The sequence below is a fragment of the Doryrhamphus excisus genome, chromosome 18, assembly GCF_030265055.1.
Source record: "Doryrhamphus excisus isolate RoL2022-K1 chromosome 18, RoL_Dexc_1.0, whole genome shotgun sequence".
NCBI classification, from domain to species: domain Eukaryota; kingdom Metazoa; phylum Chordata; class Actinopteri; order Syngnathiformes; family Syngnathidae; genus Doryrhamphus; species Doryrhamphus excisus.
In genome coordinates, this window is record NC_080483.1 from 11,791,191 (window position 1) to 12,033,660 (window position 242,470).

The following is a 242,470-nucleotide window of genomic DNA, read 5'->3' on the forward strand; positions in this document are numbered from 1 at the left end:
CTAAATTCCGATCTGGATTGTGTTTCCGATACTGGTTGTGTAGCTTGGATGTCGTAATATGCAAAACTATCAATTATAGTAGAAAGAAACATTTTGGGGGGGAAAAAAATGGAAGCAGCCATACGGTAAACAAACACAACAAACTCTTCCATGTAGGTCTCATGCTACTGCAGTTAATGCCAAAAACTTTCGACAATGGAAATGCAACAACAAACTGAAGTCAAGGGTACCGCTTGGTAGCAAAAGGTCTTAAAGGTCCCCCCTACTATGGAAAATGCTTTTAAAAAGATAAATTGCCATTCATTATCAACTCCTATAAAGTTGGGCTCGTAGCTAGCGGCCAACCACGATGCGGGCCGTGGGTGGAATACATTTATACAAGCCGTTTTTGCGGGAAGCACGAAATCCAATAAAATACAGCTGGAATAGGTGCTGATTCTGGAAGAACTAGAAAGCTTTGTGCTGGTTATTGTGTGGAGCTGCTCTATATGAGTACACAACTCAATACAAAGGACCAAAAAAAATAAAGTAAAGCCTGAATTTCTACCAAGTATCCATCAAGTTAGGTACAGAAGTGGGAGCTTTAAGTGTGATCATTTTGGTTTGCTAGGCTAGGCTACCCTAGCATGATGTTGCTGTTACAATTACGAGCATTGTTGCATACACAACTATTCTCACATTTGTGTCCCTGTGTCTAGAGATTAGCCGGTTACTTGTTTGTTTATGAATTTTTGGATTTTTTGGATTATGAATTTTTGGCGAATATGAACAAGAAATGAGTACCTTATCCGTAATCGTGTATTCACTCTTCATGTTCTGTGATTGGTCAGTCACACACAGCGGCCACCCCTCTGTGTTGAACAGTAGATTTCGTTAATGCGGCATTACAGTCGTCCCTAACTACATCACGGTTAGAATATCGTTTTTTCAAAAATTAGTTAATTAATTCTGCCTTCGTGGTTGACGAGGCCAAATATTGCTTGTGGAAGTGGTACACTTTTGGCTACTTATGTTGTCCTTCGTCCTTGCACAGTTTCCAACCCATTTACCAGTATGCAAGTAAATCAGAGGGTATCTAATTAGCTCAGTATATTTAGGCACTAAAAACGCATTCTTTCACACCACTGTTTATCAGTCAATTGAGGCTTATTTTTAATGCCATGCGTAATTGACCCATATTACGCTTGGGATACTACAACAAAAAGGATTTTTTCCCAATGCTAATGGTGAATTAGTCTGTACATCTGAAATAGATTAGATAGACTAGTTAGTTCATGTCTATATTGAATCCTACTTCACGAAAATTCACTTATCATGGTCTGATTTGGAACCAATTAACAGCATTAAAGGAGGGACGACTGTATGGCTCTATTGTTTATTGTTTATTACAGATCCTTCAAACAGAACTTCAAACATAATACAATAAAAACAGTAATTACTCGAAACAAAAATGATCTGAAGTGTAATGGAATCCAGCCCTTAAAATTATTGAAGCCAACCAGAACCATTCATTCATTCATTCATTTTCTAACGCTTTTCCTCATGAGGGTCGCGGGGGGTGCTGGAGCCTATCCCAGCTGTCTTCGGGTGAGAGGGGGGGTACACCCTGGACTGGTCGCCAGCCAATCACAGGGCACATATAGACAAACAACCATTCACACTCAATTTGGACAATTTGGAGTCGCCAATTAACCTAGCATGTTTTTTTTGGAATGTGGGAGGAAACCGGAGTACCCGGAGAAAAACCATGCATGCACAGGGAGAACATGCAAACTCCACACAGAGATGGCCGAGGGTGGAATTGAACCCTGATCTCCTAGCTGTGAGGTCTGCGCGCTAACCACTTGACAGCCGTGCAGCCCCCATTTCTTCTCATGCAATATAAAAATAGAAATAAACGTGCATCCACAGTCCATAATGACTCTTTCAATGGATAAAGTGCAAGTCTGTTCCCATGTTGAATTTTGTTCATTTTTTTCCCACAAACTTCCAACTGAAACGCACGTGTGTTTTTATGAAGTTGCAGAAAGCGTTAGTAAAAAGTCCCAAAAGTCCTGTTCTCCAGAGCTCTTGGTTCTGCGTTCTGATCGTGAGCAGATGTCTCACAGAGGTTCACCTTGTCTCTATGATTCATGCCACAACCTTCAGGCTAAGTTTTGCGTTACAAAAAGTACAAATTGGAGACAGCGACTTGTGAACCTGCTCGTTTGGGAGTTGATCCTGATCAATGTCTCGGAATCCTTCGTCTGTGTTGTGTTCGTGTGGGGAAAAATGTGGAAAATTGTTCTTTGAAAGTTTCTTTAATTATGAACACTCTTTATAGGATACAGTTTCTTGGTCTTATACTGTGGGCGAGTGTATCTTCTCCCATCGTTCCAAGGTTACTTCAAGGTCAGAGGGGAGTCTCTGATTTATTCTTCACAAGTGAAACAACGGCGGTTTAGAAAATAAAAGCATGGTTGTGTTCGCACTGATGTCAGCAGCCTTGCACATCTGGAGTCAAATGGGAGCATATGGAAGCCAAATCTGCTTACCGAGTTACGCACGGATTACGCGCCTGCTTTGAATTATCTGCTCGCAACCCTGGAGTGGGCGTGGCCTGTGCTTTTTAACAGAATTCTAGGCGGTCTATCTTCAGGCTTAGCAAAGCCATAGCTTTGCTTTTCTTAGTAGGACATGTGGACCTGTGAACTGTAGCATGTGATGCGCTCAGGTGTACGTGTACAGGAAGTACAGAGCAAGGCTGACGTCATCGCAGTCCCCCAATGAATGTGTTGCTCAGATGCAATGCATTATTGGAAAAAGTTGATTTCATTTAAATCTTGTATTGGTACATCTTTGTATATTTGTCAGGTATACCGTTTGAGTGTGATGTTGCTGTGTGATGAGTTTAGTGTGCCCGACTGACAAGGTTGTTGGCTGAGTGTACCCTGCCTCTCGCCCAAAGACAGATTGGGATAGGCTCCAGCATACCTGCGACCCTAATAAGGATTAGCGGCATAGAAAATGGATGGATGGACATTCTGTAAATCTGCAGTTGACTAGTAACCATTCCAGGGTGTTCCCCACCTTTCACCTGAAGACAGCTGGGGTAGGCTCCAGCACCCCCTGCGACCCTCGTGAGGATAAGCAGTAGAAAATGAATGAATGAAAATTATTTTTCCTGAAAAAATTTGGTGATCCTTGAACGCACCATAGCTGTAAGATGTTAGCTTTCGTTAGTCATAAATAACTAAAAATTGTATATTTTCAAATGTGTTAAGAAAAAGAGTGTGAGGTGTATTGTATTGAGGCCTTTAATCTGGATCGTGTTGTGAGTTAACAATGGCAATTGAAGAGAAAAGGGGAGCATTCTGATGTGAATCTAGTCTAAGACCAAAAGCACAGTTACTTTTATTGCAAATGTTGATGCAAAATCGGCTTAAGCTTGCTGGAGAGGGGCACATTTTAGTTGTATTAATTAATTGTTGTTTTTCCTATTTGCTGATAGTCCTGGTTTGGGAAAAAGCTCAGTATAAAATAGGAAGCCGTTGTATTGCGTGTATAAACACAAGTGGTTCATGATAAAGCCAGCATAACCCCTAAATATCGAGAACATGACCTGTGATCTATACGTGTTCCTCTGCCCAAGAACTTCGTGACCACCATGTGTTCCTCAGCCGACTAAAAGTTGATGTAACTGATCAGGGCCAGATGTGGATTTCCACTTTCCACTTTTTTTTCCACAATTTGAGACTCACAGTTGATAGGCAGACGGATCCACGGTGCCAAAATATGAAGGAATTGCAGATGAAACTACAAAACAGTAAATTGGACGCGGGTTTCATAGTTCTCAGAATTGCTTCTCGACCTTCAACTAGGAATCCACTTAGTACGAGCCGCAGCATACATTATATACTACGCCTTTGGAATCTAACAATGTGACAAATAATTCAACAATTTTCACTTTTGATAGACGGACTACATATGTTAGAAACAATTATATGTCATCCAAAGCAGGGCACGGTGTGCGACCTTTAACCTACCCCCCCACTCCCCCCACATTCACAAGCTAAATTCACCCCTTGGCAATTGCCCCCCGTCCCCTTTTTTTTTTGCCCTCTTCATCTGTGCAGGACAATGACTGTGTTGTTTAGGACGATTTCGGCATTGGATCGAATTCCTCATAGTGTAACACAACTCCCAAACGTCACCGTCATGTCGTTTCATGTTGGGAACCTCTGAGTTTGTTTTGTTCCCAGAAGGCTTTATTGTGTGTCTGTGTGTGGTTTAGATGTGCTGCTGACAGATGTGCTCATGGTCCGAGATACTTCACTCCCTCCCTTTTTTTTTTTTTTACCTCAAGGTTGAGTGGCTGTATAATACTTATGTATACTGTATAAATCCTACTTGCGCAATATAATATTGTGTATATATATTTAATGTTGCACACAAGTGATTCCTTTTTTAACACCACTGGAATCTCTGGGATTAAACACATTTTGTTCTAAGAGGTTTGATTTGTTCACATTTTGTTTTAATTTTGCCCAAATAATTAAAAAAACATAACGGTCTGTTACCATGTCAAACATTCACCATCATGAAACTTTGAAATACTATACACCCCATGTTTTCCTTAGCATTTTGGTGCAGTTAATTGTCTTGGAAGCGCAAAAAGCATAGGACGTTAATTGGAAGCAGGGGATAATTGGAGAATGGCTGCTATTTCACATATTGAACTTAAATAATAATTTAGATGGGCTGCACGGTGAACGAGTGGTTCAATTCCACCCTCGGCCATCTCTGTGTGGAGTTTGCACGTTCTCCCCATGCATGCGTGGGTTTTCTCCGGGTACTCCGGTTTCCTCCCACATTCCAAAAACATGCTAGGTTAATTGGCGACTCCAAATTGTCCATAGGTATGAATGTGAGTGTGAATGGTTGTTTGTTTATATGTGCCCAGTGATTGGCTGGTGGTCCTGGGTGTACCACGCCTCTCTGAAGACAGCTGGGATAGGCTCCAGCACCCCTTGCGACGTTTGTGAAGATAAGCGGTAGAAAATGAATGAATGAATGTCCCTTATTTTCTGATGCTAATGTTTATAAGTATGATAAAATCATGTGAAAAAGTTAGGACTCCCAATGGTAGGACTTGAACTGCAGCACGAAAAAAAAGGGTAAACATGCCAGAATTTGCACCCATACTGTGTTGGGCTGATATACGTATGACTTGAAATTTCTCGCACAGTGCAATATGCTCAAGCATTTTGACCACAATCCCGAGTGGGTGCCCTAGTTAAAAAAAAAAGAAGAGGAATGTGTGGGGGATGTATCCCACCTCTCGCCTGAAGACAGCTGGGATAGGCTCCAGCACCACCTGCAACCCTTGTGAGGAAAAAGTGATACTTCAAATGCACCATATTTGCCTTATTGTGGAAGCCATCAAGAGGTTGCATACAGCAATAGCTGTTAATGCTAATGTTTTCTGACCCGGCACTAATAATCAACACTGGTAATTATTTGTTTTTGTAGACTGCACATGCAGGAGACTCACATCCATCCATAAATATCAATATAATTCCATAGGAGCATTTATGGATTGATACCTCTTAGTTTTATTTATTATGTTGCACGGAGTCAATCAATGTAAATCAATTTTTTTATGCATGACTCTTCTTGGTTTCTTGTACAATTTAAACAGAGAGCTCGTAAAACCAAAACAGAAAAAGGAAGATATGCTTGACTTAGGAGAAACTCATGCGACACATGTCTTTGCCATTGTGATGTGGTTACAAATACACACAAAATTCAGCAATTTTAGTATCCTTTTCTGACAGTAAACTCTTCCACCACCACACCAGACTATCATACTTTAAATCTAATTAACTAAGCATGTTTACGTATCCAATTAAACATCAAATTCAGATGTGGAAATGGTTTTTCACAAGCGCTTTGCTATGCTATATAGTTGCTGTTAACTCCCTGCTGACTACAGCTACAATAAATAATAACTGTTAAATGACTACCATCCAAACGGAGCATTATAATCTCTTTAAAGGGATAATTTGGGGTGCAGCTCTTGTACTGGGTCTTATTAGATGATGCAGGTGTGCAACTGACTGTTACCAGGTAAAACACATATTAGGTTTCTATGGTAACATGGAAAGAAACACAGAGAAAACGTCATATTATGGGTACAAATTTAACAACCTATGGTGGGCCATATGTTGGAACAAAACAAAGCACTATAGTGGCCCCTTGTGTGACCTTCATTCACAACTATTTCATATGTCCTTGCCCTCTGAGAGTTGGGGCGGGTTGGGGCGCGGGGGCATTTCCTTCAACTACATCTGTAATCCATGTCGTCTTAAAAAAAGGGTCGAAAAAGTTTGGCGAGGGGAAGAAAAAAAAAACCATCACAGAGGCATTGCTGTCATTTCTTATTAAGTGTGCGTTTCATTCCAACAAGGCTGCTGCTGCTCTATGTGCTCATAATGGAATCAAGATGGTTTAAAAAAATAAAAAAAAACAGGCAGGGGTGAGGGCAGCTTAATCTATCTGCTGCCCCCCTGTGGATACATGCTGGAGCTACCAGAATCCTCTATCAGACACTGATTGATTGGTATGGCATTAATACGGCGAAACTTTTTTTTTTTTGAGGCTGCACGGTCGTCGAGTGGTTAGCACACAGGCTTCACAGCTAGGAGACCCAAGTTCAATTCCACTCTCGGTCACATTCCAAAAATTGTCCATAGGTATGAATGTGAGTGTGAATGGTTGTTTGTCTATATGTGCCCTGTGATTGGCTGGCCACCAGTCCAGGGTGTACCCCGCCTCTCGCCCGAAAACAGCTGGGATAGGCTCCAGCACCCCCGCGACCCTTGCAGTAGAAAATGAATGAATGAACGTTTTTGAACACAACCACCTAATTTCACTTGTATCATGAGTCATTTTTATTAAATTCATCACTGTTTTAATAAAGTGTAGGGTTTTTTTTTTTTTAGATGTGCGAGCCTTTTTCTCAGTTGTTTTTATTTTTTTGCACTCAATCCAACATTTCGCCACATTTACACTTTAACATTTAAAGTGTGGGTATGGCAGTGCTGCTGTTGTTTGTTTTACCACCTTAATATTTCATGTAAATCCTTTTAAAATCTATTTTGTGGAGTTTTTGCTTCTCTCACTGAAATGTCAAAAAAAGTTTTTCTGCAAATTTGTTGAATTTAGCGTTTGTCTATTTTTCTCAAGATGCTGTATTTTCTCATTTTTTTGTTCTATTTCTTTGTATGTGCACCAGATACCTCACAATCCATACCTTCCAAACTTCAATTTATTCTGATATTTAATTATTTTTCTTTGTAAATCAATAGAACCCCGGTTTTTGTTATTAATTTGGCCCCAAAGGTCAGGCGAAAACATATGAATTAAAACTTGAGCAATTTTTCCCAATTGGAAATCATGTACTCTAAATCCAGTGAATCGGTTTCAAACATCCAAAAATATTAACAAAATATATTTTTTAGGGAATGATTGTAGTTTTACATGCAGAAAAAAAGGTGGCACCATGGCAGGTTATTTAGCACCAACTAAAAATGCACTAAATTGAGTTACCAATGCATTAGGTGCCTTGTTTGGGCACGATTCTACAGAATGATATAGTAGGCTACAGGGAAAATTGACTAGTTTATTACTTGTAGTACTACATGAAAACTAGGGCAAAATTTTTGCTAAAATTCTCGTCAAAAACGAGAAAAAAAGAAAATTTGGCTGTATACTCTATGTACAAAGACGTTGCTCACATGATATTAATAATAATGATAATTCATTCATTTTCTACCGCTTTTCCTCACGAGGTTCGTGGGGGGGGTGCTGGAGCCTATCCCAGCTGTCTTCGGGCGAGAGGCGGGGTACACCCTGGACTGGTGGCCAGCCAATCACAGGGCACATATAGACAAACAACCATTCACACTCACATTCATACCTATGGACAATTTGGAGTGGCCAATTAACCTAGCATGTTTTTGGAATGTGGGAGGAAACCGGAGTACCGGGAGAAAACCCACACATGCACGGGGAGAACATGCAAACTCCACACAGAGATGGCCGAGGGTGGAATTGAACTCGGGTTTCCTAGCTGTGAAGTCTATGCTCACCACTTGTCCAGCCCTTTGAATAAATTAGTACTTAGTAATTAGTAATCACTGCTTTAGAAGATTTTGATGAAACAACCTTTTTGTTCAACTTTTCCACCAAAACTTCAATGAAATCTTTGGTATTTTCCAAAGCTGAATTTGTCCATTGATTTTACAAATACTAGCATAAACTTTCCAAGTTAAAACAACTTAAAATATTAAACTGAGTTCTATCAGCAACAGTATTATGAGTTTAGACAGCGTAATAGTGCCTCATTTCCTCATGTGTCATACTACAGACCAACCACAGCACATCCTGTTTTGATGCCTGTCTCGTCCCTGAGGATCAGTGACAGGGCAGGTACGGCGGTCCAAAAGCTCATTAGAAGACGGCGCAAATGAATTCTCTCAGGGATCCCCTCACCGTGCTAGGCCAACAACAACAACAACAACAGCGGCGGCAGATGTCGCTTGTCGGAAAGCTCAAAGTTGTCGCTTAATTAGGCTTTTCTTTGCATCGTATAGCATGAGGGTGCGCGGAGGTGTACAAAATGTCAGCGTGCAGAATAAAAGACAAAAAAAATACCCTCAAGGCAAAAGTGACTATATGTGACAATCTCACTCACAGTGTGTATAGTGTGTGATTGTTGAGGAGATAACTGCTTTAGCATGCTTTATGCATGCTCATCCATAAGGTATCGCTGCATAATTGCCATGACTATATTTAGATGGGGGAGTGCAGTACAAGCTGCAAGGAGGCAGCATTGATGTTGGATGCAGCATAGGGGATGTGAGAATATTAGCATCTCTGATTACCTCTGCCAAGTGTGGTTTACATCTCCATTTGCATCTTTCCCGTTTGTTTGCCCTAAAACTGCACACATAATTCCATGAAACTGGAAAATTGTGTGGATAGACTTGTCACAATTTTAACGATGGAGCGTTGTACCCATCACGTCTCTTTTTTGTTGTGTTTGAGGACTCCCCTACTTGTCTACTAGCAGAAATAATGGTTCATCATCCATAACTCATATGTTTTTGGTTTGTTAAAGGTCAAATCCAGGAGATATTTTTTTCCTTGTATTTCTAACACTGTGTATTTCTCAGTATTCTGAAAAGTGACTGGTCAAAATGCAGACGGAAAGACCACAATTTTGCTTATTTTCTGAAAATTGTCCCTTATTTTGGGCTGCATGGTGGGCGAGTGGTTAGCGTGCAGACCTCACAGCTAGGAGACCAGGGTTCAATTCCACCCTCAGCCATCTCTGTGTCGTGCATGCGTGGGTTTTCTCCGGGTACTCCGGTTTCCTCCCACATTCCAAAAACATGCTAGGTTAATTGGTGACTCCAAATTGTCCATAGGTATGAATGTGAGTGTGAATGGTTGTTTGTCTATATGTGCCCTGTGATTGGCTGGCAACCAGTCCAGGGTGTACCCCGCCTCTCGCCCGAAGACAGCTGGGATAGGCTCCAGCACCCCTGCGACTCTTGTGAGGATAAGCGGTAGAAAATGAATAAATGTCCCTTATTTTCCGATGCTAATGTTTATAGGTATGATAAAATCATGTGAAAAACTTAGGACTCCCAATGGTTGGACCAGAATTTGCACCCGTACTGTGTTGCCTGATATAGTACATATGTTGATATATGTGTTGCCTGTGTTGACTGAACCCCCAAAATTGACTTGAAATTTCTCGCACAGCACAATATGCTCAAGCATTTTGACCACAATCAAGTTTTTTGTGTTTTTTAATTTTTTGTGTTCTAATATAATGAATTAATTGGTTTGTAATTCTGGTAAAAATCAGTAAAATTATAGATTTGAGAAAAGGTAAATTCTTGTGGTTTGTAGTCACAGTGTTAAATTCCCGAGTGTGGCTCATTGGGAGCTCATGTGATGCATCTTGAAAAAAAAAACATCCTTCATAAACACTGTGTCCTGTTTTTTCTGTCTTTAGGGAAATCCTTCTTCCACTTCCTCTTTGTCACCATTGGTGTCACTGAGCGGAAATCCTCATTACGGCAATTAAAGGCCGACATCGACACTTCGGCCTGCAGCGCGTCGTGACTATGAGTGCTGTGAGCTCGACGCTGGGTATTTTCCCACAGATGTGTACTCCCTCCCTCTGTTTCTCTGATGTCATCTCCACTGACCTGGATCGTCCCTTCAGCCCGGCCCACGCCACACCACACCATGGGTAAATATTTCAATGCAGGCATTGAGGAGGGGGCGGGGGGGTTGTTGTCACAGATGCAGTTCCTGATCGGGGCCATACGCAGGTGCAACGTTTCATCAGGCATTATGTGAGAGTGAATGTCAGGATGAAAAGTACCAAGTTTAACTCCAACACACACACATCATTAGCAGCAGCTACTTGTGTACTTGTGTACTTGTGTGTACTTTTGTACTTGTGTACTTGTGTCTGCAACCCGTACATGAAAGCAAGTGGGTGAACACTCCAGCGCTCGCCTGCATCTTCCTTCCTTTTCCTCTGGCAGAGAATGAAAGTCCAAAAAGTAGGATAAAATTCTGCTTTGCATACGCGGCGCCATGTGTGTGTATGAATGCATGTTTGTGCGTACGTAAAGGGGGGTGGGGGGTGGGGGGTGCAGCTGCCGTGCTCATGGAACTGTGAAATTTGTTCTTAAACTGTTAATTTCCCAGCCTGGAATATGCTAGATGTGGAAAATCACATTGAATTAGGGAAGACTCAGGTACTCAGGTTACCATGGTTACCATGTGCATTTGCAACACAGTTCCATTTTGTTTGCAGACATAATAACCATTCACACTCGCATTCGGGGGCGGGGGGGTCCAAAGTGGGGCCTGGGGCAGTGATTCTAAACTGGTGGGTTCCACACCCTTAAGTGGGTTGTTTCAGTGGGTCCTACTAGGTCCTTTGCCTGGGAAAAAAAAATGTAACGACCCAATGTTGGTGAATACAACTCGTGTTCTTGTCTTAGCTAGCCACATGCTACCTCACAGTGAGGTGCGTGCCACTTTTATGGGGAACTTTGTCAAGCTTGAAGAGAAGTGGAAGGATAATGAGTGGGGAATTCCATCTGACACGCAGCTGAGAGAGAGAGAGCAAGGCAGTGTCCCACCTCTGCAGCTCACATTGTGTTGCATGCCGTCCCTTTAAATATAAGATATTTGAAAAGTTTAAGTTTGAAAGGTTTCCTGTCAATGAATGAGAACCAATAACCTGGAGGGCAACTTCTTTTTTGGTAATGGTTTTATTTCATTTGAACATGCATCAGATTACAATTGAATGCATCACATAATCAGTTCACAGTTCCACATGTCCAAAAGGAGTAGGAAGAAGCAAAGCTTATTAAATCCTACCCCTCCATATGGTACTTTTACAATCGGTAACTGTTACATTTGTTCACTTCCTGCTTTCCTAATATAGTTAGTTTTTTTTAATTTTTTAAAATTTATTTTATAAATTTTTATTTTTTTAATTTTTTGTCATGTACCGAAGTACAAGGTGATATGACCATCCAATGACATAATGGGTACCATAGTAAGTGTCAATATAGTGATATGTATAGCACATCATGACTGGTTCAAGACTCTTCATCCTCCATCAACTGCTTGTATTGTTTCTTGAATTGGCTCCTTGTTATGCATTGTTTGAGTTCCTTACTCCTTACTTCCTTAATCCATTCCATAGTTTGATTCCACATACTGAAATGCTGGAATACAGCTGGAATAGGTGCAGATTCTGGAAAATCAAAAAAGTTTTTTGTGCGGGTTATTGTGTGTAGCGTGCTCTATAGGAGACCACAACTCAGTACAAAGGGTCGAAAAATGAGCATAATAGGTCCCCTTTAAGAGATCGCTCACTGTAATAAGACATTTTGTAAACTCATTGCTCAGTTTTGATTGACACTTATTCTCAATGTAAAAGCAGATTTATATAATTGACGGCTCCTGTTAGTGTACCTAATGGAGTGTCTAGCAAATGCATGAAGCTGTAATTGTTTGACACAGCGGAAACACATTTGTATCTTTTCCTCATGCATTTTCCAGTAAAGGTTGCATTGCCTCCAGGCAAACTTACTGTGGAATCCATCATTTCCTGCTAAATGCCACTTGTATGAACATATAATGCCTCCCATATTGTCCGTATTTCAGTATTCCGACCAAGAAGACTGCCAAAAAAAAAAAAAGACTAAGCTTGACCGAGCATATGCATTCTGCTCATTGCACCAACATTTTAATCGAGCTCCTGCTCTGTCATTCCTGCGGTGCCACGTTGCCAAAACGAGCCGCGCCTGCCACCTCTTCGCACCGTGATTTTGGCACCATCATGGGGTTACATTCGTCAGCCCATCTGCTCCTTGATAACAACGCTTGTCACTTCCAAGTCTTGTCTCTCACGCTTACATGCAGGATAATTAGTGGGGATGAAGTAATGCAGCAGACGAGGAACAAAATATACCTTTATCGACCAGTCTGTTGTCACCTCAACGCAGTTACAGTTCATGTAAATCTTCTTGGTTACATCTGCAGTCAATAAGGTGTTCCCTTATTGGCTGAAGTGCAGCATAGTTCCAACTTGTGGCCCCGTTCCCTATCTCTTATACTGAACAATGGCGGCACACTAATGGCGGTACACTAATATTTACATTGTATTAAAATTCATTAATTTATTCATTTTCTACCACTTTTCCTCACAAGGGTCACAGGGAATGCTGGAGCCTATCCCAGCCGAGAGACTGGGTACACCCTGGATTGGTCGCCATGCAGCCAATCACAGGGCACATATAGACAAACAACCATTCACACTCACATTCATACCTATGGACAATTTGGAGTCGCCAATTAACCTAGCATGTTTTGGGAATGTGAAACCAGAGTACCCGGAGAAAACCCACACATGCACAGACTCTACACATGGTGGGATTGAAAATCTCGTAGCTGTGACGTCTGCACGGTAACCACTCGACCACCGTGCAACCTGGCATTGTGATATTTGTGCAGCAAAAATGTCCTTAAAATGTCTTTTGTTTTTGGTATGTGGGAGGAAACACGGGGAGAACATGCAAACTCCACACGGAGATGGCCGAGGGTGGAATTGAACCCTGGTCTCCTAGCTGTGAGGACTGCGCGCTAACCACTCGACCGCTGCGCAGTCCATTCTCAATAAAATGCTATTCAGTGTTCACTGACTATAATATCCAGGCAGACGCAACAGCTTAAGAAAAATAAAGAAAAGCACATTTTTCTATAGAAGTTAAATATAAGTTAAAGTAACTTATGTTTAAGTATTCTGTCTTAATTGTACTTGAAATCACATCTGAAATCATCATTCATTTAAAAATTCTAGCTGTTAACCCCCAAAGATGTATTCTATACATACATATACAGTTTTTAGTGTGGAATCATAAGCAAAGTTTTTGAGTTTTGTTTACTTTGTCATGAGTATTTTTCAATCACTTAATGGATATTGTGATCATTCTTTAACAAATAATTTCCCTTCTTTCTGATTTTGATTCGCTTTAGATGTAAAAGCACAACAAAGCACATGACTTCAATTCCATTGAAGTGATTCCCAGACAGCACGTATTGTCTCCTGATTTCCTGTCCCCTCTCTCTCTGCCTCTCTTTGCACCAACGCCAAAATATATACGACCACGCAGGGTCCACAATCAATCGTTTATTAGCATTCAGGTCCATACGACTCCTCCACACAGAGCTGCTGTCTCTTCTCGGGTCTGACATAAAGCTATAGTCCAGTGAAGGGGGGGGGTGGGGGGGTTGTCTTCTGGAGACAATTCATTACGCTGACAGGGTGTCATACAGGGAGCAGAGCTTGCTCTTCCCTTGGGGCGGTTTTTAATCCAGGATGCTGCATCCTTTTTATTTGACCTGCCTGCTTCTTGGCTGCCACCATCACGTACGTTTCACTGCTAGAATATAGTTTGGAATAGAACCCGCACCTGTCTTGATGCTGTTATCTCATCTTGGCACCTCCTTGAAGATGTTGTGACTCAGTCTGTTCACTGAAAAGCTTCTAAGGACATTTTTGCTGCACAAATATCACAATGCTGAGTTGCACGGCGGTCGAGTGGTTAGCGCGCAGACCTTACAGCTAGGAAACCCGAGTTAAATCCCACCTTCGGCCATCTCTCTGTGGAGTTTGCATGTTCTCCCCGTGCATGCATGGGTTTTCTCCGGGTACTCCGGTTTTCCTCCCACATTCCAAAAACATGCTAGGTTAATTGGCGACTCCAAATTGTCCATAGGTATGAATGTGAGTGTGAATGGTTGTTTGTCTATATGTGCCCTGTGATTGGCTGGCGACCAGTCCAGGGTGTACCCCGCCTCTCGCCCAAAAACAGCTGGGATAGGCTCCAGCACCCTCGCGACACTCGTGAGGAAAAGCGGTAGAAAATGAATGAATGAATGAATTATATTTTCTATAGCAGGTTGCACGGCGGTCGGGTGGTTAGCGCTCAGACCGCACAGCGAAGAGACTCGAGTTCAATCCTCGGCAATCTCTGTGTGGAGTTTGCATGTTCTCCCCATGCATGTGTGGGTTTTCTCCGGGTACTCCGGTTTTCCTCCCACATTCCAAAAACATGCTAGGTTAATTAGCGACTCCAAATTGTCCATAGGTATGAATGTGAGTGTGAATGGTTGTTTGTCTATATGTGCCCTGTGATTGGCTGGCCACCAGTCCAGGGTGTACCCCGCCTCTTGCCCGAAGACAGCTGGGATAGGCTCCAGCATACCCCCGCAACCCTAATGAGGATAAGAAGATGGATTGATCGTAGTAGTACTTGCCATGTGTATACTGTGTGATGATTATTATATTATGACCCATGAGTCAAACTATTATCTTGAGTCATGACCACCTGTTTGTTGATGAGTTAGTCCCTTGATTCAAACGTCATTCTGAATACTTGATGGTTCCCAGGGTCACACAGCGACCCTCAGTTAATTTGAGTTAACTTATGGTCGACCTAAAAAATATACCTAATCAAACAAAGCCTTATTTCACTAAAGTGACATCTGCCGGGCTACCACTGCATATTTCAGATGGAAAATGGTGTTAAAAAAAAAAAAAAAAACTGAGCTAAACAATCATCCGGCTGTGTGTCGTCGTGTTGCAATGCAGCCCGTCTTGGACGCAATCGCAACATTGAGGCACAGACGTTGGCAAGATGCTCCTTGTCATTCCACCGGCATGCTCAGAGCACGTCACGTTTCTCATGCGTGTCGTCACGCAGCAGCAGCTGCTCATGTTTCCTTGTTGGTGAGGATGGTGCATATGTGTCAGAATAAATCCCTTGCACACCCCAGTGTTGTAACATTGCACGTCTAAGTATAGATTCACATGAAATGACATTTAGATGCCAGGGTTCCTCATCAAATATGGACATCAAAGCACCTCATTTAAATGCTATGCAGAGGTCACTGATTAGCCACACTCTAAATGAAGTCTGTAATAACTTGTCACATTTTACAGGTTTAATTAACCATAAAATGTCTTAGACAGGTGTACCCTCACCCACTGAACAAAAGCATGATCAAAACCAGTGTTAACAATGCATGAAAGTATAAGCAAAATGGCTTTAAATTTTGACCAGTAGACACAAAAATATGGGAAAAATAATTTGTCTTTTGATTTATACTACAGATCAACACTCAAAATCAACAGGATTCTTGCTGAGAGTCTTTATTCAAAGGCTTGATTCTCACATTGTATAATTAGACCAGATAAAGGTCGTCCTAAGGTTATTTGTATGTACAAGTTTCTGTCATATTAATACAGTTTATAGGTTGAATATTATATTCATTCATTCATTGGGGGTGCTGGAGCCTATCCCAGCTGTCTTCGGCCGAGAGGCGGGGTACACCCTGGACTGGTCGCCAGCCAATCACAGGGCACATATAGACAAACAACCATTCACACTCACATTCATACCTATGGACAATTTGGAGTCGCCAATTAACCTAGCATGTTTTTGGAATGTAGGAGGAAACCGGAGTACCCGGAGAAAACCCACGCATGGGGAGAACATGCAAACTCCACATAGAGATGGCCGGAGGTGGGATTGAACTTGGGTCTCCTAGCTGTGAGGTTTGCGCGCTAACCACATGACCACCGTGCAGTCCTGAATATTTTATTTGTAAATGAATTATTTTGATGTTGAAAAAAATTTTTTATTGGAATGTGGGAGGAAACCGGAGTACCCGGAGAAAACCCACACATGGGGAGAACATGCAAACTGCACACAGAGATGCCAGAGTGGGAAATCGAACAGAGTCTCCTAACTGTGTGGCTTGCATGCTAACCACTCGCCCACTGTGCAGCCCATTCTCTAAAATGCTATTCAGTGCAAACTCCACACAGAGATGGCCGAGGGTGGGATTGAACTTGGGTCTCCTTGCTGTTAGGTCTGCGCACTAGCCACACGTCCACCGTGCAGCCCTGAATATTATATTTGTAAATTAATTATTTTGATGTGAAAAAAAATATTTTTGGAATGTGGGAGGAAACCGGAGTACCCGGAAAGAACCCACGCATGTACGGGGAGAACATGCAAACTCCACACAGAGATGTCTGAGGGTGGAATTGAACTCGGGTCTCCTAGCTGTGAGGCCTGTGCACTAACCACTCGATCACCGTGCAGCCACATTGTAATATTTATAAAAGTCAGTGACACTGATATTTATAAATCAGTGTTAATATCTGGTCTCGTCTCATTCCCATCAATCCAATGTGGTCTATTGTCTCGTCTTGTGAGCAGAGTGTCTCTTGCCCCCCCCCCCCCCCCCCCCCCCCCATTACTGTCCCTTGACAACATTACTGTAATAAAAATACTTGCTGAAACTCTTGCATCAATCTGACTCAACAGTAAGTTCTGATAAAAACATTGCATCAGTTTACAAGGTATCATTATAAGCTACAATCCTGAGGAGGAGTGAGGAGGAGGAGATTTGTCATTTCTTAGCCTTTTGGCCAGTCTGTGTTCTCCATGGAAAGTGACAATGCTCAGACTCCCGTTTGAGTAACGAGGAGCACGGATTCATTCTCACTATCCGTTGTGGCTGGCAGTCCGGCTAATCAATAACAGCACACACACACAGACAAAGATGGACCGGCATTGATGGAATGCTCGAACATCGGCCACATTCCCTGCCAGAGCCAAATCATTACCCTGTCATGTGATTTGCTACTGGGAGTCAAGGTGAAGGCCAAGGTCATAAATAATGTGGCAATTTTATTTGACGTGATGAGAGGCGGCAGAGGTGAAAGGTTAAATAAGCATGGTTAGCTCCGTAAGCCAATAGACGCTGAAGATCTCATCCACTAATACAATCTGATCAATTGAACAGTCATCGTTTAAGTCATGTAAACCGCGTTTCTACTGAATCCGAGACAACCCTAGACACATTGGATTGGTCTCATGGCTTATGTAACAGCGGGGATGCTATTGATTTTGAATAATAAACGCCTACGTCGACTCAAGATGGTTCAAGTATCTGTACTTAAAAGACAAATTAGCGTGTTAGCATATCCAGCACTAAACAGGACGCCATTCATAACTGATGCATATTATTATATTGATTTTCAAGGATAACCTATGAGGGGCAGGGCAAAGTAGTTGAGGTCAAAGGTCAGTCAATTAATATATCTTAATTGCAGAGGCTCCACTGACCATAATTTACAGCTAATTTTTTGGCTTTGACCGATTTTAACAACGTCCTACACTTGGTAAATGAGGTCAAAGGTCAGGGTCAGCTGTATATAGCCATTTTATGGTTACGTATACACTGATATTAATTATTAATATTGTAGAAAAAGAAATCTAGAAAAAGAGAACCAGTCACGTGCGTGTGGTAGAATATGCAGGCGGATGGATACATTGGCGTACCAGCAGAGTCATGTTGCTACACATTATTTTTAGTTAACTATTTAGTTAACACGGTGGTAGAGTGGTTAGCGCGCAGACCTCACAGCTAGGAGACCAGGGTTCAATTCCACTCTCGGCCATCTCTATGTGGAGTTTGCATGTTCTCCGCGTGCATGTGTGGGTTTTCTCCGGGTACTCCGGTTTCCTCCCACATTCCAAAAACATGCTAGGTTAATTGGCGACTCCAAATTGTCCATAGGTATGAATGTGAGTGTGAATGGTTGTTTGTCTATATGTGCCCCGTGATTGCTGGTCACCAGTCCAGGGTGTACCCCGCCTCTTGCCCAAAGTCAGCTGGGATCCAGCACCCCTCGCGACCCTTATGAGGAAAAGCGGTAGAAAATGAATGAATGAATGAATTTAGTTAACAATTTAAAGGCACTGTTTTGATTTTTTGACAGGAAGTTGTGACAGTGTAGTGCATCAACGGAGACTTAACCCTTCACTTTATCCTGTGAGCGGAGTTGCGGTCGGATTTTGGTGATGAGGAAACATAGTTCTGGTTAGTCTCTGGAGCCACTTAAGTCAAGAGTTTTTGGATTTTCAAAACAAATTTCTCAAAATAGATACCATTGACAACAAAAAAGACTCGCCCTACACGCATGTAAACACTGTGGAACAGTGCAACTGTGTAAACAGGTGGACAGGCAAGATGGACTTTTTTGTTAGTGCAACGTTTTTTTGATGCAAATATATTATTATTTAGAGCGCATACTGTTCCTTCATCACTATTGATGCACAACACTGCTGATGGGGATGCCGTCCCTTTAAGTTGAATCATTCTGACTTCCAAGTCAGTCAGGCAGACTCGTTTGGTGGCAGTGGGTAAAAAGAGAAAATCTATGTCTAAGTCTCAGTTCTATGACTATACTGTATAAACATACAGTACATGATACCATCATCAGAGAAAAAAGTTTTTTGTTACCTTTATCCGTTCTTTAGTAATCAGCAGTAGAACATAAGTAAGTTTCAGGAAAATATCAGTTCCCGACTACAAAAAGGAGAAATCTAGATTCTTGTGAAAAATTTCAAGCATAACTTTCACTTTAACACAAATATTATATCTAATATCTATGCTATAATATCAAAAGAACTACACCACAACGAAACCAACATAAAAAATGTGTTTTATTGTGAAGTGCTCTCACTCTTGTTGCCATCTTTAGAAAATAATAGTAAATCGATACTGCTATACAAGCTATACACTGACTACTCTCAAGTAAATACACCTTTAATTTCTGTATCTTGACCAGATATCATAAAATATATTGCAGCTTACACCAATGTGTAACTTGTCCTGCACGGCGTGTGTATGCTAATAAGCATGCTATAATGTGTGTTTATGCATAATTCAAACAAGGGCTCCAATCTATGAAAGTAGCACGGCTGATGACAGTAAATAACCTGCAGTGTATTGACGGTTTAGAGCGTGGGAATTTACGTGATGGGATTCCTCGCTCCCTCTGGCCGTCTGATATGTTCTATCTCATAAGAGTGTAATCAGAAAAGCGCTTCACTGGCATTTAAATGTCCCTCGACTGCCATCAATTCTGATTTTCACGGCGTCCAGCAAATGAAAAAGGAATTTACTTGCGATGTGGAGTTAGACCTTGGGCGGGGCGACGGGTCTCCATCATCCATGCACAGTGCAACATACATGAAGCGTGACCTAAATAGATAACGGAATCAAGGAAACGGATGATGAGTGTCTATGGTGTTGTTGTGTTCACATGAAAGTGTCTTTTCAGAGTCTAAGCCCTTTTTTATGTGGCTGTAGGCATAAGTAGCCTTGCGTTCAACACACACACACACACACACACACACACAAACACACACTCAAAGTAGAACCCTCCTCCGCTTTAATCCAGATATGTAACATAATTCATTCCTCTGTGGGAATGCGCCACAAATTCTCTAAGTCGACTTTACTCCTGCACAAGCTGGAGCGGAAGTTATGTAATATCTTCAACTAGAAATACTTTTTTTTTCTCTTTACAAAACACACTCCATGTTTTGGTTGTCATGGTGACAAACTCCAGACATAACTTATTGTACTTCTCAAGAAAACTAGGGTGAAGCTTGCCTCTTTCTTTGCAAGCTGACTGACTAAATTGACTAAATTGTTCAATAATCAACATTTGGAAACATAGCAAAGCTTCTGTTACGATGATGCTGGAGCCTATCCCAGCTGTCTTCGGGCGAGAGGCGCGGTACACCCTGGACTGGTCGCCAGCCAATCACAGGGCACATATAGACAAACAACCATTCACACTCACATTCATACCTATGGACAATTTGGAGTCGCCAATTAACCTAGCATGTTTTTGGAATTTGGGAGGAAACCGGAGTACCCGGAGAAAACCCACGCATGCACGGGGAGAATATGCAAACTCCACACAGAGATGGCGCGCTAACCACTCGACCGCCGTGCAGTCATCTTAGTGTATTATTTACTTATATGCAATATTTATATTTTATTGTAGGGTTTATTACTACACCGTCCATCCATCCATCCATTTTCTGTACCGCTTATCCTCACAAGGGTCGCGGGCATGCTGGAGCCTATCCCAACTGTCTTCGGGCGAGAGGCGGGGTACACCCTGGACTGGTGGCCAGCCAATCACAGGGCACATATAGACAAACAACCATTCGCATTCACATTCAGTCGCCAATTAAGCTAATATGTTTTTGGAACATGGGAGGAAACTGGAGTACCCATCCAAAAAAATACATATGTACATATCTTATGCTGTCAAATTTTTAAAATGGATTTAGGGTAATTCAAGAGCACTGATTTCGGAATTGGCTTTGTTTTTGAGATATAGTGACATTACCATTGTATACTTTTAAAAGACTAAATACCAGTATAAAAGGATCTAGTACATTATTTAAATTTGCACATATGACGTTTCAATGTTGGAAAATGTCTGCCACTGTAAAAATAGTCCTGATATTTTTTGTTACATCTGTAGAGAATATACTCCTGAAAGCAAAAAGAAAAAAACATCACAGAATTTGTCAAGCTAGCATATCTTGCATATTTTGGTGTGACGTTGTTGACCAGGACAAGCCGTGGGTGCCTCTGTGTTGAAAACCTGAAACTATGGAAGAATAAAAAACTGAAGGGGCTAAGATTTGGTGTTCGTATGGTGTGGACAAAACCACAAAACCACCATGATGTTTGCTACTTTTATATGATCCAAAAAGCAGAATTAGGAATACCCGAACAAGCATTCCAGTGCCTGTATTCACCTAATTTCCACAAGAATACCCATACCAAAGAACCTCAAACCATGGGATCATATATTTGAATGTTCTGAACTCCTGTTTCCATGCTAGTGTTGCTTTTAGCACAACAATCCTGCCCAGGGCATATACCGATTCAACGGCACCTCTATTTTGAGTCAAAACGTTATTAATCAACAATCACCTCCACACAGTCTGCAACATTTGAATAATCATTGGACCGTTTAATTGATAATTATGTCCATGCTTCCCTAGTTGACTATTATTTCATTATAATGTCCCCACTGTTATTAAATGTGTCCTTGCTGATTGGCTGTGTTAAATCACATGGTTCACAGGGTTCTTTTTGATTTTCCACCCATTGCCACTTTCTCTATAACACCCTGCACCAACAGGTTTCTATTTTTCCTAGAGAGAGAATAATATGCCTCTACTTTTATTTGATCCTCTGCAACTGCAGGATTTACCCTCTGCTATAGTACTGCTCTTTATTTGTTTATTTTTCCATTTCCAGTCCAAACGAGGTCAATAGGTTTTTGGAGATCAGTGCCATCCCTTTAAGAGGATTTTGTCAGTGTTGAGTGTTGTTGCCATATTTGGTATCGTAGCACAAGCTCGGCTTCTCCTTTTTACTTTCTTCTCAGCACATGGAAATGAATATATGCTCAATAGACATGTTTGAATCCCATTTGGATTCATTAATAAATCCCCCTCCCTTTCCTTGCACACGTGTTGCTCACCCCAGACAATGTCAGCCGCCTTTGATGAAGCATGAAACAACACTGTGCTAACAAAGGCACACACGGGACGCTTCTTCAGCTGGGTATTGTTAAGTTGGAAAAAAAAACATGCTTATTGGGTTTTGGGGTGTTTATGCAGATGAAATGAGGTGAATGATCTCAGTGCTTGTATCTGTGTGTGTGTGTGTGAACAACACAGCAGGTTGATTAGTGAGGTGAGGCTTTGCTTTCAGGACCACGGAGAGCAACATCAGCAGGTCAACACAACACAATCACAGGGAGCAAGACCATTGTGTAGCCTTGCTTTCATCCATCTGCTTTCGGGAGCATGCTGACACCCGCTATCAGTCCACCTTTTATTAGGGTGTGAAATTCAAGGCTTTGGGGCCGGATCTGGCCAGCCACATCATTTTATGAGGTAAATAATGCACATGGATAAGACCATTTGTACTGCTTGTAAATGTAGTTTTTAATAAAATATTTGATATTGCAAGCATTTACAATTCACAATAAATCGAACAATAGTTGTAAATATCTGCTTGGCACTATTTTTCTTGGCTAAATGAGTATAAAAAAGCAAGTAACCAAATGCAGGGAAAATGATATACTAATATCGGCTACGTCAGTGGTTTTCAAACTGTAGGATGCAGTGTTTTGACAGTAGGAGCTTGGGGCTACTATGAGCACATTTCATTAAGAGTTTTTTTTTCAAGAAAATATTGAGTTTTTATATTACTATTTCAAAAAAGTTGGTGATTGAAAATGGTAATGGATAAATGCATACTGTAAATGAGGAAAAAAATATTACCCAAAGTTTGTGATAGGAGTAAATTGACTCATCTAATCTGAATTATGACATCACCAGGCTTGGAAATGGTCTGATCCCTGTCACTGTGATACCCAACAAGCTCATCAAAATGTCTCATCCACTTCTTCATCTCTCACGCAAACACGAGCATCATCAACATCATTTATTGCGGGATACTGAACACCGCCACTGCTTTTCTTAATAATAATAATAATAATAATAATAAATGTAATGTATAACGCACTTTACATCAAATGAATGATCTGAAAGTGCAACAGTTACAATAGAAGAATAAAAGTTAACAAGTGTCACAATAACACAATAAGAACATCCAAAATAAGTAGAGCAGTGGAGGTGGAAATGACCAAAGCCAAACTAACACAACACAGTGAACCAAAGACGTTAAATATGCATTAAAATAGCTAAAAGCTTTTCTAAAAAGATATGTTTTTAATCCTTTTTTTAAAACAGTCTAAGGTCTGTATTAGAAGTGTATTTCCTTTGCGACTCACCGTCATCATAGCAGTGTTTTGACCACCTGTGCTACACACAATGCACATTGTGAATCCTGTGGGATGTCCCTTCCTGTGACCCACAACATGATTAAGCTCCAAAAATGTCACAGTGTTATTATTGGTGCTGTGGAAACTCGCCAGGGTAATTTTTCAACTGTAAAACAGACCAATGCAGTGATTATTGGAATTATGTTTGTTGTTTGTATTTATTGAAAAACTGTGTTTTAGTATAGACAAGAAGGACAAAATAAGAAGCTGAAAATATACCACTTCCACACAGAATGAGAGGAGATTTTTTTTTCCTCACGAGGGTCGCGGGGGGTGCTGGAGCCTATCCCAGCTGTCTTCGGGCGAGAGGCGTGGTACACCCTGGACTGGTGGCCAGCCAATCACAGGGCACATATAGACAAACAACCATTCACACTCACATTCATACATATGGCCAATTTGGAGTCGCCAATTAACCTAGCATGTTTTTGGAATGTGGGAGGAAACCGGAGTACCCGGAGAAAACCCACACATGCATGGGGAGAACATGCAAACTCCACACAGAGATGGCCGAGGGTGGAATTGAACCCGGGTCTCCTAGCTGTGAGGTCTGCGTGCTAATATGTAAGTGATCTGGTTTCCACTCATGATATTACCTATTGTCTTGTTTAAGTGTGCAGACGTACCTAATGTTTTGGCCCGTGTGTGCGTGATTAAGTGTATGCGCGCTACTGGGAGTTGATTTCCACGCGTGGACGACGTGAGACGTGTTTGTGTCTGTGAGGGGAGGGGTTGTTAAAAAAAAGCAAAGGCAGAAGGGAGACGAGCGCGTCATTTGTGCACGAGCGCGGCGATGGCTGATGGTTCGGGTCAACCTTAGCTCTCCGGGCTCTCTGGAAGAGGCGTGGCGCCATCCACACCCCCCCCCACCCCCACCCAGACCAAACTCGGAACCACCTGTATGGACCACCGGGACTCGGGCGTGCTTCTCTCACCTGTGTCCTCCAGGCGCCAGCAGCTGAGCGATGACGACGAGGGCGACATGACAGTGGAGAACATGCCGGAGGAGACAGCCGTGCTCTCGGCTCCACACCACCTGTCCGTGGGTCGCTACGAGCTGGGCCGCCAGGCTGGATGCTGCGAGCGCGTCGTCATCAACATCTCGGGCTTGCGCTTCGAGACGCACCTGAAAACTTTCAACCTGTTCCCGGACACGTTGCTGGGGGACCCCAGGAAGAGGATGCGCTACTTTGACCCCCTCAGGAACGAGTACTTCTTCGACCGGAACCGACCCAGCTTTGACGCCATTCTCTATTACTACCAGTCCGGGGGGCGCATCAGGAGACCTGTTAACGTCCCCATTGATATTTTCTCCGAGGAGATCAGGTTCTATCAACTCGGTGAGGATGCCATGGAGAAATTTCGAGAGGATGAAGGCTTCATTAAAGAGGAGGAGCGCGTCTTGCCTAAAAACGACTTCCAAAAGCAGATCTGGCTCCTGTTCGAGTACCCGGAGAGCTCCGGTCCAGCTCGGGGCATCGCTATTGTCTCCGTGCTCGTCATCCTTATCTCCATAGTCATCTTCTGCATGGAGACACTGCCTGAGTTCCGGGACGAGCGAGAGCAAGCCGATACTCGGACTCGCACTTTGAACACCACTGGTCACCTTTACGCACCGAGTCCTTTCACGGACCCTTTCTTTGTCATCGAAACCCTGTGCATTATCTGGTTCTCTTTCGAGCTCTTGGTGCGCTTCTTCGCCTGCCCCAGTAAGACCAGTTTCTCCAAAAACATCATGAACCTCATCGACATTGTGGCCATCATTCCGTACTTCATCACTCTGGGCACCGAGCTGGCGGAAACGGAGACCAACGGGGGCCAGCAGGCTATGTCCCTCGCCATTCTCAGGGTCATCCGCCTTGTGCGCGTTTTCCGCATTTTTAAGCTCTCACGTCACTCAAAGGGTCTCCAGATCCTGGGGCAGACTCTCAAGGCCAGCATGAGGGAGCTGGGTTTGCTCATCTTCTTCCTCTTCATAGGGGTCATACTCTTCTCCAGTGCGGTGTACTTCGCTGAAGCGGACGACCCGACCTCCAGCTTCAACAGCATCCCCGACGCCTTCTGGTGGGCGGTGGTCACTATGACTACGGTGGGCTACGGGGACATGCACCCGGTGACCATCGGTGGCAAAATCGTCGGCTCTCTGTGCGCCATCGCCGGCGTGTTAACCATCGCTTTGCCGGTTCCTGTCATCGTGTCCAACTTCAACTACTTTTACCACCGGGAGACCGACGGGGACGAGCAGCCTCTGTATACGAACACCGGAAGCTGCGACCACATCCCCGGTGCGGAAGCGCTACAACCGCGGGGGTCTTGCGCCTCCTCGACCGTCGTCAGGGGCGACTTTGCCGGCCTGGAGGAGAGCGTCAAGCGGGTCAACTTGAGCCCTGAAAACAGCCAGAACTGCGTTAACATCACCAAGATCTTCACGGACGTGTAAATATGACCCACATTGAACATGTGTGGCGGAAAAAAGTAGCAACTTTTATTTTTTTAAACCGACTGTCCTCCATATCTGCACTAATACACTAAATATTCACTTTTAACAGGACTCATTTAGCCTTTTTTTTAAATGTAACTTATAATTTTTTAGTATTTTTCTAAATCCGTATTATTCTTCATACTCATAACTTTTACATGTTCAAGTATTATTCAAAAACTTTAAAAAGTGGACATATTTCCCTGTTGCCTATACATATCTTGATGTTCAAATGTATTGATTGGCAGGCCACTTCAATGTAATGCAGGGGGTTTTCCAAGTGGGAGGCGCAGTAGCTTGAGAAAAACAAAGAAAAACATTCCTAAAACCAGCTAACTTTGGTTATACCCCGAGTACAAGAGGGTTTATTTCTGTTTTTTTTAGGTGAAACTTTGAAAACCGCTACTCGGGTGGGATCTATTACAAGCGTGTTATGGAAATATCAGCCTTTAAAAAGATAATAATGCTCACTTTTCATTGTGTTATAACAATGTGTTTGTTAAAAATGGAGAACGCCACTGTTTCGAATATTTTAGTTACTATTGCACAGGCATATAATGAAAAAAAAACTACAACTTTGACTCAGTATTGGGTGACGGTCTGCCTCAACCAGTTGCATTATGACTATAATATAACTATCATGACAGTGTAAAGATTATTATCTTTGTAAAGACAGATGTTTTCTCATTCGACTGCCCATGTTGTGTTCAGTGTGCGTTGTCTACTATATACGCTATATATCTCCATGAGTCAAATCGTCCGTCTTGAGATTTGATATTGTCAAGTGATTAGAGACATTTGTATAAACAGCCTGTTGAGATGTTGACATTATTAATCAGGTATCAAATACACTTGAGTGCTGTATAGATGATCATATAATTTTAAAGTCTTTACATTCAGAGTTGCCTATATATATATATAGACTATGGTAAATAAAACACACAATGAAGTGACTCAAAAAGTGTCGGAATGTTCATACATGTGTTGGAAGAAAGAAGAACTGGACCTTTGACCCTTGTAGGCTACCTTATGCTGGATATTCAAGATCGGTAAAGGCTACTGGGCTGCACAGTGTTCGAATGGTTAGCACGCAGACCTCACAGCTAGGATACCCGGGTTCAATTCCACCTTTGGCCATCTCTGTGTGGAGTTTGCATGTTCTCCCCGAGCATGCGTGGGTTTTCTCCAGGGACTCCAGTTTCCTCCCACATTCCAAAAACATGCTAGGTTAATTGGCGACTCCAAATTGTCCATAGGTATGAATGTGAGTGTGAATGGTTGTTTGTCGACAAAAGCGACACGTCCTTTTTCAGTGTAACTGATTTATGTGAGTGCTTCGTAAACACAAAATGTCATAAACCTCCTGCATCCTCAAAGTTTTATAATAATTACAAAAAAGTGAATGACAAATTATTTGCTAAGTCTCGCTTGATGGCTTCACCATTCATTCATTTTCTACCGCTTATCCTCACGAACGTCGGTGGGGGTGCTGGAGCCTATCCCAGCTGTCTTGGGACGAGAGGCGGGGTACACCCTGGACTGGTCGCCAGCCAATCACAGGGCACATATAGACAAGAAGGACAAAATAAGAAGCTGAAAATATACCACTTCCACACAGAATGAGAGGAGATTTTTTTTTTCCTCACGAGGGTCGCAGGGGGGTGCTGGAGCCTATCCCAGCTGTCTTTGGGCGAATATTGACAAACAACCATTCACACTCACATTCATACCTATGGACAATTTGGAGTCGCCAATTAACCTAGCATGTTTTTGGAATGTGGGAGGAAACCGGAGTACCCGGAGAAAACCCATGCATGCACGGGGAGAACATGCAAACTCCACACAGAGATGGAACTTGGGTCTGCTAGCTGTGAGGCCTGCACGCTAACCACTTTTGTGCCGTGCAGCCCTTTTTCAACCAATGTTGCTCAGCACACAAGGCCTAAAGGTGTGTACTAATTTTGTAGAGTGTGATTTAGCTGTGTGAAAAATTTCAAGTCAAAACCACATCTAGTTAACAGTGCCACCAACTGCTGTATTGACCAGAAAAATAATAGCACATGCAACAGAGTCGGGGTGCATGTTTTGCCCCATTTTTAGCCTGTGTGTGCAGCAGTCAGGAGTAGAAGCGGTATCACATACAGCATACTACAAAGGTGAATACTTGTAATGTATATACACGCACGGGCACCATGAAAACACATTTGATGACGTGCTCCATGCCCGTCCCGCCCCCTTTTCTCTGCCTGATGCAGTCTCCATGACGACTGTGGTTTCCCAGGCAACCACCTCTTATGTTACCTCGGCATTGTGTTGCACGAGGAAGGACTTTCCCCTTTCTGTCCTTGGAGGGGAAATAAAAATGGATCACCCACATGCAGGCGTTTCCTCATAAAGGCACATGTGCCCTCAACTTCCTGTTTGAGGCTGTTTATATTCATTTTAATGAGCCGTTGGTCTTTGAAAGTGAAAACTAGTTGACCGTTGTTGAATTGGTATTATATTGGTGTGGTTCTTTTTAATTCCTAAAATGAAATAATGTATCTGTAGTTTGTATACTTACACATTAATACTTCTTTAATGGGACTTCAAAAGTCAATAAATGTCAAAAATGATGTTTAAAATGAATATAACACGCAATACTTAATTTTAAAACTATATATCAAACCTTAAATTTATGACACTGCATTAAAAAACTTCACCTAAAACACTAGTCCTCAGGTGTTTTGTTGTTTCACTCTTTATTCAAAGGCTGTTGGAGCCTCAAATAGCTCAGTACTGCCATCCAGTGGTTAATATAAGCTATTGCTGCGTGGTGCTCAATGGGCCTTTGAATTGCATGTTAGATTTTAAACAACAATTTAATAAACATACTGGTGAAAGAATTCCTAGCATAATTAAGTGTGTCAGAAATGTACCTTTACAAAGGTAATAATGGGCAGGCACATATAATATTTATAGACAGGAAATGATTCTGATGCATTATTATTCAAACAAAATGCTGACTTTTTACATCCTCTAAGTACAGCGTGACTCTTTGCTGAGTGTCCACTTTTACACACCACATAAAACACGTCTCGTAAAGGCAGGTGCTGCACCCGGTTTAGAATCTGCACAGACACTTTTTGTTCTCTGATCCGTGTGACCTCTTTGTTCCCTCCTCTTCAACGTACACTATTTAATCATCTTGTTTAAACGGGGGGGAAAAAATGAGCGTTAGAAAAGTTGAATTTTTTGCCTTCTTTGGGTGCTGCCGGGACCCCTGATTAATGTGTGGTGGGCTTTGTCCACCTCCCGGACTAGAAAAGTGTCATTTCAACAGCTCAAAAGAGGATCATTTGCGACAGCCGCTGACCTGAAAAACGTGAAAAAAGAGAATTCTCAGAAAAGTGGGAATTTTTTTGGCTTCTTTAGGACCTTTGATGAATATGTGGTATGTTTTGTCCACCTCCTGGACCGGAAAAGTGTCCTTATTTTCCGGACTATAAGTCACACTTTTTTTTCATAGGTTGGCTGTTCCTGCAACTTATACTCCAGAGCGACTTATAAATGAAAAAAATATTTATGTTACATAAACACTGGACACCTTTTCTGTTCATGTTTATTTTTTGTGTAACTGAATAACCATTGTGTTAGCATATCTTACACCTATTCAGCCTGTTCTCTATTCTTTTATTGTTAGAACTTGCCTTCCAAGAGGACGTAATGTCTGTTTTTGGTCAAGTAGGAAAATAAATTACCTTATACTTCAGTGCGACTTATGTTTGTTTTTTTCGACCTAATTATGCATTTTTGGCCTTGTGCGACTTATAGTCCAGAAAATATGGTAATTTGCGACAGCTGCGGACATGAAAAACAGGCAAAAAATCAGTAAAGTGAGATTTTTTTGCCTTCTTTAGGTCCTGCCGGGACTCCTGATGAATGTGTATATTGAAAATCAGTAGTTCTCTTGCTTATGATGCAGAAACTTAGAAGAAGGAATTATGAAAAGAAAGCAAATTTTGCTCATTTTTAAGTCCTTATTGCCAAACTCATTCAAATATGCTTGCTGTGTACACTGAGGCAAAGGAAATTCCCAAAAGTATTCCTACAGAGTTGGAAAAGGTGAACAATTAAGGATCAGGCCTCTGATTGATTAATTGATTGCTAAGGTAACGTATCCCAATACTGTTGTTATCAACGCCACGCCAACACTGAAGAGAAGTGCTGCCCTTCCATCGCTGAGCACTTTCCCTGCTAATGTTCACTCGCCGAAGGCTATGCTTGAACTTCACCAAAGCTCCTTCATAACCAATCAGAGGAAGTCCCATTGGGCGTAAATTATTCACAGCTCTCAGCATTTGTCCTTCCTGCCCCCGTGATATTTCATCACAGTGCATCCCACATCGGAAATAGCAAGACGGCGGCATATTGCCATTCATCCATCCATCCATCTGCTCTTTGGAGCGTGTGTAATGGCGCTGCAGGGGCCATTCATAAAGTTCACTTGTCTTTATGATGTGCGCTGGAGGGCGTCCACTCAGACAAAAGAAAGTCCTGAAAGTATGTGTCAGAGGAAGTGGATAAGCTCCGCCTCCGTTACTGTGGACAGCTGTGTCATATGCAGGACAGCTCTATATCCCATGCAGGTGTCTTTCACTCCACTATTATTCAAAAGTGACTTTTTATTGATGTTTTAATAGTAATATGTGTAAGAAATGATAATGACAGCAGACAGAGGCACAGTGTAGCATCCCCACAGGTTTCACACCGAGTCTAACACACTTTATTTGAACACATCAACAGCAGTGCAATTCCAAAACCATATTGTAAACCAAACTGTAAAAACATCTCAAAGCAACACTTCCAACACTTGTATAAGTGGTCCAAATAAAACTTGCTCATTGGCTCATGTCATGCACACAAATCGTGAACACCTCCATAATTGTCTCTTGGCGTGTCAGAGCGGGACCTAACTGGCAATGTGCTCTCCTTGCTGGCCAAGCGCTTTGAAAATGTTGATGCGTTCAAGCGTTCAAGCATAAATCTCAATGCAGAAATAGAATATGCTGAATTGAATTATGTTCAAATATCCCAGATCACAGAAAAGACACTAAAAACTGGTGAATTCAAGTTGAATTTAACTACTGTATGAGTTGTCCTTAAATGCATCCCCTCATTCCTCATCATAACATGGTTCACAAGTCACATGGATGGGATTCAAATGTTCTGCAGCTATTAGAGAGACTAGTGTGATATTTTATATGTATATGTATATGTATATGTATATGTATATGTATATGTATATGTATGTATGGTGACCTTTAGCTTCATTTAAATTTTCAGTTCATATGGATCTTTACAGTTCATACGTACAAATATAATCCTGCCCTCTACAGTAATAATGGGTGAATTTCAGACATATTTGAAAATGGAGATGAATCACGATTAATTCATTCGCAGCTGGCAATTAATCTCGATCAATTATCATAAATGCGATCAATCACGATTAATTGAGTTTAATCTTGCAATTAATCATGATTGCACCATTGGCAAATGGTGATTAATCATGATTAATTAATTTACCGTTGCCACGTAATCACGATTAATTATCAAAATGTAATTAGCCCAGATTAATTAATTTTAATCTGGCAATTAATCATAATTGCGTCATTGGAAAATGGTATTAATCACAATTAACCAATTTAGCTCTAGCGAGTAATCATGATTAAATATCACATGTGGTGATTAATCTTGATTAATTAATTTTAATCTGATGATTGATCATGATTGCTCCATCGGGAAATGGTGATTAATCACAATTAATGATTTAAACCTGGTTCTTAATCACGATTAATTAATTCCAAGCTGTGATTAATCTGACCATTTCACAGCCCTAATAATTATAAATTGCAGCTCTTCATGAGGTCATGAAGGAAAACACATCGACATGGTGCCACCTCTGACTGAGTAGACAATCACTGTTTTGTGTACGGAAGCACAAGCTTTGGAAAACAACAGGCTTTGCTGCACATGTTAAAATAAAGTCTGAAGGTCTCTCTGTCAGGCGTGGAGACTGAAACAAATCGGCGAGCCCATCTCAAATGAGCAGGAACTGTTAAATATTCTGCATTTTGCCTCCAGTCAATCTTTTTTTGTCTATAAAGCCCCAATTTAACAGCACCCTGCTGTGATTAATGACGGCTAGCTATCACTCTTTCTATCTACTAGTCCTCTGCAGATCATCACTCAGGAGCCGCATCATCACAGTGACTCAGTGGCAGTAAATCCCTCATCCCTCGTCCCAGAACGTACAGTACATCTGTGCCGCATGCAGCACTTTCTCTCTCTCTCTCTCTCAACACCTGATCATCTTTTTCTAAAATGCTACATCATATCTGAAGTCCTTCATAAAACCTCCTCTCATCCTCAGTATCATCATCTCATATACCGTAAATGATGTTATTTATATTCTCCGCCCTGCGATAGGATTCTTATTTCAAGTATGACCTTCATATAATACAAGTCAGTGTTCCTGAAGGAAACGCTTACCTTGGCTAGAATTTCACACAGTGGACACACACTCACACACACACACACACACACACACATCCCCACACACACACAAATGCACATGCATTGACTCATGAAACATAAGGGGATCCCTGCCTCAGTGACACTGACTCACTCTCAGGCTGACTCACGCTACCTTACCCCCCCCCCCCCATCTGTACCAATGAATAGTAATGTTGTGCATGTCTGTCCTTTCCATTGGAGCGTGCACACAGCTCACTCTGCTTGATGTGAAGAATAAAAGCCACTGACTTGGGATTTCACTTTAGTGCAGTTGGGGTTAAAACAGCAGTATTTACTGTTTGTAATGTTTTTGGTTAATGTTTTAAACACATTTATGTGAATTAATAATGGTCCAAATTATAATATTGATATTATATTGACAATAAATTCATTATTTATTCATCTATTTTAGAGTTTTTATTTTGTTTTATTTGTTATATATATTTTGTTATATTTGTTATATTTTTGTTATGTTATATTTGTTATATTTTTGGATATATTTTTGTTATATTTTGTTATATTTGTTATATTTTTGTATATATTTTTGTTATATTTTGTTATATTTGTTATATTTTTGTTATGTTATATTTGTTATATTTTTGTATATATCTTTGTTATATTTTGTTATATTTGTTGATATTTTTGTTATATTATATTTGTTATATTTATTTTTCTATTTACCTATTTTACTTATTTATTATCTAGTTTATAGTGTCTTGTTTTTTTTTCTTGGTTTTCTCCTTCAACACTGGGATGGATGGATAGATTTATTTCATGAATAACTCGGGAAATTTAAAAAAATCAAATTGAATTTAGTTTTAAAACTACAAAATAGTGAATCGATTAATCATTGATTAATTGTTGCAGCTCTCCTGACACACATTATTTACTTTTTTTGCATTTTGAAACATTAAATCTATAGGATCTAATTAGATGCTCACAGAGATGACATATTCACGTGAGTTTCACTTTTTGAGTCATAATTTTCTGTATTTTATTTTTGTTATTTGACTTCAAAGTGCAGCAATCCAGGTTCCACTGTATTGGAACAAAAGAGCTCCATCTGGTCAGACGGTAACCTCCATAACCCCTAATGCAGAGCTGCCGTTGCTTCATTGGTGTGGACCGGTGTCCTTGTCTCATCCTGCTGGGCATCCATCTGATGATGCACTACTCTCCTCCCCCATCTACTTCCTCTGTTCTTCCTCTCCGCTATCCCTCCTGCCTCCTGTATCTCCATCTGTGTCCCACTCAGATGTACCATTAGCTACGGGGGACACACATTGAAGTACCCAGTGTAAAAACCACTTTCAGTCCTCCCAGCCAGGTCCGGTGTTGTTGTCAGTACAAGTCTGCCTCTGTTGCGAGGACAACTCACTTTCTGTCTCCTGAGCAGGGATGCTGCAGTGACTCATCTCCCCGAAGGACTCGACAAAAAGAGCCTCAGTGAAAGATGCTTGTGTGCAGGGGATGTAAGCACCCTGCTCGGGCTGAGAGGACACCATGCTAGATGAGGATAAGACCGTCTTATCGTGTGGGAATAATTCCATAATAAGGATTATACATGTGAGGGGTGCTGTGTCGTCATATCAAGAAGCAGAAAATCACTTTAATGTAAGCAGCTGGGACACAGACAAAACATTTACCGTATTTTCTGGACTATAAGCTCTCCGAAGTATAAGTCGCACAAGGCCAAAAATGCATAATTAGGTAGAAAAAAAACATACATAAGTCACATTTTTAGCAGGTAATTTATTTTAGAAACTACTTGACCAAAACAGACATTACGTCCTCTTGGAAGGCAAGTTCTAACAATAAAAGAATAGAGAACAGGCTGAATAGGTGTAAGATATGCTAACACAATGGTTATTCAGCTACACAAAAAATAAACATGAACAGAAAAGGTGTCCAGTGTTTATGTAACATAAACAGTTTTTTCATTTATAAGTCGCTCTGGAGTATAAGTTGCAGGAACAGCCAACCTATGAAAAAAAGTGCGACTTATAGTCCGGAAAATACGGTAATTTGTCTGCTTGCCTCACAACTGGACAAAAGTGTGGAGACAGACCGCTTAGGACCGCTTGGTCAGAACCAGGGAAGTTCCGATCAGAGTTTTATGCTGCTGATACCAAATTTCATCATCCATGAGTGAAATTGACCAATACCAATACCAATACCAATACCCATACCAATACTAATACCAATACCAATACCAATACCAATCACATAGCTGAAGAATACATGTGTACTACTGACTATATTATGGGGTCACCAAGGTTTTTTTTGTTGTGAAAGCTTCTTTTACAAAATGAAAATGGCCAAAATTCTTTCTGTATTTATTTATGTATGAGGACTGTGGTTCTAGACCTCCTCTGTACAGTAAGTGGCTTGAAATAACTTTCCCCATCAGAGAAGAAACAATTTCATCTCAAATTTTTGGCAGCAAAGAGTCAAGGGTGTACCCCACCTGGAATAGGCTCCAGCCCACCCCGGACCCACATGAGGATAGATGGATGGATGAAACTGTATTAACCGGAAGTGGGTGTAGTTTAACCGGAAATTAGTCGGGCTTAAATCTGTACATTATTTTAAATCTGAAATTAACATGGATTAACCAGAAGTTGGGCTGCGCGGTGGTCGAGTGGTTAGCGCGCAGACCTCACAGCTACGAGACCAGAGTTCAATCCCCCACCCTCGGACATCTCTGTGTAGAGTTTGCATGTTCTCCCCGTGCATGCATGGGTTTTCTCCGGGTACTCCGGTTTCCTCCCACATTCCAAAAACATGCTAGGTTAATTGGCGACTCTAAATTGTCCATAGGTATGAACGTGAGTGTGAATGGTTGTTTGTCTAAATGAATGATTAAGTTCATTAGGTAAGTTTAGAAAAAAATTTTCATGCATTCAAAAGACATGACTATACTCGGCTGCACAGCGGTCGAGTGGTTAGCGCTAGGTTAATTGCCGTCTCCAAATTGTCCATAGATATGAATGTGAATGGTTGTTTGTCTATATGTGCCCTGTGATTGGCTGGTGAACAGTCCAGGGTGTACCCCGCCTCTTGCCCGAAGACAGCTGGGATAGGCTCCATCACCCCCCGCGACCCTTGTGAGAATAAGCTGTAGAAAACGAACGAATGAATGAATGATCAGAAGTTGCTATATATTATTCAGCTATATGTGTACTGTGTGTGTATGCATGTAAGTGACTTTTTAATGAGCTGTGTGAGTTGGTGATTGATGCAGACATGGCAAAAAGGGAAATAATGTGTCAACCTTGCTGACTGTATTTTTTCTCAAAAGCACCATATTCAGTACTACAAGCAGTTTTCCAACTGAATTTATATCACCAGTAAGCAAGCAGACAAAGAAAGAAAAAATTGTCAGTGACAGATGCACAATCGTGCCTGCTGTCTTGTTGGTGGAATGGCCACGTGTCCCAATATTTTTGACCATTTTAAAGCATCTTTGTCTGCTGCAATGCTGCAAAAGAGGTCAGTGGAGTGATCAGTTGAGATGACAAAGAGAAGACAAACCCAAAGGCGAAATGAAACCTTCTTCTCAAGCTCGCATTTCCGCAAAACAAATGAAATGTTATCTGCTGATATCCATTGTCTGCTGCAATCATCACTGCGTGTGGAGGAACGTTGCGTGTAATTAAAGCCAGCCGTCTGACACAAAGTGAGCCGGGCCCACGAGCCGGCATTAACAGGCTCCATAATAGGGCCCCTGACTCATAAATAATGGCCGCCCTGTCACTTGGAACCTGGGAAAGCCATTAGGAAGACGGTGAGAGGCATCAGCATGTCGCAGACCTTGATGGACTCTGCCAGGACTAACCCTGGCAAAGGCTATATCGTCCCACACAAATCACCAACCCCCTCCTCTTTTTCATGTGTGACGGGATTCCCGCTGACCTATGCCCCGCTCCTCCTTTCCGATGTCATGTTCGGCCACAGTGTTTCCTCCATCGCTACTTTCCGGAGCTCTGTACACAAAATGCAATTGATCTGTTTTCTTCTCTCTACCCAAATATAGCAGCAACGATGGAAGTTTAGTGCTATTTTAGTCACCTTTTGGATCTATTATTAATGGAGGCTTTGTTGCCATGCATGCAGAGAAGGTTTCAATTACATAAAACAAAGGACTGGTGAAGAAAAAGATTCCAGTCTGTGGCCCTGTTCCCGATCGCCACTGTACACTGTGCTCAATATGTTCCGTATAGATACCCGGCACACACCTGCACCAAACCGAATGCACTGTAACGAAAAGTCTAAAAATGAAATGGTAACGGTTTTATTTCATTTGAACATGCATCAGATTACAATTGAATGCATCACATAATCAGTTCACTGTTCCACATGTCCAAAAGGAGTAGGAAGAAGCAAAGCTTATTAAATCCTACCCCTCCATCTGGTACTTTTACAAACAGTAACTGTTACATTTGTTCACTTCCTGCTTTCCATAATACAGTTTAAGGTTGTTGTTTTTTTAATAATGTACCTCGTAGTACGAGGCGATATGACCATACAATGACATAATGGGTACCATAAGGAGTTAGTATGTTCTCTGTAGGCAGCATTATGAATTATCCTTACTGACCTTTTTTGCAGTACATCAGTGTCCTAACTCTGTTTATTTTTTATTTGGTGTTGTAATGGAACAAAAGAGGTTTGTATGCGTAGCATTATTTAGTGTGCATACACAGATTAGTCTGGAGTTGCTAATAGCCATTTCCCACCACAATCAGTGGGTCTACCTTCTTTTAAACACTGGTCATCCGGCGAAAAATGTGTAATGACCATGTTAAAGATGCTGCAGAAAACCTAAAGCTAAAATGCTAAAGCTCCCTACCATTGAGAGACGTCTCGAAGTAACCTCTTTTCTTAAGAAACTTCGGACTCTACTTCCAGATTGGATTCACATATGGCTGTATGTAAAACCGTCTACAATTTTAATAAAGTTGGGTTCGGCTGCTATTCGCACAACTCCGGAACTCCTTGGGTGGGCGTGCCTGGTGGCGGGCCGTGGGTGAAGTAAATTAAACAGACTGTTTTCGTGGTAAGCATGAAATCCAAATAAATACAGCTAGAATAGGTACAGACTCTGGAAGATCTAGAAAGCTTTCTGTGCTGGTTAATGTGAATAGCTGCTCTATAGGAGTCCACAACTCAATGCAAATGGACTGAAAAAAAATTAGCATAAAGGTCCCCTTTAAATGCCCCACACTACAGAGCCGAGAAGACATTGAATGCATCTTTTCTTCTTTCATTTTCTAGTAGCATCATGCAAACCATTGCTCTGCTACAGCAAACCTTTATCACTGGTTCATCTTTACCTAAAGAAAATAATGCCTTAAGCTTCCTATGTGTGGCTCCATGATGTTGAACATTGCATCGCATAGTTTTCTGTTCCACATCCTTTCCGGGGAAACCTCCCTCCCTCTTAAAAAAAACAAAACTCTCCGCTGCATGCACATGCTTGGGACAATGTGGAAGCTGTGTCCGCTCAGCTCTTGATCCTGAACATTCCTATAACATTCCCAGACTAATTAGAAAATCTCTTTAATGATATCATCCCCTCCATCCTCCATCATTCACCTTCCATCCTCCAACGGTTGTGATTGTTTACCTTTTGCGCATCATTGTGCTGATTGCAGCACCTTTTTTGGCACCTACTCTCCTCCACCCCCTTTCATTTTCTAATCCCCCTGTCCACCTCCTCCTCCTCATCATCATCATCCCACGACAGCCTATACTGGAGGAGAGAGGAGTCGTGGAGAAAGGAGGGAGGGGAAAGCGAGGACACACCCGCCCGCCCGCGCACCGTTGCCTTTGGCCGGTGCACACCGTGAGGATGCAGCAGACAACATGAGGTGATCCCACACTGGAGATATATTTTGATATGAAAAGCGTTTTTTTTTATTTCAAGAGAGGAGAGCTGATTGTCTCTGGATCTATGCGGAGATGACTGCAGGTATGTCTATACAGTACAGCCTATGTACTATATACACATCGAGGCGGCTTAATATTACATTTCATCTTTTAATTTAATGCATGTCTGCCTAAAAATAATAGCGTTTGTGTCACTCTCCACCCACTCATCACCGAGCAACGATGCAGTAAAGCGAACATTTCTTCCCTTAGCTGCTGTTTCCTTCTGCTGTTCAATTATTTAAGTGTGTTTTTCAATATTTCAGCAACATAAGCAGCATCCTTTAAAAGCTAACATGCACACCCCCACATTAAAAAAGTGATTACCATAAAACCTGTAGTGTTTGTTGTTAACCTACAATAAGCAGCTGGATACCTTTTGTATGTATGTGTGTATGTGTGTGTATGTGTGTGTGTGTTTGACTGCAGTGATGTTGTCAGCAGGATGCTGCATGCCGGCTGCATTGTCGTGTTCATGCATGGCTTCACCGCAAGAAAAAAAAAAAACAGACAGGTGCTGTTGGTTTTTGATTTCATATGTGTCCACTGCAGCAGATCAGGCATCCTAATGTAAAGAGCTGTTATGCTGACTTTGCCTGCATTGAAGCAATTGGCATGCAAGACAGCTTCCCCCCCTTGCATATTAATTAGACTCCAGTAAGTTTGCATGAGGTGATTCCTGTTATTATTTTTTTTGCCGAAATCAAGAAAGTATCAAGTGTCGTTTGTTTTAAGTTTACATGACCTAGTTGTGCATCTGTCCTTACATGCAGTCCCACCCTAAGAGGACACCCTGCTGATCCAGCTGATCCTCCGCAGTTCCCTGCAAGGACCCAGACGACCTGAAAGGTGCAGCCTCCGCCTTCCCCTCAGCCCCACAGAATGACTGTTGCCACGGGCGACCCCTCCGATGAAGCGGCTGCGCATCCGGGCCACCCGCTGGACTATGACCCGGAAGCAGACCACGAATGTTGCGAAAGAGTTGTCATCAACATTTCCGGGTTGCGCTTTGAGACCCAGCTCAAAACCCTTTCGCAGTTCCCAGAGACGCTGCTTGGAGACCCCAAAAAGAGAATGCGGTATTTTGACCCGCTGAGGAATGAGTACTTTTTTGACAGGAACAGACCCAGCTTTGATGCCATATTGTATTACTACCAGTCAGGTGGACGGTTAAGAAGGCCGGTTAACGTCACGCTTGATATCTTCTCAGAGGAGATACGCTTCTACGAGTTGGGCGAGGAGGCAATTGAGATGTTCCGAGAGGATGAAGGCTTCATCAAAGAGGAGGAGCGCCCTCTTCCTGACAATGAATTTCAGAGACAGGTTTGGCTGCTTTTCGAGTACCCGGAAAGCTCGGGACCGGCCAGGATTATTGCCATCATCTCAGTTATGGTCATTCTCATATCCATCGTCAGTTTCTGCCTGGAGACGCTCCCCATTTTCCGTAATGAGGAAGATGAGATGCACAAGTCCCATGCGGAGATCTTTTCACCAGAGACCAACACTACCATCATTAGATACACGTCCACCTACTTTACCGACCCTTTCTTTATCCTGGAGACGCTCTGCATCATCTGGTTCTCCTTTGAGTTCCTAGTGCGCTTCTTCGCCTGCCCCAGCAAAGCGGGCTTCTTCGGGAACTTAATGAACATCATTGACATTGTCGCCATCATCCCATACTTCATCACGCTCGGCACGGAGCTAGCCGATAGTCCTGACGACGGGCAAGCAGGACAGCAAGCTATGTCTTTAGCCATTCTCAGGGTTATCCGATTGGTGCGGGTATTCCGAATTTTCAAGCTCTCTCGTCACTCTAAGGGGCTTCAGATCTTGGGCCAAACCCTCAAAGCTAGCATGAGAGAACTGGGACTGCTTATCTTCTTCCTCTTCATCGGCGTCATTCTCTTCTCCAGCGCCGTCTACTTCGCCGAGGCTGATGAACCTCAGTCTCAGTTCGAGAGCATCCCGGATGCCTTCTGGTGGGCCGTGGTGTCCATGACTACTGTCGGTTACGGCGACATGGTGCCAACAACCATCGGCGGTAAGATTGTGGGTTCCTTGTGTGCCATCGCTGGTGTGCTGACCATCGCTTTGCCGGTGCCCGTTATTGTGTCCAACTTCAACTACTTCTACCACCGCGAGACCGAAGGCGAGGAGCAGGCGCAGTACCTGCAAGTGAACGCGCCCAAAGCTGACTCGGCGGAGGAGCTGAAGAAGAGTCGCAGCGGCTCCACCATCAGCAAGTCGGACTACATGGAGATCCAGGAGGCTGTCAATAACAGCAACGAGGACTTTCGCGAGGAGAACCTCAAGACCGCCAACTGCACACTGGCCAATACAAATTACGTCAACATCACCAAGATGCTCACAGATGTGTAGTCCGCCGCCGCCGGGACCTCGTCACATGTGCTGGAAAACTCAAAAAGGCAATAGAATTCTGAATTATAAGCTCCTGCCGCGCTTTAGTCCTGCCCTTAAACCTGTCAAACAGAGCCAGATTTTGCATTTGCATGTTCTTTTTTCTACGTGGCTCTTAAAAAAAAAAAAAAAAGTCACGCTGATGAAGCCAATAATAGTGCACAAAAAAAGGGAGACATAAAAAAAAAAAGCTTTTTCAAATAAACACTTTAGACGCTTGATCCCTCACATCCCAAGCTGCTATAGGCACAATAAAAAACTGTCTTATGCACCATCATTTAAAAAAAAAAACTAAAAAACAAAACGTAGTCATGCGGTGGGTCTGTTGGAGTGGTGAGGTGCTCCGCAATAGTCTTCACGAAGGATGAATGACAGCCATCAGTGCTACTATGCTGGTGGTTCGACACCTTTATCTTTCGCACGCGCTAACATCAGTATCTGATGAGTGACTGAGAATGGCCTTGACGTCTCACTTTGCTTTTAACGTGCGTGTGTTACCATGCAAAATCCCATTCACCTGAATTGGTCTTATACCACAGAGCTTTGAGGACAACTTGAATGTTTCTTCTCTGGTTTTTTTGTTTTGCTTTCGCGTTTAGTATTTAGACCCACGTAACAGATGAATAGGGGCCTATTAGTCAGTAGGTGCATGATATATATATTTTTTTTATTAAATTTTCACTTATTTTCCCCACTGTTGTTTTGGCACACTGCCCTCTACTGGCTGCCATATAGTGTGTTAAACATCAACAATCTTAAGATGGGCATACACTGTACGAGTTATAAATAAGGTCCTGTCCACACAGGAACGCTCCTGTTCACTTCTGGTCATGTGACGGGACCACAACACGTTTGTCTGTGCGACCACGACAAAACAGCATTATCGGATTTTGCCAGCCTGGAAACCATTAAAAAAAAAAAAAGTTTCAGGGCACCCAGATGAAAGGCTGAAATTAGGGCTGCAGGTATCGAATATTTTAGTAATCGAGTATTGCACTGATTTTTTTCAGTTGGGGAAGACATATTTTTGCTTGGTTGAAGAGCAATAATAATAATAATGGTTTAATTAATAATCGATTTAATTATTTAGATGTGGTTTATTTCTGAAATGGACATTGTGCATAGTGTAACTAGTGGTTACTTACTAGTGGTTACTTTTAGGGCTATACAGTGTATATATATATATATATATATATATATATATATATATATATATATATATATATACATACATATATATGTATATATATATATGTATATACACTAATTGTTTAAGATTAAGTTTAAATGAAATGGTATATCATTGTAAGCGGTACAAAATACAACAATATAGCAGCTTAAAATACGATAGGTGGTATCTATCCGTCAGCCGTCAGTCATACTGTCAGCAACCGCGACAGCGAAGTGCAGCCTTACAAAGGATACATATATTTTATTTTTATTGCCTTGCATTAGCCTCTTCAATCTTCGCTTTCTTCTTTGTCCTCGTATGGATAACGTACGCCCATTGGTGACATATTCCTCAATGTAGAAAAAGTAGTTTTTTGTAATCGAAGTATTCAAATAATTTGAATAATATTTGCAGCCCTAGCCAAAACAATAAAATACTTGAAGATTTTCCGCCTTAGAAACTTCCCATGTGGACAGACCCTGATGCTGGAATTTATTCGGTTGTAAGGTTCTTATTGAACGCCATTCTGGGAACTTTGTTGTGTGTTTTAATACGAATGTGCTTTGTTTGGCCCTGCCAAAAAGTCATGGTACTGAACTGGTAGAAGAGTCCCACACTATCCACGTATGAGCTCGGGTGCTCAAACGCTTACATCAACTGTCAACTTTGCACCTTTGTCCAGTTGTTCAATGTGGGACGGTACAGTGTATGCCCACCTTTAGGGGAATTTCACACATATGGTCCTCCATGACACTAGAAGCCTTTGCCAGGTTGCCGTAAGCACATTGCTGTCACAGCTTGTGACGCTTAACAATTTAGGAACGCAATTTGTGGTGCTCATCATGGGTGAAATAGAAACTTTTTACGAGTGGATATAAAGACACTTAAGCATGACCTCAAGTTCATCCCTAGAAGCATGAATTAGAAGCTTTACACTAAGACATAAAAAAAAAGATTCAAGCTGATTATATTATATTATACTATAGCTAGAAAATATGGCATATGATATAAAATACACTTTCACCACCAGAGACTTTCTAGCAGTGTTGAAGAAACCCATCGCCATGTTTGTATTCTTTTTTGTGACAAAGCTAATCTTAACAAGTGAGCTCTGCTTCCAGAGTGCCAAAGAGACACTTTCACTCTCACACTCCTACTAGCCATTTCCCAGCATACCTCGGGGCGATATTTAATACCACAGAGATTTGGGTGGCGTTTAATTAACAGGAAAAAAAAAAAAAAAAGAGTTTGGCTCGTCGTTTAAAGATTGGCTTTGGGAGTAAATAAGGTTCTGATTGCAGGGTGGTGTCCAAGCATTGGCTCAGCACTGCCAAGGTAGCAGCCAGGCACATCCATCCATTCATTCGTCCATCCATCAGCATCAGTGTAGCCGACCTTGGCTATCCTCCACCTGAGCCCCCCCCCCCCCCCCCCCCCCCCCCCCACCTCACAGTCTCGGTTGGACTCTCTGATATATGACAGCGAGCCAGACAGTCTGTTTGTAGCATGTTTTTATGTTTCAATGAACTGGCTGTCTATTTTTATGCCTTCCCAATCCTGCTCACCGCGCTCTTCAACATGCAACAACACGTGTCATGCCACCGCTGCCAATGTGTGCTCGCCCACGTTCGCACTCACGTGGCGTGAAGGAGGAAAGACGAATAAGAAGAATAGATAGGAATACATTTTTCTTTTTTCCTTGAATATGGAAAATAGAACCTGACGGATCAGTTTAAAAATATTTTGAAATGGATCTAAAAGCACTGATCCGAGCTGAATAACAAAATGGGAGTGTGTGTAAGTGCATAAGCAATGCATTCATGGGAAAGTTCATACAAAAAAAAATCACTCCTCCAAAATGATGCACAATATCTTTGGATGTATCGACAATATTAAACAATATATGTAATTTTCTTACCATTGGAAGAATCTATACCAGTGCATAAAAAATATGGCCCAACCCTAACGACAAGCTTGACTAAAACAAGTACATTTTGCTGTGAAATTCTTTATTTTAGCGCAAAAAAAAGTATTTTTTTAATGATATCCTGCTAGGCTGCACGGTGGTCTAGTGGTTAGCGCACAGACCTCACAGCTTTGAGACCAGGGTTCAATTCCACCCTCTGCCACCTCTGTGTGGAGTTTGCATGTTCTCCCCGTGCATGTGTGGGTTTTCTCCGGGTACTCCGGTTTCCTCCCACATTCCAAAAACATGCTAGGTTAATTGACGACTCCAAATTGTCCATAGGTATGAATGTGAGTGTGAATGGTTGTTTGTCTATATGTGCCCTGTGATTGGCTGGCGACCAGTCCAGGGTGTACTCCGCCTCTCTCACCCAAAGACAGCTGGGATAGGCAATGAATGAATGAAAGGATATCCTGCTAAATTCTCATCTGATTGAGCTAAATGTCTTTGCCGTGATTATTTATCCCTCATTTATCATCTTATCATTCATCATTTAAAAGGGTTGAGGAAAAAAAAGTTGTCTACTGAGTGTGTGCAAGTGACACAACCATAAAAATGGCTACTGCTCCACAAACATGCACTAAATACAGTAAATGTTTCTCTAAAAATGCTTTAATTTGTCACAATTGCACAGATAACCTTCTAAAAAAAAAATTTGTGCTTTAATTAATAAAGCACCGAAACTTAAATTGTTATTTTTTTATATGAAATCCTAAAATTTTCTCATTTGGGTGAGAAAGGAGGAATATTGAGAAATGTTCTTGCTGTGTTTCTTTAAAATGGGATGAAAAAAATGTCACAAGGGTCGTATGTGAACGTGTTCTAATGGAATATTGTGTGAAAAACCTTATACAACCGTGCCAGGCCAACATGCTGCACTAAAAACAGTACATTTTGCCATGAAAATGCTTTCATTTGTCACAATTGCAAAGATAATATTGAAAGGATGTTTTCTATTTTTTTTTTTTTGATGAAATCCAACTAAATTGTTGTATAAGTGATACATGCCCTCGCTTTGTTTACACGTCATTCATGCTGCGTATCTTTTAGATGGGATGAAAAAAAACATTCAAAAATATTGTCTATGCATGCAAAAACATTTCTCTGGAAAGATCTTTTGTGGTTTAAAGTAACCGCAAAACACCTCGGCCACATCGCTGTAGCAGGAGTACTCAATGTTGACTGTTTTTCTTCATTTCTGCATATTTTCTATCATTTATCGTTTTTTAAATGAGATCCACAAAATGTCATCCTCCACCAGCATATTCACTCCACAAGCAGGGAGCCTGACGGTGAGGAGGAACGGTGGGAAAATCTATGCATTGCTATATAAGAGACTATTAAAGCGCGGCTTTATACTAATAATGAACCATACTTTACTGGCACAAACGTGATGTGACACTTGCATTTGAAACAAACCTTACTAAACACACAAAAAATGTTGCAATATTCTGCTGTCTGAACGTACATTTAGATTTGTTCAGGGTTTGTTTGACCTGCATGAAAACACACACACATACACACACACACACAAAGTGAAACAAGGTGACCAATATGCAATATGTATGCATGTGTGTGCTCAAGAAAGAATGTCTGATTATGTGACTTTCACTGAAACAATATGTGCAGTTGTTCATCCCCCCCTTCTCATATTTCATATAGAGGACTGGAAGCTTCCATCAGTGGATAATGGCTTTTTCTTTCTATGAAATGAAAATTTGTGAGATCTTCTGTAAATATAAGACACCATGGGAGAGCAAAGAAGCTGTATAATATTCTCTATGTGATGTCTGGATTCAGCAAGTAGTATTAACTGCACTTTACAAGACCAAAAGGACAAACTATGGACAAGGAAGCGGTTTGAGTACGGAAAAAAAAAAAAAAATGCATTTAGGGTGCGTTCACATGTGATATGTTTGGTTTGGTTAAAAGTGACCCTTGCTAGAGGTGGGTCTCAGTACTCTGGTGCAGTTCCGTTCACTTGAAGTCAAATGTAAACAAAAAAAAATCACAAATTCAAATCAAATTTTCAAGTCATTTTGTCACAAAAAATGTCCAATCAGCTCTTTACTTCGTACATATGTTCTTTGTTCCCATGGCAAAGATACCAGTGTGAGAGTGAAGCGAACCGCACCATAGTACACACCGAATACCGTACTTTTTCCGTGTGAACGCAGCCATAGCCCTGCCTAAATGATTATAACGCCGACATAGACGATACCAGTAACAATGAAGCCAATAATAATTCAAATGAAATGTGTGTTTTCTTGTTCACTGTCCATGCATGTACTTTGCACTGAAGCTTTTTCTTACACACACATACACACACATACACACATACACCCCCACCTCCCCGATTGATTTGAAGGCTACTTTTAGCCCGAGCACACCAAACGTGCTGCATCGATCAAAGGCCTCTTTGCTGCTATTCTCAGTGCCTTCTGCATCTTTGTAGCCGTGGGGGGAGGAGGAGGGGGAGGGGGGGGCGAAGGACATTTTCAAACGCCTCCTGGTGTCTTCAGCATCTTTCTCCCGTTCGCCTTAAAGTGCACTGTAGCCTGCAGTGTGAAAGAGAGAGGCTGTCTATTTTTAGCCTTTTTGTTGGAGAAATAGAGAGAGGAAGAGGAGGAGGAGTAATCAGAGGGAAGCGATGCAAAAATACATCAAAGAAAAAATCAAGCGTTTAACTTGCTATGTTGATGAAAAAGTGGACATATTGATAGTCGTCGCTGTGACCATTTAGTCGTGAAGTATACATAAAAATATGGCCATTTTATATGCAAATTGGACTGTTTTCAAGCAGCGTGAACTCCATGCTACACCATCAAGTCTATAACATACATATTTCACATTGATTGATTTGAATACATTTAGCGCTAATTACTGCAACACAAAATTTGTTTGGTAAGCTGACTGACCTTTGACCTACATACACAAGTGAAGCCAATCATGAGGAAGAGTATTTAAGGTGGCCTATTGCAAGTTCTCTGAAGAACAATTGCCAAATGACCTGAAAACAAAGATTGTTCAACATCATGGTTTAGGGGAAGGATACAGAAGCTAGGTCCTAGATTTCATTTGTCAGGTTCCACTATTTGGCAGGATAGTGAGGAAATGGAAAACCACAGGCACAGTTCTAGTTAAAGCCCGCAGTGGGAGGTCAAGAAAAATCTCAGATAAGCAAAGGATGATGAAAGTCAAACTAAACCCACAGACCAGCTCCAAAGACCTACAACATGATCTTAGTGCATATGGTGTGCATCGTTCAACTATTTAGCTATTCTGCGTATATGACACAAACAGAGTCGCTTGAGGTATGTTTAAGTACATTTGGACAAGCGAGCTTCATTTTGGAATAAGGTGCTGTGGACTGATCAAACTAAAATGTAATTATTTTGGGATTAAAAGGGACCCGCGGTCTAGTGGTTAGCGCGCAGACCTCACAGCTAGGAGACCAGGGTTCAATTCCACCCTCGGCCATCTCTGTGTGGAGTGTGCATGTTCTCTCCTTGCATGCATGGGTTTTCTCCGGGTACTCCGGTTTCCTCCCACATTCCAAAAACATGCTAGGTTAATTGGCGACTCCAAATTGTCCATAGGTATGAATGTGAGTGTGAATGGTTGTTTGTCTATATGTGCCCTGTGATTGGCTGGCGACCAGTCCAGGGTGTACCCCGCCTCTCGCCCCAAGACAGCTGGGATAGGCTCCAGCACCCCCGCGACCCTCGCTGTAGAAAATGAATGAATGAATGAATGAATCAGTAACTCCAACCAGTCATCAACTCGGCTTGTTTACGTTTACCATATATACCAGTATGTCATTTTCTTATCATTAGAAGAATATATACCGTAATGTAAAAAAATATCCACCCAAGTATGCATAACATTTCCGACTGCCCCAGTTATGTGCACACTTGTCACAAAATAGCACAAAATATCATCCCTCGCTTTGTCCAATGTACGGTACTGTACTTGTGTTTACAGCGATGTATTTTTCCATGCAGAATCCTGCTTGCGTCATTAAGCAGAGGTGCAGCTGTTGTCTCCTATCTGCAGTCAGCTCCACTTTTAAACACAGACACAAGCTCGCCGGCGGCCCCCTGGGGGTACCCCTCAGCGACCCATGACTCCATCTTTACTGTGTAAGTCAGTCTACCGTCTTGGACGGTGGCGGGAACACAGCGAGGCTGCAGGTGGCTTCTGCCAGTTGTAGCCATTTCACACAGATATGCTTATTATGACGCCTGGCAATGAGGGGGCTTGTTATTAATCCAACTGGGCTAACCAGTCGAGGGAGAACATTTTCATTACTAATCCATAAGCTCATTAAGTCCTGTCACAATAACAGGAATGTGAAACCTTTACCGCCATCTAGGCGTGGTGATGTGAACATGAAAACATGGAGGTATGTTTTGCTTATCAATATTATACCTCCTAATATATTCAATGTACATAACATTATTTCTCTTTTAACAGATTGCAATCCAAAAGAGCAAAACCGTGCATGGGTGAGTTTTCACATTTGTTAATTACATTTTTACACAGCCATAATTCGTCGTGATAATGGATAATGAAATAGGACGAAACTTAGCATGCATCCAATATGGACCACTAATGCTAATAGTAGCCACTAGGGGGAATAATATCTGGGGATTCAATACATTTATTTCTGTTTTATGTTCAAAAACGTCCTTTCTCAGCATTCGCAGACAATCTATCATCTCTTATGTTAACGGGTCAGTTTTGACCCATGTATTAAATCAGCTATAAAATACACTAAAAATAATAAGTTACCATCAAATTTGCTTATCATGTCTTGGTTACTTTCTTAGGCTTCCTTGTTGATGAAAATGTTGGTTTTAATACTTTTGGTGTGGGCATGGAGGCCTTTTTATGTCACTATACCCCTCGATTTCAATTTCCAAAAATGGTCAAATGAACCTCAAAAGAATCATATTAATAAATTGAAGGTTCTTTTGTTACCTGGCTATTACTGAGAGCTATAGAACATATCTCTTAAATCAATTAGTTTGATTTTTTTTTCTCATTTTAGTATTTAGTATCACTATAGAAACATCTATGGTGTTCGGGTAAATTTTGACCCATATATATTAATGTCAAGAAAAAGTAGAAAAAGTTATTGTTTTCAGCAAAAGAACTTTAGTATAAACTGAAATCGAAAAGCAGAACAGGTCCAGATCTTGGTTCACTGTACTTCTTGCCATTCTTTCCATGATCCAAATTGTAAATGTGAAATCAGCCAATCAAATGAGTGAATTCACCTCACATGTCTGGACCTTGTTTTTCTGCTGGTATACTGGAAAAGCGGTCAAAATGAGAATCCCCTGAAGCTTACATGATGAGAAGAGGAGCTGGTTGTCATTGTGTTGGCTTATTGTACACTTATGATTTCAGTTGTGGCTGAAAATATTGCTTTATAGTCATATTATTATAACCGGGTCGAAACCAACCCTCACAATACAGTGGTCATAATTTCAACCAGACCGTTTTAAAATGTAGTAAAAAATATTTTTTTGGTTTTATTTTGTTGAAATTGATTTTCCTGACAAAGTCAAAAAGCCTTAATGCAATAAACAAATGTTATGTGATTATTTTTATGTATTAAAATGTAAAACGGGTCGACCCTAACACAAGAGGAGGGTTAATATCCTGGGACTGTTTTTAGTGTTGTAGTCCCTGATAAGTTTCTCTTTTTTATGTTAAAAGTGACCTATTTTCCACTTTTCTGACCTATTAATGTAGTTAGAATGTTGTATTCTCATGTTAAACGATTTCAGAAAATGAGGTTTGCGTATTTGGGATGGCTCAAAATGCTTGGTTTCAGAGGGCGGGGCAAAATTGTTCCTTTGTGATGTCACAGAGGGGCAGGCTTCATTATGACCATGGCTGTAGGCACGATACACTCTCTGCCCTCCCCCAAGCTCTGCTTCTCTGTTTACAAGGCAAGCTCAGACAGACGTTATTGGAGCAAAAAATATGAAAAAATATTTTCATCTGTCAACAGCATTTTTTTCATCAAATATCTGTCAAACCAGCCCGCTCTTGCCGTGAAAGTTGCATTAATGTCAGACATGCTGTGCATCCCGGAGGTGGAGAGAAGAACAGAGCATGGTCGTCCCAAACTGAAATAGGCTGTAGCTCTACTTAAAGCCTCATTTAGGTCCAAATATGCAAAATGCATATTCTGGCAATTTTGCAACTGGTCTTAAGATTTTTATCATGGCTGTCGTCTATAGTCTTTGAACTTTATGCTCAGAACCAGCATTTTTCCGAATAGCAGCTATATCAGAAAATTTGCAGAAATTCAAAAAGTGTCCAGTCAGATTGCTGAAATTTCATCATAATTTTTCCATGTTCACACTTGCATGTTAACCTGCGGATTGTTATGCTTTACTGTGATGCTTTAACCAGCGTTGGCCCTCAGGTTTTCGGAGGCAATGTCAATTTGTAGCTTTAAAGGATTAGAACAAAAAAAAAAAAAAACAAGCTGCACTTTGCCTAATCCCATTCCCAGAAAGCAGAGTTCACGCAGAGGATCAATACATGCTATCCAGTGTCAGTTCCCTGACAGTGACACACAGGACAAGTTAAGGTCAACCAAGCATGGATCCTGTATTCTCCCAGAGGACAGTGAACCTGTCATAGCACAGCTGATGGATAGATGCCGCAGAGCTCATAATCACACACAGACAAGCAGAGACATAATAGGAAAAAAGAATAAACACTTTGAGAAATCCTCTCTGATGGATTGGATGAACTCACTATAGGGTGAAAAAAATAACAAATTATAAGGGATGGATGAGCTTGACGAGCGGGTGTCGACATGGCGTTGGTGGAGCACACAGCGGCCTTGTGACCCCTGTATGAACACACCGCGAGGACAACTTTAATCTGGGTGATGACCATCCCATGTCATCTAAGGCGACAACATATGGAACCCAAATGAAGAAGGTTCATGTTGGAGGTGAGAGGACAAGGAAGGGGACCTGTCAATGAGTGGACGACTACAAGAAGACGAGGAGGAGTTAATTTTTCTATGAGGTCACCTTCTATGCTGCATTTAAAAGGCTTTTAATGGTCGTTTATTTAATGACTTGTTTTAGGACGTCTTATAGTAACTTTAATACTTGTTACAGGTTGTGAAATTTCCCATTAACTTATCCATCCGTCCATACATCTTCTATGCCACTTGGAGGGCAGGGATATGCTGGGGCCAATCCCAAGCTGACTTTGGGTAAGACATTGGAATTAATTTTTGGAATGTGAGAGGAAAAGCCACGCACGCACGGGGAGAACATGCAAACTTCATCAAAATTGCAAACTCAATGTAATTTCATTTATCTTTTAAAACACATTAAAATACATAGAAATTAATCATTATATTACATTAAATATATTTTATTACAATACTTTAATTATGAACTAGAAATCCCACAGTTTTTTAATGTTTAATGTGACCTGCGATTTGTCCTACTTTTTTGACGGTCATTGAACGCACCGACAACCGTTCTCCGATATACAGAGGGCTGTAAGATGTATTTCGGTGTATTTTACCCTTTTTTCTTTCACCTCATATTTGCTCCCAAATGCTGACATTATGTGGGAATGCATAAAGGTAAGATTTTATGACTTTGAGTGGCAATGTGCATAACTGTAGTAGTTCGATGCTAAATCGCTAATGCTAGCAAAACACTGGACTTTAGCCCGTCAATAGCAGCAGTAACTCCCATTTTAGCTGGCAGTTCAATGCAAAAGTCAGCAAAGAGAGATGTAAAAATGTGAAAAATAGTTAGTTTGGACACTCTTATACCATGGTAGCACTGTATATGACAATAAAAAACAACAATACCTGCACTGCTCCAGTCTCTGGCAGGCCATGTAATCCGTAATAAGTCAAACACACCGACAGAAGATACAAATAACTTTGGTCTTGCTACAGGAGCTATCTACCAGCTAACTTTACCAATTTAAATATACTATTTTCTTTCTTCTAGCTACAGAGTTACCGTGCTTCTACTGTAAACTACTGTTAACACATCATTAACTTGTTAACTTCGACAGCCCTAATAATTAATCATGAGTTAAAGAATTTGGACCTTTCGCCGATATGGAGTGAAATCCTGTTTGTGTTTCTCAGTAAATTGGGTGTATTGTGCCAAAACGTGACTCTTTAGAGACTTAAAGCGTCTGTTGCCATCTGCCAATATTTCTTTTGCCTCAGAGGATGTCACAGCCATTGAAGGTGTCACGTTCAGACATGGTCGTGAAGGGAATCGACCCCAGGATGCAGAGATGAGGACCCAATTGCAGGTAAAAATGTATTTATTGCCGATGCTATACAGCAGCACAACTCACTAGCATGTCCAACATAAAAACGACAAGGAGCATGCACCTGAACTAAATAGGTATCACAGAAAATGGGAAACAGGTGAGGGAGATAATGGAAAGCAACGGAAAACAGAACAGAGCAACACAGGAAGTGAATACAAAATAAGGGCGTGAACCAGGAACAGAGGAAAAGAGGAAAACTAAGAGCTGTCACGAGGGGGTGAAGCCCAATCGTGACAGAAGGCTAGCTCCTTCACCAGCGCAGAAGACGTACGACCAAGAAATGAAATAATATCACCAAAATACTTTTTCTACTTTTCTCACATAGAATTATTGGGTACCTTCAGTGACTCCTGAAGATGATGATGACGATGTTGGCACCATGAGGAGGAAGCTTGGCTCATTCAGGATTCAACACGGTAAGCAATGTTCTTTCATTCACTGTTAGGATTGTTATTGGACCAAAAGTCATCCTTTATTGGGCAAAGAATATTCATTACTAATGATAATAGGGAAGAATAAAGTGATAATTTATTATTTACTCTTGGGCTGATATTCTTGTTTGAAAGGTACAATTATTCTTTGAGTAGTAGGAGTAGGAATGTATTAATTTGCTAATATTTAATAAAAAAAATCATAAATATTTACTAGTCACTTTGAGTAAGGTCTTCTTGGGTACATACAGAGAAACACAAACAAACTGCTTTATAAGCACAACTTCAGTGTCAAATAAGTTATTGCTCCATGATTGGTCAACGGCTGTGGCCCTTCCCCCCTATTGTGGCCTGGCCTGAAGGGACTTCTTTTAAGATGAGCACTTATCATTTGTTTTGTGATGCTGGCAACAGTCCACACGTTTCAATTAAATGTGTACTATTTAGTCCACACTGTTGTTTATTGTGCATGCGACCGTTTAATCTGCTTAGTGGAGCCGCTGGACAGCGTCTCATCTGTCAACTGGACCACATGTTCTGTCGAAACAAAAGGAAACTGGCACGGAAACGTCCATGAAGAACAAACCTGTTGTGAGTGGCTCAAAATATTAGAAACGCCTCTCAATATGATGCAGTGCACTGTTATACCACCGGTAAAACCCAACATGAAACACATCATAGTATTGAATCGGTGCAGTAGAAGCAAAATCAGTAGGATTCTTCATTGGGTAAAGCATAATAATCCTTGACTACAATCTTTGCATACAAATTTGACAAGTGGAACCGGGAAAACAAACAAGAACTCATTTTGTTTTGACGTCAGCTACCTCCACCTTTTCCCTGATATTGTTCCAAAAGCAACAGTTTTTTTTACTAATCTAAAGAGCAATAATCTCTGATCGCTTTTACTCTTGTTCTCAGCTACCTGAGCCATAATATATCTGATAACTATATTAGTAGGTATTTTGCTTATAAGTCAAACTTGAACTAGGGCTATACTACTGTATATCTGATATACAAAAAACAATGGGTTTCTTACTTAGATCAAGAACAATGATTGGTGATTCAAAACTATGACTGCAAACTATTACAGAGAGAACATGGAGTACAAACAAGTGAACTTTGAACCAGGGCTATAGTACATCTGATATCGTACAAAAATCAAGAGGGTTCTTACTTAAGAACAGGGATAACAAACCAATCTTACTTATACAGAAAATTATGTGAAAATGTGTTTGCCGCCTTCCTGATTCTGTATTCTTTGCATGTTTGTCACACATAAATGTTTCAGCTCATCAGAAAATGTAAGCATTAGTCAACGACAACACAACTGAACACAAAAAAATTCAATAAAACATTGGAAGGGACTAAAAAAATCCAAACCTACATGGCCCTGTGTGAAAAAGTCTTAAGCTTTGGGACTCCAGTCAACCACAGTGAGAGCTATTATCCACAAATGGCAAAAACATAGAACAGTAGTGAACTGTTGCTGGAGTGGCCTGCCAACTAATTTATGATATCATTCATGTTAAAGAGCAGTAATTACTGACATCAAAACTTAAATGATAACATGAAGATTTTTCCTGGGGGAGGTCATGACGGGTTAAAAAAACACTTCATTAGTGCTTGTTTAACTTAGATGTACATGTCTAAAATAGAGTATCAGTCAAAAGTTTAGACCCACCTTGTCATTGAACGGCATGAGAAAGTGTATTTAAACTTTTGCAGTGTGGGCTCGGGTGTTTTACATGCGTGTGTCCTCTTCTCACTCACACGTGCTAATGGCAAACTGCTTTGTCAACACACTGTTAACAAGTAAGGTTCCAGTGTCATCAGGAAGCTGTTGGTGGGGTGTATGATGGATGAACTGTTGCGATGAAGGACGGACAGAGGAGGGGGAGTGCGTCGCTGTCCTGTAAGACACTGCAGAAGCTCAGATTTGAGCTTTTTACCTCCCCCTGTTCTTACTTTTACAGACACAAATCCCTCTATCGATTATTTACACTCTGGCTGTCTCGCCAAAAGTACACATCAAAAGCAGGGTTTGCTACACTTTTTTTTAGCAGTTTAACTTCTTTTTGCCATTTTAGAAACACAATTAACTGCTATAATGTTGCCTCAAACACCATATGTGCAATGTCGCATATCGACAATGTTCAGGCGTGAAGTTTGTCCTTTTGTGACATTGTCCTCTCCTTTGCATGTGTTTGAGCCCCCCCCCATTCGCCCTCCAAGCCAAAAGTTTATCCTCATGGCTGCACATAATGTAATAAGAATTCCCAGAGAGGCAACCGCCTAATATGCACAACCAGCCATCGACTGTCAAGTCTTAAAGACGAGCTTTTTTGGATGACCTTGACGTGCACCGTGGACTGCAGTCTGTGGTGCTGTTCACTCTGCAGTGCTTTCCTGAGCAGGGGCACCGGCTCACAGCTGCATGCAGTACAACCACAGAGAAGGACAGCAGAGCAGGTTGCAGGTAACCTAATAATAGTGTATTGTATCTTTTACTGTCAAATTGGATGTCCTTCTCACAAAAGGTCAAACTTGGAAAACAAAAAGTTATCCCCAAATGTAACTCTTTCGAGTCTTTTAATCCAACAAACCTCAATAGCAGAACATGAGCAGCAAATATTTGTAGGCAATGCAAATTTTGATTCCTTTTTTATGACTATTGTCAAAGATATAGCAAAGATAAAATGTGTTTTAGTTTTTTTTCATTTGTACATTTCATTAAGGAAAGCTGTATTGTGGCAAATATTTAATACTAATCATTTCTGAATGTTCCTAAATAGGTTTTTCCACTCGCAAACATTTAGAATTTAAAGCCAGTGTCATAATTTTACTTTGAGCTGACGCTCTAATCATAAAAATATGTTTGTGTTAATGTGAGAGGTCTCACTCACTCACATTTGGTATATGCTGTGACCTAATATGCTAATAATAAAGAAAAATAGTAATAGAACAATATTATATATATAACTGTATGTTATTATTTATTTAAATAATGGCCCATATTTCCAAAATTGATATCCATAAAATTTGATGTAGTGGCACATTGTTGTTGCGGATTGAATCTTTTAACCCAATATTCGATACATTGATAGTACAGTTAATTGTTTATTATATATATCGACAATATATATGTTTATATTAAATTAAATTAAATTAAGCAGGTAAACTTATCTAATTTGGAGTACAATCTTTAAACTCTCTGCCTTCTCTACTTCCATCTCTCCCTTCGTTTAACATAACAAATGTCAGTAAACAGCTGAACAAGGCTTTGAGTTGCTTGTATACGTTTTGAGTTGCTACTTTACTTTTATTTTTTATCAAAATGGGTCGGGCCTCATGCGGCACAATGTTTTCAGCAGCACTAATGTTGTGATTAATTTAGCACTAAACGTCAGTGGATTTCACAAACACCGTTATTACCTGTCAGTCTGATGCTGCGGGTCAGCGGGAACTATAGGTGGCAGCTGGTCAGCAGTCAGCACCGCATAAGGAGGGGCGAGGCTTGTGAGTGCCTCCAAGCACCAAGCAGATCGGGGGAAAATGTCCCTTAAGAACTCAAAAAATGTCCCATCGGAAATAAAAAAAAAAACATATTTGTGGTAAATTGATGACAAATCTCCTTTGGGTGGGGTCTTTGTGTGGAGTTTGCATATTCTATTCTGTCTGTGCGTGGGTTTTCTCAAGGTACTCTGCTTTTTCACACATTCGAAAACTATGCATGTTAGGTCAATTGATGACTCTAAATCAACCATACAGTATGTATGTGTATGTGAAAGGTTGTTTATACGTATATGCCCTGTGATTGGCTGGTGACCAGTCCAGAGTATAATCTGCCTCCCCCCTGCCTGAATACACAGTAATAGCAATGGGGCTGTTTCTTTAACCAATCAGGTTTTATATTTGCCTCGGTGACGGCAGCATTTTTCTATCCTCTGATTGGTTGATCTGAGCAAAATTGTACCACAAGCCATGGTATGGTGATCGAAGAGAAGACATTTACATCTTTGGTGAGTATATGTATTTTATTTTAAAGTCTATATTTTTGTAATGGTTATAGAACAATATAGAATGGCTCAGTACAGTTTTCACATACATTTGTCTGTTCTACAACGAGAACTTTACACAGCTACCTCTTACCCAAACCTGAACCTGGACTGGTTTCTGTCCAGTCTTGTGCAAAACCGAATTTCAAGACAAATTGAAGGAAGTTTGGTGAGCATGCTCAGTAGTGCGGTGAAAGCTCAGTTAATGTTTTACCTTTTACATTTATAAAATATAGCATGCATTTAAGAGACTTAGTTTGCTAAGTGGCTTAGCATTGGTACAGTGGGAATGATGCTAGCGCTAAACACTGAGAAACCATGGTTTGAAACCTAATTTTTACTATGTTTTATGATAACTGTGTCCATCTGCCGTGAAAAAGATCCAACCATTTTATTATTGTCTTATTCTTGTATGTGAGGACAGATGTTTAGCAACCTTGACAGAAAGTCAGGGTCAGTTTTTAATTCATAAACATGTTTTTGGACCAAAATAAAAATCAATATACCTTTTTAAAAAAGAGTGCTTGTTATCAGGCGTGAAAAGGCTGGTCAGACAGATGTTTACTGCTGCAGATGCTCTGTCAGGTGCTGTTGGTTTGCTGTCGAGGGGGGGGACACAATGCAGTCTTATCCCCAAGGTGACGCTGGATTGAATGATCCCATGCGTGTTTGCATGCTTACTCTGCAGGAAGGACACAAAAGAAGAAAAGGGGGTAGAGCCTCACCACGTCAGGGTTTAAATCTCCTATCACAGCACTCCCTGTGATAGGACGAGAGGGAGGGGTAGTAGCCAGGTGACCCCTCCCTCTACAAACACCTCTCTCCACAGCATTGCCTGCAAGAGGGTGTGGGTGTGTGTGCACATGTGGCATCTATGCTTTCCTTTCAGGTGTTAAATTACCCAATGGGAGCTTTTATAGTGACATTCTTGATTGGGAGTTCAGGGGAGTCAGGGGGGGAGATGAGCGGAGGTAGAAAGTAGTAGAGGGCACTTCTGACCAGCCGGGTGAGACATGGGTGAGTGCTCATTTGTTTTTTTTTCCAACTCTTAAGTGTGTGTTTTAGCTTTGAGGCTGCAAGTTGCCGAGGATGATGATGTCATTTGTCTCAATGTCAGCTCAGTGAGGTAAAGCGAAGACAATTCTTACTGTAAAATATATATATATATATATTTGACATTTTTAAAATTGCTCTTCACTCATTGTGTCGGTTTGACCTTGTCAATGTGCTGCAATGCTAAAACTAGAGGGAAGAGAACCTTTGGGGTGAAAGGGACAAGGTGCTTGCAAGTCGGAAAACAGACGTCAGCATTTGGACCCATTGTAGAACCACAGTTATAGAGTCGGACATAGACATGCAGCAATGCAGAGAAGATTGGCTTTGCACTGGCCGCTTCATTAGGTACACCTGCAAGAGCCGTATCGCAAATGTTGCTTTTGAAATGATAATGCTCTTATTAAATCGACAAACCTGTTTATTTATTATTGCAGTTGTCAGTGATGTACGACTGCACTGCAGCGTGATGAACACTGGTTCTATTGCATATTATGGTCACCTTATTTTAGCTATTTTAGCACCCCAATAATAAATTATAATACAAAACTAAACCAAACTGGTGTTAATAAATTAAAAATGATAATTTAAAGTAATAGTTGTCACATTCACAGTAGCACACAATATGGTCACCTTATTTTAGCTATTTTAGCACCGCAATAATAAATTATAATTTAAAACTAAACCAAACTGGTGTTAATAAATTAAAAATGATAATTTAAAGTAATAGTTGTCACATTCACAGTAGCACACAATATGGTCACCTTATTTTAGCTATTTTAGCACCGCAATAATAAATTATAATTCAAAACTAAACCAAACTGGTGTTAATAAATAGAAAAATGATAATTTAAAGTAATAGTTGTCACATTCACAGTAACACACACTTCTTCCCTATACAGTAATTACAGCTCAACAGGGGAATATAATACATACAGTTGTTATATTAGTTTAAGTGCAGAAATTTATGATAAATATGTGCAAATATTGTTACAATAGCCAGGGGTCTCTAATAATGTGACCTATGCAGTAATAGTGTAACACCTGATCAACACACACACAAATGCCAGCACACTATCCATGTTCAGTATAAGCAGCTTTCCAGCCAAACTTGCCGAGCTTTCACTTACGTCATGGACTCAAAGCGAGGAACAGTCCGGTATCAGATGGCAAGTGGTGTGCTGATGCTAACAAAAACACTCAAAAAAGCGACTAACGCAGCATGCTACTTTGCTCTTCAGATTACGCAGAGCACTGAAGCTGCCTGGATGCCAGCTGGCAGGACACAGGTTCGGACAGGTACCCTGTTCTCCCACATCCTGCACTCCGGCTGTGCTGACAGACAACGACGGTGATGGAGGTTCCTCTTGTTAATTTCGAGAATGTGGACGATGTTGGTATCAATCTGGGGGACCCCAGTGACTCCGGATACCCAACGTCACTAACATCAGAAGCCCCGGAGCACGACCTTTCAGCCCGCCGCCTGGCATCTCCTCGTTTGTCACCGCGCAGGGGCCGCAGAGGGTACCCCCACGGTCAAGAAGGGCTGTCCCCATCCACACCACCGACCTCCAAAGCCACCTCCAGCAGCTGCAGTTTGATTTCCAATCTGAAGCTTCTGGTGAGTGGCGAGTCGGCGTCCGACAGCGTCTTCAGCAGGATGCCCAAGGACTGCTACGACAACGAGGACTTCTTTGAGAAGAACTGCATGGAGGACAAAGACGAGAAAGTGGTCATCAACGTTTCAGGCCTTATGTTCGAAACCCAGCTGAGCACGCTCAGTAGGTTCCCAGATACACTGCTGGGTGATCCCACAAAGAGGATAAGCCACTTCGACCCAATGAGGAACGAGTATTTCTTTGATCGCAACCGCCCATCTTTCGATGGCATTCTGTACTTCTACCAGTCAGGCGGCAGGATCCGCCGCCCAGCCAATGTTCCCTTGGATGTTTTCGCAAGTGAAATCGTCTTCTACGAGCTAGGCGATGAAGCCATGGAGCAGTTTCGAGAAGATGAAGGCTTCATCAAAGAGCCTGATGTTCTTCTGCCCACCAATGAACTCCAAAGACAATTCTGGCTCCTGTTTGAGTACCCGGAGAGCTCCAGTGCTGCCAAGTCTGTCGCTTTGGTCTCTGTCTTTGTCATTGTCATCTCCATCTTCATCTTCTGTCTGGAGACCCTTCCAGAGTTCAGGGAAGACAGCGACTTTTCCCCAGGAATAGACCAAATCATCAATGGGACCCTTGAAGGTTCTAGCGCTCATCCCAACACGAAGAACATCCTGGCCTACTTGACAGACCCTTTTTTCATCGTGGAAACTATCTGCATCATCTGGTTCTGCTTTGAAGCAGGCGTCCGTTTTGTGGTGTGCCCCAGCAAGAGCGACTTCTTCAACAATATCATGAACATCATCGACATTGTCTCCATCATCCCTTACTTTGTCACCCTGGGAACGGAGCTGGCCACCACCCCCGATGATGACACAAACTCCAGTCAGAACATGTCCCTGGCCATCCTGAGAATCATCCGCTTGGTGAGAGTCTTCCGCATCTTCAAGCTTTCCCGACACTCCAAAGGGCTTCAGATTCTGGGACAGACCCTCAAAGCTAGCATGCGCGAACTGGGGCTTCTTATCTTCTTCCTCTTCATTGGCGTCATCCTCTTCTCCAGTGCCATCTTCTTCGCCGAGGTGGACGAGCCCCAAACACAGTTTGTCAGCATCCCCGATGGCTTCTGGTGGGCGGTTGTCACCATGACCACCGTGGGCTACGGGGACATGTGCCCCATCACCATGGGCGGTAAGATGGTGGGCACTCTATGCGCCATCGCCGGCGTGCTGACCATCGCATTGCCAGTTCCCGTCATCGTATCCAACTTCAACTACTTCTACCATCGTGAAACAGAGCAGGAGGAGAAACAGATGATTGATGCGGCAACAGAAGCAGCGCAGAAGTCGTCGCTAGCCAACAAATATGGCGGAAGCTCGTCATCACTGAACAAAAGCAACGGGACTTGGCAGAACGAGAAGAACGGTTTTCAGTAATGAACATTTTATACTGCTGCAGCGTCTGATTGACATGTATTAAGTATTAAGGGGCACTGAGTAGCTCTTATGTACATGATCAAATCTTATTTATTACATTTCTTTCATATGAAGTATTTATATACATAAATCAAAGTTTTAACCCCAAAATATGGCACAAGACTTTTTAGTTTGGTTACTTCAAGTTGTTTTTTGTTTTTTTTAATATATTTTTTACCAATACCTTTTTCCTCATCACCATCTTGCACGACATCACAGCATGTTTATCATGAACAATACTCATCATACAAAAGCACTTTAAGAACCATTGCATCCTTCATATATGGTTCAACAAAGTGTCCATAATATTAGAAACGGCATGCTGCAGTACTCCTGTACACCACTACAATTGCATTATTGATATCAGCATTCTATTATTGAATGTAAATATTCAATATAATTTGAATATTATTGAATATATTTTGAAAAAGCACCTATAATGGGCTAAAAATTTACTTGTGTTTAAAGTCTGATTTCTTTACAATTTTTTTATCTTTGTAAATGTCACCTTTTCACCTAATGTCGGGTCCTCAAGTCACAAATTTGACCTGCCTATCCTTGTGGTGACCTCCGTCTAGCTGTGAAAGAACAAAAAAAACATTACTTCCACATGAGGCGCCACTTTGTCATTTTGAGCGAAATCTACAACAAGAAGAGGCGTTCAAGGGTGTTACAAAGTGTCCGTGTGTGTGTGTGTGTTTGTGAGGCACTGTGGAGCATTGTCTTATCAGAACATCTTTAATTGCGGACACAGTGTTAAAAGAAAAAAAATGGATGATGAATACTTGACACATTGTAGATATAATGCACAATATAGAGCAAATGCTAACATGCATGCAGTAAACACAATCTGATGGAGCTGTAGCGTACGCAGTAGAAACATTTACTATATAGAATGTGAAAGTACAATTTAAAGAGCTTGTTAAAGCGTTGCACTAGATCTCCACATATCTCTCAAGCACTTTGATTGTAACATAAACAGTAAAGCACATCAGCGTCCTCAATGTGATATTATGTGAGTGGGAAAAAAAACACAAGCCTTTCCACCCTCTAAATTTCAACATGCCTGCATTTACCTTTTATTAATATTGCATGGCATGCATGCCAAACTAGGTTCAACTATTAAAATTAAGCTCACAAAACATAATGTAGATTCATCTATATGATAATAGGAAAAGGCCATTATTTGAAATTGTTGTAGGCGAGCATGCCTCATTTTAATCAAGTGATGCATGGACTTTATACAATATAGCAAAGGCCAGGGGCAACGATGTCTTTGTAATAAACGTACAATATGCAATAATGTTAATACATGAGCGAAGGAAACCCTGGTTGACCCCCCCTCACACAGCAATAACTATAATATTTAATGAATATGAAAGGCAATAAGATGTAAAGGCTACATCATTTAGTGATATAATGGCTACTCAGCACTTTATGTTATGAACTAGCACTTGTGATTATTGTGTGTGTGTGTGTGTGTGTGTCAACACACTGTAAGCACAGTCATAATGAATGAATGATGTTTTATTTAGTCTGTAAGGAGTGCCTTTCATTAAACATGTATGCTAAAACTGTGAGGAGTCTCCCCCTGATCACTTATCACGCTTTGCAAATGACATGCATGGGAACAAATGTCATGTCGGATTTGGGTAATTATAGGATTACCGGTATAATACTTTAACCAGTTTTTGCTCATTGGAAATATTGGAAATAGAAATAGTCTGTTGCAGAGTCAAACTGTGGCCATCATAAGACATTTATTAACCGTTCAGGCGATGTTTTAACATTAGTCCCATATTAATAAAAAAAATATATACAGTGGATCCCCGCATATTCACGATTCGGCATTCAAAATTGCACAAATTGCTGCAAATTGATGTATTTTTGGTCCAAATAAAATGTTTATAGGCTGTTTTTTTATACAGAAAACACATCTCAGTCACCCTAAGTCGGTAATACTTTTAATATTATAATAATAATAATACATTTTAATAATAATACATTTGTGATAAAATAGGTATCTACATCATACATGTACTAGTGTTTATATTTTTTTTTTACAATTTTTACATGTTTATGTCTTTCTGCTTTACTGATAATGTTTTTTCATCAACCCTTAGAGAGAACGCATAATAGTAATTTGCTGAGATGCTAACAATTTTTTGGCTACCATAGCTTCCATAATCGGTAAGTAATAAAAAAAATGATATAAGAAAGAGAAGGACAGTAGATGGCGCCATTCCAGCCTCGTTTTCTAGCGCCGTTGACTTTGCGATGTGGCCACTTCAGTCAGCGTCACAGATGAATAATTTATGAAACAATCTCCTGTATCTCGGCCTCAGCCAAGAACAAACCCTCTCTGGCTGATCACTGATTGAACCGCCAGCATGCAGTGGACACAGGTGACCCTCTCAAGGTCACCTCTAATGTGAGGCTGCTGTCATTTATAATTTATCAGATGTGACTGAAAAACGGGCTAAAGATCAGCACAAGTGTGACACAGCACTTTTACACCGGAGTCGACACTCTCCCTGTTCTTTTTTTTTTTTTAAAGGTCTACTGTTGGATGACTCCACCCCAAAAAAACACAAGCCCCGCCTCTCAGGCTGCAACAATGGATGTGTATAACATGATATAAATAGGTTAGCTTCCTGCTTTATTATCAGTTTATTTGACAGGGACAGTGTATATAAAAAAGGCTGTTAAAAGTTGTCTCCCTAAAACAACAGTAAACTGATTATGAAAAGAACAATGCATATATAAAACATTAGAAACTAAAATAAAGTAAAATTAATTCATATATATTCATTAAATCTTTTTTCTTTGTGTCTCAGTCACACTGACCTTGGATCAGAACACAAGCTACTTAACTTGTCTTATTGATTCTTCACCTCCATGAGTACTTGAGCTATCGATTCAGCGTCCTGACTTTGCTGACTAAGACGTGTTTAGCATTAACTTTTGGATTAAATAAAAAACAGTAAACCTGACCTGGCTTTTAAATAAGATACTAGAGAATTTTCTTTATGAATGAAACTTGAATTAAATGAATTCAGAAGAATTTAAGAATTAATTCTTAATTAATTGTCAAACTCAAACCTTTAATTCTTTGTTCATTTTTGGTGAGGTCCTGCCAATTCTCCCTGTCCTTTCTCTCATGTATAGAATAAAAATTCTGCCTAGCAACAGATGAGCAACTGATGAGACCGAATATGCAAAATTTTTGACCCTTTGTATTAAGTTGTGCTCCTGCTCCTCTAGAGCAGCTACACACAATAACAATAATCCTCTGTTTACTTAATAGCAAAACCACATTTGTTTACAATACAACACTCAACTTAACTCAAACTTTTAAGCATAATCTCAAATCTTACAACAAATGTATCATAGACTAACAATATGATATATTATTTATATCACATGGACAATAACATTAAAACAATTGTAGATTATTATATACTGTGAGAAGTAATAATTATTAAAACATTTGCTTCTATTATTAGTAGTATTATTAACTAGACTTTAATGAGTTTCAGGGTAAAGGAAAGAAATGGAAGAATCGGCCCTCGGGCACTATTTAGTTTACTACCATCTTTCTTGCACATTTAGTGGCTGAAATGGATGAGGTCATAAATATGAACATATTTTGCTCACTGTATTCATTTGGTTTTTAATACAGCACTTTAACAAAGAATAATCTCCTGGATAATATATTGACTGCTAATGTGCCACCTAACATGGATCAAGATACATAATGGTATCACATTTACCTTTGTCAACAGCTCTGTAACACAACATAATTTGATGCTTCGTACATTATTAGAAGCTTCACTAGTACAATGGTGATACTACATGTGATATTGACACGAACAAGGTCATCTTAACTACTCGAGACAGACCAATAGACCAAGTCCAATAAAAACCAGTTGCACCACACGAAAGGCTGGTATCAGGCTTCCAGTAAACAATCTGACCTGTGATTACTCATCCAGCCGCATGACCTAATCATAAACACAGATTGGAGAAGTAGAGTCTGCATTTACAAGAAATGGTCCGAGCAACAAGTTTATAGTATGAAATGAAAGGAAATGGTTCAGTTTATTTCAAACATTCTTAACAAACTTATTGAATTATATCATACATTTACATTTGCACAAATCAACCAAAAAGTAATACGAAATAAATAGCCATTATAAAATAAGACGTGCTTCTTCCTACTGCTTTTCGAATATGTGGACAATTTCAAATGTAAACATTTAGTGTACCTCACAGCATCTTTGTTAAGCATGTTCAGTAGCTAAACCATTACTATACATTGGCAATTGGCATTGACAATGGGAGGAATAAATACATGACTAAAAATTGATAGCATTGTATAATCAGTAAATAATTACAGTAACGTGCAAATCTACAATAATTAGACAATTAATACAGTAATAGATCAAATTGACGTACATGGAATGAGTGAGTAAATAAATAAGATACCCAAGGCAAATTTAAATAGGACATTGTGGTGTTCATCAAGTAATAATAAATGACTGAATTCTGGGATAAATAATACCAGACATTGTGGTATTAATTAAAAATATATTTATTTATTTATTTATTTATTCAGGGATTATTTATATAATACGCTCCAGTATTTATAAAATATTAATACATGAATGAATTCAGGGACAAATGATATCAGACACTGATATACCTTAAATAATAATGTGTGAATGAATTCAGTCATAAATGATATCAGACACTGTGGTATTCATGAAGTAATAATACATATATGAATGAATTCAAGGATAAATTATATCAGGCATTGTTGTATTCATGACATAATAATAACCAAATAAATTAAGGGATAAATGATATCAGACACAGTGGTATTCCTGAATTAATAACATATGAAATTCAGTGATAAATTATTATAATTATTATCTTACACTGTTGTATTCATTAAATAATAATATTTGAATGAATTCAGAGAATGATATCAAATTCTGTGGTATTCATTAAATAATAATGCATGAATGCATTCAGGGATGAAATGATATCAGACACTGTGGTATTTATTCAAAAATAATAAATGACTGAAATCATGGATAAATGATATCAGACGCTGCAGTATTCATCGAATAACAATGAATTTATTAATTCAGTGACAAATAATACTAGACAATGTGGTATTTATTAATTAGCACAGAAATAATTCAGTAAAAAATTATATCAGACTGTCAGCATTTTTCCTCCATGTACCTTGCAAACCTTGCTAATATAAGGACATTGTTTAAATTCCTCGTAAAAATAAATAAATAAAATAAATAAATAAAAAAATTAATTATAAATAAATAAAAAAATAAATTATAATAAATACATAAATAAATGAATAAATAAATTCCTTGTTCAAGTGTTTCCTTGAAGTGTTTTAAATGATGTTTTCTCTGTGGTCACATTTCTCCTGTGTTGTTGCAGTAGATGCACATACAGTATAGATAGCGTGTAATGTAGGTCAGTACGTAGACAGCTAGCACCAAACATGGTGATATTGCCTAATATAGAGCACGTGACACAGGTGTTTTTCCGTCCCTCCTCCCCTTTGGCCCTACGTAGGATGTAGGTGTTGGTGACGTCACGTGACTGCAGGTAAGGAAGCGTAGCAGCAACAGCAGACGTGTTTCGACAAACAGGGTGGACTTCCTCATTCTGTTTGTTTGACTCCTTTTGGAGCGCACACAGAGAAGACAAAGCCATTTTGTAAAAAGCTGCTCCAGAGTGTGGTTGATCGTTTCGTCCTTCATCTCGTCACACTTCAATAAGCCATGTGAGTGCTCTCATTTCATAGATTTAAACTTGCTGATTTATGCTGTTATTATCTGTCATATGTTGTCATTGTTGTGATTAATGTGAACCATATTGACGTTACCACAATAGAAAATCTAATTATGTTGATTATTGTGCTGATTATGTATTTATATAAACAACTCATTGCTAATGCAATCCGCTACTAACACTTGAAAAAAAATAGAAAATATTACGTATATGAATTATTGCTATATATTATGGTCTTTCTGAAGCCATACTGTAATTGCAGAAGTACGATGCCACATGAATTGCCACATGTTAAGTTAAAATAGTGTAATTTAATTGTTCTTTTATCATCACTTATACTGTGATGCATAATAATAAAATGTTATTAATACTTTTTTCAGATGAATTTTTAATAATTTCAAGTCGAGCCATTTTTTTGCTTTTTTGTTATAATGTGATGAATAAATATCTGTCAATAAATTGTACATAAGTTATTGATATAATTTAAATGAATAGTAATACATTAATTGTGTCATGTAACATGATGTGGTGGTGTATTAATTTTTCTTATGATTTTTCTTATTATGAGAAATATATTTATATATTATATTTTTTTTAAATATATTTTTTACCTCACATTATTTGAAAAATAACATCACACTGGTCATTTTGTTCACCCATAGAATTTACCTTTTACACATTTGGATCTTAATGAGGTTTTAAGTAGAGCTAAAATGTGCAAAAGCAAGAAGTTGGAGTGTGACAAAAATTATATACAAGAAAAAGTAATTTATTGAAAACAACAATTAAACAGCTGATCATAATTTAAGACCAAAACATTACAAAAAACTCTCCAAGCCGAAAAAGAACTTATTTCAGTTCAAAATATTCTTAATGTTTATTTTCTCACTCCGCCTTCCTGCTTTTTCATATTATAGCTCTGTATGTGTGTTATATATTGTTTATACATAATTAGAACGGGTTTAGCTTTAATGGAGAGCTAGACTTAAAGTAAAACTAACATGCTTTTGGTTTTCTTGGGGTTGCAGTTGCCACACCATGGAATCCCAGACTCCTCAGTTGATTTCGGTGGCACCCAACGACACGCGGCGTCTGCTCGAGGTGTACGTTAAACGCAGCCTCAGCCTCAACGAGGACTCTACGGGCATTAAGCGTCCTGAGCGCAATTTAAAATGGGTCACCATCCCCAAAAGACATCGAAGACACTCCAGCGACCCTTCTCTTCACTTGGCTGAAGGATTGGACGAAAAAGCGTTTCATGCACTCACACCCACCGAACCTCCAGACGAGCCAGAGACACAAGTGGACAACAAGCTACACAAGAAGTCCAAAAAGAACAAAAAACCCTCCTTGTGGAAGAACTTCATAGGCCTCTTCTCCAGGAGGAATACTGAGGACAAAGACGAGGAGCCGGAGGCTCCGTCAGACATTCCTGATGCATCTTCTGCCGACAACGGCTCCGCTGTCACCGCTTGTTTGCCTGCTGCATCTCCATCCAGCAGCCAAAGAAAGAAGTCCTCAAGGAGACGACCTATGAGAAGACGGTTCTCCAAGAGACGTCTCTCGATTAAACTCAGCAAGCGAGAGGAGCTCAACCCAGAAGACATCACCGGAGTAGAAGGTAGGATTAGATAACCCCATTGATGCCATCTTTTAGTTTGAATGTGTGTGGTACCTTTGCTAATATCTCTTTATTTCTTTGCAGCTGTTGTTAGCGTGGAAGGGACATACTCTTACTACGAGAAGGTGTCAGAGGAACTGGAAAAGATTCTCCATGAGGTCAAAGAAAAGGAGGAGGTCGTAACATTGTCAGACGGTAGGGTTATACACAGTACCTACAGTACACACACAATACATTTTCAGTGGATAGTTCATCGATACTGCTATATAAGCTGTACAGTGATTACTCTAAAGTACACTTTCTACAGTGTAGACCCTTGAGAAGATAAACAGGAATAAAATGGTTACTGAAATGTGAGTGGTGTCGTCTACTTCTGGAAGATACTATAAACTGGAGAAGCGTGGTTTGGAAAACTGACTGAACTTTATCTTCTTTTCCCTCCAGAGGAAGTCATCAACAGGATCATCGCCTTAACAAAGGAGCAGGGCGATGCCATCGATGACAAGGTCAGCGCTTGTGACACAAATTTGACTTTATTCATACAAATTTGACCCAACATTGTATTTTATTGTTTGTATTCACCGCTGTATATACCGCTTATCCTCACAAGGGTCGCGGGGGTTGCTGGAGCCTATCCCAGCTGTCTTCGGGCGAGAGGCCAGCCAATCAGGGCACATATAGACAAACAACCATTCACACTCACATTCATACCTATGGACAATTTGGAGTCGCTAATTAACCTAGCATGTTTTTGGAATGTGGGAGGAAACCGGAGTACCCGGAGAAAACCCACACATGTACGGACTTCACAGGTTTGAACCCAGGTCTCTTAGCTGTGAGGTCTGCGCACTAACCACTCGACCGCCGTGCAGCCTGTATTTTGCTATATCAGTCATAAATACATAGACATCCAGGTCAAACACAACAGTCCTATCATAAATGAGGTCTTATGATCCTAATGTCATTAAAGTACAAACTCCAACATGAGCGTCAACCATCCTGGACTAGATATGAATCCAAAAAGGGCAACCAACTAGACTCTTGATTGGTGGGAAGATATCAGGTTACTTCAGTGGGACATGATTTTGTCTTTTTCTTGTAATAAGATAAAAGATCATGAAACATTAGATGACCTCCTTTGTTGCCTTTTGTTTACTGTGTGGCCTTCATTGACAGGGTTACACGGTTGTGTTGCGATGATGTCGCTAGCGCCAGAAAATTCCTGCGGCAATCTTAACTGTCTCGTATTGTTCATGTGGTGAAACATAGCAGCAGTTTTATCAGAACCCAACCACTGATTTTTAAGAATTTTCTTTTTGGAAACCTTTTTGGTTTGTGTCATAAGAAATGTGAGACACTATCTCTTGTTTTTAAACATTACACATGTACACGTGTGCGCTTTATAACACGCATGGGCTATCAAAAACTATTTATGATGTGTCCTGGGTTCCAAGTTAAGCAAAGTTACGATGCCATCTAGTTGTAATGACAAGCTACACAGACGGTCCCATTGTAATGTGTTTGTGAGAGAAGGCGAAAACTCCAAAAAATATATACCGTATTTTCTGGACTATAAGTCGTTCCGAAATATAAGTCGCACTAGGCCAAAAATGCATAATTAGGTAGAAAAAAAAACATACATAAGTGACACTGGAGTACAAGTCGCATTTTTTGCGGGTAATTTAAACCTTAAAAAACCTTAAACTGTATTATGGAAAGCAGGAAGTGAACAAATGTAACAGTTACTGATTGTAAAAGTACCAGATGGAGGGGTAGGATTTAATAAGCTTTGCTTCTTCTTACTCCTTTTGGACATGTGGAACTGTGAACTGATTATGTGATGCATTTAATTGTAATCTGATGCATGTTCAAATGAAATTAAACCATTACAATTACCATTTATTTTACAAACTACTTGACCAAAACAATAAAGTATAGAGAACAGGCTGAATAGGTGTAAGCTATGCTAACACAATGGTTATTCAGCTACACAAAAAATAAACATAAACAGAAAAATGTCCAGTGTTTATGTAACATAAACAGTTTTGTTTAAGTTGCTCTGGAGTATAAGTCGCAGGAACAGCCAACCTATGAAAAAAAAGTGTGACTTATAGTCCGGAAAATATGGTATCTGTGGTGGTCCAGATTTATTTGTGGCGGGCCTCCACAAATTAATGAATACATTTGAAACACTGCACTAAATAGGAACTGAACACTGGCTAGTTTGCATAGAAAATGAATGGTTTCTGTCTTTATATTACTCATATATTGAGTATTAAATGTATTTTTTTCACCTCCAGATAAAAGACAATACCACATTGAGTAACTTCTTCCAAGGGATGTCCTATTCGTCCTTCCAAAAGTTGGCAGATGCCTACCTGGAGAACGAGGCCTCACCCACTTTGGCCCCGCCGTCTGTTTTACCAACGGCGCCGGAACTTGTCAAGCTGGCCTTCACACTGGATTTCACGGCTCGTATCGCTGGACTCTCTCGGCAAAACATCGGACACATCACAGGCCTCGGGAACCGTTACCTACAAGACCGATTTGAATACAAACAGGTGAGACCATTTTGATGATTGACTGGCGGCCAGTTGTAGACGCACTCAAAAACGGTATAGAAAATAGATGGTCGGATTTGCTTGGATTTTTCTGGCCTAGATTGACTCACTATTATTTGTTTTTGCAGGCATGCTCGGATCATCCCTGCTGACGGAGACGGATATGCAAGTGAGAAACATTTCCACCAAAGCAACTTCTGTGTGCGTTTCTTCGTTGTCATACACACTAAGCTAAGGACGTGAATCATTTCCAGTTTGACTCGTTTGTGTTTGTACGAGCATCATTTGCTGACGGCGTCACTTTGAAACCAATCATTTCTATCGTAGCTGGTTCTACTATGGAAACTAAATGTCATATTTTATATGTATTATGTACTCTGTGCAATACCTACAATCCTGCGATTTCAATACAACCAAAGTAAGCTAAGATAAATGTGATCTATTTTGTTTGTCATGTATGTAAATGTATTCATGCTGCAAATAAAATATTTAATCAACAAGCTTGCATGGCAGTTTTTGGATAGCACTCAGGAGAAAAATGGAACTAACAAGGTTTGTTTTGTACAAAAGTATAAGAAGAGAAGGGGAAATTCATGCATCACAAACGTGGCACAAAACACCCACAGCAGCGGCAATCATCCCACTTGGCATGTCAAAACCTTTTTCCGGCCCTCCCAAAGAGCCTGCATTATGTAATATCGTGCCCGGAACTTCTTGCCGCACCCCATTTAGGCCCATGCTAGCGTGTAATTATGGGATGGAATGTGGCATTCTGCAGTTATGGATCTCACCTGAGGAACAGGTTCCCCCTGCAGGTAGGCTCAACATACTTTCTGCATGGAACCACATACAGTCATGTTGTCATTATTTCTTATAACTGTAATATATTTGTTATTTGACATTTCTAATAAATTTGTGGGATTTGTGATGGTTAAACTTTTGGGTTTCTTAACAGCACCACCATGTGGTGTGCATGGGAGAAAAATAATAGCGTAAGGAACACAATAATGGTGCATATTTTTTATACATTTGTGTGCAGCAGTGAAGGAGTAGAAGAGTCACACCATGTGGTGTTTTTCATTCTTCCATCCGTTTGTCGCGGGACCATGGGGTGTTTTTTTTTTTTAATGTAATTAAACACTCAAGTCTGACAAAATACTTTTTATTTCTAAGTATTGTCAGTTTAAAATTAATATTGCATTATTGGAATGTATTTATGTATTGACAGGTCAACCTTGCAAAAGAGATCTCAACCTCAATGGGTTTTCTACCTGGTTAGGTTAAATAAAATTAGTAGTTGCAAGCACACACGTGCTTTCTAATGCTGTTATTGTTGACGGAAGTAGCGATACTTCATATCGATGTACGGTCTGAAATCAATGTTCCCAGGAAATAACTTACGGGAATGTTTAAAATGATCAAAATACAGCAAAATACTATAAGTATTAAATATTATTATGACTGTACCTGTTAGTACTTGGTCACAGCAGGTATATAAAATGATAAAACGTTGTTTTTATTAGAGGGCTTTATAGTCAAAATAGGTGTGTCCCATGATGTTCATATGTAGCTCCCTTATGCTAACTGTTTTTCCCTCTTTGGAATGTACAGAAACTTACATAAGAATAATGAATGATGGGGAAGTGCGCTTTTTCTTTAAATTGTAATGTTTCACTTTCACACAGTTTCCCATAAAAGCAAAGTGAACCAGGAAGTGCAAGAGGCGGAAAAAGGCATGACATCAATATGTGGTTCAGCTATCCAACATGAAGCAACAACCAGTTCATTTGTTACCTAACAAAGTGAATCATAATGATGCATGTAGTGTCTGCTGTATCATCACTATTTTATTTTTCTGTAAATCTGGGCTTTCTTATGTATGCACTAATACGTGGTGTTAGATACTGATGATACTCAGATTTGAATATTTATGCTGACACACAACTGTTTTTTTCCCACAGAAAACACATCTCATTCACCATGTGGCGGTGAGATCAACACAGGACTGCCTGGCCGACCAAAATTACCCGAAGAGCGCAGCAATGGCTCATCCAAGAGGTCACAAAAGACCCCACAATAACATCCCAACACATCAGTTAAGGTCAGTGTTCATGTCTCCAGCATAAGAAAGACACTGGGCAAAAACAAAAATCATTGCCGAACAAAAAGAACACTAAGGCTCATCTCAACTTTGAAAAAAACAGCATTTTTATAAATACAAGACCTGATCTAAATCTTAAGACCAGTTGAAAAACAAGTAGGGTTTACTTTTTTGCATATTTGGATCTAAATGAGTTTTTTATGTAAAGCTACAATACGTAAAAGCAACAAGGGGGAGTGTGACAAAAAGCACTTTGAAAAAGTAATTTATTGAAAATGATGGGTTTTTTTTTTGCAAACAAATTGAGTACGGTGCTTGGACAATTGTGAGAATATTTTGAAAAAAGGAGCCGTTTTCCAAATTATATATTAAATATGTATATATACATAGGGTGAGGAGGGCTGCACAGCTAGGAGACCCAAGTTCAATCCCACCCTCAGCCATCTCAGTGTGGAGTTTGCATGTTCTCCCCGTGCATACGTGGGTTTTCTCCGGGTACTCCGGTTTCCTCCCACATTCCAAAAACATGCTAGGTTAATTGGCGACTCCAAATTGTCCATAGGTATGAATGTGAGTGTGAATGGTTGTTTGTCTATATGTGCCCTGTGATTGGCCGGCGACCAGTCCAGGGTGTACCCCGCCTCTCGCCCGAAGACAGCTGGGATAGGCTCCAGCACGCCCGCGACCCTCTTGAGGATAAGTGGTAGAAAATGAATGAATGAATGTACTCTATTCAATTACAAAACAGCATGATTAATATCATTTTGAACAACCGTGACAGAGTGAAGCCCCGAAATTTGAACCACGTGTCTTGAGACTGTACAATATTGTCAAAAAAATGAAAGTCGTAAATCACTAAATCATTCGATGATCTTGAAATATAATAATGATCGTGTATTTACTTTGTATGAGATAGATGCCAAACTTTACAGTATCTCTACCTGGTTTTCAATTCTTCTCTGCTCTAGGTATTGCACATTATTTTAATTGATGGTTGTAACATATAACTGGCAAGGAGCGATTGTTTTAGTCATTTTATGACTCAGCCAGGTTGTGTAGGTAGGATATGGACCGGTAGTACAACAGTGAGGGCAGTGTCGGATATGTAGTAATTTAAGGTTAGGATTTCCTAATAACATCTTCCTCAATCCAGCTTATTTTTGGCACCTTTAAGGACTTGGTAACATGAAGCAATACTTAAATCATGAACTCCATATTGCATATAGTATATTACTATTGTACACATTTTATGCATTGTTGCAAAGGAGAAAAATGGACTCACCCATAAAAACACTTGATTCTCTAAATCATTGTGATTTAGAGTTGCCGAATGCATTGCATTTTTTTATTTTTATTTTTTGTAATTTCAGTGTCAAAATTACAGGCATCTTGTATTTAAAAAATGTGTAATTACATATCCCGTCTTGTCAAAGCAACTTCCTGCTGGAAAAGCTTCCATTTTATTATGACAGTACCCTCTGCTAGATTGATGGTGGTAGTACTTTTAGTCCTACAGATAGCACCCTTTTAAAAAATATTATTATTCAAAAATAGAATATATCCAAAAATATTCAGGGGCTAAAAATGCAGTCAGTCGGGCAAATTTATTTGGCAGTGTGGGGGGGGGAAAAAAAAGGACAAAAACAATATATTCTGTGTAAACCTTTTACCTTTTTATTGCTTTTTAGAAACAAAGGCAGATTAATCAAAGAGTCCAAAGCCCATATCTTCATCAGACTCTTCAGATTCTTCTTTCTTCTCCTCCTTTTTCTCTTCCGCTGAAAAAGACAAAGTAAAGTCAGATGGAAGTAGGAAAATGATATCCTCAATTCAATGTGATTGTGTAACAATATGAAAACATACATGACAGACAGTTAGCATTATGCATACCTGCAGCAGGCGCAGCCCCTGCACTCGCAGCAGCGCCTGATGGAGCAGGAGCAGCCACAGTGCCACCTGCTGGTACGGAGGCTAACTTAGAGAGGCCTGCAGGGAGACAGCAAACGATTAACGATTTGTGTTGCGACACCCCAACATCTGAATGCGTTACTGCGAACAGCATTAACCTGAGTTCATCACTTCATTGATGTTTTTCCCTTCCAGCTCACTAATAACCTGTAGAGAAATACAACCCAAGTTACAAACATTCCAGAAGGGTTTACTTAAAATCATTAACACAATGCCGCTGCTACCTTGTTTAAGCGTTCATCATCAGCCTCAATCCCAACGCTGCCTAAAATGGCCTTGATGTCCTTGGCCGAGGGGCTGGTGTTCCCACCAAGCACAGCGAGCAGGTAAGCGGCCACGTAACGCATTCTGTGGACAAAAAGGCGAGGCGCAAAGAACAGAACGAGCACTTAAACACAGAATATTCCAGTTGTTTATAATCCAAATTATAAAGACTAAACTGAGTACTGATGTCAGACGTCCACTTGCAATATCATAAAATCCACCTCCGCTCACAATATATAAATTAATACAAATAGACATTTCTGTTGATTCTGTTCTTTTAAACCACTACTGGTAACATCTGCTATTTTATCTTATATTTTTGGTTGGAAAAAAAGTGCAGCCTTCCAGCAGCTTTAAGTGTTATATTTCTTCCTTTTGTGGCACATTTTTAATAAGACTTACTGATCATCTAAAAAGGTATCATTACACACACACACACACACACACACACACACGTATGGCTGTTGGAAAAGCAGACAACTTATTTTCCATAAATTCACGCCAAAAGTTACATGCAGATTAAAAAAAAGATGGCTGTGGGGGGATTTCGCCTACGTCAGTCAGCCTGCAGTAATTTTAATGGCCACTAGGAGTGGTAAAGAGTGCTGTGCCTATCAAATACCGACAAGAAAGACGAGGTAATCACGCATGCGCATCATAATTAGCAATGTTGTACTTAGTTAGCTTAGCTTGGCTAACGTTAGCAGTCGGCTTCAAACAGCAATGCCGTCAAGTGGAACGTCAAGTAAACCACAGAAGAACATTTCGTTGTCTGGAACAGAAGTGGCCATAACTCGGTTGCGGAAAATTGAGAAATGTCAACATTTGTTCGGTAAGTACAACGCCATGGCAGCAGCCTGTCGTTCCAGTTCTTCCAACACGAACCTTCTTCGGGCCGGTAAGCCTTTTATCCAGCTATCATTACGTGCAATCGCAGGCGGCATGTGCTACATGTAACTATTAACGTGTCACTAGCAGGCGTATACAAGACAAATATTTCCCATTTTGACTTACTTTAAGTCTAAACAGACACGAAACGTCGGTCACGCTCGAAAATCCGACAGAGAGCGAGAGAGAGAGAGAAGGATGGGACTTCCGGAAATATGTAAGGGTGGAAGGCTTCGTTCTGATTGGTTCGGATAGATGACAGTCATTACGTCATCTTGACAGTTACACCAAGGAGAGTATACAATAGGATAGGCGATCGGCAAGATCGTTTCCGTATTATGGGCGTGTTTGGCCGACAGTCAGTTATGATGATGATATAGATTATAGTCTTTCAAATGTATTAATAATGCCATTACTGATTTTTTTTTTGACATTTCATTAGGTAAACCTGCACGATGTAACGTGGAGCCATTCATTGTATTAAGTGTATTTCACTTAATTGTGCTGGAGGTCACATTTTCTAAAAGGTAAGTGGGTGAGAGACTTATTCTTCAATGTTCATACAGTGTTCTTATTTTGTCTATAATGTCAATACAACAAAGTGATCAAAATGTCACGTCCACGCTGGATTTGGCCCATGAGCCACCAGTTGGCAAGCTACAATCCACTGACATCCGATATGAGAGCGATATGAAAAGATTTTGCAGTCACAAAGAGAAATAAAACTTAGTTTGGACATTTTCCGAGACGTATTCATTCAACAATATGTTTATTATTGTGGTTATACTGGTTCCTTCCATTAAAAAAACATTATACATCCATTAAAACCCACAAAAGTTTAATGTTATTAAGCACATTTTTATGACAACCAGACTTAAAGCTCATACAGTATGTACATTGTCTTTGTTCGTTATTAAACTCATTAACTATTAAATATAAATAAATATATTTACTGTTGCTTGAATTGTACAACTAGAGTTCAACCAGCCCCTCTTGTCTCTCCTGAGCAAGGAGCGAATCAAATAGAAAGACCACCGAGTCGGACACAAACTCCGCAATCTTCCCCACATTGGTGACATACCATATTTTATACGCACACTCGGCCAGCAGCACAAAGACGAAAACAATCAGGAAGCCAAAGAAAAAGCGATCGATGTAGTAGTTCGCCTTCTCTCTGGAGCTCCACTGTTCCCACGGACGGGCACGGCGGTCTTCAATGTATTTACTGAAATGCAACATGGCCGCTTCTTCTTCGTCCATTTCGGACTCTGGAGCCTCCACTTCCTGGGCCCCTCTGGCTTCATTTGTGTCAGCCATCGTGTCAGCCCTTAATGATGTCAATATCTTTTACTTGAGTTTGTTCAGGTTGGATATTAAAGAATACACAAATGATCCTACCTCAGAGTAGATACGACACTCTTAAAACGCAGTTACTCGGCTTTATGTCCTGTGGCCTGCCTTCAGTGGCAGTAGGAGCGTGTTGGAGAACAAATGGCAGGAGGGTAATGCAGCACCTCACTCACTAAGACGGGGGCTGAGGATTAGAACACACTCAGCACTTTTTCAAAATCCTTCAACAAGGATGAAGCTGGCAGATGGTAAAATAAGCACCGATGTCATTCACTTTTGTATGGCGAATACTCGAATGAACAACATAATGAACAATATTGAGTCAAATGTGTTCATTATTTTTAAGGTTTTTTTTTTCGTCAGTTTTAACATCAAGAAAAACAACCCTACGGTGAAAGTAGTGCTGCAGCTATCGAATATTTTAGTCATCGAGTATTGTACAGAAATTTTTGGCTTTTCGTCTTTTGATCGAGTAACCTGAAAAAAATATTTTTGCTTGCTTAAAGAGCAACAATACATTTACCAACCAATTGGTTAATTTTTTTTAGATAATCAACAGTTTTATTTGTTAAATTGTGCATAGTATAACTATATATACTATATGCAATTTTACTGCACGCAGAAGACAGTTCTTGAGGGAGTCCAACTGGTGTGAATGAAGCAGACAAAGAAATATTCAATTGAAATGAAATGGTATTTTTTTAAAGGGCTAAGTGGAAGAAAATATAACACTACAACAATTCAACAGTCAGTCAAAAACACTTCATTAATAAACAGAAACCACAGCTTTTACTTACTGTAAGTTGCTGGGTGTGAGGTTTTTTTTGTGGGGAAAAGGAAACAAAATTATATTGGCTTTGGGTGCCAAACAAAAAAAAGGCCTGTAGAGGCCAGAAAACTTTAATCAATATTTAATATTGTCAAAAAGTTTTGAATGATTCACATGTCATCTCAATATGGCAATAAAGATCATTGTACGATTCATTCATATTTCGGTTCAATAGCGTTTCAACCAGATTACATCGCATCCATTATACACGGTGCATGTTCTACTACTAGTTAGCGTTGAGTTTAGCAACCATTAAAGATACAATACACAGAGACAATTATTTCAAAATACATCAGCTGAAATCAACCAACACAACACAATCAAAACTTAAGCCAATGACACCGTTAGCCATTTAGTCGCATAATAATAAATTAACAAACAAAAAATCGGCCCTCTTTTAACACCTCTGAGCTAAAACCTGCTACTGGTGAACCATGAACTCCAACCATCAGCGAAAAGACACAACTAAATGATGATCGTTGCAAAGACAGAACGTTTGATGCAGCTCTTGTGTTGGAAACCGGAACGACTGACTCACTTGGACGTGATGCTTTTGTGGCTTCGCTCAAATGCATCAGAACCTTTTTAGCATCCCCTGCTGCAGCCATTGAAACGTGTGATCAAGTAGCCACATCCTGTCATTACGTCTAATGGCAAAATTACTGCTAATAGACGCACGCCACGTCTTGATAAAGTTCCGTTTGGTGATAATATTCCCAATTACTGGTATTGGTGGCAAAACTATATCTATTTCTAATGAGAACAAATACAAAAGCTATGTAGGAAATTCTGCCTCTACCATGATACCAATGTTCAGTGTTTTTTTTTCACACTGTCCAAGAAGTACTAATTTATCAATGTCCTTATGATTGTGGTTACATTTTTTTTTTTATTTTGCAGTGCGCTAATATTATCTGCATGAAGGCAGCATGTTTTTCATAAAACTGTGCAGATGCATGTGTAATACAATTCAACATGTATCAAGTGAAAAATCAATGACTTTGAAACATTAATACAGACTGATGGGAACAGAATAGTTCCCCAAAGTGCAGGCAGAGTGAAGAGAATACGTTTGGTAAAACATAATGTACGACTGGCTTAAAAATAGTTTCCCCCTCACTGAATCCACATAATCAATAAATGGGCTAGCATTCGAGAAGACTGCAGGTCCTCGTCTGAAACAGTTCAAATACATTGTGTTCCACTTTGGGTTCCATTTTCAGAAAGTTGAGGACCAAAGACTGGACTTGTACCTTTACAGTTATTCTTATTTTGTCTATAATGTCAACCTAAGTCTTAGTTATACCGTAAAATCGTAAAACCAAATGTTGGTCATAACTAAAGTCATAAATGAAAACACTAAGGCTAGTCAGAAATCATGACAAAGAGATGACAGGACGGCTCGACTGTTTTTAAACATCAAAGATCCTCTAAATGACAGGAAGCTCTCCTGCTTATAGGAAACTGCTGCAGAAACTGAAAAACAAAGTCTTTCATGGGCTGAATTTGGCCCACAGGCCTCCAGTTGAATATCTTTTGGTCTAAAAAAAAAAGGCTATGATGAACGGCTTCATTTGGCGCCATCTACAGGATCACCCTGCATGCCTTGCGGCAAGTCCACTTTCTCAGCCGGCATGCTGCAAGGATATGGGCTGGGTTCCATTGTTTTACAAGACATGCACCTCCGCGTGATCTCCAGCAACGTGACCCGAAAGCGCTTTATCCGAAACGCATAGACCAGCGGGTTGAGTGCCGAGTTGACATGGGACATGAAAATGCCCACGTAGACGGCCAGCTTAGGAATGGAAGAGTCCGAGTAGAAGAATTCCACGCAGTTCATAATATGCAGCGGCAGCCAGCACACTGCAAAAAGGAGCACCACCAAAGCCAAGGATTTGGCCAGCTTCAACTCTTTCCTGTAGTAGCGCTCACCATCCGAGGTGGCCTCGGCACGCCGGTTGAGCTGCCGCCGGATCACTCTGAAGATCTCCCCGTAGAGCGCGATCATGACAACCAGGGGCGCCACCACCCAGCCGAAGAAGTTGAAGTAGACCATGTAGTCCATAGTCATTACGGTGGTGAACTTGCAAACCATGTAGTCGGAGAGGCTGAGGTTCCCCAGAACATGGCGGTTGTTCCAACCAACCATGGGAACCAGGCCGGTGAGGAAGGAGATGATCCAACACAGACACACAGCCAGGTAGGCCCTCTTCTGGGTCACAATAGTGCTGTACCTGCAGGGGAGGATTCAATTACCATGAATACACACATGGTAATGGTTGGTAATGGTTTAATTTCATTTGAACATGCATCAGATTACAATTGAATGCATCACATAATCAGTTCACAGTTCCACATGTCCAAAAGGAGTAGGAAGAAGCAAAGCTTATTAAATCCTACCCCTCCATCTGGTACTTTTACAATCAGTAATTGTTACATTTGTTCACTTCCTGCTTTCCTAATGTGGTTTAAGGTTTTTGTTTGTTTTGTTTTGTTTTTAAAAAAAAAAATCTAAATAAAACAGTATGAAATCTGAATAAATGTAAAAAAGTAGCTTCTGCGTGAGCTATTCCTTCAGCAAACTCTGCCCATGTCAGTTATTTGGGCAGACATTTTCATTTTCTTAAAAGCTTCCAATGAACCGTCCATTGATTTGCATTAAAGCAGCCAAGGATATATGGTGCTATGTACGACATAAACAGGAAGAACTGCCTCCTCCTGATCTCAGCTGAATCAGCTGATGTTTGCTTTTGTGATGTGAAATAACTCTCCATCACGCCAGTCAAGGATCCTCTATATTACAGGACACGCGCCAGCAAATACAAATAGACGGTGTAGACGTTGAAATTAATACATTTCTGGGGATCACAATAGATGAAAATATGAGCTGGAAACCTCATATTACAAATATACAACATAAGGTGGCCAGAAATATTTCAACATTGAACAAAGCAAAATTTGTTCTCAATCAGAAATCACTCCACACTCTTTATTGCTCTCTGGTTCTACCATATCTTACTTATTGTGTGGAAAATATGGAGTAATAACTATAAAAGCAATCTTCACTCGCTAAATGTACTGCAAAAAAGGCCAGTAAGGATAATTCATAATGCCGCCTACAGAGAACATACTAACTCCTTTTAAAAAAAATTAAAAATGAATAAAATAATTTTTAAAAATTAAAAAACTATATTAGGAAAATAGATTAAAAAATAAAAATTAATTAAATAAAGTTAAAAAAAATAATTATATTATGAAAGCAGGAAGTGAACAAATGTAACAGTCACTGATTGTAAAAGTACCAGATGGAGGAGTAGGATTTAATAAGCTTTGCTTCTTCCTACTCCTTTTGGGCATGTGGAACTGTGAACTGATTATGTGATGCATTCAAGTGTAATCTAATGCATGTTCAAATGAAATAAAACCATTACCATTACCATTACAGGAAGGTGTTGCAATTCGCAAGGACCTACTGCTATAAAGCTAGCACACTCTTATTAAAGATCTACTGAACAAATAGTGGTGCTCTGCTGTTTTTGAGGATCTACTAGATAAAATGCTAGTCAGAAATCCTCCATATAATATTAGCTGTTTTTCAGAACAAATACTGTTTTGAAAGCTATACCACAACTACAATAATCAAAGATCCTCTAAATGCATTTTTACTTCCTAACCCAGATAGGCCCCAATGCCGTAACATTACAAGCTCACCTGGTGGGGATCTTGACCCTCAGGTAGCGGTCAACGGCGATGGCGAGCAGTGACAGGATGGAGCTCTGCGTGATGATGACAAGCAGGCAGGAGAGAAAGAGGCAGGTATAGAACTGAGTGTTTATACCCAAACTTATAGTGACGGCTAGTGGGATCACCAGCACCCCCACAGCAATGTCAGCCACCGCCAGCGACACGATGAAGCAAAAAGTAGTATCACGCAGGGTCCGGTTAACGCAAACCACTAACACCACCAACACGTTGCCCAGCACGGAGGCCAATGCAATGGCCGCTTCTATGGAGATGTACAGCGTGTCTGCATGCTCCCGTACCGTCACAGCAGGGGAGGAAGACATTTTTAACCATTCACCGACTCGCTCTCTTACCCCTGAAACTAAACAAATGGATGAAACTTCTTGCTTCCAATCTGTTGCTGCAAAGAAACTTCTTCCATTATGTCCTCTCAGATGTCACATCTTTCCATGTCGAATCCTCAGAAGCTGCTCAGGTTCTGCAAAAGACTGAGAGCATCTCTGAGAAGCCTCACTCACTCTCTAGCCGCTGAAGTCAGTGAAACGCAGTCCAGTGATGGAGGGGAGGGACTTTGTTTTTCTGCAGTAGTAGTTAACTCTGTGTGTGTGTGTGTGTGTGTGTGTGTGTGTGTGTGTGTGTGTGTGTGTGTGTGTGTGTGTGTGTTTTCCAAGGAGCTGTGGTCTCAGTGTAATTACAGGAAGGATGCTTTTGGCAGAGGTTTCAAACATAACCAACTTTAATTGGAGGTGGATGCATTAGCGCTAATTACACATCACTCTAAGTATACTAGATTGACAGAGAAAAGTAGATTTTCATTTATCAATATTGAAAAGAAATGGTTCAAAATCATACGCAGTACTGTTTTGTGGTTGACTATGATCTGCTATTCATCGAAAAATATGGATATTAAGCAAATTTTACATGTTTTTGCCCGAAATTAAGCTTTTTTTTAGCATAAAAAATGACTTAATGTAAAGGACGTTGATTAAATGTAGTCTACACTGACTACAGGTGTCACTAGTTACTCGCTGTCAACAACAATTATTAATAAAATAATAATAATAATACATTTTATTTGTATAGCGCTTTTCAAAATACTCAAAGACACTTTACAGAAGAATGGAGTTGAATAAAAACAAGTAAACAGAGTAAAAGATACATTAAAATACAACATTCATTCGTTAATACACAGTTAAAACATGAGTAAAAACGGGACGGGGCAACAATTATTGCAAGTTTGAATAATAATCTTCATCGTTATCATAATCATAACAATAACATGGAGTACTGTTGCAGCCAAAACTCAGGATTATTTTGAATTTACCAAACATCTTGTGCTGAAAGATACCAAATGAGAGCGTAAATTATAAGTAACTGTGTAAAAGTGTGTGTGTGTGTGTTTCGCTATAACCTGATCCGTCTAGCACACAGCGTCATTATTCTTTGCCTGGGCAAAGGCGGCGTCTTACGGAAGTATCATTTAATTCCAATCAATGGTCTCTGAAATCAATATTCCTCGGAATGAAACACATTGATTGTTCCGGTAATGTTTTAAATCATCAATATACTGCAAGATACTGTAAGTATTACATGCTGTACTATCAATGTACTTCTTCTTGATGATCACAGTATGTATATAAAACAGTGAAACGTCAAAATGTTTTTTGTTTTATAAAAAATAGGTCCTAATGACGCTATATTAATTTGTTTTCTGGTGTTATAATGCAGTTATTATTATGTAATAGTTATGTTATAAAATATATTAAAATAAATAAAAAATAAAATACATAAATTAATTAAAATATATTATATAAAATAATATATCGTGTTCATGTTTCACATAAGGATTGTGAATGATCTGCAAAATTCTCAAAAAGTGCAGTTCCCCTTTAAATTGCTTATTTTCTCTGATTATATTGACTATATTGGGTAATATGAGTGTAAAGGTAACTATAGGGATGTTATTGTATGTCTAGAGGGCTCTAATAATATCGAAAACTGTATGTAGAAGGTCATAAACAGGTTTTGTTTGCATGAAAATATTTGCTTTATTAAAGAATTCTGCTTCACAAATTCATTTATTACAGTCAAAAGCTGTGATTGCTGTGAAAATGTGATGAAAAAAATAGTTTCAAATAATGCATTCACATATTTTAATTGCTCAGTTTTAGTTTATACATAAAAGTGATGACAGTGAACATATTAGAATACATCATTTTTAGTACATGAAAGAAAACAACTTAACTTCCTCATTTTCTGGGTTATTTTCTGATTATTGTCAGATATAGGCAGCTTTGTGTTTGATTGTGGCTGCAAAAATGATCTATTGAATTAATAAACACAAATAAAGCACTTTTCATTTTGTAATGTAATATGCCACCTCGGCCACACGATGGCAGTATACACTGAGCTTCACTGTTTTTGTGCTCCTCAAGGAAGGTAATAGACTGTATAGTTATCACCTCTAGGGGGGCTCACTCCATCCCCACAAACTATACAACCTACTACCTCACCTTGCTGGGCTCAATTCCCAGCCATCACCAGTCAGCCCTTGCAGGTAAAAGATATTTGTTTGTTTTTTTTTTGTCCATTTGTTGGTAGCAGACGATGGAGCTGTCTCGTCGGCCAAGACAGTAGACTGTATAGTTATCTCAGACAGGACACAAACCCCACAACTATTCAATCTACTACCTCAGCCTAAAGGACAGGAGATGTTGAAGGGAGAAGATCATCTGTTCATCTGTGGAAAAGACATGGGGAAAAAATTAGACGGTTATTTTAAGTCGACTATTATGCAAAAGTGACTTTTTGATGTTGTTCTAACAATAATATGGGTTCCAAGAACCTCTTTGTGTGCAAAAAAACCCAAAAAAGCAACCAAACATTGGGAATATTGGACCTACAATAGAACATGTGGCCATGATTTCAACATAAATCACTGACCCTTCTGTCAATTCACGTCTGAAAATTGCATACATGAATTCTTTCTGCACAATACAAATAAAGGCCTCCACACAATCAGAATATGCATATGCAGATGATGACTGAACTATAAGCTATAATGTGCAGCTATCTGGCAACAAGCTTAGTTGCCAGCATCTCATTGTGTGCCCCTTCTTTCTGCCATGAGTTCTCCTCCCTTTATTTTGTTTCAATGAGATTCCGCTTGGCATGCAAACAATAGTTATTTCTTGGCACCAAACAGTGGAAGGAGCCGAGTAGGAGAAGCAAGCTCAGTTTTTTTTTTTTTTCCTCCCCTCATGACCTTTTTCCTCCAGTCTCGTTACAGCGTGACTCAACGCCAACTTGACCGTTTGTCTCCTAAATAGTTTGTTTGGCGCTCAGTTCAAGCACGTCTGTCATGATGTGAGTGTTTACCAATGAAAGTTGAGAGCAACTGGGTGGCTCGCTGTGGTGATAGATGTCAATTGGAATCAGGAGCTGAGGGATTTAGGAATAAGCCAGGTTGTTGTTGTATAATAATAACATTAACATTTACTCTTCTTACTGATGTACATCTTTTTATGTCATAAAGTCAACCGAATTAAATATGTTCAATAGGGTCTTAAGGTTGTCATACTGCAGGAAATGCAGGGAAAATGATACATGCGATGGAAGCATTACGTTATAAAGGAATGATACTGATTAACTTTTTTTTTGTATACATTGATTACTGAAATAGTAGCACAAAATGTTGGTCATTTTGTTTTAGATACTGAAAATTGGCAAACTTTTTGACTCACATTGATTTAACAAAATTGATGGGGGGGGGGCAGACTATATAGTATTTTATATATAACAGTCCATTTGTACACGTATATTTTTACACATATTTTACATGTAAAAGCGTCATGCAGTCTGCTATATGTGCACTTTGCACATCATTTATTTGATGTAAAGTGTGTTATAAATTAAAATTATTATCATTATTATTATTAATTATTATTACTAATAATATTAATAATTAATTAATTCATAATAATAATGTTATTATTATTATCAATAGCATTGATATTACAATACAATAATAATTATTATTATTAGATTATTATTTATTATTAATAATAGCAATTAATAATCAATAACTATTATTATTATTATTACAAACAGTAATAATTAATGATAATAATTAATAATAATAATAATAATGTTAATATTAATATGTGCTTGTGTCCCTTTTTTCAGGAGCATTTTGTAAACAACATACCACATCAAATAGCTACTTCAACCATGAAAAGGTTGGCTCAAGCAAGTTTAAATGAAATATTTTGGAAAGCACAGGCGGACCATATTCAAACACTTAGCGGGCCGGATGTGGCCCCCAGGCCGTAGTTTGCCCACCCCTGCTCTACACCCTTTGTAGAAGTCATACAAGTGTAAAAATAAGTTAACAGCCACTACCACCGCACCGGTAGAATGATCTTTCTCCTTTCTCCACGTCCCTACTCTTGGTTTTATCCAGTCTTTTGTAGCGTTTTAAAAAAGCGAAAGAAAAAGAAAACCTTGCACTGTCATCAGCCATGACAGCAGTTCAAATTTTGGAGTGTTGTATGTTTTTATAGATGTAGTTTTCCATGAAAATGTTGATTTCCATGAATAATTGATGCAGCCGGTTTTTGACACGTCCCTACTCTTGGTTTTATCCTCCAAATTTGGATCAACATTTGCAATAAGAGTTGTAATAGTAATTGTGTTATTATTAGATTAGAATTAGCTCCAGAACCCTCTACTACTTACTTCAGGGGGGGCGTGAATAAGTCACTGATTCTTGAAGAGTAGCGTTGATTGACTCCAGATGGCTATAAAAGCTTTTTTTTTTTTTGCAGGCCTAGTGACGTTTATTGTTGAAAAAGTTAGTCCATTTCCAGCTTTAGAATTGATGTTCTAATTAATTCAACGTCTCAATCAAGGCTGCCCCTTTGCCATTTATTTCTGCACCCCCTAAACATGTTTGCCCCGGCAAGGCAGCCAAAACATTTCAATCACTGTCAGCGTTAATTAGGCCAAAGTGGAATTCAGAATAATAATGAACAGGCCCAGACGCTTTTCAGCCACTGTGGTTCACATGCTAATTTATGCAAAGAGTTTGAAACCTGTTCATTGGATGATGGCGGCCACCACCATATGTTCATTCTACATCGTTAGTGTTCTCATAAACATTTGCGTGCTTTAGAGCACTCCGAAACGGTTCATTAGAAAGGTGTTCTTCACTTTTGAATTCATGCAGTGCTAATATTAGCGTCACATTTTAAGCATCGGCTGCACGGCGGTCGAGTGGTTAGCACGCAGACCTCACAGCTAGGAGACCAAGGTTCAATTCCACCCTCGGCCATCTCCGTGTGGAGTTTACATGTTCTCCCCGTGTATGCGTGGGTTTCCTCCCACATTCCAAAAACATGCTAGGTTAATTGGCGACTCCAAATTGTCCATAGGTATGAATGTGAGTGTGAATGGCAATCACTCCAGGGTGTACCCCGCCTCTCACCCGAAGACAGCTGGGATAGGCTCCAGCACCCCTCGTGAGGATAAGTGGAAAAATGAATGAATGAATTTTAAGCATCGAGCTAGGTCAGGGGTCGGCAACCCGCGAGTCCGGAGCCACATGCAGCTCACCTGAATGGGGAAAATGCACATGTGTGTAATGAGTTGTTGTGGTCGGCAACCCGCGGGTCCGGTGCCACACGCGGCTCACCTGAATGGGGAAAATGCACATGTGTGTAATGAGTTGTTGTGTTGTTTTTTTAAATCTGACTTTATGTGAGACAGTGAATGCATCCTGGCTGAGTTCTGACTGCCGATTGAATGAGAAATGGAGGGGAAGCTGGTGTTTGCCCGCTTGCTTTGGTTGAGATGTGACGTCTTCTAAACCGATGCGGTAAACTAACCATGAAAATATTCCGCCCAAAAATAAAACATCAGACTTTTTAATTCTGCACGGATGGAATTAATAACTACCCCCAAATTGGAGACTCATAATTCGCTTTAGATGTGAACGCATCACTGCACATTTCTTCAGGCGTCAGGTAGTGATATTAAACCAAGATGATACTACCATAACCCTACGAGTTGACATCGGTTACACATGCAGACTCAACTTGTATTTCTTGTATTTTGCTGTTAAAAGTGGTAGAATTAAGAAATATGTTAATTTAAACTGAGATATTGCGGCTTCATAGTATAGGTTGCCGACCCCTGAGCTAGGTTAACCTACTCTGCGGAAGCTCACACTTTTATAGCTGACTGAGAGTTAACAGAACTCTAGGCTTCATTTCAAGATGTGTAGCGAAGCCTGTTTTTTTTTCATCATGATGAAAAAACTTCGCACATCTTTTCTGAAGTTTAGTGCTCATAAAAAATCTCTACCGATGGGTCTGTAGTTCTACATCACTATGATGGACGCCACACAAATAAACACACTTTATTTAGTTTTTGATGAAGTAAAGTATGAGTTTAGACGCACACACTCTTAGTCATTGAACCTCCTGTTACAGGAAACCTGCAAGTCTCCAATCCCTGCAGAGGTTAAGACAAATGTGCAGACATTAGTGGAACATCTGGACCATACAGATGTTAATCTCAAGATGGATTTCACATGGCTAACACAGTCCTCTTTTTTTATACATTTGGTAATTGCTTGCTCATTGCTCCAACTGTTTAAAGTGGTCGTCGCTATGAAGCAGCTTGAGTCTGAAGAGGCCGATCAAACGCTGTTTATAGGCCATAAATCAGATGCGCTAACAAACAGGAAGAGACGAGTGTGTGTGTGTGTGTGTGTGTGTGTGGTGTCTTCTGATAAAAGGCCAAAAGAAGACTTTGATCCTGATAGTCTCACACAGTGACCAATGGAAGCAAATAGAAGGATGTGGAATGAAGTTCATTCCAGGAGAACCAATGGCAGGAATAAACAAGCATTTCCTCTTTCTGACCTTCCTGATTTGATGTTATTGTTTATGTATCTTTACCAAAGACAAATATAGACAGGCCTCGGTTTACGCCATTCTGTGGCAGTTTTGTGGTTATGAATGCGCTCCCGTGAATTTATTAACAACGTAATTTTGCTCCGTAAAGACTTGCTGGAGAATTAGTTACAGTGCATTCCGGAATAAATGTGCAAGGAATATGCATGCAGCACAATAATGCAGTGTGTGCTTTGTGTTGATTGGATGAATACAGTATGTGCCTGCTCATATTGAGGATGAATAACATAACATAATAACAACACAACCTATTCATTCATTCATTCATTCATTTTCTACCGCTTTTTCCTCATGAGGGTCGTGGGGGTGCTGGAGCCTATCCCAGCTGTCTTCGGGTGAGAGGCAGGGTACACCCTGGACTGGTCCAATCACAGGGCACATATAGGCAAACAACCATTCACACTCACATTCATTCCTATGGACAATTTTTTTGGCAAGTTTTTGGAATGTGGGAGGAAACCGTAGTACCCGGAGAAAACCCACATATTCACGGGGAGAACATGCAAACTCCACACAGAGATGGTGGAGGGTGGAATTGAACCCTGGTCTCCTAGCTGTGAGGTCTGCGCGCTAACCACTTGACCACCGTGCCGCCGCCTATTAATTCATGTCATGTCATGTCTTTTTCTTTTTAAACATACAGTAGTCAGACTATCTTAGCCACATTGACGCTGATCACCACCCATAGCTACATGAAATGGTTTGGTCTGCTACTACCTTTACCATGCTTTTTAGCTGCAGCTTGTGGTTCAGTTGGTGAGTGAAACAATGCTATCAGTACCTATTCCACTGTGTTAGCATTGAGTGTAACCAATCACAGTGGCGTGGGTGGAAGAAAATATGGAAAGCCAAGAAAATACAGATGGAATAGGTGTAGATTCTGGAAGATCTAAAATGTTTTCTGTGCGGGTTATTGTGTGTAGCTGCTCTATAGAGTCCACAACTCAATACAAAGGGTAAAAAAAAATTGCATAATAGGTCCTTTTTAAGTAAGTTGAGTTTGAAAGTGTAAATTTACTGTAGCTTCTGAAGTGTTTCACATCTCACTCATCACAAGTGTAGGTAGGATTGCAAGGTTTATAGTGTTTATAGAAAAGGTTTATAGAAAAGTGCAGAATATATAGGTTGAATTTTTTTTCTGTTTAATTTGGTGGGTGTGGCTTACATTCAGGTGCGCTCTGATTCCATCACTACTTATAATACTTTACGAGGTGACGATTAATTCTCTCCATTATGTGGTATCTTCTAAGGGTGAGTAGTTTTAGTTTATTGTACTTTGATTCAATGTTGTTTTTATCCTTGTATGACAGTTCATAATGTTATAACATTACTTCATCTATACATTTAATACATAATTTATGAGGGCAGCAGGTTGAACCTGGAACAAATTAATCCACTTGTTTCGAAATTAGATCAATTTGTAAAGTTATCCAGCGTAATAGAATGCTTTGTTTTGGAAGTTCTGCAGTACAAACTAAATGATCACTGTACTACTAAAGGACCTGAAAGTAGTACATTACAGGCCCTTCATCTATCACACAAGGCTTTCTGGTTCTTTGCGGATCTGGTTCATGCTGGTTTTGAAAGCAGAACAATACAGCTACATTTGGTAATGCCTCGGCTACAAAGAGCAAGGCCATTTTTGATACATTTCTAGTGGACTCCATGCGCCTTGTTTGCAACTATGCTGCATTTCTGCTACAAAGAAACCAAAATATCAAATAATATCAGTAATGCAAGAATTTGTGGTTTGAACCTGTAGGCTTTGTATGAAAATATTGTTATTTAAGCTCCGGAATGCTGCTTATTATAAACCAGAAACGGTCTACAAATAATTAAACTTTTTCCTCAATGCATTTGAGCCACGAAAAAACATTACGCAGGACAAAGTCCCAGTGTGTCATGAAAGGAATGGTAGCCATTACCATTGAGGCAAGCAAATCCAGCATGAGGAAGGCGATAAAAGATGCGACAAAAAGAGACTTGAAGAGCGATATTGATCTTCAAACAGAAACAGAATAAAAAAAAATATCAAATACCTGGAGGTGAGTTTTGTCTTTGCATAGGCCACACTAGTACAAAAAAAAAACAAAAAATTAGGCCACTGCTACCGAAAAAACAAAAAAGGCGGGTAAGCAAAAACAGAAGATTGCTTTTTCGTTCTCATTTTGCCTGCAACACGAAGGAAAAGGCAGAGCGGCGTAAGAGCGAGCAACCCCGATAGAACGGAGGCTGGGGCTTGAGAGAGAGTGCTTTCTGGGCCATGCCCTTCTCTTCTTCCTGCCCACTTCTGCTACCCTGCCAAAGAGGCAGAGCCCAAACCAAGCAAGAGGGGGAAAAGTCACAAACATTATTGCCTCCTCTTAATAGATGCTGTTCCCCGGTGACTAAGTTTGGACTAAACGATGTACTCAAAGTGGTCTGAAGCTTCAAGTATCATCATAAAGACATTTATTTGACAGAACGATAGCAGCACGGAGAAATGAGCTTAAAGAACCCAAAGAGAGTACTTACAGGCAGCCTTGAACAGACGCCAACAAAGGTTTGACGGCTTTATCATCATGAAGTCGCCAAATATTCTTGACTGCAAAATGACTTAAACGCTCCTCTCTGCCTTTTAGGAAGCAAAGCCTTTTGTCAGCACTTGGCATCCTTCCCAGGTAGTACATGCCTCGTAGATCCCATTTTCGGCATTTGCTCCAGCCGTCTTTAGTTGTTCTGCACCTGCCTGTGTGTTTTTTGTTGCAGAGTCAGCAGAGGACAATGGTGACCCAGTGAGTATGTATGGTTGGATTTGGCTAGAAAAAAAAAATCACTGTTTACAGCCAAAAAAGCGGTCTGGGATTATGATTGTAGTGATTCTCGGAGGACTAGTAAGTATCTCAAAGAAGGAAAATAAAAGCAGGAATCGGATTTTATGTGGTAAATACTGAAGTAAAAAAAAAAATCACAGAAGTAATCCCATGAAGGAGTCTTTTTTTTATTCTAAGTGTGTCCACCATGTGTAACTCCTCTTTCCTCAGGCAATATCCAAGACAGCTTCTCCTGTGACGTCACGACTCTTTCATTCTTTAAACAGAAAATCCTCCTGGTGCTTTCCAGAGCTGCACAGATGTCCCCCTTCAGTATTTGTAGCTTTATTTAAAAAAAAAAAAAAAAAGGAATCAAAGTAGAGGAGAAAAAATCCCCCCCCCCCCCCCCCCCCCCTCTTTCTCTCTCACAAGTCTAGCTCTGTGTGTTTTGCCTTCCTGCTGGCGAACACTCGGCTTGTAAAAGTTGTGCTGCGATGGCTTGGGCCAGCCTCCATTGGCACCCATTCAACAGATCACTGCTTATTTAGGAAAAACAGGGGTGACAACAGTGTGAGACAGAGCTCTCTCTTTCTCTCTCTCTCTCTCTCTCTCTGTCTCTTCCTCCCTTGATTATTCTCTTTTAGGGACCCATGGAAGAGACCACTCTCGGGACTTTGACTCTGTCTGGGGGGGTGACCAAGTGTGCCAGCTACAGCTTAGCCGATCCTAAAGAGAGACTTGTGTCTATCGCAGAGCATCAGAGTAAAGGAAGTACAAGTTACAGCTTTACTTCCTGAACGCTTTGTCCGCCATTACAGGCGCTTTTTTTTTTTAGCCTGATTTTCCAGCTGCTTGGTCTTTATTTCAAATCCTTTCATCTATGTGATGCAACTATACTATTGTTGTGGGGTATATGGTGTTGTTCTACTCTAGAATGATCATTTTGCTTGCTTGGAAAGAAACATCCCTTAAAGCAATACAAGTGATCCCTTCTCATGTGTTATTTATTAAAATGTTTAATATTTATGGCTATGCTTGACAGCATAGATGAGGGATGGAACATTGATGACTTATGAACCAGACCCTGGCATACTTGAACCCCTCCACCAGGAGCTGGACACTCCCATCCCGGACAGCAGAGAGGACCATGCCCTCTGATTTGGAGGTGAACTGCACCGGAAACGAAAACCACTAAGAAAGTCAACGTAGACAGGAAGTGGTTGACACGTTATATGGTCAACCTGCGTTTGTAGATTCTAAAGAGCTAAGTACTGTTGGCTGGTCTGCCATGGTGTGCCTTAATTGTTCAACTTCATTTCAGATACCCCATCCTTAATTGGAGTCATCTAATAGACGGGGTCCCTAATTTAGTCAGTCTGTCACGCAATCATTTTCTACCGCTTATCCTCGTGAGGATCGCGGGGGTGCTAGAGCCTATCCCAGCTGGCAAGAACGGGGTGGTCGCCAGCCAATCACAGGGCACATATAGACAAACAACCATTCACACTCACATTCATACCTATGGACAATTTGGAGTCGCTAATTAACCTAGCATGTTTTTGGAATGTGGGAGGAAACCTAAGTATCCGGAGAAAACCCACACATGCACGGGGAAACACGCAAACTCCACACAGAGATAGCCGAGAGTGGAATTGAACTCGAGTCTCCTAGCTGTGAGGTCTGCGCACTAGCCACTCATCTACCGTGCAGCCACAGATAACCATTCATTCATTTTCTACCGCTTATCCTCACAAGGGTCGTGGGGTTGCTGGAGCCTATCCCAGCTGTCTTCAGGCAAGCGGCGGGGTACACCCTGGACTGGTGGCCAGCCAATCACAGGGCACATATAGACAAACAACCATTCACACTCACATTCATACCTATGGACAATTTGGAGTCGCCAATTAACCTAGCATGTTTTTGGAATGTGGGAGGAAACCGGAGTACCCGGAGAAAACCCACGCATGCACGGGGAGAGCACGCAAGCTGTGAGGTGCGCACTAACCACTCGTCCACCGTGCAGCCACAGATAACCAGTTCACACTAATTAGCTTTTCACTCACTGGCCTTTCTTTGGTTGTTTAATGGGCCAATAAGGCCAAGTAATGCATGTAATGGGCTTCATAGCCATGATGCAACGGCCTGATGTCAAGAATCAGTACTCACTAACATGGAGAAGCAGTCGGTGCCTGATTAGAATTGGCACATTTTTGCTGGAACCTCAGAGGGTTACGTTTAGTTTGAGAGCAGACTCTTCGCCAAGCCACCCTGATGGTCCGCTGAAGACCAGATGAGCACTAAAGAAGAGATCGTTTTTGTGCTGAGACAAACAGAAACATGAGATCTTATTTGGCATCGACAGAAGTTTTAAAATGAAAGCCAGGAACTCTTTGAGTGGGAAATTAGGAAGGATTTGTCTGTGAGGTGTTTATACGGTCCCAGAAAGACAGATGACAGGAGATGACAATTCATACTGCATGGAGTCAGCCATGACACGTCTGACAGTGAAAAAAAAGTTATCCTCCCATTCCAACTGAGAGTGGTAGTTTTTTTGCTTCATATTTTGCCTTTCTTCCTCACTCTGTTTGAAAACCTTTCTTAAGTTTAGAATAAACAACGTGAGCGCTCACTAGTTAGCTCAGTAGCATGCTATGTTTAAAAATACAGAATTCTCTTGTGTGCATGCAATAATCCCGTAGGCGCATTAGAGTTGAGCAATGTGTTGTCAACAAAGAATGATCGAAGAGTGATGATGACTATGGGGGTGTTATTACATGTCTACGGTGCTCTAATAATGGTCAATTGTGTTTGGAAAGCCATAAACAGGTTTTCTATTCTCTGACTACGAAAATATTCCATTTACTATGCAGAAATTCACTTATCGTGTTCAGGTGTGGAACCAATTAAGTGTGATAAATGAGGGACCACTGTAATTGAAAAAGTATAATAATTGTGTTAGTTAGCAAAGAACTGCTGATGACATGAAACTTCCGGTTTCTGTTTTCATGTAGTAGTAAGCTAATAGGATATAGGATACTAACAAGGACTTTTGCGATTAAATATGCCCCTCTGTGATGTCACAAAGGAACAGTTTTACCACGCCTTTTGAAATCAAGCATTTTGAGCCATCCCAAAATTCTTTCAGTGCTCACTTCCAAATGAGCAAACGTCATTATGTGAAACTTTGGCATTGTTTAACAAGACAATAAAACATTGTAACTACATTTATAGATTAGAAAAGTGGAATAAGCATCATAGGTCCCCTTACTGTCCCCCTACTGTTAAGAAATCCTGCTATTGGCTGTTTTGATGTATCGTAATTTCTATCGTAATTAATTTTTAACGTCTGTCTTTTTGATCACATGGCTATAATTTTAGTGTAAACCGTGTAACTAAAAGTACTGTAAAATCCTGTGAATTATTTTTGAACATTCTCTGGTTTTGTTGTTATTGTCATGACAATTTATTGCACATTTTATTTAATATTGTTGAATTTATTGCTCAGTTACAATTTTATTTATATTATTTATGTTTTTAAATCACTATTTTTACTAACCAGCTTGTCACAAAGATACGTAAAAATAAAAAGGCATTGTTTTTTTTTTTTTTAAAAGCAGATGCGGGTATAGATAAAGCTGTTGGATGCTGACCGCTGATGACACTGTAAATACAGCTACTGGCATCTGGAAAAGAAACTATATCAGAACATTTTTGACAAAGACCCGAGTGGTTTGGCGACTTTTGGCAGAGCATTTTTGTTCCGTGTTTTTTCTAATGAGTTGTGTCCTTTATGTTTTTTTTATATTATTTATAATGTTGATATAATGTAATTGCATTATATTTCTAATTTGAGTCTTGAGTATTATAACTTAAACATGCACACGAAGGAGGCTGTCAGCTTGCTGAATCAACACATTTTTATCTTGGATGTAACTTTCTATAAGTAGCCAAGACATTCCTTAGCCTTGTCAAGTCTTGTCTTGTGCATCTTGGCAGAGATCCCTAAACAAGCCTCCCTTTGGGTATAGATTCAGCAAACACAGATCCTTCCTGTTGTAATATTTGTCTTGACAGAGTGATGTTTAGCTTCTCTGTGTTGATGATTCACTCGATCTTACAGTGGGACCAAGGTCACCCCACTTCTTCGTTCAGGCCGTCACAGCATGCAACCCTTGCACAAGTACATCATCATACGCAGTCTCCATACTCCATTTTTATATACTGTATGTAAAATTCCTCATCATTTTCACTTGTTTCTGGATGACTGTGAGTAAGTGTATGTTTTCCCATCTTACCTCTGCTTATGGCTTTCATTATAGGGAAATACAAGTGATAAGGAACTCACTGTGGTAGCGGTCCCTTTAAGTTTGCAGTGGCTTGACGGGCCACTTGCAGCCCCCCGAGGTCACCGGCCTTCTGTGGGCCGCCTGCCAGCTGCCATGCTGCTGTCAAGTTTTTGTAGAAATGCCAGCAAAGACATTTGGTTAGACTGTTTTTCAGCAGTCAGCTGCCAACATAAAGACTAAACATCCATATTCTTTCTTTTGCCCCTATCTGTTCACTCACTTCAGATAGACAGGCACTTTTTTAAAATGAAATATGGCTAGAAACTGCTCTTAAAAGCAGTTAAAAGTTTTTGCTTTAGAAAATAAATTTAGAAAATTAAATTGCAGTACCTTTGTGTGCCTCCCACATTGTTTTCCTTCTTGTTTTATAGGTTGGCAGTTGGGAAACAGCAGCATCTAGTGGTAAAATTTGTTAATTACATCCTTTCTACCTTTAATGTAAATTGAACCTATTGTGCTCATCTTTTGGCTCTTTGTATTGAGTTGTGGACTCCCATAGAGTAGCTCCACACAATAACCGGTACATAAACCTTTCCAGATTTTCCAAAATCTGTGCCTATTCCAACTGTATTTGTTTGGATTTCCTGCGAAAATTGTCTGTTTTCATTTATTCCACCCAAGGCCCGCCTCCAGGCACGCCCACTTCCAAGTGCTCTTGCTCAAAGTCAGCTGGGATAGGCTCCAGCACACCACCGGGACCCTAATGAGGAGAAGTGGTATAGAAAGTGGATGGATGACTCAATTCTATTTTCCAATCATCAGTAGGGTAAAACTAACCTGTCTCACTATGGTCTAATCCCAGCTCACATTCCCATGGTGAATTCTCCTTCACAATGATAGGAAGAAAGTAGAAAGCAGCAGTGTTCAGTATTATTGTTATTTATTTATTATTATTTTTCTCATTTACAATATGCATTTATCAATTACCATTTTCAAGCTACAACCTTTTGAAATAGTAATATCAAACCTGAATAAACTTTGGCACCGAAAGGGTTAATAATATGGGGGGCGTTTCCCCTCGTTTGAAACTCACTAGCTTTGAGTGTAGCAGCAGTATAGTATCTCAATGGCACCACCTGCTGTCTAAATATGGTATAAAACCTGCTAATGCTTGCAGATGGTGAGCACCTGATTAGTTTAAGCCCTTGGGTCAGGGTATCTTAGGTGTGTGCATTCGATGGAGTTGGGGGGGCGGGGGGTTAAAAAAAAAAACACTGAGAGGTCAGGTCATGTGTCAGGTATTTACTAGCAGTCATACTATGAAGCTGTGCTGTGTGTTGAATTCATACTAGCGTCCATCTTGGCTCCATTGGGATAATTTTGGGCTCTGTTGGTTCACGTGCATGTATAGTCTCCTAACATGTCCGCCATGGCAGGTTATTATCACACTACAAGAGAAGCCTGGACACATGACAGGTATGTAAACATTAACATTTATAACAATGTCTGATATAACATTCGACATTTAATCATATGTACAATTTTTATATCTTCCTTTAGTCCCACGAGTAGTATGTTGTTGTTTTTAAATGATAATTCCTGCTTGGCCGCAGCCACTTTCCAACAAAGCTAGCCAAGTAGTGCTAAACCAATTAGCTTTTCCTGTGTGTCTTACAAACCTACTTTCAGCTGACTTTTTAAAATTAGACTGATTGGACGTAGTTCAATGATCGTTATCTAACTTAATAACTAACATTGGAAAGCTTTACTATCTTTGTGGGTTTAATGATCTATTTTTCACAGCGGCCATGTTGCCTGCAGCATATTGTACGAATACAGTGGGTTGCATTTTAAGATGTGTAGCAAAGTCTGTTTTTGTTTGTTTGTTTTTAACAAAGCTGTACTGTGTATATAAATGTGTCAGGCTCATCTTGGTAAAGAGGGGCCAAAGGCATTACTTTAAGAGTGAATGCTATCAAAAGTGGAACAAACAAGTGAGCGAGATGATGATGATAAGTCATTAATGGCCTGTGGGGTTACATATTACTATTAGAACATCCTTAAAAAGTCACATTTGCATATTAGGAGACCTTTAAACAGCCCGACTAATGACCGCCTATGACTTTGTATGGTAATGTAACTAAAATCAAAGGTTACATCACTTCAGTTTTGTGATTATTTTCAAACATTTTTGTCGTCAAATATTGCAAATGAACATGTTCATACATTAACAGCGGTAATATTAAGTAACAATCTGTTTCTTATTATCCACACAGCAGTGATCTGGATGAGGAAAAATGTGGCTCATCCCTGCAGCTGCCCACTCAGGTAAATGTCTTATTAAAACATTCATTCATTCATTTTCTACCGCTTATCCTCACAAGGGTGGTCGCAGGGGGTGCTGGAGCCTATCCCAGCTGTCTTCGGGCGAGAGGTACACCCTGGACTGGTCGCCAGCCAATCACAGGGCACACATAGTCAAACAACCATTCACACTCACATTCATACCTATGGATAATTTGGAGTCGCCAATTAACCCGGAGAAAACAAACGCATGCATGGGGAGAACATGCAAACTCCACTCCCGAGTGGGATTGAATTCGGGTTTGCACGCTAACCACTCATCCACTGTGCCTTATTACAACAATGCTTATTAAACAGTGGGACATGAGAGGCAGGGAGTACTTTCAACGTTACTGCAGACCTGCCAACATGTGCAAATTTATTGTAATCAACATGCAGTTTGATTCCATTTTGTCGCATTTTAATGATTTTTCACAGATAATTAAAAACATAATATCGGTTTCTCAATCATATTTCAAATTTAGGAGGCATGAAAATATTACTGCTTCCTTGAGGGAAATTCATTGAGAACCACTGCATTAAAAGGAAACCATTTTGCAATTCCTTCCACTGCCATAAGAGGCCGTATAGCGCCTCAGATAAGTGTCATGTTTAACATACTGTATAAAGTCGTAATGGAGAAAGAAGACAAGCATCACAAATGTCCAAAAAGACAGTCAGCCCAGTAGCCATTTGGTAAATAAACAACCTCCTCTCAGTTGTCTCCCTCCTCCTCCCCCGGGCCTGCTCGGTCTTACCCGTTGACGTGTTTCTACAGAGCAGATGGCTTTACACATAAATCCTATTAACAACTTTCTGCTCATGGAGGCGCACTGAATACAGGGCTTTCTCACGCTTTAATTATCTTGGGAGCCTTGTTTTGTTGTTTTCTTCTGTATTTGCAAAGAAGTCAAAGTCAAGAGGCCGTACAATGTCTGCAGAAAAGGTAGGAGGAGATGGCAGGCTTTGACTATTGAAAAACAATTGATTAGTTCTCCCAAGCTGTGTCAAGTCTGAGTATGTCGATAGTAGAAGAATCAATCCACAGCACACTCTAATCTTGTTTCCCTCAAATTTCCACCTGTGACGCAGAATGCTTTTCTTAATTAGGCATAAAACAAAGACATGAACGACAATCATTGTGCCAATATTTATCGAGACATACTGTGCATTAATGAGGTTATTCTGCAAAATCCAGTGAGAGAAGTTGTTACATGACATGAACCAAGAAGTGCTGTGACAGAGCGCTGTAGGCTTGTTGCAGCAATAGTGATGTGGAATGAAATCGGGAACTCGGTGAACATGCTTCATGGTAACTTGCTTGTTTGACTCTCTAGCTCGTTATGTTAATTTATTTTATTCAGCATCCCAGGTACTGTATAATCTTTATGCTATTGTGTAGCTGAATAACTGTTAATGTGTTTCGTTAATACTGCATACCAGACATATTCAGCCCGTTGTTGCCTATGCTATTATGTATAAATTAGAGTAAATTGACTTTCCAGACTCAATGCCTGTCCTTGGTCTTGAATTTTGTGAAATAAAGTTCTAAATAAAATCGACTAGTGACTTGTAGAAAATGTGGCATATGTTTTGAACAGCAATTAATAATAATAATAATAATTATTTGTATAGCGCTTTTCAGAGTGCTCAAAGACGCTTAAATTGCATTTGGAAATCATCTGCACAAATAACTGTCCAATTGTGAGGATTTCTACTAACTTGCTTATAATAAACTGCTACATATTTCATATTTCAGTATATCAAGTCAAAAGTCAGCTTCACTCTCAAAACACCCGATATGCAGGACATGGAGGCTTTGGAATGGGTTCTTCCACAGCCCACTATGAAAAGAAAGTTGCAAGAAAAGTAATCAAACACAGTATAGAGAAATAACAAGTCATGTAAACAGACATCTTAACATAGATTGGTTTATTCATGACATTTTTGCGGGTAGAGAAACAGTGTATGTTGTGAGTACTGTCCAAAACATGTCATCACAGCTCGTCTGACCCGTAGTCGTAACAGTGACTGGTGGATTGTGCTATTGGGACATATATAAGTCTGCCGTGGGACCGTGCAGGATGAATATAAAGTAATAGGATTACACTGACTGTCTCAGCTCGCTGCACACTGACCTCCTTCTGTGTCAACCATCTCTTCACACTAATAACATTTGCTTTTGTCACAGATGGGAGATGAGTATAGGACTCCTCTTGGACATTTCAGCCATAACTGACTTTTAAATATTTTTCCTTATGTTCTTTAAACGTCTTGTATGTAATGAATCCAATGTAAACAACACTGTGTAAAACTCATTACGAGATTCACATGTAAAACGCATGCAGAGCTAGATAAAGCTATTGCAGTAATGCTGGCGTTGATGGCGTTGATTTGCTTTTATTCATCATGCACCCAGCGACTATAGGAGAATTTAGTAGGGGCGTTAATTGAAGCATTTATTGTAGTTGACAATGTAGTTTTTAACTTTTGTATTTGTTTTTTTAACCTCTTGCATCCTCGATTGGATTTTCAATGGTGAGTTATTGTTATTAATACAGATTTTTATTTTTAGATGCTACTTTTCCTTACTCTTTTCTCAGTTCTCTGTTATTTTTGCTTTCTAATTTCTGAATTTTTGCAAAATATATTTCAGCAAATCCTTAAAAGAAGCCAAAGAAGAAGAAAGAGGAGGCCAACAGCACAGCTGAGGCGAAGCTGAACGGGACCGAGGCCAAGATAAAAAAAATTAAAAGCAAAAAGAACGAGGAGGCGTCAGAGGAGAGCCTGGCCTTGCAAAGTAGAAATTGAATACATCTCTTCTATTTTTTTTCCCATCAGGGACTGACACAAGTGCATAAGTGTGGTTTCAATTTTATGTTTCAGATGGCAAAAAGGTGAAGAAAAAGAAACCAGAAAAAAGTAAAGAAGAACCTGAAAAAGAGAAGGAAAAGGAGACAAAAAAGAAAGTCAAAAGTGCTCCCAAAAAGAAGAAAGGTGAAGTAGTCCTTGCTTCAACAAATGTAATCAATGTTTCTAAATTTGTCTGCTTTCAATCTGCAGGATCCGTCACAGATGATGACGACGACGAGGATGAGGACACTCCTAAAATGAAAACCAAGAGAAAGACGACCAAGGACACCTCACCGCCCGCCAGTTCTGCCAAAGAGAAGAAATCTAAGTCTAAAGGTAAGCCAGCAGTGAAGAGAATACTTTGTTAAGAGGATTACATGATGTTATCACATACTGCTGATTGAAGGGAAAAAAACACCACCAATTCCGCAATTACATGGCCTTTACGAAATTAACTGTGAAAAAATGTTTTCATGGCACATTGCTGATGGCAATCTGTGTAATCTATGGAACATTTACACTTAAACATGAAAACAACTGTTAAGGCAGCCTACATACGTATACAGTGGAACATCTAAGGTCAAATAAAGACCAAGTAAGGACAATGGTTGACCTCTTATTTCACATTAATGTACACTTTAAAAGTAAAAGTAGCGTTAGCATGTAGGCCACAAAGTCAGGAGTTTGAAAGACTTGTGTTCGACTCTCCTCTTCAGCATCACTGTGTGGAGTTTGCATTTTCTCCCCGTGCATCCACGGGTGTCCTCCCACATTCCAAAAACATGCTAGGTTAATTGGCGACTCCAAAGTGTCCATAGGTATGAATGTGAGTGTGAATGGTTGTTTGTCTATATGTGCCCTGTGATTGGCTGACGACCAGTCCAGGATGTACCCCGCCTCTCGCCTGAAGACAGCTGGGGTAGGCTCCAGCATACCCGTGGCATGGATGGATGGATGTTCGGCACCAGGAGAAAGACTTAGTATGAAAGCTTTATTGTCTTTGTTGCCAAGACAGAAAACTAAATTACCACAACTCTTTTTGTTAAGAGGGTGAAAAATCATTAAATAAAATAAAAAAAAAACATAATAATAAATAATACATAATATAATAATATAACATAATAAAATAAAAAATATATAACTGAATTTGTTTAAGGTCGGCAAAATTATCAAATTTGTTTTCATTTATTGTGCAATTCATTGATTTATTTATTATCGTGACAGGCCTACGTGCAAGCATATGACATACGACTTGTATTGATGACTTATCATTGACATAAACATGTTCCACTGTATAATTTCCACTGTAGCATTTGACTATATGCATTGCCTTTGACAACGCATGCTAACTCCAATTGTTGTTATTTGCTAAAGCTGCTTGTTAATGTTGTTCCTGACGGTACAAATACACTTATCTGAATTACTCTGTTAAAGCCTTCAAGCTCTAATAATGTAAAAACACTGCCGAAGCGTTTATTAATAAGTTGAAAAAGTGAAACGTGTCATCATGGTGAACATCTGCTCGCCCCAGCAAATATCTGCAAGTCATATTAGACCAGCACAGAATGCATCATCAGCTCTTTCTTGCTCTCTAAATCGTTCTAGCTGACCTGACATTAACCTGTTTGACAGATGTCTTGCTGAAAAGCTCTCTCGCGTTCTTAAGTGCTAAGAGTCCAAAAAAAAGACAACAGCGAGAAGAAACTCTGAATGTTGTTTGGCTTCAAGTCTTTATCAGCTGATTACAGTTAAAACATGGCTTTTTCTAAATGTTTTTTTTTCTAAATAACTTTTCTCAGAGGACAAAGATGATGGAAAAGAGAAGAAGTCCAAGACCAAAGATAAAGACAAGAAGAAAGAACCAGCCTCAATGTTCCAGATAAATGGTGATAAGGAATCAAAAAGCAAAAAGAAAGGTGATTAAAATACAGCTTGACTCAACTTGATGATGCAATAATTAGACTGTCATAAACTTAAGCTTGTCAATACATTAGCCTAAGTAGTGTTCGTAATTGTGTCCCAATAAAGCAGCCGCCAAGTCTGACAGCGACGACAGTGAAGAAGAAACAAAGTCCACCAAATCAAAGAAAAAATCAGCCGCCAGCTCCACGTCGTCTCTGTTCCAAACGTCAGGTGACAAAGACAAGGAGAAGAAGACCAAAAAAAAAGGTACATTTATTATTACTATTACCAAAACATTGCTACCACTTCTGAAATCACTGACACAAGTGCTGTTTACCTCAGCAAAGGCAGAAGAGAGCGAAGATTCAGAATCGGAAAAAGAAGAGAAATCCAAAAAGAAAAAGGGTAAAGGGAAGAAGAAGAAGGTATCATCTACACACAAAAGGATACTTCCTCAAGAGGTCTGTACACAACAGTAATACCTCCTTTGTGAGCAGGCGAGATCGCCATCCCCGGAGATTGAGTTTGACAACTTGGAGGTTTTCGTGATGGAGCCGGCACCTCAAGGCGTGACCGTCAAATGCAGAGTGACTCGGGACCAGCGGGGGATGGATAAAAGCCTTTATCCTCTTTATTACCTTCATCTAGACAATGAGAAGAAGGTCAGAGATTCTACACTGTTGGAGCCTTAGTGAACCAGCCACTAGTGAACTGTGTTTATAAAAAAAAAAACATGAAAAGCTCATAATGGAACTGAAATTTTTTTCAAATTAAGTGAATCAGAATGATGGGTGCTATTCATTCTCTAATTATTGTGTCTGCGTTTATTTACCAGTTCCCACATAAAGCACATCCAACATTTTCAAGCACATGAAGAGTTAGTACTCTGGGTAGACTAAATAATTTACATTTGTTTGTTTTTTTTCCAGAAATTGAAACAAAAACAAAAAATTATATAATTTTAAATAACTATGGCAGTTGTTGCTGCTACTACTAATCATTTATGTTAATGTGTAGTTATGTAAAGACACATGATTAGACAATAGATTACTGTAAATTAATTTTCTGTTTACGCTAAAACAACTACAGTTTCCATAATGCTTTGAGTGTCTTATCAGAAAGTAGTGAAATAGATGTCGCTATTACATCTTTTGATCTGACAAATCTTAAGTAACTTTGATCAAAAGTAAAGTAGTACTGTTTGGCTATCAACACGGCAGCTGTTCAACTGTGATGGAAAAAAACAGCCACACGTCACAAGCTAGTGACACTGGGAGCACTGAAGTAGCCTGGATTACAAGGTTTATAGTGTGCTTAAAGCACTTAATGTGCGGTTGTAATTCTGCCACTTCCATATTACTGTGTTATTCACAGTAGTGATGCCATAGTTCACGCTCTGATTGGATTCTGGCTGCCCTCTTCTTGCGAGAGAGCTTTTCTCTCAATGAGAACTATTGTTATCTTTTAATCTTACTCGATTAATCAATCAGTTTTAATCAATATAACGGTGGTGTATGTAATTGGAGGATTTACGGTACTTGTCTTTAATTTCTTCCCAGACATTTCTGTTGGCGGGCAGGAAAAGAAAGAAAAGCGCAACCTCAAATTATCTCATTTCCATTGACGCCACAGACTTATCAAGAGGTGGAGAGAATTTTGTAGGAAAGCTAAGGTAGTGTTGAATTCATTCATTCATTCACTGAAACACAAAATTAATGGTGCTGATGTTGATTCAATAATTGTCTTTATGTGTTATGCAGGTCAAATTTAATGGGCACCAAGTTCACTGTGTTTGACAATGCTCTAAACCCCGAAAGAGCCCTTCCAGACATGTCCAATGCCCGGCAGGAGTTAGCAGGCATCACCTATGTAAGTCATTACATATCCTATTCAAGCACAGAATGAAATAACATCTTCACTGTCTCGTATCAGCAAACAAATGTGTTGGGAATGAAGGGGCCCAGAAGAATGACAGTCGTCATTCCCGGTATGGACAAGAACAACGAACGAGTTCCCCTCCGGCCAAGAAATGTACGTTTCAGGGACTAACGCCACTCTTATGTAGCCTTAGCTGGTGTTTTCTTGCTGTGTAATTGTTCAAATCTTTCCAGGATTATGACGGCTTGTTAATAAGACACGAGAACAGAAGGATGGAAAATCTGATTGAGCTTCACAATAAGACGCCTGTGTGGAACGAAGAAACGTCGTCACATGTGCTCAACTTCAACGGCAGGGTCACCCAGGCCTCTATTAAGAACTTCCAGATAGTCCATAGCAAAGACTGTGAGTCGCTCAACCCACCTTGCTGTAAACACCCACCTAGACATACACAGCACTCACCATTAACAGCAATAAATGTACCAAACTACGAACCTATACCAGATTTTTTTCATGGGACACACAATTCTTGGCTGCACAACTGCTGCCTGATACTATATGATATGAAAACATATATATATATAAACATATAACATATAAACATATATATATAATGTTAAGACTTTAATTAGGTCAAAACACTACACTGCATGAAAGGGTTGCAGTAGTGCTCGTCACAGGTGATCGGCTTTTGTGGTAAAAGTTGCCGGAAATTGATTGGAGCATCCCTAATCTGTACGTGCACCAATACCTACAGTGTATCGATGTACTAATTTACATACTGTGTTTACATATGAGCTATGATTTACAGACCTACTTGTAAACAGCTAACCCATTTATATAGAATACCTTCCTGTCTATATACTGTACATGTGTACATATTGACATGCTGACCTGTATCAATCTACAGTACATACTAACCTATCGATGTAGAGTATTTACATCATTTTTTATTTTATTGGAAAAAAAAAGTATTTACATACTTACGTACCTATATCGACTTATCAATATACATATGTACTGTATTTATGTACAAAGTTACAGATATTCATTCATTTTCTACCGCTTATCCCGACGAGGGTCGCGGGGGTGCTGGAGTCTATCCCAGCTGTCTTCGGGCGAGAGGCGGGGTACACCCTGGACCGGTCGGCAGCCAATCACAGGGCACCTATAGACAAACTTTACACAGAGATGGCCGAGGGTGGGATTGAACTCGGGTATCCGAGCTGTGAGATCTGCGCGCTAACCACTCGTGCAGCCCCTTACAGATATCGACGTATTATTAATATTAATTAATAATACTGAACATACCTTCCTGCTTGCATATTTATGTCCAATCCTATAGTATGCATCTATCAAGCTATAAAACTGTCCTGCCTTTATAGTTACATAAAAATGTAACTGTGTACATACTGCCTTCCTAACATGTACTCACCAATCTGTCAATCTTCTATTTCCAGGTATCTATTCATCTATTAACCTATTTATACATACATCTACCTAGATATATTGATATAACATTGCATCTATTTTTCCTTTTCAGTGGACTACATTGTGATGCAGTTTGGCCGAATTGCCGATGACATTTTCACACTGGACTTCAAGTACCCCATGTGCGCTGTGCAGGCCTTCGCCATCGCACTTTCTAGCTTTGATGGCAAACTTGCCTGCGAGTAACCTAGGAGGTAAATACACTGCCGCTGAGGACTGCACACAAGACACACCCCACACACACACCTGTCACACCAACCCAGCCCTTTTGGATTTGCAGCTGATAAATGACAGCTCAGTGAATGTGACAATACCTGCTGTTGTTACGGAGGTGCTGCTCTCTTAGGTGTGTTGTTCTTTGCCAGGAGTGTGTCAAACAAAGATGGCTTCACATTGTCGTCTGATCTGCTGCAGCGCTGGAAACTCATGGTTGTATTTCTCACTAATTAGCAGAAACATTTACTGTTATACCCCCTCATGTCATGGAAAAGTCCATTAACATCATTAGAATGGTGTTGTGATATATTTCATTGCATTCAAATGAAGGTAATATTTCATTTGTTCCAGGCGAAACAACATACAGTTCATTTTCATTAGGACTTTAGTTGTGAACCTGTCAACAATGTTGATTTCAAGTTTCTTGCTCATTTGTTTATTTTACGTGTATTAGATTTTGAGCATTTTTTTGGTTTGTAAATTTTTTTAACAATAATTTTTGTTAAATTTTTGGGCCTGTTGCAACAATGTTATTTAATAAAATATGTCAAATTAATGCATGCATGTGTTACATCCAGTGGTGTGCAGTCGGGCCAGCAAGGCCTTCACTGCTGGCCTAAACATGATAAGAAGCACTGATCTACAGTTACAACTTAAATTCTATTATTTGTACCATGACATTTTATTAATTTATTCCCGGTTGTTGTCTTTATTTAATAACACGTTTCTTGACTACACTGCTTTCAGAAGTGTATGTGTATGTTAACGTTTTTCTGTTTTTTTGTCTTTCCATATCAATATATTCTGCCCAGGGCCTTCACAATCAAGTGTGCTGGCCCACGTAACGTACACACTATTTGCAATCAGGCTGTTTCTGAAATACTAAATAAAGAAGTTAGAAGTGAGTCTTGAAAAAAATTTGGGATGGCTCTGAATGCTCGGTTTCAGAGAACTTTTTCCAACACTAGCTGTTTGTGATGTCACAAGGAGCTGGGCTTTGTTTTATACTGTACATGGTTGTCAGCTATGGCTCCCGTGAAATCTTTCTATGATGCACAATCAGGCAGAAGTGGTTGGATTCGGTGATTCCCATTTCACAAGGGACTGTTTTTGTTGACATAGACCCACAAAAGTCCAGAAATACTTAGGAGTGTGACCAATCACGGCGGAGTTGACATGCTTGGAGGCAGGCCAACTTCTAAACCGCTCCAGCCTTTATTTAGTTCATGGCCTACAGGTTTTGTTGACGTCTTAAAATTTCTTTGGAACTTTTATACAGTATCAATCTTCTGCCTTCAGCTGTCAGCTTGCAACTAATCAGACAGGTTTGAGTCGCCCCAAGCTCTGGCTCTAAAATGAAAAACCAGTTTGAGGTGACAGCTTCAAGTGTACGTGTGAGGTGAGGATTCTGCCTCAACCTGCTAAGGCAGTTGTCCAAACTTGAAATGAAGCTTTCAAATTGGCAAGTTGACAGACGCGCAAAGGTGAGCTTTTACAGCCCACACAGGAATCAAATTTATCTGGTCACCTTAGACATTATTTCACAAGTCCTTGCAATCATGATGTTGACCAAAAGAAGGTGCTGTTGCAGGGTTGGGGAAACATGTCCAGTGTCTTTGCTTGTCACCTTTTGCAGAAGTTGTGTGAGAAACCCTAGTTCAAGTTCCACTTCAGAACATTTATGCACTTTATATTTCAATGTCCTCTACAAAGTAATCAGCATTTTTACAGTTATTGTGAGCCGTAATTATGCTTATGCATGACCTTTGGCTTCTACTTTCACTTTCTACAGCACAAGTCATTCTATTTGGCATGGAATAAAAGTCATATGTGGAGAAGTAAATATTTACATTATGACAAATGGCAACATCCAAATTCTCCAAATTGTCCATAGGTATGAATGTGAGTGTGAATGGTTGTTTGTCTATATGTGCCCTGTGATTGGCTGGCCAACAGTCCAGGGTGTACAACCCTGACTTGCCTGAAGTCAGCTGGGATAGGCTCCAGCATACCCCTGTGACTTTGTGAGTATAAGCATCATAGAAATTGTGTAATATGATTATTTTGTTGAGACTGTTACATTGTCTTATACAGTATTGTTATATTCATATATTGTTAGATTAATATTAATATACAGTATTGTTATATTCATATATTGTTAGATTAATATCAATATACAGTATAAATCTGATTAATAAATATTTATAACAGGATAAAATAGTTAAGACTGTTAATTTCATAATCATTGTGATGATTATAAATTCCGGTAAGAATTAATTAACAAATAAAAAATTAAAAAAGTATACTCCAAATGTTTTTCCATTTCATAAAGACGTACATACACACAAGTATATCTTTATACAGTGTTATTACTTTTCCTAATGTTCAGCTATTTATTATGATACTGAACCAAGATTCACTGTATCTTAAATTGATCATACATTTTATTGCCTAAAATCTTCGTCTTTGTATTTTCATGAGAAACAAATTAAAAGCAAAAATCCTACAATCATTCCAGTAAAAAATTTCAACTAAAAAGTGTCCTATATTTACATGGTACCGAATTGACACCGACATTTTTAGTATCGCCTCTCCTGACTCGGTGTCAATACTCCGGGGGGCGTGGTCTGTCCCAAAGTCTCCGCCCACCGCCTGTTGATTGACGCTCACCAATGGCCTCCTCGGCGGACGTCTTTTCCTCCCTCCCCCTCGTCTTCCAGTGTAGTGCGTTGATTTCATACCAAAGTCATACTTAACATTCCACGTATACTGTCAAACCGCTGACTAAATATTAGGCCAAACAAGACGCCGGAATTTGCGACAAAAGAAGCCAAAATTGAGCAAGTTGCTGAGCGCACTGTAAGCGCCAAGACTAGGAATTTCCAAAAAGGTAAGTTATCTAATGTTCCTTTTCTGGTCGTCAACTGGAGAGCTTTCTTTTTCTCGTCTCCATGCTCGCTGCTCTCCGTGAAGTTTTGGGATCATTGTCATTTTTGACATTTTTCTCCGCGGCCGCGTTGGGAGGGACAGAAAGTGTCTCACGTTGGTAGACATTGTGTTGGACTATTCCGGAGAGCTGTGGTGTCTCTTAAAGTGTTGGATAAACCGCATTAAAACGCAAAAATACGCAACTAAACGATGGCTCTTTTGACAGCCGAGTGTCGGACCGACATGTGTGCTTTTTTTCTGTTTATGCAGCGTTTCTCCACCAGCTCATCAACAACCGTTAGCAGCAAATATACTCGACTTAAAAGTCTTGTTTGGACCTCAGCATTTTACTAAGGTAAGACACTTTGACATGTTTCAATTCTATGGCAGATTTAAACCAGTATTTCAATATTTCACTCCGGAATAACACTTAAAAAGTCAGAGAACAGGCTGATATTAATAACAACCAACTGCTACTATCTTAACTACATGGGCCAACCTACAACCTATGTACTGTATTGCTAATCAGCACTGATGCACCTATACTGTATTGCTAATAATAGGACACTTGCAATATGGATTATTATCAAATTTAAAGCAACATAGAAAGCAGGCGTATTTTAATATCAACAAATCCGCTACAATTTATACTACATACATAAGCTAGGGGTGTCCAAACCGTTTCCACCCAGGGCCGCATACTGAAAAATCAAACATGCTTTTTTACATGGTGTCTTTTTGCTCTATTTTCTCGATTTTGCTGGGTTTTTATTTTATTTCTACAATATACACAGACTTGCACATCCTCCACATGTTGGACACCCCTGGCATAGGACAGCTAACGTCAACAAATATGCTAACACCTATACCGAACTTATGTATAAATACACTACCTGTCAAACAACGATTATTCGGATAATTAGAATACCTCAATTACAAAAAAAATAGTGGGGGATTTTTCGGGAGTTTCGAAGAATCGCTTACGTCACCGACATGCCTACGTCAAAGGACGAAGAAGGAAGCACGTGTTTGAAGACGCGGGACGATCGAAGCGGCTTAAAAAAGTGTCAGGACAACAAAAGAGAAGGAAAAGTAAATGTAAACAAACAGAGAAAATGTTATGTGTATCAGCGTCAACGCTGCAATTTGCCATCAAAACAAAGAAATCCCAACAGGTGTTGGTGTGGCTAATGAATCAAACAACTCTGCGGTAAGATTCACACACCTTTCATAATTGCCACTCGTCGTATTTTACGCCGCTATGTTGTGTTCCGCTAAAAGTGACTTGTTTGGTTGCGCCGTTCGTGCCATGACCGCCATTGCGATAATGTATTTTTATCATGACTGATGATGTCATTGGCTTTAATTTTGGTTGTCTTACCTTCATTTCGGCTGTTTTTTTTAAATAATTGTCTCTATTTGTTGTATATAATGTTTGCTAATCGAAGGGGAACTCTCAACCTTAATGAAAGTACTATTTTGTTTCCTTTTAAAAAAAAAATCCTTTATACTCAACAACTTAAGTAAAAGCTGTGGTTTTGTGTTCACTAAATTATTGTTTTTTATACTGACTGTTTCATTATTATATTTTGATCCACATACACAATTTACAAAACATTTAAAATAATGCATTTTATTCCCATGTCATCTTTTTTGCCTGCTTAGACTCCTTCAATAGCTTTTTGTTCTGTGTGCAGTCAGTTTGCATATAATGTGCATTATATTCATAATTATAGGACTCCAAAATAGCCGTTTGTATGTTTTTTTTCCCAAGCTGTTAAGAAGGTCAAGGGTCAAGGGCACAAAAAGCATCACAATAACAGGTCATAGTAGCTGTATTGGGTGTCCTCCATTATGATATCATGATGACAGGAGTTCCGCCGTGGCTTGCACCCACTTTTTGTCAAATGTTGGAGACAAATGTTTTTGCTAGGATGCAAAGTTTTCCTTCTCTCTCTTTGAAGGAAGATCTCTTTTGGTGAAATCACAGGTTTGTCTGAACAGTAGAATGCAGTCTGTCAGGTTGGTGGCAATGAGCAGAAGAACCTGTTATTGTGTCGGCCCGTCAACGGTGCTCCAAGTGCGCTGTTTAATTATGTTGTCACCCTTTTGTTTGTTTTCTACGGAGCAGGACTCAGTAAAAAAAAAAATACTTCAGTGATTTTTTTTTAGAGGTGTGGAAGAAACCATTAAACAAGATAGCTTCTTTTACTACATTTTAAAATATTTTTTTATGTATTTGATGAGTAGAGCAATCCATTTATAATCATGCAAAATTTGCTGATCCAAAATAGGATTGTGTTCTACAAAATTCTGTTTGAGTTTTTTATGCGGTGAAACTCTCAAGGTCCAACAGTCCATTTAGGGATGCTGCATGATTAGTGCCCATACTTCAAAACAGAACGGAAATGAAAATGGAAACAATCTGTCCCAGAGTAACACTGTCAATGCTGTGTGGGGAAATGATATTTTAACATTTTTAATAGATTGCTTGTATAGTTATCTTTATACAATGAATATAGTTATATTTGTATAGTTAGGCGTACAATATATTTATTCATTCATTCATTTTCTACCGCTTATCCTCATGAGGGTCGCGTGCTGGAGCCTATCCCAGCTGTCTTCAGGCGTGAGGCGGGGTTCACCCTGGACTGGTCGCCAGCCAATCACAGGGCACATATAGACAAACAACCATTCACACTCACATTCATACCTATGGACAATTTGGAGTCGCCAATTAACCTAGCATGTTTTTGGAATGTAGGAGGAAACCGGAGTACCCGGAGAAAACCCACACATGCACGGGGAGGACATGCAAACTCCACACAGAGATGCCCGAGGGTGGAATTGAACCCGGGTCTCCTAGCTGTGTGGCCTGCACGCTAACCACTCGTGCAGCCCAGTTAGAACAATAATAAAGTATAAAAAGAAGAAAACCCCCAAGCCACAAAAAACTAATGGAAAAAGCAAAATGCACACATAGCTAATCCGTCAATGCTTGTGTAGCAGGGAACGCTCAAGTCTTGTGTGATGTGTTGACTTTTTGTGCGACTTTTCAGACATAGTTTTCCTGAAAGTTTCCTGCATCTGCAGCCTCTGGTGTTACAGTACATATGTGCAGTGTAACATACTTATTGGACAGCGACAAGTGATTTCAAAACAGGGCGAAGAAGCTGTCCTTGCTTTCTGTTGTCCCGCCTCTGTGACCGCCCTGCTCTGCCACTAATAAGAACGACGGTTTTAATGCTGTTAATACTAAAAACTAAAAATGTTATCATTAACCTAAACATATTAGAGGCGTTATTGTACACAGTATGGCTTCTTGTCTTCTTCTTGTCTGTCAACATGTGGAAATGATGTTCTAAAAAGACACAAGCAGGCGTCTGGGCCAACTGTGTGTCTTTGCTGAGCGCGACGCACCAAAATGCTCAATAAGAGATTTCAATGCTGTTGGGGTAAATCTGGAAGGGATTAAAGCATTCTGCTGCTGTGACAGATTCCCTCCATTGTTCTTAAGTAGTGTGAATGTATCAGGCCCCCCCAACGCCTCCCTCTCAGGATGTGTTTCTCACCGGATTTAGCTTGTAGGGCCTCAAAGAGAAGGCTTTAGTACTTGGGTCGTGTTGTAGAGGTAAATTAGATTACTTGGGAGTTTTATCCCCTTTAAGTGTCTTGTTTTGACGTTTTTTTTTTCATGCCTGTTCCTGCTAGTGTTCTTTTACGATGTTTATCAGCTGGTCGCTAAGCTCTCTTCAAGAGCATCCTTGCTTTACCACTGTGCTCTTTATTTGTCAACAACACTGACATTCAGCATTCAGGACTTTTGATTATACTGTCATTATTTCATCAATGAAACGACACATCTTTGTTATGCAGAAGAATGTAGCCACAGCTGAGTAAGCGTGCAGTTTTTTTTTTAATTCACTTTTGCACTTATTTTTTGTTTTGTTTTTTTGTTTTTATTTGTTTTATGAAATGTGTCGGTTGTCATTAAGAACAGTTATTCAATGTCGATCATGTTCATGTGCATGTAATCATGCCGTGCTCCGGCTCACCTCTCCCACTTGGGCCAAAGTAGCGGAAGTGTGCCGAACTTTAGCAAAACGACTTTACGTGTTTATCAGCATGTCAGTGAGCTAAAAAAAATTCAGTTTCACAGTGTTCTATTTGAAAACCATGCAGTGCTTTGAGTGCATCCTTTTTTTTCACTGCACTGTTTATTTTGGATGCCACTTGTTGATGTTTTGTCAGCGACAGCTTCACCACACAGAAGAAGGGCTCAAGAGCCTTTGGTTCCCATTTGTGCAGAAGCCTGTTTTGCCTTTTAGCACCAAGCCCAGAAGTGGTCACACGGCCCAAATGGTGGACACTTACCCTGCTGTCAAGCCACAGTGGAACAAATATCACTTGTGTGTATGTGTGAGGCCTTAGAGGGAGGATCTCAGCAGAAGGATGTTAATGACAATTATGCTGTACAATATATAGTTTCATGGCAACAAGGGAGCAGATTGTGCTACATGGGCACCCTATATTTTGCATGCTCTCCCTCCAAATGTAGACAATGATGTATAATACAGCTGTATTATATAACAACAATAATATTCAGCATTGACATCCACTTATGAGGGCCCAGGACAGCAACTGACACAATGAATGCAAGGAGATAATAATTGATATTTATTGCTGAGCTTAAAACATGAACTAACCCTGTTAACACCAATACTGTAAATGCACCTTGTTTGAAAATATGATATATAATACTCTATCTGCATATTTTGTACACAAAGGTTTATCCATTAACTAGTGGAAAACCGGCATATTTTCCGTACTATCCAGAACACTTAAAGGGGAACTGCACTTTCTTTGGAATTTTGCCCATCATTCACAATCCATATTTGAAACATGAACACATATTTCTTTCCCTTTTCTTTGCATTCTAGCGTGAAAAAATATTTTTTTATATGAGCTAGCTAGCATCGGGCGACATTGTAAATACATATTTTGACGCTAAAGCCCTCACACAAAATACATTTACATAACTGACTTGTATATTACTCAAGCTACGGTGATATTATTGTAGCAGCTAGCATGAAAAACTATTTTCGCTAGTGTCAGCGTCGTTCACAGACGTAAGAGCTCTCGATTTCGCTACAAAGACTCAACAAGATGCTCGTTTGCCATAAGCATTTTTTTACCCGAGGACTGGAGCGCACGTCATGTGCTGGAAGACACAGCCATCCCAATGAGAGCGGACATTGTGAGTGCTGTCGCTGCTGTTGTTATTGAAGCAACGTACACTATATACATATACACAACATATACAATATGTACGCTGGCAGCGATAAACCAATCAGAGAAGATGACTTAGGGATACCTCTCTATTTGAGGAAATGATGGTAAGCAGATCCACCCTGTTGGATGCTGCAGTAGTTTTTACGCCCAGGTTACAGCCATTGCATTGCCACTAATACGCGGCACAGGTTTTACGTCTCCTCCAGACCGTGAGCTTTTCAAGCTGCTGAGGCGATGCGCCCAAGAACACTAAGGGCTTTGTGCTGCCAACCATGCCCCCGACTTGCCCAACGTTTCCCCGAGCCTTGATGTGATCCACATGAAAGTACGCTAAAAGAAGATGAGGGAAATAACTGAAAGGTTATGTGATGTGCGGGAGTGTGTGTGGCGACTGCATCAACCATTGTAGGCGACACACACACACTTGCGCGGCCTGCATGTCACACTCCAGTTCTGGTGACCCAAGGGCACTCATGTGAAACCACTTTAATCCCAGTGTTCAGGCTGTTTGGGTTGGGGGGTGTGGATCTCCCTCTGCGGCTGAGCGGTATTAATTTTAGTTGCTCTTATTATAACAGTGTACAATTGTCTAAGCGGTAGGCTTGTTATGAATAGGCCGGTTAAGTTGGCTCAGAGTTTCTCCTGATGAAAATCCCCTCTTAGGGCGTACTCACAGCAGACCATTCGTACCATGCTGGACTTGGGCGCAATTCCCCTATGCGCTCACAGTGATCATTCGTACTGTGGTCCCAATTTGCTTGTCCCATCAGGTCAATATCGGTATTGGATGATATTTAAGGCTGCAATATCACTATTGGATCAGAAGTGAAAAAGATGACTACGCTAGGACTACACTACGCTAGTCCTGAAATTATGATAGCCTTCTATTATGAAATAACACCCTTATAGTGACATTTACACTCATATTACCCAATATAGAAGATATAATCAGAGAAAATAAACAGTTTAAGACACAAATAAGACTTGTACATGTATGTTGCAGTAAATATGTTCCAGATGTTTGGAGGACAGGAAGTGAACTGTATTTAACAACAAGTTGCAGATTGTGTTTTAAGTTTATATTGAACAGTATTAACTTTTTAAAGAAAATTCAATGCATCAGACGAGTGGTTAGCATGCATGCCTCACAGCTGGGAGACCCAAGTTCAATTCCAACCTCGGCCATCTCTGTGTGGAGTTTGCATGTTCTCCCGGCGCATGCGTGGGTTTTCTCTCCTCTAATTGGCGACTCCAATTTGTCCATAGGTATGAATGTGAGTGTGAATGGTTGTTTGTCTATATGTGCCCTGTGATTGGCTTGCGACCAGTCCAGGGTGTACCCTGCCTCCTGCCCAAAGACAGCTGGGATAGGCTCCAGCACCACTCGCGAGATTAAGCGGTAGAAAATGAATGAATAAATGAATGAATGCATTTTAGGGACATACTCTAAATGATGTAAAAACACTAAACAATCATAACAAGTAACATTCTCTCGCACAGTCCATAAAATGAGCATAAGGGTGCCAGAAGTACCAACCAGAAAAATAAAAATACATTTCAAATCAATCTGATATTTGGAGCATTGTCAGTAGCTACCACAGGATTTTTTGCACTTAAACCCGATTCAGCCACAACCTCATGCAGCAAAGCTGCAATAATCTCTCCCGTGTGGCATTGGAGGCATTTCTTACGTATGACACGGTTGCCCTGGAAGTCCAGGCAAAGCAGCGTCAAGTGTTGGCGGTACAGTATGGAATAACCAGGTTCATCAAGAGGTTCATTACCTAACGAAACGAGGTAGTCAGTCACATATTTTCCCTTTACCTCCACTTTGCCATGATGTCTGGCAACATGTGCACGGTGGTTGGTGGTATTTCCGCGGTATTTCATTCTCACGTCACACATAAAGTATGCCTCCGTGTGTGGTGTTGTATAAAAGCCATAATGAGTTGCTGAAATGCCTCGTCACAGTGTCTGGTGTGAAAGGCTGGTGACGGTTTCACCTGGTACATGCATTTGCATGCGTATGTGACGATTTAGTCATCCGGCACTGTGTGCACGCTGGGTTGAAAAAAAATTGCGTCCATACTGTGCCATGTTAGTAAATGCTTTCATCCAGATGAGAACGGATCACTAGGTGAAAACTATGTAATACATAAGGAAGGGCACCCGGAACGCCATTTTCGCATGGATGAAAGTCGCTGTTTTGACCTGAAAACGTTTCCTTGTGGACAACCCCTTAATCAACCCTTCGTGCCCCCACCCTGCACCCCACTTTCCCCAATAAAAGCCATCAGCCTTGGCGGCATTTCTTCTCTTTTTTTTTTTTTAAACTCCACAATTCATATGTTTAGATAGTATACTGGCTGCAAGGCCGTGCATGTCCTGAAGGTTTCACAGATTATTACTTCCAACCACTTTGCTTGCCACAAAATGACCAATCCAGGCTAGATTGGTTTCCCTCAGCTACATTCTCTGGAAAGTTTCCGATTTTTTAAAGTGATGATTCAGGCTTTCACAGAAAAAAAAAAGAAAAAAAAAAACCAGCAGAAGCAGTCTGGTGCGCTGCTATAAACTCGCCGGTTGTCAGTCGTTTCTTTTCCAGATGGATTAACACTTAATTCTCACATGACCATTTGAAGCTATATGGAGCCCAGTGTTGCTAACCCTGGATGAACACACTCTTTCAACCAGTTTGAGCCCATTTTGAGGGGCTCTCCTGGAACCATTCAGCCCGATGCTTCACTGTAGCCATGTTGTGTGTTTTTGTTGCAGGAAAACAAAAACAAACAGGAATAAGAAGCGGCATAGTCGGAGTATGAATCGCTTTCCCTGCGAGTAAGACTTTACATACAAGTCTATTGTTTTTGTTGGGCACACAGCTGGTATCTCCAGTGCAAATGTTTGACTTCACAAGGGGTGTGCGCGTTTGCGTGTGTGAGTGTGTGTACCTCTCACGCTCGGCTCTGATTGTTTCCTGAGCGCTGCGCCAGAGAGGAAGTAGGAGGAAGTTATTGGAGGGGCTAGAGCAAATTTATTAGGGCCTTTCGGAAGAGTAGAGATGGCAGAAGTTGCTGAATTTGTTTTCATAGATTGGTAAATGGCCATGATGGTAAGTTGTATCTATAAGGCCACATGGAGCATTTGCTGTAAGTGGAGTAAAGACATGCTCTTGTCAGAGAGAGCCTGCAACCTAAAATGTTTTCTTTCTCTTGTAATACGACCTTAAAGAGCAGCTGCTCCTTCTGCTGCCAAGTCCTGTTGTTTCCCCTGTCAAATGTGTGTGTGTGTGTGTGTTTGCATTGCTGTTGGCTTGCAGAGGTGGCTGAGCTGCTCTTGGGGAGGGGAGGTCTCTTGTTCAGACAGAAATCGTTCCCTCTACATCTGTGGGGGCCCTTCAGCACTAGCTGGGCTTGTGGTTTGCAAGCGGGATACCTTTTTTTTTTGTAGAATCGTAAATTTGGGGTAGGTCTGTCCAGGATAATTTTCCTGTTACAGTACTGAAAAGAAACCATTTATTTCTCCGCCATCTTGTGTCAGATATCTATTGACAACAATACTTTTTATATTTTTTCCTATATTTAATGGTAATGGTAATGGTTTTATTTCATTTGAACATGCATCAGATTACAATTGAATGCATCACATAATCAGTTCCCAGTTCCACAGTAGGAAGGAGCAAAGCTTAATAAATCCTACCCCTCCATCTGGTACTTTTACAATCAGTAACTTACATTTGTTCACCTCCTGCTTTCCTAATATATTTTTTAACACATATTGCATGAAAAGCTTCTAAAATCCACTTTTGAAGAACATTGTTGCCGCACTCAGTCGCCAAAATTACCCAGACAAAGGATACAGATCAGCATTAATTACAACAACGGCAACGAGCCTGACAAACTCTACAAAGGTCTGTTTTCAACCATTAAAGCATCGAAAAGAAACCCTTGACACTTTATTCAGCAGCCATCTTAAGTCACATGAATCTTTTCTTCACATACACGCTGCAATTGGCAAGTTAAAAAACGGCTTGTGTTACGTTGGTCACACTGCCTCCACCTTATTGGGTTTTCTTCAGCTTGCCTCTATTTCGGTTTTTATCTAAAGTAATGTACGCGGCGTATTTGACAATGCCGTGCATGCTACGTCAGTTACTTATGCATCAGTCAGATTTCACTAAAAGCTTTGAAAAGAGACTTTTAAAGAGCGGTTTTGTCACACTTAGTTGTAGACTAAAGACCAAGCAGACAAAAAATTACAGCAAAACATATCTTCTATGACAACAATTTTTTTTCCAGACTGTTTTTTGTGCACCTGCTTGCTGCTGTTTTGTTATTACGACACACATGAGCAAAAATTCTGCAATGGAATCCCCTTCCTGATCTACCAACAGCTTTCCTCCATGTGACCAGCAGCGTGAGAGTGACTCATTAGACTTACTGAATTTCAGCTGAATACTTCACACAATCCACTCTGGAAGGAAGAAAGGATGTAAATGCTGGCTGGTTTCAAGTCTCTGATTGACAGCAAGTAACATGATTGTCGTAGTGTCTGCTGAGAACATAGGGAATGAGGGATTGAGTTTGAATGAACCGTCGCCACTCACAGCTTTGCCGCGCTATTTACATTCTTGTTGCACATTGGAATTTTTTTTTGCACGCTGGTCTGACTCCCAGAAAGTGGCGGGAGTGTTGTGTCAGTTTTCTGTCAAATATGTCATTTAGTCACAAAGTGGCAGGTTTTCTTTTGTTTTTTTTTTCCCCAACAGATTTGTTTTTGTGCATTTTGGTTTAAAATGAGCAAGAAGCAATTGCTTGTTATTGATATGCTGACAATCAAAACAACATGAATGTAAGTCACAGCTTCATATCACTGATCTACTAATTGTTGATTATCCCAAATTGTCCTATTAACACCTCTATTCACGCAACTGCAGTCTCCTATAGTCGCCAGAAACAAAAATGCAAATTACACCTGTAATTAGCTCCGGCAGCTGTAGGCTGTAGGCAACCTCCTGAACCTCAGCTTTACTCTACGTGAAACTGAAGCATGACACTTGCTGTACTGTTGTTTACAATTAATACCTCAGCAGTATTAATGCTTAGCAGTTTGTTTCCTTACTACATTGGTTTTATTGTGTCTGTGTTGTGCAATATACATATTAATAAAGACACCTACATTTTCCTTTGAACTTTCTTATGCCATTTTAAATGAAAGTAAATAACACAATTTGCTGTATATAATGAGTTTTGAAAGTTTTTTGCAATTATTGCCTACTCCCAATTACTGCGCAGCCCTGTTTATGGTAAATAAGTATTGAGCTTTTGTGGTAAATGTGTTTTTAACCAAATGAGTCCAACTGCAGTGCAGTACTTGACTGTAGCAGCAGAGGCGCTGTTGTTTCAGTTGTTTTCTGAACTAAAGTTACTGGATGAGTTACTTTGGGACCTGTTAGTATTGTATTGTATTCAGTTGAATCAAATTTTACTACTCAGTGGAAATTAGACTCACGTTGGAGGTTTTACTGTCTCACGTCCTGGGATGAGCCGGAGCGCCGCTGCGATTTAATGTGTTATGTTATGGTAATGAATGTGACTCCACCAGAGGATGCAGTGAATCATAGTCTCACTTACAATGGCTCCCCCCCCCCCTCCCAAAGTGTAGCATGTGTGCTCGGCTTGCTGATGTTGCATTCCAGCCCAAACAATTCCTCTGTTTTCCAAACCCCAAAGTGGAAGCCAAAATTGGACAACAACCCCCCCCACCCGTCGCTCTCCAACCCGTTGGTCCCCTCCCCTCTTCGTTCTCTATCCAACAAACCAACCAACTTGCCGGCCGAGCCACCACCACCCACTCCTCCCGTGCATGCATCGACTGGTCTCGTCTCCTTATTTGGGTAGAGACATTCTGAGCGCTGGGTGGAGGTGGAGGATGGAGGGGCTTGTTGGGAGTGGAGTGGGGGCGGGGAGCAGCGTTGGTTTGACATAAGGGAGGCAGGAGGTGAAACAGTGAGCGCTCGCAGCCCCTTCTTAATAAGGACATGTCTGGAATTCAGGCCCCGCTCTCAGCACTTGAACACACTCGGAGTGCTGCCGGGGTTGTCAGATCATGTTATTAGCATGTTGTTCTTCTTCCTGCTTCTCTATTGTTTGTGTTTGTGGGGTTTTTTTGTTCTAATTGGAACAAGAAACCAGAGAGTAGCCACCCCTCCATCATCCACTATTGTGTATATTTATTAGTATTATTATTAGTAGTAGCAGTATTACCAAAGCATGTGTTACAGAATCATCCCTGTGTACACTAACCAGGGCTCGACAATAACGTTGTACCGATGGCCCGGGGCAAGTTAAAACAAAATTCGGGCAAGTAAATCCAATCATTAATATTCCCGTCGGGCAAGTGCACTTTAGCATGCCGTACTGCCAAGAGTTTTTTTTAAAGCGGTTCTTGTTGGGTGTTGGTAAAACTCGGACTGCGTAATTCCGGTGGTAATTTGCAAACCAATCCTTGCAAATCTTGAAATGGACCAATCAGAATCGTTTATTTAGACCGCGGTCCGTAATCCACAATCCGCGTTTTACCCACACCCGTTCTTGTTCGCGATCAACCAATCAGCGATCGTTTTACTAGGAAAACATCTATCATGGCGTCCCTGCCAACATCGTCTAATTCTTCAACAACTTCTGAAGGAAAACACCAAAAAGTGATGAAACAGTGCCTCCTAAACAAGTATTTTATTAGCGGCAGCAAATCAAATGATGGCAAAGGTGAGTGAATCACATTGCTGTGACAATTTGAAGTGGTCACAATGAAACACCACCCATTAGATCCAATACCAAGTGCTGATTTTGCACAAGCTACAAAACCTAGCGGTTTCATTTCTCTGTGTATTTTTCTCACCTTTGCTTCACAAATTATTGTTTGACCATTGAGCATTTTTTCTGAGCATTTCTTTCTAAAAACACTTTACTAGTACACAAATGTGTCAAATGTTTCATTGAGGTGTACAACTTAAATAAATATCACTGCTTACTACGACTACCATGTGTAAGGTAGCATGGCTTGCCATGTTAACATACATCTCCACAAATTTTCAGACATTCCTCCAAATACAATGCATCAGTACTATTATCTGATGAATTATCAGCATATATTGATATATGATATCATTATGGCAGTCTTTTCATTTTACATGGGGCAAGTTCGGGCAAGTAGTTCTCACCTTAAGGATTCCCCATGGGCAAGTAATTTTTGTTTTTAACGTAGAGCCCTGACTAACTGTGGATCTAACCAGCAGCCACTTGCAGCGTTGAGTTATAGCAGCGTGACCCTGTTGCAAAAAGTGTCTGCTATTACCGAGAGACCTCCCCTGCTAAAATTAGTGCCGTGACTTCTGGATATTTGTCAAAGTCCATTTGGGGTTGTGCGATATCGTGTTTAGTGCGATGGAAGAGTGGCACCATAGTGTTGTTATAAACACAAGCTTTAAAGCTTTTATTGGAAGGAAAACAGTTATTAGGGATTGGGGATGTTGTCACAGTTTCACTTATCACTCACTTATTAGTTTTGTTCATTGGTCGGTTAATGTGTTCAAGCAGCTTGTGCTCACTGCCGGCACACTGTGATGTCACGAAGAGACAGCGTTAGCAAAAACTCTCTGAAACCGAGTGTTCAGGCCATCTCTAACTTTTTCCACGGTTCACTTCCAAATGTACAAACGTCATAATATGAAAACTGTCAATTACAAAGATAATTAACAGTGTCATCCGAGGTGATACATTTTATAATACGTACAAAGTAACATTAGCATGTCATGCCTTTCTAGTTTTTTTGAGTGGGTAAAGTTGTTTTACTTTTTTTTAAGTTGCATATACTGTATACTACAGGGGTGGGCAAACTTTTTCACTCGCGGGCCGCATTGATTTAATAAAATTGATGGGGGGCCAGACTATATATTTTGCACGTAACAGTCCACCTGGTATTATTGTATCTGTAAAAGTGTCATGCAATCTGCTATATGTGCACTTTGAGATCATTTATTTGATGAAAAGTGTGTTATAAATTAAATTTATTATTATTATGTGCTTGGGTCTTTTTTTCAGGAGCACTTTGTAAACAAATCAAATAACAAAATTGACAAAACCATTAAAAGGTTGGCTGAAGCCATGATGCAATGAGTTTAAATGAAATACTTGCAAAAAGAATGTGCGGGCCGTATTCAAACACTTGGCGGGCCGGATGTGGCCCCCAGGCCGTAGTTTGCCCACCCCCTGTAGTGTATGTTGATCTGATTATTGGAAGCTCGGGCTTATATTTTTTTGATTTATATGTTCCAGTGTTACTCTGATGAACATATCCCGTGGAAATAAGAGGATTTATAACTGGAAGTGTCTCACAAGTGAGGAGATCAAAGCCAAACATCATAATAAGAGGGACATTTTCCCACAAACTTTGAGGCTGCTCGTTTCTACTTATCCTTTACACTCACTATCATCAGCATCTGTATGAATGCTAAAGTAGAAAAAACAAGCACTTGGGGAACATTATGGTTATTTCATAGACGTCCTTCTTGGGAGACAATGCTGTGCTGTAAAGGCAGCTTGAAAAATACTCTTAAGATTTGTGCTCGCAGTCAGCCATGAGTTGACCGCAGTGAGACACAATTCCTACAGTACAAAGACCACAGACATTCTCTGAGGCCAGTCTTGATTAGTGCACTCTTTAAAGTTCATTTTATGGTTTATCTTGAACTAATTTGTACGATCCAAAGAATACAACACAGGCAAAAATAATAGGGGTAATAATAGTAATGTTAGGAGTTTTGTTTGTGGAAATTAAAGAACAAATCAAGGGAGGTCAGAACAATGACCTGTGGATAAATTACAGTTAACACCATTCTTCACTTACTGTAGTTGCAAAGTTGTTATAATGTGACCTCATACTGGAGCTTTTTATTTTTGTTTTTATGGTAACTTTTGTTTGAACGTTATCTCTCTCAAAAGCTATGAGACAACACACAATACAGAAAGATGTGCTAAAACGGACACTAAACACTTTAACTTAAAGCAACACTAATGATCCGAGTACAGGTGTTTTATGTGGGCTATTGATATTTATAATCAGGTGATGTCATCTCAGTTTTTATGTTGCATGTCTCCTCTTAACATCTTGCGACCATCTGTTCTTGTTTTGCGGGCTGCGTCCTCTGCAAAAGTTTGTGTTTCTTGACAAATATTCTAATTATGAAATGCCTCTCTTGTATGTTTTTACAGCTCCTCTACACATCTTTTGATATTGGGGCTCAGGGTCGGGCCCAGGGGGAGCCGCCACCATTGCGTCCAACGAGTGGAGTGCCAACGGTAGCCCAGAAGATGGGCTGGATGGGGACAACGAGGACAAGGCCATCGACGGGGACGCCGAAGGAGTATGGAGCCCAGATATTGAGCAGAGTTTTCAGGAGGCCCTTGCTATCTACCCTCCATGCGGCCGGAGGAAAATCATCCTGTCGGACGAAGGCAAGATGTATGGTAAGTCGGCTTTTAATTAGAACAGGGGGTCAGTGACCCGTGGCTCCGAAGCCACATGAGGCACTTCAGCTTGTCCTTGTTGTTGCTCAATTTGCAGAGTTCCAATATTTGTTAACACCTGAGTGGGAAAAATGAGCACTAAAAATAATCAATTATTCGTAAGACTCTCAATGCATCATGGCTGAGTTCTGACTGGTGATTGGCTGAGCGTCATGAAAATATACTCGTCAGCCCGAGTCACACACACACAACCACAGGAGCATGCTAAACTAAGCCAACTCCTGCTAGCTTGCTTTCACTCTTTGGGGATTGAAGAGATTTAGCAAACTTTCTCCGGCGTTTTTTGCCATTTCAACCTCTTTAGGTCGGGAGGGGATGGTTCAGTGTTTTTGTCATGAGTTGGTGGTCCGCCAAGTAAATACAAACGTTCCTACTCCTCAAGATTACAGCAGTTAATACATCATGCACTTGAAACCACAGGATTATAATCTTTGCTCTGGAAAAGAAAACTCCAGGCTTTAGGAAACACAAGTCAGTGTTCATTTGTGTTTTTATTTGCTAGTTGTCTGTCGTGAATTTATACTTTATATCATTGTACAGGTTGCACCGCGGCCGAGTGGTTCGCGCGCAGACCTTACAGCTAGGAGACCCGAGTTCAATCCCACCCTCGGCCATCTCTGTGTGGAGTTTGCATGTTCTCCCTGTGCATGCGTGGGCTTTCTCTGGGTACTCCGGTTTCCTCCCACATTCCAAAAACATGCTAGGTTAATTGGCGACTCCAAATTGTCCATAGGTATGAATGTGAGTGTGAATGGTTGTTTGTCTATATGTGCCCTGTGATTGGCTGGCCACCAGTCCAGGGTGTACCCCGCCTCTCGCCCAAAGACAGCTGGGATAGGCTCCAGCATCCCCCGCGACCCTCGTGAGGATAAGCGGTAGAAAATGAATGAATGAATGAGTTTTCCTCCTATTTTGTGTGGAAGTGGTAACTTTTTGGCTTCTTATTTTGCTTTTCCCGACCCTTGTTGTCCCTGTGATTGGCTGGCGACCAGTCCGTCTTTCGCCCGAAAACAGCTACGATAGGCTCCGGACCCCCCCCCCCCCCCCACGACCTTTTTGAGGATAAGCGTTTGGAGGTCATTTGCGGGTTAACAGTCCATGAGCTCAAAAAGGTTGGGACCACTGACCCAAAAGTACACATGTAAAATACTTTTCTTGCTCATATTCTATCACAGTTACAATATGACAGTCTGTGTTTTCTTTCCTTCCACTCTCTACTCCGTGTAACAAGTCAGTGCATGTTGTGCCGTGACCCGGGGGCAGGTTCTTCCAGTTGCACCGGCACAATGAGCAGGTTTTTGCTGTTCTGAGAGCATCTCTTCATTTGATTAACACCTGCCTGTTTCTTTTTGTGTGCTGCTTTCCTTCTGTTTTTTGACACTAATTGTATAGCTTCTTCCTAGTCACATTGTCACAGATTTCCGTCTTATGGTAGAACTGGATTCCCTGCACTGATGTCAGTGGGAGAGTTGCAACTAGGAAAGTCTTGCATTGGATATAAGTTGAATTCACACTAGGAATCGGGACGTGGGAATACAGTAAAAGATGCACACACATGTTTTCCTCATTCTGTGTCCTACAGCGTGTTTATTAAGTTGCAGGTGTTGACCCCTAAAAGTCCTGCAGAGCTCCACATGCATCCTACGTCTTTGGTGACTTCCAGGTGTGGGGGAATTGAAGCACTTGTCTTTGGATGTACAGATTCCTAATTCTCATTGCTGGTGCTGTGACGCTAATATTCTGTGGTCGGAAATATGAGTACCAGTGAATGTTGATTGACAGGAAGAGCACAGGGCCCTGTGCTTTGGGCCCCCGTCCCCAACAGACCTCTTTCTGGTTTTGTGGAACTACCAAGTATGCTATTTTCACCAATGAAATCCATCCCCCTCACTCCCGTCCTCTCCAGCTGAGCTTTGTAAATCTTTTTCCTTCCCTTTAATTATTGACCATCAAGTCCCAAAAAGTTGAAATCGATTCCGGGCTCAATGCAGCCATAAAAACCATCAATCATTGTCGACAGACCGTGTATTTTTGAGGTATTCGTTTTCAGTTTCAGAGCTCTTTTTTGGGCGGCTTTTGTGGGCTTTGTCATAGACTGGATCACATTGTTCGTTGTTTTTGGTCTGAATGAAATCAGTTAACTGTAATAAACAAGGGATTACTGTATTTTTTTTTTCTTGGCTAATGAATTTAGAATTTGAAGATAATTTGAAAGAGCTAAATTTTATTACAGCGATTGTCACCAAAAATCAAGCCTACTACCAATTGGCCAAAACAAGAACAATACCAATATAAGTACATACAGCTTAGCTAGGACGTTTCTGCTGGTTCTGCTTGGTGAATCCTTTACTTTTTTCATCGTTTGTGTTCAACAGTTTCCTGAAAGTAGCTCTGGGAAAATTCTGCTGAGTTTTATTTTGACCTGTTGTTTACTTGCTGTAAACGCCAACCTGGCTAAAAAGCTCTCCAGTCCTGTTTAGCAGGGCAGTGTTGTCTGCATTTTGCAATTGGATGTCGACAAAAAGACCCCCTTAGCGACAAACTGTCAGGACCCCCCTCCTAGAGGCGCTCTCCATTTATACTCAGTCATCCAAGGCATGGCGGCACGGTCCAAATGAAACGCTCTCACAAGGCAATTACCTCGACTTCTAAAAGCTGCCCTGACGTAAGGTTATGGGAATGTTAAAGATGTCGCTACGTCTTACACTGTCTACCATCGCAGTCTCCTCCAGCGGCCTCCAAAAAGCAGACACATCATCCCCTGAATCATCAGGAATTCCAGTCATTTTGCCAAGAACCTTCTCCATTGGTGGGAAACCTTCAAATTTCCATTGCCTTATCAAGAGGGCCCAGCTACATGTGTGTCGTCTTGGCTCCACGTGGCTCGTCTAGACTTCCCAGTAGCATCACCAGTCATTTCCATAACGTTGACAGAGTGGCGGCCAGTTCAAGCAGCCTGACTCTCAAATGTAATAAGTCACACATGTTAATAATAACTCTGAGTCCTTTCTCAACATGAGCAGCAGTCCAGCCTACGTTGTTATATCATAAGAGGATAATACTCCATCTGTGGTCACAGCAGTTTCCTGTCTGACTATTAGTTAGCCGATTATTTCAAAACCAATAACTAGCATGGTTGAGTGAAAGTTACAAAAAATTGCCTTGTTTCAAAGTCATAAACATTTGGCTCTTTCCAAATCAGTGATGCAGTTTATTTTATTAAGCATCTTAGATTTATGTGTAGTATATGTGTTTAATAAGCAAACTACACTTTAAAAAAAAAACACCACAGGGAACAACTGGTTACAAAAAGATTATTCTTGACATCATCAGTGTGCGGTTTGATCAATAACTGCAAACAGCCAGTGGCCTTCAAACTAACAAATATTGATTACAATCTTTTGGAGTTGGTGTTGTATTAATCCGTTCCAGAAAGTCCGACTCAAACCAAAAAATGTTAACACTAAACACTTTGTTTATTAGTTTTACAATTATAGTATTGACATTTAATTGGATGTAAGTAACCAATGATTAAGAACTTAACATTTAATTAACATAATTTTTACCTTGACTTGATGACAGCTACCAGACAGCGAGGTCTACATAGACGCAGCCTTTGTTATTTCTTGAATTCAGTAGTGTTCTCACCTTCTTTATGAAATGTTGGCACTTCCAACTACCTTTGGCAGCATTGTGCATAATTTTGTACCCGTGATCAAAAGGGAAAGCATAGACTTGTGAGTTGTACTCACGCAGTGTCTTGATGTTAGGCTATGTCAGTTGACATTTGCGATGCTAAGCTAACAATGCTGAGTTGACTTTTGTGAATTAATATCGTTGTTGTCATAATTACTAAGCCTGTTTAACACAGAAATCTTGAAGAATTTGTGCATTAGTAGTTTCTGCATTTAATTTTCTGTTCCAAGAACCCCATCAAAATGAGATATTTCCCCAACTTTGTGCAAAATTGCCCCATGGACTATGTGGCAACATAGGAAAACTCCAGGCAAAAAAAATGGCTGTGTAAAAATAATGAATTCTATCACATCCCCTATGGCTTCTGTACTATCTCACTAACACTACATTTTTATGGTAACAGTAAATCTGGCACATCATTCCCTCCACCTTTTACACAGACCACCAGCAAAATGGGAAATTGCTATAACAGTGTGTGCAAAATTGCCCTTTCAACTTTGTCCCCCCCACCATTTCATGTCAGTGCTGTATATGCAGAACAGCAACGTGAAAAAGCCAGAAAAAAAACAAGGCTGTGCGAAAGAGTCATTAAATTAATACATGAAATATTACTTCCCCTGTTATTATGGACCACACAGTGCATGTGGAGGATGAACAAAAACACTCCAACACTTAATTCCTGTCTGCGCATTTTGCATAATTTTGGCATATTTGCAGCCTCACAGGAAGTATGTTCCAAATTGTGTGTGTGTATGCATGGAGAAAAAAAAAGTCACCTGTCTTGTTTTTCTTCGGGGCTGTGCTGACATGTCGTTCACCTGCGTTTTCGGGCCCCGACAGGTGTGTCAAGCAAGTATGCGTGAATGCACGCGCATACACATACACACACACACACACACGTTCTGTTCTCAGCCTTTCAGCTGTCATGAAATGCACTCTGGGTAGTAAAATAAAATACTTTTAACGCTTGAGGCAGACATGTCTGTTTTGGATTTTTTTTTTTTTTAAGTGCATGGTCAATGCATTTGGAATGTGTGTAAAGGACAACAGATGAGCAGGGCCGTGCCAATGACAGCACAGGGCTGGTGATTCCCTGTAAGTCTCTCACTGAGATGTTAGGAATGTTTTCAGTCATTGCAGATCAGTATGTTAGCAATTTAGGATTACCTCAATGTTATGAGAGCGGGAGCAGAGCATGGCAGCGAGGGGAGGGGGAGAGATTGTTACACAGCGTGAAAAGAGATTACCTTTTTGCTGACTGTCTTAACATGGAAGTGGAAAATTCCAGCAGTGGTGCAGTTAAAAAAGGATGGTAGGCGTGGTCTGTCAGGAAAGAGGCTGCAGCATTCTGGGTGGATGTCTAAGCACGACCCCAGGAGGGAATCACGAAAAAATAATGGGGATCAGACGAGAAGAATTCCGAATTGTGTTTACACCTAGTATGTTCTCCTGCTGCGCGTACCCCTCCATGCTCCAACTCCTCCATATTACGGCCACTTCTGGTGAAAATGACTCATAGAACCAGTCCTACTGGCTCATTGTTTTAACAAGGTGATCTCTGATGATTCATTGATGATTATTTGCAGCTTTGTGTACTCTTTGTACTGAACTGTCACTTCACTCAATGATGATCATTAAATGATATTCACCCTTTTTAACAGGATACACATAATTGCATGGCCTTGTATGGCCTCCACCAAGGACATTATGTTACCAATGGCATCCAAAAATTAATCAACTACATCGATTGCTCAGAAAGAGGTGTGGGGTTAGGGTAAGTAAAAACGGCATTAGGTTTTTGTGTAGCCAATATGCAAAACTATATTTTTAATTTTTGGGGGGAAATTTTATAGTAATTACTATCAATCTGTAATGCGATAGCTCCTAGCCAATCATATATGATAGCCGTCTGCTGTCATTGAATAAATCAATATGCATTTGTTATCTATTGGTTTCTCTCATCGGGGGTTGCCACAGCAAAATGATTTGTTTGGCATTGTTTTTGCAACGGCTGCACGGCCGTCGAGTGGTTAGCGCTAGGAGACCCGAGTTCAAGCCCATAGGTAGGAATGTGAGTGTGAATGGTTGTTTGTCTATATGTGCCCTGTGATTGGCTGGCAACCAGTCCAGGGTGTACGCCGCCTCTCCCCCGAAGACAGCTGGGATAGGCTCCAGCTTCAGCGGAGAAGTTCAGATTCCACCTTCAATTCCACCCTCGGCCATCTCTGTGTGGAGTTTGCATGTTCTCGCCGTGGGTTTTCTCCGGGTACTCCGGTTTCCTTCCACATTCCAAAAACATGCTAGGTTAATTGTCGACTCCAAATTGTCCATAGCTATGAATGTGAGTGTGAATGGTTGTTTGTCTATATGTGCCCTGTGATTGGCTGGCGACCAGTCAAGGTTGTACCCCGCCTCTTGCCCGAAGACAGCTGGGATAGGCTCCAGCACCCCCGCGACCCTTGTGAGGATAAGTGGTAGAAAATGAATGAATGTTTTTGCACCTTCCCGATGCAACCTTCTAATGCATCTTACCTTGGGACTGGCACCTGAGAAATCCAGTGGCTGGATTTTGGGGCCCTGGCCCCCAGAAAATAACTTGACTATATTCTTCTTGATTCCTTTTTGATGGATGGCAACACTTTGAAGCACATATTACTGACAGCTCCTGAGCTTTAGTCGAAAAGCAAAGACTCAAGTATACTGCGTGAGCAATCGAATCACTTCTGAATTTGAACAATTCAGGTTCACGTATAGCACCAATTCACATCAAAGCTTATATAAAGGCACTTACTACATGGAGCAGGTTTAGAACTACGCTCCTCAGATGTTAAAGAAAACCAACTGAACCCCACATGAGCAAAAACTTTGGCGCTGAAGGGGAAAAAAAATCTCAAAGCAAATGTAGTGTAGTCCCAGATTTGAGGAAACCGACAGAACATTTTAATGTGTTTTAAAACTGTGCAATGGTGACATCATTGATGCCCTTTAGTGGAAAAGACGGAGGGTGACAGTTGTTGAGACTGGCATTGTCGCCCTTCTCTAACATCATCTGCCGGGATGATCAGCAACAGGTGTTGCTTTCTGCTCCATGCTCGTCGCGCTGGTGTTGTCTTGAGGTGGGGGGGGGGAACTTACTCCTCTACGTCGAGGTGGCAGTTGTTGGCAGAGACAGTGATGGCTTTGTGTAGCCTCCAAGAGTTACAGCATCAGCTGCCCCTCTTGGCCCTAATCCCCTCCCCCTTCTCTCGTCTCTCGTCAATTGTCAACCTTCTACCCCAGCCCCATGGCCCTCTCCCGGCTGGAGCCCACTTTGCTTCTCCCAGACTGCTGGCAGTGCACAGGAGAGGGCATGTGTATGTGTGTGTGTTGTGTTTGCAGGCCCAGGCCAATCAGACTGGCTAGCACAGATGTGTCAGGCTCGGAGGAATGTGAGGAATGCGGAGGCGCTGGAGCGGGTGTGTCCATCTTTTGGCCCAAGGCAGAAGGGGGCTGGACTCGCTCAAAATCGGACGAGCAGTCCTGCTGAGCTGCCGGACTGGCCGACCACCAAAAGTGACTGACAGCTAGTTCTGCAGAAAGAGAGAGCGAGGGGGTCTGCTGTACTTTTATGGTCACTGCAAAAAGCAATGACGTCTGGAGGCTAAAACAGTGTGTGACAAACAGGACATTTTCCTGTCATTATGTGTCTGGATGGGAAGAACAATGGAGTCACTTAGTTAGCCTGCGCTGGTGTGAATCTATCTCACCGTTTAAATCATTGTCAGATAAAGCCATCCAAGGATCTGCTTCTGGCCTGCTCGAAGGCCACAGGAACCCAGTTTGCATGACTTGGAATGATCAATGCTTTTCCTCAAGCAAACATGATAATGTTTTAGCACTTCTCATGCACAACAGTGTTTTTTTGCAGCACAAAACATACAGAGAACGACACAGAATAGATGCACAAACTTTTTGTGCAGAATGTCCCGAGGAGATGTTATGCCACAGAGGAAAAAAAAAACAGGGTTTGTGGTGATTAGGGTGGAGCACCCTTACGAGTAGACAATAAAGTGAGACAAGGTGGTTTGTTGTCTCACTTGGTTTATTTATGTCTTGTTTCGGACATACTTAAAGATTTACATTGGGGAACAGCACACATTTATATTTGCATACATCAACAGAAAGAAGAAATAGAGTAGATATTTAATCCTACCCCATTGATTAATATTTCAAATTGTTGTGTTTCTATTTAAGTGTGACAGACATGCAAAAAATAGGAAATCAGGAGGGAAGCAAACACCTTTTCACAACACATAAAAGTAATCTATATATATATAGATGAATTGCTATCAATACATATCAATTTATTGATTTATACTGATAGCAATAGAATATTCTATCAATCCATCAATGTATATAAATTTATAACTTATGCACACCACTGTATATGAATGCAGGATATAGACTAAGCTGGAAGTAACTTATTCTTATTCTTATTCTATCAGACATGATTGTCAGCCGCCTTCTTCCGATTGAGATGTTGGTATTGTTTCTTAAACTGGATTAAATTGCGACACCGTTTGAGTTCTTTGATCAATCCGTCCCACAATTCAAATGACAAAATAGTCAGTTTTTAACACCTGTGTGTTTTAATCCCTGAAAGTCTTGAAAATAAGTGTCTCAAATAGGAAACAGAGGTGTTATTGTGCCCTTTGACCCGTGACAAAGTGTTTGCCCTCCGTCTGCTGCGCTCTGGAAAGGTCAAACCACTTCAATGGTTCAGATGCTGTTGTTACTGCAACTTCAGCACCACCTTCTGTCCAGTGTTGGCTGTTCATGTGGTTTGCTCCATGCCTTCCTCTATTGACATGCTTGTGTTTCTTTTTTTCTATGCAGGTCGCAATGAATTGATAGCGCGGTACATCAAGCTGAGGACGGGCAAAACTCGCACAAGGAAACAGGTGAATACATTTTTTTGTTTTTTGTCTGAACCACTGGCATGCCCGTATTACCGTACAGTAATGTTGTTAAATGCATGACTCTAATATGTTCATTTTCTTTTTGGTTGCAAGTATGTCTTAATTCTAATGTATATAAATATATTTTTTACTCAAAAAAAGTTTTTTTCAGTGTTATGGATGATTGCTTATTGCAGTGTTATTATATACACTGCATCCAAATATGAATAAATACATATGGGGTATTATTAATTTACTAACCAGTTGGAAGCTCCCTTACACTGTGATATTATTTTTTCCTAATGTAAGTACAGTGGTACCTCCAAGGTTGAACAATTTCCATCCTTAATTAGAATTTGAATTTTTTTTTCCTCACAGGAAATAATACCACAATTAAAGCTTTTTCTACAGTACATCTTAATAATTAATATTAATAATAAAATTAATGATTTAATATTTAGTAATTTTTAGATTGAACTTGAAGTTGAGTGACAGTGATTGATGTGCTAGGCAGGCAAGTCTCTTCGCACAACCACTAAATCCAAGCTCACTTTGCGGCATGTGTATCACATATGTATTATATATGTCTGACATACACAAAAAAGCTAAAGTAAATAAAAATTCAGTCTGAAAATCCAAGTTTTTGTGTGTGTTTTAATTAGTAGTACTGCCAGAACTTTGGAGGCTCCACTGTCCAGTCGTTTATGTGTGTGTTTTAATTGGTTTTACTGCCAGAACTTTAGAGGTCCTACTGTCCAGTTGTTAAAGGTTGCTCTTACATGCATGCAAGTGTGCACGTGCGCATCTATCCTAATGCATGTTGTTGTTTTTGAGCTCAAAAACTCTCTCACACCCCTTTAGGTGTCTAGTCACATACAGGTGTTAGCACGGAAGAAAGTTCGCGAATACCAGGCGGGTATCAAGGTAGGTGATGGCGGCCTGCCACGCCTCTCCGGCGACACTGACCGGGCGTCTCTTTCCTCTTTGGTTACGGCTTCCCTTTTCCCTTCTTCTGTCCTGTTTGTCCTTTCCCTCCTTCCCTCCTCCTCTGTGGCTATTCTTCTATGCAGGTTTCTAGCCACTTGCAGGTTCTCGCCCGGAGAAAATCTCGCGAGATCCAGTCAAAGCTAAAGGTATGCGCTTCACAGCGGGCTCAGCGGGGCTGCAAAAGGCTTGGCTTTGCACTAACTACTACTTTTATTAGCCTCAGCGTCACAGCATTAGATCATACTGAAGCTAGCTCATGCTAGAAAAGTGGATGCAAGCTTGGTCAACACAAGTGTTATCAAACTAATTCCGCCTTTTTTTTTAGGATCATCAGAGAACGTTTTTCTTGCTTTAATACCATGCATGCAGCGCTCAAAGAGATACTCTTTAACATCACAAGCTGTATTCCCTAATATATTTAAAAATGTTAATAATAATATGGTTAAAATAAATAGAGGCTGACAACTGTATGCTACACAAGCTTTATTATGAGAAGCTTTGTCTTTCACGCTTCTGCAGCATGCTCTCTTTTACTGAGTCTACTTTCTCTACTCTGACCCCTTCAGCTCCTCTCATATGTGTTTGTAATGTCCTTTTATAATGATGCTCAATTTCAAACTATAGTTTCTTCCTTTGGTCTATCCCCTCTTGCCTTTGTTTAAGTTTTAGCATTCATACCTTGTGCACACATTTTAGATACAGAACCTTAACTTAACATGGTGACTAATCCTGCAAAAAAAACAGAAGACCTCCTCGTCTTTAGTGGTGTCACGTTCTCTCCAGGCTATACAGCAGCAACAAATAATAAAGCTTCTCCTCAATATTTCTTAGAGTATCTTGGGATTCTAATACTAATTTTCTTGATACATTTTCTTGTCTCCCCATTGTCCTCATTGGTCTGGGAAGTTTATTAAGAAACCCCAGTGAGCCTGTTAACACGGTTAACCTGCCCTGGCCAACTTTGACCCAAATGCGAAGTCAGAGTAAAATCCGTTGATTGTATAATATTACTAAACACAAGAAAGCATATATTTCTTTCCTTTTTCTGTTCATTCTAGCGCAAGAAAATGAGTTAATATGAGCTAGCTAACAATGGACTCCATGGGAAATACCTATTTTGACGCTAAAGCCTGTACAAATAAAAAACAGCAACAATGTCCATTTACTTAACAGACTTGTATGTATATTAACCAAGCTGCGGCGATTTTGTTATTGCAGCAGCTAACACGGAAAACTAGTATATTGATCAGGGGGACTAACACGCCTCGCTAGCCGCTAGTCTAGTATTAAAAAGTTTGGGCACCCTTGGTAATTTTAAAGATTTTCCTTTATAAATCACTGGTTGTTAGGATCAGCCATTTCAGTTAAATATATCATATAGCAGACAAACACGTTGATGGATGAGAAGTGAAATGAACATTATAGGATTTACAAGTGTGCAATAATTATTTAAACAAAACTAGGCAGGTGCATACATTTTGGGCACCCTGGTTGTTTTATTGATTTGAATAGCTTATATTAATACTATTACGAATACTATAATACAAATTATTGGAATACAAATTTGTTTGGTAAGCTTATTGACCTTTGACCTGCATAGACAGGTGAAGCCAATCATTAGAAAGGATATTTATGCAAGTTGTTCTCCTCTTTGCATCTTCTCTAAAGAGTAGGTTGGGGTCCCCTGATATGCAGTACATTCTCCCTTCAGCTTTCATTTCTCATGTATTGTTTCGACCCAAATAAATAACTTCTATTAAATGATGACTTATGACACTTAAACATCATACCCATGGACTAAAAATATTAGCTGTTCATCCTAAATTAGTCCACATTTCTTAAAAATGTTGTAAAAATATATGTATATATTGCTTAATACACCGTAAAAGATTTTTCATGTATTTATTAACAAGCAACCTATCAATTATTATTTTTGCATCACTTTGCAGTATGGCCCCAAAGTCTTAATTAAACTTAAATGCATAGTACTAATGTTTTATTTTTCTTTTTTTTGTTGTTGTTTTTTTTGGTTTAGGCAATGAATTTGGTAAGTGAATCTCACTCGTCCCGTACACTGTGCTTCCCTACTCGCCTTCAGCATCAATGCGCCTTCTAATGGCCCTCTGCTGGCATGGCACCCCACCCCTCCGACCCTCCCAATTCCCCCACCCCACCCCTTTCGCTATCCCATAATGAGGCATCAGGTGTGCTTCGGAAAAAACGTCCACGCTTTGAACGCTGCTGTGCATCCTCGCTTGCTTCATTGAGGTGCTGCTTGTTTTGATTTTTGGGCTCTCGACTTTTCTTCAAAGCTTCACACATTGAAGCTTTTTTTTGCAAAGGTACTAAAAAAACAAGCAGGGACGTTTATGATCTTGAAATATGAATAAAATAAGCGTTAATACAGCGATTTTTTTTTAATTGTGTGACGCCATTATGAGTCATCTTTTCATCACACTGCCGTACACACTGACATCCAGCTGCTGGCTTCATCCTTCCGTTTCCATGGCGACCACAGTAACACTCGACCTTACTTTGTAACAATGGAAGTCTTCTTTAGTCACCCATTATTGGCTGTTACACTCCGCTAATCAAAATGGCAACTGAGACAATCAGCAATAAATGTTTACAGTGTAGAGCAGTGGTTATGTGTAGATTCTGGCGCCCCCTTGTGGTCAAATTGCTTCCTTCTATGCCAACTTGCAGGATCAGGCATCTAAAGACAAAGCCCTGCAGAACATGGCAGCACTATCGTCCGCGCAGATCGTCTCGCCGATGAAGAATCATCTTCCGCCACTACCCCCCGCCCCCTACCAAACAGGCAGAGTGAGACCTCTCTTCAATGTACCTTTTCATTCCATGTGCCTTTTGAAGTATTTTGGACTGATGGGAAAACATTGCCTCACTTTTCCAGTTCTGGTCGGCACCAATGCCGGGACAGCCTGGACCTTCTCAGGAGTAAGTAGCTGGGTGACGCCAAGGTCCATGTTTGGAGACAACGTTGTCTTTCTGAAGACGAGTCAGTGCATTAATTAGGAACGTTAAGAGTAGGCATGTTTAACGCGTCACGTTTTTGCACACTAGGCTGGTTCTAAATCTCAACCCGGGAAGGACTCCTGGGATTTGCCGCACCAGCCATGCGTAAGTTCGCCTAAGATGAGGTCCAACTGTGAGCACCAAAGCACTACTACTAACTACTGCACTGTCTTGTATGTTATGTTTCCTGCACCAAATTGAAATCCCATCTTCAAAACAAAATAACCCGAATAGTTGTTCAATTTGTCGACTGATGAAAATGCAATGAAGCAGGTGGACTTACGCTTCGCTGGTGCAGCAACACATGCTTACTTTGACACTAATCCACATTTAAGGCATTTATGTATGAAAGCTGATCTGTAAAGGATGTCTCACGAAACCTTTCACTGTCTTCTAGTATCAAACCTTTTGCACAGCCTCCATACCCGAGCCTATCAGGTCCAGTACTGCAGTCCATACCAAGTAGGTCTCATTAAAATGAGTAGTAAATGATCATATAGGACAAATTGTTATGATAATTAAACAATAATTAACATTTTATTTGTATTGTATTCAGGTTATGAGCCCTTGGCACCGCCTTCCGCTCCCACCGCCACGGCAGTGCCAGTGTGGCAGGACCGGACCATTGCCTCCTCAAAGTTGCGCATGTTGGAATACTCGGCCTTCATGGAGGTTCAAAGAGACCCAGACACTGTGAGTTTAGAAAAAAAAAGGCCACCTCAGAACCTGTAAGAGAAGTTCTTGCCATGAGAAATTTTCTTTTGACACAGAACCTACAGGCGGGATATCGCTGCAATTTAATCACACACTGTCTGACGTTGATACAATTGCACATCAACTGTACATTGCACATGTCTGAAGCGTGCCCTTTCTTGTGTCTCCATACTGCAGTACAGCAAACACCTGTTTGTCCACATAGGACAGACCAACCCCTCCTACAGCGACCCACTCCTGGAGGCTGTGGACATCCGGCAGATTTACGACAAGTTCCCTGAGAAGAAGGGTGGCCTTAAGGAACTTTACGAGAAAGGCCCCCAGAATGCTTTTTTCCTCGTTAAATTTTGGGTATGACATTGATTGTTTTGTCTTGTAGTCGTACAATATCAAACAAAAGCTATTTTGACTGTTTCAGTCCAGCTGTACACTGATTACTCAAATATATACCCAATTTTACTCCTATAGTATTATACCTTGAAGAGACAATCAATATAATGATAATGCCATTTACAGGCTGACCTGAACAGCAGCGGCATGCAGGATGGCCCAGGTTCTTTCTACGGCGTCACCAGTCAGTACAGTAGCATTGAGAACATGACCATCACTGTTTCCACCAAAGTCTGCTCCTTTGGGAAGCAGGTTGTGGAGAAAGTGGAGGTAACACTACACATCATCGACTATCTCCTCATGTATGGCAAAGATGAGATGTTTTCTCTTATCTGATGTTGCCATCTCCTCCTGTCGTAGACGGAGTACGCCCGCCTGGAGGGAGGAAAGTGCGTTTACAGGATCCACCGCTCCCCGATGTGCGAGTACATGATCAACTTCATCCACAAACTGAAACACTTGCCTGAAAAATACATGATGAACAGTGTTCTTGAAAACTTCACCATCCTCCAGGTACAGATGTCTACCTAAACAAAGCATGTGTTGTAGCCCCTGCATAGCCTACTATAGTTCAATGGAAGCTGTATAGCACAACAAAAACAGCATATGATTGCACCAGTTAGCATGTTGTCAGTCAACATGTGCTTACTTATGGTCAAAAGTATTGGTACATGTGTCCATTCCACTTTTGGGCCAACCTTTTCAATCTATAACAGCTTCCGCTCTCCTGGGAAGACTTTCTACCTGATTTTGTGGCATGCTATGGGGAATTAAATATGATCTTTTAACTATACTTAAGCAAGACACGGGCTGTACGGCGTCCGAGTGGTTAGCGCGCAGACCTCACAGCTAGGAGACCCGAGTTCAATCCCACCCTCGGCCATCTCTGTGTGGAGTTTGCATGTTCTCCCCGTGCATGCGTGGGTTTTCTCCGGGTACTCCGGTTTCCTCCCACATTCCAAAAACATGCTAGGTTAATTAGCAACTCCAAATTATCCATAGGTATGAATGTGAGTGTGAATGGTTGTTTGTCTATATGTGCCCTGCCAACCAGTCCAGGGTGTACCCCGCCTCTCGCCCAAAGACAGCTGAGATAGGCTCCAGTAACCTCCGCGACCCTCATGAGGATAAGCGGTAGAAAATGAATGAATAAGCATGACACTTCTGCTGTAATTTAAACTCCTTAAAAATGGCACAAAACTACTACAACCAAGTAACGTCTATGCAGGGCTCCACAAAATGCTAATTTGAATTGTGCTGAGGTATTAGATGTTTTAGCTGGCATTAAAAAAAATCTTCAATTTGTCTTCCTTTCCCCATTATAGAGTAGTAGCTCACTACATTTTCACTACATTCATTCATTCATTCATTTTCTACTGCTTTTCCTCATTTTGTTAAAGGAAAACTGCCCACCATCCACAATCCCTATGTGAAACAGGAGCGCACGTCTTTCCCTTTTCAGTGCATTCAGTAACAATATATATATATTTATATGCATACTGTATATATGAACGCTGTAGGACCTGTGAGTGCTTTTCTATGGGGGAAGTGGCCAACACTAGCATCCACTGTTTCTGAGAAGAAAAAGTGTCTTGATTTGTTGTTGCTAAGTTGATAGATTATTGCAAATACTTGCTAAATACGGTGGAGCTGGCACCACCACTGCAAGAGGGGGTCCTCTTGCAACGTTGTCTTCTTCTCTGGCAGTCCAGGTGCTTGAGGTGTGACCACTTATTGTACAGAGTTGTTTCACAGACAGCGAGGACCAACCGGTAGTGCCAAATCTATAATAAATAAAATAAAATAATGTACGGGAAACATTGATTAAGGTGAATTCATAAAAACATAACAAGCACACCCCTGTGATTGGCTGGCGTCCAGTCCAGGGTGTTACCCCGCCTCTCGCCCAAAGACAGCTGTGATAGGCTCCAGCAACCCCCGCGTCCCCCGTGAGGATAAGCGGTAGAAAATGAACGAACGAATGAATGAATGAACATGACATGATTGCATCTCTATTCCTTTCCTTCCACAGGTGGTGACGAACCGCGACACCCAGGAGACTCTGCTGTGCATAGCGTTTGTGTTTGAGGTGTCCACGAGCGAGCACGGCGCTCAGTACCACGTCTACAGACTCGTGAAGGACTAACACTAGCAAGGACGTCTTGTGACGAGCCAGACAAAACAGTGAAACACAATCTATCCCTCTTCAGCCAGCTCGACTAAGCCAGGAAAGCCTGGAATGACATTGAAACGATGCTAGAGTAAACCAACAAGGGGACGTTTTTTGGAATAAAACACATTTATCAGACCAGTAGCTCGTGTTTAAACACACCTTTTTAGATGAAGTGGAGGTATGTGATAGAGATTGGAATGATTCTTGAGGGAGTGAGGAGGTGCTTAAGTGAATGAGAAGACATTACTCGGCGCAATAAGTGCAAGAACTGGACCATGGAGGAGCCAAGTGGTGTTTGTAGTAGGTTTTCGTTAGGAAAGACAAGTGCCTTTTTCCTCCAAAGATGATATCATTGCCTGCCACTTTTGATTGCCTTTTGTACTACCTCTTGTATTTTTTTTTTTTTTAAACGAGCAGATCCTCATCAGAAAATTGGACATACAAACCCTTCGGATGTTAGTTTATAACACTCTTATCTCCCCAGTTATAATACTTTGTTGTACAGTGTGAAGGCTTAGCATTGTAGCCTTATTTGTGGTACTGCCTGTCTGTTGTAATACACAAAATCAGGTCTTACAGATGTTTCTTCTGCCTGCTTGCCTTACGTAAAGCCAGCGCTTTGCCTTCCCCCCCACTCCTTTTATAACCCCTGTTACAATAGCACCGTTTCCACCGACATTTTCAGCAACGTTTATCCTGGAAAATTGATTCAAATCAGGTCCTTGAGAAGTTCCCGGGATTCTGAGATGACCCACCTCACTATTAGGTACTTTTCCAGGGAAAGTCTGGGATTTGGGGGATTTTTTTCCCCAAAATAAATTTGGTGGAAAAGGAACTATTGCTTTATTGGAAGATGTGTACTTGGCGAGGGCTGATGGGGAGGGGATGTGTAGGATTTTCTCCCTTGATAAATGTAGCCTAAGTGAAAAATACATTGTGTCTGTACTGTGAGTCAAATGGTTCCTAAAGGAATGTGTGTTACATAGGAGTATTTTTATTTTTAGGGTACCGTAGGGTGGGAGGGGGGGAGGGTGTTATTTGTGATCTCAGCACAGAGAGGAAATATGAAAGAATTGAATCACTGTTTCTTTTGTTTAAAAAAGAAATTGCGTGCTGTGAAGTCATTCGCTTTACTCTTCACTCAATGCCCATAAAAGCTTAAATGTTGATATTTAAGATTTTTGACATCCAACTCAAAACTGTTGTCTCTGTGCTGTGGAACATGACCATTGATTGTTATTTATAGGGTTGACAAGCAGATACTTCTAAGGGTAGAGGGGGGGTTCACTTGAAGCATATTGATTATTTTTCATTCAGATGGAAATGTTGAGTCGGTAAGTATGGCAGGACTTCTTTTGGATCCTGCAAGACAAGCGAAAAAGAGTCTCACTTGGACAATTTTTTGCCATAAAATCTGACATTGATGGAGTGCCTGCCTGCCTTTGAATGTTGCAACCTAGACAAAAAAACGCTCCTTTGCTCAGTGTATCTTTTATACCGTTTTATTGCCATTACCATTTGTGTTTTGATTCTGTCGTCTTGACTTTCAGTGTTTGCGCTTCACTGAAATTAATGTGTGATTGTGCTGATATTGATAATTAATATGAGATATCTAATGTATCATATTCTGAATGGTGTGGGAGGGTGTTTATTTGTTGTTTTTGTTTTTTTGGTTGAAGGTGGTTTACTATTGTCTTTGCTACAATTGTGAATTGCAATTTTATACTTCCAAATAGAGGTTGGACTATGTAATCAAACCATTGTATCTAACAATAAAAGACACATGGTGCCTTTGGGGGCCATTTTCCCCATATTAATTTGTGTGATAATTGTATTTGTCTACTAAAGTCTTACTTTTCATTCATATCTTCCGTTTTGTATGCCACTTACACTCACCAGGTCGGGCACATATACAGTAGTCAGGCAATTATTCAACTTAAGTTACATATTTCATTACATTTTAGTTACATGTGTTAATTTATTATTAATTTTATCACTTGGCCAACACTTGTGAGACAATTTAACACATTAAAATGAAATAAGTACACAGTGCTGACCTCACACACGATAAAGACGTTATCCTGGTGGCTGAACTACATATCCCAGATTTCTACGGAAGCGGAAAATAACCGCCAGCAGCTTTGAAGTTAGCAAACTCATCCCGGACATGATTTTATTTAAACGTTAACTTTTAAGTAATCGCATCTAGTTTACTTTTATGTCTATTAAAGCGGATGTAAAAATCACAAACCATACATGAATATTGTCTCATGGGTATTTTTTGTTTGAAAGCCAAAGCCTAATTTGGGTTACTGCTTTATTGTGAAAGCGATTAGTAGAACCGGATGTGACGCCATTAACGTTTCTGCAAATGACTTAACAGAGACGTAAACGTTACTTTCATGTTTCTGTAAATATTTAGACGCTATAAAATGTCCAGCCAAGCGTCACAATGCAACGAACAATGACATTTGTAATCCTATGATCCCTCTCAGTCGACTCGATGCCAACAGGAAGTATTGTGGACCCAGGCGATAGTTGCTGTTGACTTTTGGAACCTTTCAGACCAGTTCTTCAAAAAGGTTGCCCGTGTAAGTCAATACACTTTTAATATGTGTTTATCTTTTCACAGTATCAGTCATTTAAAAAAAGCATTGTTGGCGTTGCCTTTGTTTTAATGTAATTGTGTCCATTGTAACTACATGAAGGACTAGCATGTGATACTGTATTCATTCATTGTCTGCCAGATAATATTCCAATAGACAATTTACTGTGAATTGATGTTTATATTGAATTTACTGTTACCGAGTTAGTTTCAAACCTGGTTTTTATTTTATATTTAGTGTGTTGTAGCTTTTGGCTGCATAGGCACCTTTAACATTTAAAAAAGTTAACATTTGTAATATATATATTAATATACATATATATTTAAAATAAAAACAATATTTAATATAATATATAATATTTAATAATATTTAAAATATGTTTAAATATATATCTATTTTCTAAAATATATATTTTCCAATCTTTTCAACAAACATGGATTTAGTAATGTTTTTTTGGCATAAGAATCCCTGATTACGTTTTTCACTTGGAACAACACATGATGCTGTCCCTGCTCATTAAAGGTCAATGACAATATAATACACACACATTTAAATTAATGAAAATATGTGGTTACAATGGGATCTAAATAAAAAATTGTCATACAATTAGCCTTAAAACACATTTGACAGAAGTAAATCGAGCAATGAAAGCCACTGCAAAAACAAAGCTTTTACTCAAAGGGAACTATGTCGTATAAGTCAAAAGTAAAGTTGTTTTATGATGTCAATGTACAATGTTCCGATAAAGCATAAGGAACACAATGCTATGTTTGCATCATATGTGTATGCAGTCAACTTTGTTGTGACAATACAGTAATCTACTACAACTTAGTGAATACACCCGTTTATGATAAATATCTGGAATGTTATGAGTGGTTGTACCAGCCTGTATGCATAAAACCTAAATTTTGTCTGTTCACATAATTTTTTTTTTGTGCAGCAATGCACTAGCATTTCTCCTTTTTCTATTTCCACGCCTCGTGACCCATTCAGTCTCGCCAGGTCAGCTCATTTTAACACAAAACACATCCAAACATGCATTGCTGTCGCACCTATTGACTCAAGCTGTAGCAACATAGGCAAGTGAAACCACTGTCAGGTCTGCCAAAGTTGCTGACTGTGTACTTTTTATATTACTGTTAAGAGTTGACATTTTTACCCTTTAACGGTTCATATTAGGAGCCCGATGGAGCGTTCTGCCAGCATGGGTCAGAAAGACTCTTCCACCATCCTGGTCTTCTCTCTCAACTGCTGGTCAGTGCGCACATATTTTGGTTTTGTTTTTGATTTGATTATAATTGTTTTTGCTTTTCTCAGGGGGGTGCGCTACATGAGCAAGCACTGCACCCAACGTTTCACCATGATTGCAGACATGCTGCTTAAAGAAGAGCACGACATCATTCTTCTGCAAGAGGTGTCATGATGGACGCATCTTATTTATTTATTTCCCTTCCCATCATATACATATAATTTCTTAAGACGACAAAAGGCGTTAATATCTGAATATATATAGTGTTACATACAGGTATCAGGCATGAAAAGACAAAAAAGTTGGTGGTTTTAACAAGTCACATCGTATTTATCTGCTTGACGTATTCTATTTAATTGGGTTTTATACAAATAAAATTTACAAATAAATTGGGCACAATATTTGTCAATTTTTTAAGAAATTCCATTTACTAAAAAATAGTACACAAGATTAGAAATTAATTGGATTGTGATATTCATCTATGTCATTTTTATCTACTTTTATTTTAATGTAGTTTAATTTAATAAAATATATTGCCATATTTTGACAAAAATTTTCTGACAAGGATACAGAATATATTATAAATATTTAATTTCATTGCATTTAATTAAATTTAATTAGAATTTATTCAACATGACTCGAATTGATTAGATTTTTTAAATTTCAATTATTTAAATTGTTTGCATTTTATTCACTTTAACTGAATTTAATTCATGTAATTCCATTTAATTTAATGCAGTTATTGGATCAAATTTTGGCCATTTAAATATTTTCTTATACACCACCAAATATAAGAACTAAAACCTGCCTGCTCCAAATATGAATAAGTTGCATTAATATTTTATTTATACAGGTATGGAGTGAAAAAGACTACCTCTTCCTGAGAAAGAAACTGTCCAGTAGCCACTCTCACTCTCATTACTTTAAAAGGTAAGGTGTTCCAATTCGAAATCCTCTGTCAAACGCCCTTATAATTCCTTGCTACAATGTCAAAAGGGGCCTCTAATGTGCTGGAGCACTTTGATCCAACAGCTAAATGTAACTGCCTGAAGGATTAACACAGAATTTGGCGTCTTAATTCTGTCTTGACCTGCATACCAAAGCACATGAGAATTTACAACCACTCCTTCTCTCATAATCTGTTTCACACATCTCACCAGAACCTCTGTAGAGTGATGTCTGTCTCCATGGAAACCAAACATTTAAGGTATTGAAGTGAAACATCTTCTCATGACTTCTCTCTCTTTCTCAACGAGCCAGCGGAGTCATTGGCAGCGGATTGGCCATTTTCTCCAAACACAGGATCCAAGACACACTCCTTTATCGCTACTCCTTGAATGGTTATCCATATATGGTAAGATAGGATGATTCGGCAATGAACAATGCACCAAGTCATCAGTGGTCATTTGCAGGCCCACCATGGCGACTGGTTCGGAGGGAAAGCCGTCGGCCTGGCCATCCTGAACATCGGCACTCTGACAGCAAACGTGTACTTGACTCACGTAGGTGGTGCCCGCCTTAAGCTCGCCTCCAACTGAGTGCTACGCTACGAGTTAACTGACAAACGAGTGTCATTGCAGCTGCATGCCGAGTACAGCCGTGAGAGGGATACTTATCTGCCTCACAGGGTGGTCCAAGCGTGGGAGCTGCAGCAGTTCGTCCGGTAATGTTGATAAGCAACTCCACACACACGTTGACCCAGATGTTTGTTGATAGCGCATTACTTTAGCCATCATTTAAGATGACAAATTGCAGTGGACCTTCTGAAGCCATAACCCAGAAGATTAAGGAGTTTAAAATATTTTTTTTCCCATAAGAAATGTAACCTACTACTAAATGTATTAAAGTGAGTTGTGAAGGACGGGATGAGAATCAGCACCTCCCTAGTGGAGGAGTTTAAGTACCTCTGGGTTTGTTAACAAGTTAGGGAAGATGGAACGCGATCAACATCACTGCTCCTCCATATTGACTATCGCTCAAAAGTTTGGGATAACTTGCAAATGTCTTTGTTTTCCAAAGAAAAACACATTTTTATGCATTTCACAAACAATTTTGTCCATTTCACAAACATTTTTATCCATTTCACAAACAATTAAAATTAATCAGATGATTTTCAAAGAGCAAGAATGTGAGTGTGAATGGTTGTTTGTCTATATGTGCCCTGTGATTGGCTGGCGACCAGTCCAGGGTGTACCCCACCTCTCGCCCGAAGACAGCTGGGATAGGCTCCAGCACCCTATCTCTTACCATGCTGTTAACTACTCCCTTCAGAGAGCAGCACAACCTGTGTCTAACAAGGACATAAAAACGATGCATGTCTGAGAGTGTGTAGTTTAAGACAAAAATGCCTCACAGGTCGTCACCTGGCAGCTGTACTAAATAGTACCCGTCAAACACCAGTGTCAGTACTTCATGGCAGGATTGCCAAGAAAAAGCCATATCTCAGACTGGCCAAAAAAAAATTTCCAAGTGATCCCAAACTTTTGAGCGGTAGTGTATTTGCCGGGTGTGTGGTCTGTAAAAGTAACCTGCCGGAGTCAAACATTGGCAGATGTGTCTGCAGTAGTTTTTATTAACGCCACAGGATGGCAGTACCCACAGTAGTATTCATGCTGGCAGTTTATTCCTTACACATTGAGTTTTAGAACTAATTCAAATTGAGTTAATCGACTGTTCTAAGTTAAAACCATTGAACTGATGTTTCTAGTCACACGTCAGCTAATGCAGACATGGTGATCCTGGGTGGCGACCTCAACATGCATCCCCAGGACCTTGGCACCCGGTTGCTGATGTCTTACACGGGACTCCGAGACGCTTATGCAGAGGCCGACCAGTTTGATGTAGGTGTCCCAATAAAATGTCAAGAGAGTTAGCCACTAAGACACAATGCTGGGGACGATCTTGTTTTTCAGGGATTTGAGAATGGTCTGACTCTGGTACTGGACAACGCTTTTGTTAGCAAGAAGATGGTGATTCCCTTTGAGAGGGGCATCAGGATTGACTACATCCTCTTCAAGGTGCCTGAAACATTGGTTTTATTTCATATCTCCTTCATTACACTAACAATTTTTATTTAATTTTCAGGGTTCTTCCCAAGCAGACATTCATTGTGCTTCCATGTGCACCACCAAAGGCTCCATTCCGGGACACCCCGTGCCGTACTCGGACCACGAGGCCCTGACTGCTGAGCTGAAACTTGACGCCCACGCCGCACCACAGGCTGGTGACGTTCAGTCCAAGAGTGGACATTTCTCAGGAGGTAAGTGATTTTTACATGCATTTTCTCCCAAGTATATATCACCACCGCTTTTACTCATGTCACCAGATGATGTCGCCAAGCTGGTGGACATTTTGACGGAGGCCCGCACCGAGGTCAAAGTGGGCATCCACTGCGCCGAGAGGATGCGCAAAACAGTCACCCGTATGGTGGCCATGGGCTTGGCTCTGCTCCTGCTGGAGCTGGCCATCGCGGCGGTGCCCTGGTTGGCGCTGGGGGTGGAGCAAGCCTTCCCGCACACTTCCTTCTACCTGCTGGCGGCGCTGTGCTTCGCCATCCTGCTTGGCACCTCGCTGCTTTACGTCTTCTACACCATGGAGCTCAAGTCCCTACAAGGCACCGAGGACCAGATGCGACTCGCCATGGGTGGCCTGCAGGAGAAGCTACGAGGGTATCCCGTGGCTCAGCCTGGCTGCACCCACAAGAAACCCCTGGAGGAGCTGGAGCCCAATGTCTTCTGTCCAGAGGACTAATTTGTGGAGGGATGCGGGGGTGGGGTGGCTTTTCAAATTCTATCAATCCACTGTCTTAATACACTCCGCTTACTCTTAGCCACAACCTTCATGCTGCAAGGCGACTACTTAACCACTGTTCAGCTTTGCACGGTACCAGTGACATGCAGTAAGGTTTATGGCAGATTTACACCAATTTATTGTCCAATCAGCAAGAATAATTACGTCACATTTAGATGTAGAAAGTCATGCACATAATGGATCAAAGTGGTTGTCGCATAATAATAATAATAATAATAATAATACACGTTTCTTGGTGGACAGCCTGGCAGGAGAGAGGAAGTTTGTTGACCATTTTTGCTTTTTGTACACCTAAAGGTGACACATGCAGCTGCAAGATGCTTCCTTACTGCCCCGTCTCATGATAGTGTCAATGCAATTTTTTTTCCAGACATCCAAGGACTCCAGTTTGCAGGGACCACATTCATTAGATCCTGGACAGCCACCAGGAAGCTGGATCGTGTACTTGAACATGCACCTAAAACATTTTAGCTTTGAAGGTCCAAAACATTTCCCTCATTGACCCCCACACTTGACTTACACAGGTTGTATACATTACTGACATTTGTTTATTAGAATATACTAGATATTTGTGTGTAATGCACATGAATCTATGAGATAAACCTCATAAAATTATGTATGTATGGCTGAGCCAAAACATTTTACATGAATGTAGGGCATTGATCATTCCAACTACTGAGTTTCATGCTTTTTGAAAGCCCCAATAAAGACTAATGATATGTGTTGGTCTTAAGTGTCACCGCTAGAGGGCAGTCATATCGCATTTATCAAAGCATGGGCTTAATCAAGTAGACGGATAGTGTAAAATTGTAAAAATGTAATGCGGGCATTTCAAGCATTCAGTGGAATAAAACTGCCCCATTTTGGGTTGAAATGACAATCTAAATCACTGCTGTGCCGCTTTTCTCCAGAAGGTGAAACCGGTAAACCAGGTGATTAAAAAAACGGGCAAAGTGCGTATTAGGGTGCGGTCAGTGTAAGGTGCGCCAGCCCCTGCCTTGCCTGCTGCTTCTCTCACCTGACGGAACTGGATCCCCGTTCCGAAATCCTCGGAACCAGCCGCAGTGGTGAGCGAGTCATGGCCCATCTGGAGCCTCTCAAATCGGCCCTCGCCATCAACGTGGACGACACATCACTGGCCCTACCCTCCACCCACCACCAGTACCGATCCGGGCAGCAGCGGGTTATGGAGCAGGTCCAGACCGTGCAGAGGACCCGGTCGAGGCATTCAAGCAGCAGGACTGGCTCCACCTCTTTGTCTCCTACTAGTAAGAACTTTACGGCTTTTTATATGGAAAGATTTCATAGTTGTATTGCATCTTGACTTTGATTTTATTGCACAATTATAAACAAGTTAGGTTGTAATGCAGGGCTTTACAGTTATAATTGAAAACAGGAAATATTCAAGTTAGGTTGTAATGCAGGGCTTTACAGTTATAATTGAAAAAACAGGAAATATTCAAGTTAGGTTGTAATGCAGGGTTTTACAGTGATATTTGAAAACAGGAAATATTCAAGTTAGGTTGTAATGCAGGACTTTACAGTTATAATTGAAAATGGGAAATATTCAAGTTAGGTTGTAATGCAGGGCTTTACAGTTATAATTGAAAAAACAGAAAATATTCAAGTTAGGTTGTAATGCAGGGCATTACAGTGATAAATGAAAACAGGAATTATTCACATATGTTGGAAATTATATATATATATATATATATATATATATATATATATATACACACACACACACACACATATATATATATATATATATATATATATATATATATATATATATATATACACACACACATATATATATATATATATATCATATATATGCATTAAATGCAATAACTCATTTTATCACAGCATTTATTAATTAAATATACATTTATTTAGAATATACAGTAAAATATATTCAACAAATGATGTGTTATATGCACAATAGTATTCATATTACAAACCTGAAATATGCATATGTTAAATAATATACAGCAGCCAGGGTTATTAAATTGTCTAGTATGCCATAACTGTAATGCACTGCAAAGACACAATGAAATAAAATCATCATGAAATGATGTATTGATAATATACCAATCACTTTATATAAACTTTATATATTCACTTAATTAGAGCTTCTGTCATTTTGAATGCACATGACCACCATGTATATGTTTAATACTTACAATACAGTTGTGCATATCATTAACTTTTGTGAGTATGATATATAATATTGCACAATGAGCTGGTAAATTTAGATAAGGTACATTGTGAGCCATTGTTATCTGCTACGTTCTTAATATTTCACTATTTTATAACCATACTGAGGTATCTGTCTCACCCATTTGACATTTGACAGCATAAAAATCTGAAAAGAATAATGTACTATATGTCAGACCAGATCATAGTCTAATTACTCCTTGGCGTATTGAAGTAAGAGCAGGTGGTTCCCAGAGGAGTGGCATCATAAAAATTATATCATATTGGCCACATAAAACCTTTAATATTAAGCTCCAGTATCAGGCTGTTGAGGGTGTTAAGTTCAAGGTTCATGTATGGTTTGTCAACATTTGGTACTTGTGTACATTACTCACATTTGGGATATTTATTTTAAAAATATATATATAATACAGAGCAGTTGTATACAGTAAATTGTTCTTGTCAGGCTTGTGTAATTAGGCAGCTGTCAACGATGAACCAACAGGTTTCTCTAATTGAGTAGTTTACGCCATGAACCTCCATGCAAGTCTTTTCAAAGCGCTACGTTTGAACCATTGTGGGGAACTGTGGGAATGAAAAGATAACAGTTTTGACTTCAAGGCAGTAAACGCCAATCTCTGTTTGGAAGTGATGACAGCTGATAAGCTGTTTGTTTTCTCCCTTACTTTCTCTACAGGCCCTTTGACTGATGTGTTTTACGATTCCAGCACCTCCAATGGAAACGCCTTCTTTGGGAATGGCTACTCAAAAACCGTTAGTACCTGTCATTTCTGTCCTGTGCTGTCCTAGGTGCTTGAAAACTGCAGATATGGAAGTGACTGACAATGTACAGTTGTCATTTTCCAGCCTTTTATTATGGCAATACGATGCTTTAAAGTAGTCAGTGTACATCTTGTATAGCAGGATAGATCGACCATCCACTGAAAACGAGTCAACACACAATTGTTATTGTCTAAAAAGCTGACATTGCTTTCATTCATTTCATTTCATTCATTTACTAATGCTTTTTATGGCTGCACGGCGGTTGAGTGGTTAGCGTGCAGACCTCACAGCTAGGAGACCCAGGTTCAATTCCACCCTCGGCCATCTATGTGTGGAGTTTGCATGTTCTCCCTGTGCATGTGTGGGTTTTCTCCGGGTACCCCGGTTTCCTCCCACATTCCAAAAACATGCTAGGCTAATTGGCGACTCCAAATTGTCCATAGGTATGAATGTGAGTGTGAATGGTTGTTTGTCTAAACGTGACCTGTGATTGGCTGGCGACCAGTCCAGGGTGTACCCCGCCTCTCGCCAGAAGACAGCTGGGATAGGCTCCAGCATCCCCGCGACCCTCGTAAGGATAAGCAGTAGAAAATGAATGAATGAATAATGCTTTTTATGGCTGCACAGTGATTGAGTGGTTAGCGCGCAGACCTCACAGCTAGGAGACCCGGGTTCAATCCCACTTTCGGCCATCTCTGTGTGGAGTTTTATGTTCTCCGGGTACTCCGGTTTCCTCCCACATTCCAAAAACATGCTAGGTTAATTGGCCACTCCAAATTGTCCATAGGTATGAATGTGAGTATGAGAATGGGATAGGCTCCAGCACCCCCCGCTACCCTCGTGAGGATAAGCGGTAGAAAATGAATGAATAATGCTTTTTATCTTTGCAGCTCTCTCAAGAAAAAAATATCAACCGCAAAGTCACCAACAACACAGCGAGCAGCACAGCCAAGAAGAAGAGCTCTTTAACCCATCGCTACGACCATGGCTACTCCCACGTCGGACCCGTGACCCTGGGCCTGGTTCCCGCCAACCACGATGAACCCGACCTTGGCCGGCAGCAGCAGCACTCTTTGCCCAAACGCTACAATCCTCCACAGAGACTCCTCTCCAACACCAACCGCAGCACCTTCAGGGCGGAGAGGACGACCAGTCAGCAATTCATCAGCAACAATCAGCAGTTTGTATGCAAGCAAGCCGAGACCAACAAAACCCAGTCAAAGCCTCTTGTCATGGAGAGTGTCACCAACAGCAAAGGGGATTCTGGGTAAGATTAAGGTCATATTAAGGTCATACTACTAACTACTCTACACTTATTCATGTATAATTGCTTATGGATATACATACAGGGGCTGCACGGCGGACTAGTGGTTAGCACACAGACCTCACAGCTAAGAGACCTGAGTTCAATCCCACCTTCGGCCATCTTTGTGTGGAGTTTGTATGTTCTCTGGGTACCGGTTTCCTCCCACATTCCAAAAACATGCTAGGTTAATTGGCGACTCCAAATTGTCCATAGGTATGAATGTGAGTGTGAATGGTTGTTTGTCTATATGTGCCCTGTGATTGGCTGGCCACCAGTCCAGGGTGTACCCCGCCTCTCGCCCGAAGACAGCTGGGATAGGCTCCAGCACCCCCGCGACCCTCGTGAGGATAAGCGGTAGAAAATGATTGAATGAATGAATATACATACATTCTACTTCCAGGTCGGGGAACAGTGGAATGGCCGACCTCACCATGAAGGAAGCTGTGGAGTTTCTCTCCAACGAGGATGACCGATACAAACACTGTGGGGTTGCTTACATCCAACACAACACCTTCATTGACGACAAAGCCAAGGAAGAGGTGACTTATCTGATTATTACACTGTCGAGATTACCACCGGGTTCAAAGGTCATGTTGCTTCATGCATGTTTGCTGTTAGACCCCTGGTCTAAGAACTTTTGACCGGTATGCTTGAAGTAGCTGAGGATGTTTACAAAATACAGATAGACTCGGGTTCAATTCCACTCTCGGCCATCTCTTTGTGGAGTTTGCATGTTCTCCCCATGCATGCGTGGGTTTTCTCCGGGTACTCCGGTTTCCTCCCACATTCCAAAAACATGCTAGGTTAATTGGCGACTCCAAATTGTCCATAGGTATGAATGTGAGTGTGAATGGTTGTTTGTCTATATGTGCCCTGTGATTGGCTGGCGACCAGTCCAGGGTGTACCCCGCCTCTTGCCTGAAGACAGCTGGGATAGACTCCAGCAACCCCAAACGACCAGGAAAATGAATGTTTTTTTATATAATGTTTGTTAAATTGGGCGGCACGGCGGACGAGTGGTTAGCGCACAGACCTCACAGCTAGGAGACCAGGGTTCAATTCCACCCTCGGCCATTTCTGTGTGGAGTTTGCATGTTCTTTTCTCCGGGTACTCCGGTTTCCTCCCACATTCCAAAAACATGCTAGGTTAATTGGCGACTCCAAATTGTCCATAGGTATGAATGTGAGTGTGAATGGTTGTTTGTCTATATGTGCCCTGTGATTGGCTGGCCACCAGACAGCTGGGATAGGCTCCAGCACCCCCAGAACCTTCGTGAAGATAAGCAGTAGAAATGAATGAATGAACATGCACTACTGATTGCTCAAGAAGGCACACTTTTATATTTTATATTTAAGTCCTGGAGTTCCTAGTCTACGGTGACTCCTCGCATTTATCCGATCCCTCAGGTGTTGAAGCTGAATGGAATAGCTCCTCTGGTGGCGCTCCTGCAAAGCCCCAGCCTGCGCCTCAATCAAGCGGCCTCGGCCGCCTTGCGCAATCTATCCTTTAAAAACAACAGCAACAAGGAGGAGATCCAACGCTGCGGAGGCATCGCGGCCGCCGTGGCTCTGCTCAGAGAAACCGACTCAGTGGAGATCCAGAAACAGCTGACAGGTACAAAGTACAACACGCATAATCCCCCTGTCAATCAAAAGCAAGTGTATTCTGCCAATATCAACATGGAGCTACTCTAGCGTATTAAATCGAAAAAACAACACAACATTCATTTTGAAGGCAAATCATTTTTCTCGCTCGTCAGGTCTTCTGTGGAATTTGTCGTCCACCAACAGCTTGAAGACGGACCTTCTTAAGACCACTTTGCCTGTCCTGATGGACCGCATCATCCTGCCTTACACCACAAGTTCAGAGCGGGCCGCCATCCACGGCCCTGACCACGAAACCTTCTTCCATGCCACAAGTTGTCTACGGTAAGAGCTTTTTCACTTGTTTTCTCCGAGGATGTCTTCCTCCACTGCTCCCCTCCAGATAAAATACTCTTATGTGCAGAGAATTAGGCCAGGAACGTGCCTCGTTCCAAATGATGTAGCGTGTTTTTATCACTTTACCTTACCGTATGTTCGTATTGTGACAGAAACCTCAGCAGCACAAAACAAAGCAACCGCCAGACTATGAGGAAGTGTCGCGGTTTGATCGACTCTCTGGTCGCTTACCTTGATGATTGTGTGGACGCTGGCAAACCGGAAGATAAGGTCAGTGTCTTTACGAATCCCGACACCGGACTAGAGCGTGCATGTGTTGCTAACACGCGTTTGGAAAACAGTCCGTAGAGAACTGCGTGTGCATCCTGCACAACCTAACCTTCCAGCTGCAGACCGAGGCGCCGGGATTGTTCAACCGCATCACAGCACTGGCCATGCCGGTTAGCAAGGGTGATGGTGAGGGCGACGCCGGTCCTATTGGCTGCTTCAGTCCACAGAGGCAAGGGTCAGAAAGCAAGGTAAGATAAGGTCGCATTAGAGTCAGTTATAATTAGCGCAAACTGTGCACGCTTATTGGACAGCCGAATTGGGGAAGTGTCGACACTGAGGTGCACCCACCAAGAAGTCAGAAGTGGTTGCAAAAGGTCACACGCGTCACACATCATCCATAGTCCGACGCCGCCCCGCATACAACAAAAGTTCCTCCTGCACGAAAAGTGCTACATAGTGTCACCATGCTCCCAAATCTGTACTGAGATGGTACGCATCCCCAAATTTTGCCTACACCTTCAAGTACAGCGGGTTTGGGATCGAAGCCTGATGGATGCTCACATTGCGAGCCTCAAACTCACCACTACCGTGCCAAGCGCTCGCCCTCAAATGCTGCACCAATGTAAAGCTTTTAAAAGCGTTATAACAGTCAGACATTTTTTTAGGCACGTTTTGCTTGGTCACAAAGACAGGAAGTCCTACACACGGCAGGCATTATTGTTCTGAATGCTGAGCGTTTTAAAGCACATATCGGCTGATACTGATCGGTGGTCGATTGATCGGAGCTCCTTCACGCTTTTACAACATTGGTTCAAATAAACTCAAAAATAATCTCAGCTATATTTGGAGCATTTTCTTAATCGATATGCATTATTTTGTTATTTTCTATGTCCAATAATAAGCCTCCTCCCCTTCTTTCTAGCAGTACTTCGACTTCCCTGTTGTGGAGGACCCCCATCCGAGTGGTGCAGGCTGGCTCATCCACTCCAAGACTCTGCAGACCTACTTGTTCTTGCTCCGCTCTAGTCAGCAAGAAGAAACCCAAGAAGCCTGCTCCGGAGCTCTGCAGAACCTCACCGCACATGAAGGCGTTGTGAGAATCACAAATAACATAAAATATGACATTTTTAAAGCTGTATTTTCATGCTTGCGTTGTGTGTTTAGGTGTCCAATGTCATGAGCCAGACCATTGTGCAGAAACTGGACGGCCTGCAGGCAGTCACCCCTCTTTTGAAGTCAGATAAAGTTAGTGTGCAGAGAAATGCAGTGGCTTTGGTACGCAACCTGTCCAAGAACGCAAACTTGCACAGCACCTTAGGTAAGAAAACTCATTACCCTAAATAGCCTGAAGTATAGTCTTTAGTTTAGTCTTTGATTGATGGGCCGTACTGTTGGCTCTTGATAGGGAAAGGTAATAACAACAACCCTTCACAAAGTACACATTGTTTAGGTAGTTTTTATGCAATCCAGTTAACTCATGAGTTAACTGTAATTAAACGATTGAATTGTAAATTATGAACTCTGAACTACGACTTGTGAACTGTGAATTATTATGAATTATTATGAATTGTTGTGAAATATTAAGAATTATTATGAATTATTGTGAATTATTATGAATTATTATGAATTATTATGAATTATTATGAATTATTATGAATTATTATGAATTATTATGAATTATTATGAATTATTTTATATTAATAATTATGAATTATTCAATGAATTAACTCATTCATTGAATGAGGGCTGCACGGCGGTCGAGTGGTTAGTGCGCAGACCTTACAGCTAGGAGACCAGGGTTCAATTCCACCCTCGGCTTCCGGTTTCCTCCCACATTCCAAAAACATGCTAGGTTAATTGGCGACTCCAAATTGTCCATAGGTATGAATATGAGTGTGAATGGTTGTTTGTCTATATGTGCCCTGTGATTGGCTGGCGACCAGTCCAGGGTGTACCGCACCTCTCGCCCAAAGACAGCTGGGATAGGCTCCAGCACCCCCCGTGACCCTCGTGAGGAAAAGCGGTAGAAAATGAATGGATGAATGAATGAGTTGAAGGCCCTGTGATTGGCTGGCCACCAGTCTCGCCTGAAGACAGCTGGGATAGGCTCCAGCACCCCCCGCGACCCTCGTGAGGAAAAGCGGTAGAAAATTAATGAATGAATGAATCTTTGTCATCCATCCAACCTTATCCCCTCAGCTCGGAAAGTGCTGCCCGAGCTGCTGAGCATCCTCCAGGCGGGCACCAGAGAAGGTAACGAATCGGACGACACGCTGGCCCTGGCGTGCCAGACGGCCAACTTTCTGCTCACGAAGGAACCCGAGAGAGGCAAGCACCTGTTGAACGGCAGTCTTATTAACTCGCTGCAGGAGCTCAGCCAAAACAGGCAAGTGGGACGATAAAAGGTATATTATATTATATTATATTATATTATATAATGTATGTATTCCATTCTGCTTCAACAGTATCTCACAATAGTGAGTACAACTTGCACATTTCAGCAAGCATTTTGTAGACTAAAGAAACTCCTCAGTTCCGGCAGCACTCATACAGCCCCAAATAGTAAATCTTTCCTGCTATACAAGCTTTACACTGACTATTCTAATTTACATATAAGGTAACAATAGTATTGTCCTATGAGAAGCTAAACAATAATACAAATTATTGCTGAAATGTGAGTGGTGTTCTCTATTCTGTTTAATCCTCCAACCGCTTCTCCTCCATAGATATTTCCCCAAGACTAGCAAGGCGGCATCGCTGTTTCTGTACCACCTGTGGTGTGATAAAGACATCCAGAACCTCCTAAAGAAGGTGAGTTTACGCCTCTCTCTGGTATTTGTGAGAAAACAGCTCCCAGGATTAAGTTTACTAAGCCGAGGAATGCCGCAGCTCAGGTTCGAGGAGGCGTTCATCGTTCCTTCTCGCCGCAGACAAACGCCTAAGATGTTGTGCCGCGCTGATTTGTCTTGTGACTGTTTGTCCCCCGCAGCAAGGAATGAACAAGTCGGCGTTCGTGAACGACATCACAACGGCGGCGCATAAGGCGGCTTACGTCGTCAACTAGGGCACATCCCGGGCATCCTGTCTCATTTCAGCTACAACTTGACAGCGTGTCCCTTGTCCAAATTCTTGGAAAATATTTTTATTTCCCACGGTTGTTTTGAAAAGAAAGTGTCAATAAAGTTTTATTACGGGGAAACATACTGTGTCAGTCACAGCTCAATTTACAGTCTGATGGCTGCAGGCTATACTTGCAGATACAAACATGTCTTTCCACTCCGCCCTTCGCTGGGATTTTAACCTCCTTGACCTTTGCTTGGTTTTGAGGCAACTCCAGAGGCTCATGGAGGATGTTACAATTTTACCAGGATGTATTTCTATAAAAATGCAATCATTGTGAACGTTCGTGACGGTAAAATAGAGCAGACAATAACATCAGATTAGCGCTCATTGAATGTAACTGTAATGTAATGACGTCATTAGGGAGTGTCAACAATTCCCATGTCCAAAAAAAACACAAAGACAAATAGAGATAAAGCAATTTAGGTGTTGTGTTCAGGTGCGAAATAACAATCATCACTTCACTTTCTTGTATTGGACACTTTCACTGGTGCATGAATGACACGTTAGGTGGTGACTCTCAGCTCCAGTCTCAGGATTCCGGGGCGGCTGTAGTTACTTCCTCAGGCCACGCTTGGTCCTGCTGCCCTTTGAGCTGAGAATGAAAGTGAAAGGTCAGGAAGAGGTCGTCAAAGCTGCCAAAAAGCCATAAAATGTTACAAGAAAACTAAGTAATAGTAATTTAACCCAGATGGGATCATGTTGCACTTAAGACCATTCAGCTGTCATACCCCGTTGAGACCACCTCATCGCAGAATCCCAAAGCCCCAATGGTTGCTTCCTCACAAACCCACTTAAAACCCAGGTGGCCCACTTTAGGAGGTGGCCATAGTTGCTAATGATTCTCAAAAGTGGGCTTACATTTTCTGATGATCGCTGACACGGTTCCTCAGCACCGTCACCTGTGAACAGACGCATTTAAGTCACTTTCATGCTAAGCAGCATGCCAATTTATTAGGTACAAACAAGTCCAACTATTAAGTACAAAATACCACCAGTGAATTCATTAGGAGGGAATCAGGCATATTTATTAGGTACAAATGACAACAGTTTTGAGAGTGCATAGTTTATTAAGGTGAATATGCAGCAGTTATGAACATAATATGGAAAATTTGCCACTTTATTATGAAGCGCATGCAGCAAAGAGGTCAATTTATTCAGTAGAAAAGTTAATGGAATGTAAAAACATCAGATTAGTCCATTTATTAGGGTGAAAATGCTGCAAACTTTCTGACAATTTAATTTTATTGGGAGCACAATGCAGCAAAATGGTCAGTTTATTAAATACAAAAAAACAGCAGATTAAGGTGAAAAAAAAATAAAATTAGGAAATAATTATATAAAATAAAAAAATAATTAAATATAATTAGGAACAAAATTCTGTTTTTTTTCCAGGACACAATGCTTTTGTTTATTATATTGTTTACTGCAAACTAGTCAGTTCATATTCCCTGCTTTTCATTCCTGGACAATGGCTACTTATTTACGACAGGCTGCCGTAAAGCAGGTGCAGTTTAAACGTGGAGGTTTTGAGAGTGCTCTGTAGGTCGGTGTTGGCTTTAACCAATGCCCACCTGTTTGTTCAAGTACGCTAATAACATCAGAGCCCGGAAGTCACTCCTCACTCTCATTTAACTTGTTTGGAGGACGCACCACGAAATAACTTCACTTGCAAACAACTGCAAAGCACGCATCACTTTGTGGAAACGGACCGCAACGACAGTAGAGTCGACTACCGACACGCAGACAGACTGTGGACAAGGTAAGTGGCATTAAGCACTATGCTACTTTAATGTACATGCCACACCACGAGTGCTGATTAAATTCGCAACCGTACGGAATGTAGCAAATGAGTCCCTATTTTACAGAGAAATTGAATAGAAAATACTTTATGGGATTCCACTGTTGTGACCGCCATCTTTGAAGTCTTATTCAGTGCGCGCATGACATGTGTGGTCTTCTTCGCTTTTCTTTGTATGTGGCAGCATTACAGCACCACACGCAGGTTGGCGTGTGTACTACACTGTACGTTTTATAAAGGGCAGCTACACACGATAATCCGCACAGAAAGCTATTTTAAGAGTCTATTTTAATTTTTTTCAACAATTTAGTCCCACTTAGCTTGTACGCGGGCAGGCCTATATAAAGAATCTCTTTGAAACAGACCGTTCAGAGCCATCCCAAAGTTCACTTAAAAATGCGCAAACGTCATTATCTGAAACTATTACATCATTTAACATGAGAATACAACATTCCAACTACATTTATAGGTCAGAATAATTTATTCCCTTTTAAATAATAGGGCCCCTTTAAGTGTTCACATGGGGGCGCCTTGACTATGTACAAAATGCATTTAATTTAGTACCAAATGTAATGATTTGTTGGTAAGATGGCAATCTATGGTAATGGTAATGGTTTAATTTCATTTGAACATGCATCAGATTACAATTGAGTGCATCACATAATCAGTTCACAGTTCCACATGTCCAAAAGGAGTAGGAAGAAGCAAAGCTTATTAAATCCTACCCCTCCATCTGGTACTTTTACAATCAGTAACTGTTACATTTGTTCACTTCCTGCTTTCCTAATATGGTTAAAGGTTATTTTTATTAAATTTTTTTATTTATTTAATTTTTTTGTCACGTGCCGAAGTACGAGGTGATATGACCATACCTATTTAGCGTCAAAATAGGTATTTCCCATGAAATACATGTTTTCTTGCGCTTCCTGCTTTCTTAATATAGTTTAAGTTTTTTTAATTGTTTTTATTTAGTTTTATTTTTTATTTTATTATTAATCTATGAAACTGATTGTGAGATGACACACATGGAACTGACCTCATACTTCTGCTTCATGTACTTGTACTGAAGTTCAAACTTCTCTGCCTCCAGTTGGCGCATCCAGTCTGACAGCTCCTTGACTTTTTGCCTGTTTTATTGATTGATTGATTGATTAATTGATTGATACAGGCCATGAATGGATAGACTAGATTAAGTAACGTCACCTGAGTTGGTCCTCCCTCAGGTGATCGATGTTCAGCTCCTTGCGCCGCTCATTCAGGATCTTCCTCTTCTTCTCCCGCTCAGTTTGTCTTTTCGGCCCGGTCTGTGTCTGCGCCAGGATGGGAATAACGTTTCATTTTGGCTTTAGTGATGCTGGTGTACCTAATGAAGAGACCATTGAGGTGACGTGTTTTTTACCTTATAACCAGTGAAGCTCAAGTTGCTCAGGATCAGCTTCTTCCTGGCGTCGTCGTCTGCTTTCTTCTTAGCCTCTTCCTCCTCTTTCCTGGCTTTCTCCTCCTGCCGGGAAAAGATATTATTAATATCAATATTTGGATCCGCAATTTTTTTAATGTGTGTATAATTGCGGCATGAAGGTCGTAGGTCAAATGTTCAAAAACAAGACTGAATAGAGTAGAACTAGATTTTAAGCGAAAACCGTGACGTAGATCGTTACCGCCAGTTTGTTCTGTCTTTCTTTTTCCCTCTCGGCTCTGATCTTCATCTGCTCTGCTCTCTCGGACCTGCGCTTCTCCTGACGTCGGAAAAAGAGACAATAATAAATGTCGCTTTTTGATGATGGCATTTTCTCGTTGCCGTGAACGCACAATGCGGTCGGTGAGGCTGAGGAGTTCCTCTTCCTCCTTTTTGCGCTTCTCAAAGTGATCCTCGATTAGCGTTTGGAGTTCCGTCAGGTCCTTCTCCATGCGTTTTCGGTGGATGTCCTCAAGACCCACCACAAAGACTTAGATGGTTAGATGTCAAAATTCAGACGTAAACCTGTGCAACTTACATCAAAGTCCACTTTTTCTCCATCTGGAATTTTGGGAGCAGCCAAGTTGGGAACAAAAGCATGCCTGAAGGAAATAAACCACCCCTTAACAATCTCTTCATGTGATTTATGCTTTACTTAAAAGGATTTGTTTATTACTTTGACTTCCTCTTGGCATCTTCTGCACATCCATGTCATGAAAAAAAAGCAAAATGTCAACAAGCCACTTAATGTACAAGCATGACTGCTTTCACAAGTCATCCATACCTCCATCATGATCTTCCCCAGCATCTGTTGAAAGGCAGAGATGTCACAAAACACTTTTAAACCTTCATATTTAGGATTGAATATACTATACATCACAATATTAAGTCCACCTGTGCAATGCCAGGTGGTATACATTGTTATTAGACTGTGCCGGTGTACCTAAAATAGGTAGTTTACTTGTGGGGGAAAAAAAGACAAGTTTTTCCAGTTGGTCAGGTTGAAAGGGAACAGCTGAAAGTGGATGAGTGACAGCCAACAACAGGGAAGATTTGAAACAGTTAAATGTTCATGTGGTGTCATGTGACAAAGACGTATGACACAGTCAATGCTACTTATATGCACAGAAAAACTGACACTTTTGACACAATTTTAATTAATAATTTAATTATAATTTATAATTATTTTAATTAATTAATTTAATGTAATTATTTTTTATTTTAATTTTATTTTTTTATTTTAATTAATTTTTTTATTTTAATTAATTTTAATGATTCTTACACATTTTTTTAATGCATGTTTTCTCCAGGTACTCCGGTTTCCTCCCACATTCCAAAAACATGCTAGGTTAATTGGCGACTCCAAATTGTCCATAGGTATGAATGTGAGTGTGAATGGTTGTTTGTCTATATGTGCCCTGTGATTGGCTGGCGACCAGTCCAGGGTGTACGCCGCCTCTTGCCCGAAGTCTGCTGGGATAGGCTCCAGCAAAGCCCAGTGACTCTAGTAAGGATAAGCGGCATAGAGATAGATGGAAAATCTAAAAGCATAATGACAAATTAAATAAAATACATAGTGAATATTGTTATGGCACATACAATTGGTATTTAAAAATTCTAATTCTAATAAATTGCAGAAGGTCTTGTGAGCACCTTATCTTTCATAAAGATCTGTTGTCCTCAAGCATAAACCTTGAAACCTGACATTTTTCTTTTTTTTTTTACGACTAGAGCATGTTTATGACAGCAGTAGCGATGACATGCTGGTAAACGTGTGTTAGCCATCAAATGACTTCAAGCTGGAATGGAAGAAACTACCTTCTACCTCCTCCTCATCTATCTCCTCCTCCTCTGCTTCTTCATCCTCTTCTGTGCAAAGCAAGCATGAAGAGTTAGCAGGCAAACATAGCAACATAGACATAGGTTCATTGCACCGAGCATCACAACAGGGGCATTTATCACTACTGTATAAAGTGGTGTGAAAAAGTGTTTGTCACTCTTGTTTGAGATCATTAAACAAACGTACAACATAACTGATCACAAATGCAGCTTTTGAATTAAACTTTTTATTATTACGGGAGAAAAAACCCAAGTCTTCCAGCAAAACAGCCCCAGACCATCATACCACCACCACCATATTCTACTGTTGCATGATGTTCTTTTTCTGAAATGGGACATTCCTTTTGGATATTTTTTTCTCCCTTAATAGTAAATTCCATTCATTCATTCATTTTCTACCGCTTATCCTCACTAGGGTCGCCAGCCAATCACAGGGCACATATAGACAAACAACCATTCACACTCACATTCATACCTATGGACAATTTGGAGTCGCCAATTAACCTAGCATGTTTTTGGAATGTGGGAGGAAACCGGAGTACCCGGAAACAAAACCCACGCATGCACCGTGCAGCCCAAGTTCCATTCATAGTACTTTTAATTTAAAAACTGCATTTTGTGTTGTCTTTGACTAATATTTCAATCAAACAAAAGAAATCAGGAACGGGACAAACACTTTTTCACACCACCGTACATAGCGTGCCTTTCCAAAATAAATGTCCACCTTCACTGCAAGACTGAACAGAGGACAAAGGGCAACATGGCGCCCAGGCAGCTGCTGCTATACAGTGGCAACAGAACGCCAAAAATACAAAAGACTACAGGGAAGCCAGCAGCTTAGCACACAGTGTGTTAAGTATCAGGCTTAAGTGTGTAAAGCAGCACATAAAGTGGCAGAGAAAACACAAGCAGCCTCCTAAAGCTGACTTACTTCATACACTGGAACCTCCAAAGTCAAACACCCATTAAGGAAACATTTTGGATGGAAAATATTTCTTAAAGTTCATTCAGCAGTTTTTAAAATACTTCCGCAATGGACTAGTAGTCAAGACGAGCTATTGAGGAAATGTGTGATGACAGCCATAGAGAAAAAAAAGGCAGTATTGCCAAATTAGAAAGCGATAAACACCCCTCTGACCTATAATGACAGTTGTTTATATTTTATTCTTACTATTGTTTGGAGTCATTTTTCCACTTGTATTAGACAAGTAATGCTAAAATGTTTCTTAAAATAGGCGGGCAAAAATGTGATACAATTGTATTGTATAAAGTATTTATATGCAGTCTAGAATTTATATAATTATATATAGTGTGACCTAAATGATGTAAAAATTTTTTTGTGTATATATATAATATTTTATTATATTATAATTTTATTTTAATTATTTTTTTATTTATTTTTTAGAATTATATTATATTTATTATATATATATATATATAATAAATATAATTTATATTATATATATATATATATATATATATATATATACAAAAAATAAATAAATAATATTATACAGTATACTTTAAGTGTATGAATAATAAAGAATAATCAATAAAATGCAATTAAATAAAAATAGATTTTTATGCACACATATTCAACCCAATTAAATTGAAAACGTTCCATAAAAATATAATGTAACGCTAATTACCAAAGACATTATATTTCCAAATATGATTTTAAGGTTCCATTGCACTTCAACATGTTTCCTACATTAGCAGGCCAGTTTAAATGTATAATTTCTATAACATGCAGCATCATTTTTCAAAGAAATCATCTTTTCCATTTACTATGTGCAGCAGCTGCGTGTCGTCGGGTTGACCGAGCAGACAAACGGACTTACGGTGTTCCCTGCAACAAAACCACAAGCAAAAGAAACTGTTAGTTGCTCATCTCGCCACCTTTTGTAGCATGACTCTACCGAGTCGATACTCACTCATAAGTGTCCTCCTCGTTGTCTGACATGTCTGAAGATGAATCACCTTTAAAAGGTTCACCTGGTGAGCGAAAAAAGATGGCGTTTTGAATGATTTCATGTTTAAAAAGGAGTATGCACACTCACCCAGGCGCTGTTGTGAGGAGTGGGGAAAAGGTCTACACTGTCCTCCAAGTCTATGCAGACCCCCTTGTAAGCTTTTAAACCCACTAGTAGATCACATGGCGGCAGCCTGGCAGTGGATACAATGGCGGCCGGCACATACCTGCAAACAGATGGCAACTGGGCATTAAAACATGCATTCTCTGTGGACTTGCTTTGCCTATTTTTACTCTGCAAAAACCTGGATACAGAAAGGGATCCAAAGGGAGGAGGAGGAGGAGGAGGGGAGGGATTAGGCTAACAAAGTGATCCATGTAAACCTACTCCAGTGGATGCAGCCATTCTCGGAGGCTTCGCCAGAGATCCTTTTGATTTGCAAGAAGACATTTATTGTGGCATTCAGTGCTGAACGAGTGCCACCGTTATATAACACGCACTAACTTGGGACGATGATTCAACTGTTGTCACCCGAAAGACACACTTCCCTTACTTCATCATCTTAGTATCTTGACCTGCTATTATCAATAACTTTTATGACTATGTAAGCCAGGGGTGGACATACTATGGTGTGCGGGCCATAAACGGATGCAGAGATTTTTTAATGAATGCAATTCTAAACAATAACATTTAACGTACAAATGCACATAATGTAAAACAATAAACATAAATGCTATGTGTAGTCGCTATCAAAACTGTCATTTTTTTCCAATGAAGCTTGGTTTCATAGTTGTTTTGTGAACATATACAATGATTTTAATTAAATGAATTGCACCTTAAACATGTGCATTTATGCAGCCTTTTTTTAAAAGTTACTTGCATTGTACCCGTTCATTAAAAAGTAGGTCAAAGTGAGCACTCACTTTGCTGTGAAATTAGACTGAGCAACAAAATAATATCATGTCTGAAATACGTTAATGTCATTAAGTTTGCTATTTTTCTATTGATTTAAGGTAAGTTTTCATTTCCAGCAGCCTCAATGAACTGACAGCAAGTTGATGCTGCCATCTTGTGGTCAAATTAAAAACTGACAAAACACCCACAATACTGGCGAGAAATGTACTAATGCAGGGGTGTCCAAAGTGTTACCCAGGGGCCATTTACTGCCATTTTACGTTGACCCTTTGCATATTCCATAAATGCTTTTAAACAAAAAAAAAACCCACCAACAATTCTAACAGGAATAAAAATTAAATATTGAGGTATTACAGTCATAATGTTAAGTTTTATTCTGCCCTCTTTGACAAATACAACAGTTCAACCACAAACGCTAATAAAAAAATTAAATAAAAATAGCGCCAATGAATTCTCTTGCCTGCATGGTGGCGGGCACACAGGCCTCACAGCTAGGAGACCCAAGTTCAATTCCACCCTCGGCCATCTCTGTGTGGAGTTTGCATGTTCTCCCCGTGCATGCGTGGGTTTTCTCCGGGTACTCCGGTTTCCTCCCACATTCCAACAACATGCTAGGTTAATTGGCGACTCCAAATTGTCCATAGGTATGAATGTGAGTGTGAATGGTTGTTTGTCTATATGTGCCCTGTGATTGGCTGGTGACCAGTCCAGGGTGTACCCCGCCTCTCGCCCGAAGACAGGTGGGATAGGCTCCAGCACCCCCGCGACCCTCATGAGGATAAGTGGTAGAAAATGAATGAATGATTTTCATAGAGCACAGAAAACTTGTGCAGATTATTAGAGCCCTGTAGGGATGAAATAACACCCCCATAGTCACTTTTACATTTGTATTATTCTTTCAACTAACTAGTTAGCCTCTCCAATTTACTTACTTTAAACCTAGGAAAGGGTTTCAAACGGAAAGGAAAAAACGTACCACTTCCACATGGATTGAGAGGATAGCTTTTTTTTTTCCCCCAGTCGATCTCAGTCATAGCATGTCCGTCTCGGGGATGGCTTTGCAGGCTTAGTAGCCAGTCTCTCTGCATTGTGAGAGGTAATGTAATCTAACATCATGCCTGATAACATTACTGATGCCTAGTGACCAAAATAATACATATAACTAGTCTTTCAATGTATATATATTTTTTTTACTAATAATAGGCCATAGTCTATGATCATTTATTATTTTTTGGGGGAAAAAAGGTGATATAGTGAGGGAGTGATTTTTGAGGGACGACTGTATAATCTTTTTATTGTATTCTGTGTATACAGTATGAGTGACTAGAGGGTTAATGCAGGTATAAGTTCCCACATACAGGAAGACTCCACTTACATCACAGTCTGAGAAAGAAACCTGTACATATAACCCAAGGACAATCTGTATTTCAGATCTTTGGTACATAACATTTTTGTCGTCATCACACACAGAAAGTTTGTGTTGTGTTTATTGTGGTAAAGAAGACAAACACCTCTTGGAGTGGATCAAAATGCTCACTCTGTGTCTAGTGCATCACTAGATACTAGAACGTCTATTCTACCACATGGTCCGCTACTGGGCGGGGCCTTTGGCTGCGTCAAACATCTTCTTTCGGCCCTCCATTCCTGACATGGCCTCCACGTTCTTCCTCCAATCGCTCACTTCCACAGTCTTCTCCTGAGGAGTATATTTGGACAAAGTGTTAGCAAGAGGAGACCGTCCCAAATGTTGTCAGATGTTATCCATCTGCTCACTGACCTTCTCCGTGTCTTCCTTCTTGACGGACTTGAGGTTGGCTCGCAGGTCCAAAGACACTTTGTGTTTGGAGCCCAGCAGCGAGCGTAGGATGGCGTCGGCAGAGACCCTAACCCTTCGAAGGCTCGGTCTTTTAAACTTGCCTCGTAAGTCTAACACCTTGATGTTCAGGTCTTTAATCTGAGGACAGCGTTAGACAGTCACAGTCAATTTTTTTTATTCCATAGTATTTTAAATCTAATCTTGTAATAGCACAACTTTTTCCCAATTTAAAAATTGCATCTTTAGTCTTTCTTTTGTTACACATTTCCCATTTTTTGTCATAGTATTAAAACGGTATGCTTGTAAAGAAAAATGTTACTAGGGATGCTCCGATTGATTGGCCACCAATCAACATGAAAAAAAAAGACCCCACTACTTCATTCTCGTATTTTTTGTTTTCAATTGTTCTTGTTGTTTTTGTTAGTTCATTTATTCATTTATTTTTTACCGCTTATCCTCACGAGCGTTGCGGAGGGTGCTGGAGCCTATCCCAGCTATCTTCGGGCGAGAGGCGGGGTACACCCTGGACTGGTCGCCAGCCAATCACAGGGCACATATAGACAAACAACCATTCACACTCACATTCATACCTATGGACAATTTGGAGTTAGCAATTAGCATGTTTTTGGAATGCGGAAGGAAACCGGAGTACATGCAAACTCCACGCAGAGATGGCCGAGGGTAGGATTGAACCTTGGTCTCCTTGCTGTGAGGTCTGTGCGCTAACCACTTGACCCTTTTTGTTAGTTTTGTTGTCTAAATGTATTTTATTTTAATTTAATTTTTTAAAGTTATTTATTCATATTTATTTTTATTTATTTATTTATATTTGTATTTATTTATTTATATTTATTTTTATGTATTTAATAGATTTTTATTATTTTTATTAATTGGATAAATAATAGATTAATTATGAATGAATTGATTAATTGTTTTAGGTCGAGTTAAATCACCCACTGAATGGAAGCTAATGTTGTGTTTTACCTCTCTGGTGTTGTGCATCACTTTGGCTTCTATATCGTAGCGCTCTTCATCCACCACGTCAATTTTAGAGTGTAGTTCTTCACATAGATGCTACATAGAAAACAAGACAAAACACTAGCTGGATAAATGAGAAAGGGAAAAGAATCTTGCCAGTCAGCCATGTTTTTCTGTGTATATTTCATAATTAATACTAAACATTTGACAGCTATAGCGTCCAAGTACCTGAAGCTCCTCTAAGTTCATGGAGTTGATCTGTAACGGAGGAGCTTTTTCATCCAAATACTTGGACTTCTGCTCCTCTTTCTCCAGCATCTCCTGCTCCAGCTCCTCTTTGGCCTTGGCCACCATCAAGCTCTGTGACACAAATAAACTGCTTTATTTGGTTCATTTTGGTAATGGTTTAATTTCATTTGGACATGCATCAGATTACAATTGAATGCATCACATAATCAGTTCACAGTTCCACATGTCCAAAAGGAGTAGGAAGAAGCAAAGCTTATTAAATCCTACCCCTCCATCTTGTACTTTTACAATCAGTAACCGTTACATTTGTTCACTTCCTGCTTTCCATAATACAGTTTAAGCTTTTTTTTTTTTTATAATGTACCTCGTACCGAAGTACGAGGTGATATGACCATACAATGACATAATGTGTACCATAGTAAGTGTCAATATAGTGATATGTATAGCACATCATGACTGGTTCAAGACTCTTCATCCTTGTATTTAGCAAACATCAACTGCTTGTATTGTTTCTTGAATTGGCTCATCGTTGTGCATTGTTTGAGTTCCTTACTCAATCCATTCCATAGTTTGATTCCACATACTGAAATACTATGGCTTTTTAACGTCGTCCTAGCATATACGTAAGTGTTTTGACTGAAGACTCACCTTTAGCATGAGCTTGCGAGAGGCGGAGATTTTCGATTTCCTCTGTAGAAACAATAAGAAACATATATTAGAATCAGTTGAGCATTAAATATAAACAATGTGTTAGAAGGCTTACTTACCTCAGGCCTGTTGGAAGCATCAGAAAGAAAAGACAGTATTAAAAATAGAATATCATCATCACAGGGAATGTATTTGCTAATCAGGCTGTAAAAATAAGTGATGACTGGGTACAATAAACACAACAACGTACACTTTCTCAGGCATCTTGGCTGTCAGAGTAGACCCTGAAAGACAAAAATAACATCTTTTACCACTCAAGAGCTTTGGAGTCGGGGGGTTGGGTGGGGGGGTGCCCCCAAAGGGTCTTAATACAGTTTCCATTTTAGTTCCACTATAGAAACATTCCACCGCATTGACAAGTGTTCCAAGAATGGAACCGTCCTATCAGGGGGTGTGTGGAGGGGGTCTTATCTTGCATTGATCTTATCATTGTGTGTCTGCTGCATTTAGTATGTCTTAGTTGTAAAAATGTTGGCTAACATTAAGTTGTCAACGCACACCCCCAACTTGAGCTGATAGCATTCCTACCTCAGACCAAAACAGCAAAGTGATGGCAGACATGAAAGAACAACACGGCGACTAATGTTGCCTGACTTACCGGCCATTTGACTTGTCGTCTGTATTTATATTAATTATGTTTTTTTAATTAGACTCAAGATAAAATGGGTGAGTGATTTAAAAAAAAATATTTATATTTTCTTTAGGGTTTTTTTTGTGAGTGGTGGTGCTAGTTATCAGAATGCTGTAATTTAGGTTAGTATATGGCAAGAAATTATGAATTTTAGAATGGTATAAATTAATCTATATAACTCAGTCCTACCATGAACCAAACAGTACCTTGCTATGGCAACACTCTAGCTAATTAATAAAGGTAACACAAATTCTGAATAAATCATTGAAAATATTGTTAATTAATTAAAAACCAAGTATATCTATTTAAAACTCTAAAGTGTATTAATAGTTGGCCTTACCTCTCCGTGAGGTTGCAGACAGACAAAAAGTGATGGAAGGAAGAGCAGGCCCAATATTTATCCCTCACCATCCCTTTTGTCCCTCCTCCCTCGGTGGGTTTAAATAGTGACAACACACACACACACACACACACACACACACACACTCTTGCACTGTCCATTCTTATTGTTAGTGGTGCAACTTATACTAGAATAGTGGGAGTAAGGACAGTTACTGTATGTATTCCATCAAACATAACATCTATAATACTATGAATTATTAAGTATAAGTATTATTAAGTCAATACAGGTATAGTGGAACCTCTTTTAGCATCATCCATTTGTTGTAAAATATCAGACATAAGCTAACTGAATCAAATTTCCCACAAGAAATAATGTAGTGCGGTGTGAAAAAGTATTTGTCCCCTTCTGATTTCTTTTTTTTTTTTTGCATGTTTGTCACTTAAATGTTTCAGATCATCAAATAAATGTCAATATTAGTTGATGACAAAATGAAACTTTTATTATTAAGGAAGAAAATAAATCTAAACCTACATGGCTCTGTGTAGAAAAAAATGATCACTCCTGTACTCCCCATTAAAACCAAGATTAATGGAGAATTGGTTTGGGAAAAGGGTCTAAAGCTTTGGGACTCCAGCAAACCACAGTGAGAGTCATTATCCACAAATGGCAAAACATGGAATGGTGGTGAACTTTTCCCAGGAGTGGCCAGCTAACCAAACAGACCGCAAGGTTGCAGCAACGACTCATCCAACAGGCCACAAAAGACCGTCAGACCTCACTTGCCTCCATGGTCAAAAACGGCCTGCATGGCAGAGTTCCAAGACCAAAACCAAAACCACTGCTGTCTACCAAAAACATCACAAATGATTGGGCGATATCCCAGGAGGGCAACAAAAAAGGGACAAATGAAAATTCATTTAATTGGATTATCTTCTTTTGCAGCAGCGGCTAACATTTCTGACACATTTTGTATTTTTATGGCTATACTGTAGTCAGGCAAAGTTCCAGAGGCCGACCGGATCACTAACAATGCAGGAGTCATTGCAGCTGATTAAAATTCCACATTATATATGGCGGGCAGAGGGATTAACTTAATGCATGTGTGAATGTGCTGGAGTGTCTCCAGGAAACTGCCTTTTAACTGTATAGATGTCACAGAGCAGCAGCCTTTCTTTCTTATAGACCACATGTGTACTATAATGTAGCATTATAAAATATCATGGACAACACATAAGAGCTCATAATCACAAAAAATAGAGACATTCACATTCATCTGCTTCAAGTTTTGTAATCAGGTTTATGCAGTACCACTACTACTGCTTTAGTTTCAAATTAGCTTCCACCATTATACCAAGTCAAGGCCCCTCTGCTGCCCTCTAGTGGATATATAAATACTTACAAAGGAAGACTGGATATGTTGAATATTTAGACTTGAACATATACAATACAGCAAGTGTGTCCAAAGTGTTGATGTTTTTCTTTAAAAAATGGCACTTGACACATTCTAACAATACAATTCATCAATCCAATAAATTATAAATAATAAGATTAATAATTAATATATATTAATATAATTAATATAATTGAAGATAAGTGACAGAAAATGGATGGGTAATAAGATTAATTATACATATAATTCTATAATATAAATTATATGATACACATTAAATAGTGGTAACATTCCAAGAAAAAAAATGTAAAATGAGGATTTTATTTTGGACAAACTCCATTTATTTTCTATGCCGCTTATCCTAATTTAGTTTGGGGGGTATGCTTGAGCCTATCCCAGCTAACTTTTGGCAAGAGGCACATATAGACAAACAACCATTCACACTCGCATTCAAATCAGTGGACAATTTAGAATCTCCAATTAACCTAACATGTATGTTTTTGGAATGTGGGAGGAAAACGGAGTACCCGGAGAAAGCCCACGCATGCATGGGGTAAAGTATGTAAAATATCAAAATGGCCCCAGCATCTTTTTAGTGAAAAAAGGTTTGAGCACCCCTGCAGTACTTCAGTGTAAAGATACTAAATCAGTGCAGATTATTGGGATGTAGATCGGGCCTTCTTACATAAATTGCATTTTAAGTGATATGAGAAGATATTAAAAGATTGAGGTACACCACAGAGAAAACACATAGAACAAGTTAAATAAATCAACACATATACGTATATGTATGCTATATGGTACATGTTTTGCATGTAGTTTTCATATGCTGCATCATTCCAAAGAAGATCAGGACACAATGATTCCATCCCTTGAAATAAAACCTTGCAGACACTGACACAGATGCTGGATATTTATTTTGCATGTCACTAAGATTACATCTGGCATGCGAGGCTTTATGACGAATAGGACTGGAGCAGGAATGTCCGAATCCGTAAAGTATGCGGTCTGGACTATTTGTTGTGAAACACGCTGACCTTATCCTATTTGGTTTTGGCCAACTGAAATGGGATTTGTCTGGCACACTATTTTTTTCTTAGTGTACTTCATAATTTAAAATGTATTTTTCTAGAAAAATATTTACTTTATATAACCTTTATTCACTGAGAAATTTTATTGCCTTGTAGAAAAAGGTTCCTTGCTGAAACTTGAGCATGTCTTCATGATGTAGCTGAAGATAGAGTATATATATGACGCTATTATGTCTCGTAAATTGTAATAAAAATTGAATATGTAATACACATGAGCTTGAAAGCACGATTAAGATGATCTGCATGCGTGTTGATGGACAGAAGCTCAACATGTGATGAAACGAACAAAATGGAGCCGGGAGGTGGATCCAGGCTTCACTGGGAGTGAGCCAGAGCTCCTGCACCTTGACCAAAACCAAATCCCTTGGGACCAAAGTTCTTGGCGTAGCAACCTGCATACCAACATACAAACAATAAGAAGGAGAGCTCAAAACATCATGGAAGACATAACACAAAGACGTTGCTACTTTTAAATACTTTGCAGGAACCACAACAAGGCACAGTTGGCTCTTTCCCTACCATGTATTATGATGTTTTATGGTTTAATATTAGTCCAATATTAGTTTAAAAATATGCATTTTGAAGCAAATTTGACATTTTTTGCATCTTAAGCACTTTCAAGCATAAAAGTGGCTAAATGACTGTGGGTTACTGTAGCTGCAGTTACCCGCTACAAGCTAAAACCCAACTCTGAACCTCGTCCGACACTTCCTATCTGGCTGAAACTCAGTTCCCCATAGGGAACACATTTATTGCAACACACATGAGTCTTATTTATGCCTTATTTATTCCTATTTACTCTTATTATCTCTGCTATATTGGGTAAACCGAGTGTAAAGGTAACTATAGGGGTGTTAGTTCATGTCTAGATGGCTCTAATAATGTAAAAAAAACTTATTTAGAATAGTCGTTAAGTTCTGTATGCTCTAACTATGGAAATATTCAATTTATAAATAAGGAATCTGACTTTGCAGAAATGTATTTATTATGGAACCAATTAATCACAATAAACGAGGGATTGTTGTTTTACAATTCTGCAAATAGTATAAACTGAACAGAGTGACATTTAGCTCTGAGCTTCAGCTATCGATCTTGCACGAGTTGTCGTAGTAGCTCTGCCTTTTCATACCTTTACAATAGATCTCGCCATCTCAGAACGCCACTTAACTACTTTGACATTTTGACATGCAGTATTTCTCATCGAGAATCAATTTGTTGGAGTTTATTTACTTTGAATGTGACGTTTAGCTCTGAGCTTCAGCTATCGATCTTGTTCTAGTTGTTGTAGTAGCTCTGACTTTTCATACCTTTACAGTAGATCTCGCCATCTCTGTCCGCCAGGGTGGTAGACTCAAGTCCTTTGCCGCAGTTAGCACAACGGAAGCAACCTTTGTGCCACGACTAAAAAGAAAGCAAAAAGAAATCTGCGGTAAGAAAACGAACCCTCGATAAATTCTCTACATTCTTGTCTTAGCATTAAAGGGGACATATGATGCTAATCTTCCTGGGTTTGTATTGAGTTGCGGTTTCCTATAGAGCAGATACACGCCATAAAACCCACAGAAAGCTTTCTAGATCTTCCAGATTCTGCACCTTTTTCTGCAGTGACTTCTTGCTTCTGACCCAAACCGTTAATTTACTCCACCTCTGGCGCTCTTCCATGTAACGCCCACTACGTTGTGATTGGTCATACTCCCGAGGACTTCCGGATATGTAGGTCCGCGTTTACTGAGTACAGGCAATCTGCAGTTGCATTGGTGTCAGTAGAAGTCTGTGTTAATAAAAACTCCTTCCAAAACATCAACAGAGCTCACTTCCTAATATGAAAACCTCATTATCTGATGCATTGGCATCATTTAACACGAGAATACAACATCGTAACAACATTCTTAAGTCACAAAAGTGGAAAATGCATCACAGGTCCCCTTTAAGAATCATCCAGATCTTCCTTACATTGCCACCTCCAATAACCTTCTCTGCTGCGTACACGGTTTTGCCACATCGTGGACAGGCGTCTGAGCCGCCGGCTTTCTTGGCGAACTTGGAGGTGTTGGGGTTATTTGTAGGACGGTGTGGAGATTCTCTGTCAAAAAAAGTACAACTTTAGGAATGGAAGATTTTCTACAACGTTGAGGCAAATCATAATAATAATAATGATAATATTAATAATGATAATATTAACAATGATGATAATGATGATGATAATGATGATAATAATAATGATAATAATGATGATAATGATAATGAAAAACATTATCACACCAAATTACAGGTTTGATTTAATGATGATGATAATAATAATAATGATAATAATAATGATAATAATGATGCTAATGATAATGATGATAATAATAATAATAATGATGATAATGATAATGATAATGAAAAACATCACACCAAATTATAGGTTTGATTTAATGGTTATAATTATAATAATAATGATAATAATAATGATGACGATGATAATGAGGATGATAATGACAAGAATAATAATGATAATAATGATGATAATGAAAAACACCAAATTACAGGTTTGATGTAATGATAATAATAATGATAATATGATAATAATGATGATAATGATAATAATAATAATGATGATAATGATGATAATAATAATAATGATGATAATAATAATAAACATTTATTGGTAGAAAATTCGTAAATCAGTCAGGATTATATGAAGGAAAATTTTGGCTACTGCAAAGAAAAAAAAAGGTAAAATCTGAAAATAGTCATTTTAGGACAAATTTAAAAAAAATATGAATAATAAAATATTTTTCCTCATATTAATTTCTGCAAAATAAAATTTCTTTTCTCACAGCATAACAACCTAATTGTCATACAATTACGACTTCTTATCAAATAATGATATTATTGTCAAAAAAAATTTTTTTTCATTTTGGCTATCCTACTTGTTTGTTGAGGATTATAACAATTATACAATTAATTTAATAAGTCTTCTTCTTACACTTGGGGTTTAATTCCGAGTCCCACTCCCGTGTCCATGCTGAGGGTCCCCGCTCCTCCTCCAAAGCCGTAGCCTTTTGGCCCATACTTCTTGCCATAGCATGACTTGCAGTAGATCTCATCCACGTGAACGGCCACTGTTGTGCTGTCCAGGTTCTTTTTACACACCACTTCCAATGAACAACAGTGTAAACAATTTAAATTATATTTTGGCGTCTATCACAGATATAGATGCTTTACAGATGCTTAACTTACCTAAAACTGTGTGACATTTCATAGAAAACCAAATACTAGTGTGTCATAAGCTTGAGTGGGTGTGTGTGCAGTGTTCACTTTCCTTTTCCATGTAAGGAAGCACAAACCTTCGTCACATTTCTGCAACATCCATATAAGGACTAAGATGTGTTAACACTGATGTTTGCGGACACTCCCTCTCCTATCTGCATGCCAGAATCCCCCCCCCCCCCCCTCCCCCCTTGACACTTTTTAGGTTTGTTTATGCGGCGTGTCATTCTACCACAGTGGATTAACTTACTGCACAGGAAGCAGGATTTATGCCAGCTCTTCCCTTCACATTGCACTTCCTCGGCAAAGTAGACATTTTTCTGGCAGCAGCCGCATTTGTTCCCTCCTCCCAGAGGCATCCTGTGAGCATACAGGTTGTCAGTTACTATGTCTTTAAAAGGAGACTAAGCTGGGATAGGCTCCAGCATGCCCGCGACCCTCGTAAGGATAAGCGGTAGAAAAAAAAATGGATGATATCCAATGAATTCCACAACAGGAAGTAGGAAAACGCTTCGAATGTTTCCGAAACTGCTCAGCAGTGTCAGTAATGGACTTTATCGCTCTTAGTAAACATCACATTCCTTGACTTTGATGTTGTGTTTGATGTTAAAACAAACACACAACTTAAACTGCAACCATCTGTTTCAATCTTCTTTCCGAGATGTTATTAGAATTGATTATCTACAAACCTGGACCTCGAAACTAAAAAAAAAAAAAAAAAAGTTGAGTTGACTTCTGAAGCTTCCTACCTGCACCGATGCTGGTCCGCAGTCTGTGCTGGTTGACTTTCACTAAAGATGTCCACCGTTAGTGAAGAACCGAGAGGGAAGCTGAGGGAACACTGAGCTGATCAGTGGGAGGAGTCAGGAAGGTCACATGGAGGTGTGTCTGTCTGTCTGTGTCTTTTATCTTATTAGCAGTGGTGTGAAAAAGTTTTTGCCACCTTCACGATTTTTTTTTTGTGCATACAAATGTTTCAGATTAAAAAAAATTAAGTACTAGTGAATATGAAAGGAATTTTAAATTTGACTTTTTATTATTTTTATTGTATTATTTTATTATTCATTATTATTAACTATTTTATTTATTAATAATATTATTATTATTACTTTTTATTAAAATTAAGTATTAGTGAATATGAAAGGAATTTTAAATTTGACTTTTTATTATTTTTATTTTATTATTAATTATTATTAACTATTTTATTTATTAATAATAATTATTATTATTATTACTTTTTATTATTTTATTATTATTAATTATTAAAAAAGTGATTGCCACCCTGTTAAAACATAACTGATTAATTGAGATCCAGAAAGCCATTTCTAAAGCTTTGGGACTCCAGCCAACCACAATGAGAGCCATTACCCACAAATGGTGAAAACATGGAACAGTGGTGAACCTTCCCAGTAGTGGCCGGCCAACCAAAATGACCCCAAGAGCGCAGCGACACAGCTAAGAGGTCACAAAAGACCCCGCAAAAATATCCAAAAGAACTGCAGGCATCACTTGCCTCAGTTAAGGTCCGTGTTCATGACTCCACCATAAGAAAGACACTGGGCAAAAACGGCCTGCATGGTAGAGTTACAAGATAAAAACCATTCATTCATTTTCTACCGCTTATCGTCACAAGGGTCGCCAGCCAATCACAGGGCACATATAGACAAACAACCATTCACACTCACATTCATACCTATGGACAATTTGGAGTTGCCAATTAACCTAGCATGTTTTTGGAATCCTTGGAGAAAACCCACGCATGCATGGGGAGAACTCCACACAGAGATGGCCGAGGGTGGAATTCAACTCGGGTCTCCTAGCTGTGAGGTCTGCACGCTAACCACTCGTCCACTGTGCAGCCAAGATAAAAACCAGTGCTGACCAAAAATAACAAAATTTGGCCAGAAAACATCTTGATGATCACTTTTGGGGAAAATACTCTGTGGTCTGACGAGACAAAACCTTTTGGAAAGTGTGTCTCCCATTGCATCTGTAATGCCGCATTTCCGAAAAAGCATGGCATCTGGAAATTGCAGTCAAGGATAAACCAGACTTGATGTTTTTTTTCCCCATAATGCCAAACAAGGAAGTCGTGTGTTTGAGGTGTGGCCATGGAATCCATGCACAGATGTTCCTCCAACTAAAACACATCCAAAGCCATGTCATCATCTTGTGCACCGTCATTGTTTAAAGACAGTCATCATTGTGTTTGGAAACTTTTGACTTTGAAGAAAGTAATAAAAAAAAAAAAAACTACAATATTCCCTTTCTTGCAATTGCGGTATTTGCAAAATATAAATATTTTTGTTAATCCTAACTGACCTTAAACAGGAAACGTTTAGTCTGATTCACACAGAAACACTCCTATTTTTGGTTTTTAGCAATTTGAAACAAATTAGAATTTTATACTGGATCGGAAAACAGTTGCATCCAGACAGGAATTGGTCAGTGAGTGAAAGCGATGTAATACACAAGGCACACATACCTGTAGCGTTGAAGTAGTTTTCTTCCGTTTTCCAAGCTCATCTAGACTTATGAGAAGGTGGAATTACGTCTGCGAGTCATTTTGGAGTATAAGGCACCAAAATATTAGGAGAACTTTGACTGGGTTGAGTCATGCAGTTGAAATATTAAGATGTCATGTTGGCTTCTCATCAAAGCTCACTTCTGGTCACATGACGGGGACTGGTTGATGACATAGTTTTTTTTTTTAAAGCAGCAGTTTGCTTATCAACATGGACAAAACAAGTAAATGTTTTCAGATTTTTCTTCTATGGAAGATTTTGTCAAAAAAAAAAAAACTATTTCAGGGCCCCTGAAGCCGTTTCCGTGTGGGTGTGAGGCTGAAATGATAAAAAAAAATCTTTCAATCCACACGGAAACAGTGTTCAGCATGCCTTGAAATGGTATTTCTTTGAGCTTCCAGAATGGGAAAATCTAAGAACATTGGCTTGTCGTTTCCGTGTAGACAACTGCTGTTTTCCGAAAACAATGATGTCACCAACTGGGTGCCGTCACATGACCAGAAGTGACCTTTGACAACAAGCTTTGACTGGCATGACTCATCCCAGTCAACATTCTCCTGATACTTATATGGATTTATGTGTGTATGTGTTTGTGTTTACAGCGCCCCTCATAGGTGTACCTTGTGTATTACATCATTTTCACCCAGTGATCCATTCCTGTCTGGATGTTTACTTTTTACAAAGTGTCTTTTGTCTTCGATTTCTTCTAAATTTCTTCTTTTGCTTGTTTCATTTGATTTCTACAATGTACCGCAGACCAAAAAAAAAAGATCTTTGGGTCACGAATGGCCCACGGGTTGCATCATTGACACCCCTGCTGTACATCTTAATAAAGGTTGATGGAACAAATAGGGGCTGCACGATGGATGAATGTGAGTGTGAATGGTTGTTTGTCTATATGTGCCTTGTGATTGACTGGTGACCAGTCCAGGGTGTACCCTGCCTCTCGCCCGAAGACAGCTGGGATAGGCTCCAGCACCCCCTGCGACCCTCGTGAATGAATGGAACAAATAGAAGGACTTCCCCAAATTTCCTATGGTTAAAATAAGTGTCATAATTCCAAGTGACAGCCCCACCCCCATTCTTCTATAAAGTTCAGGGCGTTGTTGGCATTTAACCGCAGGAATTGTGACATTTAAAACAATGATGCTTGTAGCTGCATGTTAGAAAATATACATTATACAGGCAGAAGTATTGGGACAACTGGCTTTTCTGTGTACTATATGTGGAGAAAACCGAAAGGAATAAGAGTCCTATATCTTAAATTATTGTAGTGTCTGATAGTTTTTGGTGTAAATCCAACATGCATGTGCTTTATTCCCCAGGATCCTGCCAGGAGTGATGCCGCCTGCCTTCCTTCTGTGTCTTCCACCCTGCTCACTTCAAGCATCATGCAAAGACACAATGACGGACTGGACAAGTCTATTTATAGCCAGCCTCTCGGACAACACTCGCCTCTCGTTTTTCGAGCCGTGTGGACTGAGTGGACATCCGCCGTGGCTCGTCTGTGCACACGTGCTCATAACCGAGAGAGAGAGAGCAGAGTCGAGAGTGGAGAGTAACGTCGCTTAGTGGATTAATCCATAGGAGGAAGATGGGAGGCTGAGTGTGATAAGAAGCAGCAGGCACAGACGGGGATGCGGGATTCAGCAGCTTCTCTCTTGCTTGGAACGGAAACCGGGATGCCTCTACATGCAGGAAGAGGTGAGTTGAGGATGGGACGAATAGCTAAATGAGGTAACCACAGTTTTGGATGTGCGTATAATCCCAATGGTACACAAGTAATCCTAATGCAGTCTTTAATTATGGACATAGTATCAGCAGACCTCTTGGAAAATACATAAAAATAAAATAATTACATTTTGCACTTTTCAAGGGCATGCATTTATATGTGCAGGTTTGCTGAGTAATCATTGCCAGTAATTATTTAACTGAACTACAGTACTGTTTACTTGCTGCTGCTTACTATATTAAATTATTCAGTGAGAACACATACCACATTTATTATTCCATCTTGCACAACTTTATTTTCTTATGATTAGCCAAATTTAATAATACTGCTTGCTTCCAGTGTGTTTTGTTGTTATGTAGTGCTAACCTAGAAGCAAACCATTCATTTATTTATAAAGAATACAGAGCGGCTTTGACAGGCAGTCTCTTTTTAACATGCAGTTGCATGTATGAGTCAGTAGAGGTCACATGCTGAATGTTGTGGAGACACACCCTGCCTTGTGTGTGTGTGTGTGTGTTTTTTTGTGTGTGTGTTTGCCTCATTAGCTAAAGTAGGCCGTGCAAGCACTGGGGTGTGACATGCACAGTTGACAATAGGATGATAATGATCAGAAGAATTGGAAGAGGAACTTTAACATCACTCGTCATCTTTTTTGTACCCGTAGTGTAAATCTTTATCTCAGCGTATTAACTTGTGGCTTTGTTCAGCACCATGCAAGGGATGTCATATTGGAGATAAGGAGTTACATGTGTCAAGGTCAAACACGTGTATGTGTATGATTTAATTTCAAATTTCATATTGCTGTTTGTGCATATCTTTGACTGTCCAACAAAAGGTGGCACCAGTTTTCACACCATTGCTGGTGTTGGGTTGCTCATGGCTTAATGCTAAATTTGGTCATCATGCACCACTTGTTTGAGGCGGGCATGGTGGTTTGACAATGCTTAGCCTCCAAATTTTTTCCTTGTTCTGTGTATTAAATTTAGATTTTATGGTTGTAGACCATCTTTATTGTATTGGTATCCTACAAAGCATCCTCCTTTTGTTTATATTTCTGTATACAGTCGGGGTAGAGAACTCTTTTGATGACATGTCTTAATATGATTAAAAATAATTTCATTTTTGCTGCCATTTTAACGTAAAACTATAAAATTTTATAATGCATTTCAATCTTCCCATCCATTTTCTACCACAATGTGGGTGGCCAGAGCCAGTGCCAGCTGTTCTTCCAATATTTTCCAGGTCAAACCTCAAAACTTGGTTATTATTGGATAATGCGGTAGCCTACCCAGGTCATTGAGATGTCAAAAAGTAAACTTCCCTCCTTTTAATCAAATCGTGAGCAAGCTAATTTTTCAGAGCCAACCCTTTTGACAAAGAAGATGGGGAAAAGAAATAAGAATAAGACATACAGGGCAAAACCATGCAGCACTAGAAGTCACATTAATGTAAAAAAGTATTTTATTATGTCATTATACGTATATTATTGGATAGCTTTAGTCTAACAATGTTAATAAAAAATAAATTCAGATACTTATTTTATTCTAAAATTGTTCGGCTTGCTTAAAAATGGACACATTTTGTTGTATTAAGTGTTAAAATGTATAAAAATATGATATGGCTCTCATTGAAATTCTGTATATTTTAAAATATGTGTCTTTCATGGCTCTCTTTGCCAAAAAGGTAAGGCTCATTGGTTTCCACACATAAGACTATTTCTGCAAAGTAATATTTCTTATTTTACAGTAAATTGCATATTTTCATAGTTAGAGCATAGAAAAACCTTCTAAAATTGTTTTAAACATTTTTACACCGGTGTAGATATGAAATAACACCCCTATAATCACATTTACCCTGGTATTACCCCATATAGTAGGTATAATCAGAGAAATAAGACATAAATAAGACTTGTGTGTGTTGCAATAAATGTGTTACGGATGGCAGGAGGACAGGAAATGAGGTCAGGGGGTTCAGTAATTATTAGTACTGTTATTATTATTTACATATTTTGGGAATAATAGCCCATATTCAACCACAAAACAGCATTATTTATGAATTAATATTTGATTACAATTGTACAGGCACAATTGACAATACAAATTATTAAATTATCTACTCAATGCATGTTTATATTTGTTCCCAGCGACTGCGGTGTCCAGTCCAAGCTATTGCTAGCATGCCGTGACAGTTCAAATCAGTGCAGTCGACTGGTTCTGACAAAAGAGAAGCGACCGTATAACAGATGGACCATGTGAGAACTACAGCAGCTATAAAGCCTTTCATCAAGTGTAGGCTCCAGTTTTAGCTCTTTAGAGAAGGAGAGATGAGGCTGGCAGTTAGGGGTACTGACCGTGTCGGAGGATGCCACTAGGATGCTGTTATGCAAGCAAGGGAGGGGAGCACCCCACCCCGCTTTGACACAGACTGGTATGCTTCACAGGGCTGGTGAAGGCGGTCCCATCTCGCTGGGAAACACACTGGAATATTGTCCTGAATCATGGACTGATGATGCAAGATGATGCTTAACAAGCACCTCCACTATTAACATCTTCCAGGGTAAGTTTTTACATTTGATGTGCTGCAACTTCTCTGAAATGTTTTTTTCTGATATATTCCTGACTCACATCTGGATAACAATGTGGTTTTATTTCAGTGTGTGTAATTGGATGCAGAGGGAAGCACATTCCTGTCGCATGTCCCATGATGCACTTTTATTGTGCTTCCCACAGTGGGATGCATGTATTCACTAATTGTCAGGGATTGTCTGCTGACTCATAGCAGTGTGAGATCCAGACCCCTTTTCACCGCAATAGTTTGCACTGTTGTGTTCTCGACAGGGATAAAGTATTGCATTGGTGTCTTCACAAAAGAGGGACACAACAAGCTGTTTTTTTTAATGACGGGCATGAGTGTCCTCAAAATGCAGCCAAGGTATTTTTAGTCAGTGCAGGCACATTTCCACTAAGCACGGTATAGTTCACTTCCCGTTTTTGGTGCTTTGGCACCCGCTCTTTTCCACTATTTGGCATTCCCGAGACAGAGGACTGAATCATGCTTCATGCACATGCCATCACAACACTTTTTTTTTTTTTTAAACTTGCACCAGGTGACTGTTATTGTTACTCACCGCCATCCCAGGATTTATGGATATGATTCAGCATTCGAGAAATGCTGCAAATGTTAGCCTGGGAGAAAAAAAAATGTCACAAATGCCAATTCCCTAATTTCTTGCAGTTGATTGCTTCCAGGGCTGCACGGTGTTTGAGTGGTTAGCGCGCAGGCCTCACAGCTAGGAGACCCGAGTTCAATTCCATCCTCGGCCATCTCTGTGTGGAGTTTGCATGTTCTCCGGGTACTCCGGTTTCCTCCCACATTCCAAAAACATGCTAGGTTAATTATCGACTCCAAATTGTCCATAGGTATGAATGTGAGTGTGAATGGTTGTTTGTCTATATGTGCCCTGTGATTGGCTGGCCACCAGTCCAGGGTGTACCCCTCCTCTCGTCTGAAGACAGCTGGGATAGGCTCCAGCACCCCCTCACGACCCTGGAATGAAAATGAATGACCTGACTGTGATATGTGAACTTCTGCAAAATAGGATTCAATATTAATAAGTGAAATATTTTCATAGTTAGAGCCCAGAAAAGTTCATGACTTTCTAAATATGGGTTTGAACATGATTAGAGCCCTGTAACACCCCAGTAGTCACTTTTATCCTCCTGTTATTCTTTGTTTACATCACATTGTGATGTCACACCAATCCGACAGAGACCACCTTATGGCCTGGACAATGGATGCTCATGACCCAAAATCGGTGTCCAGCGCCTCCTTCAGAGCATGGTCAAAGCTCTCCTGGAGGTTGGTGTTGAAACACCTTATAACAGGGGACTCTGCTGATGTATTGTACACACCATGCAAATAGCAACTTTACTTTACCCCCCACAGTTTTATATACTTTGATACACTTTGTCGCCATGAAGATGTTTTCCACTTCTTATGTAATGTGTGTGTGTGTGTGTGTGTGTGTGTGTACATATCACTTGACAGGGACCCAATGGGACTGGGCTGTTCACACGTATCAGTGAAGTCATGCTGTTGACAGCACCCCCCCTCCATGATGTTTGAATGGAGCGAAACATCTGGGGACCATCTTTGATAGCTGACTACATTTGAACAATAGAGTCTTTCTCACAGTGGGAGTTATATTTATTATATTGTATTTGCATTGTCGGGTATTTCTAATTTACAGTATGACACATTTTACATAGAAAAGCCCCACCAGGGACTGGAGTTGGAAATTTGGCAAGTGCTATAAACATCGGTTATATACCATGTTTATATTGCGCTGCTTGCATAACAGCAACATCTGCAGGTTACTTTGCAATATTACAAAACAACATTCTGTACAGCTGAAACTTCCTTTTGGGATCCTTTTTGGGAACGCTATTTGATTATGCGTCAGGCCAAAGGAAATAATTTATGACAGTGTAACAGTGGAGTGTTCAGTATGCAGGTTTTAAAAGGTTCCTTTTTTAACTTACATTGCATGGTATGGTATTGCATTGATTATAGCATGTTTTAATTTAAATATTGTGACAACATAACATACAGTATGCACTTGGGTATCTTAATAGCAAATTCTGTTAATGATATTTTCAGTATAAAAGCCCTCCAGGGTCAAAAGTTGAAACATACAGTAGTCTCTTATGTGTTTTTTGTGTATTGCAACAATGTTAAATTGCACCATTGTTGTGTCTGAAGTCAAAAGTGTGTACATATGGTGTGTGTGTGTGTGTGTGTGTGTGTGTGTCTGATCTAACACATGTGTCGCAGACTTCCTCTAATACAAAGCTTAAGGCCAGCGGGGAAAGGAAATGAGCAATGTGTGCTGCTATATATAAAAAGTGGATCAAGTCTTGAGAAAATGGAATTGCATATATAGCAATACACCCATTCTACTCCTCTTCTCTCAGCTAAACTGGAGCAGCAGCAGGAGGAGGAGAAAATCATCAAAATTTAAAAAGAGGACACTTCACTTCATCTTATTGGCTACAAAGCATTCCAAAAAGAAGAATACACAAAACAATATTGTGACTGCTAGGTTTGGGCGTTTATATTTTATTAAGATTTAGGAATTGACTCCTTTCATGCAGAGTAAATGCTTTCTGTGGCAAGTCTTTCCAGTGAGGCTTTATTATAGGATTATAGTCTTCAATGCTGGCCTGCTGTAAAGGTCATGTTTGATCAGTCAACTAAAGATAAGCCGCAAAGAAGTGGACCCAAACATGATGTCACCAAGAAAAAACCTAAACGTGATGTCCCTGACCAGTGCCTGCTTTATGTGTAAATAATTAGAGAGACACTAAGCTTAGCTAGACTGCATACCAGGACAACTACAGGACTCACGACTGGCAGTGGTAGTGGTTCACAGTCGCATTGGGATTGACTGGAGACCAGACCAAGTCTTCACAAGTGAATCGTTTAACAGAATTATTTGTTCTAATCATGTCACAATTTGGTACCACCCCTGGTCGCAAGGCAGAATTAATAGGTCACAATTTGTGCTCGTATACAATAAAACAATCCACACATGATGTCGGAGAGACAGAGTTGAATTTTAGCTTGCTCTGAGTTATGGCTGCAACAGTATATATCCCAAATTTTCATTAGGGGTTTTTAATGGGGATCATTGTGCCTATTGTGAAATTATATACTTTTTTTTTAAAAAAAAACTTGACTACTGCACTTAAAGGAGAAGCTCTCCAATCTCGTTGTACATCTTGTATAATGACAATAAAGGCCATTCCATTATTCAAACCTGCATTAAAAGCCTGTTGTTAGGATACTACATACTATGAACATCTTTAAATGTGTTTTTTTTTTTGCCTTAAAATTTAGCAATTTTTTGCTTGAAAATGCTTAATTTAGACAAAAATACATAACTAATACGTAAATGCTTGAAGGAAAAATGCACTTTTTGGAATTTTGCACATCAGTGACAATCCTGAACGCATATGTCTTTCTCTTTTCTGTGCATTCTAAAGATATAAAAACATATAAAATAAGAGATCTCATTATTGCAAGTGATGGGACACAACTATGGTTTTATAGTAATGGTTACATTCATGGTTCACTTGTGACACTTTGTTTTTTGGTCATTTTGTAATGGTAATGGTTTAATTTCATTTGAACATGCATCAGATTACAATTGAATGCATCACATAATCAGTTCACAGTTCCACATGCCCAAAAGGAGTAGGAAGAAGCAAAGCTTATTAAATCCTACCCCTCCATCTGGTACTTTTACAATCAGTAACTGTTACATTTGTTCACTTCCTGCTTTCCATAATACAGTTTAAGGTTTTTTTTTTTAATTGGCTCATTGTTGTGCATTGTTTGAGGGTCTTACTCAATCCATTCCATAGTTTGATTCCACATACTGAAATTCTATGGCTTTTTAACGTAGTCCTAGCATATAAGTGTTTCAAATTTTAAGCATAACAGTATGATTTATTAATTATTATATGTTTTGAGAAACTTGATAGGGCAAAACCACAAAATCTGAAGTGCCAAGGGGCGACTGTATAAGGAATATGATGTACGTATCTTTTTGCAACAACATTTTACAGCAAATTTACAACAACAACATTATGTTTTTTGTCACATCTGCTGAATATGCAACATGCAGGTCTAAATTGTGTTATTGTAAGCTGTCATAACAATAAGTGTTGCTTATATCTCTGGAGAGAGAATGTTATGAGTGTCTGCATGCTTTGTCTGTCTCCTTATGAGGACTGTTGATGTTGTTTGTATTTATGTTATTGTTGTAAAACAGGAACTTTCTTCTTTTAACGTTCCTTAGACTTGGTTCTAAAGCATGGATGTATGATGGATCGTTTGGTTCATGCTGTTGGAAAATAGTCCAGTATTGGTCATCAGTAGGTCGGGTGTGGGGGGGGGTCAACTTTCTGTCTTTGAAGAGGGGCAGGCTGCTGTATTGGCACAGCCTGAAAGAGACCATCCTCCTGCTGTGTGAGCCAAGTGGTGTCAGTCCATGTCAGTCCCTTTGCAGAATATTTCACACACTCCTGTTGTAAAAATTTTCTCCACTCGGATTTATTTAAATTTCATCAGCTTTTCTGATCACAAAATGTCTGGCTTGCAGACATCAAGACGACTCAAAACCATCATTTCCACTTCTCCGCCGTACCCGGTCTTTTATTGTCCCATTCAGTCAGCATGTCTGCGGTCAGAAGCATTCAGACTGTGGCTCAGCCGCCCTGCTATGCACAGCTGCCATTAATGAGCAAACCCTCACTCTATATTATTACTGTATCATAGTCCTTTTCATCTCACGTTGGTATTTTTGTCCCAGTATATTTAATTATTACTGGACCCACCTCAAATGGTACAAGTTATTTATAAAAATCTATAAGGGCTGCCTTTAATCTCTCATATTAGTCCCCAAATTAACAGATGACTGTTCAAGTTTAACCCAGTACAGCGATATGACGTAACAGATGGCTTCTTTCACACCTCTATGTCAAGCTAGAAAGCTCCTCCCAAAATGGAGGAGGAAGTTTGCACCATCTTCTATTGTCTGATGATAACAATGTACTTGCATTTCTTTCTCAAAGAATGGGAAGCGTGGTCATTCGGTTATTCACCGACCACGCTGGTTCACAATAACAACTGTTGTGACCACCCCCAGGGGGGACACACAGGAATATTTTAGAAGCCCTTAAAACAAAAGGTGAAATGCCTTAAACAAACAAGAGTCCAGTTGCCTTGATTTAACCAATTTAACCAACAATCTACACCGACATAGTACTATATATGGCTAATTATCCAGCCATGCATTTTCTATGCCACTTATCCTCATTAAAAGCATGGCATTATGCTGGAGCCTATCCCACCTGCCTTTGGGGTAGAGGCGGGGTACACCCTAAAGTGGTCGCCAGCCAATCACAGGGCACATTTAGACAAACAACCATTCACACTCACATTCATACCTATGGACAATTTGGAGTCGCCAATTAACCTAGCATGTTTTTGGAATGTGAGAGGAAACCGGAGTACCTGGAGAACATGCAAACTCCACACAGAGATGGCCGAGGATGGAATTGAACTCGGGTCTCCTAGCTGTGAGGCCTGCGCGCTAACCACTCGACCGCCGTGCAGCCCTGGAAGCAATTAACTGCAAGAAATTAGGGAATCTGGAATTAACCTTTCATGTTTTTGGAATGTGGGAGGAAACTGAAATACCCGGAAAAAACCCACGCATGCACCGTGCAGCCCAAGTTCCATTCCTAGTAAGCATTTTGTGTTGTTCATTCATTCATTCATTCATTCATTTATTTTCCACCGCTTTTTCCTCACGAGGGTCGCGGGGGGTGCTGGAGCCTATCCCAGCTGTCTTCGGGTGAGAGGCGGGGTACACCCTGGACTGGTGGCCAGCCAATCACAGGGCACATATAGACAAACAACCATTCACACTCACATTCATACCTATGGACAATTTGGAGTCGCCAATTAACCTAGCATGTTTTTGGAATGTGGGAGGAAACCGGAGTACCCGGAGAAAACCCACGCATTCACAGGGAGAACATGCAAACTCCACACAGAGATGGCCGAGGGTGGAATTGAACCCTGGTCATATTTGATGATCTGAAAAGGTGAAAACAAAAGAAATCAGGAATGGGACAAACACTTTTTCACATGTTTTTGGAATACGGGAGGAAACTGGAGTATCCAGAGAAAACTCACGCACGTACAAGCAGAGAATCGAACCCAGATCCTCACGATCTCCTGACTATGTGGCCAACATGCTAATCACTGGAATGCTAATTATGTCCTACATTTTTATATCCATGTTATCTTGTCTCTGCAGTGAAGCGATGATGGCTGACACGTCAAAGCGGTCCCTTATAGTCACCATCTCCACCAAAGCATGATGCCCCTCTCCAAAACGGACCCCAAACTGCAAAACAACAGTCTCCCAAATCCCACAAGACGACTTCCTTCCTGTTCCTCATCCTCTGCATCATCAGGTACCACAGAGTTGCTTCTGAGAGATCCAACTCTGAAGAATCTTCTACACCAAAATTCCAGTCTATATTCCCAAAGGAGCACAGCAGTGATGGAACGAACTGATGGAACCAGCTCGGCGTACAGCAGTCCTCGTATTCCAAAGAGAGAAGCTCCACGTTCAAAAGACACGTTGGACCTCCACACGGGTACTCTAACTCAGCGGGCCCTTCGAGATCTTCAACTAAGAAGAAACACCAACAAGAATTGGACCTTTGGGAAATATCGTCAGAGGAACGTTGACAATGCCGACAGCACGGAAAAAGCAGTCGTGTCCCGGCAACAATATGGGAAGGGACATCTTTATACTAAAGGGCGTAACAGGAATATGGTGTCTTCGCATGGAATGGGGGGCTTCATACCAGAGGTGAGGAGCATCTCCAACCAGGACCACAGTGCTTCTAAAACAAAGATCAGTGAGCCAGGACGAGTGAACATGGCAGCTGTTGCTCCCTTCAGGTTCAGGTGAGGAAACGGTTCATATCAGCTCCACTATTTGTTCTTTATTTGTTGTTTCTTTATTGAAGGTATAAGGCTCAGGATGACCAAGACGCCACGCTGGAGGACCTGAGCGACTGTTCCTCTGACTCCATGGAGGTCTGCTGTGATGATCTCAGTGAGTCCTTAAACATGCATCATAAAACATTATGGTTTAAGTGGGATTGGTAGAAGTTTCAAAAAGTAACCTACCATGTTTGATGTCTGAAACATCAACATTAACAGTAACGACTAACAATAATTAATTTCAGAGCATTTAACAACTTAGCATCAACAACTTGAAGATATATATTTCCACAAGTTCAACGGGTTTCCCTTTCCAGCTGCGTTACAAAGTCACGTGATGCTGCGTGTTGTCACTGGACTGTTGTGAGAGAACAACTGGCAACCCGGCAATAAAAGCTTCAAGCTACTGTGCAGGGCCTCCACCTGTTATATGCATCACCATTTCCCTGAGTGCGGCTCTCCACTCACTCATCTGTCAGCGCCGCATAGTTCCTTGTCTCTCCAGGGCCTCTGAGATGTAGTTTAAGTCCTTTTTTTGTGCTGCAAAGACTGCAAAATAAACTCGATTTATTTGCCTTTGAGAATAACACACAAGAATGAATGCGTGCACTGTATTTCCTGGCATGTGCATATTTTATGTTGAGAAACTTGAGCATCGCCATGCTCGGAAGAGGGGAATCAAAGATACACATTTAGATTATTTATTTAGTTATGGGGGGTGCTTGCATGGTTTAGGGATTGATGTAATATATAAGCTATAATTTCATGTATATAATTATATACTATTCATTCATTTTCTACCGCTTTTACTCACGAGTGTCGCGGGGAGTGCTGGAACCTATCCCAGCTGTCTTCAGGCGAGAGGCGGGGTACACCCTGGATTGGAGCCCTGGAGCCAATCACAGTGCACATATAGACAAACAACCATTCACACTCACATTCATACCTATGGACAATTTGGAGTCGCTAATTAACCTAGCATGTTTTTGGAATGTGGGAGGAAACCGGAGTACCCGGGGAAAACTCGGGGAGAACATGCAAACTCCACACAAAGATGGCCGACGGTGGAATTGAACTTGGGTCTCCTAGCTGTGAGGTCTGTGCGCTAACCACTATCCACCATGCAGCCCCATTATTCATTCATTCATTTTCTACCGCTTTTTTTCCTCATGAGGGTGCTAGGTTAATTGGCGACTCCAAATTGTCCATAGGTATGAATGTGAGTGTGAATGGTTGTTTGTCTATATGTGCAGCCCCATTATATACTATATTATTCTATAATATATATTATACTGAATATATCATAGAATGGCTTCAGACATTACAACAACCAACAGATAGACTTCTTAATTATCCTAATGATTGCCAAACTCCTTTGGGAGATGCCTGACCAGACCTTTAAGTGCTTCTGAGGAGGCTAGACAGACACAGAGTTGAGTGCTTTGATGAGCAGATCAGCTTTCATGTCATTTCTATGTGTGGGCGCTCTTGTATTTGTAATCAGGCAGACCGAGGGGAGGCTTGAATTGGATTTGGAGCAGTAGAGTAGCAGCATGTGTCTTTGTGAGCTGTCGCCAGGCTGCGGCTATTAAACAATAACGCATGTAAATACACTCAATTTACATTCAATTGAAACAAACTGTTTTTTAAGTTAGGTTGGTAATCTGCCAAGCAAATACACATTTTCTATTGAGGTATTTGACTCATATAGTTGTCTTATCGCCACATTTGCCACTAGAGTTGGGCGGGAAGGACCTTAGTGTCACTTTTGTCTGTAATTTTTGCATGTTTGTAAGAGTTTTGTAGTTTCTGAATAGTAATAATAGTTATGAACAGCTAATAGTTCCATTTGAACCAATGATATTGGCATCTAACTGTCCTGTTTATGGTAGATATACTGTACATTGTGGTTGTCAACAGCCTTGCATTTCTACTAACACAACCAATGTCATCTGATTTGAACAAAATGCCGTAATGTCAAACCAAGTTTTATCCAGATCTGATTCTGACGCCACATTTGGCTTAAACCAAACCCCAAAATTATATATTTGGACCATTACATTACATGTTGCTTTCAAATCTCATGAGATGAGTTTGTATATGTAGGATCTCATTACATTTTGTTACATTGGAACCAGAAAATACACCCTCTTTTTTTCCTTATAAAATCCTTCATCGTAGTGGTTGATAAATGTATGAGCCATGTTTACATGCGTTTTCTGTAATTACCGTATTTTCTGGACTATAAGTCACTCCGGAGTATAAGTCGCACAAGGCCAAAAATGCATCATTAGAAAAAAACATACATAAGTCGCACTGGAGTATAAGTCACATTTTTTGCGGGTAATTTATTTTACAAAATACTTGACCAAAACAGACATTACGTCATCTTGGAAGGCGAGTTCTAACAATAAAAGAATAGAGAACAGGCTGAATAGATGTAAGATATGCTAACCAATAGTTATTCAGCTACACAAAAAATAAACATAAACAGAAAAGGTGTCCAGTGTTTATGTAACATAAACAGTTTTTTCATTTATTTTTATTTTTATTTTTTTTTACAATAACTATGGGACCTGGTGTTGCCATCAGAGAATTGATGAAAAGCGGTCCACTAAGCTAAAGTTAATTTCCATTTAAGGACCGAAATAATACTAATTGTTTTAAGTCAAAATAGCAACAAAATGCTGATTAATATTTTTCTTGAATATATCCATATTTGGTAAGGTGGGAAAGGTGTGAGCTGGCAGCGAGTTCCATAGACGGCATGCCCTTGGTACGTAAGAGGATTGGTGAAGATGTGTGCGAGACCTGGGGATAGTTATAAGTCGCTCTGGAGTATAAGTCGCAGGAACAGCCAACCTATGAAAAAAAAGTGCGACTTATAGTCTGGAAAATACAATACAACACAACTTTAACAACTCTCATAAACATAGTACTTTTAAATACAACGTTCTCCCCTACGGGTGTCTGATGTACAAGCCATGACGTCGTCATTACAGCACCGTCATGGCAGCTGAGCGCCCCCCCTAAATATGACGCATAGCACAGCTGTATAAGTGTCCATTCAGCCAAACATGCTTGCACTCACATGGCTCCTTGGAGACCGAATCAAAGCCAGATGTGAAAGAAGCTCCTCCACCCTCATTAGCTCCATAGGCTCCGTCCTGATGGAGACACACATTGGACATTTTTTTTTCATGATTCTTCCAATTGCCTAATGTTAATTTTAAGTCAACAATACAAGCAATTGTTGCGTTGAAATCCGTAGCGGAACTAAACTAGCACTCTTTACTTCCTTCCTCGTGATAGAGGTCATTTCTTCCAACAATACATTTGTGGAAAATTATCTTTGCAGGAATTAGTCATCCCGATGATGAGGGGAAGTCCATTCCCCTCAAAAACAAACAAAGCTATGAGTGAATCATGAGTGGAGATACTCGTGACCTCCCAAGATGTTGTCATGTTGCAACTCAAGATTTGAAAATGTTCCCATAGCGAATGTCATGGTCCCTGAACCTCACGTTGAGAAAAGAGGCAGTGGTGCGTCGGATGTTGTAGCATATTCAAGGGCACTTCAAATCAATGTAATGTTATTTTCTGTCCGGTATTCATGCTATTATGATATCTTGATGGCAAAAACGTTTTTTTCTCAATGAAAACAGTCAGATTGCGTCCAACCTCAGCAGGAATGGAGCCCTGCAAGAGGCCTTCTTTTTGCAGCTCAGCAGTAAGACAGTCATTTTAAACTTCTTAAAATAGGTTTATGAGACACAAACGTCAAGTAGTAGACTCCCAAAAAAAAATTTCACCGGCCCTGAGTTGGAATTTCTGATTGACGAGTCCGGCCTTTGCACTTCTTCACACCATTGCTATAAGGAAAGGTCCTGCACTGCATATGAGCTCTGGTCTGTGGTTTGTATGCATTGAAGTCTGGTACAGATGTAATGCAGGAAATGAGAGATGGGGGAGTTCCCATAATGCGCTGAAAATCTCCTCAGTTAGCCGTGTGGAATATTTTCAGTGAGGATTAGACTCAAATGTCAGCAAAGAGACACTGCGGAAGAAAAAAAAAAACTGAATGCTGAATTCTGCACATGTGTGTAATTACATGTTTTATGTGTGGTTTTGGGTGTGTTAAGTTGCTTACACTGGCACATGTCACTCGCTTGTGCTCTTAAACGGGAAACAAAAAGAGTGATTTCAACGGGCTTTACGAGGAATCACGTTTAGTGCGATAAGATTATTGTTGTTGCACTCAGACTAGATCAAGTTTCTCCATTTGTCTTTGTGTCTGTCTTTGTGGGAGCTAGTAGGACAGTTGTTGTATGGTATGTGCTGTGTGTGTGATTGCGTGGGTGGCTGTCCATTCACCCACGGCATGATTTTTCATTTTATTTAACATTTGCATTAAGGTTATGCTGTGTAGTACTAAAGTGATCTAGTCAATACAACAATAATGTACTATTTGTGAGGCATTAATTATTTTTTTTTTATTGTGCTTAACCTCGCTTAAAGCTCTATATATTAATCCCCGTGTACCTGGATAGTGTCTGAAAACCAGCACCGAATGACACCCTCAGGTCTGTCACATGTCTGTCTTGCCCTACCAGCACCTGATATTGTGGTCTGACTACTTTCTTCTCCAGTCCACCTCTCAAATACCGTATCCAGTGTTGTTGTTCAACTTGAGGCTGTTTGTGGCGCTGAAATAACTCCACCCAAGGCGGAACAAAAAGTAGTTCCTTACCAAGTGCGTATCATATATCAAAAAAGCTGCCTACCCTTTAAGTGGACTCAGTTTGTGCTTGTCAGCATGTTACGACTAATATAATGATGCAGAAGCATTTATTACACACCATGACAGCTTGTGTAATGTCTTTAATTTCATTTTTAAGCGTGACTTCATGACGAATCGGACCGTAAAATACATCACGTTTCATACATGCTTTTGCAATACTCGCTTCACCCTAAAGGGGAGGGGCTGAGCTAGCAGGTGCTTGTCACTGTCGTCCTTCCATAGAGAAGAAAAGTCATTGGGGGTCTTTTAACAGTAGCAGCACCAACTGGATAGTATAGAATGTCAGATGAAAAATATTTTTATGGTGTCTGAATTAATGAATGGGTTGACTGTCAATATGGAGGATTATATACCCAAGATCACCATATGGTGATCAGACAACAAGGAGCTTTTCTTGTACTTCATGTACATATAAAAGGTAAGAACACAAATGTTTTTTAATATAAAATAATGTAAAAAATTAATATAATATAATATAATATAAAAAGTATAATATAAATATATTAAGTTAATATATGAAGTAAATATAAAAGTAATATAAAAAGTATAATATAAATATATGAAGTAAATATAAAAGTAATATAAAATAAATACGAATAATATAATAATTATGTATATATAAAAGGTAAGAACACAAATGTTTTTAATATGAAATAATATAAAAAATTAATATAATATAAATGAATATAAAATGTATATATAAATATATTAAGTTAATATATTAAGTAAATATAAAAGTAATGTAAAAGTAATGTAAAATAAATATAAATAATATAATATAATAAATATATTATTATAATATAAAAGTAAATATAAAAAGTTAATGAATGACAATAAAAAATATTTTGAAACAATCCAAAAACATTGTTTAATCAAAGTGAATTATTCTTTCATCTCATCTATAATGAGCAACGTAAACTCGAACCAGGGGTCAGTGCCTCACCAACCATGAACATCTCTACTCGTCACTGTACTCCAGCATAAACTAAAAACAGTTGAAATAACCTTTCTCTCTTTTGACCTAAACAAAGAATCATCTAAGAATTGTGATTGAACATTTTCCAGACTATTGTTTTACTGTTGATTAATCCTTAATTGACACATTAGTATCAATAATAGCACTACTTACATCATACATGTTCCATAATGTTGCAAGCAACAAGCAATGGAGATGACAGAGAAGGGGGGTGTGGGGGTGTGGGGGTGGGAGAACAAAGACTTGAGAATAGCCCGTATAGGAAAACCAGACCGGTGCTTGTATTTTTACAAAATGGTGATTTATTTGATTAGCATAGCACATTAGCAGCTGAGAGAGGTGACAATGTGCAAATGCAGAGAAACCTGATGAGAGCGGAGGTAAGACGGGGAGGGAGGAGGCACCAGAGGAGGAAGAAAAAGGAGGAGGGGAGCGTTGCTGCGACTGCCGCCGCTGTCATTCTGCTGCTGCTGCTGCTGCGCACTCCCACGGCACGGAGGGTGCGCTCAGAGGGAGGAGTGTGTCGGGGGGGGAAAAAGGGGGGAGGACAAGGAGGACGTTAGGGAAGGGATCGCTTGGGCAGCACTGCAACAGCTGCAGCAGGAGAAAGGAGAGAAAGAGGGAAGGAAGGAGGTTGGAGAATTGCTGCAAGAGCAAGCCTTTTTTTTTCCATGTAGGATTTCTTTGTGCAAGAAAGAAGGTCGGAGGGAGGAACCTCGTTTTTCTCCTGCCTGCTGATGCGCGTCTCTCCGCTCTCATGCAGGAGGCATGCTTGGGAATAGTGTGAAAGCCAGGGAAGATTTCAAGATGGATAGCTCAAAGGCGTACGGTCAAGCAGATGGCAAAGGACTCGGCGTGGGAGCCAAGAGGGCAAAATCCGGGGTGCCCCAGAGCACCCAACGGGGTGAACTCAAGGTTTACCGTGCAGGTAGTTCCGAGGGGAGGCTACCGGTGGCCTCCAGCCTCCGCAAGCAGAGATCCATGACCAACCTGGCTGTGCTCACTGATGCCGAAAAGAAGTTACACCTCTATGAGCCCAAGTGGTGCGATGACATGGCCAAACCCGGGGTGGGCGCACCGAGAAAGCCGGGTAAACCAGTAGGCAAGGTGACGAGTGGTGGAGCCCCACTTTCACGAAACCTTTCCAAATCGGAGCACTCCCTTTTCCAGGGAAAACCCAAGCCTTTTGCGCCTCTTGCTGCTCCCTCGGCCCCCGGCAAGCAAAGTCGCATACCTCGGGCTCCGTTCGCAGAAGTGAAGCCCCTCAGCAAGGCTCCTGAGGACGGCAGGTCAGATGATGAGATCCTCTCTAGCAAGGCCAAGGCCGCTGCCAAGAAACCGGGACTCGGAGAGGAGTCCGGTTCCAAGGGACAGGGCGAGGAAGGAGGGGATAAACCCTTCCTGAAGGTGGACCCCGAGCTTGTAGTGACAGTTCTGGGAGACCTGGAGCAACTGCTCTTCAGCCAGATGTTAGGTGAGTTCAGAAGGACACTGATCACTGATAGGATGGCACCGTTTTGTCCATGGCCTGGCATGGGTTTGATTCCTGCATTTGTCAGGTGACCAGTCCAGGATGTAGACCTTTTTACTATATTATACCAGCTCCACACTGACACCGAAATAGATAAATGATGTCATAAAAAATGGAAGAAAAGGTTTGGTACTGTAACACTGCCCCACTTTTGCAAGCTTCATTGATACCTCAGTGGGCGTCACTCCCTCCTCCATGCCAGCACACGGAACCTGCTTGCATGCTGCAGCCGCCCTGTGCATCTCCCCTTGACAAATGCATCCACATCTCAGTCTAAAATCGAAATCTTGTCTGTGCTGCGTTGTCCTTCCTCTGAGGTTTGCTGTAATTATATGGAATATGTTTGCTTCCAATCACAACATCAACGGAGGAAACAAAAAGAACCGATGGCTCTGTGGTGATCATTACCAGTACACCGATCTCTTGTCAAAACCTCCTGCTCGCTGCACCATGCCACAATAAACTCCACCCGCCGCGCCGTGTATCTCCCAAAAGCGAGGAGAAAAAAAAAAAAAAGAAATTTGGAACGACAGCGTGCCATATTGAATAGATTTTAGAGGCACAGACACACATTTAGCCTCCTCCCGGCTTCATTCATGTGTTAGGGTGCTGACAGATGGCTTGTGCAAATGGTGAGGAGATGGCATTGCCTTCTCTGGAGCTATAGGTCACATTTATCAATAGGAGGGCATTGATCATGGGGTGGTGTGAAAGATGCTGATCATTCTGGCATATTTATAATCCTCATGATCACAGGTCTTTAAGGCAAAAATTAAGGCTTTTACATGGTATAATATGGTTTGCTTATTTTGACATGCTTAACAAATTACATTAACCCTTAGATGCATGAGTGACTGGACCCTACACTCTTCCAAATGGGTTCTAGTATGGGTCAAAAATGACCCATACTAGAATCAATGCGTTTTTATTGCACTTGTATGATATTTAGTATTATATTTAGGAGTTGATAAGTTGATAAGAATTAAAGGTTCCTATTGGATTCCATAGAAAATGCATGCAGGTCATTTTTGACTCACTTATGGAAGATTGGGGTAGTAACACAAAAACAAAAAAATCTTAAAATGTATAAAAGGTAAAAATGTGAATGGCATGATATCAAAAACATGTTTTTGAGGAATACCTGGAATATGAAATGATGAAAAATTTTCATTACGAATATATTTCAAGAAAACAACCTGACCGGGTCAATTTTGACCCACTTATGGAAGGTTGGGGTAGTAACACAAAAACAAAAATTTCTTAAAATGTATAAAAGGTAAGTTAAAAATGTGAATGGTATGATATCAAAAACATGGTTTTTGAGGAATACCTGGAATATGAAATTATAAAAAAAATTTCATTACGAAGATATTTCAAGAAAACAACCTGACCGGGTCAATTTTGACCCACTTATGGAAGGTTGGGGTAGTAACACAAAAACAAAAATTTCTTAAAATGTATAAAAGGTAAGTTAAAAATGTGAATGGTATGATATCAAAAACATGGTTTTTGAGGAATACCTGGAATATGAAATTATAAAAAAAATTTCATTACGAAGATATTTCAAGAAAACAACCTGACCGGGTCATTTTTGACCCCCTTATGGAAGGTTGGGGTAGTAACACAAAAACAAAAATTTCTTAAAATGTATAAAAGGTAAGTTAAAAATGTGAATGGCATGATATCAAAAACATGTTTTTTGAGGAATACCTGTAATATGAAATCATGAAAAATTTACATTACAAATATATTTCAAGAAAACATCCTGACCGGGTCATTTTTGACCCACTTATGCATCTAAGGGTTAAGTGAACATGGTTTGTACAATTCATTATGTTCAAAAAGGAGTGGAGCTTAATTAAGCCTTCCCCTCCTCCATATCTATTATTGATAAGTCCTTCACACTATATCTGCGGGATGAACAATTGGAATATGATCCAATACAAGACATAATGCTTTGCAACTACTAAATTAACATATTTTGATGTTGATCAGACAGTTCTTATATTGAATCTATTTTGTGCAGCTATGCCTAATGTTGTTGCCAGTTACGGTCAACTTATGTGATTTACTCCGGTATCATTAGTGCATCATAATTAATACATATGTGCTAATTAAATATAATTATGCATGCTTCATTCATCTGTCTGGACGTCATCCATCAGTCATATTACTTGGACATAAACCAGCATCCCAGTAATGGTGCTCAGGTTAAGAACGATTTCCATTCCTACAACTGTCATGTAAGTTGAATTTTAAGTTGGAAAAGTATACCTAAAATATACTTAAATTAACACCTAAGTCACTCACACTGTACACAAAACACAAGAAGGAATGTTCAAATAATCTTCATCCCAATGTTGATTTCTCCACTTAGCATTTTATGATGTGTGATTTCACTTTCCTTTTCTTATGCGTGCAACCACCAGAAGAGTCTGTCTCACGCGTGAAAGACATAATGGAAGTTAAACATCACTAAAATGAACCAAAGTTGTAGCAACTGTCCATTACTTATTGCTCTGCCTCTTTTTTTCTTCTGTTGTGCTCACTCAACTAGTTCTATTTTTATTTTTCTACAGTTTTAATCATTAATGGGAGTGTTAAACTATGGCATCAACATTGTATTACAATCAATACAATCTATTATCACACTTGCAATAACCTATGCTAAATAATAAGCCCAAAATGGAGCGCAAACTTTTCAAAATGTCTTATAGACATATATTAGACAATATTCCGTATTGTACTGTATGTCTCTTTGCTAATAGCCTCATTCAAAAGTTGCAAACCAAATTGTTAAACACTTAATAAAAGCTTCAATCATAAAGGTTTCTCCCCTACACACATGATCAGAAAAAGGGTCAGATTTTTTACACAGGTAAATTTAAAGTGACAGGCACACAGATATGAGGTCATTAGGATGACAGCTTCACATCAACACAGGTTCAATTGGTACAGGCATAAAAGCGAGACATGTCGGGAAAAGTGGGTTTTGACCTAATATTTCATCATAATGATACATGATCGCTCATGCAAGATCTTTGCAAATGTCGCAATAGCCCCGACTTATGTCGAGTGCTAGAGAAGGAGGAAGAGTCAGTGGGACTGCCTGAAAGCATGAAAGAGACCACAGCTTTTCATTTTGTGACATTTGAAAGAAAGTCTGATTTTCTGTGCAGTTAGAATGGCACAATGTTATAGCTGGTGGCTATATGAAAACACTAGTTTATATATGTGCTTATGGTGGACAAGTGGTTAGCACGCAGGCAACATAGCTTGGAAACCCGAGTTCAATGCCACCCTCGGCCATCTCTGTGTGGAGTTTGCTGTTCTCCCCGTGCATGTGTGGGTTTTCTCCGGTTTCCTCCCACATTCCAAAAACATGCTAGGTTAATTCGCGTTTTCAAATTGTCCATAGGTATGAATGTGAGTGTGAATGGTTGTTTGTCTTTTTTTTTTATTTGGTGTTCATGAGCAGGGAGTTCACAAATAGTCTTCTTATAATATACCAAAGTGCTGATTCTTTGTATGCTTTCCAAAAAAATCTTATAATAACATCTTATCTACCAATAAATGGCCAATCTGATCCTACTTGTGTTCACTTGCAGTGGGTTGAATGGCTTTAACACCCACCCTTCTTTGTACATACATTGTACATAAAAGAAAAGCAACCACTTCTTATCTTGTAACATTTTTCTGTCTGAGCTGTTTGTGTTAGTGTTGCATCATTTCTTTGTTGGAGATTCTTGATTATTGACCGCTTTTGAGTCGCTGTTCACTGCAATGTCTGTTGCTCAAGGATGTGTTAAAGTCATTCCAGGTCATCACTTTATTTCCCGGAGTCCTCTGAAAGCAATTAGTTTTGTAAAAACGTATCCCACTATCTCTGCTCTTTTTAACCAAGCACAATGGCTGCAATTACACGACAGTGATTACAGGTTATAGGTTCTCCTTTGCTCCGTCCATGTGATTTTAGGTCTTCACTTTGATGAAGTCAAATGAACAAATTGTTTTTTTTTCTCTGGGCATTGCTTTGCAGACCCCGAGTCACAGAGGAAGCGCACGGTGCAGAATGTCCTCGACCTCCGCCAGAATTTGGAAGACACAATGTCAAGTCTGCGGGGCTCTCAGCTCAGCCACAGGTAGTGACGACAACAACAACACCTAGAAAGACACACAGTAGAGTGCAGACACCCGACATGTTGGAACCATTGTAGTCTGCATGTAAACACAAAAGAGGAACTGTTTAAAACTAATATTTGATTAATAATCAATACATGAAGGAGCTCTGTAATGTCAATTCTCAATGGGATTATATGTAAAATAAGTAAAGATGATGAGAGATAATAAGATAATAATAATAATGCTCAGGTACAGTAACAGTGTATTTACTATTGTAGGGTATTTCATTTATTGAAAAGGAGTCAAACATAGGATCATAACACTCAAGCCGCCAGTCATGCTGTATATTTGTATATTTGACTGTCTGCCCTTTTCTAAACTGGAGCAGGTCCATTCACTTGTTATGATGATAAATTATCCAAGAAGGACAGATGAAAATAAGCCTATGGTCATAGCCATTGCAATATTTATGAATTTCTGCCTATGGTTATGTAATGAAGTGGAAAAAAAACAGAACGCTCCCATTCTTGTACTTTTCAACCCCGATCCACTTAGTAGAGTCAGGAAGAAGTCATAGTATTTTTTCCACAGCTAATGATGACTGTCTCCCCATGTATGTCCACAGCTGTTTGGAGAGCAGCAACGTGGGCTACGACAGCGACGACACCAACGCTCGTAGCATGTCCAGCCTCTCTAACCGCTCCTCGCCTCTGTCGTGGCGCCATGGCCAGTCCAGCCCTCGTCTCCAAGCGGGCGACGCCCCATCCTCCACAGCAGTAGGATACCAAGGGGTCAAAACCGCCTCCCACCAGTACGCAGCCCAAACCATGCCGGCTCGCTGCTCGAGCCACCTCAGCGGCACATCACGTATCGAGCTGTTGGATGGGCTCGAGGACGGCGACCTCAAGTCCGGTTACTTGAGCGACAGTGACCTTCTGGGAAAGAGCCTCCCGGATGACGAGGACAACCTCACTAATGGGTAAGTCTCGGATGTAGGATATTCTGTTTCCATGGCGACACCTATCCTTGTTTTATATGGTGACTACAGATACCCTTTTGCTGTTTATGGAACTTCCAACAACTTGAACAACCCAAAAAACAATAAACGTTAGATATAATTAATTAAATAATTCAACATTAAAACACCAAAATCTTAATGAAGAAGCTATCTTCTTGCCAACTTCTGTTTTTTTTTTTTTTTTTTTTTTGCCTTGTCAATGCACTTGGCAACCCAGCAGCTTTCATCAGCATTCTCTACAAAAACACTTTGTTCTTTATTGCTCTTCTTTCCCGAACATTCTTTTTGCTGACTCTGAGAGGATTCCTTTCGGAGTCTTTCTACCGAGGACACAGCAGGCTTTCCCTCAGTTACACAACAAGAACAAGCTGGGTCGGAATCTGTTTGAAGATGCATCAGTAGGTACATTAGCAATGTGACGTCGCTTTTTTTTTTTTTGATCATTCAGGATGCCAACAAATGGGTCCAGGTTACACAAAATGATTTAAGTTCCTATTTTTACCTTGGCTGGTCCTGACAAAGAAACCAGGACGCTTCTCTGGTGTGGTTTAGCAGATTTATTGTCGGTCATGTCGGGTCTCTGGTGTGTGTGGAACTTGTGGACTTGGATTGCTGTGTCCATTTTGGTCAATTCAAAGATGGAACATGTAGAACTTCAAGGTATGGTGACCTTATTTTAAAACTAGGACGTTTTGTTAACAACTTGCTTATCATTTGATTACATTTTTTTATGACTTCCTCCATCAGACCGGATCAGGCAGAAGTTTCCTGAAGTGTCTTGGGCTCTTAGTCAATGAATTCATCAATAAGGGTTTTGGAGACCAGTTTGAGGAAGGTCTTTTTCTCACCATCAACATCAGTGACCTTTGTAGTAGCTGTCACATCAGCAAAGGTAGAGGTACAACTTTGTATTTTCTTCATTTAGTAAATAGTGGCTAGATTTCATCATCAATAACCAATCATCAACATTGCTGTTTGTATTGTGGTTGAAATGTAAGGTTAGTGGTGAGCCACCATGACTGTGAGCAGCAGACATGTTGTCAAGGTTACACCCTAATGGAAACAGCTGCTCTCTAGTTATTACACCCATGGGGGGGTTGGTACTACGTTTGTTAGAATACATACTCATTATGGAAATCTCTCAACCAGGAGTGCATGCAGAAGCATGCATAGCGTCCACCGAGGTCAAAGTTAGAAAGATATAATAAGGAATGTATGACCTTAAACTTCATTTCTGTTGTCTTCCCAGTGGAATACAAGGTTTACAATGTGGACACAATCATATGGGAGCCTGACAAAGTGCTCAGAGCCACGTCTTTGTGTAGCAGCGCCGCACAGTTGCCCACAGTGTAGGGAAAAAATACCAGTCACAGCTGGTAAAACTGCCAAAGAAACACAACCTCAATATAAGTAATAATAGACTGTAACAACAAACCACAATATGGAAATAGCAGCTGCTATTTTTATTGTGCATGTTTTTTTTTGTTTTATGTTTTTTTATGTTGTTATGTTTTATGTTTTTTTTATGCATCTTTTTTACTTTTCATCTCTTTAATTTGCATGGTTGTCTGTTCTGTGTTTACAAAAAAGCTGGTGTTGTTCATGTCAAGGGTTAATAATCCTGCCTCGTGAATATATTTTCTTAACGAGCTAATCCCCTTTCTGAATCACTAGCATGCGGCACGTGCTCCACTTTGCCTCTCGCGGAAAGGCTTTTTTGGAAAATTCTGGGTTGCATTTACATTCCTACTCTACATCCACACGCACACTCACTCCAAGCTCATTGAGCGCTATCAGCAGCTTGAAAATAGATCAGGCTCTCCTCCTGTGTAACCATGGAAACAAGATACAAAATCATCAGTAAGCCGCTGTCTTACATTTTCGTATGTGATTAGCCTTTAATGAGCTCTACATATCTTCAACAGTGACATGAAGTATCGGCTTAATGTCCGATGACTTGAAGACATCTAGAAATTGACACATGCTGTACAGAAATAGACCTAGCCTGATGCTGAAATGGATATTGATCAAACCGCGCGGGATGCAGTCGTGTGTACACAGCATCATCACGGCACTCAATAATATGATACAACATACATCCTGGTCTCATTGGTAACTCCATACTTGCATTAGGGAGGAAAAGCAGCAGTCTGTTTTCTCAGATTAAAAAAAAAAGCATGGAAGTGCTCCAAATATTACACATTTGGAATTATGCCGTACACAAATATTACACATTTGACATTATGCAGTACATAGTATTTAAATAAACTCACTTTCCCATTGTATTTTTTTAGCATACCCTATCATACTATACAATTATTCTACTATATTGTGCTATGCTATACATGTATATATTATGTTAATATGCCCTTTATAGCAAAGATTTAGGTTTTATGTAAGGTTAAGTAACGTTTATTTTCTCTTCCAAGACAGATGTAAATAAATAAATAATAAAGCATATCTTAAAGCGATCTTCACTAGCTAAATGTACTGCAAAAAAGGTCAGTAAGGATAATTCATAATGCCGCCTACAGAGAACATACTAACTCCTTATTTCTAAAATCACAAATACTTAAACTTGCTGATATAGTTCATCTTCAAACAGCTAAAATAATGCATAAGACTAAAAAGAACCAATTACCTAAAAATGTCATCTAATACTTCTCTACAAGAGAGGAGAAATATGATCTCAGGGAAGAACTACATTTGAAACACTTCTATGCTAGGACTACGTTAAAAAGCCATAGCATTTCAGTATGTGGAATCAAACTATGGAATGGATTGAGTAAGGAACTCAAACAATGCACAACAATGAGTCAATTCAAGAAACAATACAAGCAGTTGATGTTTGCTAAATACAAGAATGAAGAAAAAATGCATGTTCAAATGAAATAAAACCATTACCATTACATATAAAGTGAATGCCATTGTAATTTAACTGGTTAATATGCATAATCAATACAAGTGAGCTAACGTGTGGGCATCTGCTGGCTCATGTAGACCAGAAATGATAAGAATATGATTATTTCCATCATGCAGACTAACCGATATTAATATTCTATACAAAACTGGAGTGTATATATAGGTCCAGGCTGCATCTCCTCTTATAGTCACTATACTGCAGCATGATGCACTGCACAGCAAGCAGACTGCAGGAGCAGCACACACCTTTGCTCATGCAGCAACATGGCTCTGGATGTGCTGCCATGGCAACCACTGACCCACTGATGGGCTGACTTGTGTGTCACTGTGATAACTGCTGAATGGCTGCGTGTGTGTGTGTTTTGTGTGTACGTGTGTTGACTCGTGGTAAAGTGAGACAGAATGATAGTGAGAGAGAGAGTGAGGCGACCGGTGTAAAGGTGCTTAGATTGTGTTTGATTGATTGTGGCAAAGTCATTGAAATCAATACCTCTGGAAGTGTCAATCAAAATCTGGTAAATCTCAAAAATACTACTACTACTAAATACTGGTGGAAAAAGAGGTTGAAGGAATATCATTGGTAGTACGTGGTATTCCTTCTTGCTGCTACACTGGCAATGTCATCACCATGGCAACCATGATGAGGCCTTTTTTTTGCACACGTTCAGAGCTTTGGCACAGATAGCACATCGCTCTTAAACAGTCTCTCGCTGGTGGAAACAAAATGCATACCAACAAAGACATTGTGAACTTAATGAAGGGTTTGCTGTAGTCATCTTATCCAGGATTTATGGCCTCTGCAGTCTGCATTCAATTTCCCTTTTCTTGGCTTGCTTGGACCATTTTTTTTTAAAAGGAGAGGCTCTAAAGGGATCTCTGGCTATTGAAGCCTCGCATGTTTTTGACCCCCCAATTAAAGTCAAAACAGTTGTTGAGAAAGGAAGTGGTCATCTGACTAATACTTAAAGCTTGTTGTTTATTAGCCAAACCAAGGTAGTTGTGTTTTCATTCATTTCATTTGTTTTGTGTAGTATTTCAATCATTTTGTTCATTTTGTCACTTAAACAAAACAATGTAACAAAAGTTGGCTGCACGGTGGGCGAGTGGTTAGCGCGCAGACTTCACAGCTAGGAGACCCGAGTTCAGTTCCACCCTCGGCCGTCTTTGTGTGGAGTTGCATGGAGTGCATGTTCTCCCCGTGCATGCGTGGGTTTTCTCCGGGTACTCCGGTTTCCTCCCACATTCCAAAAACATGCTAGGTTAATTGGCGACTCCAAATTGTCCATAGGTATGAATGTGAGTGTGAATGGTTGTTTGGTATATGTGCCCTGTGATTGGCTCGCGACCAGTCCACGGTGTACCTCGCATTTTGCCCGAAGACAGCTGGAATGAATGAATAAATATAACAAAAGTTGAGATTTAAGTATCGACTTTCAGCTTTAAATTAAGACCTCTCTCAAGTCAGAGAAAGTATAAGCGATTTGTGCGATTTTTTTTGTCATGCAAATGTACTATTACTCTTTTGGACTCATATTGTTATGAGAAGCCAAACTAAGTAACCCCAATAACTAACTGGAACTAACTAGCTCATGGAACAAAGTGGGAGGTAAGTCACCTTTGATGGACTACACTGCCATGGTGATGTCTAACTATCCTTTTAAGACATTCATAAGACTCGTGTGCTCATGTGTGTTGCTAAAAATGTGTTCCTTAGCGGGTCTTTGCGTGGGTAACAGCCGGGATTTTTTTTTTTATTAGGGATTATTGTGCCTGCTGTGAGATAGTTTAAACCTGCAATGGAAGCCTGCGTTTGTGTGTACCACCGAACATTACACTAACATTACTGACATTACTGACACCAAGTGACAACATCTTTGAGCGCATCTTTTGGATGCCTCGAAAGCTAAAAGGCGTAGTGGGTGAGGGTGGATTTATCTGACTAAAGGAGAAGGTCCTTTTTATTTTTCCAGTCCAGTAATCATATTAGATTTACACTATTTGGAAAGACACTGAATAATCTAAGACACACTGACCGTAAACGTGATGTATTAAAACAATATTATGCATGGTGATAAGAGCAGGATACACATCACTGAACTCGCCAGTGGTCAGGTTCTATTACAATTCCATACTTAAACATAAGTGAAAGTCATGGTCATTGGTGAAGTTCCACTATTTACTCGTGTATTCAATCCGGTAAGTGAGTATCGTGTGCATGTATTCCTTTATTTTCTTTCACTGTGAAGTCCAGCCAGCCATAAGTCATCGTGACTCCTGCTGGAATAGTAATACCTTAGGCCAAGTAAGATCCTCTAACCACTAATCATATCATCCAGGTTTCATGTCCTGCCATGTTTTGTTTTGTTTTTTTCTAATAAGGCTCTCAGATCATGTTCAATACAATAACATATGTTTTCCATTGGTAATATTTCAAATATATGTGCATGCGTGGGTTTTCTCCGGATACTCCGACTTCCTCCCACATTCCAAAAACATGCTAGGTTAATTGGCGACTCCAAATTGTCCATAGGTATGAATGTGAGTGTGAATGGTTGTTTGTCTATATGTGCCCTGTGATTGGCTGGCCACCAGGACCAGTCCAGGGTGTACCCCGCCTCTTGCCCAAAAACAGCTGGGATAGGCTCCAGCACCCCCCGCGACCCTCGTGAGGATAAGTGATAGCTATCCTTTCAGCTACCAAACAAATGGTAACCGGAAGTTGCGTTGACAGCCTATGATGTCATCAGCAGTTGACAAATTTTTCTACTTTTATAATTATAGATTTAAAAACAATTGCAAATGCATATAAATGATGACTTAAATGGCTAATTCAACATGTAAAGTTAAAGTTACCTCAACTGGACACTCATTCATGAAGGTAAAAGTAACCTTAAATGTTAATGTATCCCTTTCATTCATCATTTACAGTATAATGTATGTATTCCTATGCATTTACAATTGTTTTAGGCATGTCAAAATATAATTGGAAAAATATAATTGAAAAATATAAACATTTTTGGGTTTCTGAATCGGATATTTTATATGAGAAATAATAATAATGTTTTGGTTACAGTCAGACCTTCTGGATCTAATTCACGCTAACCAAGGTGTTCCATTGTATATCTAATGACACTTCCTGTGAGTGCATCTACTCCGTGTTGCCTTTACCTCCAGCAGTGTTCATTTTCCATAGCAGAGATGTGAGTTCACCATCCAGAGAGTGCTAATGAGAAGGAGGGAGGTTTTCCAAGGATACAGTCATTCCTCCCAGGAGGTCCTGGCGTCATCTGGGGGTTTGTGGTTGCAGGGAGGCCTATTACCTTGGACTAGGTTTCTCCTCTAAGGCTCTGAGAATAATGAAGCCAAATGGAAAAGCTTTTCTGTTTTATGGATGTTTGTCTTTGTACGGTAACGTCTGATTCCTTGCCCTCATATAACACACCTGTGAAATTCCTATTATCCCGACGTAAAGGAAAACAATATAGTCATAGAAAAGCATTAGTTATAAGGAAAGTCATAACTAATGTAATTTATCTGTTCTGTAAGTCTACCCTGTCGCAGATATTTCAAAACATAATATAGAGTGTCGGGGTTACTGCCATTTTTGAGGATGTAAGTGACATTTTAGACTGTATAATTTTTCTCTGCAGTTTCATTCTAATTGTAGGCTTCATAATCACAAATTGTATGTAGTCCAGGACTGAGGAAAGAAACAAACCGACCTACAATTAAAGAGTTTTTATTAGTTTACCTTTTCCACTTAAACATATTTTTTAGAGCAGGTCAGCAGAAATTTGATCGTCAACTGTCAGTTATGATGATGGGGAGTGTAAATATACTTAATCCTAACTGGGCTTGAAGTCAACTTTATGGTTCCACGTGTTTTATTACACTTTAATATGTTCTATTGCATTCACGGACACATGCAGAGGTCTGCTTTCATTACTTGGCAGCTCGTCCTCATGCCACCAGGCAGACATGGCGGCATCTGTTTTGGGTGTGCTGGGGTAGGTCTGTCACTCCGATTTCCCCTTCACTTTGACTGGACCCCCGAATGAACCCTTGTGCTGTCAGGGCTTGCTGTTTTTTATCCAGCATGATTTAAACAGCACATCCCGGATCGTTTCCTGTGAAGCACAGCAGACAGATCACAAAGATTAGAATGAAATGTTTTGGATCACAATGTTCATCAAAAGCACTAGTCAGCCCTACAAATAACTCAAAATCACCTGTTTGGTTTAGTCTGCTCGTTTCAACCTCACGATTGACAGCCTCGATGTTCAAACCTCATATTACAAATATACAACATAAGGTGGGCAGACATATTTCAATATTGAACAGGTAAACACAAGTAAGTGAACTCCACACTCTTTATTGCTCTCTGGTTCTACCATATCTTACTTATTGTGTGGAAATATGGGGTAATAACTATAAAAGCAATCTTCACTCGCTAAATGTACTGCAAAAAAGGTCAGTAAGGATAATTCATAATGCCGCCTACAGAGAACATACTAACTCCTTATTTCTAAAATCACAAATACTTGCTGATATAGTTCATCTTTAAACATCTAAAATAATTCATGAGGCTAAAAATAACCAATTACCTAAAAATGTCATCCAATACTTCTCTACAAGAAAGGAGAAATATGATCTCAGGGAAGAACTACATTTGAAACACTTATATGCTAGGACGTTAAAAAGCCATAGCATTTCAGTATGTGGAATCAAACTATGGAATGGATTGAGTAAGGAACTCAAACAATGCACAACGATGAGCCAATTCAAGAAACAATACAAGCAGTTGATGTTTGCTAAATACAAGGATGAAGAGTCTTGAACCAGTCATGATGTGCTATACATATCATTATATTGACACTTACTATGGTACACATTATGTCATTGGATGCTCATACCACCTCGTACTTGAGTACGAGGTACATTATTTAAAAAAAAACAAAAAAACAAAAAAAAGACCTTAAACTGTATTATGGAAAGCAGGAAGTGAACAAATGTAACAGTTACTGATTGTAAAAGTACCAGATGGAGGGGTAGGATTTAATAAGCTTTGCTTCTTCCTACTCCTTTTGGACATGTGGAACTGTGAACTGATTATGTGATGCATTCAATTGTAATCTGATGCATGTTCAAATGAAATAAAACCATCACCATATGGTCTTCATTTACTCAATGAAGTTTGAGTCCTAAATTTGACTCCATTGTTTCAGCTGGGATGAAAGCAGCTCCATCAGCAGCGGACTCAGCGATGGCGACGGCGAAGGCTCGGACAATCTCAGCTCAGAGGAGTTCAACGCCAGCTCGTCCCTCAACTCCCTCCCAAACACGCCCCTGGGATCCAGACGCAACTCCTCAGTTATGGTGAGCCAAGAGTGCAATCTTCTTTATGATTTCTTTTAACTCAGTCATTTAAATTTTAGGCTTGCGTCTGCCAAAAACTGTTAAATGTTTTTTTTTCCCCCATGCTTTTCTTTTCCTTGTTTTTCTTTCAACTGCTTGGGGCGCTTGACTTATCGCTGTATTTTTTTCTTCTTTGGAATGCAGCTGAGATAAAAGAAAAGATTAGAACTAACAGAATGCTGGCGGGATAACCAACCACATGTGATTGTTATCCTCGTCTTTATCCTCCCCGTAGCTCCGCACGGATGCAGAGAAGCGATCCCTGGTAGAGAGCGGACTCTCCTGGTACAGCGAGGACGGCAAAGTCAGCCACAAGCTAAACACCAGCAGCTTTGACACGGGGAGTCTCAAAATGGAAGCACCGAGCAAGTGGAGGAAGAAGCCCCCGAGCCTGAGTGAGGACTTCGGGGTCAAGGGTGAACTGAGAAAACCTCAAAGTTTAGGTGCGCCGGGGAGCTTTAAGAAGAGTCGGAATCCTCCAGTGGGTGTGACCTCTCCTATCACCCACACATCTCAGAGCGTGCTGAAAGTGGCAGGTGAGATCCAAAGGCTCAGATAATAAGAAGTTAAAACAAAATTAAAAAAATCAACAACTTTATTGACAAAAGTTTGATTTGTTTACATGCCTGTTTGTATTACCAGTGGTTTGTTTTACATGTCATTTAATAACAAAGACATATCTGGCAGCGGTTCACATGAGATCATTAGCATATAAATATTCTAAAAGTAAATACACGTGTCTTTACTTATGTGATCTTGGATGGAAACAAATGTTTTATGATATATGTTCATCCATATCATGATGCCAAAAATGCAAAACTGTGCTCAGTTGCTATAATTTCTTTAATATTTTCTATGCAGTACCAAAGAGTGACAAGCCACAAGATAAATCCAAGATCTCCATCAAGACCGGCGGTCTCCAAAGGTCACGCTCCGATGCAGGTCGGGATCATCACATGATGGAGCCACGTAAGCCCCCTTCTGGTCTGGTCAAACCCATGACTGGAGCCTCATTCGGCTACAAGAAGCCAGCCACAGCTACTGGTACCGCCACAGTCCTGACAGCAGGGGGCACCACCATCTCCAGTGGCTCTTCAACTGTGGGGAAACCTCCCAAGTCCACAGCAATCCCAGTGAAGCCCGCGGGGGGACGTAAGAATAGCTTTGATGCCAGTAGCGAGCAGAGCTTCCTGGGGCCAAATGCCCGAAACAGCATCCAGTACCGCAGCCTGCCTCGTCCTGCCAAGTCCAGTACACTCAGTGTGATTGGTCGGCCAGCATCCCGACCCGTCAGCGGCACCATAGATCCAAGTCTGTTGAGTCTCAAACCTGTCAGCATGGCCTCAGCAAACCCACGAGTGAAAGAACCCTCCAATTTCAGCAGCAAAATATCAAACCGGACATTCACTGGCCCGGTGAACCAGACGGATAGAGAGAAGGAAAAGGCGAAGGCCAAAGCCGTGTGCGCTGATATGGAATGTGGTTCTCTGAAAGGAGATGAGGTCGTGTCTGAGTCCTCACGAGAATCTGTGGTGAAACTGCACGGCCTCAGACGGACCAGCAGCAGCAAATATCCTGAACTGTCTTCCCCCACCACACCGAGGTGTTTACATTTTACTACTCTTGACCAGGAACCATCTTGTTGTTTGATTCCAACATTGTTTCACTTCAGTTGTCATGGATACGCTCACCAACTACAACATTAGGTACACCTGCACAGAGAAATTAAATCCAACTAATTAAATTTAATGCCGCACGGCGGTCAAGTGGTTAGCGTGCAGACCTCACAGCTAGGAGACCCAGGTTCAATTCCACCCTCGGCCATCTCTGTGTGGAGTTTGCATGTTCTCCCCGTGCATGCGTGGGTTTTCTCCGGGTACTCCGGTTTCCTCCCACATTCCAAAAACATGCTAGGTTAATTGGCGACTCCAAATTGTCCATAGGTATGAATGTGAGTGTGAATGGTTGTTTGTCTATATGTGCCCTGTGATTGGCTGGCGACCAGTCCAGGGTGTACCCCGCCTGCCTCTCGCCCGAAGACGGCTGGGATAGGCTCCAGCACCCCCCGCGACCCTCTTAAGGACAAGCGGTAGAAAATGAATGAATGAATAAATTAAGTCCGGCCCCATTAATTTATATTTACAAAATTTGAACAGTATATATTAATAGTAGTAGTAATGGTAGTACTTCTACACTAATTTTGAGAAAGCAATATTATCCTCACCAGTCACGGATATCTATTATTTGTATTAATTGTATCAATACAAAAAATAATTATATTCATTTATGAGTAGCAAAATACTTTGGTTGAGGCCTGAATTCATCATTCATTCATCAATCATTCATTTTCTACCGTTTTTCCTTACGAGGGTAACGGGCATGCTGGAGCCTATCCCAGCTGTCTTCGGGCGAAAGGCGAGGTACACCCTGGACTGGTCGCTAGCCAATCACAGGGCACATATAGACAAACAACCATTCACACTCACATTCATACTTATAGACAATTTGGAGTCGCTAATTAACCTAGCATGTTTTTGGAATGTGGGAGGAAACCGGAATACCCGGAAGAAACCCACGCATGCACGGGGAGAACATGCAAACTCCAGAATCGAACTCGGGTCTTCTAGCTGTGTGGCCTTCACGCTAACCACAAGGCCACACATTGTGCAGGTGTCCCTAATGATATGTCCATATTAGATTTACAGTACATTTACAGAATAGTACATTTTTGTATTACATTTTTAATGGAAAAAAACAGAAAAATTGTATTTGCATCTGCTCCCAACAGGATGTTGGCAAAGTCTCTGGGTCGTCCACCCAGCTTGGCACATCTGGACAAGGTCAACTCCAACAGTCTGGACTCCTGCGTGACCATCCAGGATCTCCCCCCCAAAGTCCCTCCTTACTCCAAGCTCCAGGACCTGGCTGGCTCCCACTCTGCAGCACGTCTGACCCCCAGCCCGGCACCCGTGCTCCACATTGACTCTCCTGGCTCGTTCAACAGCGAGAGCCTGGGTGGTTCACCTCTGCTCTACCCCAAACTGTCAACTATGCACCGCAGCATGGAGTCGCTGCCCCTCCAGATGAGTGTGCCCTCTTCTGCCAGGTTTAGCACCACAGAGTCGAAACCAAATCAGGAAAGGGGCGCAGGGACATGGAGTACTGGGAGCCGGACATCCCTCAACCTTTTCGAAGGGTTTGTTTTATCTGAAGTAGATCTATTGAGATGTTTGTTTGTTTTTTTGTTCCATTGTTCAGGATTTGTTTTTCCTCTTCACAGGCTGCAAACGGACAGGAACACTTTGCCAAAGAAAGGATTGGAGTATGTCGAAAACAATTACACCGAACACATCGTCACATGTCATTGGTTGACGTTGAAGTAACCGTTCTCTCCTTAAGACGCTGCGGATCGAGTCTGTCGGATAGTGACGGGATAAAACCGGGAAGACGCCACTCCCACAACGCCGTCAGCACGACGGAGAGTGACAGCCCACCTCAGCTGCCTTCACCCACCCGTGCACTTCACCTCTTATCCGCCACCAAAGCCCCTCTCACCAACGTGGGTGAGCGAGAAGAGATCTTTGTATTTCAGTACAGCGGGAATGGAAAATGACCTTCCCTAAAGCAGATACTTAAAGGAGTCAAAATGTTTTGCTAAGATGTGTAATTTAGACTTACAGACCAACCCGTTAATTGGATCCATCAAGATCACCCAACGTATAGATTGCAGTCATTCATTGGTTATAAACAGATGATGTTTTTACTCGTGCACTTGGGTGTGTTCTCTCATATCCTCACTGTGTCTCTCCTTTGCAATAGTTGCCCCAATTTCTTCAGGCACTCCGAGGATATCACGCTCTAACAGCATTGGGCCTCCTAGTGACTCCGCCTGTGATCTGTATGGATCCTCTCCCCTTGGCAGCAGCATGTCCCTGGCTGAAAGGCCCAAAAGCATGATGCGGTCTGGATCTTTCCGTGAACCTACAGACGACGGTACGCATCACCGGCACCCAAAATGATGTTACCTTAGATGGAAATGTAGTTTTAATGATAAAAGTTTATATTTCGAGTGAATTATAACTGGAATGATTCTGTTCCAGGTCTCTGACAGCTAATCAATTTAAAAATGTCTATGTTTGTAATGATTTCTGACAGATCATGTTGGATGATTAAATTGACTCAAGCATATAAAAGAGCACATATACTTTAATAATTGGTCTAATAGTTGTATGGTCATATCACCTCGTGAAAAATAAATATTAAATTAAATTAAATTTAAAATACTTGATGTACTGTATATATCACTATATTGACAGTTACTATGGTACCGATTATGTCATTGTATGGTCATATCACCTCGTACTTTGGTACGTGACAAAAATAAAATAAAAAAAATGAAAATTTAAAAGAAAAAAAAAAAACTATATTAGGAAAGCAGGAAGTGAACAAATGTAACAGTTACTGATTGTAAAAGTACCAGATGGAGGGGTAGGATTTAATAAGCTTTGCTTCTTCCTACTCCTTTTGGACATGTGGAACTGTGAACTGATTATGTGATGCATTCAATTGTAATCTGATGCATGTTCAAATGAAATTAAACCATTACCATAGTTAACAACATTGCGTACACCAGTTAATGAATACATAGGGAATACATGGGGTTTTAATAACATTTTAACAACATTGTTTTTAATATTGGACTAATAAACTTTTATGTTATGTTTTATAGTGCACGGTTCTGTACTCTCTTTGGCTTCCAATGCTTCGTCCAACTATTCGGTGAGTAAATGTCAAAATGATTACCTGATTCAATACAGTATTAATTGGTCGATGTTCCAATCATACAAGAGCCAAGTCAACGATAAAATGTCACCAATTTTCTCTTTTCTGTACAGTACTGTGTTATAACAACAAGCTAATCCTCTAATTTACATGCTTACGCAATGCCTTTCTTAGAATGAGGAGAGGATACAAGGAGAGGTAAGGCCAGTGTCCATAACTGTGTCATTTCCATTTATCATTGCATAAACTACACACCCATTTGAATATTTAATATTTTTTTTAATCTACCAACACTTTTTTTTCTTTCCTTCATCACTCCATAAACTATCTATCTTTTGTGACACATTCTCTACTCCTTGAACAAACTTTTTATTGACAAAATATAAACAAGTGTTGACATGTTAAACACATGTGAATAATATATAATATCACTAGGCTAACAGACAAGGAGAACAGGTAGGATTAAATAAATTCTGCTATATCCAACTACTTTTGGAAAATGCAGAAGTGATGTTCATCAATGTAACTTGGGTATAGAGTTTATTTCCGCGGGGCTACACCCTGGACTGGTCGCCAGCCAATCACAGGGCACATATAGACAAACAACCATTCACACTCGCATTAATACCTATGGACAATTTGGAGTCGCCAATTAACCTAGCATGTTTTTGGAATGTGGGAGGAAACCGGAGTACCCGGAGAAAACCCACGCATGCACGGGGAGAACATGCAAACTCCACACAGAGATGGCCGAGGGTGGAATTGAACCCAGTACTTAAACATGTAAACAAATGAACCATACCATGTCATTTCCAGTTGAAAACAAGGCCATTTGTCATCTGATCATTTATGTAATTATTAAAACATTTATTATTTAAAACACATACTTGGTGTCCAATGTTACCCATTAAAGTGTTCAAACTGCTCACTGAGATGATTTTATTTTTGTCTACAGCAAATCCGCAAACTCCGACGTGAGCTGGAATCCTCGCAGGAAAAAGTGGCCGACTTGACCATGCAGCTTTCTGCTAACGTATGTATGACTTGCGGTGTTGCACTTTGACCTCACGTCAGGAGTTTGCTAATCATTTGGATGATTGACTCTCAAATCTAAATCCAGAGATCGCTCACTTGATTCTAAGTCTTGGTTCAAGCTTTGCAATCATGTTGGATATCCTTCTGAGCCTTTTACTTCATCACTCATGCTACTAACACTGTAACCACACCTGCATTAATTTTACCTGCAACTTCTAGAGCATGTGTCAAACTCCAGGCCCAGGGTCCAAATCCGGCCCACACTGCAATTTCATGCGGTTTTCATTTTAAAAGTGGAAACAATATTTTATATAGCACAAAATCCATCCTCATTCTTAATGAGGATGCCAGATTCAGACCAAAAGTCAAAATAATTGAACTGTAAACGACTAAAGATGGCAGCACCTTAAAGGGGAACTGCTATTTTTTTTTCATTCACTATCTTTCTGTTTTCTGTGAATCATGGTACATGAAAATGAATTAATATGAGCTAGCTAACAATGGAAGCCATGGGAAATACCTATTTTGACAATGATGTGCATTGTTAGCTAGCTCATACTTTTCTCTTGTTAAAAGGCACAGCCTAAAGTAAGTTTTGAATTTTGGCTACCAGTGCAATAGTGTTTGACACCCTGCTTCTAGAAGCTTCTTTCACAGCTTTTATATTACAATTTATAAGTGTCGCACAATCAACCAAAATTAACCAATCCCAATTGAACAACAATGAACTGCCTGTGTGTGTGGGTGTGTACGTGTGTATGCGTTTCTATGGTGAAAATGGTTAATCCCACACTTAACAATCACTGTCCCTCTCTTTTATGCTCTTGGCTGCTTTTGATTCACGGATTTCCTGCTGCTCACTACCTGTCCCCCCCCTTCCCTACCTGCTAACCGGTTGCTTCTCTGGATGTTGGGTATTGCAGTTAGGCCAGGTTTGTTGGACTGTTGAGTAAATTACGCTATTGTTGTTGTTATACTGTGCATGTTAAGTTTCTCGAATGAGATATTTAAGTGCAAAAATAAAATAATGAGACATTGTCAACTGTAACGGTTCCCTGATATCAGTTGGAAGCCATTTTCTTAATGTGTTGTGAGTTTATTTGTTGCAGTTGCTGATGCATACCTCCAAATCCTCACCCGTCTTCTTTTGCATCTCGACAGGCTAATCTGGTAGCAGCTTTTGAACAGAGCCTGGCACTGATGACAGCTCGTCTTCAGACCTTGTCTGTGTCGTCTGAGCAGAAGGTAACCAGCTCTCTATTTCATGCTTGTTAGTTACTGTATAATCAGCTAACAAAAAGAGCTTTGACTCTTTAGGATTCTGAACTGAATGATCTGAGGGAAACCATTGAGATTCTAAAGACTAAAAACACAGAAGCCCAAGAAATCATCCACGGGGCTCTCAATAATTCAGAAATTGCATCTAAAGGTAGATACTGTATATCGTACAATACAGGAACAGAAATTCTAAAGCCACCCATGTCATATCTAATTGTGTCTCGGTTCCAATTTGATTCAGAACTGCAGATCAATCGTCAGAACTCGTCTGAAAGCATCTCGAGCCTCACCAGCACCACCAGCCACTCGAGTATGGGCAGCATCAAGGAACAGGAGGCCAAGAAGAAGAAGAAGAAGAGCTGGGTGAGGATGCACACATTAATATTATATAATCATAATAATAATCGTCCGTCATCCGCAGTTCTTCTGTGAGACATGAACAGATGTCTTTCTCTTTGCCACATTTGCATATAATGTGATGTTCATATTAACCAAGCTACAGCCACATTATTATTATTATTATTATTATTATTATTATTATTATTATTATTATTATTATTATTATTATTATTATTATTATTATTATTATTATTATTATTATTATTATTATTATTATTATTATTATTATTATTATTATTGACATCATCACAACGCTCGAACTACGTTACTGGCGTATTGATACCATGCCACACCACACTGAAAGCGCTTTGGGAAAGCGCTATACAAGTGAAAGACCATTGACAAAAATATTACATGTTATCATGTATGTACCTGTATGTTACTACATTGTCATAGCTTATATATAAAACCATAAAATCTTGCTGGAGGTGTTTTAATAACCATCTTAGTAGGAGGCGTAAGTGTGTCCCATTACGAGCTGTCTCTTTTGGTCTGATTTCACATCTATACAACACTCAGAAATGAGAAAGGCATATGTGTCCATGTGTCATATAAGGATTTTGAATGATGGGCTTTCCATTTTAAGCAAAATCAGCATTTTTTTTACTGGTTGACAAATGGAACAGAACCCTCATCATGCATCAATCTTTCCTGCATGTGTTAATAATCCTGTTGTTAATTAACACTCTTGTCTCCCCCTCATGCTCGCCCACTTTTTATGTTAGGTGTATGAGGTGAGTGATGATGGAATGTAAACCTTCCCTCCCCTTACCAAAGCACTTTTTGTGTGACTGAACAGTTTAATGTTGAATATATGCTCGTGGGGGCAAAAGGGGCCCTGTATGGAGAGGAGAAAAAACTCAAATATGTAATTAATCGAAACAAACAAATTTGTCAATATATCACCCTGACCTATTGTGCATGTAGAAAATATTGTGTATTTACATGATAGAAGCATGGCATGTAATGGTAATGGTTTTATTTCATTTGAACATGCATCAGATTACAATTGAATGCATCCCATAATCAGTTCACAGTTCCACATGTCCAAAAGGAGTAGGAAGAAGCAAAGCTTATTAAATCCTACCCCTCCATCTGGTACTTTTACAATTATAACTGTTACATTTGTTCACTTCCTGCTTTCTAATATAATTTAAGTTTTTTTGTTATTTTTTTATTTTATTTCATTATTTTATTTTTATTTTAAAAAAATTTAATTGGTTTAATTGCTTTAATTTTTTACTTTTTTTTTTTTTGTCACGTACTGAAGTACGAGGTAATATGAGCATCCAATGACATAATGAGTACCATAGTAAGTGTCAATATAGTGATATATATAGCACATCATGACTGGTTCAAGACTCTTCATCCTTGTATTTAGCAAACATCAACTGCTTGTATTGTTTCTTGAATTGGCTCATCGTTGTGCATTGTTTGAGGGTCTTACTCAATCCATTCCATAGTTTGATTCCACATACTGAAATGTTATTTGTCATCTTTTTCCATTCTTCTCTCTGCAGTTACGCAGCTCTTTCAACAAGGCTTTCAATAAGAAGGGCTCGAAAGGGCCCTATGCCGACATTGAGGAAATCGCCACACCGGAGTCATCAGCCCCGTCATCACCCAAAGTCCACCATGATGGAGATAACCCTCCACCATCATCTATGAAAGCCTCAGCCTCTGCATCATCATCTGGGTAATGCACAAACTCAAAGAAATGTAAAATAGCAGAAATTGAGAGTTTGTGGTCTCACACGAACATCTACCAGGTTATGTGAGGGGAGCGAGGCAGGGGATGACAAGGTTGTGTCGGACCTTCGCTCGGAACTCTGGGAAAAGGAGAGGAAACTGACTGACATCCGTCTGGAGGCTTTGACCTCTGCGCATCAACTGGAGCAGCTGCAGGAGACCATGACCAACATGCAGGTATACATGCATTCTTATAATGCCTTTTTGGCGTCCCTCAAGGCTTTAGTAGTACTTCATCATGTGCAACTTTATTTAACATCGTTTCCACACTCAGAACACTGGAAAAAAAGACTGCATGTTAGCATTAAAGTGATAGTTCGGATTTGTTTGATAAAATTATCCATGGTCTGTCATCTCCTCCTCTAAGTAAGCTTGTAAAATTAAGGAAAATCTCTTAGAGTAACACGAGAGGCAGTCAGAGGTGACTGTATTTTTCCTCTATGGAAAAGGGCATTTCATCAGCGTGCCTTTTCAGTCGCAGCTGCACAGGAATTGAACCCTGTGCCCTGTGAGTTCATTCATTTTTTTCCCCCCAAAAAAATTGGTTCTTTATACATACAGTACATGTAATCACTATTACTAACATTAGCAGTACACTAAGTTTATTCATCTTATCTGAACTCTCCCTGTCGAATAAACCAAATAAATACAATGGATTTTTTGACATGAATTTGAATGACACCCCCATCAGTGTAGTGTCCCGATGACATGTTTTCAATGCATAGTTTCTGGATTCTGCTCACCATCATGGCGGCCAAGCCCGTGACGAGCATGATATGGAAGTATATGCCCATCTCTAGACTCTTTGGTTTAAATGCCCGCTCACGCTACTACAGGGAACTTCCAATATTAACATATTTATGTGATGACTCATGCTTCAGCATTTAAGTTAAAGTCAACATAATGAGACACTTGACCGGAAACAACCAAAGTAATCATGGAAAACGGACCTACCGCTCCTCCATAAAATAGGCAGTTCTCCCTCAGGAAGTTGTGTGCTGCAGTGAAATGCATCCAAGCATAAACGACGACTGTCCCCCAGCCATGGGGTGGCCACTGGGGTGGCTAGAGAGTGGCTATGTGTATACTTAGAGTATACCTACGTATATTAATTTACTTTCACTGATGTCCAAATGGTGCGGCACGGTGGTCGAGTGGTTATTAGCGCGCAGACCTCACAGCTAAGAGACCAGGGTTCAATTCCACCCTCGGCCATCTCTGTGTGGAATTTGCATGTTTTCCCCGTGCATGCGTGTTTTTTCTCCGGGTACTCCGGTTTCCTCCCACATTCCAAAAACATGCTAGGTTAATTGGCGACTCCAAATTGTCCATAGGTATGAATGTGAGTGTGAATGGTTGTTTGTCTATATGTGCCCTGTGATTGGCTGGCCACCAGTCCAGGGTGTACCCCGCCTCTCGCCTGAAGACAGCTGGGATAGGCTCCAGCACCCCCGACCCTCGTGAGGAAAAAGCGGTAGAAAATGAATGAATGAATGAATGATTTCCAAATGACATAGGGCATATGTCACTTTTTTAGAAACTCACATCTAGCATATACATTTGTGCATGGAATGTAGCTAGTATAGTTGGTGCTTTCCTGGGGTGCAAGAACATCCAAACTCTTCAAAACATGTTTATTCCTCTGTCTTAGGCATGTCGGAACGTAATTCTCCTCACTGAAGTTTGCTCTACACAAGCAAAGCTTTTTGGTTCTGTCCACTTAAGACATTAAGACAAGAAGCCCAAGTTTCCTAATAGCAATGTCCATGACAACGGGACATATGGAGCAGTTGCAAGTTGTTGTTTGTTGTTTTTTTACCACTCTAGCCACTCTAGCCATGCACTCTCTTGCATTAAGTTTTGTGATGCAAATATTGTACTCTTTTGAAAGCATATTGTTTTGTAAAGCAAAACATTTTAATGAAGTGACTCCACCAACTTTCTTAAATACCAAAAAACTCTCCAGAACTCGACTCAAAACACAAAGTGGAGAAAAAGTCACCATTGAGGCACTACACAGCTTATGGATGCCATACAATTTCATGTAAAAAAAAATCCAAACCATCCCTTTAACTGTATATGGTGAGATCAAACTGATATAAAGTCATTATTCCATATCCAGAAGACTGTGGAAAATCTAAAGGTAGAGAACGACCAACTGAGGACAAGCGGCAACTCCCCCTGTCCGTCTCCTGGACCGTCCAGTTCCGTGTCCCAGTCCTCGGGTCTCACTTGTCTCAGCAATTCATCACCACGGCAGTCAGTAGCGGTGGCTAAAGGATACACCAGAAGGCTGAGTGATGGAACCTGTGCAGGTATATTGTCAATTATATTAATATGTCTCTATCACCAACTCACCAGTCACAATATTAGGTACAGTCAATGTTTTTATTAAGTTTCTTGCCTGCCGGTGACTTACATGCCTATCTATTTTTTCACTGCTTCCATTTCAATCATTGTTTTTTTCCAGCAGATTCCACCGATTACGCAAGTCTGTCCTCACAGAGAGACGACCACCGTGTCAGGGTGGTGGTTTCTGTGGTGGATTTACACGTCTTTAAAGATGTGAGTGTGCTGTTGTGTGTCAAACTGTCCACCAGTAAATCCTCAGTCACCTACATCTCGTTCTTGACGTCAACAGGAGGTCAAACAGTCGGATTTATTCATCGGCACGGTCAGAGTGAACGGAAGGATGGACTGGCCCATGCTGGACTCAGCCGTCAGCCAGGCCTTCAAGGTGAAGCAGCTTCTTTTGGCGGTGTGACCTGTCACAAGGACCGAATGTTCCATTTTCATCTGGCATAGTGATGTTTGTAATTCAGCTGTCAGCTTTTAATTTTAGCACGCTGTTCCATGCATCGTCAGATTGCTGTAATGTGTTTTTATGCGGTCCATAGCCACTAGGGGACATATTTGTATGATATTTGGGGATTGCTATGACATGTTGGAATAGTGTATATAAAACATTAGAGTTCTCAATTCCTTTCTTTTACTCCTGTGCCGTTCATTCCAGGTTTACATTGCCAAAGTGGACCCCAATTCCAGTCTTGGCTTGTCCACAGACTCCATCTTCAGTTACAGTATGGGCCACATCAAGAGGGTTCTTGGGGGAGAGGCTCCTGAGACGCAGCCCTCTCGGTGCATGTCCCGGGGGCCCACCGGTATCACTGTGGCTCTGAAAGGTATGCACAGGGATGAACATATTTTTCGATTTTTGACCAAGCCTGAGTATGACAGTGTTTCAACATTTGTGTAGCAGAAAAAAATTATATATATATTTTTTTGTGGTTAACCTTAATTATAAATTGAATATTTTCATAGTTAGAGCATTAAAAAAAAACTATTTATGATTTTCTAAATACAGTTTTTAACACTATTAGACACCTCTAGACATGACGTAACACAGCTGTAGTCGCCAATATAGTAGACATTATAGAAAATAAGACATAATATAGACTTGCACGTGTTAGCATTGGGAGAGTTTCTTTTTGTTGTGTTTCTTTATTCTCACAGGGCTTCCAGCGGTGGCTAATGTAATATAGCATTCTTATAGAGCCACACGTTTAGGTTTTATTGACAATCTTTGTGCCAATAGGTGTTCAATTCCAACATGTAACACAGTCCAGCTCACACACTTATCTCCTCCTCACTCTCACTCCAGCGAGGTGCGTTCACAAACATCATAATTTAGACGATGACCCTGTGCGTGCGTGGGTACTCTCCAGGTAGTCTGGCTTCCTCCCACATATGCATGCTAGATTAATTGGAGACTCTAAATCAGGGGCCACCAACACGGTGCCCGCGGGCACCAGGTCGCCCCTAAGCCGCCATGAGTTGCCTGCATTGTGTCCTATAAGTAGCTAAAATAGCGGCAATATCCAATTTTTTTGGTCACTATTCTTGTTTAAATCACACTTATATGTAAACTGACAATGACAATATATAAAAAAAACACTCTGACCAAGCACAGTTCAAAGTTTTGTGCGCATGACCAAAACATAATGTTGGTGGAGATCATACAAACATAGTGGAAACGAGCTATTGGGCGCAGAAAATGAGGCAATGGCTGACCCACAAAAAGGTGGCAGAATAAAGAAAGGAAACATAATTTTCACAATGAATGGGAGATAGGTTTATTTTTTTATTTTTGTTTTTTTTTAAACCACTGTGAAAGTGACATGTGGTGACAGCAAAGCGGCACAATGTGAAGTGACATTTCGCAACGTGTGACACACACTACCCTGGAAACTACCCACAGGACAGCACACTACAAACAGAAAGAGCCCGCAAGTCAAAGGCAGCTTTGTGCAACATGCAATCTTTTTTCACAAGATCGGTAAAAAAAAACTCCCAAAGAGCAACCAAAGCCTCATTTTGAGGTATGCAATTCTTTCATTCATTCATTTTCTACCGCTTATCCTCACTAAGGTCGCGGGGGTGCTAGAGCCTATCCCAGCTGTCTTTGGGCGTGAGGCGAGGTACACCCTGGACTGGTGGCCAGCCAATCACAGGGCACATATAGACAAACAACCATTCACACTCACATTCATACCTATGGACAATTTGGAGTCGCTAATTAACCTAGCATGTTTTTGGAATGTGGGAGGAAACCAGAGTACCAGTAGAAAAGTACTCCATGCATGCACAGGGAGAACATGCAAACTCCACACAAAGATGGCCGAGAGTGGAATTGAACCCAGGGCTCCTGCGCGCTAACCACTCGACCACCGTGCATCCCGTATTTTCTTGGTTAAACCAAGAAATTGAAATATAAAATCATAAATAGATGACTAGTATTTTCATTGAATCCAGTACACATTACCACCAGTGAAGATATGTTTGTGTTGGGCTATGCACCATACACTCATACCTCCAACCATTAGTCCACCTCTTGAAGTGAGACTGAAGCCAGAGTTGGAATTAAATGTGTGAAGACTCCTGCGTAACTCGATGCCATGTAACTTGGTGCCAGCCAGATCCAGCTGGTCGGCCCACAGCCCTGCCCCGCCCCCCCGCCATAGATGTTAATGTGGAACTCTACACTTGTGCTAGCTGTTGGGCTCACTCGCCCTCACTCACTACACTGCTGGAAGTTATTTTCAGAGCCAAATGCTTGAGCAACACATTGCTATGAAGGACATGCAAAGCAATACGTAAACTAATTTGTGCGACCAATTTATACTCCCATCATCGTCTAGCGCTAGGGAACTTGCGCCTCTATTTTAAACATATAGAATTTTTCAATTTGTCATCCTTAAGTTAAATTTGATCATAAATAAGGTAACTTACTGTGTTTCTCCAACAGCTCACATTGCTAGGGAGGTGAAACTTGGCACATCAACTGGAAATTACATTTGTGTGCGTCAAAAGAAATTTGAGCTTAGTTGGCCAGATGATGGCGCTTTAATTAACAGTCTCAAAATAACCTTTTGAGAAAACCATGTTGAACCAAGCCATGTTGAATTTCTTTTCTTACTTCTCCAAGCTAACTATCCTAATTACTGCTAAATCTAGGGGCGTACTTCGTCTCCTCTACGTGCTTTTTTAAAATATTTTTATTTTTGTACAAAATGTGAGTATTTAATCTGTTAGTCTGTCAGTTTAAGTTGCTAGTTACACAGCCATGTTCAGTGATGGGAATAACGGTATTTAAAATAACTTTTTCCAGTAACGGGTAATCTAAATAATTACTTTTACTGTCAGCATAACGTCGTTACCATTTTCGACACCCCGTTACTGCACGTTACTGAAGCCGCCTAAAAATATATAGTGAGAGTGTGAGAGTATTGCAGAGTGACAAGGGAGGGGGTGAGATAACCACACAAGGAATGAGGATTGGCTCAGGTTTTAGTAAGATTGCGTTTTCAGCCAATCAGAGAACTTGAGTGGGCGGGTGTTTTGCGCACATAAGCAATGAGGATTGGCTTAAGTTTTAGTAAGATTGCGTTTTCAGCCAATCAGAGAACTTGGGTGGGCGGGTGTTTAGAGCAAGTCCAAGTGTGATACAGCATAGCGAGAGATGGCGAATGAGGAGGACTCTAGTCAGAAGACAGCGTTTCACAGACACTACAGACAATACTTTAACCTCATTGATGTCAAAGGTAAAATATACATTATGTCCCCGAAAAAAAACTTTGTCCACGTCTTTTGTGAGCAACTCAAACCCACAGAAACACCTGTCCAAACCTCTGTAATGGTACCCGTATTTGCTGGGGGGCGGGGTATAGTTACTCTTACTGGTAACTAATTACTTTTGGAGTGGAGTCATTCTGTTAGTAACTCAGTTACTTTTTTCGAGAAGTAACTATAACTAATTACTTTTTTAAAGTAACCTGCCCAACAATGGCCATGTTTACATAACCACCTCCGCTCTACGCCAACATGTCTGCTTGCTTCGCTCCCGTCTTCCGAACATGAGCGTTAACATGGAACACGGCATTGCATGAGAAGGGACGGGCAGCAGTCGTAACACTTATGAAATATTACACTTTTTTATTTAGTATTCAGCATGTGAATTAATGCCAAAACAAACAATAATTACTTCTTATGAGATGTTTGGAGGCCCTTGGAAATCTCTGGGCCCCAGGCAAGTGGCTGTGTTTGCCTAATGGTAGCGCCGCCCCGGTTATATCTACTGTCTGTCTGACTTTTGTCATCAAGAGTTATGCAAATTAAGGATAATACTGAACATAATTGCGGTCTCAGAAGTGTAAATTACCAAATTAACCTCTAATCTTTTTGGGGTAAGAAATGAACCACAGCAGATCTAATCGAACACATTAAACAAATCAAACAACAATCAAAAGGCCATCCAAATGCAATCAAGGTTAAAAACTGCTATCAGATGCGTGCGTTTTAATTACATTTCATCTCGTGTCTTGCTACTGTGTCCAGGCTTGAAGGAGAAGTGCGTGGACAGCCTCATCTTCGAGACCCTCATACCTAAACCGATGATGCAACACTATATCAGCCTGCTACTCAAACACCGCAGACTCATCCTATCTGGTCCGAGCGGAACGGGTAAAACATACCTCGCCTCCCGTCTGGCTGAGTACCTGGTGGACCGTAGTGCCCGCGAAGTCTCTGATGGCATCGTCATGACCTTCAACATGCATCGCCAGTCATGCAAGGTGACAGAAAGCGAATAAAACAAGTGATGAGTTGTCATCAACTCCTTCTTAATCGACTTTTTCCCTCCAGGATCTACAGCTGTATCTCTCCAACTTGGCCAATCAAATTGACAGAGAAACCAGCTCCTCTGAGAACCCTCTGGTCATTATTGTAGATGATATTCATGACCCAGCTGCGGTCAGCGAACTAGTCAATGGGGCACTCACTTGCAAATATCACAAATGGTAATTCATAGATATATAGTCTGATTAAATCATCAAATCAGACCTTTATAACACTATTCCTGTTTTCAGTCCATACATCATCGGAACAAGCAATCAGCCAGTGAAGATGACTGCAAACCACAGTCTTCACCTCAGCTTCAGGTACGTTCTTATGTCTAAACCACTGGCAACAAAAGTGAGTTTGCTGTACAAATTGGGTGAGTTGTTGGTGTTGCAATGCATCAGGAGATGGTGTGTTCAATTTTTCTGACTCTCTCATTCATACTAGTCACTCGAAGTTCAATATGTCACCTCAAGAGCCCGAAGAACTCTGCGAGAATGTGGAAAAAACTGGTCTATGGACTATTGTTATTTACCAGGTCTATTTGTGTTTGGGTCTCAGGATGGTGACCTTCTCCAACAACGTGGAGCCAGCTAACGGCTTCCTGGTGCGCTACCTGCACAGAAAGCTAATGGAGTCTGAGGACGAGAGGAGTTTGACCAATGACGACCTGATCCAAGTGCTGGACTGGGTTCCCAAACTGTGGTATCATCTACACACCTTCCTGGAGAAGCACAGCACATCTGACTTTCTCATTGGTATAAAACCTTCTGATCAGGATAAGGGACGGTATTTTGGGAATATATTTTGTTTCAATGTGTCTCACTGTTGTCTCCTCAGGACCCTGCTTCTTCCTGTCTTGTCCTGTCACAGTAGATGAGTTTCGATCGTGGTTCATTGACCTATGGAACCATTCTATTATTCCCTACTTGCAAGAAGGAGCCAAGGATGGCATCAAGGTGAGAGAACCTCACTCATTGATCTACATAATTTCTTGTCTAGGTGGCTTTTGAAGGTGCTATAATCTTACTTTTCTGATATGTTGCGATTCTCCAGTTCCATGGCCAGAAAGCAGTATGGGAGGACCCGGTGGAGTGGGTGAGGGGCACACTGCCTTGGCCTTCTGCCCAGCAGGACCAGGCAAAACTGTTCCATCTTCCTCCTCCAAGCATCGGCTCCGGCAGTCCTGGTCAGTCCGGCGAGGAGAAGTCTCACAAGGAAACGACACCAAGCTCAGTGGAATCTGATCCGCTGGTAAGAGAGCACGGAAAGAATTTGTGGTTTCAATGATCCAAACTGTCTTCTATGATTTTTAGATGGCAATGCTTTTGAAGCTTCAAGAGGCTGCCAATTACATTGAATCCCCAGACAAAGACGAGCCCAGCCTGCCAAGACTGTGAACAAGTTCACACTTTAAACTCAGCACTTCATATCATAAACTTTATAGTCATTATTACTTGTCTGCTGTACTGTACATTCAGGAACCTTAAGAAATGGTTGTAGGGTGATTTTAAAGTGTCATTCCTTCACTGGAAGGCCATGCAGTATTTCCAAGAAGTTATAGAGCGATTTGAAAAATATATATTATGTACTAGATTCACTTCAGGTCCCTTTACCACCTCTTTGTCCTCAGTACTCTTCTTAGATTGGTGCTAATAGTTCAACATGAAACACTTCAGGTGAAACAGTGCATCACGGAATATGTTGTACTTGTCCACTGAAGCTGTTCTCACACACAGTAGGGGTGACTCGCTGCTGGAAAAAAAAAAGAGTACGACAGCATGAGTTTGTCCGTCTCTAAAGCCAAATGTTGCACATTATGCAATCCTCAACGTTTCAACCTGAGCAGGTAAAACAACAATTAAAAAAAACAAGATGCCTTAAAAAACAAAAAGGTCAGCGTCACCACAACTTCAGCAGCTCACACTGGTGCTTACATCATCTTAACTCATTATCAGCTCATCAGGTTTTAATTACCCTTTTCTGCCAATATGACTATTATTTTTGAACACATCCGTCAAGTCATTCACAAAGAAAGATTGCTGTCATACTCTTTTTGAACACGCTTACTGGTGATATCAGCTAATCACTGCTCACTATTACTCTACTAGTACTATTTGCTTCACCTTGAAACACATAATTATCACCGTTGCTGCCGTTTAAACTATACCAGGTATTCTGACTGGTATTCCTCTACTAGGGTGACGATGCAGTTTGAATCCACTGATTTGAAACCTTTTGAAAAGGGGATGAAGGAGTATTAGGGCCACACTGATGATAAAGAAAATAGTCACAGTTAGCTAACTCGATTGCAAAGCTAGCTCATATAGTTGGGAAGCCTGCTTGGAAAAAAAACAGCATAGAGCAGCTAGCAGCATACATTGTGTTGCATGATCAGCATATGTTGTGTTTTCGTGCTGGTATGCCGGTCCATATACGTTGCGTTTTCGTGCTGGTATGCTGTTCTGGAGACTAGCTCCCAGCATGACCAGCATACATTGTGTTTCCGCGCTGGTCCTCCAGACCGGCATAGACTAGCGACCAACCTACCAACACGAAAACACAATTTATGTTGGTAGCTGGTCTATGCTGGTTTTTCCAGCAAACTAACATGGGAAAGTATAATTTACCAGTTTCGATAGCTTACCTCGTAAATCAAGCAAGTAATGTAAGTTACAAAATCTGTGTAACCTAGCGAGTACTAATGGCTAGTGACATTGTCAACCAGATAGTAAAGCAGATTACGGGTTTGACTACGACTTAGCGCTTTGCTGAACTTGGTTGCTGAAGTAGCTAACACTTTTGCTAACTGGTAATGCAAACTAGTGGCGCTGCTATCTGTTATTAATCATAAAACATGTAAAACCATGGAGCTAATTTTACCTTTTGATGGCTACCAATTCCTGCGATAAAAAAGGTCGAACATGTAGCAAATCTTAACTTTTCATTGTTATAATTTTCGTCTTTGGATTATATCAGTAAGCCAAAGCCATTGACAATTTTGGCAATAGTGCGTCCCTAATACTTGGCCATGTAATGCAGTTCTAGAAAGATTGTGTACCTGGAATCAGATAACCAAAACATTATAAAATAAATGCACAAATGAATGTAGAGAAAATGCTTGTGAAAGAGCCACTGAACGGTATCGAACGTGTAGCATGGGCGTTTGACGAAGCTGCGTCACAAAATAAAAGCTAATAATGCCCCCCCAAAAAAGATGTCTGAGTAGAATGACTTTAAAGCTACCTACAGCCACTTCGCCAGGAGAATTTTCAACATTTACTATAGGTGCATATGGTGCTTTTCAACATTGTCACAAACTGTTTGTCGTATTCATGCAACAATTCAGGGTAGCTTGAAGAGATAGTTCCAAAAAAATATGTTTTTAGGATGTCAACGACATTTAGAGACAGTCGTGTGAGACATTGTACGACATACTACATGGCCATGCTGATGTATTCGTATAGGAGAGCGGATAACGCTGATGATCACTTTTTGAGGTGCTCCATGTAGGTTGTTTTTTTTACTTATAGTAAAACGTAAGTAAAGCATAAGTGTCCCTAAAGAAGTTACGTATGTAGTGATTTTCATTGTTCAAGGATTGTGTACACATTGTTGAATGAACTCATCAAACGAACGAATGTCCCATCACTTAAGCGACGACTCTAAGTTATCTTGATAAGATGAATTAAACACTTGTTGCTTTGTTCTTGTGTAGCACTTTTTTGCGAATGATAAGTAAAATACAAAGATGACTTTCATAGTTAGCGTCCAAAAAAAAAATTTAAATTCTTGCTTTTTTTGCGAATGATCATAATCCCAAAGTGAATTCAAAGATGGGTTTCACAGTTAGGGTACAAAAATGTGGGTTTCAAGTATTGTAAATATGTCTGCCGCGTCCCTAAAAAGCTTGTCATCTCATTCAATGGTCGTCGTGCTTGCAGTAGCTGTAACTTAGGTTTGCGTCAAAGTGTATCAGAACTATACAGCAACTTCTACTGGTGTTTGTCAGAAACTCGTGCAGATCATGTTCCTGCGTGTTCCGTCGCTCTGACGGGGTCAAGTGGTGAGCCTTAACGTTTGGGGTGTTGTGTTGGTAACAGGGTAAAATGAAAAGACATAGTTTGGATGCCATGTCCACATGAATAATTCATTAATGGTCATGATTGTCATTTCAGATTGAAAGTTTCATCCCAAAAACAGCACTTGTATTGATTTTAAATAAACTACAAGCCAATACAGGTTGCTGGATAGTCATATTTTTGGAGAAAGTTGTTGACTTAACGGTAAATGTAAAAAAAAAAAAAGAAGAAAAAAACCCATATGTTATGAGATCTTTGCAAATGTTAAGGGTTTTTCTGTGTTGTAAATGCATGTAAACTTTTTGTGTGACAATGAGTGACATGAATTGTTTATTAGGAAGATCATTAATGATTTCCTTTTTAAAAAAAACAGATATTTGATATTTCTTCTTTGTTTTCTAAAGACTCCTTTATAAAAGGTTAATTTCTCTATTTTGTACGAAACATCATTGTAAAGACTGTAAATATGGCAGCATATTCAGGATGAAGCAACAATCAGTGAAGAGGGTTTAGACTCGGGTTCCATAATACACAGCCAGGCCTCCATCCATACATCAACACATCACTGTTTGATGATGCTGGAGATTGCTTCCTATTCATCAGCCTCCGATTCAATTTAAGGTGGCTTTAACCTAATATGCTGTGTGACTGTTTGACCACTGATTTCTGTTTTTTTATGACACCTATCAATGTAAAAATATTGTCGGTAAGACATTACCTTTGGCTGACACCCACTGTTGTTTTTGTGAAACCTTTATTCTATTTGCAAAAATGCAGTAAAGGCACATTTTTTAAATAAAGTTTAATAAATACCATAGTGTCAGGTAAAGGTAATGTCTTACCTAAAACATCTAAAATGTTTTCACAATAAGAAGTGTCAGAAAAAAAGACCATTGGGACAAACAGTCACACTGCACAGTAAGTTAATTCCACTTTAAATTTCCTTAAAGTGCTGAATCGGAAGTTAGTGAATCAGAAGCTAACTTCAGCATTGTCACTGTTTGTTTAAATCAATAAAGTACATGTTATATTTCATCACCTGCTCCTTGTCGGTTCATTTGACGATGTGCAGCAGTGATTTAAGTACTGACTTAAAATAAACGAAAACTGCATAGAAAAGAAGCACTCAAGTATAGCTAGGAAGGAAAACTCTCTAGCTAAAGTTAGCTAGTAATGTAAACAGAAAAGCTAGCGTGTATTTCGGGCTCGTAAAGTTGGTACCTGATGGCCGCATTAGGCCATTAAGCTAGCAGCTATCACTAGTTAAAAATATGAGCGAAAACCTACGTATTGGCTTTATATTACCTTATATTACATTATATAACCTACGTATTGGCGTATAGCTGATAATGATGTCCAGCTAGCAAAGCTAGTATCGCTAACTACTAATGTTGACTTGCCAAATCTGTAACAAAGTAAAGTTAATCTAATGCAACTAAAGCTTGCTACAAGCTAATTACTCCAAAAAGACAATAACGCTTGTAAATGAAGTTTGCTATGAAGCCATTAGTTAGTAATTATCACTTTTTTTATTCTGAAGGAAGCTATTGGCTAACTAACAAAGTGACTAAACTTACTACTATCAAGTTATGCTAGCTGTTCCTTTGGTGCTGGTAACAAACAGGAGCTGGAAAAGAAAAACTCAACTTTTAAGTCAAAATCTTCTCACATGATCATGATATGATGATAAAAACTATATACATTTTTAAATTCAGTGGAGTCTTGTATAAAAAGCTACAAACCTTATGTGTATTTATTGGTAACAAACTGGCTAACTTTTCTAATGGAATGTCAGCCTCTGCAACCATTGCTACTAAATCTTCAACAATCTTATATATCTACCGATGCACGCAGTCATTTTCATCATTTTTTAATAATTCGAAGAATCTATACCAGCATACTGGCAGATAAAAAAAATATAGCCCAACTCTAATATTGACACACTTATTTGTGGTCTTCAGCATCTAAAAACTAAGCATATAATATAGCACAAAATGAGCTAGTTAATATTAGCTTGCTATTAGCATTGTGGCCAAGGGATGCTATTATGATTTATTGAGGGAGTTTGTTGATACTCAGTCTTGGTACTTGACTCTTTTAGTTTTTGAAGACATCAGTGTTATTAAGATGAAGTAGTTTAAACTACTTTTAAGATACTTTTCAGTGCTAGTTAAGTTAGCTCTTATGGTAACAATTACACGTCCATTCTCTGGGGGGCGTGGCCTAACCCTCAGGGGTCTATATAAACTGACTTCACGCGCACGAACGTTGGCATTGGATTACAGTTTACGGACTTCTTGCCACTTGGGAATTAGCTGCCATCGCCAACATGCCGACCAAGCCTGCCCCCATCAAGAAGGCAGCAAAACCACCTAAAAAGGTGGAGGAGAAGGCGCCCGAACCGGCTCCAGAGCCAGCCCCAGAGCCCGCCCCCGTCGAGGCCCCGCCAGCCGAGCCTGCCGAAGCCGCTCCTGCCCCAGCTGACGCCGAAGCCGCACCTGCCGATGCTGCCGCGCCTGCGGAGGGCGAGGCCCCAGCTGCTGTTCCTCCAGCCGAGGGTGAAGAAGCTGCGCCGGCAGACGGTAATTGCTTGAGTCCGGTTGGATGGACATGTCAGAACAACTTTATTAATTACATTTAAAAGAGAGTTTTCACTTTTAAAGTTGTTACCAGGAGTGAGTGGTGCAAAAATGCATGGTTTTGGGCATATTTGGAGACGAAAATGTGAGTAAAAGTAACTTTTACTTTTATAGTAATCGTAATAAAATTGCTAGAAATACAAATACACAGAAGAAAGACCTAATAATCCTTGCAGATGAGTATCAATGCATGAAGTTAATATCACTATTTTAATGACCTATGAATTAACTTTAATCAATAGCTTGAGTAATTCAAACAATTAATCTATATCAATCTAACATCTTCATCAGTCCATCACATCTTTTTCTGTTCTAGACTCATAGGTTTCAATTAAATAGAAATTAATATGCTAACTCCCCTGCACTGCCTTGATTTTCTTCCAATGCCTTCTTGCAGATGACACACTAATTATGCATGCATTATTAATAGCTGCCTGTCACCATCTTCCTGCTCTCTCTCTCTAAATAAAAATGGTGATTAATTGGATGACAAAATATGTAACTGTGAGATGAGGGGGAGTCATGAAGCATTTTGATGCCGCTGCTGCTGCCGCTACTGCTGCCAATAACGACGCCAATGCCTGTTTAGCTGAAGCTGCTGAGGCGGCAGAACCTGAAGAGCCGAAAGCACCCTCACCTCCACCACCTCCCCCAAAAGGTAAACCATCCAGTCACAGAGCTGCCAGAAGAAGAGGTCGCTCAGTGCATGTTGGTTCCAGAATGACAATAATGGGATTATTTTATTACTGCTGCCCTCAGAACCCACAAGCGCCCCTCTGGATCTGTTTGTGGAGGACAAGAACGACACCTCTGTTACTATCATCTGGAGCCAGCCAGAGGTCATTGGGCTGTCCGGCCTGGATGGATACACCATCGAGACCTGCAAGGATGGAAGTGAGTCCCCCCCGCCAGGTGCACCACACACAGTGGCATGCACACGACAGAGGTCAAGACTTGATATTTATACTCTGCCGCAAGACGCTCAGCTGACCTTTTAAATCATTTGCAAAGGTTCAGTGGCAGCAGCTGATGTCGACTTTTTGTTTTCTGACTTCTGCTATGTTGAAATTGACGAAGCTTAAAGTCGTTATCTGGCAGGAAAGGGGTCATAATATTACAAACATAGTTGTAAAGTCATGATATGGAGAATAACGTTGTAATATTACAATAAGAAAGACAGAATCTTACAGGAAAGGAAGCCATACTATGAGAATGAGAGTTGTTCAGGGAATAAAGTTGTGCTGTCATGAGAAAATAATAAAAAATAGTACAAGAAAAACTGAGATGGCACAAAGAATGGAGTCAAAATTTGAATGTGAAAAAATGCCGTCTTATGAGAATAGTAATATTAGAAGCACAAAGTCGTCATATTACTGGAAAAAAAAACTCCTACTAAAAGTAGCCGTTAGGATTCAATATAAAACTTCACCTTGACGATAACATTTTAGCTAGCTAACAGGTTTGTCATTGTAGATCACGTTAATGAAATACACTAATTAATGTGAATTTGGGGCTCTCGTTAAATTGGTTCCAACTCAACCACAAAAAGTGAATTTTTGTGGAAATGAAATCTTTTCATAATTATGGCATATAAAAATGTTTTTTAATATTGTTGGAGCCATCTAGACATGACACCATGGTCATTTGTCACCTTTACTTTTGTATTCCCCACTATATTAGATATAATTAGAGAAAATAAGCTATTTATGAGCTATGAGCTATGAGCTATTTATAAGCTATTTATTTACCTTGTAGGGGAGCAGAATCCATGGTGGGCAGGAAGTGACGTTTTGGGTTCTTACTACAGAGTTGTTCTTATAATGATTATATTATATTATATTGATTTGTATTATTGTGCCTGTTGTGAGATTATTTACACCTGCTGTAAAAGTTGGTTGTTTAAGTCTGGTGCTTCGGTGGTGGGCTTGCCAATTACTGACACCTAGTGACCAATTTTGAATACTACATTCACAAGATTGTGATTTTAATAGCTGATACTTTATTTGTATTTTAGTTCATTTAGCTGTTTCTATGCTTGAAAATGCTTAATTTGGGAAAAAACACATCCCATTTTCTTAAATATGCATATTTTCTGAATAGTTAATGTTTGAAAAACACGATAGGGTGAGGGAGCGATGTTCCAGCGACAATGTATCAAGGGACGAATGTATATTAACAGTTACAAGTGGCCCTCTCGGTGCATCTGTAACTGCGATGTGGCCCACAGTTTGACACCCCTGGTTGAGATGAATAGAATTGCTTAGTTTGATGCTGCACAGACACAAACATGTCCCGTTTTTTAATTCAAAATTAACCCCCACTTCTCCATCCAGCTGAGGACTGGACGGCCATCAACGAGGAACTGCAGAAGTCCTGCCGTTACGTCATCAAGAACCAGACCACTGGCGACCGCCTGAAAATCCGTGTGGTGGCCGTGAACGCTGGCGGACGCAGCCCGCCTGTCGCTCTCCCTGAGGCCGTGCTGGTGAAGGAAGTCGCTGGTAAGATTATGATAGTATAAACATTTAGCATTATATTTATCTTTGTGGTGTACACCTGAACGCTTAACATACTGTGTGTAATATTTTAGCTATCTCATGCATGAACTGTGTAACTGAGGTACGTTGCACAGGCACGTGCCAACAACTGGCTTAACATTCTGAAAGTGATGCTAGATGAGAAAGGCTAACATTGGAGAGAGGATCTAATATAGATAAGCCCCCGCTACAAACTTGTTTAGCATGTTTTCCATGTTCATCGTAACAAGTGGATGATTGAGCCTCAAAGACGGACCTGAGTAACTTTTGGCTCGCCCACAAATCATCGTTAGTGTAATGGGGAGGATGAACGGTCGTAACCTGAGCCTGGCAGGACAGTACTTCAACATAGCATGTCCGTCTTAGCGGCCGGTCCAGAAATAGAAAGGATTTTATGAATGGTTTCCGTCAAAATGGCCGCAAAGCTGTGGAAAAATACCTGCAATGTCCGTGGTCATTAGCGCGTCTTGTCTGGCTCAGTTACCAGCTTTAATGCCTTTGGACGTCGGAGTGGGGTTTGAGTGCTCTGGCTGAAGATCGATTGCGACAAGTGAGCTGAGGGCAGGCAGATGGGGGTGCGTGGGGAAGAGGTGAAATTCCTTTCTTCATAAGAGGAAGACATGGGGTGGTGGGGGGGATGAGAAGCGGTCTCAGGTGACACCCAAATCTCATGACACCCTATGAGATGGTGTTTATTTCTGAGGCACGCCAAAGATGTTAGATGAGGATCTTCCATTGCTGCTAATCGGCTCTAAGTAAAGTGATAAGATGGTCGACACCAAGGCAGGGCCGCAAAGTATTCCTGCTTATTCACACGTTTGCCCTTCTTTGTCTTCCAATTAGCATGCACAGGTGACAGGACGGCCTCTTGCTTTGTTGAATAAACGGCTCAGGCTTACGTGCAATGGCCTCACTCTATTTAAAGTCCCAACAAATGTTGCTGCAATGGACACGGCAGGTGGTGCTTCCAGTAAAATCTAGGGCATGTATTCATGTAAAGTATTGAATCGTAAACATACTTGTAACCTTTTTCATACAATAGCCACATTTGCGTGAGGAGTTTTTCCTCTTTCCGAATGGAATCATTCCGAATGACTTTTCTGAAAACAATGGTATACACGGAAAGGAATATTCCAATCTTTTGTCCTCATGCACCGCTATTATGAAACAGAATAGTCAATGAGGCATACGCAGTAAAGCGTAAATATCACATTATACTGTCTTCCCCGAGTTTTTCTTTCACTTGTTGGAATAACTCCGTATTGCGAGGATCAAAAACAAACTTTCCGCAGCAGCAAAACTGAAGAACGTCTCGAGCTGCGTGTTAATCATATCTGAGCACGTGCTGAAAGAACACACACGAAATAAATTTAAACAGGAAAGATAACATAAGTAATTCAGTCTTGCTAATATTTTATAATTAAACTCGGGACATGTTTTATATAGATATGTATTATTATTTTTAAAGAAAAACTGGACTTGTGAATAAAGTATAGAAAAGTATAGTTTAGATTCTGTTCCGCAGATGGCGGTAATGCACAACGAAAGCGAAGAATGCACCCTGACAACTTTCCATTTGAATTGCAATTGGAATATTTGGGTCCATGTATACATGGCTAATGATAATATTTGTTTATATTTACATTAGATTTAGCTAGGGCTGGGCGATATGAACCACAACTCATATCCTGATATATTTAGGTAGAATATCGATATATGATATATGTCTCGATATTTTTATATATTAAAGTTTTATTAAAATGTAAACAATGTGATATAAAAATAGCCACTGACATGAAATAATATATTCTGTTTTTTAAATAAATATAGAAAAAGTTACGGTAAACTGTACGGTAGACTGTTTGCAGACGGTAAACATGGTTGATGCCGTCTTTATACAGCAACTTTATAGACAAGTGAGGTGTGAACATAGCACAACATAGCCAGTGGTTGTTTTTTTTGTTTATTTTTTTCCAGAGACAAAGCAACCGTATGACTGACAACACTATTCGGCCGTTTGGAGGCAGTGGGACGAGGAAAACAGAACCGTGTTACGTTAATTTTGTCTATTCAGCTTCCCAGGCATGCTCTTTGCCTGATGCATTATTTATATGTGAATGGAATTTCTTCTTCTGTGGTTATCATCTGGCTTTTTTCCTTTGGCCATCACTGTACACTCAAGTCGTTACTACAGAGCAGAACTGCACACTATTTAAAAAGCAAACTGATTTTATTCACCATTTTTTTCCAGATCGTCCCAAGGTCCGCTTGCCTCGCTTCCTCAGACAGAGATACGTTGCTTATGTCGGAGACAAGATCAACCTGACCATCCCCTTCACAGTAAGCTATAAATACAATAAGCCCACCTTAACACAGCACAGTGTGTCGTTAGAGCATAATTGTCCATGTTTTAGGGAAAACCCAAGCCTGTGGTCAGCTGGACCAAGAACGGACAGCCCCTAGATACAAAGAGGGTGAACATCCGCAGCACGGAGAGGGACAGCATTCTCTTCATCCGTGCGTCCGAGAGAGACGACTCTGGCGTGTACGAGATGTGTGTCAAGGTGGACGACTTTGAGGACAAGGCCCCACTCACCCTTCAGATTGTTGGTATGTAAGGTCCCATATTTTCCCTGTCTTCCTGGTTTTTCCTGTCGCTCGGGCCACATCTATTCTAATCTACTTTCATTGGTGGTTCACAGAGCTCCCAGGACCTCCCGCCAGCGTGAAGATTGTGGACACATGGGGTTTCAATGTGGCCCTCGAGTGGACTGCACCCAAAGACAATGGCAACACAGACATCACAGGTTACACCATCCAGAAGGCTGACAAGAAAACTGGAGTAAGACTTCCACAGAAGTTAACGTGACAGGATTATTCCATTCATGAGTGATGCTGATGAAGTTCTATGTCGACAGGACTGGTACACTGTGCTGGAGCACTACCACAGGCTCAATGCCACCATCTCGGACCTCATCATGGGCAACACATACAAGTTCAGAGTGTTTTCCGAGAACAAGTGTGGTATCAGCGAGGACGCCGCCGTCACCAAAGAAGAGGCAAAGATCCTCAAGACAGGTTGAACGTTAGTCCAGATTACCAGAGGATTTAAGGTTCTGGGTAGCTACAACAGCTTCTATCCCGCAGGAATCGACTACAAGGCTCCCGAGTACAAGGAGCACGACTTCACTGAGGCGCCCAAGTTCACCACATCCCTGGCCAACCGAGCCACAACAGTGGGCTACAGCACCAAGTTGCTGTGCTCCGTCAGGGGACACCCCAAGGTAACACTTCAACACCCCTCCAACTTTTCATCAGTTTTACCAGCCAGCATGGCCAGTCTGCATGAGGAGGCTCTGACTGGAACTGGCATTCTTTATGTTAGGGATCAGGGCAGGGGTAGGCGAGGTTATGAGAAGCCATGAGTGTGATGGCTCATATGGAAAGAGGGGTCAAATACCTGACATTCCCAAGAGGTGATCGCCATGTCAGTGGCGTTAAAACTCCAAAACAGGCTGCGTGCCCACTTCCGTCAATAGTCCCCTCTCAACGAGTTTGCACCAACAGAAATAGAAACATCCCTCACGGCTGATATTTGTCGGTAAGTGTTGAGAGCGTTTTGTTCATGTCAAATGTCTTCCTGCAGCCTAAAATCGAATGGCTGAAGAACCAAATGATCATTGGAGAAGACCCCAAATTCAGGCAGATTTGCGTCCAAGGTATCTGCTCTCTGGAGATCCGCAAGCCCGTTAGCTTTGATGGCGGCGTGTATACCTGCAGGGCCAAGAACCACCATGGCGAGGTCACCGTCAGCTGCAAGCTGGAGGTCAAACGTAAGTAAGGGATTTGCTTTGCTTTGGTTTTTGGGGTTCTAACGTGTCTTTCATGTCAACAGAGCCGATTATTGCCGAGGCAGACAAGAAGTAGGTCGTCATCCTCATTCACACGGTAAGAACCGATCAAGATCAAAGGTTCAACATGAGAACCGGCTCCACATATTTGCAACAATGTACTGTATTCACCCATTGACAATTATTAGTCTCCTAGTTCCGTTTATGGATCATTTACACCCGTCTACATATCCCTAACATGCTACAATATTTAGAAATGGCTATCAAATTGCTCACATCACCAGAGCCATTCTGTAGTAGTGAGAATGTTGGCCTCACAGTCTGGAGATCAAGGGTTTGATTCTTTTTGTGCATCTGTGCGGGGTTTGCATCTTCTCCTCATGCTTACAAAGGTTTTCTCCGGGTTGTCTGGCTTCCTGCCACATTCCAAAAAAACATACAGGTTAGGCAAATTGAATTGATAATATACGTATAACGTTTTTAACCTTGTGTAATGTATAATAACGTAGATTATGGTTCATAGTAATCGTGTTAAGTCAGTTCATAATGTTGTGCAGTAGATGGATATTATGTTAAATGAAGGCTCCAAGATCACACTGACTATCTATACATTTTCACTGCTACAATCATACTACATCTGAAAGCTGACCATGGTTGGTCTAAATGAGTCATGAGGTGGTCTGGGTTGTCTTGGTGACACACTTGCCCAAACATGGAAGGCACTAATCTTGGACCAGGTGTCCAAGTGGTACAATCCATAAATTATATGCGTAGTGGCTCAGCAGCTCTCTTTTCCATGACTCAGAAGTGGCCTCCAAAGGAACACAGTGTTTGTATTTGCAGCCTAACTATATGATTGGATAAAATAATACATCATTTTGCAGATTAGGGTCACTTTTTGTCCCCACAAAATACTACCACTTCCCAAGCTTATCTGACTTCCTCCCAACCTAACACCTGTTGTGGTTATTTGTCCATGTGTTCAATCCCAAATTAGGAGCAGAGGGAGCGAGGCCTTCGCGGCATAAGGTGCGAGACACTTATAGCCTAGTCTAAAATTGTCCCCACTTCCATAATGAACCCAAAGGAAGTGTGTCCTTTTTTTTCCATTTGTTTAAACGTCCTCTCTGATATTCCTCTACAGGAAGGTTCTGGATTCCTTGGAACAACATGTACATACTGGCTGCTGACCACAGAACCACATCGTTGTTGAGTGTGACTTTGAGTCTGAGTGTTAGAGGAAGTCCAAATCCATGTCCACTATCAGCTTTTTCCCCAAATGGTCTTCATAAAACCCAAGTAACATTGATGAACATTCTGTAAATTAACATCTCCAGGAGAGGTCACATGATAGTGGTTATTAAATAATTAAGGCTAATAAATAACGTAGGACAAAGGAATAGTTGTTTTGCTCCCAAAGGACAGCAGTAAACAAGAGAAAACAGCGTGGTCAGAAGCTAAAATAAAAAGGACAAGCTAATGAATGTGTATGCTAGTATAACCCGTCTGTGTTACAGAAAACATCATGTATTAAAATAAACATTGTCTGATTGATCCTGTTAGTGTGCACCGTAGTTTGTAAACTGAACTAACCCTTCAGGTTTTATTTATATGTCATTTTTTCTCGGACTGCAGTTTCCTGACACCTGCCTGCCCTTATTTTACAATTACAGCCAGGAGGTTCACTAATACACGCCGCCTCATTGGATTCATGTTGACTCAAATTACTGTTGCAGCTGAAGCAGCATAGAAGCGGCCAGCTTCCACATACTCATACCGGCCGTGTAGCTATGCAGCCATTGAGTTACTGGCATAGTGATACTTGTGCAGGAGGCCAGAGATATGCATCCTTAAAATAGCAAAATTAGCCTCACTACTTATATTATAAGGCTTAGATGTATGCCATTATTTCTTTGATTTGCATCATTTTAAAGTTTAAGTGGCACAAACAGTTGAAATATGACGTTTTGATACAGAATGTGTACTTTGAGTGTGATGGCTGTGTGCTGACTGTTCAATGACGCCCTCTAGTGGAAGAAGTAGTCAATGACGG

General features: G+C 40.3%; 15 protein-coding genes across 32 annotated transcripts; 10 read left to right on the top strand and 5 right to left on the bottom strand.

The window, feature by feature from the left end:
* Positions 1–24,288: 24,288 nt before the first annotated feature.
* Positions 24,289–26,815, top strand: LOC131106075 (potassium voltage-gated channel subfamily A member 3-like). Its single transcript, XM_058054803.1, has one exon. The coding sequence runs from the start codon at positions 24,303–24,305 to the stop codon at positions 25,839–25,841; it is 1,539 nt and encodes a 512-aa protein (XP_057910786.1). The 5' UTR covers positions 24,289–24,302; the 3' UTR covers positions 25,842–26,815.
* Positions 26,816–38,213: 11,398 nt separating this feature from the next.
* On the top strand, positions 38,214–40,985 carry LOC131106420 (potassium voltage-gated channel subfamily A member 2). The gene is made up of 2 exons (XM_058055477.1): positions 38,214–38,409; positions 39,140–40,985. Exon 2 carries the CDS (start codon positions 39,249–39,251, stop codon positions 40,743–40,745), a length of 1,497 nt encoding a protein of 498 aa, XP_057911460.1. The 5' UTR covers positions 38,214–38,409; positions 39,140–39,248; the 3' UTR covers positions 40,746–40,985.
* Positions 40,986–51,424: 10,439 nt separating this feature from the next.
* LOC131105972 (potassium voltage-gated channel subfamily A member 10) lies at positions 51,425–62,504 on the top strand. The gene is made up of 4 exons (XM_058054565.1): positions 51,425–51,557; positions 52,164–52,252; positions 52,599–52,689; positions 59,057–62,504. Exon 4 carries the CDS (start codon positions 59,170–59,172, stop codon positions 60,856–60,858), a length of 1,689 nt encoding a protein of 562 aa, XP_057910548.1. The 5' UTR covers positions 51,425–51,557; positions 52,164–52,252; positions 52,599–52,689; positions 59,057–59,169; the 3' UTR covers positions 60,859–62,504.
* Positions 62,505–66,187: 3,683 nt separating this feature from the next.
* LOC131105973 (uncharacterized) lies at positions 66,188–71,338 on the top strand. The gene is made up of 6 exons (XM_058054566.1): positions 66,188–66,715; positions 67,752–68,344; positions 68,429–68,539; positions 68,789–68,850; positions 70,645–70,905; positions 71,034–71,338. The coding sequence occupies exons 2-6, from the start codon at positions 67,762–67,764 to the stop codon at positions 71,055–71,057; spliced, it is 1,041 nt and encodes a 346-aa protein (XP_057910549.1). The 5' UTR covers positions 66,188–66,715; positions 67,752–67,761; the 3' UTR covers positions 71,058–71,338.
* A 3,319-nt stretch (positions 71,339–74,657) lies between these two features.
* Positions 74,658–76,376, bottom strand: rplp2 (ribosomal protein, large P2). The gene is made up of 5 exons (XM_058054567.1): positions 76,253–76,376; positions 75,199–75,322; positions 75,073–75,121; positions 74,897–74,992; positions 74,658–74,784 (listed from the first exon to the last, which is right to left on the bottom strand). The coding sequence occupies exons 2-5, from the start codon at positions 75,319–75,321 to the stop codon at positions 74,708–74,710; spliced, it is 345 nt and encodes a 114-aa protein (XP_057910550.1). The 5' UTR covers position 75,322; positions 76,253–76,376; the 3' UTR covers positions 74,658–74,707.
* LOC131105971 (tubby-related protein 1-like) lies at positions 75,927–108,831 on the top strand. Of its 8 annotated transcripts, XM_058054557.1 has the most exons (20): positions 75,927–76,070; positions 76,569–76,653; positions 91,489–91,568; positions 91,648–91,686; positions 91,775–91,800; positions 92,929–92,983; positions 96,536–96,566; positions 97,541–97,580; positions 98,381–98,432; positions 101,118–101,247; positions 101,334–101,444; positions 101,511–101,636; positions 103,100–103,216; positions 103,329–103,627; positions 103,700–103,864; positions 104,762–104,874; positions 104,963–105,071; positions 105,135–105,233; positions 105,314–105,485; positions 106,624–108,830. In XM_058054557.1, the coding sequence occupies exons 3-20, from the start codon at positions 91,509–91,511 to the stop codon at positions 106,755–106,757; spliced, it is 1,878 nt and encodes a 625-aa protein (XP_057910540.1). In that variant the 5' UTR covers positions 75,927–76,070; positions 76,569–76,653; positions 91,489–91,508; the 3' UTR covers positions 106,758–108,830. The 8 variants fall into 8 exon arrangements, with proteins under 8 accessions (XP_057910540.1, XP_057910541.1, XP_057910542.1 ...); XM_058054559.1 differs by lacking the exons at positions 75,927–76,070; positions 76,569–76,653 and having other exon boundaries at positions 91,494–91,568; positions 106,624–106,765; positions 106,937–108,831; XM_058054562.1 differs by lacking the exons at positions 75,927–76,070; positions 76,569–76,653 and having other exon boundaries at positions 91,494–91,568; positions 103,332–103,469; positions 103,545–103,627; positions 106,624–108,829.
* Positions 79,856–82,649, bottom strand: LOC131105975 (adenosine receptor A1-like). The gene is made up of 2 exons (XM_058054568.1): positions 82,017–82,649; positions 79,856–80,539 (listed from the first exon to the last, which is right to left on the bottom strand). Exons 1-2 carry the CDS (start codon positions 82,370–82,372, stop codon positions 79,876–79,878), a joined length of 1,020 nt encoding a protein of 339 aa, XP_057910551.1. The 5' UTR covers positions 82,373–82,649; the 3' UTR covers positions 79,856–79,875.
* Positions 108,832–118,107: 9,276 nt separating the features above from the next.
* Positions 118,108–142,337, top strand: tead3b (TEA domain family member 3 b). Its single transcript, XM_058055837.1, has 16 exons — positions 118,108–118,119; positions 118,839–118,917; positions 124,313–124,534; positions 133,166–133,230; positions 134,089–134,151; positions 134,298–134,360; positions 136,250–136,261; positions 136,921–137,040; positions 137,129–137,172; positions 137,299–137,355; positions 137,648–137,712; positions 137,807–137,943; positions 138,142–138,315; positions 138,481–138,624; positions 138,715–138,867; positions 140,387–142,337. The coding sequence occupies exons 1-16, from the start codon at positions 118,108–118,110 to the stop codon at positions 140,498–140,500; spliced, it is 1,524 nt and encodes a 507-aa protein (XP_057911820.1). The 3' UTR covers positions 140,501–142,337.
* A 546-nt stretch (positions 142,338–142,883) lies between these two features.
* smpd2b (sphingomyelin phosphodiesterase 2b) lies at positions 142,884–148,912 on the top strand. The gene is made up of 11 exons (XM_058055579.1): positions 142,884–143,118; positions 144,313–144,387; positions 144,451–144,547; positions 145,236–145,312; positions 145,643–145,736; positions 145,795–145,884; positions 145,963–146,045; positions 147,090–147,222; positions 147,295–147,399; positions 147,467–147,641; positions 147,708–148,912. The coding sequence occupies exons 2-11, from the start codon at positions 144,320–144,322 to the stop codon at positions 148,130–148,132; spliced, it is 1,347 nt and encodes a 448-aa protein (XP_057911562.1). The 5' UTR covers positions 142,884–143,118; positions 144,313–144,319; the 3' UTR covers positions 148,133–148,912.
* Positions 148,913–149,056: 144 nt separating this feature from the next.
* pkp1b (plakophilin 1b) lies at positions 149,057–157,905 on the top strand. Of its 3 annotated transcripts, none has more exons than XM_058055575.1 (13): positions 149,057–149,460; positions 151,089–151,165; positions 152,065–152,441; positions 152,881–153,019; positions 153,888–154,095; positions 154,241–154,409; positions 154,574–154,691; positions 154,763–154,939; positions 155,614–155,784; positions 155,856–156,009; positions 156,891–157,077; positions 157,418–157,502; positions 157,681–157,905. In XM_058055575.1, the coding sequence occupies exons 1-13, from the start codon at positions 149,271–149,273 to the stop codon at positions 157,753–157,755; spliced, it is 2,127 nt and encodes a 708-aa protein (XP_057911558.1). In that variant the 5' UTR covers positions 149,057–149,270; the 3' UTR covers positions 157,756–157,905. The 3 variants fall into 3 exon arrangements, with proteins under 3 accessions (XP_057911558.1, XP_057911559.1, XP_057911560.1); XM_058055576.1 differs by having other exon boundaries at positions 155,617–155,784; XM_058055577.1 differs by lacking the exon at positions 154,763–154,939 and having other exon boundaries at positions 155,617–155,784.
* Positions 157,744–164,735, bottom strand: LOC131106481 (troponin T, cardiac muscle isoforms-like). Of its 2 annotated transcripts, none has more exons than XM_058055580.1 (11): positions 162,887–163,137; positions 161,853–161,876; positions 161,745–161,766; positions 161,607–161,670; positions 161,422–161,538; positions 161,271–161,348; positions 161,012–161,113; positions 160,816–160,922; positions 160,649–160,739; positions 158,673–158,713; positions 157,744–158,406 (listed from the first exon to the last, which is right to left on the bottom strand). In XM_058055580.1, the coding sequence occupies exons 1-11, from the start codon at positions 162,987–162,989 to the stop codon at positions 158,367–158,369; spliced, it is 789 nt and encodes a 262-aa protein (XP_057911563.1). In that variant the 5' UTR covers positions 162,990–163,137; the 3' UTR covers positions 157,744–158,366. The 2 variants fall into 2 exon arrangements, with proteins under 2 accessions (XP_057911563.1, XP_057911564.1); XM_058055581.1 differs by lacking the exon at positions 162,887–163,137 and adding an exon at positions 164,696–164,735 and having other exon boundaries at positions 157,751–158,406.
* On the top strand, positions 159,330–233,385 carry nav1b (neuron navigator 1b). 7 transcript variants are annotated; one of them, XM_058055573.1, is made up of 32 exons: positions 159,330–159,573; positions 180,107–180,485; positions 182,954–183,069; positions 189,404–190,065; positions 190,128–190,216; positions 201,452–201,554; positions 202,160–202,513; positions 210,700–210,850; positions 211,125–211,425; positions 211,751–212,492; positions 213,678–214,085; positions 214,170–214,211; positions 214,289–214,452; positions 214,709–214,882; positions 215,619–215,668; positions 215,846–215,869; positions 216,627–216,704; positions 217,868–217,951; positions 218,024–218,347; positions 219,904–220,079; positions 220,153–220,309; positions 222,255–222,447; positions 222,603–222,697; positions 222,774–222,869; positions 223,146–223,314; positions 227,027–227,262; positions 227,333–227,487; positions 227,557–227,628; positions 227,870–228,066; positions 228,149–228,267; positions 228,365–228,562; positions 228,625–233,385. In XM_058055573.1, exons 4-32 carry the CDS (start codon positions 189,464–189,466, stop codon positions 228,706–228,708), a joined length of 5,637 nt encoding a protein of 1,878 aa, XP_057911556.1. In that variant the 5' UTR covers positions 159,330–159,573; positions 180,107–180,485; positions 182,954–183,069; positions 189,404–189,463; the 3' UTR covers positions 228,709–233,385. The 7 variants fall into 7 exon arrangements, with proteins under 7 accessions (XP_057911556.1, XP_057911554.1, XP_057911551.1 ...); XM_058055571.1 differs by lacking the exons at positions 159,330–159,573; positions 180,107–180,485; positions 182,954–183,069; positions 189,404–190,065; positions 190,128–190,216 and adding an exon at positions 196,433–197,355 and having other exon boundaries at positions 218,024–218,135; positions 218,226–218,347; positions 228,625–233,382; XM_058055568.1 differs by lacking the exons at positions 159,330–159,573; positions 180,107–180,485; positions 182,954–183,069; positions 189,404–190,065; positions 190,128–190,216 and adding an exon at positions 196,433–197,355 and having other exon boundaries at positions 228,625–233,384.
* LOC131106483 (troponin I, slow skeletal muscle-like) lies at positions 167,070–169,546 on the bottom strand. Its single transcript, XM_058055584.1, has 5 exons — positions 169,487–169,546; positions 168,818–168,949; positions 168,596–168,685; positions 167,573–167,749; positions 167,070–167,491 (listed from the first exon to the last, which is right to left on the bottom strand). Exons 1-5 carry the CDS (start codon positions 169,493–169,495, stop codon positions 167,387–167,389), a joined length of 513 nt encoding a protein of 170 aa, XP_057911567.1. The 5' UTR covers positions 169,496–169,546; the 3' UTR covers positions 167,070–167,386.
* csrp1b (cysteine and glycine-rich protein 1b) lies at positions 172,810–178,910 on the bottom strand. 2 transcript variants are annotated; one of them, XM_058055582.1, is made up of 7 exons: positions 178,742–178,910; positions 177,006–177,086; positions 176,507–176,616; positions 175,973–176,141; positions 174,955–175,084; positions 174,309–174,402; positions 172,810–173,393 (listed from the first exon to the last, which is right to left on the bottom strand). In XM_058055582.1, the coding sequence occupies exons 1-7, from the start codon at positions 178,780–178,782 to the stop codon at positions 173,317–173,319; spliced, it is 702 nt and encodes a 233-aa protein (XP_057911565.1). In that variant the 5' UTR covers positions 178,783–178,910; the 3' UTR covers positions 172,810–173,316. The 2 variants fall into 2 exon arrangements, with proteins under 2 accessions (XP_057911565.1, XP_057911566.1); XM_058055583.1 differs by lacking the exon at positions 177,006–177,086 and having other exon boundaries at positions 178,742–178,909.
* Positions 233,386–233,644: 259 nt separating the features above from the next.
* Positions 233,645–241,971, top strand: mybphb (myosin binding protein Hb). Its single transcript, XM_058055578.1, has 13 exons — positions 233,645–233,972; positions 234,619–234,687; positions 234,789–234,923; positions 236,363–236,530; positions 238,818–238,906; positions 238,981–239,176; positions 239,269–239,408; positions 239,485–239,644; positions 239,714–239,850; positions 240,213–240,399; positions 240,462–240,514; positions 241,415–241,446; positions 241,562–241,971. The coding sequence occupies exons 1-11, from the start codon at positions 233,720–233,722 to the stop codon at positions 240,491–240,493; spliced, it is 1,566 nt and encodes a 521-aa protein (XP_057911561.1). The 5' UTR covers positions 233,645–233,719; the 3' UTR covers positions 240,494–240,514; positions 241,415–241,446; positions 241,562–241,971.
* Positions 241,972–242,470: the final 499 nt, after the last annotated feature.

What these genes read in the sequence shown, in the direction of transcription:
- LOC131105973 (XM_058054566.1), top strand. Translation starts at nt 67,762, where the DNA reads ATGGAATCCCAGACTCCTCAGTTGATTTCGGTGGCACCCAACGACACG. An exon ending in AGACATCACCGGAGTAGAAG is followed by an intron (nt 68,345 to 68,428) that starts GTAGGATTAGAT and finishes ATTTCTTTGCAG; the next exon opens with CTGTTGTTAGCGTGGAAGGG. An exon ending in GCGATGCCATCGATGACAAG is followed by an intron (nt 68,851 to 70,644) that starts GTCAGCGCTTGT and finishes TTTCACCTCCAG; the next exon opens with ATAAAAGACAATACCACATT.
- LOC131105972 (XM_058054565.1), top strand. Translation starts at nt 59,170, where the DNA reads ATGGAGGTTCCTCTTGTTAATTTCGAGAATGTGGACGATGTTGGTATC.
- LOC131106483 (XM_058055584.1), bottom strand. An exon ending in TGAACTTAGAGGAGCTTCAG is followed by an intron (nt 168,686 to 168,817) that starts GTACTTGGACGC and finishes TTTTCTATGTAG; the next exon opens with CATCTATGTGAAGAACTACA. An exon ending in AGAAGGAAGACACGGAGAAG is followed by an intron (nt 167,492 to 167,572) that starts GTCAGTGAGCAG and finishes TATACTCCTCAG; the next exon opens with GAGAAGACTGTGGAAGTGAG.
- csrp1b (XM_058055582.1), bottom strand. Translation starts at nt 178,782, where the DNA reads ATGAGCTTGGAAAACGGAAGAAAACTACTTCAACGCTACAG. An exon ending in TAAATCCTGCTTCCTGTGCA is followed by an intron (nt 176,142 to 176,506) that starts GTAAGTTAATCC and finishes GTTCATTGGAAG; the next exon opens with TGGTGTGTAAAAAGAACCTG. An exon ending in TGGCGAGATCTACTGTAAAG is followed by an intron (nt 173,394 to 174,308) that starts GTATGAAAAGTC and finishes GTTGGTATGCAG; the next exon opens with GTTGCTACGCCAAGAACTTT.
- rplp2 (XM_058054567.1), bottom strand. Translation starts at nt 75,321, where the DNA reads ATGCGTTACGTGGCCGCTTACCTGCTCGCTGTGCTTGGTGGGAACACC. An exon ending in CAATGAAGTGATGAACTCAG is followed by an intron (nt 74,993 to 75,072) that starts GTTAATGCTGTT and finishes GTCTCCCTGCAG; the next exon opens with GCCTCTCTAAGTTAGCCTCC. An exon ending in AGGGGCTGCGCCTGCTGCAG is followed by an intron (nt 74,785 to 74,896) that starts GTATGCATAATG and finishes TGTCTTTTTCAG; the next exon opens with CGGAAGAGAAAAAGGAGGAG.
- LOC131106075 (XM_058054803.1), top strand. Translation starts at nt 24,303, where the DNA reads ATGGACCACCGGGACTCGGGCGTGCTTCTCTCACCTGTGTCCTCCAGG.
- LOC131106420 (XM_058055477.1), top strand. Translation starts at nt 39,249, where the DNA reads ATGACTGTTGCCACGGGCGACCCCTCCGATGAAGCGGCTGCGCATCCG.
- LOC131106481 (XM_058055580.1), bottom strand. Translation starts at nt 162,989, where the DNA reads ATGTCTATGTTGCTATGTTTGCCTGCTAACTCTTCATGCTTGCTTTGC. An exon ending in AGATGAGGAGGAGGTAGAAG is followed by an intron (nt 161,877 to 162,886) that starts GTAGTTTCTTCC and finishes GCCTTTCAACAG; the next exon opens with ATGCTGGGGAAGATCATGAT. An exon ending in CTGAGGGAGGACCAACTCAG is followed by an intron (nt 160,740 to 160,815) that starts GTGACGTTACTT and finishes TCAATAAAACAG; the next exon opens with GCAAAAAGTCAAGGAGCTGT.
- mybphb (XM_058055578.1), top strand. Translation starts at nt 233,720, where the DNA reads ATGCCGACCAAGCCTGCCCCCATCAAGAAGGCAGCAAAACCACCTAAA. An exon ending in AGAAGCTGCGCCGGCAGACG is followed by an intron (nt 233,973 to 234,618) that starts GTAATTGCTTGA and finishes ATGCCTGTTTAG; the next exon opens with CTGAAGCTGCTGAGGCGGCA. An exon ending in AGGCTGACAAGAAAACTGGA is followed by an intron (nt 239,409 to 239,484) that starts GTAAGACTTCCA and finishes CTATGTCGACAG; the next exon opens with GACTGGTACACTGTGCTGGA.
- tead3b (XM_058055837.1), top strand. An exon ending in AGGTTGTGGAGAAAGTGGAG is followed by an intron (nt 138,625 to 138,714) that starts GTAACACTACAC and finishes CTCCTGTCGTAG; the next exon opens with ACGGAGTACGCCCGCCTGGA. An exon ending in AAAACTTCACCATCCTCCAG is followed by an intron (nt 138,868 to 140,386) that starts GTACAGATGTCT and finishes TTCCTTCCACAG; the next exon opens with GTGGTGACGAACCGCGACAC.
- LOC131105975 (XM_058054568.1), bottom strand. Translation starts at nt 82,372, where the DNA reads ATGTCTTCCTCCCCTGCTGTGACGGTACGGGAGCATGCAGACACGCTG. An exon ending in AGGGTCAAGATCCCCACCAG is followed by an intron (nt 80,540 to 82,016) that starts GTGAGCTTGTAA and finishes CCTCCCCTGCAG; the next exon opens with GTACAGCACTATTGTGACCC.
- nav1b (XM_058055568.1), top strand. Translation starts at nt 196,650, where the DNA reads ATGCTTGGGAATAGTGTGAAAGCCAGGGAAGATTTCAAGATGGATAGC. An exon ending in TGCATCGCCAGTCATGCAAG is followed by an intron (nt 227,263 to 227,332) that starts GTGACAGAAAGC and finishes TTTTCCCTCCAG; the next exon opens with GATCTACAGCTGTATCTCTC. An exon ending in CACATCTGACTTTCTCATTG is followed by an intron (nt 228,067 to 228,148) that starts GTATAAAACCTT and finishes TTGTCTCCTCAG; the next exon opens with GACCCTGCTTCTTCCTGTCT.
- smpd2b (XM_058055579.1), top strand. Translation starts at nt 144,320, where the DNA reads ATGGAGCGTTCTGCCAGCATGGGTCAGAAAGACTCTTCCACCATCCTG. An exon ending in CACTCTCATTACTTTAAAAG is followed by an intron (nt 145,313 to 145,642) that starts GTAAGGTGTTCC and finishes TCAACGAGCCAG; the next exon opens with CGGAGTCATTGGCAGCGGAT. An exon ending in TTGACTACATCCTCTTCAAG is followed by an intron (nt 147,400 to 147,466) that starts GTGCCTGAAACA and finishes TTTAATTTTCAG; the next exon opens with GGTTCTTCCCAAGCAGACAT.
- LOC131105971 (XM_058054557.1), top strand. Translation starts at nt 91,509, where the DNA reads ATGAGCTTAAAGAACCCAAAGAGAGTACTTACAGGCAGCCTTGAACAG. An exon ending in TTGAACAGACGCCAACAAAG is followed by an intron (nt 91,569 to 91,647) that starts GTTTGACGGCTT and finishes TCTGCCTTTTAG; the next exon opens with GAAGCAAAGCCTTTTGTCAG. An exon ending in GCACTTGGCATCCTTCCCAG is followed by an intron (nt 91,687 to 91,774) that starts GTAGTACATGCC and finishes TTTTTGTTGCAG; the next exon opens with AGTCAGCAGAGGACAATGGT.
- pkp1b (XM_058055575.1), top strand. Translation starts at nt 149,271, where the DNA reads ATGGCCCATCTGGAGCCTCTCAAATCGGCCCTCGCCATCAACGTGGAC. An exon ending in CTGGCAAACCGGAAGATAAG is followed by an intron (nt 154,692 to 154,762) that starts GTCAGTGTCTTT and finishes TTTGGAAAACAG; the next exon opens with TCCGTAGAGAACTGCGTGTG. An exon ending in GGCAAGGGTCAGAAAGCAAG is followed by an intron (nt 154,940 to 155,613) that starts GTAAGATAAGGT and finishes CCTTCTTTCTAG; the next exon opens with CAGTACTTCGACTTCCCTGT.